The 288,358-nt window shown below is 42.4% G+C and overlaps 2 protein-coding genes across 2 annotated transcripts; one reads left to right on the forward strand and one right to left on the reverse strand.

The window, feature by feature from the left end:
- The first annotated feature begins 54,837 nt into the window (after positions 1-54,837).
- VRK2 (VRK serine/threonine kinase 2) lies at positions 54,838-123,525 on the forward strand. Its single transcript, XM_077813968.1, has 13 exons — positions 54,838-55,026; positions 56,168-56,308; positions 69,711-69,766; positions 70,329-70,398; positions 71,164-71,251; positions 71,406-71,514; positions 73,220-73,312; positions 87,513-87,645; positions 100,717-100,837; positions 105,520-105,578; positions 111,519-111,700; positions 118,851-119,018; positions 123,283-123,525. The coding sequence occupies exons 2-13, from the start codon at positions 56,173-56,175 to the stop codon at positions 123,523-123,525; spliced, it is 1,458 nt and encodes a 485-aa protein (XP_077670094.1). The 5' UTR covers positions 54,838-55,026; positions 56,168-56,172.
- FANCL (FA complementation group L) lies at positions 123,497-209,285 on the reverse strand. The gene is made up of 14 exons (XM_077813967.1): positions 209,130-209,285; positions 207,205-207,263; positions 206,247-206,307; positions 204,672-204,728; positions 198,213-198,310; positions 184,729-184,825; positions 170,756-170,824; positions 143,557-143,707; positions 141,959-142,042; positions 140,641-140,686; positions 140,475-140,556; positions 124,751-124,867; positions 124,093-124,164; positions 123,497-123,631 (listed from the first exon to the last, which is right to left on the reverse strand). The coding sequence occupies exons 1-14, from the start codon at positions 209,220-209,222 to the stop codon at positions 123,605-123,607; spliced, it is 1,113 nt and encodes a 370-aa protein (XP_077670093.1). The 5' UTR covers positions 209,223-209,285; the 3' UTR covers positions 123,497-123,604.
- Between the last annotated feature and the right edge of the window lie 79,073 nt (positions 209,286-288,358).

The following is a 288,358-nucleotide window of genomic DNA, read 5'->3' on the forward strand; positions in this document are numbered from 1 at the left end:
CAAGGTTGAAGTAAATAGGATGAAATTCAGTAAGGACAAATGCAGAGCACTCCACTTAGGAAGGAACCATCAGTTGCACACATACAAAATGGGAAATGACTGCCGAGGAAGGAGTCCTACGGAGAGGGATCTGGGGGTCCTAGTGGATCACAAGCTAAATCTGAGTCAACAGTGTAATGCTGTTGCAAAAAAAGCAAACATCATTCTGGGATGTATTAGCAGGAGTGTTGCAAGCAAGAAACCAGAAGTAATTTTTCCGCTCTACTCCGCGCTGATGAGGCCTCAGCTGGAGAACTGTGTCCGGTTCTGGGCCCCACATTTCAGGAAGGACGTGGACAAATTGGAGAAAGTCCAGAGAACAGGTGCCAACTTTTTTCTACGCCGGTGGGAGTTCACGCTCCTCCCTCACTCCACCCCTGCTCCAAAGTCCCTGCCCTAACTCCACCCCCTCTGCCCCTATTGGACCCCTCCCCAAATCCCTGCCCCCGCCTCCCCCCCCAGGTTTGCCACGCAAAACAGCTGTTTTGCGGTGCAAGCACTGGGAGGGAAGCAGGAGAAGCAGGACGTGGCGGCGTGGTCAGGGGAGGAGGCAGAGTGAAGGCAGAAGTGAGCTGGGTGCTCCAGCCCCAGAGCACCCACAGAGTCAGTGCCTATGGTCCAGAGAAGAACAACAAAAATGATTAAAGATCTAGAAAACATGACCTATGAGGGAAGATTGAAAAAATTGGGTTTGTTTAGTCTGGAGAAGAGAAAACAAGAGGGGACATGATAAAAATTTTCAAGTACACAAAAGGTTGTTACAAGGAGATGGGAGAAAAATTGTTCTTCTTAACCTCTGAGGATAGGATAAAAAGCAATGCGCTTAAATTGCAGCAAGGGCGGTTTAGGTTGGACATTAAGAACAACTTCCTAACTGTCAGAGTGGTTAAGCACTGGAATAAATTGCCTAGGGAGGTTGTGGAGTCTCCATTATTAGGGATTTTTAAGAGCAGATTGCACAAACACCTGTCAGGGATGGTCTAGATCAGGGTTGGCCAACCTGTGGCTCCGGAGCCGCATGCGGCTCTTCAGAGGTTAATATGCAGCTCCTTACCCAGGCACTGATTCCAGGGCTGGAGCTATAGATGCTAACTTCCAATGTGCTGGGGGGTGCTCACTGCTCTGCCCTGCTCTGCCCCCACTCCACTCCTTCCTCCAAAGCCCCTGCCCCTTCCCCTGAGTCTGCGATGCCCTTGTTCCTTCCCCCTCCCACCCAATAGCCTCCTGCACATGTGAAACAGCTGATTGCGGTGGGTGAGGGTGGGGGGAGTAGGCGCTGATTGGTGGGGGCTGCCAGCAGGCTGGAAGCACTGGGGCCTGGGGAGCGGATGGGGAGCTGCTGATGTATTACTGTGGCTCTTTGGCAATGTACACTGGTAAATTCTGGCTCCTTCCCAGGCTCAGGTTGGCCACCCCTGGTCTAGATAATACTTAGTCCTGCCTTGAGTGCACGGGACTGGACTAGATGACCTCTCGAGGTCCCTTCCAGTTCTATGATTCTATAAGGCCTTGACCTTCTTTTTTTCAGGCTCAAAGGCCTTTTGCAGTAAGAGAGCCTTGCCTAAATTAAACCAGAGAAGACAATGAACTTGTCTCCCCTAGTATGGCTCTGCTGCCATGAACATGACTAACCCAGTCTGAATGTGACTGATCTTAACTGTAAAGAGAAAATTCCTTAGAGTGAGAGAAGTCACCTGCAAAGAACATCACAGTTCACTGATTAACTCTGAGAACACTGGTGGCATAAGACTCCATCCACCATCATCACAAAGACACAGTAACAGAACCAACGACAACCTTTTTCTCCATCATCATCATTTCAGCCAGAAAAATCATAGCTGGCAGAGCTATTTTGTCTACTGAACCAGCCCATCTGCTCAGATAGCATAGTCCAACCATATCCAAGAAAGAGTTGGAAAGAGCTTTCATCCTACTTTGCAGAAAAGATGAACTGAATATGAAAGGAACTCCAAGAGGCAGAACATTTTAAATCAGACATTAATGCATTAGTCAGTTTGCCACCTGTGGTGGAGTTTGGTTCCATCATGCATATAGAAGCTCCACAGCCCTCAGAAATACTGGAGTTTTCCAATGTGAAACAGATCCAGGCCCTTTCTGACTAGTGTAAACCAACAAAGAACAACTGTGTCTACTGCTAACAGAATGCTTTCCTCACCTGAGAGTCCCACAGGGACTTATCCTAAATAATTTTGCTCCTCTGAAATAATGCATCTTATAAAACACAAGAGATGGCTTGAAAGAACTGGAAGTTATGGGACAGATGCTCAGCTGATGATAATGGGCATAGCTCCATTGACTTTAATGGAGATAGGCCAGTGTACGCCAAACTCGGACCTGGCCCAAACTGTTTTCAGTAGAGAGAATATGGCTATAAACCAAGGCTGAAATAGGACATTAGCCTAATCCACTCTGACTACCTCTTGGATGAAGTTTTTCTACCACAATTGGGCAGAAGACATTCATGAAGTTGACTAGTGACCTTATAAACCAGATATAAGTTACCTTTGCAGGATTTAGATACTGCGGTAATGGGTGCTATAGAAACCCTAAAATGGATAAATAGATTATGAAAGAACTGGTTGCATGTGTCATATTGACATACTGAATAGACTTTCCCATCCTGCTACCATCAAAGGGAAAGCCATCTACATTGACAAAATGGAATACTTTTGGTTGTAATACAAAAGAACGCATGGAAGATTTTTTCCTCCTAGTGTCTCTTTAAAATTAATTCTTTTGAGGATTCTATATTTTTTCGTACTAACAATGACAGATTAATACAACTACAAGAACTATTATTTACGTTCCTTTCCATGTTCATGTCCCATGCCTTATTACTGGAATTCACTTACCAGAAGGAATCAGAAACTCATTATCTAAATTCAGGTGTGCTTTTGAAAGTGCTGAAAAGCCTACTATAAGACTACAGTCATTATAAACTCATCCCATTACGTTTGAAACCATAGCCATAAGACATATGTACATATTCATCTGTGCCATTCATTTATTCCATTCAGTTGTTTTGAGTATGGAATAGGTGTAATCTCAGTTAATGGCCAGGTGGGCCACAAAGAAATTCTACAGGTTTCTACATCAAACTTGCACCAACCAATTTTTCTGTGTTGAGATGATGGCCCTTGTGGTTTCTCTTCAAAAGGATTGATTCCACCCATTTAGAAATGTACACTGAATGTTGGGTCCAGTAATAAAGTATGCCATAATCTACCTGAATGCTTAGTAAAAAGGCAGCTTGATCTACTGGTTAAAGCAGACCACAGAGAGTCTAGAAACAGGCTTGATTTTCCTCTCACTTAAATTAGTACAAGTCACTCACTTGGAATGCCCTGCATAACTCACCTATTCGTGAGTAATGCACCTATCCCAAAATCATTCCAATAAAACCCTTATATCTCACCATTTGTGCGTTTGTGTGTATAAAATCCATTACACATATTTTGTTCAAATATTTATTATGTAGAAACTTTCTGATGTTCATTGGCTGTATATCTGACATGACCCTACTTGGGGAGCTCTGGGAATGTTTTCAACTTTTACCAGCAAAAGCAGGTTCATGCATAGATTCATGATGGTTTTAGTGAAGACATTTAAGCACAGTTGTAATTTACCTTTATACTTCTTGACAAAATCTCAGATAAGCTAAAACATCATTCATAACTCCCTTTTCACTCTCCTGCCATATGCAGAAAATAATAAACTTTACTTATGTAACTTATGTAGCAAGAGATGTTAAGAGTAACAAGAAAGGTTTCTTCAGGTATGTTGGCAACAAGAAGAAAGCCAAGGAAAGTGTGGGCCCCTTACTGAATGAGGGAGGCAACCTAGTGACAGAGGATGTGGAAAAAGGTAATGTACTCAATGCTTTCTTTGCCTCGGTCTTCACGAACAAGGCCAGCTCCCAGACTGCTGCGCTGGGCAACACAGCATGGGGAGTAGGTGGCCAGCCCTCTGTGGAGAAAGAGGTGGTTAGGAACTATTTAGAAAAGCTGGACGTGCACAAGTCCATGGGGCTGGATGCATTGCATCTGAGAGTGCTAAAGGAATTGGCGGCTGTGATTGCAGAGGCATTGGCCATTATCTTTGAAAACTCATGGCGAACGGGGGAAGTCCCAGATGACTGGGAAAAGGCTAATGTAGTGCCAATCTTTAAAAAAGGGAAGGAGAATCCTAGGAACTACAGGCCAGTCAGCCTCACTTCAGTCCCCGGAAAAATCATGGAGCAGGTCCTCAAGGAATCTATCCTGAATCACTTACACGAGAGGAAAGTGATCAGGAACAGTCAGCATGGATTCACCAAGGGAAGGTCATGCCTGACTAATCTAATCGCCTTCTATGATGAGATTACTGGTTCTGTAGATGAAGGGAAAGCAGTGGATGTATTGTTTCTTGACTTTAGCAAAGCTTTCAACACGGTCCCCCACAGTATTCTTTCAGCAAGTTAAAGAAGTATGGGCTTGTTGAATGCACTATAATGTGGGTAGAAAGTTGGCTAGATTGTCGGGCTCAACGGGAGTGATCAATGGCTCCACGTCTAGTTGGCAGCCTGTATCAAGTGGAGTGCCCCAAGGGTCGGTCCTGGGGCCGGTTTTGTTCAATATCTTCATAAATGATCTGGAGGATGGTGTGGATTGCACTATCAGCAAATTTGTGGATGATACTAAACTAGGAGGAGTGGTAGATATGGTGGCAGGTAGGAATAGGATACAGAGGGACCTAGACAAATTGGAGGATTGGGCCAAAAGAAATCTGATGAGGTTCAACAAGGATAAGTGCAGGGTCCTGCACTTAGGACGGAAGAACCCAATGCACAGCTACAGACTAGGGACCGAATGGCTAGGCAGCAGTTCTGCGGAAAAGGACCTAGGGGTGACAGTGGACGAGAAGCTGGATATGAGTCAACAGTGTGCCCTTGTTGCCAAGAAGGCCAATGGCATTTTGGGATGTATAAGTAGGGGCATAGCCAGCAGATCGAGGGACATGATCGTTCCCCTCTATTCGACACTGGTGAGGCCTCATCTGGAGTACTGTGTCCAGTTTTGGGCCCCACACTACAAGAAGGATGTGGACAAATTGGAGAGAGTCCAGCAAAGGGCAACAAAAATGATTAGGGGTCTGGAACACATGACTTATGAGGAGAGGCTGAGGGAACTGGGATTGTTTAGTCTGCAGAAGAGAAGAATGAGGGGGGATTTGATAGCTGCTTTCAACTACCTGAGAGGTGGTTCCAAAGAGGATGGCTCTAGACTATTCTCAGTGGTAGAAGAGGACAGGACAAGGAGTAATGGTCTCAAGTTGCAGTGGGGGAGGTTTAGGTTGGATATTAGGAAAAACTTTTTCACTAGGAGGGTGGTGAAACACTGGAATGGGTTACCTAGGGAGGTGGTAGAATCTCCTTCCTTAGAAGTTTTTAAGGTCAGGCTTGACAAAGCCCTGGCTGGGATGATTTAATTGGGGATTGGTCCTGCTTTGAGCAGGGGGTTGGACTAGATGACCTCCTGAGGTCCCTTCCAACCCTGATATTCTATGATTCTATGATTCTAACTATCAATAGAATTTGGTTAGACTCTTTAATGGATTTAACTTTCTTCCAATATTCTTCACCATCTAGACATCATGAAAATATACCCTCATACGGGTTTTATTTCACAAATAAAGGCACCACAATATGCCATCTAGTCTTTATTCTGTGTTCTGAAGACCTGCAACTACCAAATATCCCTCAATCATAATTCCACAGTTCTTGCCGTGGTCTAATGGCTTTGGGGGTCATCTTGCTCTATGAATATTTTAGCAGCATTCCCAGGTTTAGTGCTTGAGTCATGGGGATGGGATAACTTTCTATCTATTACAATTGCTCTTAGGGGGCACCTGACAAAGACAAATCTTGCTGGTCCAAATCTTGCATTGTTACCCATTATTTCTGTAACTTTGTCACAAACAGAGCTGAAGGATTTCCCCCTGACAGTCAGTGGTTAAATGATGGTAGAACTGGAACCAGTTTTTGACAAGCCATAGATGAGACATGAGATCTTAGCTTTGCTCTGGAGCACAGATCCTGCAAAATCAGTCACTATGCCATTCCAGCCACAGCACTCTCAGGTGGGGAACTCTGAGCACAGCTTTGTCCAGTGGACCAACCTTCCATAACAAAACTAAGTCTTTTATTTAGATGAATCCTGAAAGGAACTCAAACTCAGTATATTCCCAAGATTTGGGAGTGTGTAATAGGGGGATAATTTTTGGAAGAACCCTTCTTAGTGTTGCTGACTTTAGTGCAGATGGGTCCTATCATTCCCAACCCAAGAGTACAAGAAGACTTGAAGTATCTCTTCAAAGCAGAGGGACTGAGTAAGATGGAAGCAGGAAAAAATATTGCAACTGCCAAAATCAGGAGAAAGCTTAAGCTGAGGTATATGTTTGATTGCTATTTGTGTTAACAATAAAGGCAAGCCCTAGAAGGGAGTTAGGGTTTGGAGCAAGGTAGGAACTCCACCAGTTTAGAAAATGCCTTACAGATTGTGCTGACCCCACACAAATATGCAAGCCTCCCTTTGAAGGTGAATTCAGGCCACTTTACAAATGTGGCCTTTCATGTTCCTCCTGCAATTCATCAGGATGACAAGGCAATATTCTGACAGATTTAAAACTCTCAGGCACAGTCAAAAAAAATTTTTTTTTTTTTTTGGTAAGTGAATGTAATGCTTGTGGAAAGTATCAGACTGACAGCATGGAACTCAAAGGCACAGCCATGTGGTACAAGCAACAGCGATTTATGTTTCCCCACATTGTCCTGCTGAAGTGTCTCAATCCTCCTTTGAAAACGTGGCTTCCACAAATCAGAGTGTAGTTCTTTTGCAATGCTGATTCAATCCTTCATCTGCCTGTTCTCTCTAACAACCGGAGTACTAATTAGTGTCAGCTGTAATGGTGGTTTCTGTACTATGAACATTCTGCAACTGGGAATTGGACTAAGACCATCTTCTCATTTCACACTGGGCACCGAACAGTCATCACATCATAATAACTTTTGGCCGCCAGAACCAGGGGTGGTCTGGAGCAGACCAGTAACCCTGGAATGACAAGGCCTGTAGCACTTCCATTTTTCAAACAGGAAAACAAGGCCAATGGACCCCAGGACTGGAAGGAATCCAAATTTAATGCATCAAGCTCTGAGCACTAAAATGGAAGCCAATGAGATCTATTTTCTATCATCCTTCCTTGTTAAGATCCTAAAACTCTCCATATTGGGATTCCACTTTTATCATCAAAATATGTGATCTGCAGTACATACGGAGCCCATTATCACTGATTTCAGATTATCTATCACCCTCAGCTAGCTGTCTAAAATTCTTTTGTCACAATAGTTTTTGTTAAAGACTGATTTATATCCAGGACATTAGATATTCTGGACTCAGGACACTGTGACAAATAGACACTGAGTGCTTAAATACCTTGTTTATTTTAGTTATTAATTCATATTAATCCAAGGGGAGAGCTGTTGTTATCAAGCCAGTTTCTGTTCTCAGCAATGCCTGTACATCTTGAGCCAAGTTAGTGTGGTTGCTTCGGTTAACTGGGATCAGATTGTAGCCCATTTTTTCACACCATTAAATAAGGTTACGAGTACTCTACATATGAAGTGTAATGCTCTTGGTAATTTGTGTGGCTCATGTGTTGTACCATATGCAACAGTTGCTTTCTTTTCATTCTCAGAAAATTTAGTTTCAAAATTTAGAGTTAAAAGACTATATATGTTATCATTTTAAACAAAAAAACTTGGACTTGGCGGTCCAGAAATATTGAAAACTTCAGTATTCTGTATTTAGGTTCATGCCCCTGAAAAGCCCTAACACTGGATCCTGCAATGTACATGAGCAATTTCATTATTTTAAAAAAACAACAAGAACAAAACCCACCTGTAAATCTTTTTTCTCATCCCCAAGAAATCCTTTACAATAAATGTAAGGAAATGAATTGTGGACTGCTGTCAGTTGAACAATAATCATAAAATTTGAAACAAAAGAATCAGAACAAAGCTTTTTTTAAAGATTCTAAATCACACACAAAACATTTGTTCTGCTCCAGCTCTTTGTGAACTAATTGGCTCTCCTGGAGGGACAGGTAATTGTACTTGACTACACAAGCTGTCCTGAAGCTCCCTTGGAAAGCTCCAGTAAGCTTCCAGTGTTAGCAGCCATCAAGGATTTCACAGGTCAGGCATCAGATCGATACAGCTAAAAGCAGCAGGGACTGCAATGTCGACAGCAGGTTTCAGAAAACGCTGCAAGTGCCAGTTTGTTCCCCTTCATGCAGAAGCTCAAGACAGCTTAATTAACCCTTGGAAAATACAATTTATCCAGAGGCTCTGAGGGTCTGTACTAGGCCTTATTGGTGTACTGATAGCAGAGATACTGTAGCTGGCAACTCTGAATTCCCATTTCCCCCTTTAATGCTATTTCGGTTAGGATGCAAAGAAAACATGATTTTAGGTGGATGTGTTCATCTTGTCCTGAAGAGCATGCTACAGGAGGCCACTGAGGAAGGTGTTTTGTTAGAACTCACATGTGATTTCAGCAGGAGCCCGGCCCAGCAGGAGCACTGATCCTGGGTTGTGGGTATGTATGTGTATATGTGTGGTGTGTGTGAGAGAGAGAGAGAGTGCATTATCTCCCACGAGTCTAAAAGCTTCTCTGCCCTCTTGTAAAGATGTTCCCTTGTTAGTTGTCTATTTTTACTGTCTTTTAATACCATATGGCCATGAAAAGTGCAGACAAGGTAATTTTCTGCATCCCAAAACACCTACATTTTAGAAGACAAAGAACTTGCCAGGGTGACAGGCCAGTAAGAAGTTAGCTTGTCTGATGTGATATTCAAATTTGTGTCTCCAAGGTCAGGCCAATAGGCCAAGGGGTATTTTCCTTCCACAGTTCTTTTCAAGCTAAGGAAAGCTTCTGAGCAGACATGTATAAAACTAGCAAAAAGAAAAAAAATCCTGAAGTTAGTGAGGCTTAGCAATTTTACCATAAAAATGTGACTGTGAATTCAGTTTACAGATAATTTTGAATATTAAATCTACTTATTTTTACATTAGTTATGTTTTTAATTTGTAAAATATCAATTTATTCATGGTAATAGATCTTCTTGAGTTTATATGTACTGTCATTGGTGTAGGAATACATGTAGCTTTTGTTCCAGAACAGTGAACAGTGCTGGGTAGATACCACTTTCCTTCCACTGGTTCATTACCATTTCTGATCAGTTACAGGTTGTATGGATGAGTAGGATGGAGTGGATTAACTCAAATTAAAGAGGGTTGGGGTGTGTGTATGGGGAGGGAAAGAGGGGTGTACAGTGCCATACATATTCTACCATAAACTTAAACTTATATGTGAAGACTCATGGCATTAACTATGAAACTCTGAATCCATATTCTCACATCCAGCAACATACAAAACTAAGAATTTATTATCAAATAGGACATATTGAACAGTGAACAGCCTAAGATTATAGAGAACAATGTGAAGCCAGACAAAGTTCATGGGTCTTTTTTTAAACTCAGTGACAGAATTAGTGCACAAAAGGAATCTAGTGGATTTATTTAATATAGCTGGACTTGTAAAGTTTCTATATAATCTTACTTGCAAAATGAATTCACATTTTCTGGGATATAAGGACTGTCAGAGGCAGTGACAGGCAGTGACATTGTCTGAAGGCCTACAGTTGAACGGTAATGAGAGATGGCAGCATATCAGGCTGATGGGAGATATCTTGTGGGGTGCCACAAGGTGCAGGGTAAGGTCTAGTCTCATGTGACATCTGTATTAATGATCTGTGAGAGGGGATAAACAAAGCTTTGATGATATATATCAAGGGCCAGATTGTGCCTGACCTTACCCAGGTGTGCAAGTGGGGAAGATGCCCTGAGGCGCCCCCCCCCCCCCTGTTGAAGAACTTGTGTGCAGGATTTGCATTGGGCTCCCAAGGATAATCCCATCTCTCCCCAAGAGGGCAAGGATTGGGCAGGGAATTGGCCAGCCAAACAGTGCAGCATATGCTATGCAATGCTTCCCAGAACTCCCAGTGGGCTAGTGGGCGTGGTTCTGCATTGTCCCCACGGGCCTGTTCCTATCAGGCACAATAGAGCCATAAATTAAAATTAAGATGTGATGCAAAGCCTGGTAGGGAGAGAGATAATACAAAGAGGGGTTAGAAAACATGCAGGTAAGAAAAGAAAGCGATTTATCCTGGAAATACACCAGCAAAAATAATCTGAAATACTAATATTCATCCCAGGGGAAATACCTAGAAAACAGCAATGCTCTATCTGACACTGGCTGTCAATGGAGTCAGCAGTCTTTCTAGCAGCCAAGGAACAGCTGAGCAGAGGGGCACCCCTGGTGTGTATCCTGAGCAGTCAGGAGCAAGGAGAGGTATAGGTACCCCTAGGGCAGTGTTAGGCCACCACAATTTCCCTTTTAGAGAAATCTTCCACTGCAAAAGTAGGAGCAGAACCAGAACGGAACTCGAAAATCATGAAAAGTTTTCTAAGAGTAAGATCTGCTACACTGTAGAAAAGTTTCATAACAAGTTGAGTAATTCCCGTTGCTATGGGATATTTAAAGGCAGAATGAAGAAGACCCAGATAACAGTGTAGGTAGTGTCAGCTGGGTGATTCACATTTACTGTTAGGGTTTAGTTCAGTAACGTAAAAGTTTTGTTTCCAAGTGAAGGACAACTGAACAGGGTCACGGGAGATCTGATTTCTATTCCCAGCTCTGCCACTGACCTCTTATATGACCTTAGGCAAGTCATTTAACTTCTCTCTATCTCTTTTTTCCCTTTCACTAATGGTCTGTTTTGTCTATTTAGACCATTAGGGCTTTGAGGCAGGAAATGTCTCTTACTATGTGTTTGTAAAGTGTCTCCCACAAATGGGTTGTGATCTCAGTTTGGACCTCTAGGCACTACTGTAATAATAAGAAGAAAAATCAACATTGGGATTAGCTAGAGTCCATGTGAGCTAGAAGTGCCTGGGAATAGTACAAAGTTTTGCCGTTAATTATGTAGCTTGTTCAGTACTTGTGTTTAATTAATTAATATGGAGATGGACTGTGCTTGAGTGCTGCTGGAAAGTGTTGGTTTCTAAATTGGTTACATTACTCTTTTCATCCATATCGCTCCTTCGAATTGTTCTTTTTAAAGATCCAATGTAAGCATTTTGTTAAGGAATTCCAAGCAGATTCAAAGGTACTCAACCAGCAGAATATTGTGAGGATATGGCTTGGGTTAGTCAGGAGCCTTCCAAAGGGAGTTTCACTCTGACTTGTTCCAAGAAGAATTATAGTTCATTACATCTGCAAAAATAAAATCTCTAAATAGCTTGTCCACATGGTGGCATAATGCCCAATATGGCAGTGTGATTTCTAAAGCGTACTAATGTTTCTAACAGCACTATGTTAAAGCACACTAGGCACTTTTAGTTAGCACTGGCAGGGTCTACATGGATCAGTTAATGAGCACCCCAGTAGTGCGCTTTAGAAATCACACCCCTGAAGTGCGCATTACTCCACTGTATAGACAAACCCTAATTCTTCTGAAGCACTATTAATTTGGCTGTGTGGTATAGCTTGCAAACTCCATTTTAATATTAGCAAAGAGCTAGACTGCTCCTATAAAATAGCCTGGAAAGTAGTTCCTTACAGTAATGATGTTGCATAGTAAAGCCAAATCAAAGGCAGTGGTACAGATTCTCCAGTGTGGTGTAGTCACTTTGTACCACACTGCCTAGGCAATCTGGCTCTGAAGCTAGCATAGTCAGTCCCAGGAGACTCCCTGCAGTGCTAAGGATGATCCTGGGATTCCATACAGCCTCTTTTGCCCCTGCTTGCTGATGATGTAGCAGGGAAAATGTAGCAAGGCTTGGATGGTCCTAGGCTGAACTGATGCCTGGCTGCATTTTAGACCTCTCAAGGTTATTAACATCTAGCATAAATAAGAATAGCCCAAGAGACTGTATCAGCTCAGTGCAGAGCCACACAGTGACAATAGTGTCAGGAGAGTGCAAAGTTGAGCTTTAATGCACTTTTACACACACACAAGTACTCCTTTTCTTTTTGCGAATACAGACTAACACAGCTGCTACTCTGAAACCTACCATTACAGAATGTTACATATTAAATTTTTGAAACCAGCTGTTTATCCATCTACCACCATGGTGTATGAGCTGGATGCAGAAACACCCAACAATTTTTTTTAAGAAGTGGCAGAAACAGGTCATTTGGGAAAGTGCCTAGATGAAACTTGGCAAGAGAGGTTTGTTTCGGGTGAGTGGAACCTTGAACAATGGTATCGCTGCTGCAAACAGAACATACAAAACACTCAGTGTTAAGTCTTGGCCATAGAGACTGGTTAGATTTTCACAATGATATCACAAAGTGGGCAGCCATTTGCATTTCATTTATTTAGATTTTAAATAATTCACTCATCTCTGTTCTATCTGCATGTATATGAAAATTGTGCAAAATAAACCATTATCAAATCATAAACTCTTCTTATCTGAGCATTAATACCATCATCACAGTAATTGAGCTCCCTCACACGTCCAGGCCTAATTACCACCCAATAACACACTTGTTCCCCTCCCTCCTTTCAAACCAATGCTTTTTTAAAGCCTGTGTTGTTGTCAGCTAGGCCTGGTAACATGCTCTGAGTTCCAATAAAAGGGGTAATAATTCTCAGAGTTAAGGGACCTTCATTGAAAACACCCTGTCATAAATATAAAGGGAAGGGTAAACACCTTTAAAATCTCTCCTGGCCAGAGGAAAAACCCTTTCACCTGTAAAGGGTTAAGAAGCTAGGATAACCTCGCTGGCACCTGACCAAAATGACCAATGAGGAGACAAGATACTTTCAAAGCTGGAGGGGGGAGAAACAAAGGGTCTCTGTCTGTCTGTGTGATGCTTTTGCCGGGGACAGAACAGAAATGGAGTCTTAGAACTTAGTAAGTAATCTAGATAGATATGCGTTAGATTCTGTTTGTTTAAATGGCTGAGAAAATAAGCTGTGCTGAATGGAATGGATATTCCTGTTTTTGTGTCTTTTTGTAACTTAAGGTTTTGCCTAGAGGGATTCTCTGTGTTTTGAATCTGATTACCCTGTAAGGTATTTACCATCCTGATTTTACAGAGGTGATTCTTTTTACTTTCTTCTATTAAAATTCTTCTTTTAAGAAACTGAATGCTTTTTCATTGTTCTTAAGATCCAAGGGTTTGGGTCTGTGGTCACCAATGCAAATTGGTGAGGATTTTTATCAAACCTTCCCCAGGAAAGGGGGGGTAATGTTTGGGAGGATTTTGGGGGGAAAGACGTTTCCAGACGGACTCGTTCCCAGTAACCGCTGTTAGACGTTTGGTGGTGGCAACGAAAGTCCAAGGGCAAAAGGTAAAATAGTTTGTACCTTGGGGAAGTTTTTAACCTAAGGTGGTAAAATTAAGCTTAGGAGGTTTTCATGCAGGTCCCCACATCTGTACCCTAGTGTTCAGAGTGGGGAAGGAACCTTGACACACCCTGACTACAACCATGTGAGCTCCAGTGCCTCAGCTGATGTTGGCTGCTGTGGTACATCACATGGTGGATATGGGCAGTCTCTCAAGCAGTCAGGGTTTTATAGTATACTGTAGTATACTAAAATATAGGGAATGGTAGATCAAATATAGCAGGGACCGGCAACCTCTGGCACATGACCCGTCAGGGAAAGCCATTGGCGGGCCGGGATGGTTTGTTTACCTGCAGCATCTGCAGGTTCGGCCAATCGCAGCTCCCATTGACCATGGTTTGCCGTTCCAGGCCAATGGGGGCTGCGAGAAGCGGCACAGGCCGAGGGATGTGCTGGCTGCAACTTCCCGCAGCCCCCATTGGCCTGGAACGGTGAACCACGGCCAGTGGGAGCTGCAATCGTCTGAACCTGCAGACACTGCAGGTAAACAAACTGTCCCGGCCCGCCAGTGGATTTCCCTGATGGGCCACGTGCCAAAGGTTGCTGATCCCTGAAATACAGCAACACCACTTTGAACTGCATCAAAAACACAGGCATAAAGTGCTCCCAGCATACGAACATTGCACTCTCAGGGTAATGTTTAAACAGGAGCACTTTATTAAAACTTTTTCAACAGAATAAGCTCACACAGTCCATTGCTGGAGTGTTTGCAAGGAACTCAATCCTCTGCTGAAACCATATTGTATGCCAGAGCTGTAACCTTTTCAGCAAAATCCAAACTGTAAAGAGACAGTTGGGGAAATGCATTCTAGCCAGTTTTGCATAATAAATCAAATGCTTTTCTCCTCCCCAGATTGGTCTATATTTACATAAAAGTGCACATAAAGTACATAAAAAGTGCATAAAAAGTACATAAAAGTGCAGTGAAATAAAAATTATTTCTTTTGAGCAGAATGTAAGGAAGTAAGTAACTAAATTTCTAAATGATCTTCAGGTATAGCCCCATACAGACAGCATTGCAACAATTCAGTCTCAAAGGCATGGCTTGCTGTAGCCGTGTCCACTAAACTCTAAATAAGCATTTAAAAATTCTATTCCATAAAAGAATAGTGCAGCAGTTTGGGGCAACTAGGGAAACTGTCCAAGATGTCTGTCTTGGGAGCATCAGAGTGAGTCATTCCTCTGAAGCAGTAGACTGGTGGGATTGTGGCTGTCTGGGACATGCAGTGAGAGCTTCCTAGGGATCACAAACTTTGCACTGGACACCTCCAAAGGAATTATAATAAAATAAAATAAAAGGTGACACAAAGTGCAACCCTGCCAAACCCGAGAATGTGGAAAAGATAGTGCTGTAGTTACCATTCATGGGTGAGCAGCATATTCTTCAACACAGAGAAAATCATTTGTGTCTCTTATATAAACATATTAAATGACTGCAAGTCTACGCTGGAGACTAATAGTGAAGGCTGCAATTTCTCTGATTGCATAGAGGCTGTATTAGAAACAGATTCAGCAAAGATTGGAGGAAAATCCCTTTAAAATAGAATACAGAGGTAAAGGCTTCATTTCGACCTTGCTATGATAAAAGGGTCAGTCAGGTCTATCATCATTGGACCATAACCTGCTAAAGCAATTAAGTCTAAATAGATCATGGGTAAATAAAGTATCCAGTGTCCTGGAAAGCTTATATGAAAAATATGCTGACAATGTTTGCCCCTGGACTGAGTTTGGAAAAAAGTTTTCAGGCTGAGATACACGTGACTGCATGCTCCATTGTGAAACAATACCAGGGCCTTCCAGAGCCGAAAGACTGTACCATCTCTTCAGGAATCAGAAAAAGAAAACTGAAGGAGAACATTATAGGAGTTGAGTTAGAAAAGCTGGAAAAGACAGCAAGCCATAGCCCTTTGCAAAATGACCACTTTAGGGACATAGATGCGTGGCTCTGATAAACGTAAAGGACTAGAAAGAAATTCTTAGAAACAAGTTCATACCCTGCTGTGGGGAAGATAGCAAGGACTAGGTAGTCTAAAGGAAGAAAGGGGGCTGTGTCTGTGTGTTGTTTGTCCCTGTGTGTATTACGGCACAAAAGATGTTATGGAAAACTAATGGAGAACATGGTTAGCTAAAGTGCCTTATTAGCTATGACCTCAAGAAGAGCTGCATGAAGCTCAAAAGTTTGTCTCGTTTATCAACAAAAGTTGGTCTAAAAGATATAACTTCACCCACCTTGTCTCTCTTATTAGCTATATAATTTTCAACAGAGATTGTACGTCCTCCAAAATAGAAAGATCTTGTCATAGGCTAGCTGTCTCTTTAAGACAAGCAGGGTTCAGCCTTGTCTATGCCCTAGTAGTTATCATAGAATCATAGAAGATTAGGGTTGGAAGAGACTTCAAGAGGTCATCTAGTCCAACCCCCTGCTCAAAGCAGGACCAACACCAACTAAATCATCCCAGACAGGGCTTTGTCAAGTCAGGCCTTAAAAACTTCTAAGGATGGAAATTCCACCACCTCCCTAGATAACCCATTCCAATGCCTCAGCCTTACTCGTGATCTAGCCACTTAGTGGTAATTAGGGATCCCAACTGACTCCAGCTGTGGTGGACCACTCAGGTTATGTCTACTCAGCAAAGAAAAACCCCCGGCTGCCCCATGTTAGCTGACTCAAGCTTGTGGGGCTTGGGCTATTTCATTGCTGTGTAGATTTCTGGGCCCAAGCTGGATCCCAGGCTCTGGGATCCTGTGGGTTGGTAGACTCCCTGGCATGGGCCAGCCGGGGGTTTTTCTTTGCAGTGTAGACACACCCTTAGAGCTGAACTCAGTTAGAGGCGGAGATTTAGGAGAGAGGAACTAGGAGGAGGTCCCTCTCTGGGAAAGGCCCACAGGTAGCAGGTTAGGTTCATTGTGGAGGAAGTCATGAGATAATGCTTGAAAGTGGAAGAATATCCCAGGTAAAGTGCTGGAGTCCCTGGGAAAGGGAGGCAGTGTGGGGAATCCTGCTGAGGAAGAAGCAGACTAGGAGGAACTCTGCAGGGCCAGGAGTAGGGACAAAGCAGAGAGTTTTAGCATGGTCTGAGGGGGCAGAAGAAGTCATGGGTTTAGGGATTTATTGGACCTACAGTTGGACCTTTCATTACCCTACGAGGGGATTGAACTGATATGGCTTGAGGACCAGGCCACGGAAAACCCAGATAGAGACCGGCCATTACAGAGCTAAGGAAGTGGCCACCAGGAAATGTTAGAGATGAAGACTCCCTGCAACATTATGGCTAGGCATGATGCTGTGCCCATGAGGTGAGGTGCACTATGATAGGCCCTTTCTGCAGTTATGAGGACTATAACACCGACAGCTCTCAGCAACTGTTCAACTATGAACCAATATTAAATCCTGAAAGCCTAGGGTCTCTTTCACAGTTAGCAGTGGGGCAAAAGATTATTTAGAAAAGTTTCTTGGAGTGTTTGGCACTGGCAGGTGTATTTCCTCACATAATGGAACAAACATTTGGTTCAAACACAGGAACATGTTATATGGAGGATGTGCTCATTATAGGTATAAATTAGGAAGCTCCTTTAGCAAAACAGCAGTCTATTTCAAAGGGTCATTCTCTGGTCAGATTTGCTCCAAAACAGCCTACTTTTACAAAACCCAGGGGCAATATATTTCTGCTGGTTTTTCTTCCTTCCTTTTTTTTTTAATTCCAGAGAAACAAGCAACTTAAAGTAACTGACACATATTTGTGTGTATGTGTGTCTGTGTTGTCCCTATGTTGTTTACAGCCCTACCATCATGGCATCCAACTAGACAAGTGCCACTCATCTTCTTTTAAGAACCTGATTGATTTTTCATTGTTCTTAAGATCCAAGGGTTTGGGTCTGTGTTCCCCTGTACAAATTGGTGAGGATTTTTATCAAGACTTCCCCAGGAGTAGGGCTTGGGGGGATATTTTGGAGGAAGATGTCTCCAAGTGGGCTCTTTCCCTGTTCTTTGTTTAATCCACTTGGTGGTGGCAGCATAGGGTTCAAGCATAAGGCAAAGATTGTGCCTTGGGGAAGTTTTTAACCTAAGCTGGTAAGAATAAGCTTAGGGGGTCTTTCATGCAGGTCCCCACATCTCTACCATAGAGTTCAGAGTGGGGAAGAAACCTTGACATGTTTATTCCCCGCCCCCCATTGTTCCTCACACATTCTTGTCAACTTCTGGAAATGGCCCACCTTGATTATCACTACAAAAGGTGCCCCGCCCCCGCTCTCCTGCTGGTAATAGCTCACCTTATCTGATCACTCTTGTTACCATGTGTATGGTAACACCCATTGTTTCATGTTCTCTGTATATATAAAATCTCCCCACTGTCTTTTCCACTACATGCATCCAATGAAGTGAGCTGTAGCTCACGAAAGCTTATGCTCAAATAAATCTGTTAGTCTCTAAGGTGCCACTAGTACTCCTTTTCTTTTTGTGGATACAGACTAACACGGCTGCTACTCTGAAACCTGTCATCTGGAGTGGTGGTCACAGATTGGCCCTTCCTCATTGGCTTCCCTCATTCCTGCCTGCTGATGTGTCACTGCTAAGCCAGGGCTGTATGCAGCAAGCCAGGTTTCCCCTTCCAGTCCTTTGCCAGCTATTTGAATCTGATCTCAGAAGGCAGCCAAGGCTTCTTCCCATCTCCCTTGCCCCATCTGACTTCTGAGTGCAATACAGTATGGCTGGAAATGGGGAAAAATAGAGCCTCAGCAGCAGCTGCACATTCCCTTTGTAAGTAAGGCAGCCTTGATGTGAAGGAGACAGGACTCCAGAGAGATTAGAGAGGCAGGGCTGAGGTTACTGCAGACAAAGGGGGCAAGGGAAAAAAGGGGGGAGAGGAAGGGACAGGTGGCTGTCAAAGACACAGAGGTGAAGGGGAAATAGAGATGGCAGAAAGAGTTGGGGAGTGGGGCCACTGCAGGGACAAATAAGGGAAGGAAGGATGGCTGGTGGCTAATGCAAAGGTCTGGGAGTTCCCTTCCTACCTTTGCCACTGACTTGCTCTGTGACTTTGGAAGAGTCAGATCACTCCTCAGTTCCCCCTCTGCAATATGGGATAACAATACTGACCTACCTCACAGGACGGTGAGAGCACCTTAAGCTCCTTGGCTGGAAACAGAACTATTGCAATCAAGTTACTGTGCTGGCAATGTCTGTGTGTGGCCACACAGCCCTTCGAAGATGAGGCTCCACCCAGAGTGGGAGGACAATTGACCTAGGAAGTAAGTAACTCTGAGAGGAAGGTTCAAGAAGGAGAAGCTTCCTGCCCAAGGGTCAGTGAAGTGTTTTTAGAATCAGCAGCAGGAGGGGAGTTGCCCCCACTTCCAGTCATAAACACAAAAAATTCCCAAGAAGGGGACAATGAGGTCCTGCAACACTATTAATGTATTATCATTAGATGGGAGAGACAGGCTGAATGAGAAAAAAGCTCACTCACTTCACACCCTGATATTCACAAAAATGTCACTAGCGGAGCTATCTAAAACTTGGCTGCATTGTGCCGGTGTGTCATAACTAGAAAGTGAAACCATCTATAAAATAAAGAAAACATGAAACTGACCCATCTATTCTCAGGGGTCAAACTGAGAAAATGGTAACAAAGTAAGTTAATAAAGAAAGATACCTTCGATTTTTGTTGTTAGCAAAGCTGAGATTTTTCATTTAACAGTGTTGCCAATTCTCATAATTTTATCATGAATCTCTCAATATTTGGTGTTTTTCTTAAAATTCTAACTCTTGGGGTCATGTAATTACTTGAAAATCTCAGCTTTCATTTTAAAAAAAAGTTCCTATCAATCATGGTTGTGAAGAAAAACTGGAAAATGTGAGCCCTATAAGTTTAAAAACCAGAAGACAAACAAAAAGTTTTAAAATATTTTAATAATCTCCATCTCATGATTTTTGGGGAGCTGGATACATGATTCTTGATCTCTTGGGATTGACAATACTGAGTATATATAATTTTTAACCTGACCATTTCAAAGCTGAATTTTCCTGTTACAAGGAACACACTGAGTTCACAGGATTGGTGTGGAAGTCTTAAAGCCTCTCCCAGAGAAAAGTGAAGCAGTATCCAAAGTAAACATTCTAAGAACGTCACAAAACTGAGGTGATTTTTAGCTGTAGCTATGTAAAATGGAAGTTTCCAGCTAGCTTGCCTGTTGTCCAATATATATGCAATAAATCCAACAACAGAGTCCTTAAAAAGCATAGTCTTTGGCTTTGGACTAGCAAATGCAATAAAGTATTTAAATAGACCAAGATGCTGCAGATATCTGCTATGTACATTTTTATTTAAATCAGAATTGTTAGCCTGTGACAATTCACCTATATGTCAGAGGTGATTTTATATTACACAAAATGCCAATAGTACTGAAAGGCAAATTGTTTTCAGAACTTTAATTTAAAACAATAAATTGGCTCGACTTAAAAAGACAAAGAGGGGGAGAGAGAGAGAGACACTCCAAAGTATTTTATTTGGAATTAGGAAATTCCATGCATTTCTAAATGGTAGAAAATTTAGTGATTACAGATCATAAAACTCTTGTTAAATTTTTTGGACCAAAAATGAGTATAACAGTTGTAGAAGCTGCTAAATTACAAAGACAGGCTCTGATGACGGTATCTTCTTACTATGGGTGAGATTCTGCAAGCTTTACCCATGTTGAATAATGCCTTACTCTGCACATAGTCCTGCAGAAATCAATCAAGTCACTAGGGCTCCATGAGGTGCAGGAGTTTGCCTGAATGCTTCTCACTGCAGGCTGAAGGCTTACAGTGTTACTCAACATGAGTAAGGCTAGAAGAATCTACCAGAGCAGGCTCAAACCATCTGAAACATACAGAAATGCTGATGCATTCTCCCAGCTGCCACTGCATGTGAAGAATCCACCCTCACCAAATCCAGTTTTCAGAATCTCTTTTTGGGAAGAATTTATCCAATCTTGCCAGAAAAATTATAGCAGAGACTGAAAATAATGCTATCCCCAAAATGATAATCCCTTGTGCAGGGGAAAGTTTAGATGATGAGTAACTCTAACCCATAGATATCTGAAGAAGTGAACTCATAACTAGAGAGAGAGACTGAATTCTGGAATGTCTGTGTGTAGTACCAAAAGCCTTGAGGCCCAGATGCACTTAGTGGAACCACTTGAAAGCCACACTGGAAGGGTTAAAATGAAAGCTTTCAGCAGAAACTAACTTTGGTGGCCAAATTTGTACTAGGTTATATAGAACTGATGAATGCACAGAGTGATGTGTACCAACAGGCCTGTAATGTGCCTGTCAGTGCATCCTGCCATTTTTTGAAATATGTTAAGAACCCAGGCCAGAGAATGACAAGCAAATGTTCCTCATAACTGTATTTGATACAAAAGGTGGCCAAAGATGAATGCCTGAAGTCAAACCAGCAAAACCACTTCAAGTTCTGAGAAATGGGCTTGTTATATACAGATTTACAAAAGTCTTTTCAGACAATGACCCTCATTTCACATCTAAGAAACTCCAAAATATTCTTAAAGAAGAATGGTATGAAACAAGTAGACTGGTTTCTTACCCTCTTGAAGTGTTTTGCCCAAACTTTACTGAGCAATAGAAAAAGCTACATCATTCAGGTATATCAGTCAGTTGGTAGCAAATGTTATCTTCTCTTACTATGCTGAACCACAGACAAAAATACAGAAAAGACCAGCTGAGTAATTTTAGAAACATCATTTTAGAACCGGACTTTCAGTCTCAGGACTTCATACAGCAAAACAATTATAAGAGGAACAAGTAGAAAAATGAAGAAGCAAAAGAATGACAAACAATCAGGTATTCTCTTCTAAACAATAGAATCCTGGTTCTGTTGAAGTCAATGGGATTTTTGCCCTTGACTTCGGTGTGACCACAGTTGCCCTCCAGGCATTTCCAGTAGGAAAAAAGAGGAAAGTAAATGTAAAGGTACTGTGTACTGTAACCAAAATGGTGAAATGATTGAAAGGTATTGAAATAATTGATCTTTTAAATATAAAATATTTTGGAGAACTTGAGAAGAATAGGTTTACTCTATCCTGATTTGATAAACTGATTTGCATCATTGGGCAATGAAGAGGTTTTAGATGTTATGCAATCTATTTTAGTGATCAAGTAAACCAATTATCTTGTGATCAAGGAAACCAATGTATCTGTGTATAACTGGGAAACTTATTTTTATTTGAGTTTGGGTATTAAATACATTTTTTGCATATTCTTATATCTTAGTTCAGTAACTAAATGGGTTAATTTTCTAAGGTTATAGACATGTACTAAACTGGAATTCTTCTGGTATGTTGTGACTGCTTGGAAAAGCTTAGAACAGTATAGGTAATATGCTGTTGCAACTAATGTTCTAGTCTACATCCACCTTTAATTAGTTTTGAGACAGCTGTGCTTGAAAACTACTAGAAAACTGTGCTCAGTTATAAGTTAGATAGTCTGTTCCTTTGATGTCTAACTCATTGGTTTAATAAAACGCGTGGGGATCATCATGTATCAGCAGGTAACAGACTACATCATAGTTCCAAGAGAAGCAAAATTTGATAAACATCAGTTTGGTTTGGTTTCCTTTAGCATCTCAGAATCCTGCTATGTATCCATTAACTGTGCCATTGTAAATCCTTCATCCTACTGTCACTGAAGCAATAACTAAGTTGTGTTCCAACTTTAACTAAATCCTAGGAACAACTAAAGTGAGAAATCTCAGTGCTGTGACCAAACTAATAAAGATAGGTTTCAGAGTAGCAGCCGTGTTAGTCTGTATCTGCAAAAAGAAAAGGAGTACTTGTGGCACCTTAGAGACTAACAAATTTATTGCTCACGAAAGCTTATGCTCAAATAAATTTCTTAGTCTCTAAGGTGTCACAAGTACTCCTTTTCTTTTTGCACATAAATAAAGTCCTTTACTGCATGTTGTGCCTGTATTCCACTTTTAACTTCTTCCTACTTCACAACAATAAGAGGTTTTAAACATTTTTTACTACATATTCTCAAGCTTATTTTAGACAAAAGAATTGTTCTTATTAAAAGCAATAGTTTGATGCATAAACTACAAACTATTTGGTTTTTTCCCCAACCCTTCTAAAAAAATCCTTGAATGATCTTACACGTGAGCATCATAATATGTCACATGGGACAATTCATCACCGACTAGCTGATGCACATCGTAAGATATGTTTTATATATAGTTTTTTGTCAAATTGCTCCTCAGTAAATATATTTCACAAGGTCTTGGGAAAATCAATGAGAAATCATTCAAAATATTCAAAATAGAATACAGTGATTAATCAATTTTTAAAAAATTAGAAAGTCTTTATGATGCCAAAAGAAGAAAACTAAGTTATTTTTAGTCTTTTGTTTATAATAGTCTTTTGAAATCTGGAATAGAGCATGTCTCCTGTGCTTATTCCATTCATTAGACCTGAATTTCCTCCCTCTCCTCTATTATATGGACCGCGGTGAAAGTATCAGGCCAGCTCCGGGAGTAGTATTTACTTGTTTATAGTCCAAAATTCCAGGCTAGCCCAGGATCCTGGAGGACCCCAAAGAGAGAAAAGGTCATTTAGGTGTTGCTTCTTAATAGATGAAGTTGGACTCATTTACACAGGTAAGTCAATCCCATGTAGGATCTTAAAAAGTCCTATGTTGTTGTGTGATTGAATAAATGCTGGGAGCAATCCAGCCACCCTCCCCCATCACAAACACTTGTAGCTGTGAGGAGGGTGAAAAAAATGAGAGGGACTTTAAGAATGTACTCTGAATTTACTTCCCCTTTTCCTTAGTCTTGTGCCTGTCTTACTAAACTTCCACAGCAGTTTTCCTCTCCACTTGCTTCTTCCTTCCCCCATTTCATGTTTCTCATGGCCTATTGTTCTACTTCCTCTTCTCTCATTCTCTGGCCTTTACCCTTTACTGAAACAATTAGGGAGTTGAAGGATAGGGCCTCCTGCTTTTGGAAATTAACCTTCTCTTCCCTAACTGGTCTGATTTGTTCTCTCGGTCTCCCCCCACTCCAGAGTTCATTCTACTACTGCTCCCTATTGATTGCTATAGAGAGAGGCAGCAGTGCTAGAAGAAGACAGAGGGAGTAATGATCGGGCCATCAGGTTGGAGTCTTACAAGAGAACTGAACTTGACATAACTACAGCCATTTTGTGCACTCAGCCACCATTGACTAGAAGCGAGAACACAATGTAGTCAGGAATAATTTAGCCTTTGCCTAATCAGAGAAAACAGCTGCACAGCTGCAGTGTTCGTAATAAGGATGTAATAAGCTACAGTGACAGATTCCTGAGAATGGGAGGGAGTGTGAATAGCTGACCATGGACATGGGTATCTATGACCATGAGTTTTTGCTGGGAGTTGCTTTGATGATAAGTAGAATTGTGAGATTTTTTTTGCTGATGCTAAGAAAATTGTTAGCCCACTGGGGGTTATTATGAGTTATACACTTTGTTTTGAGAAACCTATAAAGAGATTAGTTAGAGTGTGCAATTTGGAGAAGTTTAGAGAGGTTTTCGACAAGTGAGGAGACTGACATCCAACTCCCCAGTGGTTAGGAGGAAGGTTGGCCACCAGAAACCTGCTGCTGACCACTCAACACCATCTCAGATTTTGGGTAACTATATCTGGGGTGCTCTAGACTATTGTTATTTTAGATGTGTGCTTTAGACTCCCTAAAAAACAAGGATTTTTGGGTGAAAGAACTCTTGTGTGTACCAATCATTTATCAGACAGAGAAACTGTGTCCCCATTGATTTATGTCCTGAAACCACCTGGAAAACAAAGACTAGCTACCACAGGGTTGGGTTCAGAAAACCCGGCTAACAGGAGAGGCTACTGTGCAAGGTCTAGGGAATCCCAAACAAACAGAATGATGGTGTATGTTTGATTGGGGGACAGAGTGGGAGAGATACATGGGAAGAGGAAAGCTAAACTTACCTTCCAGCTCCCCTCAACCTTCCTTTCCCCTGTCATCTCACATGGAGCTAATACAAATGACTAGTACTAAACTTCAGGGAGAAACAGCTGGGTCTGAAGTAACTTCCTAACCTGAGAAGTCTAGTAGGGCAGGCACTGGCTGAGGCGAGGAGCCGGGACAGATCAAGTCATCACATATTCCACTCAAAACTGAGCCACGTGGGCATTCTCCCATGAGAGGAAATATGTGGGAGGGGTATAGTGCAGGGGGCTATAGCATGTCAGCCTAGTAATGCAAATGTAAATGTGAATGTAAAGGAGATGCATGAACCAGGTTCTCATCTGGTATAAATCAGCTTCCCTCCATTGATGTCAGTGAAGCACAAGTGATTCATACCAGCTGAGGACCGGCCCATAATGTGCTGAGAAGTACAGCTACATATCTGCTATCAGAAAGATGTAACCTCAACAAGATGTTTCAAGGAAGGGCTTTCAAGGATTACTGCAGTGGTTAAAGCTAAGATCATGCCAAAATGTGGGTATGAAAGGAATCCATATAGGGTTACCTGTGTACTGAGTGAACAATGAGAGGAAAGCAGCATGGGACAACAGTTAGAGGTGATAGATAGTGGCGTTAATGACACTATGGTAGCTTGTCAGATGCATATTCATGGGAAAGGTGCCTTGTGACAATATATAGGTAGCATAAGCCTAATGCTCCCACTGGATATAACAGGACCAAAGAAGTATGTAGAAATTAGAGAATATAAGAAACTGTCATTGCTTCAATATGAAACATTATGAAGAATGCATATGTTCACACACATCCAAACAAATGTTTCCGAGGGAAAGCAACTTTGAGATTTCCATGTCCATAGTGAATAATTCAAAACTAAATTCAGTTCAGAATAATCTGTTTTCTCTGATGGCCCATCCAAATCTGACAATGAACTTTAACAGCCAGGCTCTTACACACGTTTTGTTTTCTTTTGCCTGGTTCCCCTTAGACTGCAAAAGAGATCAGTAAATCAGAGGCACTGCAACTGATAAACACGACCTGTCTTTTGTTAGGCATCAGCATGGTTCTAAGAAAAGAATTATACAGAGTAAACATACTTTCCTATGTCAGGTGATTCTCCAGAGAGCCAGACCATTGGCAGAAGCAAAATAAGTAGCACCAATTGCAACTCTGCAGCAGCATAGTCATCATCATCAAAATAAGTAGCATCATCAGTAAGTCATCATCAGGGCCATTATCACAGACAGAATTTGCAATACTCTCCCATAAACATATATACTCAAAACCACCAGAGATCAACAGGAAGGCGTTGAAAGGAGGTGATTTTGTATTTGCCCTAGTTAGAAATTAACACTTTGTTCAAGTCCCCCTCCCCTATTATAATTTTTTCACAAAAACACTCCTACCGTTGCTCGTCAACTGATCAGGATATACATGCTCTCTTTTCTGTACAAGCAAATATTTCAAAACCAGGGTATTTTTGCACTTTACCAAATGGCTTTGTGCAACATGCCTCATTCTGGTAGTTGAGAAGAACATCCATCCTTTAACATTTTGACACTTGTCTAAATTCTACTTTGTCTTACTGAGACTTATAATGACTATTTTTTGTCAATCTCTCTCTGACTGCTACATTATAACAACATCGAGCATTGACAAGACAGTGTCATCTAGGGCAGCATGGTGCTCAAAATGATAGCGCTCCAACAAAGAATCTCATTCCTTCGAGGGCTGCAGTTTAGTCCCTAGTGAAGCTGATCAGGAATCAGAAGTAGTTATGCTAGGACTGTATGCATAAGCAATGGCTGCTCCTGAGAGCAATTGCTCTCTAAAGGAGGTGAGAGAAAACAAGAGAGGAGGAGCGTTTGAGAAGAGCCAGGCCACTTTTCAACTATGGAATGATACCACATATATGGGCAGCACTGTAAGGATTTTGTATACATGCCTTTCTCAAAGGGATTAGAAGGCCAGGCAGTGCATTAATAGGGAGACTCCCCTCTTCTTTGGTTGATCAAGATGGCCTGAGATTTCTGGAAACTACAGCCCAAGTGGTGGAAGACCTGCTGAGTGGGCATTTGTATTTTGTGAAAGGGTGAAAGAAAAGGGTCTTATGGAACGCATTACAGGGTGGAAGAGAGAGTCAGTGTTCTGAAGCATATCCTTAAAGTGTTGAGGTTCTTGAAAGAAAGCCTCAGGTTAGCCAAAGAAAGAAAGAGAGTACTGAGGAGTCAAGAAATATAGCAGGAATCTCAGAGAGCTGATTCTAGACGGGTTCATGATTTCTTTGCCAGAATGAAGCTTAATTCTCAGAATACTATTTAGGAACTGGGGAAAAGAAATGTCCCCAAAGGACTAGAATTAGTATCTTCCTGACTATCCTTCAACAAAAAAACTTCGAAAACAGACTCCAACGAGAGACTGCTGAATTGGAATTAATTTGCAAATGGGATACAATTAACTTAGGCTTGAATAGAGACTGGGAATGGTTGATTCATTATAAAAAGTAACCTATTTCCCCTTGTTAATTCCTTCCCCTCCACCCCACCCCCCCCACACTGTTCCTCAGACATTCTTGTTAAACCCTGAATTTGTGCTGGAAATGGCCCACCTTGATTATCATACACATTGTAAGGAGAGTGATCACTTTAGATAAGCTATTACCAACAGGAGAGTGGGTTTTGGGGGCGGGGGGTGGAGAGAAAACCTGAATTTGTGCTGGAAATGGCCCACCTTGATTATCATACACATTGCAAGGAGAGTGATCACTTTAGATAAGCTATTACCAGCAGGAGAGTGGGATGGCGGGAGAGAAAACCTTTTGTAGTGATAAACACCCATTTTTTCATGGTCTGTGTGTATAAAAACATCTTCTGTATTTTCCACAGTATGCATCCGATGAAGTGAGCTGTAGCTCACGAAAGCTTATGCTCAAATAAATTAGTTAGTCTCTAAGGTGCCACAAGTACTCCTTTTCTTTTTGCGAATACAGACTAACACGGCTGTTACTCTGAAACCTATCTTCCCTTGTGCATTTAAGTGGTAAGAAAGAGACTTCTAAAGGCACTGTGAAACTCTGCTGCACAGCCAGAGGAACATAGCAACATAAGAACTGGAGTATGAGAAAATCCCAGATATATTTTGGAGAACTCTGAGAACGTAGAAACAGAAAAATGTCAGCATGAAAAGTAAGCATTTCTAATGCAACTAATTCTGGGCATGGAGTGCCTTATGCAGAACAGCGGAGGATTCGAGTCTGAATGTGAGTTATCTGGTTTGCAAAGGTGTGTTGGATTACTGGGCACGATCACTTTTAAACTTGAAACGTGTACATTTGAGTAACTATGCTGTATCTGAACTATTAAAATCAGCAGATAATGTCACGTGGTTTCGAAGTTTAGGAGTAGGAAAAGATAAGCACATGTTTTTGAGGTGGGGAGATGTGTTCATTTTAAATAGAACTGTTGTGGTAATCTGGGATCCAGACACATCTAGAGAACACACAAAGACAGATAATACAGCTGAAAGGTCAGCAAGTTTCATGGATTCATAGCGTTTCAGGCCAGGAGGGCCTTCTGAATCTAGTCTGACCTCCTGAATAACAAGATTTGGCACCCAAGAATTTCCAGTTGTCCTTATCTTGAGCCACAGATGACAGCAGAGATCCTGTAAATGCTATCACTTTGTCACTGACTTGCTGTGCCTATCATCCATTGGTCTATGTTATAATGTCCTGTAAGCGTAGTCCTTCCTGCAATATGGCTAGCCCATTGTAGATTTAACTTTTTTACTGGAATTGTTCACCTTGGCTGGATTATTGCATTTTTACATGTCTTGTTAACAAATTTACAAGGAGCTTCTGCATGGATTTTCTGCCATCTATGAGAGTATGGAGTGTAACTCGATCTTCTTTACGTGTATTGTGTCTCTCATTTGTATTCAGATATCCTTCACTCTTGAACTGGAAGGTCAGCTCTACCTTAACACAGTGGAGCACCAGATGGTCATTGACATAGGATGCCATATCTATATGGTGAAGTCATTGCTTCTACGACATAGTGTACACACATGGATATTATGTGGTCCTCACATTGCTTGTGATGGTTTGATGGATTAAATCTAAGTCAGGTCATTTTGATAACGTTATGCTATATAAATAAAGCTATTGTCTTTTTCTGCCAATAACAGGGAATCATGCCTACCCTGCTGAACTGCAAGTCTACTCCCCACACAGATCTCCCCACCAGAAGGGATAAGATCTCAGCTACTTCCCTGACACCATTTCCTGAAACTTAAAGAGAGGTTTGGGGGGGGGGGTGGGAGGCAGGCTGGGGTGTGGAGTGTGTGAGGAGGGCTGTACTTCATCCCTTCATTAGCCTCATGGAGCTTAACCAAAGATATTAGAGCCCTGGGTAATGTGAATTAGGGCAAGGGCCAAGAGAGACTGTTGGAACCCACTGACCAACTGATTCATTTGCTGGTGGCATTTGGTGAGGAGAGGTGATAGGGTAAAGAAGAGAGCAAACAGAGACAGGAGCAAGGAGAAGTGGCATCTCCAGGGATAGTCTGGGGTTGGTATGTGTATAAATAAAGCTGCTGCAGGTCACCAACATTTGTGCAGAACAGTTGTCCCATTATCTATGTTAAATGCAGTAGTATGTGAACACTGAGTTCCTTAGGTAATAGAAGATAGGCAAAAAGGAAGACATGTCTCTGGATTCCTGCAAGTGATATTTGTATCCTTAAGGAATTTTATGAAATACCCTCCTGTGCCAACCTTTTCCCCACAAAGGCTCAATTTGATAAACTACTCAACTCTAGTGTGTGTTAGCGTAGTGATATAATGACAGTGTCAGGGACATGCACACTTACATAAGGCAACAAGATTGTTCTATCATCTGATACAAACAGAAAAATTCCAATGAGCTCAGTGGAATTTCCAGTTACTTTAGTTACAATGTTTTAATTTTAGACTGATTTTATCACCCTTGTGCAAGTTACCAACCGATGTCCCAGCCACTTGCATATGGGACACTAATTGAGACAGATTCTGTGCAGCTCATGGAGAGAGGGGTATAGGTGGTTTCTACCATGGCCAGGACAGCCCTCAGCTTAAGTCAAAGGAGTCAAAGAGGCTGATCTAACTTACAGAAGTCTTCCAGGGCTACATAGGAGCTGCAGAAGAGCCCAAAATCTTCTCTGCATCCTGTCCCAGGCAAAACCCCTTCTCACCCTCATCGCCCACCCTCAAGAGCCCCAAAAGCTGGGGGCTGAAAGGGTGGATTATGTAGGGACATTTACATCAGCTCTCTGCAGCTCCTGTCACAGGGGAAGTCTCCCTCTTGTGGTTCTTTATAGCCCCTGTATGTTGTCAGAACAGTATCTAGGTGCCCTAGTGGGGGCAGAATTGGCCCAGAGCTCTGTATATGCATATTTAAATTTGAGATGCACTGGATCACTTCACACATTGTTTCCACTCTAAATACTATGATAACTTTATAAAATATGGTCCCAATCCTGCAGCACCTGCTCACTCAGAATGTTCAAAATGAAGTCCTGCTTTCCTGTTGATTACTACTGTACTGTTCCTTTAACTAAAACAAGACTAGCATTGTAAACAGATTATTGTTTCTAGGACAATATGCATTTCAACTTTTTATTCTTCAACACAACACATGAAAAGGTGGCTACAGAGATACAATTATTTCATTTTTCTAAGTTATCAACATTATAAGAGCAAATATGACCTTCAGCTTGAACACATCTTGCATTTAGGCCATGTCTATACTAGGAGCGCTTTACCAGTATCGCTATACCAGTATACTGGTGAATTAATCATTGTGTGAACACAGCTTATACTGACAAAATTGCACTTTGGCTAGGATAGCGTATTCCAGGTTCCCTGGGCAAAAGCAGCATTTGCCCATAGAACTGTGTCTGCACAGCTATGTTGGTCGAGAATCACACCCCTTCACTCCCCTGACCAACATAGCTATGCTGGAAGAAGTTTGTAGTCAACATAAAGTTTGTGCCTCTGGCATTAAATTCCACAATCCAGTTGTTAGCTGCATATTGATCATTATTACTTAAAATCAAACATATAATATCCTGATGATATCCAATAGATTGCATAGCTGTGGATGATTCAGTAACCTAACACGGAATATGTTACTTCATATCTGTAGTTAAAATGGAAAAATAATGTCACATGGATTTGAGGATTTAGATGTGTATATTTATATTTAGGTACCTGTGACCTCTGTAAGGAGCTCTGGATAGGCTGACTCTTGCGGCGCTCTTTGCAGGATTGCAGCTGAAGTATGGGAATCTGGAGTGTGTTATGGACAGTGTTCAAATGCCATGCCAAAAGGTAGCTAGACCTGAATTAGAATTAGGAGCCCCAGTCTTAAACCAGGGCCCTATTGTGTTACAGGCTGTACAAACAAAACAAAAAGACTATCCCTGCATCAAAAGAGTTCTATTTCTTGTGATTATAGGCTCTATATGGGATAGGTAACTGTGTACTGTTTTTACAGAGCCTTGCACAGCAGGTCCCGGTCCTGGTTGGGCCTCTGGCTGCTACCATTATACATATAATATTTATGTGGAAGGTCAGAATAAATAGAAAGAAATGTAAATTCTAGTACAATCTATCTAGTAGTACCACTCACTTTTGAAAGGCTTTTAAATGGCTGGAAATCATAGTTATCAAAATTAAATATGCTGTTGGGATGTTTTATAGTATGTTAATTAATAGATGCCTAGATGCATTTCTAGAACTTATGAGCATTTTACACAAATTCTTGGATCTCTGAATAATACAGTTATTATGTACTTATTGGGCTCGTGCCAGCCAACCCCAATAGGTCACAAATATATTGTAAGATATCTATGCATAATCAGCAAAGACATTGATGATTGATTCATAACTTGCAGATTTTCATGTTCAAAGTGGAGAGACTAATTTGGTCCAGTGAGTTGTGCACAGGACTGGGAGGAGACTAAGTTTCTATTCCTGTCTCTCTGATGGACTTTCTGTGTCACCTTGGCCAAATCGCATGCCCTCTGCATGCCTCTCATGCTCCCCACTACATTTTTTACTCCCCCTTGTTTCTTCCTGCTGCTGACTCCGTTAGCCTGTCTCCCTTTTTTGCTTTAAGATGGCTTTGGGGAGGGCCACTGAGATCATTCTTTGCTCCCCTCTCCATGCATAATGCACTCACTTTAAATTAAGAAAAAGGGAGAGAGAGAGAGATACATTTGGGCCTCTACTGTGGCAGAAGTAGAGCTCAGCTTCTTGTGTTGGGAGTCTGTGCCTCAAAAACATTTCCAAGGGACCATTCTGTGTGCTAGGGATACAATCTTGGCTACACTGAAGCAAAGCTCCCACAGACTTCAGTGGGACATGATTTCAACCCAGAAGTCTAGGGGCTCTTAGGCACCCATCCCTCAGGGGATCTTTAGTGCGCTCTGGTGAATTCTAAGTTAATAATGCTATTACTCTGAAACTTTGCTGTGCTTTACAACCTAGGATCTCAGACATTATTAGAACAAACCTCACAACACACCTGTGAGGTGGGTAAGCATGATCCCATTTTACTGATGATGAAACTGAGGCACAGTGTGACATAATGACTTGCCCTGGATTACACAGCATGTCAGTGGCAGAACTAGGAATAGAATCATATATTCCAAACTCCTAATCCCCTGCTCTAGCAGCTAGTGCATGATCTCAAAGGTATGTTTACACAGCAATTAAACACCCACATCTGGACCGGGTCAGCTGACTCAGGCTTGTGGGGCTCAGACTGCTGGGCTGTAAAACTGCAGTGTAGATGTTTAGGCTCAGGCTAGAGCCAGAGCTCTGGGACCCCAGGAGGGGAAGGGTTCCAGAGCCTAGGCTCCAGCCCAAGCATGAATGTCCCTGAGCCTGAGTTCACTGACCCCGGGCCAGGTGTGGCCATGCTATGGATCTTTTTTTCCAGTGTAGTCATACCCTCATTTTCTTGTATCAAATAAGTGAACTGGCAGGTTAGCAGATGAGCCAGCTCTTCAACAGGCAACTGGTCAGTGGGCTGGAATGAGCTAAAATAGCGTTAGCACTTTAGCACAGCAGGAATAGCTTATAGTTTTCATACAGCCTGCTGATGCCCTCATTTACAATACTGGGAGGTTGCCGCTGCAAGTCCTCCCAGTTCCCTTCCCCTGGCACCTGCATCCATGATTATACTATTGTGTATACACCGTACCTTAAATCCCAGCAATATACTCTCCATTCAGTAGTTAAAGCGTCTATGTAGCGTACTGTAGTAAAACAAACAGCTGTACCCTACACAGAATAATTCAAACCTCAGAATGAATCACTATAGAGATTCATTTTAGTATGTCTATCTTTATTGCATAGAGAGATGACTCCAGGAAGACTGTACACACAAAAGCATTATTTTTTGATGGAAGCATAGTACTTAGATTTCAGGAAGCAGTTGTGGTTGGTTTTCTGTGCTCTAGTTGTAGGCTACAATAATGTGTACACAGCTGTCCCTTTTACACAGCTTTATGTATCACCGTATGTATTATTTATATTTGGAAAGGAGAGAGCAGCACAAAAGTCAGAACTCAGTTACATATTGTTTATGAAGTGAGTTATCAGTGCTATTGTGTCAAAAAATTTAGTTTCATTAGTAGGCTTCTCTGTAATCCAAGGATAACAAAATCAGACCTTCAATTAATAGTGTTGAGATATCTCCCTTCCCAAACATATTAGAATTTTTATTGATTTAATGGGCTGTTACTTTTAAAGTGACTGTTTTTAAAGAGTTGTACATACTTGGCTTTATTACTACAAAAGAACTGTCAAGTGTGGAAGTATGGAATTATTGTACTTACATTAAAAGAAAATTAAGGCAGAATGCCCATCTTTTTAACTTTATGTTCCTTTAATAGGCATTCATTCTTCATATTTTCCTTTCAAATATAAGAATGTTTGAAAGGCATAAAACAGGTTCATTTTAATAAGAGAAAATAAGAAGACTGCCATATAGAAAATGACTAAATTATGCTCAGTTTAGGGGTTTCACTTCTCTTTTTTGCCTCAGGCTTTTTGGGACATTAAGGCCATGTTATAAATCCTGGTCAGTGCTTTTTCTAAAGAGCAGAAATGAGAGTTTATTAGCATCACAGTGGTTGCCTCAATAATGACAAAACAGTTGCTCATTACTGCTCATTAGATTCATATTAGATTCATTTGCAATAGCAATACATCTTCCATTCATACTCGATTGCAAAACAAGAGATATGATTTGACACCTGCTGTAGTACAGAATTCATTACAAAGTAATAATACAAAATAGAAATTCAAAGGATGGACTTACACTTGCCTCTCTGATGGTTCTAAAATGTATGTCATTTAATGTAGAATTTGTATAGGATAAATACACACAGCAGGCAATCAATTTTTTCAAGCACTATATGTTCTCATAAAATATTACACACATATATACATATTTGTGTATGTAGGTAAGTGTGAAAGGCAGATGAAAATTCTTAGTACTACATGCAGCATATTGTGTATACACACACGCACACACACACATACACACACTTCAGTGATTGGAATAATGTTCCAAGCTGGTAGTATTTCTAATATACAAATTAAAATATCTATTAATTTAGAGATTCACAATGAAAAACAAAAATTAAAAGACATGTTTTCTTTAAAATATCAGGTTAAATAAACAAAGGCTAAAATTTCCCCTTGGTAACTCAAGCAATGCCCCCAAGGTAGAATCTGACCCCAGGAATTTACTTAAACTGTTCTTCTTAAATGCCATTACATTCATTTACATGAACACTATATTGCTGCTACTATATGTTCATACTTTAATTACATCAAAACTGACTTACTGATTATGATGCTGTTGGGCTGAACTATCCCCTTCCTGTGTAAGAGACCCACAGGAGAGAGGGAAAAGTGATCCAAAACGTCCTGAGTTTTTGCCTACTTCACCCCTCAGGGAGGAGGGGGTTTATGGCTCCAGTGAGATAGTTGGAGGCCTTGACACACTGCAGAGCCTAGGAATTCAGGAGCAGGTGGTTTCCAAGTCTCAACCTTGCATATTCTCAGGCAGTGCACATGAAGTTGCCCTGGGCCCTGCTGCTCCCAGCAGCATAATTTATTCAGGTGCTGTCACAAATTCACTTTTCCTCCTTGCCCCCAAGAAGCAGAAATACGAGAGCAGCATTAATTTCCATCATTTTTTCTTACTCCATTTTTCCATGCATACAAAGGAGCAGGCCATGTAGAGCAGTTCTGTCTTCCCAGCCACCCCTCACACACACTAAAACCATAAACCCCTCAAATGTTCACTCTTCATATGAAGGGGCTTCTATGGGTTCAAAACGTCAGGGGACACCCTACAAAATTAAAGTAGCTCCATTACTCCATCTCTAGGAAGAAGAATTCTCCTCCACATCTTCTTTTAAGCCAATATCTTACATGTGTCAGTTTCCAGTTATTGATTTGTAGAAGGGCTATACAGAATACTTTTTTATGGTTGTTGGGGTAAACAGTTGTTTGGGAACCACTTTGATTTTGTCCCCTACTTTGTTCACTTTTAGGGGCCTTTTCTTTCCCTTGGCCACTGTGCAGCAGAAGGGTACCATTATTTAGAGTCACTCCATTTTGATAAGCTAACTGAGCTTGCCACAGCAGAATTGGATAAAAGCATCCAACACTACCTAAATTGTTTTAGATGTGAAATCAATTGTCAAGTCCATGATTACATACTTACACAATTTAGAAGACTGTATTGCTGAATTCCCATTTAGAAGATTACCAAAAACATAATTCCAGGATTCCATAATAAAGGTAGAATCTAAATAAAATAGTGACTGAGATAAAGACATAAATTGGGTCAGATTGGCAGTCTTTATAGAGTGGTCTCACAGATTCTGGTCTGTAGATTTTTACAAATGTTTTGGTTTAATTTGCATCGTTATTACTGGTCTACATAGGCAACACTTGGGGTGTGGAAAAATTCCTTCATTCTTAAACGCTCGGTAAGAATGGAGCACCGAGGCCAATATTTTCAAATCTGGGTGCCTTCTTAAGCACCTAAAACCATGTTCAGGCACCTGTTCAAAAGTGGTCTTTTTTTCCAGAGGTGCTGAGCAATCACTCTTATCAATGGGAGCTGCACCTTACAGGGCTGCCAAGTGGCAGACATCTTGCAGCCCCGTCATGTATCCCCACAGACTGGCTTTGGGCTGCTGGAATGGCCTACAGGTGCTGCTTCCAGCCACTGAGGGACACAGTTAGAGACTTCTCTACAGCCAGCCAGGCTGCCTCCTGTCTCACTGCTCCCCTGCTGGATATGAATGGGGATTCGGGGAATGAGCAGCCAGCAGCGGCGGGGACAGAAAGTGAGGGGTGTCTGGTACTGGCCACAGGCTCTCCCAGCCATCCTGCCCCAGCTATCCCCAAGTTCCACACTCCCACCAACAGCACCATCCAGCTTCTTCTTAAACTACCCCAGACACCTCCTAAAGAGACCATTCCATAGACCCTTACCAGCACCCACCCAATCCAGTGCCCAACACCCTCCAGGACCCACTCTAGCATCAACAAACACATCCCCCCTTTCCCCCCACCCCAAGCCCAGCTACAGCTATCAAGTTTTATACAACTCCATATCCTACCTCCTCCCATGGGTGGGGTCAGGGTGTGTAGTGTATAGCTATGTGCTACTTACTTGAAAAATACACAAATTAACTCATTGAATAATTTGCATGAAATGTCATACATGGAGCTGCTCAAAACCTGGTGGCTATTTGGAAATTCTATGGTAAACTCAGCTAACCCTGTGCTAACTTTTGCCAAATGCCACTTTTTTTTTAAACTGATGATCATGTGTGTATTATGACAGAGACCTTTACCTGAGAAGTGGTAAGCAGATGAGGTAATTTCTTCTTCATGTAACTGAGTTTACTCCACCACTTTCTTGCAGTTTGCAGTTTTTCTTCTGTCAGTGGGAGTCCTTTTGCAGGAATAGTGCCACCTACTGAATGACCTCCAGGAGCACTCTAATTAATTGTATTCTTGGAAGAAAGGCTGCTTTCTTCACTCTCACCTCCTGACATAATGCACTAACAATATAAGTAAAAAAAAAAAAATGTGCCATATGTAAAACTACATTTCTAAAAGGCAAACATGCATTCATTGTCTTTTAAAGTAGGCACGTTATTATCTCAGGACCTTTGGTTACTGTACAGTATTATTTAAATGCTACCTCAAATTTGTGACTCCTGTGTCCCTGTTTGTCATAGGGACATAATATTGAACTATTGCTGGAACATTTAAAAACAGACCAATCTTGGTGTAATCAGTCATTGGAACTGCAGCTTTAAAACTTGGTTTCCAAGATTCCCTATATTAGAAAAATCACATGATCTCCTAGCAGAGAGTGGTGCGACAGTCAATTGAGTAAATTTTTTTTAAAATAAATTATTAAGGATACTATCAATAATGACTAACTAAAAAAGCAAACTATCAGCTACTATTACCCTTCATACAACAAAACTCTTCATTATCCTTCTTTACACAACTGTGGCTCCTCTTCTGCTACTGACTCCATGGGGGTGCACTGCCCTGCACAGTCAGTTGCAGGATTGGGACCTAAATTATCAACTTGTGCACTGAATTCGTGTGCACTCTGGAAACCAGAACGCTGCACACTGAACATATTATACAGGCTATTTACCACTGCATGGCTAATTTTTAAATGTTCAGCAAAATGGGAGTGGCCTGAATTTTCATTAACATACAGGAGTTTCCTAATTTCTCCAGAGAGAAGAGGTGATGGAGTCCACCTTCTTTCCTTCTGGATGAGATCTGAGAAATAACAATGCAAATATATTAATATTGCATGGTCAGGGCTACTTTTTATTAATATGCTATTAATATAATGACCCTTGCACTACATTTAATGATCGTGAAGATCAATATTTATTCTGAGGTCGGGAAAAAAATCAATCTTGCAGTAAAATGAGTCATATTTAATAGATCCCATCACAATAATTAAGTTTATGTCTAAAAAGTAGCATTGATATGCGAACAATGAATGCTATGACAGATGGGTTTTGTCTCTCGAATAGATGGATAATATGGGAAATGAAAAGACCTCAGTGAGTGTACATACCTTTCTTTCTGAGCACTTTGACAAATTCTTCCTTGTGACCCTAAAACTCTTTGTTAGCAATACTACTATATAGGAAAACTGGAAGCCATTGCTTCTTGTAGACCCAGAACAGCAGTGTGCTATTACTGCTACTCTTGCTGTTCCTTCATTTCCTGCCTTGGCTGCCCTTTGAAATGACTGTTATGGTAGATATTGCTTGGACATCATGGAAGCTTAGCAATGTGCCTCTTGCTTTCCAGTAATTCATATTTTATTTAGTTTCACTCCTAGCTTATGAGGAACAACATACTTTTTAACTGTTTGCATGGGAAACTAGTTCTAATTCATCCAACATTCCACTGTAAGGTAACAGATAATACCAGCCAGTCAGGTCATAGCAGTAGTAATAATCCTTACATACTACCTTTCATCTGGGGATCTCAAAGTGCCTTAAAACAAGTCTTGTCATTCCCCATGAGATGGATAAAATGAGATAGCTAAGAAGTGACCTGTATAAGGTCACAGTTAGTCAGTGGAAGAACCAGAATTAGGACTCCCAGAATTATTCGCACAGGGAAAGTAACTCCCAATCCCCAGCCTGTTGCTCTAACCACTAGACAACATCCCCTCCCTTCAGATGCAATAAAAGATGCCCTACCCGTTGACAACAATAGCTCTGTGTTATCATTTTGAACATTTTTGAAAGTAGATGAACGAGAAAAAAATGTTTTTCCATGCCGATATGTAGTTATTATATACATGTATGTAGACTGGAAAACCACATATGCAAATACACACAAAATAGAGTGTGCACTAAGTGCCTGATTCTCCTCTGTTACAATTATGTAAATCAGGAGTCATGTAATGCAAATGAAGTTACACAGCTATTAAACTGATGTGCAGGGGGGAGGGGGGAAATCAGGCCTTAGATGTCTTGAGAGAGGGGAGAATCCCCATTCTTGCTCTTTCGCATAGGTTCTCCAGGATAATCAAAGAATATCCATGATTCCTCCTTCTTTCTTTCAGCATTTGTTGACAGAAGCTTTGACCTCACTGTGTCAATCCCCTGTTTTTGCACACAGTGTCATTTCTCCATTTTTTCTTAATTATTATTTTACACTTCATCTCTCTGGCATTGTTAGCAAACTGATGCTCTTACAGGGAAATTGGGAAGTACACACATCTCAGAAGTTACCTTTAAAACAGTTCCATAGGTGAGCTAGCTGGGGTGGCGGGGGACCACTCCACCTCGCTACAGGCTCCTTTGCTGGTCTGGCAAATGGCAGTGCAATAGTCATTCATTCAGTCAGGCTGCTCAGAGCTAATGAGAAGCACATATGCTGCTGTTGCCAACTCTTGCATTTTAATAGAGTTTTAAAACCAATTCATTTGCAGTTTTCATTAGGTAGATGAAAGCCCTGAGATCCCCAATTTTTATATTTTGTTTCAAGAGAGGCCTGCTTTCTTGTCTGTCTTTTAGCAATCTCAGCTGCCTTCTTTTGTTTTAACACATAAAAGCCTTTTAATACTTTGAACTCATTGTGAGTTGCAAAATGCTAAAATTGTCTATTTGAAAAACCTTAATCAGCCAGAAAGTTGGTCAATTATACCTTCATGCCATCCATATTGAGTATCCATTACTCTTGGACATAGCACATTAACTGACTCATTAGCTGTTTCAAACCATATGGACTTGGGCTTGGGTGGGTCACTTTGATAATATCCTGAGGTGAGCTTCCTAATTATTGTAATTATGTGATCTCAATCATGGGGCCAGTCACACAGAGTACTGTCAGAGCCTTTAAAACAGGTGTCAATGCACCCAGACAATGACTGAGATGAGCAACATGCCCCCTGAATGTTGCATGTCCCTTGATACCCCAAAAAGTAATTACCTGAGAAGTTCTGAGAACCTGGCAAGTGAGCGCAGTAACAACTGAGTAAGCTCACAGCAGTGCATGAAATGCTCTAGCTGTGCACGAACATGAATACGTTTCTCAGCAGAAACTGAGAAATTTGATGTCTTGTTGCTGATATTCTTTGCACAGAGATGTCTCTAGTGTAAATCTAGCCATGATATTTTAAGCAGTGAGGAGAAGGGGGAGGAAGGAGGAATTAAAAGAGGAAGTGCTAAAATGTCAGTGTTAAATACCGCAAAGGTGCCACAATGCAATAGTGTGAGAAGTTATGAATTGTTCACATACTGCAGTAAATTTAAGGGTCTTTGTGCGTGAAACTGCAAGATTTCAGATAATTGACTGAAATATTTTATTCTCAGCTTAGGTTTGAGCAAGTATCTTAAGAAAGAAAGGATTAAAATAAATGGAAAATGGATCTAAGTTGTAATGTACAGTACTTTAAAACAAAGTGAGAAACAAATAGAAGCAGGGCAGGGGTGTTATATTTATATATAGCACTTGCTCCCTGAGAATGTCAAAGCACTTTATAAATGTAACCCATGCAAACATAAATGTGGCTCTTTGTCACCTGTGAGTAGCTACACCATGAACAGAGGTTGCTGAGGATACTACTGCCTCTGAGCTAAAGGATCAGGCATAAAATTTTGAAAGTTTGTAAGTGACTTATGAGCCTAAGTCCCATTTTCAAAAGTGCCTAGCCATCTAACTCCCATGGGAGTTTGAACGTCAATGGGACTTAGGCTCATAAGTTAATCTGGTGACTTTTGAAAAGTTTACTCGGGTCCTTTAGTTCAATTGGTAAAGGTTCATGCCTTTAGATCCAGCAATCCAGTTCTGGGTTTTCTCTTTGCAGACAACCCAGTCAAGGAAGTTGTTACCTAAACATTAATAAACATTAATTACTGAATGTTCTGTGAGGTGGATATTAGCATTCTCATTTTACAGAAGGGAAAATGAGGCACAGAAAAATTAAGTGACTTGCCCAAGGTCAGACAGGAAGACTGTGACAGAATAACAAATAGAAAATATTTTTTGACTCACAGTACTGTGCTTTTTACAAGACCCTAGGGTTTTTCCCCCTTCCTCTGCAGCATGGGGCATGGGCTACTTGCGGGTTTAAACTAGTATAAATGCTGGATTCTCTGTAACTTGAAGTCTTTAAATCATGTTTTGAAGACTTCAGTAATGCAGCCAGAAGTTATGGGACTATTTCAGGAGTGGGTGGGTGAGGTTCTGTGGCCTGCAAGGTGCAGGAGGTAAGACTAGCTTATGATGATTGTCCCTTCTCGCCTCAAAGTCTGAGTCTAAGACCATCATTCCCTTTCCCTGGTGATACAAAAGTGATTATCCCAGCATTGGCCCTACAGAGGAACTGGTGAGAGCCACTCACCGTTGCATCATACATGACAGGTAGGTCTAAAGCGGGCAAAGTGGGGTGGGGATTGTTGAATGACACCCATATTTGGGGTCTGAATATACTACGTTTCAGAGTAGCAGCCGTGTTAGTCTGTATCCGCAAAAAGAAAAGGAGTACTTCTGGCACCTTAGAGACTAACAAATTTATTAGAGCATAAGCTTTCGTGAGCTACATCACTTCATCATTTCGATGTGTCGAAAGAATAGTAAATATGGCAGGCGACCAGCTTGGCTTAACGGTGAAATCCTAGCGGATCTTAAGCATAAAAAAGAAGCTTACAAGAAGTGGAAGGTTGGACATATGACCAGGGAAGAGTATAAAAATATTGCTCGGGCATGTAGGAATGAAATTAGGAGGGCCAAATCGCACCTGGAGCTGCAGCTAGTGAGAGATGTCTAGAGTAACAAGGAGGGTTTCTTCAGGTATGTTGGCAACAAGAAGAAAGCCAAGGAAAGTGTGGGCCCCTTAATGAATGAGGGAGGCAACCTAGTGACAGAGGATGTGGAAAAAGCTAATGTACTCAATGCTTTTTTTGCCTCTGTCTTCATGAACAAGGTCAGCTCCCAGACTGCTACGTTGGGCATCACAACATGGGAAATAGATGGCCAGCCCTCTGTGGAGAAAGAGGTGGTTAGGGACTATTTAGAAAAGCTGGACATGCACAAGTCCATAGGGCCAGACGAGTTGCATCCGAGAGTGCTAAAGGAACTGGCGGCTGTGATTGCAGAGCCATTGGCCATTATCTTTGAAAACTCGTGGCGAACGGGGGAAGTCCCGGATGACTGGAAAAAGGCTAATGTAGTGCCAATCTTTAAAAAAGGGAAGAAGGAGGATCCTGGGAACTACAGGCCAGTCAGCCTCACCTCAGTCCCCGGAAAAATCATGGAGCAGGTCCTCAAAGAATCAATCCTGAAGCACTTACATGAGAGGAAAGTGATCAGGAACAGTCAGCATGGATTCACCAAGAGAAGGTCACGCCTGACTAATCTAATCGCCTTCTATGATGAGATTACTGGTTCTGTGGATGAAGGGAAAGCAGTGGATGTATTGTTTCTTGACTTTAGCAAAGATTTTGACACTGTCTCCCACAGTATTCTTGTCAGCAAGTTAAAGAAGTATGGGCTGGATGAATGCACTATAAGGTGGGTAGAAAGTTGGCTAGATTGTGGGGCTCAACGGGTAGTGATCAATGGCTCCATGTCTAGTTGGCAGCCAGTGTCAAGTGGAGTGCCCCAGGGGTCGGTCCTGTGGCCGGTTTTGTTCAATATCTTCATAAATGATCTGGAGGATGGTGTGGATTGCACTATCAGCAAATTTGCGGATGATACTAAACTGGGAGGAGTGGTAGATATGGTGGCAGGTAGGAATAGGATACAGAGGGACCTAGACAAATTGGAGGATTGGGCCAAAAGAAATCTGATGAGGTTCAATAAGGATAAGTGCAGGGTCCTGCACTTAGGACGGAAGAACCCAATGCACAGCTACAGACTAGGGACCAAATGGCTAGGCAGCAGTTCTGTGGAAAAGGACCTAGGGGTGACAGTGGACGAGAAGCTGGATATGAGTCAGCAGTGTGCCCTTGTTGCCAAGAACACCAATGGCATTTTGGGATGTATAAGTAGGGGCATAGCGAGCAGATCAAGGGATGTGATCGTCCCCCTCTATTCGACATTGGTGAGGCCTCATCTGGAGTACTGTGTCCAGTTTTCGGCCCCACACTACAAGAAGGATGTGGATAAATTGGAGAGAGTCCAGCGAAGGGCAACAAAAATGATTAGGGGTCTGGAACACATGACTTATGAGGAGAGGCTGAGGGAACTGGGATTGTTTAGTCTGTGGAAGAGAAGAATGAGGGGGGATTTGATAGCTGCTTTCAACTACCTGAGAGGTGGTTCCAGAGAGGATGGTTCTAGACTATTCTCAGTGGTGGAAGAGGACAGGACAAGGAGTAATGGTCTCAAGTTGCAGTGGGGGAGGTTTAGGTTGGATATTAGGAAAAACTTTTTCACTAGGAGGGTGGTGAAACACTGGAATGTGTTGCCTAGGGAGGTGGTGGAATCTCCTTCCTTAAAAGTTTTTAAGGTCAGGCTTGACAAAGCCCTGGCTGGGATGATTTAATTGGGGATGGGTCCTGCTTTTGAGCAGGGGGTTGGACTAGATGACCTCCTGAGGTCCCTTCCAACCCTGATATTCTATGATTCTATGATCAGATGCATTCAGTGGAAAATATACTAGGACTCCCAAAAGCAAATATCCAAACGTTGGTCTGATGGATCATCCTGTGGTGTTTAGATGTTGCTTGTAATTATTAGAATTGGGAGCACTGGCTGTTGGGAGTCTGAAAGGACAGGAAACAGGAACGAGGGATGAGGAGTTGAGAGGCTGGGAGAGAGAGACAGAGGGTGCAGCAGCAGCTTGGTAAAGAGGTTTCCACTTTGAAATAAAGTCCTGTTGAAGCTTGTTAGTACCTTGCCTGGTTGATACAACATTTTGGCGACAAGGATGGGTCTTCTGCCTCTGAACCCACCTGCACCCTTTCTGCAAAGCCCAGGTGAGCCTCCAATTGCTTTTAGTACCTGGATCCATATGTTTGAGACTTATCTGCTTGCAATCAGTGCTACAGAGATTTCTGAAGTAAGAAAGCATGCTCTGCTAAACCACTTCCTTGGACCAGAAGGACAGTATATATTTTACACTTTTCCCCTTGCAGATGATAAATATGAGACTGCACTCACTGCATTAAAGATTTTTTTTGTGCCAAAAGTGAATGTAGTAGCTAATCGCTACAGATTTCACCAGCGTGAGCAGAAACCAGGGGAAACTATAATGCAGTATATTGCTTCCCTGAGGAGTCTGATTGTAATTTGTGACTTTGGGAATATGGCAGATGAGATGATTAGAGACCAGCTCATTGAGAAAACAACCATGCTTCGTGTAAGAGAATGCTTACTTCTAGAACCACAACTTACACTAGAAAAAGCAATAACCATTGCTACTCAGATTGAGTCAGCTAGTGCTGAAGCCAAAATAATGAGCATGGATACAGGAGGCACAGTCCAGACTGTGACGTCTTTGCAGAAAAGTTCACTACCACTGCAGACACACAATTGCAAGAGGAAAACTAATGAAAAACCACCAAATCAGCAAATTCAAAATACAGTAAAAGCATGCTTTCGCTGTGGATCCCCACAATACCTTGCAAGCTACACAGGATGTCTGGCAAAAGTAGCTCAGTGCAATCATTGCAAAAAGATTGGACATTTTGCTAAAGTATGTCACAGTAGCCAGTTCAATCAACAGGTGCATGGAGTTACAATACTAGATGTTACTGTGCTGAGCATGAACAAAATCACTACTGCACATATTCCAGACCAGATAAAGTACACTGTAAATGTTTCCGCCATACCCTCAGGCAAACTACACTCTATTCAGCTAATGTCGGACACTGGCTCAGCAGTACCTATACTACCTGATTCCATCTATCTGCGTTACTTTAAAGATGTGCCTCTTCCTGAACCCAAACTTCACTTGGTGTGCTATTTGAAAAACCATATTCCAGTACACGGCTGCCTGCCAGTAATAGTTACTTTTGGTGATTGCTGTGTAACTGCAGAGTTCTACATTGTCCACAATGGCACTCCTATCCTTGGCAGAGATTTATTGGCTGCTTTAAATCTTAGGGTAGATAATGGACGAATTGATCTTCCTCAGCAAAGCACTCTTGCAGTACACACACCAGTTTCAGCTGGGACCCAACACCAGGTTGAGGAGAAACTCAGCTGTGCTTATGGGTTTCTGCATAAAGTTAAAATGCGGAATAATGTGATGCCTGTACAACAGAAGTAACAGCGCTTACCATTTTCAGTCAGGGAAGCTGTGTCAGAGGAACTTAGAAAACTTGTTCAAAAGGACAATATTGAAGAGATCAACTCCTCAGAATGGGTTTCACCTATAGTAGTGAGCAGATGAAGGGTGGAGGCATTCGCCTTTGTGTGGACTTAAGGGAGCCAAATAAAGCTATTGTGATTGACAGCCATCCTCTTCCTCACAGAGAAGAAGTATTTGCAGAACTCCGTGGAGAAAAGATGTTTTCTACTCTTGATTTGCAGACTGCATACCACCAGGTTATGTTGCATGAAGACAGCAGAGACCTCACAGCATTTATTACACATGAGGGACTATTTCATTTTAAATGTGTTCCATACCATCTCGCATCTGCCCCAAGTGCCTTTCAAAAAATGATGACAGTGATTCTGAAGAATCAACGTGGAGTTCAGTGCTGTCTGGATGATATTATCGTGTTTGGAAATATTTCTGAAGAGCATGACAATAACCTGCAGTCTGTACCAAATTGCATCAGCACAGCAGGTCTCCAGCACAATAGGTCCAAATGCAAATTTAGACAAACTGAACTCTCCTTTCTGGGGCATACAATTTCACAGGCTGGACTAAAACCTGATCCAGATCATATCCTAGCAATTTCAAATGCTCCTCCTCCAACAGATTTGCAAAACATACGTTCCTTCTTGGGTCTTACCTCCTAGTATGCAAAATTCATTCCCAATTATGCTTCAGTCATTGAACCATTATGGGAATTACTACAGAGAAGTTCAACCTTAGTGTGGACAACGGATGCACAAGCTAGTTTCGAAATGGTGAAAGACTTGATTGTACATAGTTCAGTACTTGCACTATTCACTCCTTCATTGCCCGCAATTGTAACTACTGATGCTTCTGATTATGGACTTGGGGCTGTTCTCACACAACTGCATGAGGACAACACAGAGAGGACTGTTGCATTTGCTTCAAGGACACTAAGTAATGCTGAGAGAAAATATTCTACAGTTGAAAAAGAAGCACTTGCTTGTGTCTGGGCTACTGAAAAATGGAGAACTTACCTATGGAGCCGTGCGTTCAAGTTGCGCACAGACCACAGCCCTTTGTCAACGTTGCTCACCATAAAAACTGGGAAGAGCAGGATACCGTGTTGCTCGATGATCTGCAAGACTACTCTCAGTTATGAACTGGAATATAAGCCTGGAAACCAAAATGTAGTAGCTGATTGCCTTTCTTGCCTGCCTTTGCCTTCACCAGATGGTCCACCAGAGGATGAGGATGTAGTGGTTGCGCTTATTACAAGCACTCTCACTGCAGTTACAAGAGAACTATTTCAAAGCTGCTTGTTCAGCATGTCCAATTCAACAAAAACTACGGGGATTTCTGACAAAGAGATGGCCCAGTTACCCTAAAAACCTTGACGCAGTTTTGCTGCTTTATTTTAGAGTTCAGAATTAACTTTCTTTGTTTGATGGCTCTGTGCTACGAGGTACACACTGGCTCCTTGTGCCAGAATACTTACAATCAAAACTCATACACCTGGCACATGTTACTCATCAAAGAATTGGCTGAACCATACAATGACTACGGGATCTGTATTGGTGGCCAGGGATGGACTCTCAAACTGAAGCACTCATAAAATCCTGTGTCACTTGCCAAATGCATGATAAGATAGCAGTGACATGTACCCCTCAATTACAGCCTGTTCCTCTTCCTTAATCTGCATGGGAAAGTGGTGATTGACATTGTAGGACCCTTTGATACTGCTCCAATTGACTGTCGTTATGCCATCACTTTAATAGACTATTTCAGTAAATGGTCTGAGGTAGAGTTTACATCGCAAATCTCTTCTGCTACAATAATTAAGTTCCTCTCTTCAGTTTTTAGCAGGGAAGGTAATCCCAAAGAACTGGTTTCAGATAATGGTAGTCAATTTACTTCCCTGGAGTTTGAAACTTTCCTAGCACAGAGGAACATTTTACACAGAAGGTCATCCCTATATTACCCTCAAGCCAATGGGGAAATCGAACAGTTTAACAGAAGTTTGAAAGAGAGTTTGCAAACGGCTAAACTGGAAGGGCGATTGTGGATACCCTTCACGACTGATTTCTTGCACGCATACGGGGCTACACTACATGTCACAATGCAAAGATCACCCGCAGAGTTACTGCATGGGAAACAGATGAATATTAAACTGAACATTGATGGATTGTTAAAGGCATGACCTGATGCCCCAAACGAGGATGATGTGAGAAAAACAGTTGAACAGAACCAAGCAAAGTCTAAGGCTTTCACAGACAAGCGGTGGGGTGCTAAGGAACCAAAGTTTGAGTGTGGTTCCTTCGTTAGAGTACGAAAACCTGGAATATTATGCAAAGGGGACCACGAATTCACAGCTCCTCTTAAAATCATAGAGAAGAAGGGACCTTACACCTATAGACTGGAATGCTTCTTATCTTGCACCTGCCTATGCACCAAGAGGAGACTATGCCAACACCCAGTCTGCATTGCATGACTTCACCATAGTACCAACACAACAAGACATTGCACTGGAACCGGCGCTTGAGAGACGGCCTGTCAGACCCAGAAAACCACCTGTCTGGACTAGAGACTATGTTATGTAGTATCTACAGTGTTTTCAGTGTAATATTTCTTCCAACAGTATAGTGTCTTGTTTCGTATTTGTTCCTGTGGTCAGAACAATAATATTTATTTTAATTGGGAGAGTTTCTTAAGAGAGGAAGGAATGTAGTATTTAGATGTTGCTTGTAATTATTAGAATTGGGAGTACCGGCTGCTGGGAGTCTGAAAGGACAGGAAACAGGAGGGAGGGAGGAGGAGTTGAGAGGCTGGGAGAGAGCAACAGAGGGTGCAGCAGCAGCTTGGTAAAGAGGTTTCCACTTTGAAAATAAAGTCCTGTTGAAGCTTGTTAGTACCTTGCCTGATTGATACAACACATCCCTAACATGTAATGCTGAAAAGCTATCTTCTGGTCTGCGTCCCACTGTGTGGCAATGCCACACAGATGGAAAATGCCACAATAGACAATTTAAAACACAAAATAAACCTTTTGTCAGGAGTTTTGAGCTGTGGAAAGGCCTACTAGGGCATCACCAACATTTCAATGCCCATAGTCTAACAATACTTTCTAATTCAGGTCCCAATTCTGACATCCTTTCTCAGAGAATCATACAAATATAGGGCTGGAAGGGATCTCAAAACGTCATCTAGTCCATGCTCCTTTTAAGTATACCTAGATCATCCCTGATATTAATCTCTTCTTAAAAACCAATAACATGGCTTACTACACATTCAGCAATAATTTACTCTGTAAGCAATGTTCCCTCTAATTTTTGACAGGCCATGTGCACAAAAAATTTTTTTCTGTGCAAATTGTTGTGCGCACAGTGTTTTGCCATGTGCGCAGGGTTTAGGATCTGTGTGCACGCGCACACGCGCACAGCTTAAAGGGAACAGTGTCTGTAAGTAGTCTAATTGGAATCAATTGCAGAGATATAACAAGCCCAGGACCCATCTCACCAGGACTCTTTGAAATGAATGGGTACTATTTGAAGAATACGGATACTACAGCATCAGGTCTTTAGTAGGATGGGCAGGACATCCTAAGTACTTAACCTGTAAACATTTAGCCAAAAGTGGTGCATTCTAGATAAGTAAACTAAAAAGCACCAGATGATGCTTCCTGCCTCTATACGTGCGGGGCATCAGAGGGTGACACCTCTAAAAAGTGCAGATTTACAAAAACTCAAGGTAATCAACAACCTCAGCAACAATAACTAGACAACAAGTGAAAGTATACACCAAATAGACAATAGGCTATCCTTCTCCTCCCTGCCTCTACCCACCCCACCCCACATTCAGTTAGAGCCTCAGTATCTCACTCTAGCTGGATGTTAAATGCATGCAACTAAAACAAAGGGGAAAGTCACACCAGAACAGATAGCACTGTTGGTACGTTGCATGACTGACAGGTCTAGCATAAGGAACCTCCAGTTATAGTGCAGATGCTGCTATAAATTGAATCCTAAAATGGATGATTGCTCCCCTACCTCCAACTAATAAAACATGAAAAGCAAATATTTGTGATAGACTCATAAAATCACAGAACCATAGAGTCTGAAGGGATCGCAAGAGTCATCTAATCTGACCCGATGCCAAGATTCAGGATTTGTTGTGTCTAAAACATCCAAGACAGATGGCTATCCAGCCTCTTTTTGAAAGCCTCCAGTGAAGGAGCATCCACAACTTCCCTAAGCAGTTTGTTCCATTGTCCTACTGTTTTTCATTAGAAAGTTTTTTCTGAGATTTAATCTAAATCTGCTATGGTGTAGTTTGAACCCATTGCCTCTTGTCCTGCCCTTCTTGACAAGACAGAATATTTTTTCTCCATCTTTTTATGGCACCCTTTAAAGTATTTGAAAATGGCTATCATATCCCCTCTTTAACCTCCTCTTTTCCAAACTAAACATACCCAGTTCCTTCAGCCTTTGCTCACATGACTTGCATTCCATCCCTTTGATCATATTTGTTACTTGATTCTAGATCCTTTCCAGTTTCTCTACATCCTTTCTATACAGGAGTGACCAAAACTGCACACAGTACTCCAACTGAGGCCTAAGTAGAGCAGTAATATCACCACAAGAGACTTGCATGTTAGGCCTCTGTTAATGCATCCCAAAGTTCCATTTGGGTTGGGTTTTTTTTTGCAACAACATCGCATTGTTGACTCATGTTGAGGTTGTGATCCACAAGATCCTTCTCAGCAGTGCTGCTACCAAACCAATTATTCCCCATTCTGTATTTGTGCATTTGGTTTTTCTTCCCTAAGTGTTGCACCTGACATTTATCTTCATTGAATTTCATTTTGTTGTCTATAGCCCAGTTCCCTAATTTATCAAGATCCCTTTGAATTTTAGCTTTATCCTCCAAAGTATTTGCAGCTACCCCAGCTTTGTGTCATCTGCAAATTTGATCAGTATGCTCTCTAGTCTTATATCCAAGTCATTAATAAATATATTAAATAACACTGGATCCAGAACAGATCCGAGTGGAACCCCACTTGCGACCGTCTTCCAATCTGACATTCCATTAATAATTACTCTTTGTAGTTGTTTAACCAATTATGTATCCACTTAGTAGTTCTACCAAGCCCACATTTCTCCAGCTTATTTATGAGAATGTCATGTGGGACTGTGTCAAAAGTCTTGCTTAAGTCCATGTATATTATGTCCACCGCATTCATCCTATCCACCAAACCAGTTATCTGTCAAAGAAGGAAATCAAGCTGGCTGGGGATGATTTGTTTTTAGTAAATTCTGATTATAAGAGAAAATCCAAGCAGCAGATATTTTCACTCTCTCACCTGTGCACGTCTTCTCCTGCAGAAACACTCATACATGGTAGCATCCCTGCCTCAGCTCTCTTGATAATTAGCTTTCTCTGAAGAAACATGTCTAGGATAACATCAGACCTCCTCTTTGAACAGCTGGCCACTGTCTCTCTGGGGCAACAGTTGAGAGGAAATGGGGTAGATACCCTTGACTTGACTGTTGGGGGATCAAGTTTCTTAGGAGACAGGATAATACCAGGGTGGGAGCTTGCAAATAGGATCATGATCCTGGCAGTCAAAGAATGACTTGTCTCCAGTCTAGTGCAGTCGGGGAAGAACTTTTTCTTTGCCTCCTCTTTCCACATAGTAGAGCAAAGAATCACTTACTGGGTGCATAGCCTTACATTAGCTTCCCATTTGAGCAGAGCTACCACTGGATAAAATCCTTCTGTTTTTATTTCTTCAGTTGTATGTTTATAAATATACATATGCTTATTTTTTAGTCTTTCCCCTTTTTCTCCCTATCAAGCAAACATGTTTGTGAAATCTCTCAATTCTTTGGAGGAGCACCATGGAATGCACTTCTTTAAGACACCAATATTATGGTGCAATATGGCAATAGCCATTCAGTCATGGGTGAATCTGAAATTAACATAGTAATGTTAATTCCTTTGAGGACTAGGCTGGTATGTCCAGGAACTAGGATGACCAGGTGTCTGGTTTTCGACCGGAACACCCGGTCTTAAAGGGACACTGGTGGCTCCACTCACCACCACTGGTCCAGTCGGTGGTGTTGCGGTGCTAAGGCAGGCTAGTCCCTACCTGTCCTGCCACCGTGCTGTGCTCTGGAAGTGGCCAGGAGGTCTGGCTCCTAGGCGGGGGGCCATGGAGCTCCGTGCGCTGCCAAGCGCCCCAAGCACCGTCTCAGCACTCTCATTGGCCAGCTCCCAGCCAATGGGGGCTTGGGGGGGGGGCGGTTCTTGTGGGCGAGAACAGTGTGAGGAGCCTCCTGCCTCCTCCCCCACCGCCTACTAGCACCAGACCTGCTGGTCACTTAGCCCCTCTGCACTGCTGACCGGGAGCCACCTGAGGTAAGCCCATGCCCCAACCCCGAGCCCCAACCCCCTGCCCCAGCCTTGAGCCCCCCCAAACCTGGAGCCCCCTCCTGCACCCCAAAGCCTTCATCCCCGGCCCCAGCCCCAGCCCAGAGCCTGACCCCCAGCCAGAGACCTAACCCCTCCTACACCCCAACCCTCTGCCCCAGCCCTGAGCCCCCCCCAAACCTGGAGCCCCCTCTTGCACCCCAAACTCTGCATCCCCGGCCCCACCCCAGAGCCCCCATCCCCAGCACAGAGCCTGTACCCCCTCCCACACCCCAACCCCCACCTCAATCCGCAGCCCCCTCCCACATTCCAAATCCCTCGGCCCCACCCCCAAGTGTGGATCCCCCTCCTGCATCCCAAACCCCTCTCCCCAGCCCAGTGAAAGTGAGCGAGGATGGGGGAGAGCAAGCCACCAAGGGAGGGGGAAGGTAGTGAGCGGGGGGCAGGGCCTCGGGGAAGGGGCAGGGCTAGGGTGTTCAGTTTTATGCGATTAGAAAGTTGGCAACCCTATCAGGAATGTGACTTTTTCAATGAGACCTTGTATGTCTTGAAGTGCTATTAATGGGGGTACATGCTGTCTTTAAAAATGCCACAAATGCACATTCGTGCTGTAGTGAATGGACTATTTTTAGCACAGTCAAAAAATAAATACATAAAAACTTGCTTAAAATTTGGTCCTATTCCCTCTTTAAAATCAACGTCAGCCATATTTCTCATTTAAAATCAAACGCAGCCCTGTTCCCTGTTTAAAAAGAAAAACCCGTAACATTTTCCATTGGGATCTCTTCTCTGTCTTGTAAGTATATTCTATCCTTTTTTATACTTCACTGTAATCTTAAAGTCTACAAGTCAAATAAATGTTTACATGATACCAAAACTGGGAGTGATTTCAAATGATCTTGGCTTTGGATAGACTTGTTTCCATAAATCTGCACTTTCTTCTAGTCATATAAGAAAATTATATAGCAAGCTTTTCATTTGAAACCAATGAAGACCCTATACCTCAGCAACATATGCAGCTGTGCAAGCTATATGGCTAAATGAGTCTCTCAAGAGTCTATGCGGTGGGACTTGAATGTACAAAAATAGGTGCAGGCTGCACGTGCCAGCGTCTTCATTAGCAATGAATCAGATCCTTGTGTCTTTACTTGTAGTTTCACTTTTGCTTTCCAATGCCTATTTTAAATATAGCTCTTCTTTTGCAGAGCTGTCTGAACCTTTTTTCGTTTTGTCACCTTATCCTTTTTCATGATGAGTCAAAAGCTCAAGAGAGTTTACAGCTATTTTTGGAGTTCAGAGTTTTACATTAAACCCCAACTTTCATAGAATCACAGAATCATAGACTATCAGTGTTGGAAGGGACCTCAGGAAGTCATCTAGTCCAACCCCCTGCTCAAAGCAGGACCAATCCCCAACTAAATCATCCCAGCCAGGGCTTTGTCAAGCCTGACTTTAAAAACTTCTAAGGAAGGAGATTCCACCACCTCCCCACTAATTCACTGATTTCACAACACTCAAAACATGGTCATTATTTCCAAGGAACTGAAAGAAAATCACCGGCTCAGTTCTCATTTTTTCCATAAGAGGAAAAAATCAGCAACACAACCACAAGTTTTGTTCCTTGGAAAAACATATCATTCCTCTGTATGCAAATTTAACAAGATGTTTTCATGTAGTTTCTGCTAATTTTCAGGTTTCAGAGTAACAGCCGTGTTAGTCTGTATTCGCAAAAAGAAAAGGAGTCCTTGTGGCACCTTAGAGACTAACCAATTTATTTGAGCATGAACTTTCGTGAGCTACAGCTCACTTCATCAGATGCATACCGTGGAAACTGCAGCAGACTTTATATATACACAGAGAATATGAAACAATACCTCCTCCCACCCCACTGTCCTGCTGGTAATAGCTTATCTAAAGTGAGCAACAGGTTAGGCCATTTCCAGCACAAATCCAGGTTTTCTCACCCTCCACCCCCCACACAAATTCACTCTCCTGCTGGTGATAGCCCATCCAAAGTGACAACTCTTTACACAATGTGCATGATAATGAAGTTAGGCCATTTCCTGCACAAATCCAGGTTCTCTCACTCCCTCACCCCCCTCCAAAAACCCACCCCCATACACACACAGACTCACTCTCCTGCTGGTAATAGCTCATCCAAACTGACCACTCTCCAAGTTTAAAACCAAGTTAAACCAGAACATCGGGGGGGGGGGGGGTAGGAAAAAACAAGAGGAAATAGGCTACCTTGCATAATGACTTAGCCACTCCCAGTCTCTATTTAAGCCTAAATTAATAGTATCCAATTTGCAAATGAATTCCAATTCAGCAGTTTCTCGCTGGAGTCGTGCTCAAATAAATTGGTTAGTCTCTAAGGTGCCACAAGGACTCCTTTTCTTTTTGCTAATTTTCAGTTACTCTTTGGTTTCTATAAGGATCCTTCTCTTGCTCCCTTCAAAAAATATGTGTAGTATAGGCCACACCTTACACCCCCTTCTACAGTCACCACTCCAGTGAGAATTCTTTACAGTGGACTCCAATAGTCTGACTATAGCACTTCCAGAGAGTACGAGCCGTTATGACAGACGCATCTCTCAGAGCGTCTTCCTCTGGGGTGGGATAGCTCAGTGGTTTGAGCATTGGCCTGCTAAACCCAGGGTTGTGAGTTCAAGCCTTGAGGGGGCCATTTAGGGATTGGGGGCAAAAATTGGGGATTGGTCCTGCTTTGAGCAGGGGGCTGCACTAGGAGACCTCCTGAGGTCCCTTCCAACCCTGATAGTCTAAGAAAATGCACAAGGTTTTTAAATGTTGTGCACAGAACTTCTGGGGGGGAGGGATAGGTCAGTGGTTTGAGCACTGGCCTAATAAACCCAGGGTTCAGAGTTCAATCCTTGAAGGGGCCATTTAGGGATTGGGGCAAAAATTGGGGATTGGTCCTGCTTTGAGCAGGGGGTTGGACTAGATGACCCCTGAGGTCCCTTCCAACCCTGATATTCTATGATTCCTGATTCTCACAGGGCTTCCCTGCCTCCCCAGCGTTTCCACAGGGCAGGGAACATGTGGCCCCCAAACAGCCAGGCACTTTATTTCATTCGCTAGTATTGGTTTAATATTTAGAACACTTCATGCTGAAGCGGGGCATGTTCCGAGTGTGCCCGTCCAATGCGAGGTAGGACACCCACTGTTTGACAATCCCGCCCCCCCTCGGACGAGCGGGCACATCAGGCGCACCCCGCACTCTTTCCCGCTGAGCCGCGGCTTGTCTCTCACAGGCGCTTCCCCCGCCGCCGCCGGGCACTGGGGCGAGCCCACAGGAAGCCGCTCCCCGAGCCGCACCCGGCGCGGCTCCTCGCACGCCTCCCCCGGCTGCTGTCACTCATCCCCCATGTGACTGCCGGGCCGCCGGGGTTCCTGGGCTCTCCGGCCGCTGCTCCTCCGCTCCGAGGCTGGCCCGGCCCGGCTACACGAGGAAGGCGGGGGGGCGCCGGCGGCCTGAGGCGGGGCGGTTAGTGTCTCGGGGAGCGGGTGGGGCCGCGCGGATCCGACCGGCCTGGGAAGAGTCTGTGGCTGCTGCGGCGCCCTGGAGAAGGAGCCCGCGGGGGAGAAGGAGCCCCCAGAGCTGCGGGGATTGGCGGGGGGTGGAGAGCAGGAGCAGCTCTCTGAAACGAGCTGGGTGAGCCGGGGGTGTCGGAGGGAGCTTGGGGCGGCCGGAGCAAGGCTGCAGGTGGGAGGGAAGCTGGGGGAGTTGTTGGGAAATCGCCTGGAGCAGAGCGGGGAGTAGGAGCACCTGGGCAGCCTTCCCCAGTCTGCTGCCGTCTCCTTTAGCCGGTCTGTTCTCCCCGGCTGCGCTCGCCATCGCGAGCAGCTGTGGGGTGGGCTAAGAGAACCACTCAGGCCAAAGTCAGCCCCGGAAAAAGGTGTAAGAGACCCGTGCAGGGCAGATAGCACCAGCCACCTGTGTAAAGTGCTTTGAGAGTCTGAAAAATCCCACTGACAGCAAGAACTCAGGGCTTGTGTGAAAGGATAAAGGGCTCCCTCTCAGTCAGGCCTGCCCACCTTCGAACACATGGTTCCAGAGTGGGGTCTTGGTATTTCAAACCAGATGTTTAGACCCCCAAAGCCACCCGGGATGATGCATCTCAACTCACTGAGCTTAATAAAGAACAGAGTGCAGACTCAGGTGGTTGTTCTGTAGTCCACTGATTATTTTTATAATGGTGCATATTCCTAAACTAAAAGAAAAGGAGTACTTGTGGCACCTTAGAGACTAACCAGTTTATTTGAGCATGAGCTTTCGTGAGCTACAGCTCACTTCATCAGATACAACTGAGCTGTAGCTCACGAAAGCTCATGCTCAAATAAACTGGTTAGTCTCTAAGGTGCCACAAGTACTCCTTTTCTTTTTGCGAATACAGACTAACACGGCTGTTACTCTGATTCCTAAACTATCAACTCATAGTTTAAAGGCTGTACAGTGGACTCATGCCAGGTTGCATGTTTGTAGATTCTTTCAGTGCAACTTTCCTTCCATCCCTCTGTCTCAGCCACTGACCTAGTAATAATGTTGTTGCTTGAATGGGATTGCCCCCCTCGTTGTTTAGGCTTTGCCTCCCTGTAGTCATTTACCTTCACTTTGAACTGGAATAAAACACTACCATTCCCATTTGGTAGCATTTTAAACCCTCTTTGCATAGGAATAAGTTATTACTCAGGTGCAAGGCTGTGGAAGACTTAACTATGATTTTCGTTTTGGAACAAGGGAATTGGAAGGTTTCGTTTTCTTTCATACTGGTTTCATTTTCTTTTCTTTCAAGGTGTGATGCCACCTAAAGGGTGTAGAAAAAGCAAGCTCCCTGTCCCCCTTCCCAAAGGAATGATAATGAAAGACACTGAAGGAAAAGAGTGGAGGCTGGGCAATATAATTGGCCAGGGAGGATTTGGATTGATCTATTTAGGTAAAGCATGAGTGTTAATTACGAGAATATTTCTGTGAGTTGTCTGTTCTACTTTATCCTTTAAAACAAAATGGTTTAAAAAAAAAGTTGTTGCTAATCCACTAAAGAAACAACAAGAGGTGCCAGAATGTGTTTCACGATCTTAAACAGCACTCAGCTGAATGCTCAGGTGATTGAGAAGTTTTCCTGAAGGAACTGCATGATTCTTTCCTGGATTGTTCAGAGTACTGCTTGTAGAGCCTGCAGTGTGAAGCATATACCTTGGGCACCTATGGGGCAGCGCTTGAGCAGAAGATTGCCAGAGAGTAGCAATAGTAAATGCTGTAGGATATGGTGATTCAGTATGTGACAGTAACTCAAGTCAGTACTGATCCAGTGCTCCAAAGTGCTGTTAGGGGCATTGGCTGTTGAAGGTGCCATCTTTCAGCTGAGACATAAAATCAAGATACAGAGCTTTTGGTCATTAAAGAACTAATTACACATTTTATAGCAATAGTAGTATTAACTTTGGTGCTATGTATGAATTAAAGCCACACTTTTTCCAGCAGTTTCAGCTGAAAAGGTACTCTTCACTTGTCCAAAATGGCATATGTCATAAATATAAAGGGAAGGGTAAACCCCTTTGAAATCCCTCCTGGCCAGGGGAAAGCTCCTCTCACCTGTAAAGGGTTAAGAAGCTAAAGGTAACCTCGCTGGCACCTGACCAAAATGACCAATGAGGAGACAAGATACTTTCAAAAGCTGGGAGGAGGGAGAGAAACAAAGGGTCTGTGTCTGTCTGTATGCTGGTCTTTGTCGGGGATAGACCAGGAATGGAGTCTTAGAACTTTTAGTAAGTAATCTAGCTAGGTATGTGTTAGATTATGATTTCTTGAAATGGCTGAGAAAAGAATTGTGCTGAATAGAATAACTATTTCTGTCTGAGTATCTTTTTTGTAACTTAAGGTTTTGCCTAGAGGGGTTTTCTATGTTTTTGAATCTAATTACCCTGTAAGATATCTACCATCCTGATTTTACAGGGGGGATTTCTTCATTTCTGTTTACTTCTATTTTTATTAAAAGTCTTCTTGTAAGAAACTGAATGCTTTTTCATTGTTCTCAGATCCAAGGGTTTGGGTCTGTGGTCACCTATGCAAATTGGTGAGGCTTTTTATCCAACATTTCCCAGGAAAGGGGGGTGCAAGTGTTGGGAGGATTGTTCATTGTTCTTAAGATCCAAGGGTCTGGGTCTGTAGTCACCTAGGCAAATTGGTGAGGCTTTTTACCAAACCTTGTCCAGGAAGTGGGGTGCAAGGTTTTGGGAAGTATTTTGGGGGGAAGGACGCGTCCAAACAGCTCTTCCCCAGTAACCAGTATTAGTTTGGTGGTGGTAGCAGCGGCCAGTCCAAGGACAACGGGTGGAATATTTTGTACCTTGGGGAAGTTTTGACCTAAGCTTGTAAAGATAAGCTTAGGAGGTTTTTCATGCAGGTCCCCACATCTGTACCCTAGAGTTCAGAGTGGGGGAGGAACCTTGACAGCATAGTATAGCTGCATGCTCTTCAACAGATGCTATATTTCTATTCAGAGGTAGCTGCTTTTCAGTGGTGAAAAAGTGATAAATAGTTTGTAAAACACTTCGGGATCATTTATATCAACATGTAAATTACTACTGTTGGTCTGTATAAAAGAGAAAAATCTGTTTACAAAGCAGCATGATGGACTTTTCCTGTACCACACACATGCAGGATAAATATGGGAACTAGTCTACAATGAAAATCTGTCAGGAACTACATTGAGCTTGTACTGAGAGCAGTGAAGAATTAGTCCTGAATAGCAACATCAGTACAACCCATCATCCCTAAAGGCAAACATGCTCTTCTTAAGTTAGATAGCGGTATGTTAACTAGTGTTCCCAGACCTGGGGTATTAATATTCAAAACCTGCTGATCAAGGCACTTCAAAAAAAAAAAAAAAAAAAACATGGATTGAATGTGCATTGCACATACAAAAATCTGTTGTACCTTTTTAATTTTTCTCCATTTATTTTGTCATGGAAAGTGTAATTGCATTTTTTTTTGGCATCCATTCTTTGTGCCACTTCTTTATTTTCTATTTTCCACTCTGTCTGTTTATGTGCTATGACATTTAGCTCATACAAATTGCTTTGTTAGAACATTATATGGTAATACGTTTGAAGACAGCAGAAGCTTTCCTTGTTGCATGGTTTCTAGACCCCTGGAACAAGTCAATTTTTCATTAGAACAAGCGCCATGTACCAAATGACTTATTTCTCAGTTCTTTTGTCTTTTTAATTGCAACTTCTTCTGCATGGGTGGATCCTCTTTGCCCACACAGAGCTACACTGGAAGCAGAAGCACAGGAGTTTGCCCACATGGAGAAAATGACTGGAGCCTTGGTGAATGTGGAACAAGCTTTTACTTTCTGTAGCAGGACTTATGGGTGTTCGTGACATCCTATTCAGCCATAAGTATGTGCCACTGTTTTCTTGATGATAGATGCAGTAGTGTCTCTTGCATTTTTTCTGTTCCATCTGTCATGCATTGATGTCCTTGTTCCAGATATTTGCTTTGCTGCTCAGGAACAGCTGGGACTGAGCCGAATTCCTCCATATTTTTTCCTTGTGTTTGGTGTGGCAAAGCACAGAGCTGGATAGTGACTGTGCACAGTCACGAAAACCCACATTTTACTTCTTGGAGACTGGTTCTACCCGAGGACTGGTATATTAGTGCTCTAAATAAAATGGATGCCTTAAAACTGTTCCTTCAGCAATGGTGGTTGTAAATTATTGCAAAAATCATCAATCTTATCTGCACACTCTGACATCTACCATTTCAGTCATAAGAAACTGAGAAGAAAAACTGTGAACAAGGCTGCCATTAACCAAGATGTCCTGCTTTATAGAATGGAAAAGAGGATGGCATCCATTCCACTGTATGACTGCATAGAGGAGAGAAAGATGATTTCATTAGCAACCTAAATACCACTGCTTCTGATTGCTCTTCATACATTCAGTTCTGTACCACTTGCCAATCATTTAAGCATACAGAGACAAACTAATATGTGCTTGAGGCTTCTCCAAAAGATGCTCAGTTTAATCCACATTAAGACATATTTTACTCCAGTCCTTTGCTTCCCCATATGTTCCATTAGTAAAAGAAGAAGCAGGCAAACTCTGCTTTAATCCACCAGTGTCCAATAATATTCTGTCTTAATATTAATCTTTCTTAATATACTCTTTTGGGAGGTGCTTGATCAGCATCTGTTGCTCAAGGCCAAGAGAACAAAAAAAAAATCCTAGTTGTCTTATCTCTGTCTCATTCCGTTCTATAGAATTCTATTCATAGCCTTCCCAGACAGGGGTGAAAGTAAGGGGGTATGGGCCGGTATGGCATACCGGTAAAAGGTAGCCTCCAGTACCGGCCCGTACAACTGACTTTAAAGCGCTACTTTAACGTCACTGCCCCTTTTGTGCAGCGATGACCCGGCAGGGCAGCCAATGGGGGGTGCAAAAAGGGCAGCGCTGCTGACGGGGGGTGGGAGCAAAAGAAGTAGCTGCCCCGGGCCCTCTAAATTGCCGCTGGAGCCCCGGGCAGCGCGGGCCAGGGAGCACAGATGGATGGGCCCGGGAACGCTGACCCCCCCCCCACCCCTTACGCCCGAGGCCATGCCCCTTCTGGGGCGGGGCCAGAGCAGCCCTGTACTGGTAAGAGCTGCATTTTACTTTCACCCCTGTTCCCAGGGTGAGATCAGTAACCAAGGCCCCTCAGAAATGTGCAGTCACAGAAGAGGTGAGGGACAGAGCTGTTCTGATATTTACATTTTTCTTTTGATGTACATGATTTCTTTTATGACCTTCTCTTAAACATCAGTCAGTTGCCTTGGAGAGATCCTATGTCTAGAGCATATATAGGAAGCATTACCATAAGAAAATATACCCCAGCATGAGCAATGGAATGAAGTCAAGATGCCTCCTGAAATTGCTAGTCAAGGATTATTTGTTGGGAGGGGGAAAAAGAAAGTAATGGAAGGTTGGGGAATGGAAACTTACAAAGGTTCCCACAGAGAAGTGAGAATGATTCATGGGACTCTGATGTAGTGATGAGGGGAAACTGAATTGAGAATGTGGTTTTGTTTGTTATAACAACACTTTTCTCCGGTGGAACCCAGATTACTCTCATAGGGTACATGTTTAGAACATCTGGTGCAACAGTGAAGGAGGAATAATTCAGTGTAAGTAATTCTCAATCTAAAGCAAAAAAAATTGTGTACCAAATCTACTAGGGCATTTCCTATTACAGGAAAACCATACAAGACCTTGTAAATGGTATATTGCATGGAGATTGGTACATGTTTCATGCAGATTTTACTGGTTTTCTTTCTGACCACACAGATGACTTCAACTATTGTGGTGTAATGCTCTTTGAATCCCACCACGCTGAGGCAGAGAGCAGCCAGAGGAGTGGTATGGAATGATATTGCAATCTAGGGCCCTTGTATATTTTGGTTTTGTGTTCCTAATGAGTATAGCAGGAATAGCCGGAAAAAAATATAGCTGTTTGGTAGAATCTTTGCAAAAGTCATTCTTGTTTACCTCTACTTTCTCTCAGAAGGGAGACCCGGTACTGGATATGGCACTAAGATGGAGGCTTAGTTCCAATTGTAACACAGAAATTAGAAAGAGGAACATAGCAGATTGACTCAGCAGTGCATAACTCAGCTGAAACAGGAAATGGATCAGACTTATCAGCAAAGATTGACTCTGTGCTGTAAAGAAAGGTCCAAAACAAGGAATCTTATTTCTCATATTCATTATGACTAGGCCCCATCAAATTCTCGGCCATGAAAAATGCATCACAGACTGTGAAATCTGGTCTTTTGTGTGCTTTTACCCTATACTATACAGATTTCCCAGGGGAGACCAGCGTTACCCAAATTGGGGGTCCTGACCCAAAAGGGAGTTGCAGGGCGGTCACAAGATTATTTTAGGGGTCTTGCAATATTGCCATCCTTACTTATGCACTGCCTTCCGAGCTAGGCAGTTGGAGAGCGGCGGCTGTTGGCTGTGTGCCCAGCTCTGGAGGCAGCGCCTCGCCAGCAGCAGTGCAGAAGTAAGGATGGTAATGCTATACTATTCCACCCTTACTTCTGTGTTGCTGCCTTCAGAGCTGGGCAGCCAGAGAGGGGCAGCTGCTGTCTGAGGGCCCAGCTCTGCAGGCAGCAGCGTGGAAGTAAGGGTGACAATACCATACCAGGCCATCCTGACTTCTGCGCTGCTGCTGGTGGTGGCTCTGCCTTCAGAGCTGGGCTCCCGGCCAGCAGCCGCTGCTCTTCGGCTGCCTGGCTCTGAACTTAGCGCTGCCGCCACCACCAAGAGCACAGAAGTAAGGGTCTCAGTATTGCAACCCCCCTTACAATAACCTTGCAACCCCCCTGCAACTCCCTTTTGGATCAGGACCCCTACAATTACAACACTGTGAAATTCAAATTTAAATAGTTGAAATAATAAAATTTATGATTTTTAAAATCCTATGACTGAAATTGACCAAAATGGACTGTGAATTTGGTAGGGCCCTAATTATGACAGACATTGTGGCTGAAATAACACCAGCCAGCAGCTCAGTTTGGGCCTGATTCTGCAAAGATTTGGGCACTCTCTAATCCCATTGTCTTTAGTGGTGTTCAAGAGTTCTCACTTCACATGGTCAGTTCCTTAGAAATACATACTAATGAATAAGAACTAGGTCTCATTTAGGTAGTCCTGTGGCTGAGATATGTCTTTTTCACCCCCTTCTTGAGAGAAGTAGAGTTCTGTTCATATGTATATATATTGCTCTGTGTTGTGGAGTAACTACTAAACTTGAAATGAGGAGCTAATCCAGAGGAAATTCTAGAGAACTGAACAAAATGGGCCACACAGTGGGATATGCTAGGTTTGAATGTCTGCAAAATGTGAACAGCACAGCAATTTTATAAAAATGAAGGTTAACTTTGCTGGCTGTATCTTTTAATAAGTAGTTTTACAGCAGTAGTATAAAGTTTTTGATGTGCATTGTTACAGCTTAATTCCTTATTAAGTATACGCCATACTCCATTAATCTTTAACAATGTACTTGAAAAATTTTATACTACTTATGCAACATATATTTACCACAGATGCATTTCCTGGAAGGCTTTGTTCACTAAATCAAAGCTGTGGAAAGCTATTAACTGACCCTGAGCTCTTGGATTCAGTGGTGCACTTGGATTCAGCCATTTCAGGAATATGGCACCTAAACTTTTCTATATAGAAAAGTGCTTGTGTTTGCCCCTAATGCTCTTCCCTTTTACATATTTCTGCCTTCACTTTCAAGTGTCCTCTTTGCTCTGCACCTTCTCTTCCTCTTAATTTTCACGTCTCTCTAGAGTCCCTCTAACAGCAGAAGGCTTACCAGCAATCTGATTCCTCCCTACGCTCCTGAAGAGCAGAGTTTCCCTCCATTGCTGGAAGCAATTTGAAACCGTCTAGGAGTGCTCTTCTGAATCAGTTTCAAGCTACTGCTTATGCCGAGGAAGAGTACTGTGGTTGACAAGCCTGTCCTACCTAGGTGATCCATATTAGAGCTTTCCTTCTGTTACCTACACTCTACCAGTGGCTTACCATGATAGAGCTCAGACAGAATCTTCCTATTCATTTGATGGGAGAGAAAAAAGCAAAGGAAACAGGGAACAATACCGTATTTCCATGATACGATGCCCAATTTAAAGTCCTTTAGGGAATAGTGGCAGTACGTGGGAGAATTAAAGAAAAGTTTAGAAGGGTGCAAGTGAGAGAGAATACCAGACACTCATTTATCTTCCTTATCATGGCTAGTGATTGATGCTGGTCTTTACATAAATCATTCTCTATTTCCCAAAGCAATGACTTCTTTAATACACAGTTAGGGCTGAAAATTTAAATGCAAAAACATCACACAATACTCAGTTAAGGTTCTAGCATCATTGTTAAGTCTGCTTTGCATTTCAACATCCATGTACAAGCTAGAAATTTCCTTCCTCACCACTGCCAGTGCTTGTACGTCCTTTGTACATATTCATTAGATGGTTACATCATAACATAAGTCTTCACTCCGAAGATGAAAGGTGAAGGCATAGAGATTTCTGGTCCATTTCTAGATGGTAGTTAGGAGTAGGGAGGTCGGATGTTACTGTAGGTATAACTTTTTTTGCATGTGTTAAGATATGGGTAGAAAAGAGGTCCAGCTATAGACTTACTTCCGATGTGATTTCCTAAAGGTATAATACTCTGTACTATGGAGATTGCCCGGGATATGTTGAGTTTGTAGCAAATCATGATAAAGATATATACAAAGTAAGGAGATGGAGGGAGAAGGAGGAGAATCAGCAGAAATGAATTCTTTGATGGCCATGAGCATCTAGAGATGCAATGTGATATATCATGCCATGAAGCATGTGTCCCTGAATTGGTATTGTATGATAACAGGAGGAACTTCTGCCCTAAGATATGGCATTTGCTGCAATATGCAAGGTGCCCCTCTAAATCCATTTTTGATCAGCACCTATGCCGTATTGAAACTGACATAGTACCTTCTGAGTGGTCACAGTGTCAGCCTTGCAGATGAGCAGGAGTGCAGTCATTCCAGAAACCAGTGCATGCATCAAGTTTAAGAGTTAAAGGCCTGGACTCCCATTCAAGAATGCTGAAACGGCTTTTGTTCCTGAGGTTAAAGGTTTCAGAGTAACAGCCGTGTTAGTCTGTATTCGCAAAAAGAAAATGAGTACTTGTGGCACCTTAGAGACTAACCAATTTATTTGAGCATAAGCTTTCGTGAGCTACAGCTCACTTCATCGGATGCATGAAAGCTTATGCTCAAATAAATTGGTTAGTCTCTAAGGTGCCACAAGTACTCCTTTTCTTTTTGAGGTTAAAGGATATGTCTTATCTACTCCAGCTCAGCTAGATTAACTTTGCAAGTTAGTGTCTGTCTTAGCTCTGGAAGGCAAAATTTTGGCTCTGGTGAATTAGGATTAAAGTTTCATTAAAAGATGACAGAAATTATAATAAAATTTTCACCAGAACTGTGTTGTACTGGAAGCATTTACATATGCCCCACAAAATAGGTTTGCCGTGGAGCTCAGTTTTCTGCTGAATATCTTAGCCAGGTGCTATAGAAGCCAAATCCACAAGATTCTACTTTAAAGGCCTGTGTATATAATATCTGCTTAATAGAACCCCAAATTCACAAAGGAATACGAGAGAGAGACCATTTCTAAAGGCTTCTCAGAAATTAGTCTAGCCAGGAAATGATAGCGCATGGGATAAAATCATGAGAAGTCCTTTCTCAGGAAACTTAGAGTGTAAAGACTTGAAGGACTGAAATTATCAATTCCATGAGATATTGAAAGAAAACAAAAGGGGAAAAATACAAAGGGCTCTATTAAAACTAGGTGTTGTTTCTGCATGGCATTCTGATAGGTAATACTGTTATACCAATAAAATAAAAACCATCAGGATCTTATTAAAAGGGAGAAGGCAAAATGCCAGATTTATTGTGAATACAGAAAGAATCATAGTAAGCAGTTAGTTATAGCTATAACATTCCATTCAATTTCATATTTATTCACACATTCATTCATACACACACACACACAGGTTCTGCAAGGTTGCCTTAGAGTTGCTCATGCCAAGCCACTGGCCAGGTGGCCTGGACATGAGGAGGGAGCAGGGCCTTGTCAGATGCTCATCTGTTGCTCTTGGAAGTTGGTTTGCAGAATCAGACCCCAAAGTTTTCACTTTCTAGAGTCCATTTTTATAAGAATCTCTTCCTATGCCAGTCTATGGGAATTGCTTCATCATGCTGTTGCTGAATCAATCAGGAGATGGCACATTCCTGTCGGCTCCATGTTACCAGATGTTATCTTGTTCTTTGGTTCTCCCGTTCTTGAGGCTGTTGGGTGGATTCCAGTCTGCCCTCCAGGGGCCCTCAGGTTATTTCCACTTGACGCCTTCTTCAGCTATTGGACACTGGATTCTTAGGCTGGCACCTCCCTGATCATTCAGTTATTATCCACACCAAGCATCTGTCCACATGCATCCTCTATCTCTATTTTAATCACAATTGTTAACAAAACGAGATGAATACAACAAAAGGGCGGGGGGTCTCTGGGTGCTGTTTCTGTTGTTACAGGGTATTGCTTTGAGTCTCTCTCTGTGTGAGTAGTGGTTGTTACAAAGAATTGCTTTGAGAACAGACTCTGTCTTAGAATGTACTAACACAATTAGCAGCTTGCAAGTTTCACACACAGAGGGAGAGAAACAGTACCAAAAACGAAGGGACCTCTTAATTAGTAATACCCTGGAATTTAAACTATGGGGAATCAAACTCATTTGTGATTTTAATATAGAATTTCTTTAATATGATCCAACAATACCACAATAATTTAACAACTGTAGATGGTAAATATTTAGTCTTTTTAATTATTGCCATTGCTGATTGTTTTTATTTATGATCAAGCCAGTGTTCTGAAAATGATTCTTTAGGATGTTTACATAAATCAAAACTTTCTTTACATTAAACACAGTGGGTGTAATCCTGGCTCTGTTGAAGTAAATGGCTAAACTCTCATTTACTTCAGTGGGGCCAGGATTTCACTAGTCTTTTCATTACTTTTATATAAACTAATTTGCAGTTCTTAGCCCTAGCTTTTGAGTACTGTGTTAATTTTTGAATCATGGGTTTTGTTTTATTCCTGTGTAAACAGAGCTGAGAGGACAATATCACTACACATTTTCATATCCCCTGGAAAACATGGCAAAAGATGATAAAAAGGCTTCTTGAGTTTATTCATGCTTCCAATATGAGCTTTTATCTCCCAAATAGCCAGCAGCAGCGTTGAGACCAGCTGTGGACAGGAACAGGGATATTTTTCCTCACTGCCAAATACACTGCTTTTCTTTTCCACTGTGTAAACTTTGTCTACAAACTGATCTTTATGAGAACCATTGTGAATACTTCACAATATTCCAAACATGACTGCCACAGATTAAACTGCTGAAACTAAAGCTGGCACATTTGAACTGGCAAATAAAACTGGCATGTTTCTTTGTCACGCTGAATGCAGTTGTGCTATGCAGTCCTAGGGAATCTCAGTTCATCCAGAAATTCTATTGTTACCTTGTCATATTTAAACACAGAAAGACTGATTAATTAAAATTGTGGTGCAAGTCAACAAACTCCATGAATTCATAGTTAAGGCTGATGGTGAGATCTTAGCCCAGCTTGCTGTCACTGGGCAAAGCTAGGAAATTCTGGAAATGAGTTAATTTGATATCATATTTTCTGCATTGCCTAGACACAGTAATTGGAAATTGTGGTGAAGAATGTAGACCTTATTTCAGCTTGTATTTTTAAGGTCATCCTTCAGTTACTTTTCTCTGGTGCAGTAGTTGTAACTTATAACAATATTTCCACCAATGCTGAAAGCAAAAGTTCTAGAGATTCAAGATACATTTCAAAAATAATTCTTGAACTACAATGCATCCCACTTTTTTTGCAGCTAGTGTAAGTAAAATGTGTATGCCATAGCCAGAATCTGGAGAATTACACAATTGCCATATTATTTTGGAGTACCTTTGCTAACATAGTCCAACCATATAGTGCGCCTGGTACTCTGTGTGTACTTATATGCCATCAGAGTGCTCCTGCATTCCAGCACTGCTCTCCTACAGGGTGTCTGCTTATTAGCCCATAGTCTAGGACTTAACTGATTGTAGTATTATGTATAGCCATGTGCTACCACATAGAATGAGCTTAGCACATAGCTAATTATGTGTCTTATAGAGTAATTAACTATGGGCTAAACTTGCAGGAGAGTATGTGGTGCTGGTCTGTGAGGTATAATCAGGCTGTTAAACCTTCGGAGCCTTTCCAGTCTGTTAAGTAACTGCATAATAATCCATTTTAAAAAATGCATTATGTTTATTATAGGCAAAAATAGTCGTCCTCACTTGTGGACCATAGTGGATAAATATAGTATCCAACTGCCTCCCAACATAAAGAGAAAAGGTGGGTGAGGTAGTATTTTTTTTTTTATTGGACCAATTTCTATTGGTGAGAGAGAGACAAGCTTTTGAGCTTACACACAAGCCCTTAAGAAGAGCTCTCTGTAAGCTTGAAAGCTTGTCTCTCTCACCAACAGAAGTTGGTCCAATAAAAGATATTCCTTCACCCATCTTGTCTCCCTAATATCCTGGGATCAACATGGCTACAACATTGTATATTCAATATATAAATGGTTAATAAAAAGCAATACAGTGATATGTCTGTCACAATGCTAACAACATGAGCAACTTTGGGTATATCAGTATTTACAAATAGTTGCTTTAAACATTCCTCCTGTTATAGTCTGTATAGGATATTGCACTGGACATTGTAATACTTTGCCATGTATGATATATATATTTTTAAATTTACCCTCTTTCCCTCATAGACTTTAAGGCCAGAAGGGATCATCACGATCATCTATTCTGACCACCTGCACATTGCAGGCCACAGAACCTCACCCACCTCCACTCCTGTAATATGCCCATAAACTTTGGCTGAGTTACTGAAGTCCTCAAATCTTGATTTAAAGACTTCAAGTTACAGAGAATCAACCATTTACCCTAGTTCAAACCAGCCAGTGGCTTGTGCACCATGCTGCAGAGGAAAGTGAAAAAAGTACTAGGGTCTCTGCCAATCTGACGTGGGGGGAAATTCCTTCCTGACCCCAGGTTTAGTGATTAGTTAGGTCCTGAGCATAAGAAAAAAAGAATAGCCGTACTGGGTCAGACCAAAGGTCCGCCTAGCCCAGTATCCTATCTTCCGATGGAGGGAGTGAAGATAAGAGGGCACTTTATTAGGTGATCCATCCCCTGTCATCCAGTCCCAGCATCTAGCAGTCAGATGTTTAGGGACACCCAGAGCATGGGATTGCATCCCTGACCATCTTGGCTAATAGCAATTGATGGAATGATGTGTCAGTGTGGATAAGTCTTGCATGTGGTAAGATCCACTCTGGACACCTGGGAAAGAATTCTCTTCAGTAACTCAAGAGTCCTCCCCCTTTGTTTTACCATCTTTCGACATTGGAGATATCTGCTAATAGCAGTTCCGGATAGGCCATATGCCATTTTAGGCAATCTCAACACACTGTCCCCTCCATAAATTTATTAAGATCAATCTTAAAACAAATTAGGTTTTTTATCCTCTCTTCCTGATGTGGCCCCGTATGCTTCAGTGACATCCAAGGGAACAGAGTTCTCTCAGGGTCAGAAAAAAATAGATGCCTATTGTGCAAAGGGATTCTGTTTTGTAGCCTGTAATTGTCAAATATGTTCAGTTAGTGTTTTGAATTTTTTTGCACTAAGAGGCACAATCACTGGTCTCCTCCTTGGATGGGTTGTATCTGCACTCTCCACAACTCAGATCAGTGACTAAACAAATAATTCCAGAGTGGCAATCAAGGCTCAAGGGCCAGATTAAATTGAAATAGGGAAAGCAGACAACCCCATCTGGCAGCATGGCATAGGGCATAACTCTAGTAGAGTCTCTTTATCATGACAACAGATTGACTGGAAGCATACATAGAGACCCAACTGACTGAATGGTTTAGGAAATAGAAAACCGATTAGTCTATTTTAATATAACATAGTTTCACAAAAGTTTGGTGTGAATATGTAGTAGAGGTGCTCTCGTGGCTCTGTAGTTAAGATTGGGTTGACACATTCCACTGAAAGTACAGTAGAACTTCAGTTACAAACACTTCAGGAATGGAGGTGGTTCGTCACTCTGAAATGTTTGTAACTGAACAAAACTTTATGGTTGTTCTTTCAAAAGTATACAACTGAACGTTGACTTAATACAGCTTTGAACCTTTACTATGCCGAAGAAAAATGCTGCTTTTAACCATCTTAATTTAAATGAAATAAGCACAGAAACAGTTTCCTTGTCAAATCTTTTATTTAAACATTCCCTTTCTTTTAATAGTGTACGTTGAACACAGTACTATACTAAATTCGCTCTTTTTTTTGTCTCTCCTGCTGCCTGATTGTATACTTCTCGTTCCAAATGAGGTGTGTGGTTGACAGGTCAGTTCGTAACTCTGGTGATCGTAACTCTGAGTTTCTACTGTAGGATTAATACATACAAGTATTATCAAAATAGGTTGAAGTTTTTTTAATTTTGAAATTTGGACAAAATTTCAAAAGGAAAACATTTCTAACAGTTTTGAGAAATGTCTCCTTCCCCTCTCCTCCCACCCTCTTTTTTTTGTTTTGACCAAAACTACATGTTTTGCTGTTTAGTTGCAATTATATTGACTGTTGGAGGAAGTTTCATCACCATCTCTCTGATTTTTACAGCTTCCTCTCATGTTCATATTCCTGTAGAAGATGAGGCTGTGCATGTAATTAAAGTGGTAATGTTCATATCTCACTTCTAAATTATTTAAAGTACTAGCATTTTCTCATGTATTTTCTATTTATTCTTATTTGGAGCATTGAGTTGCATTGCATGTTTTTTGTGTGTGCCATTCTTCCATCACAGCATAATTTGTCTGCTGGAGGAGTGTTTTGTGATTCCTTAATGCTTGCTGTTTCTTTGCTTCCATTACTAACCATGGACATCACAATGAGGGGAGGGGGGGAATCAGACTGCATATTTAAGAATATACAGTGACTGAAGTTAAAATGTATTAATTTAATTTCCTAAATAGTACTTGTGTTGGTCTGTATTACATGTTTTCCTTTGAGCATTTGCAGTGAACAGCTTGTTTTGCCAACAGAAGTGATTGGTTTTTAAAACAATATACTGGCTATATTTTATGTAAAATAACTTTTGTCAAATGTCCTAGTGTATCTTTTTTTAAAAAAAATGGATTTTAACCCACTTGGAACTATTATTATTTAGGAACTCCTTTTTTTTTTTTTTTTTTCCCCCCAACTCACTTTATCATACCAAATTTATTTGTTCCTCTATAGGAATATCTTGAAAATGGGCCTTTGTTTTCTGAATTGAAGTTTTACCAGAGAGCTGCAAAACAAGAGCACAGTAAGTAATATCAGCAAAACAAAATAAAATTAAAAGGTATATTTTTCCAATTAGAGCAATTGATATCTTGAAGCTTTTATATCAAGCATACTTCAAACACTGGGACTGATTCTGGTCTGGTTTACATTAGTTTTATTCTCACTGGTTTAAGTGAAAATAGAATCAGGACTAGTAGGGTGACAAATCTGAGGGAGAACTAGCCTCTCTCCATAGTCCATATTTTAGGCTATGGACAGAGGTGTTGCAAGGACTACTTAGTAAGGCTAGTACTGCCAATAACCGTTCCAGGAATGAAGTTACTCACATGCATAAGTGTTTGGAAGATTTAGTAGTAATTTAGGCACTGAACCTGCAAGCTCTTTACTCATAGTAGCAGTCCCAATGACTTCAGATGAGCAAAAATTGCACATGTACTTAAGTATTTTGCTCGATTGAGGCCTAATTGCATACTCTGTTGATCCACTGTTTATTCAAGAAGGTAAATTCAAAAAGTAAAGTTTGTAAAGGAATTAGTTTTTCTCAGCTGCTGACTGGATTCCTATTGTGTTGTTATGACTCAGAGAAGCATATATCAAAGGAACACAGAGCTTTACTTTTGCAGAAAGTTACTTGCTGAACTTTTTAATTGGGCTGTTAGGTTAAAATAGTTACCTGTATGTGTTTTCATTTTAACAACAAAGATTCTAATGATAGTTAAATACTAAGGTTAAACTGTAGATTCTCAAACTACCTTAAATTCTGTCTTATCTATTATTATTTTGACAGTCAAAAAGTGGATGAGGCTCAGACAAATAGGATTTTTAGGAATTCCGGTGTTCTGGGGATCAGGCTTGGCTGAATACAATGGAAAAAGGTAATAACAAGGTGAACTGGAGTCAACGCTGTTGGGCTCATAGTTGCCCGAAGATTTATTTTCAATTAAATGAAGTATGTTTTGAGCTTGTTGATATAAAGCTATCTGTACCCCGTGTCTTACAAGGATTCCTCACTTGTGTATTTTCTAATAGTTACAGATTCATGGTCATGGAAAGATTAGGTGTAGACCTGCAAAGAATCTTGGACAATGATGGACACCGGTTTAAAAAAGAAACAGTTCTTCAACTTGGGGCCCGAATGGTAAGTGCAGAGGGGAAGGAAGTGGTTCTGTTTTTAATGTATTGAACTCTCCTAATGCATCTGCTCTTTGTGAAATGCTGAGATCTATTTCGGTCCCAAGTCAGCATGAAGTTGCATAGATACTTAAGTATCATCCTGAATCACAGTCTTAATTTTCCTCTTCAAATTACATTTTTATGAAACTGAGTGTTATTGATTAGGAGTGGAAACTAGATCCTCTTTACACTAGGTCTCTATGGGCCTGAGCCGAAGTGAATAGAAAAACTTCTATTGACTTCAATGGGCTTTGGATCAGGCTCAGTAACAGGATGAGACAAAATGTTCAAATATGGATGCCTAAAGTTAGGCGCCTACACCCATATTTGGACACACCAGCTAAGTGGCCTTATTTTCAGAGATTTTGAAGGTGCCTAATGTTAGCCAGGCAGGTTAGACAATTTTGGCCACAGTGCTTTCAGCACCACCATCTTTGTTATGCAGAAGGATATTTAATCTGATTTCACATCTTCATCATTGTACAGGCCAAAATAAGCCTGTAGGATTGTACATGTATCATCATTGTTTTCAAATTCCTTTAAACTAGCATAGATTGATGGGTGATTATATGCTGTGTCGTTTGGGAATGCCATTTGTTTTGTGAGAGAGTGGCACAGTACCCCTTGCTATAACAAACCCCTGGGGATCCAAGCCATGTGTGCGGTATGGCAAGGGAATGCTCGTCCGGTGGCCCCAGGGCCAAAGGAGCACTTCGCCCCCTTTCTCTCCTCCTCCCCCCCCCCCCCCACAAACTTGCAGTCTTGGGGCCAAAGGAGCTCTCAACCCCCCACCACAGCAGGTGGAGCTGGAGGCAGGATCCAGGGACCATGTTTGCTATAGCTTAAGGTTTGCTATTGCAAAGGGCATTATAGCAAGGGTCTACTGTATCATCAAATAAATGCAATAAAATGCATTTATATTGCCCCTTTACCATCTTCCCTGCATTCTGTCACTAATCTCTTTTCACTGATGGACCGGTGGTTTTAACATTCCAAAACTGGGTGCCTCTCAAACAGCCATTTTTTTTCTTTGTGTAAATCAGTCCACTGTAAACATGTGTCTCTTCTCATCAAATATGAAAGTACCTCTCCTGATCTGAAGTGCAGGGTTAGCAATAATTAGTCATAGACCTATTAACAGTCTTAAGGTCCAATATTTTGTGAACCATCAGGACCAGATATGTTATCCCTTTGGAGAGTTAGGAATTCCCCCAGCCCTTCCAGTATTAGTTTCATTAATGGAACATGAGAAAAAAGACCTTAAAATCACATTTAAAGAGATTTTACAAATTTCAAAGATCTATAGGGTAGATATATAGGGATAAAATGTGGCCCAGCTGGCATGTGCCCTTACATTCCAGCATCAGCTACCTGCATTATAACAGTGGAAGGAAGTGGACAGAATGGGGCAGGAAATGGCCAGAGTCTTGGCTTTGCTTTCCTTTCCTATGCATCTGGCAGCGTACACTGAGATGGGCATAGACCCAGAACAATATAATCTATCCCTTGTCCCAGGGGAACCAGGAGGGCTGCTGCTAATGCAGGGCAGATCATTACCTTACATTCTAGCCTATAATGTGGCAGTTGAGGCTCATTGAATAAGTGAAGTATGTTTAGGTGATAATGAGAATAATAATAAATAAACATTCCCTTTTGGACTTTTTTCCTAGTTGGATGCCTTGGAATATATGCATGAAAATGAGTATGTTCATGGTGACATTAAAGCAGCAAATCTACTTCTGGGCTACACAAATCCACATGAGGTAAACACAGTATCTTTTACAATTACTGTATACTGTTGCCATAGCACTTTCACTGTTGATGTTCATTCTGTCCTATGCAGTTTTCCTTCCTTTCCACTTAAGGGTATGTCTACACTACGAAATTAGGTTAAATTTATAGAAGTTGGTTTTTTAGAAATCGTTTTTATACAGTCGATTGTGTGTCCCCCCCCCACAAAATGCTCTAAGTGCATTAACTCGGCGGAGAGCTTCCACACTACCGAAGCTAGCGTCGACTTCTGGAGTGTTGCACTGTTTGTAGCTATCCCACAGTTCCCGCAGTCTCCGCTGCCCATTGGAATTCTGGGTTGAGATCCCAATACCTGATGGGGCAAAAAACATTGCCTTGGGTGGTTCTGGGTACATGTCATCAGGCCCTTCTTCCCTCCCTCCCTCTGTGAAAGCAACGGCAGACAATCATTTCATGCCTTTTTTCCTGAGTTACCCGTGCAGACACCATACCATGGCAAGCATGGAGCTCGCTCAGCTCGCTGTCACCGTATGTCTCCTGGGTGCTGGCAGACGTGATACTGCATTGCTACACAGCAGCAGCAACCCATTGCCTTGTGGCAGCAGATGGTGCAATAGGCCTGAAAACCATCCTCATTGTGTCCAAGGTGCTCCTGGCCGCCTTGGTAAGATCGGTCAGGAGCGCCTGGGCAGATATGGGCGCAGGGACTAAATTAGAAGTGACTCAACCAGGTCATTCTCTTTTGTCCTGCAGGCAGTCCTGTTGTACCATCTTATGGTGAGCAGGCAGGAGATGAGGATGGCTAGCAGTCCTACTGCACCGTCTGCTGCCAGCCAAAGATGTAAAAGATAGATGGAGTGGATCAAAACAAGAAATAGACCAGATTTGTTTTGTATTCATTTGCTGCCTCCACCCCCACTGTGAAATCAATGGCTGACAGTCGTTTTGGTGAGGTCTGTCAGGGGTAGCTTGAAAACTTTAATGGAGATTCAGTCCTGCCTGAAATACCAGAGGGAGGGATAGCGTAGTGGCTTGAGCATTGACCTGCTAAACCCAGAGTTTTGAGTTCAATCCTTGAGGGAGCCATTCTGTGTGACCGTTGTTTTTGTTTCTCCTTGATGTAAAGCCACCCCCTTTGTTGATTTTAATTCCCTGTAAGCCAACCCTGTACGCCATGTCGTCAGTCGTCCCTCCCTCCCTCCCCTCCCTCAGAGCAACGGCAGACAATCGTTCCGCGCCTTTTTTCTGTGCAGATGCCATACCACGGCAAGCATGGAGCCCGCTTAGATCACTTTGGCAATTAGGAGCACATTAAACACCATGTGCATTATCCAGCGGTATATGCAGCACCAGAAGCTGCCAAAGCGAAACCGGGCCAAGTAGGCGACGTCAGCATGGTGATGAGAGTGATGAGGACATGGACACAGACTTCTCTCAAAGCACGGGCCCTGGCAATGCGGGCATCATGGTGTTAATGGGGCAGGTTCATGCAGTGGAACGCCAATTCTGGGCCCGGGAAACAAGCACAGACTGGTGGGACCGCATAGTGTTGCAGGTCTGGGACGATTCCCAGTGGCTGCGAAACTTTCACATGCGTAAGGGCACTTTCATGGAACTTTATAACTTGCTTTCCCCTGCCCTGAAGTGCATGAATACCAAGATGAGAGCAGCCCTCACAGTTGGGAAGTGAGTGGCAATAGCCCCGTGGAAGCTTGCAACGCCAGACAGCTACCGGTCAGTTGGGAATCAATTTGGAGTGGGCAAATCTACTGTGGGGGCTGCTGTGATGCAAGTAGCCCACGCAATCAAAGATCTGCTGATATCAAGGGTAGTGACCCTGGGAAATATGCAGGTCATAGTGGATGGCTTTGCTGCAATGGGATTCCCTAACTGTGGTGGGGTCATAGACGGAACCCATATCCCTATCTTGGCACTGGAGCACCAAGCCAGCGAGTACATAAACCGCAAGGGGTACTTTTCAATAGTGCTGCAAGCACTGGTGGATCACAAGGGACGGTTCACCAACATCAATGTGGGATGGCCGGGAAAGTTACATGATGCTCGCATCTTCAGGAACTCTGGTCTGTTTCAAAAGCTGCAGGAATGGACTTTATTCCCAGACCAGAAAATAACCATTGGGGGTGTTGAAATGCCTATAGTTATCCTTGGGGACCCAGCCTACCCCTTAATGCCATGGCTCATGAAGCCATACACAGGCAGCCTGGACAGTAGTCAGGAGCTGTTCAACTACAGGCTGAGCAAGTGCAGAATGGTGGTAGAATGTGCTTTTGGACTTTTAAAAGCGCGCTGGCGCAGTTTAGTGACTCGGTTAGACCTCAGCTAAACCAATATTCCCACTGTTATTACTGCTTGCTGTGCGCTCCACAATATCTGTGAGAGTAAGGGGGAGACATTTATGGTGGGGTGGGAGGTTAAGGCAAATCGCCTGGCCACTGGTTACGCGCAGCCAGACACCAGGGTGGTTAGAAGAGCACATGAGAGCACGGTGCGCATCAGAGAAGCTTTGAAAACCAGTTTCATGACTGGCCAGGCTACAGTGTGAAAGTTCTGTTTGTTGAAACCAAATGAAACCACCCCGCCCCTTGGTTCACTCTACTTCCCTGTAAGCTAACCACCCTCCCCTCCTCCCTTCGATCACCGCTTGCAGAGGCAATAAAGTCATTGTTGCTTCACATTCATGCATTCTTTATTCATTCATCACACAAATAGGGGGATAACTGCCAAGGTAGCCTGGGAGGGGTGGTGAAGGAGGGAAGGACAAGGCCACACAGCACTTTAAAAGTTTAAAACTTTAAAACTTATTGAATGCCAGCCTTCTGTTGCTTGGGCAATCCTCTGGGTTAGAGTGGCTGGGTGGTCAGAGGCCCCCCCACCACGTTCTTGGGCGTCTGGGTGAGGAGGCTATGGAACTTGGGGAGGAGGGTGGTTGGTTACACAGGGGCTGTAGCGGCGGTCTGTGCTCCAGCTGCCTTTCCTGCAGCTCAACCATATGCTGGAGCATATTAGTTTGATCCTCCAACAGCCTCAGCATTGAATCCTGCCTCCTCTCATCACACTGCCATCACCGTTCAGTTTCAGCCCTCTCTTCAGCTCACCACTTACTCTCCTCAGCCCGCCACCTCTCCTCCCGGTCATTTTGTGCTTTCCTGCACTCTGACATTGTCTGCCTTCACGCATTTGTCTGCTCTGTCGGTGTGGGAGGACAGCATGAGCTCAGAGAGCATTTCATTGTGAGTGCGTTTTTTTTCACCTTCTAATCTTCACTAGCCTCTGGGAAGGAGAAGATCCTGTGATCCTTGAAACACATGCAGCTGGTGGAGGAAAAAAAAAAGGGACAGTGGTATTTTAAAAAGACACATTTTATAGAACAATGGGTACACTCTTTCATGGTAAACCTTGTTGTTAACATTACATACATAGCACATGTACTTTCTTTCCAAGGTCACATTTTGCTTCCCCCCACCACGTGGCTAGCTCCTCCCCCCTCCCCGTGGCTAACAGCGGGGAACATTTCTGTTCAGCCACAGGCAAACAGCCCAGCAGGAATGGGCGCCCCTGAATGTCCCCTTAAGAAAAGTACCTTCTTTCAACCAGGTGACCATGAATGATATCACTCTCCTGAGGATAACAGAGAGAGAGAAAGAACGGATGTTGTTTGAATGCCAGCAAACATACACTGCAATGCTTTGTTCTGCAATGATTCCCGAGTACGTGCTACTGGCCTGGAGTGGTAAAGTGTCCTACCATGGTGGACGGAATAAGGCTGCCCTCCCCAGAAACCTTTTGCAAAGGCTTTGGGAGTACATCCAGGAGAGCCGCAAATGCCAGGGCAAATTAATCATTAAACATGGTTGCTTTTAAACCATGTATACTATTTTAAAAGGTACACTCATCAGAGGTCCCTTCTCCGCCTGGCGGGTCTGGGAGGCAGCCTTGGGTGGGTTCGGGGGGTACTGGCTCCAGGTCCAGGGTGAGAAACAGTTCCTGGCTGTCGGGAAAACCGGTTTCTCCGCTTCCTTCTGTGAGCTATCTACAACTTCATCATCATCATCTTCCTCGTCCCCAAAACCAGCTTCTGTGTTGCCTCCATCTCCATTGAAGGAGTCAAACAACACGGCTGGGGTAGTGGTGGCTGAACCCCCTAAAATGGCGTGCAGCTCATCATAGAAGCGGCATGTTTGGGGCTCTGACCTGGAGCAGCCGTTTGCCTCTCTGGTTTTCTGATAGGCTTGCCTCAGCTCCTTAAGTTTCACTCGGCACTGCTTCGGGTCCCTGTTATGGCCTCTGTCCTTCATGCCCTGGGAGATTTTGACAAATGTTTTGGCATTTCGAAAACTGGAACGGAGTTCTGATAGCACGGATTCCTCTCCCCATACAGTGATCAGTTCGGTCCATGCTGGAGCTCTTTTGCAATTCTGGGACTCCATCATGGTCACCTCTGCTGATGAGCTCTACACTCACCTGCAGCTTGCCACACTGGCCAAACAGGAAATTGAAATTCAAAAGTTCGCGGGCTTTTTCCTGTTTACCTGGCCAGTGCATCTGAGTTGAGAGTGCTGTCCAGAGCGGTCACAATGGAGCACTCTGGGATAGCTCTCGGAGGCCAATACCATCTAATTGCGTCCACAGTACCCCAAATTTGACCTGGCAAGGCCTATTTCAGCACTAATCCCCTTGTCGGGGGTGGAGTAAGGAAATTGATTTTAAGAGCCCTTTAAGTTGAAAAAAAGGGCTTCGTTGTGTGGACGGGTGCAGGGTTAAATCGATTTAACGCTGCTAAATTCGACCTCAACTCCTAGTGTAAACCAGGACTTAGAGAACTTATAGTATGGACACCATCTTATCAAGTGTGAATCATTGGGCTAGATCCTCAGCTCTATTAAGCTTATGTTCAGTGCAGCTAAGGAGAGAAGCAAGGAAAGGCATTGCTAAACCACCTTTCAGGTCCCCTGATCCTGTGGCTGCCAGGGGTCAAAATGGCCCATAGAGTAACTTGGAGAAGCCTAATGGCTCTTCTATATTATGCCATCTGGACTGGTGCAAAGGGACTTTACACGGGTTAAGGATCTGGCCCATTGTATTCAGTTTCTCAAGATATTCCTGGCTTTCTGGTATTGTTATAAGCACTGTGGCTTTTACTTTCCTGTCCTGTTCATTGTAGAGAGGTATAGTAGGTGAATAATATGAAGGCTACTGTATGCTTTTAGCATACAGCAGATTGTGAAGTGCTTTGAGATCTGCTGATGAAAGATCAAGATGGTGCTATTACTAAGGGAGTAGAGTGGCCATAAAGTGAAAACCCATTTTCAAGAAACATGCTGAAATTTTTGAAGTTGTTTTCATTTCATAGTGTTTGAAATGGATCCATTTTTGTTTCTTACACTTTTCATTTTTGAATAAAAACCATTTTGGTTATGTCTTATATAACAATTGAAAAACTTACCAAAAGAGCATGGGGAAATTTTTTGACTGTTCTTGACAAAAATTTCATTTTTGAATGAGGGCCATTTTTATGTGAACTTTTCCCTTGAAAAACGTCAACCAGCTCTAATGGACAATTTGATTTTCTTCCAACTTCTATGACACTGTCCTCTGTGACAGACAAGTATTGCCAAAGTGTTATTTCACTTTGTTTGGAGGTGTTTACCATTGAACGACCCAAAAACCACTCCAAAAGCTTACTTTATTTCCCAGTTCCCTTTCTGTATTTCAGCATTCAGAAATATTACGCTCATATGACTGTTTAACATTAATTTTTCAGCTTTCTTTAAACTGTCTTATGTTTAAATATGTCTTAAAAGTTACCATGGTGGTTTGAAACAACTTCTTGTAGACTTCTGTAATAGTCCATTGTCAGCTTATGGTGTTCACCAGACAAATGAATCTGGGAGACAGTTTTGGAGAAACAAGTTAATTGCTATCTAAGCTTATTAGCACAACACAGATTGTTTTCCATCTTAGCTTTCCATGTTTTATTATGATAATGCTAAAATGCAGTGATTTTTCATGTTGCAATCACTTTGTGCTGTTGAGTCAGTTTAGTAATTGCAAAAGGTTTTGAGTCTTAATAGTCTTTGATTAGTTACTTATATATTAGCCGGTTTGTGATTCGTGCCTCATGCTGTTTAGTATTAGTAGTCCTTCACTTTAACGAGTACTAAAATCACTCAAATTGAAAACAAGGTGACTGGGTCAGTGGACAGAGGTTTGAATGGAAGTTTAATTTAGTTTGTAGCAATAAAAATAATTTTGGCTATGTAACTCAGGGTGCACGATGTGCATGTTTATTGCTGACAGATCTAGTTGCATTGAGTGACTTTTTTTTCTCCTGTAGAAGCACTCGGATATTTTTCTATAGTAACTTAAAATGTAACCTCCGTGTTAGAAAGGGGAAGGAGAGGAGGGACTTACAATACTTGCCTGTATTAGATAGGGGTAGAACAGGGATTGAACTTTATTTGTGAATTCCCAGGCAAATGAGGAGGCATCGAGTGCTTGTAATAAAAGAAGGAGCTCAAAAAGAATCAAATTTCTGAGTCACAGCGTCAGATCCTCAACTGGTGTACATGGACTTCAGTGGAACTACTGTACTAATTTGATGTAATAATTTACACCAGCCAAGGGTCTGACGCACAACAGCTCAAAAATCTCTGGGTGCATGTGTAGTGATTGGATGTTATAAACATATTTTAAGATAAATGTACCTGTGCTAGCCATGGGACTATTGTTCACTAGAATGTAAAGGAAATCTTCCATAGTTAGTTTCCTGTATATCTTAAAATATTTATACAGTCTATTTGCGGTGTGTGAGAACAGAGAGTAACATCTTGACAGCATTATATCTAACCTTTTCAAATGAGCAGCTGTACATACACCACATAACTGAATAATCCTTCACCTGGAATCATCACCAGCGGCCTGATCCTGAAAGCTGTCTGCTTCCACAACTTGAACTCATGTCAGTAAGAGTTCACTGCTCAGGGGCCATACAGGATCAGCCTTTGTGTTTCACACAGTAGTTTATTGCTTTTTGCACTAACAATAGCATCACTGAGTTCTGGGCCTAATTAAGTGAGCTTTCTAATATGCTGGTGATCCAAATTTATTATCCAACTAACAAAGCAATACATCATGAGATTTTATATGGCAGCTCCATTGACCAAAAAGGAAGACGGTGATATTTCACCCCGCGTCATGTGTTTTGTAACATCATTAGTAGTACTGTTTTATTCTTAATTTGATAATCCTACGTGAATCTCCCGGCACCATTCATATGAAATTTGACTCTAGCTCTTTCATGCTGAGGATGGAATTTCATCCAACCTTCGCAGTGTGTTAAAAAAGGTAGGTGACATTATCCCTGCTTTTAAATTGACGGAACTGAAACACAGGGTTGTTAAGTGCCAGGCTAATGGCAAGTCAGAAATAGGCACAATCAGGAATAGAACTCTTATTGACTGACTTCTAGCTCCATGCTTGAAGCACGTGGGAGGCTTTGCTACCGAATAATTACTGTGTGGGATTTGTTTTTGTAATGGAAGGGGGGTTAATGTGTCACAATTTTAAGATTTAAGGTCTTTTTAAAAATCCAAATTAATCCATTTTTGTCAATATCAGTCAAGATGCATTGTCACTTATGTGTAAAACAGATTTATTTAAAAATCACATTAGGCAGGCCAGTAAGTACAGTAATGTTAGGAGACATGATATCAGTTTTAAAAAGTTTATTTTCTTATTCCATGTTACATTCAGAGACCTAGACAGGTCTGTACTTTCAGAACTGTGCATGTAGATTTACAGCCATTATTTACATTTGTCATTGAACATGCAATTATTAGGATTTATGGATGCATATTTGGCATGCATATCTGCATACACAGTTCCAAACATTTATTCTTTAGCTTATTACAGTATTATGAGGACCTTTTAAATGTATAACTTTGTACTGAGAAAACCTAGTCTGATTCATTCTCGTTCCCCAAATTCCATTTTGGAAAGTTCTGCTGTTCTGCATTATAGTACTTTTAGTGGGAATCTTTCCTGTTTTTATTTTAAAAGGGTCATTACACAAGATCTTGCATTTCTGTAGATTACAAAAGCTTATGCTCAAATAAATTTGTTAGTCTCTAAGGTGCCACAAGTACTCCTGTTCTTTTTGCGGATACAGACTAACACGGCTGCTATACTGAAATATTTCAGTATTGTTCAGGGTCTAAAGACAATTCACTTCACGGCAATAGCTTTTCAGGTGGTAATGCAGAGTGAGCATTATTAATATAGACCCCAAATGACAAAACTGAATTAATTAACCTCCTCAAATCCTGGTGCTATTAAAAGGGACAGCTGATTGACTGCCATTAAACAAACACTTTAAAATCAAAGAGAGATTGATTTAAGTAAAACAAGCCTTGGGAGGGTGTCTGTTTAAAACACTTTAGTTTTATCATTTTTATGGATTACTGGGGCAGGCATCCATACATTTCATATATGCAGCCTTGCCAACTCTCAAGATTGTATTGCAAGTATCGCAATATTGGTTTTTTTTCCTTAAAGCCACATCTGCTGGAATGAGGTTTTTACTTGAGAATCTTAAATTTAATTTAAAAAAAGTTTCTAGCCCAGGTAGCAACTGAAGAAACCTTGCAAACATGATCCTTACATATTCTAACACAAGAACCCCAAACATGCTTTTTAAAATCTCATTATGTTTAAGCCAATCTCATGACTTCTGGTTCCTGACTTATGGTTAGAGTTGGCAATACTCTTCGGAGCCCTCCCTAATCAATTTCTTCTCCAAAATACTTCCCCACTCTGGTAATGATAGAGTGTGTGGCTTAAAAGTGTTACTAGAATCCTCACGTTACTGTTACAATATTGAAAAGTTAACTGTAGATTGTGTTACAGCCTGCTTTCCCTTGGCATCCAAAGTATAGAAATCTTCTCATCTGCTGATTAATTAATAACAGAAAATTAATAATAGAAAATTTAAAATATTTGGATTTCCAAAGTTAAGTGGTTATTGAGTCTGGGAAAATTCTCTTTCCTTTCATTTACAGTGAATAAAATCCTTCAGAGATAAGTGCTGATTTTTGGTATTGGCAAGATATGGTGCAGTCTTTGTAGGAGGGGGGAAAAAAATCAATCCACTGCTGGATTTTGAGTTGGCAGTTGTTAAGATTATTCCTGCTCTTTAAGCAAACACAACAAACTCACACAACAACAGATGACAGAAAAAGGAAATATCTGTCTCTGTTGCTTCCTTCATCCCATGTGTTACAGGCAAGATACAGTGCGCAGACAGGTTAGCTGTAAAAATTTGAGCTTTAACCTTTGAACTTTCACTTACTTCCCTGATCTGGGGTGACCTGAGGTTGGCATGATTCCTTCCACCAGTCTTCTCAGCACATTGGGGCAAGGCTATGTACACTGTCTTGGTCTGTCTTGCTGATTATAGCTTTATAGAATCAGTTAATTCCAAATGTTCATTGGAATCGGTTATACAGAATCCAAGAGGAAAGAGATAGGAAATAGAATGGGGATGAAGTGACACAGAAGGAAGGGGAGCAGAGAATTTAAACCTCATCTCCCAAAAATTGCTTCAGACTCAGCTGATCTTATAGCAATGGCTTGACATTCTTACTGGTCTACTTGTGTCCTGCATGTATCAAAGATTTCCCCCTTGATGAGACAAGGTCGTCATTAGTGGAGGGACTTCCAGAACATCTGGGATCATGAAGATGCTAATGGTTTTACTGTGCTCCTCTCTTAATGCCCAGAGGAATGGTCAGCCAACACAGCCCTTATCCATTTGTTCAAGCTAAAGCAGTGTCTGATGCCCAGATATAGCCATTTCTTTCTGTTTCTGTATATTCCTGGTTCATTGTTAGGTACACCAGTGACCTCATGAGTACTTGGGGGTCATTGCACTCTAACGAAACTCAGTCCAGCTGGCACTTGGCTGTTTATATAAAAACGTATACAAGTCGAGATGATGTTTTTGTCTCCTTTTACCCACTACAGTTCAGCAAGATTCAAAGTTTAGCAAACCTTGTATCTTCCCTCCCCTCAAAATTATATGCTTCAACACAACACTTCCCCTGTACTCTTATCACTTCTCAGCCTCTTCCTTTCTGATCTCTTCCAGCTCTCCTTCCTCACGCCTCTTCGCTGCCAAGATTACCTTCCTGACCTTCTGTTCGGACTGTTTCCCTCCGTCCCCTTCTCCGATCTCTCTCTAATGGTTTCTCTTTTCTTAATATTCATCCTTCCCCACCACCACCACCCTTCAAGCCTCTCTGCAGCTCTGTCCCTACCTACATCTCTACCCTTGTCTTGTTATACTCCTTTTCCCCCAGCTCTGTTCAGAATTGAGTGAGAGCCAGTGAGCTGCTCTCCTTCCTGGTCAGCTCCAGCCCTTTTAACTCTTCCCTCCAGGCTTGACCCCTTTAGTAGGTGTAGCAGGGCAAGGCCTATAGGCTCTTATTAACCCATTCTGGCCCAGAGTGGGGTTCGTGTACCCCATCACAAGTCTAAAAGAGAATGCCGTGGAATATCCTAACTAATTGGTCTAGGGTAGCATAAGTTCCCTGTTTATTTTGTTGTTTAACATTTGTTTAAAGTATTTAAATATAAGCATTATGATCAGGTTTCATGCATACAAATGAGCACCTACGTCTGTTAGGCACATAACTGGCCTTATCTGTGCATGCATATCTGGTATTTGCGTGTGTGATAGGCACACTTATGCATGAAATTAAGTAAGAACTGCTGGGTCCAGTACATAATTACATGAAAAATAAAACAAAAACTAAACAAAACCAACCAAGTTCAACCCCTTGCCAAACAAACAGATTGGCTGTCTAGAAACAGCTTCCTAGCTTTCCATGGTATTTCTTCAGTCTGACATACTGTCCTACATATTCTCTTTTTCTCATTTCCTATGGCTTGTTCCTGTTTTATTTGGTTCTTGCAACGTAAAGCAGTGAACAGATGTTAATTGTTGTTTTATGACATGGTGAGTATGGGCTAAAAGTTGTACTTAACTTTTGTATTTATTTTTCTTTCTTTGTTACAGTCAGGGGCTTTTTCTCCCCTTCCTATAATGAAAAACATTTAATTAAAAACCCCACCAATGTATGTAGTGAGTTCAAAGGATACCCTGATCTGCAATATCAAAAGCTGAAAACCGGATTGGAAGAGGAGTTATTTAGCATGGGAAAAGGGGTGTAATTGCAACTAATGAGATTAAATTAAGAAAAGGATCATTTAGACTACATGGCCTGCTCCTGCTTTCACTGAAGTTGGTGATAAAACTTCCAGGGTGAAATCCTATCTCCATTGCAATCAAAGGGAGTTTTGCTACTGACTTCACTGGTATGGGATCAATCCCATGATCATGGAAAAACCTGCTGATAGTGAAAGTTGTAGGAGTCCTCCAAGGAAGGTGGTGGAAGCCTCCTCCCTGGAGTCATTTAGAACTAGACTGGGCAACTACACTAATGATGAGTGAACTTAAATGTTTGGTTTACTAAGTATCCCAAAGTTGAGATACTTTTCATGACATTTGGGTGTCTTTTGAAAACAGGCTTACTTGTGAGTTCACCAGCTCTCTGTGGGTATCTCTACACTGTAATTACACATGTGCAGCCTGCTTGTGTCAGCTGACTTGGGCTTGCGGGGCTCAGGCTGTAAGATTGTGGTGTAGATGTTTGGGGTTGGGCTGTAGGGGTCCCAGAGCTTTGGCTCCAGCCTAAGTCTGATTCTGTGCACTACAGTTTTACAGCCCTGCAGTCTGAGTCCTGCAAGCCAGAGTCAAATGACACAGGGCAAACGTGTGTTTAAGTGCAACATAGACACATCCTGTGGTTCCAGCAGGGCAGGAAGTGTGGAGATGCCTTGATGTCCTTCACTCATGCTGCTCTGTTGTTTCTCTAACATGCTAAAAACCTGTTAAATTTAATATAAAACTTGGCCATGCTTTTTAGGGGTCTGGTTCAGTTTGGTGTCATTTTATCTATACCTGCCCAGCTATCTCTGCCAAAGACCCTACAGTCAAGCAAAATCCAAATGCTGCTACTTAGCCAGGGAAGAACACACCGTACAGCATCTTTCCACCACAGCCCACACCATATGGGGAAGGCTCCCCTCCACATCACTAAGCTTGATGATATGGTAGTTTTAAATCAGTGCCCTGCCACACTGACTCAGTGCATTATTGACTTCAGGCTCAGTTAGGGTGGGTACCAGAGCATCTAGAATACACTGGAGAACATGGGAGAAAATCACTGGGTCAACCCAGCAAAGCTTGTGCCTTGTCCCAGATTTCCTAATGGTGCCTACAGTCTTTAATCTTGTATCACAGTTTGTACAGTCCGTCAGGTGAAAAACATACTCAGTAATCTTAAACACATCACCCTGCAGGAAGAGAGTGCTTTATCCCAGCTTACACGCTCCAAATAAGCACAGATCCTACAGCAGAAACTGTAAAACCATGACGCCAACAGCCCAAAATCTGAAGCTGCCTGGAGCACAAACAGGAATCAGTCATTTAACAGCATGCGTTACAAAATAGTGGTCGTGTTTTTTTCCTGGGGAGGGATGTAGGAAGGAGTGAAACCCACCAACAATGATATAATTAAATTTAAAGCACAGAGAGCTCTTCTGTTACCAGATAAACTTTTTCCTATTAAAACTAAATGGAAAACAAAAGTTACTAAAGATTATACTAAGAAAACTAGTTTCTTGTATTCTTACATTATACTACCTATTTAGAGAGTCTGTACATTGACTTCAATGGGTTTTGGATCTGGCCTGTACTACCTGTCTTCTGTGAATGTGCAGCATATTACGTGGTAAGAAGCACTGTGAATATTTACACAACGTAATTTAGGTTGACCAGTTCTAGTAATAGGTGAAGGGCAAAGGTCAGGCAAGCATGTGAAAATGGTGTACCACAAAACCAACCTTAGTCTAAAGTATATAAGTGGTAGAATAGACATTTTCTGCAGTCCTTACCTGCATTACTCAGATGGGGAAACTGAGGCACAGTGAAGTCAAATTACTTGCTGAAAGTGACACTGACTGTAGCAGAGTTGAGAACAGAACACAGTTCTCCTGACTGTCTGCTGGTCTAACCATTAAACAATACTGCTTAATAGAGATTGCTGTAAAATGTGAGGCTTGCTACAGTAGTTCTATCTTCAGTCTGCTCTATTATTAATATTCACTCACATGGATAAGCATTAAGAATTTTTTTTTTAAAGTACATATCACGTACAGTATTCAGCCCCTTGCAGGTATGTATTCTCTTTGGGTACTTGCGTGCATATAGCCACAAATCTTGAAGAATATGCTAGCCTTGTATTTGAAGATAAATGTCATAATAAATGAACTCTTCCTGGAGTTCACAGTGGAGGCCAAAATCTGTTCTTTGTTATAACCGATGCAACTCTTTTGAACCCCTTTGGGTCTGCCAATACAGTTTGATTCTGTGCTTGTAAAACTTCTTAAAAATTTTCAATGTAAATATTTCAACATAACCGAGGAACATTTTTTTTCTGATTGCTTTCTGTCTTTTTCTTGAAATTTCTGCATTCTGTTTAAAAAACTGTTTCTGGTACTGAGTTACCAGCGGTGGTGGTGGTGATGATGATGATGTGGCTACTACCAGTCTAATGACTGGCAATACCATGATAAATTCTATATGCAAACTGGGATTTTGTGTTTTAGAGAAACTAGGTGACTTTCACTCTTTTTCTACACTTTTATAGTCCTCGCCATTATGAACTTGTATAATAAATCTTAATTGTTGAAAGATTTGATCTGGTGTGTGTGTTTTTTAGGAAGGAGAGGAAGGGGTCCCCTTAAGCTGCATGAGGACAGATAGGACGTATTGTGGTTTATGATGCTTAGATGCCGAACTGGAGAGAAAAGAACTTAAGAGCAAAATAAAAAGACGGAAATCCTACTCGACTTTGAAATAAGATAAGCGCATGGCAGAAGAAGGATTTAAATGGAGAGGGCGGCGGTTACAGCACCCAGTTGTACATATTTTATCCTGAGACACCATTTGGTTTAATAAAACGTAGATCTAAGACTGTCCTTAACCTATCCGTTTCTTAAGACTTAATTATAAAGGTTATACTTTCAAAGGACAAAAGCATTATTCATTTGTCTGTTCATCTCTTCCAGGTTTATCTTGCAGATTATGGACTTTCCTACCGATATTGTCCCAATGGGAACCACAAACAGTATAAGGAAAATCCTAGAAAGGGCCATAATGGGACAATAGAGTTTACCAGCTTAGATGCCCACAAGGGAGTAGGTAGGTTTCTTCTTTTATTTCAGAAGAGTGATTACAGAATAAGTAATCAGGCTGTGTGAACTGGAGTATGTTATGGAGAAGTGGTGGGTATTGGTGATGGTTGATCAGAAGAAGCTCTTATGTGGTGACCTCCTGTCACAGCAGGGTATGTTGCTTCTAGTGAAGGGAAAGGGGAATGTGTTAACACTTAGAGAATAATGGGTGAGGTAGGCTGGAAGATGGGGGAAGAAGCTACAAAAGAAACTTGCCTTTAAACTTGGTCATTAGCTTATATTGATAATACTATCGTACAGTGGTTTGTTTTGTTCATGCTCCAGAACAGCAGTGGTCGGGACCTCAAAGTGGGTTTCAGTCCCATTTTAATGGGATCACCAGGGTTGGCGTTAGACTTGCTGGGCCTGGGGCTGAAGCCATAGCCTGAGCCCCACTGCCCGGGGCTGAAGCCCAAGAGCTTCAGCCCTGGGCGAAGGGGCTCAGTTACAGGCGCCCCACCTGGGGCTGGATCCCTTGGGCTTCAGCTTTGATGCCTCCCTCCCCAAGCCTGGTGTGGCGGGGCTCGGGCTTGGGCTTTGGCTTTGGGCCCCTGTCCTGGGGCTGTGTAGTAATTTTTGTTGTCAGAACTGGGTCGCGATGCAATGAAGTTTGAGAATCCCTGCTCTAGAATGTAGAGATGCGGGAGATGTTTGGCAGTTTCACATTACCTAAAGAATTTCTGTGGCCTGATAAATATGCCTTTATGCAGATCTACACCTGTTTTTCAGTCTGTGTGTCACACCATTTCAAGACATCCTCCTACATAGAGAGAATCCTTTTTTAAAGCTACAAAGTGTTAACTTTTTGAAATCTTTTCCAGTAGCCTTTCATATATCTTACTTATTTAAACTCAATTTGATGGTATTGGAAACACATTTGCAGGTAAATTACATACATAGTCCTTTTATTGGATATTGATTGTACTGCCTTGCATTCCAAGGCAGACTTAATTCAACAATTCCCTAATTAGTTAAAGTCATAACCTATGTCTTGTATTCATTTACCATTAATTAAACCTTAGCTGTTTATTATACTGCAGTCCAAATTCAATAGCAGACCCACAGAGCCATGGAAAAAGGGAGTGGGAGGTCAATATTGAAAATATATGTTGCAGAGTCCCAATGATGGCTGCATTGTTCACAATCAATATGGTCAATGTAACACAACTTTCTTAGTTGCTATGTCAGCAAGACAAAAAGTCAATTCTAATGTTATGCTAGTGAAAAATGGTGATTATTGAAAAACTTTGACTCTTGCTGCAAAACAATATTTTTGTTAAGTATTTCCACCCCCTCAAATTTTCTAAACCTGAAAGAATGGACTGGCTGTCTGTGGCTAGCTATGGTAGGACCACAGTGTCTCAAACGATAACTGTAGAAATTTGTGCTTGTTAATTCTGCTGAACTGTTACCTTAAACTAATACTTTCTAATGAGTTTTAGTTGGCACAAACAACTGTATATTATTGCTTTTTCTATTAAAAGGACCATTGACCATGTAATGTAGAGGGTCTTGATAATTTGCCAGCGCTGTTAAAACCTGCAGTCGTTTAACGCTGGTCATTAGGAAAAATGAAATAAGACTGTCAAGTATATGCTGCTCAGACAATTGCACAGCTTCACCTGCTGAAAACATTCTGTTGTGAAGAGGACATATGCTCCAGTCCCTTCCTGACCCTGTTATTGTGAGCTGTGTGACTAGATGCACGAGCACCACTCTGAAAACTGTCCCTTGGAGATCTGTGTGAGTGTTGTTGAAGGGAGAAACTGGAGGTTGTGGCAGTTGGGACTGAGCACCTGGGCAGGCATAGCAGTTGGTTTAGTTTTCTGGTGAACAGGAGGCAGTTGAGAGTCTTGGTACTAGGGAGGGGATGCATCTTTTATTTCCCTCCCCCTTTTGAACAGGGTGGTTGTGGTTGGGTGTAAGTGGGTGAATTCTTCGTTCCTCACCCCAGCAAAATTAGAGGTCAGATCATCCCCTTCTGTGGTAAAATCAAAAGCCACGGTGGTGGTGGGTAAGATGGGGAGGGCTGTGGAAAAGGAACTCCCCACAAATATCCCTTCACTGCCATTTCATCTCAGTGTCATGTGTGAGGGGCAAAGTTTGCCCCAAGAGAAAAATCTACAGGGCCTGACACCAGACAGTATAGGGATAGGGGGCCAGACCCTGAACTGCTATAAAAAATGGATCTCTCAGGATTTACACCAGTTGAGGATTCACTTGGGGCAGCTAGTTGTTGTGAAGGACTTGGACTTTTCCACTTCCAACTGCATGTTGTAAGAAAAGACCCTTATGGCAAATTCCCTCTCTTTAGAACCTGCAGAGCACATGCTGCAGGTCTGAGTTCCATGTGGAGAAGGGAGCAGAATCCAGGCAACATCAGAGGGCACATCTCCCCTCCAACCCTACACATTTCCCATGGAAGTTAATATAGACTGGGACCATGTTATCTTTTCCAAGGGGGTTGTGAAGGCATCCGCTGCTAAGGGGAGTCTCTAATGTGATTACATCAATAGATCTGGGCTGCCGTTGAGCTGAGGGAGGGGGAGTGTACCCACTATATCTATATACACATGCAGACACACATATATCACATTAAAAATAAAACAACAACTAAAAAGCCCATCTTAAAAACATTAAGGTTGCAAAATCAAACACTTGAAAGATAGAAAATGCCAGATTTTTATGGTGGTCTGTGCATCCTTAATTCAGCCCCTTTGTGCATTTGCCATGACACGGTCTTTAATTACATGATCACATACTATTTTTTTCAACAGAACCCCTAGCCTCATTCAGTGCATAGGATGGGTGGTGCTCACTGAATGGGCAGCTGTGCAGTATTTCTTTTTATCTTCATTGTTCAGTATGTGCTCCCATGCCATATATCCTGCACACTTTTCAAACCGTGCTCTGAATACAGAAGTATTACATTCCTTAGAATCTGAGTGATTCACAAACATTAAAGAAATGAGTATTTTCCTGATGTGCCTCTGAAATAGGGAAATATTATCCCCTTTTTAAAATCAGAAACTGAAGCAGAGAGAGATTAAGGCCAGAATTTTCAAGTGTCCACTGATTTTGGGTGCCCAACTTGAGACAACCAGAGCTTGATTTTTTTTCAGGGAATTTAGCATTCCATAACATTTTATAACACATTTTGTGCACAGCTTTCATTGATTTGAGCTGGAGTTGTCAGCCTGTCTGCAAATCTGATCCCCGGTGTCTCAAATTGGGCACCTAGAAAATGAGGAACACAAAATTAGCCGCTCCTGTGAAAAGCTTAGTTTAAGTGGCTTGTCCAGTAGTGTGGCAAAGGCAGGGATAGAATCCTGTTATCTATGGTGGCATTCAACTGTCTTAAGCACAACACCGTCCTTACTCTTCCTGCAGTCCTCTACCTCATTCACTACAAAACTTCCACTTCAGAAACAAATGGCGCATAGGGCTTACAGACAACATCCTCATTCACAACCCTCATTCACCTGGAGCACACACTGTCCAGTGCAGGGAATGAGGCAGGGCTCTTGTGGAAAAAGCAGTATGTGGTGAGTAGTTAGATATCATAATGCGTATGTAGAAGGAGGATAAATTAAGGTTGCACAGGCAACCATGATTCTGGCTTTTCCTAACTTTTGCATGCTTGACGTGCAGCCTTAATGTTGTTCTTTGAACATAGTTGATTTTTAATTTTTATATATATGCATGTGTGTATATATGATTCTTTCCAAAGGGCTTTTCTGACTATATGTACCATACCAAAGTATTTTAAAAGTCAAATATTTCAACAACAAAAATATTTATTAAGGCTTTTTTATGTGGTGTTCTACCTGAGTGGTAGAACTTGTTATATTGAGTTAGACAAATGGAAACCTTCAAACTTCCACTCTTTCTTATTTATGAATTAGCTGTACAAAAGTGTGCAGTGGTTTGATTGAGATATCTGGTTTCGACTTCCAAAAAATGTCAATTTGTGGCTTTTGAAAGTGCCTCTTGAAACTGATTTGCCCCTTTCCACAAAGAAAGTACCGCGCAGTTTCATTGCAAGCTTCCCACTAACTTAAATGAACATTGCTATCACAGGTAGGATAGAGAGAGCAATCCAGCCTCATTCACATTCATTCCATGTACTCTTTGCTAAGCTTCCCAGTTATGATGGCTGTTGTGATGTTATCCACTGGGAATCATACTGAGATCCTGGAAGTTATTTAGCATTGGACACCAAACAACGATTCCATGGTATCAGTTTCCATTACTAGTCTGCATTTTTGTGACGGTCTTTTGTGAGCCTAAGATCTGCTCTTCCCATCAATATCATTCAGTATGGAACATGAGTTGCTATGTGCTTAATTTTCATTTGAGCTTCTGGCCTAGGTTCTAAACTAACTTGACAGACTTCAGTCTTCCTGGCTACTTGTTTGCTCTGGTGTTGTAAGAAAGAGAGGTTAGAGGATGCCTTTTTTAAATTGGAGATTATTCCCCAAATTAGACTGTAGTGTTTTAGTTTTTACATAGAATTTGAGTGAACCATATTGAACATAGTCTTGCATTCATTTTGAAAGTCCGTGCTGTATAAATAGAATTACATTCTTGTTACTTGATAATTAAAGTGAATTATATCTGCATCAAATGTATGTTTTAAAAATTTGTTACATAGTTAGAATTGTTAAAAAGTAACATTTGGATCAGTGTATCATATGGATTTTTGTAGATTTTCTACTCACTGAGGCATGCAGTCAATACCTAATTTCTCTGGAGATATACTGCGCTTAACATATTGAGCTTTTTTTAAATACTCCAGACCTGTGCATTGAGTGTGTAAGACCAGTTTTAATTTGCCATCATAGATGAACATAAGAGTATGAACTAAGTTAAATTCCCTCCAATGTATATTTGTGTGTGTGCAGTGAATTTCAGGATCATTCTCCTGATTCTTTTCCTTTTCCAAGCCAACACTTTACATAATTAATATTAATTACTTCCCCTTTTTGTTTCAGTGGCAGAGAGACACCTCTAAATATGTTATTAGTTTAACAAAGCTTTTCTTTAATGTATCTTCACTCAAGTACCTAGAATGATTAAAAACATATGAAATAGGAAGGATGGTGCAGACAGATGATGTTGTGATAGGTTCAGGGTACCCAGAGCCTACAGCAAAAGGTGGTACCTGCCCCCAGTTATACCCAGTTGTCAAATTTTTGCAGTTTCTCAGTGCTTTTTACTTCTGGATTCTTATATGGCATCACTGCGAAAAGTGTCTTGTATAATCTGTGTCTGGTATGGCAGCTGTAACTATCTCTGATGTGGGCCTTGCCAGAGTTATCCATGCCTTTGTGTCCTTCAGATTGTGTTATTGCCATTCATCCTGCTTGAAGTCAGTTAGAATGTGTGCTCCCTAAGTTCACATATTAGGGAGCTGGCACTGTGTTGTTCCTAGTGAATGGCCCTTGGGGCTACTTTTTACTTTCTCCACTGGTCTGACAGAGACAGTGTCTTTGAACCTGTAGGGAGTAGTGCAATAGTCATCTGTTTTCTAGGGCTTTTGCTTGAGGAAGTTGACTCTGTATAGGTATTTAGTTTATTTGTGGTCTGTGTATGACTGGTAAATGATGAGCCTTATTTTTATTAATGCTGGCAAATGAATTGTTGTAATTTGTTTGTGTTCCTAGGAATTACATAATGGGTGCATTCTAAACCTAAAAATACAGTAAATAAAAATGTACTCTTCATGGGTTTTGTCGAGTTTACAGAAGATTTAGGTCCCCTACTAGTTTGGAGAATCAAAAAATAAAACCTGTTTCTTTCAAAGTATTAAGGTAACAATACATGGCAACAAGTTATCAGCATTCAGTGTTTATGCTTCCACAAGCCAAATAATATGCTGTTAATTATTTCTACTTTTAGACATACCAGAGTTTTACTGCACTCCGTATGCGACGCATGTGGGGTCAAGTGCCCCCCCCCCCACCCAAAAAAAAAATTTCTGCTTGGCCTGAGGGGGTTGAGGAGGCGAGGGAGAGGCTCCCTTTTCTCACTGTGCTTGCTCCCTGGCATGCTCAGTCCCTATCCCTGGCAGCCAGGCCCAGGCAGAGAGTGGAAGGGGCAGGACCACCCGCTTATCATGCCAGCCTCTCTGGATCTCTGCTCTGTGCAGTGTGGTGGCTGCCTGCGAAAGTCTGGCTGGGGAGACGCCAGCAACTTGTCCCCTCTGCTCCCCACCCAGGCCTGGCTGCTGGGGATAGGGGCCAAGTGAGCCCCTGGCATGTTTCCAGCTTACTCAGCCCCTGTCCCTGGCAGTCAGGCCTGGGACAGGAGTAGAGGGGCGAGCCGCTATCACCTCCCCAGCCAGGCTGTCTCAGGCAGCTGCCGTGCTGCACAGAACAGTGATCCGGAGCAGCCTGCTTCAGCCAGCATGAGAAATGGCTCCTTCTTGCTCCCCAGCTGCCAGGGAGAGTGGCCGAAGGTGTCGGGGGTGGGCGGTGTCCCAGTGGGAGAAAGATAGAGGGCCACCGTCCCCAGGCAACTCTGGTGAAGTGGGGAAAGCACAACGGCCCCTGGCTGGGTTCAGGGCAGGGTGTACTGGGGAAGATGCTGAGAGCAGGTTCCCTGGCATCTGCTTAGCCGAAGGTAGTGGCATTGCCTCCCCTACTGAGGTGTCCACAAACTCCAGGCAGACACTGGTGCTGTGAGTTTCCCTGGGCTAGGCGTGGCCTCAGCGGGGCCCATGGGTACATGCTCCCCACTCCTCTGACCCCAGCCTCCCAGGAGCCGGCAGAGTTGGCTGCAATCACGTGTCCTCCCCTTTACATAGCGTGTGGTCCCCTATCCTCCCCCCCCCAGCCCCCATATCAGGAGGCACGAGTCGTCTATTCTGCACTCCATCGTAAGTGAGATGATATTCATACCATCAGACTATTGACGGGCAGTGGGGAAATTTACATGCTATCCACAAAATCTGGGGCCAACACTGTAGGTTTCACTACTGCTTTCACTAAAAATTCTGGCACTGCTGACAAACTTTCCTTGCTGTGTACTTTTTCTAGCAGTTTTTGTGTTTGTTGTTGTGGTGTTTTGTTTTTATTAATAAACTGCATAAGTGCCATCAAAGTTACAGTGCGTTATGTGTATACATACATATATAATTCTATACGCTGTGGGCATGTGTTCGGCACTATAACTTTGGATAGTGCTTATGTAGTTTAACAAAAACACATGTGGTGTGTGTATATAATATAAATAATCACTATAGCTTTGGATAGCACTTAAGAGATTAAAAGACATAAACATATGGCCCCTGCCTCAAAGAGTTTTCATTTTCAATAAGACAAATATAGAACATAAAACAGGATGTTGAGGAAGGGGGAGTGAGGTTAAAATAAAAGATGTGGGGCATAGTATAGCAAGTGAATCAAGTAAAGTCTAATATTTGTAAGGAGAGATTGAGCAATAGCAGGCAGCCCAGGAGTCAAAGTCCAGGGTAGATTTCAAGGAGTGACTTGCAGTGTAAAAGTGAATGTGGTAGGCACAGAAGAATATCATTTTAGGTATAGAGAACACTAGGAAAAGAGATGTGCAGCCACGTGTGGGAAGAGGAGTCAAAGGGAGGAACAAGGTGAAATGACTGGGCAGTGCAAGGGGGTGAGATGAAGTGTAAGCAAGACAGAGCTTTACTGGAGAGTAGAAGTAATTCTGAGCTACTGAACATTGGATAGACAGGAGAGGAGGCCAGGGAGCAGGAAGTCAGAGCAGTGCAAGTGAGAGAAAACTGTGCAATTAACTGTGGCTATGGCAGGGAGGAGGAAAAGGAGTTCTGAAATTGGCATTTCTAATTAGACTAACACCTTCCTTTGAAGGACCAGTAGGCCTGCAGATGCATTACAACTCCCTTAAGCTCCATGCCTAGGGGAAATCATGCATTACCAAAACCCAAAGTCAAATTCTCTGGATTCTCTTCTCTTGTTACCCTCTCATCCCCCTATTCTTGTCTATTAACATTGGATCTGCCATACTCAACCTGATGATCCTTGGATGCATTAATGGGGGAATATTGAGTAGGAGTAGAGGTTATTTTACTGCTGTATTTGGCAGTGGTGTGACCGATGCTGGAATACTGTGTCCAGTTCTTGTGCCCACAGTTCATGAAGGATGTTGATAAATTGGAGAAGGTGCAGAGCCATGAGATCAGAAAGGATTAGAAAACCTGTCTTATAGTGATAGACACAAGGAGCTCAGTCTTGTTAGTTTAACAAAGAGAAAGTTAAGGAGCGACTTGAACAAAGTACCTACATGGTCAAATTTAGCCTGGAAATAAGGTCTAATTTTCGTAATAGTGAAAGTGGTTAACCATTGGAACAATTTGCCAAGGTTTGTAGTAGATTCTGCATCACTGGCAATTTTGAAATGAAGATCGGATGTTCTTTTGAAAGATGTTGTCTAGTTCAAACGGAACTATTTTGGAATCTATGAACTGTTGCTCTGTCAGTTCAAGTACCACCCCTTTTCTTACACCCAAGTCTATTAGTTAGGGCACTTGGTTGGGATGTGAGAGCCCAAGGTTCAAATCCCTGTTCTGGAGCAGGGCCTTGAACTTAGGTTTTGCCCCTGCCAGGTTAGTGCCCTAAACACCAGGCTATAGGATACACTGGCTTGGGGTGGGGGTGGGGTGTGTGTGTTCCCCTCTCTCTCTCTCTCTGTGTCTCTGTCTCTTATTTGGCAGCTGTTCCACTTTATATTAATAATTATTCATTGGAACAGGGGCTGCAGTCAGGTGCTCCCACCCCCCAAGTCAGTGCCCAACCTCTGGGCTATTGGTATAAGGGGGATCACCACCACCCTGATTTTGCAAATCTAGCCATTTGTTTCCAAATTTCCTTTGCTTTTATTTTTTTTTTAAAAAAAAGAAAGGTTAAAATGCCCTAAATTGAAAGTGTTTTGTTTTTGTTCTATCCAAATCAATTACTTTTTGATTTGCTGAAAATTTTGAAAAATGTCAGTGTCAGCTTGACCCAGAACGCTTCTCCCTCCCGTTCCACCCTCAGAACTGCTAGCAAGCTGAAAAATCTGCTGTTCACAGAGTTCTGTGTATAACCCTCTGCTAAATTTGTGTACGCTGCCCACAAGTGTTGTTTAAAACTATCCAGCCTTCTTTTAAAAAACAATGCACCATATTTGAGTCTGCCCTCCTGCTGCAGTAAATTCCTCAGGCTGACCATACCCTCAATGAGGCAGTACTTCATTATGTTCCTTGGAAATATGTCAGCCATTAATTTTATCGAGTCTCATATTTCAGTCTCGTTTATCTTCTTTGTCTTATTCTCAACCCCAAGCTGAACTGTTCTGTTACTTTATAGTGCTCTACAGATGACAACACTCATCTCATAAGATATAACTCCATAGGGTAATATCTTTTTAAAATTATATTTCTAACTCCACAGTCAGTTTGACACACTTTTTTTCTTTATAGGCTTTGTGTCATGAAAAAACACTATTATTATTTATATTATGGTAGACCCTAGAAACCCCGGTTAGGATTGGTGGTCCCATTGTGTAAGACACTGTACAAACTTATAAAACAATCCTTGCCTTGAAGAGCTTACAATCTAAAGACTAATGATGAAATTATGATGTGATAGTAGTAGTGAAAATGTCATAGAAAAACATATTATCTCTGTCTTTGATCAGCCTTCTAGCTCACTCTGAGTGGAAGGAGAAATAGTTAGCAAAGTAAGGGCATAGTGGAAAACTCCCATTTTATGTTGCTGGAGAGTTCCACACATGAATTCTGGTTAGCAGATGTCTTTAAGATGAATTCTTGGGAACGTTGGAGGTTCAAGACCATAAAAATGGCTCGTATGATATAATTTACTTTCCGTTTTGAAATAGTAATCCAAATTCATATTAGGTCTCAACTAACTGCAAAATGTGTTACATACGCAGAAGCATAATACATTCTCATCTCAGTGTGAGTTGCTTCAGTTATGCTACTCTGTTAGAGTAAATTTTTCAGCACTATCCCTACATGTTGAGTTGAGAATATATTCTAAGGGCCTGACTCTGATTTCACTCCAGTGACTTCAGTGGAGTACCTTCTGATTTATCTTGGCACAAGTACAGAATCAGGTCTTAAATATTGAAGTGAAAAAGTTAAACTGTGAAGTATTGTGGAATATAATATTATACTAAAATGTTTTCATCAGGTAGCATTTAATATTGGGCTAAAAACTGTAACACCATAATATTGTAGTAGCTAATGGAAAATCAAATTTCAAATGTCCATTGAAAAAAAGAATAGAAATTCTTAGTCTACAGATAAATCAAATGTAATTTGGTTTAAAATAAGGATTCTTTTTAAAATATGGTCTTGTAAAAGTGACAGATTATCAAGCAGAATTGCTGTATTTTAAAAGTCAAAATTTTATGAATTTTCACTTGTTTATTATATCTTAAAATAAAGCAGGCTTTGAAGTTCTTTAAACCCAGATTTATTTTTTAAATCATCAAGGACTCTAGTAATCTCATTTTAGATTTTATTAGCAGATTTATTTTTCTGGTTAAAGATATAGTTGAGAGATAAATTGGGATTATTTAGAGAATAGAGAGTTCACATTTGTAATGAATTCAACTGGTTACTACCATAAAGCACACTGTTGTTTCACTAAAGAGCAGAGTAATTATTAGCCAAATAAATATATAAAAATATTAAAGATCATGATGATATAAATATAATCATTTCAAGACGTTAAGATCTCTAATAATGAACTGATGAGAGAGTAGGGAGCGAGGATAGGACAATACACAATCAAGTAGATATGAAATGTTGATACTTTTGAATAAATCTCAAAAAAGATATGTGTAAATCTACTTGTGTATTAACACTGATTTGCAAATATGTAGATAAATAAACAGCTTTGGTAATTTATCATCTCTTTGGAATACTTTTCATTTTCTTTTTAATTGTTGCAGCATGTAGTTTAATTGCATATATTTTGCATTTATTCTGTGGGACACCACAACTTTCTTAACGCATTGGTAAAACTCTTGTACACATGCTACCTACTCACAACATGACTTTGCTGTACAAATGAAGTAGCAGATCAAGAAATGGGTGAAAGATCTAAAATGTGAATTCAAAGGTAATTAGACATGGCCAAATTACAACAACGGAATAAATTTTACTCTCTGAGGACTATTTAATCTGAAGAGTAGTTATGTTAGGTTAGCTTCTGAAATCTAAATGACTTGCCATTACTTACAGCTTCATATCAATTACTCCCTCAGTGAAAAAAGTACTCCATTGTAATTCTGACAATTTTTCTCAAAGGGCTGGTTGTATGTAGCCTGTGTCACACAAACAGGTGTCAGAATAGCATTTTGTGAAAATTAGAGGCTCTGCCATCAAAAGTGCTGGTTTATATGGTTGTAATCTGGAATTGCCATAATGGAAAAAGGAGTTGTGAACACATGTGTATGAATGGAATCATTCCACAGTTAACGGGAGATTTATGACTGAAGAAATCGCTACAGAACAGCAAGTGGTATAGATTGTTTTTATTTTAATACGAGAGCCAAGTCTTGCATTAGGACATTGTTGAATCTAGTGCAGAAAATAAATGACACCCAAGGGATAACGTAGCATTCTGTTGGATTGCAGGGCCTTTAGTAATCTGATAGTCTAATAGTGGTAAAGATAGAGAATATGTAAGAACTAATCTTGTCTTCTGCTTTTATAACAACCATGTATGGTAACAAGAAACAGTTACGAAGCGTTGGCACTGTAGCTTGCAGTAGATGACTTTTTAAATTAAAAGATACGTTTGCTGAGTAACTTTTTGGAATTTATTTAATGAAAGCTCATAAAATATGATACCTGTTTACAGCTGGATTAACAGCCACATACTCTACTACTTGTGTGTCTGTCTCTCTACTTTAGACGTGGGGTACCACGTAAATATATACTCACAGTTGCCCTCAGTTTTTATTCAGGTTTCAAATGAATTTGGGAAAATGAGTAATTTATTTTCAAAAGGACTTGCTATTTTTTTTACTCAATAATTTTAATTGATTAACAGTTTGTTAGTGTACTTCAGCCTACCGTGTTATATTGTGAACATGGGATATGCTTCAGCTTCATACAAAGAAATGGGGAATCTGCCCCAGCTTGTTACTTAAAATAGCAATCAACAATGCTAGTTCTTAGATTACATTGCAGTGGGTTTCTTTCCTTGGAACAGTCAATCTTTGTATGAATTCAAGTACCGTCTGTCTCCCTGTGTATAAGATGTTTGTTTTTTGTCACCAGTAGTGAAGAAACAAAATTAGTATGTGTTTTCAGCTTTTTCATATGGGGTTGGGGGGTTTTGGTGTTTGTGAAATAACTCGGTGCTTTTCTTATTGGCAAGCAAAATTGTGATAAATGTATGAATGATTTACTAAAGAGCCAGTGTATTTTAACCTGTGCTACAACTCTCTCTTTAAACAAACAGTTCATGGAACTTGTAAGCAGACTGATTTGGTGTGTAAATGTACACTAGATGGCAGTTTTGTCATGTCTTCCAACTTCAAATAGTTCTATAGTAGAACAGGAAAGGCCATCAGTGTTTAGTCTGCACTGAAAGGGTCTCTGCATGACCAATGTGGACCCCATGGACTTCCTGGAACATGTGTTAGCAATTTAGCAGCAGACATTTATTTCTTTGTTTTACTGCTTGGCTCTTTGAGAAAGTGTTGGTACTGGGTTATGGGCTGTCTGGATCATGTCAGAGGCCATGGGGATCAAGTTCATGTGACAGGCCAGACTAAGGAAGGATGAAGTTGGAGGAGGTGAGGAAACTGACCCTTACTTTCAGCAGCAACAAGTCACTGCCTGTCTGTGGACTGAGGCCAAAATCCTGGGCGTTTTAGTTCTAATACAGCTGAACAAACAAAACACTTTGCCCATTTGGCTTTTTCATATTTCATCAACAGTAGTTCAGTCAAAGCTTTTCTATTTCTTACGGGTCGTATTCTTCATCTCTCTCTCTCCCTCTCTCTCTCTCCCCTTTAGCCCCATCCAGAAGAGGTGACCTTGAAATCCTTGGCTATTGCATGCTACAGTGGTTATGTGGGAAACTACCCTGGGAACAGAACCTGAAGGACCCTGTATCTGTCCAGACTGCTAAAATGAAGTAAATAATAATAATTTCAAATACTCCATCATTTACCAAAACAGATCTGAAAGTGAACTTCAAAGGGAGCTCACATCCTGTAGAATATTGCCTTACCTGAAAGCAAAAACATTTCCCCTTAATTAAAGATATGTTAGAAGCATTTAAAAGATGTGAACTCTGGGAGTGTGCATTACATCTCCTGCGTGCATTTATGTGCATGCAGCTGTGGAGATTTCATGTACACAAATGTGTGATGCAGAACAATGTCTCAGATTTTTGAATTCTCATAATTATTTAAGAAGTTGCATTTGCAAATCCTGTGTGCCAGTATGCTTGCTGCACATTCAGAATGATTTTGTAGAATTAACTATGTAACTGCTTCACAAAGACAGAGATGAAAATTTGAGCAAGCTGTCCTTATTTTTCATGTGTTGTTTCATTCTATTTCTTTCGCTTTCAGTTATGTAGATTTTTTTTAAAGAATTAAATCTTTTGGTTTAGGGTTTCAATGTTATATGAACATTTAAAATACCAAGTAAAAAACTTTATCTGTTAGAATCTGCCCCCCCATCTACCCCCACCCCAGCATGACTCATTAGATAATATTAACGCAACAGAGTTTATTGCCATTTTTTTCAGTGCTCTCACGGATGGGACTTGAGAGAGTTAATTGCATGTGGTACAATATAGCCTGTTCTTCAGTACAAGGATATGCTGAACTGTCGTTTTCCATAGAGGTAGCACCACAACTGGAGAAAGCAGCAAACTTTTTTAAGTAGGGCAAGTCACAACAGAGGTACACAATAGGGATATCTGAGCCACAGAAATCAATCTGCAAATGCAGTATGGCATCCGCTCTCAGCAGAGAAAAAGGTTAGCCTGCAGACTGCGGATAATACAGATTGCATCTGTAAACGTTGACATCGTATGTTATGTTTAATATTTCTGCTTTAGAAGTTCTGATCGGTACAGAACCCAAACTAACACTTACACAGTTCTCCTGAATCAATTTAATCGATCAAACTGCTTCACTAATTCTTCACTTACAGTTAACCCTTCAAGCACTGGTATTTTCCAGACTGGCAGCCAAAGGCTTCTTAGGAGGAAATATATAAAATATGGTACAACTCCATTTGGCAAAAATTCCCTCTTATTTGAATGACTGTGTGTCCCTTGGTATGAAACATTTACTGAGGTAGCCCCCTTAATTGTCTGAATGTTTTTGATGCCCCTGTAATGTTGTGAAAGACCAGAGGGGATTGGTGTATGTACATGTAGATATCCAGTTACATGCAAGTTGATGGGTGTCCGGTGGACAAATCCAGCCCCCTTCTCTGCTCATATACCTTTGCAGTGGAACCAGTATGGTTCTGCTGAGAGCAGACCTGGATGTGGGAGTGCAGTTCAAGTAGCACAAGACACAGAGGCAGGGCTTGGCACTCTACTGCTGCACAGATAATCCCATTTTCTTCCTTTCCCCTTGTTTCTCTAGTCATTTAGGAAGAATCTAGTGCTAGTCCTAATGCAGGGAAGTAGGGGTAGCTGAGTTATGGCTGTGAAGGTGGGGGGAGAAGTAGGTGCTTCATCTTGTATACTCCAGTCCAGTAACTGAGGTGACTTCTGCAGGGTTGCTCTGCAGCCATACTGTAGCCTGGGGGAAAGGATTTCTCCTCCCCAGCACCTATCCCCACTGTTTAGGTCAGGTGCTGGATTTGCCGCTGTGTGCCCACTTAAATAGGTAAGGGAGATGATGCAGTGTGTTCTCTCACTTGTTGAACTTCCCTTTTACTCTGCCAGTGTCACTCAGCCTTGGCATGGCTTGTGCTTTTCACCAAACTACGAACTTTTAAAAACTAAACTGGTCTTGAGTTATCAGATCACAAATAAAAGCATCTGAAAACTTCAAAAAGGGAAACTCCAGTGTAATATAAAAATCTTCTAATCACTACCTCTAATTACAAAAAAGAATGAAACACTAAGTGACTGAAATAAAAGAATAATTAACAATCATATGGAAACTGGTGCCATGGCAGCCTCATGAGGGAAATTAAGCTGAGGAAATTCAGCTAGAAATCATAGAATTTCCAAGTGTAAGTTTTGGGAAATTAACGACATTTAAATAAACACATCGAATTTTCCTTAATTTAGTTCTGGAACTCTGATTTCTGATGCTTTCTAGTCAGACTTGAATTCTCCTCTTTTAATGAGCCACAGGGTAAGTGCCATCCACTGAAACTGCTGCTGCGTCTATTACATGTGAGAGTGAAACAATGACGTACAGCATGCTGTTTGGAAAGTTCATTTTTTAAACATGTACTGTTGTGTAAAGAGGTGACTAACAAAATCCCACCTCCCGTTTCCTCTAAACGTGATGGCAGCTACTGACAGCCTTAAAGGACAGGCCCCATGGGGACCTTCCCATCTGCATGCTGTGCAGATGTTTGTTTCTACTGGCGTGTAGGGTAGGTCTTGGGGCATGATGTAGCCAGTTCATCCAGCGCTTCACAGATTCACATGCTCATCCCATGGCTGTACAGGGATCGTAGCAGAACCCTAGCTGTTGTTATGGCTTGTGAAGCCACTCCATACAAAACCACCCCATTGGATGAGGACCTGATGGTTTTATCCTCTTTTTAGATTCTCTAAGCAAAGCCCTTGTACTCTGCCTTTATGAATTTAGGGGCAAATCCTGCACCTGCAGCTCTGGTAGGTCCCCTGTGGTTCCTCAGAACAAAGGAGATTCAGGATTTTGAGGTAGAAGAGCAATTTCAGATAGGACATGCACCTGTTCAACAAGGCTCTACTCTGTTGTAACTCCCTGGACTACAGTCTGCTGCAGTGCAGATAATCCCATCTTCTCCCAGATGGGTGCATGATGACCATAGATGCTGTTCCAATAGTCCCTATGCAGCTACACTGATGGGATCCCCAGCCCAGTTACAGGGGCTTGGTGCTATGGCCCCGAAGAATTAAGTGAAAGTGTTTTGTTTTTTAAAGAGAGAACTGGGCCCCTGCAGGAATATAGGTTTTTTTAACTGCAGTTCTATCCTTTTAAAACATGAAGGGCTAGACTAAGCTGTTGGCTCACCCACAGCAAGGAGCAGTGTATAGTACACGGTACCACCCCAGGAGGAGCAGTGGGGAAAAATTGGCTCAGGCTTGGTCTAGAGTAGAAAATTAGATTGTTTGTTTTAAACTATGTTGGTTGGGTGTGAAAAATTCACACCCCTCAGTGATGTAGTTAAGCCAACCTAAGTCCCTTGTAGCAGGGCCAGCAGTAGGGGGTAGCAAGCAAGGCAGTTGCCAGGAGCCCCACAGAGCTAAATTACATCATATCTATAGAGTCATTGTGGAGAAATGTAATTTGAGTGTTACAGTAATTTAATCTCTAAAAGTGAAAATAAATCACTCTAAAGCAGAGGTTTTCAAACTGTGGGGTGCACCCCCCTAAGACGGCACAGAGGAACATGCAGGGGGGCAAGCAGTGACACCTGGCACCTTGGGCTTTGGCTTTGGCCCAGGGAAGCGGGGTGGAGGCCCGCTCCTTAAGCCTCTTTAGTTACTGCCCTTGGCCCCAGCTATGTAGATAGCATTCGGCTGACTGAAGAATTCTTCTGTCAACCTAGCTACCATCTCTCGGGAAGGTGGATTACCTACACCAACAGGAGAATCCCCGTAGTGTCTACTCTGAAACGTTACATAGATGAAGCTATGCCGCTATAGCATTTTAAGTGTAGACAAGCCCTGTCTTGCTTTGAGGTGGGGGGAGGAGTAAGGTATCCAGCCCCAGGCCAGAGGCTGCACCCCCAGCCGGAGCCCTCACCCCCCCACCCTCAATTTCATGAGCATTCATGGCCCACCATACAATTTCCATGCCCAGATGTGGCCCTTAGGCCAAAAAGTTTGCCCACCTCTGGTGTAGACTTTACTTATCCCGATGGGAGGGGTTCTGTCATCGGTCTAGGTAGTCAACCTCCCCGAGAGGTGATAGCTAGGCCCATGAAAGAATTCTTCTGCTGACCTAGCACTGTCTACATGGGGATTTAGGTTGGCTTAATAATGCTGCTCAGAGATGTGGATTTTTCACACACCTGACCAACCTAATAATCTAGTGTAGGTCTTGGCTCCCTTCCCCTTCCACCGGGTTAGCTCTGTTGACATTTAGAAGGGACAGGGCCATAGCTTTGCCCCTCATTTGGTTAGGGAGCACTGGAGACACTGTCCTTGCTCTCCCCCACCAAGCTTGTAGCTGTAATCCTGGCAGTTCTCACACAGTTGTCCCTACTTCCCTGCATTAGGGCTAGGAAGGATCTGGTGCTAAATGATTAGAGAAAGCCAGACAAAACTGTTCCCAACTTTAAAAGCACAAAAATTAATCTTTGGGGTGAGAGCAAAGTGAGAAATTTCATCCCAAGGTATATTTATTTACTCCCAGAAAATGTATAAGCCCCTGCAAAGAGGCATGAAGTGAAGATGCTTTCCCAGTTGTAACTGGTTTTGCTTAAATCTTCAGTCTCTAGGTAGTTAAAAATAGGTATCTGGTAGGTAGAGATTTTGTTTGAAGAGGAGTCTTTTGAAGTGTTAGTTATCCTTGAGATCCCCTCCTTTTGGAATTGAGTTTTACTGTATCCAGAATTCCAAGTGAAGGATCACCTCCTAAAAATTCACATTTCACCTGTTGTATTCTTGTGTTGTCTCAGACTGATGGATGAGCTCCCAGATTCAGTGATGAAGTGGGGTCCGGCTGGAAGCAGTTGCTGTAAGTGTGATTAGAGCATATGCTGTGTATTTTATCATTCTGTCTTAGTCTGTTTATTAGAATAAGGCTTTTAAATATTTTTATAACTTTTGGGAAAAAAACAATAAGAACGAAGTAAAAAAACAAACCCTGAAATTTAATATTTAAAATTAAATTACCAATTCCAGTCCTCCTAAGGTAAGCGTGATTTAATGCAGCATTATCCCCTTAGGGCCCTGATCCTGCAAATTGTAATGCGTAGGTCCAGCAGTCCACCTGTGTGGTACCTCTTTGACGTTATATCCACATACTAAACTTTGCAGGATTGGGGCCTTCAGCATAAATATTTGACAAGAGATCAGAATGAGCTTGAGTTTGATCATCAGGATCAGACTGGTAAGCAAGAGCAGACCAGGCAGTATCTTCTGAGTAGATCACAGCTGTCAGACACCCCTCAATTTATAGCATTCCTGTTTGTGTGTTCGTGTGTGTGTGCATGCATGTGTGTGCATCCATTTGCCCGCGTTCCCCCTCGCCCCGCCGCCCCCACCCCTCCCGCGAGCCAGCCAGCCACTCAGGAGATTCTTTTTTAAAAGTTGTCATTAACGTTCCCTCTCTTTCACAGCTTAGATTAAATCTCAGGAAAAATGGAAAAACTTCCTAACTGTAAGAACAGCAGGACAATGGAACAGACTGCCTCAGGAGGTTGTGGAAGCTTCTTCAATGGAGGTTTTCAGAAAGGAGGCTGGAACTGAGTTGGACGGTTTAGACCAGGGGTGGGCAAAGTTTTTGGCCTGAGGGCCACATCTGGTTTCCAAAATTGTATGGAGGGCCGGTTAGGGGAGGCTGTGCCTCCCCAAACAGCCAGGCAAGGCCTGGCCCCTGCCCCCTATTCGACTCCCCCTGCTTCTCGCCCCCTGAGGGGCCCCCCCAGGACTCCTGCCCATCCAACCCCTCCTGTCCCCTGACAGCCCCCCCGGGACTCCTACCCCATCCACCTCCTGCCCTGTCCCCTGCCCATCCCCAGACCTCCCACCACCCCATCCAACCCCCCCCCCTCCTTCCTGATTGCCCCCACGGAACATCTGCCCCCATTCAACCCCCCTGTTCCCTGCCCACTGACCTCCCCGACCCCATCCACACCCCTGCCCCCTGACCACCACCTCGAACTCCCCTGCTTCTATCCAGCCCCCCCACTCCCTGCCCCCTGACCACGCTGCCTGGAGCACCGGTGGCTGGTGGCGCTACAGCCGTGCTGCCCAGAGCACCAGGCCAGGCAGCCATGCCGCCCGGGTGGAGCCAGCCACGCCACCGGGCAGCACAGAGCACCAGGCCAGGCAGCCGTGCCGCCCGGGTGGAGCCGGCCACGCCACCGCGCAGCACAGAGCACCAGGCCAGGCAGCCGTGCCGCCCGGGTGGAGCCGGCCACGCCACCGCGCAGCACAGAGCACCAGGCCAGGCAGCCGTGCCGCCCGGGTGGAGCCGGCCACGCCACCGCGCAGCACAGAGCACCAGGCCAGGCAGCCGTGCCGCCCGGGTGGAGCCGGCCACGCCACCGCGCAGCACAGAGCACCAGGCCAGGCAGCCGTGCCGCCCGGGTGGAGCCGGCCACGCCACCGCGCAGCACAGAACACCAGGCCAGGCAGCCGTGCCGCCCGGGTGGAGCCGGCCACGCCACCGCGCAGCACAGAGCACCAGGCCAGGCAGCCGTGCCGCCCGGGTGGAGCCGGCCACGCCACCGCGCAGCACAGAGCACCAGGCCAGGCAGCCGTGCCGCCCGGGTGGAGCCGGCCACGCCACCGCGCAGCACAGAGCACCAGGCCAGGCAGCCGTGCCGCCCGGGTGGAGCCGGCCACGCCACCGTGCAGCACAGAGCACTGGGTCAGGCCGTGGCTCTGCAACTGCGCTGCCCGGCAAGAGCTCGCAGCCCCGCTGCCCGGAGCATTGTGCTGGCAGCGCAGTGAGCTGAGGCTGCAGGGGAACAGCAGGGGAGGGGCCGGGGGCGAGCTTCCCAGGCCAGGAGCTGGGGCCAGGCAGGAGGGTTCCGCATGCCGTAGTTTGCCCCCCTCTAGTTTAGACGCAAGAAATCCTGCATCTTGGTAGAGGGTTAGACTAGATGACCCTTGTGGTCCCTTCTAACCCTATGATCCTACTTCCCCCTGCATTTCCTTGTCGTGTTTCACATATACATTTTTTCCGTCCCGCTCTACTCTTTCAATCTTTCCATTCTGCTCTTCTCCACCTCTCAATTTCTTGCTCATCCTCAAATTTTGTTTCCTCCTTTCCCTTATTAGTCCCCTCTCTGCTCATCACTCTCTTCCCTTCCCCCCCCATCACCCGCTACCTCCACTCTCTCCTCTTCCCTTTCTTTCCCTCTCCCCACCTAAAATTCCCTATAATTCTCCCTTTCCTCTGCCCTACTGCAAGTATCCCCACCTCCAACCATATGAAATCAAAACTGACATGGGCTGGCCCCTTCCATGGAATGCAAGGCTGGCTGCCATTTCTTCACTCCTAGTGCATGCTAAGTTGTCCATACCTAGAGACCGAGGAGGTGGAGCAGCCAGGTAACGGGTGCTGTTCTGTTCCTTTTGCAAGAGGCCAAAGAAGGGGTGCCTCCCATGATGCGGTGCTTGCCAGATGTGTGAAGAACCTCATCCCTTTTAAGATGGCAAGAGAAGGGTCCACTTCAAATTAAATGTTATGCTAATGTTAATGCTGTATTTGACAGCTAGATGCTACAATGATTGGCACCCAAATAATACTTTAGATCTTCTGCCTAGGGATATGAATATGCTACGGACAGCAGCTCCTCCTGTCTTGTACATCCCCCCAGAGCTCGAATGGAGGAGCTTCCATTAGACACAGAGAGGGAATGATGCAGTGGCACTGGTGCTAATCATTTCCACGCCTCCCAGCTTAGGGTCCCCATTGCTTACAGAGCAAAGGAGATGACCACGGCCTTAATGCCAGTACTAAAAATGTTTTTTGGTAGCAGAAGGTAAAAAAAAAAAATCTCTCACCCTCGTACAGCTCCCATCACCAAGCAGCATGGAGCACCTCACAATCTTTAATGTGTTTATCCTCACAACAGCCCTGTGGACTGCTACTGTGATTTTTCCAGGGATTTAGAAGTTAGATGCTGTGACAGTCAGCACTGCAACATCTAAGTCCCTATGTGGATCTGGGCCCAAGAGACAGAGGCCAAGATCCACAAAGGTATTTAGTGTAATGAGTTATCTATGATTGCCTGATGAGTGCTCTCTGAGCCTGAGAAGTGCTGCTGAGCCATCCCTTAGCCTGATTACGTGAGGGCTCCATGTCAATCAATCAGGGTTCAGCCAATCCACAGGCACAGGTCTAACCAGATGACCCCAAGACCCAGGATATAAGCTTCCAGTGAGAGTAGTTACTCTAGCCTGCTCAACATTGCTACCTCACTGGGAGCATCCCCTGCCACTTGGTAGTTCTGACAGCCTGCTCCTGCTCCTTGGAGTTGAGTTCTCCAACGAGGCCCCCTCTTCTGCCCACATATATGCTGGCAGCCTCAGACTGTTGTCTGCTGCACCTACAGCGTCCCAGCTGTACATGAGGTGAGTGGATTGTGTGGCCACCAGCAATTTCATGGATGCTGAATTTGCTAAAGCTAATCAAGTTCCAGTGGACAGGAATTACACCCCAGATCTAGTGTAAATGATCAATGGTGGAATGCTGTCCTGTGAAATCATGCCCCTCCAAGTTGAAATCCAATATTTTCTAGACTCTGCAGTCAGCAAACTTTCTGATCATGCTCAGTATTCTCTCGCTCTCACAGCATGATCCACAGATCTTATGGAAGATGCTTGAGTTGATCTACTGCCAACAATTGTGTCTAGTTAAGTCAGGGACCAAGGAAACAAGAACCAGTACTGAGAAGTCCACTGCCTTCTGTGCTCAGCAGATTATTAATCTCTGCAAAATATCAAGAATTTGCTGACGTATTTGATAAAAGGAATCTGATATTTTACACCTGCGTAGACCCAACAATTGCCCCAGTGGTCTCAAACTAAGAGCTAAAATTCCATTTGGATGGATTTACTCCTTATCAGACTCAGAACCCTACAAGAATGCCTTGATGAGAGTCTTGCAAAGATCTTCATCCATCTCTCCACATCTCCCACTAGGACCAGATTTCGTTTGTGTGCCTTGAACAGAATCTTGTATGTTTTGCCTTGCCTTGCCTTGTTGTAGATGTCCTGCTTTGACAGGAAGATTTTCTTGCTTTATGTTAAGGTGATATAAATATAAGACTAAAACATAGCTTTAGAAATGATGGAATGGTTTAAAATCTGTTCCTTTTTCCATCCCTCATTATCCCATAAAACAAAAATCAAGTAGATGACTTAGATAATAAAGGCTTGATTTTCAGCAATGTCCTGCAATTTTTTGGGTGCACCTGGTACTACAGAGATCTAGATCTAACTCCTTTGCAATGCAAGCCAGGTAGGTACACATCTGAGTGCTACCAGTTCCACCTGGAACTTACTGATGCACAATGCATTGTAGTTGCAAAATGGTAGGCCACGTTGAGTCCCAGCTACAAATCAGGCCAGTAGCCCTAACAGTTGAGTTCAACGTGAAATCTTTGTTTAGGCTCTGATTATCAAAGCTATTCTAACCTGTACGAGAATTCTGCAAAAGCAGACTGTTAGCAGTAGGTCTTCCTTGAACCAGTTTCTTCATGTAAATGCTATGAACTTAATTTTTTTACTTTAATAAAGGAAATTACCAAATAGGAATTCTCTCCCTGCATGACAGACTTGTCCTTAGTAATTGCCTGTGACATCTTAGCCACATTCAATCCAGGTTGTTAGGAAGCAGTGAGTGTGTTAAGGAGTATGGGTGCTGTTAGTATGGAAATGTAAGCAGCAGGTCCACAAGAGGTTTTATTGTTTAGCATTTTATGAGTTTGAAGCAGCTAATGAATGTGTGGCTTGTCTAGTTCTGTATTTTCTTCACAGAAACAGTATAAAGGTAACCCAAAGAGGAAGCTCTTGGTATAGGGCAAACAATGGCCTTTGCAGGGCGTGGTAGGGTGGGGAGGTTATGAGGCATTTGCTCATACTATTCTTTTTCCCCACAGAATTCCCAAATTTAATACGTATTATATGACATTGGAATTGTGTAGTATAAAATACTTTACTTTAAAACTTAGCTTTCTCTTCTCCTCCTCCTACAGTGTAGTACACACTCTGTGGCTCTGTTTTAATATCTTTTGCCTTGGGGATCAGAAGAGATAAATGTCAATATATACTGCAGTTTAGTTTTAGGATTATACTAAAATAACTGCAAGAAAAGTTTTTTATACATGCCCAACTGTAGTATTCTCACACTCCTGAAGGCATCTTAACCCCTCCAGAGATATCAGCTGGTGGTGATGGTGGTAAAATAATGATATTGCTGGATTGCATTAAGACCTGTTTCCAACAAAACCAACCACTGTCTAGTGACTTATAGGATATTTGCATAATGCAGGGATTGTCAAGACCCTGTAAATCAAAGCATTTTGCTTTCCCAGTAGGTGTTCAAATTATAAAATGTCTGCAAATTAGCATTCAATATACATAGCAACAGCATTTTAAAGGTCCTGTTATGATCCAAATATCAAGAAAATCTTTCTAGTTGCCAAATTATCAGCATCTTTGGACTAAAAAGAGAAACTTTAGCAGTAGTTTTTAATGCTAGTATAGTTTTCTGTAACAATCATAACATAATGAACAGCATAGGAGATGGCAAGTTTATCAGTCTGTTCTTTCCTTTTCCCATCCAAAGAAAAAAAAATCTTTGTATTTCAACAGTTCTGTGTTGTGGCTATTTCCTTTTGGTTCTGTTGTATCTTGGTTGTCATTCCTTGGATTGAAGACTTTTTCAAAGTCGTTGGTCCACATAAAAAAAAAATCCCTTTTAAAATATACTCCACAGGTGAAATAGCTACGTTTTTGGCATGTGTTTATGGTTTAACTTATGAGGAAAAGCCGAAGTATCAAGTGCTAAAGAAAATCCTGGTGGATGGACTGAAATCAAGTGGAACTTTTTACGATGGCCCTCTGGAATTTTCCACTGCTAGATGTGCACTAAATCTGTGCGCGTCTAAAGATCTGAAAGTAAGTAACACAATCCCTTGCAGTTCAGCAATTATTTTGAGAAACATGTTTGATGATTGTTTTTTCTTTTGTATGAGATAAAGTAGTTTAAGATCTCAAAATGAGACTGACACAACAATTGTTTTGCTTTAAATACATTGCATTTGTTAATTCCTGTTTCCCCTGGCTTTGCTAAAAAGTGGGATGTCAACCCTTAAGGAGGAAAAACTGTCATGAGTCCTTTTGACCTACAGCTTCTCACTTCAAAGTAGTGTGTCTGTGGAGAATCATTTACTTTCAGGATAATGGGGAAGTCAAGGACTCTGTTCACTAACATCTTGAAGACAAGCTTGAATGCCAGGTTTTTCATTCTGGTCAGATTAAAAGCAAAGTTGTCTTGATAAGTAAAAGCATTTAATTCATTTTCTGTCTTTTTTTTTTTTTTTGGTCCTTTGTCATTGCATTCCTACAGCCACCAATCTGAAGGGGATATTTCATCCTTGGATTTAAGTAGTTTATTTGTATGTAGTGCTGTATAGTGTTTTTAGCACACAGATTTAAAGTTGACAGCTATCATGTTATATATGTCCCCCCTGTATTTTAAGTCTGAAACTATACCATTAATAAAACCTTTAAGCTTAATAAATCTAGATTGATGTAATTAGAAGCCTTACTGGACCTGATATGAAATGTCAGTCTCACGATATCTCTGCCTTGAAACTACCCATATGCAAAAGCCCTATTTCTTCTCTGATGCGTGTGCAATAAGGCAGGGTCAGGGTATCATTCATTTTTAATATTTCTTGTGAACTTTGGACCATCACAAGGGTACATGAGCCAAGAATGCAGGATGCAAACTAATGTGACTGATAGGCTGCTAGATGAATGGTGATTCAAGTATCAGTGCACAGATGGTTCTGATTTGCTGAGTTTTGTAGCTGCTGCAACTGAAGACATAAAATATCCTTCTAGTCATAAATTAGCTCTTTGGAAGCAAAACCTTGGCACCAGAGCTTTACAACCTTCAATTAGTAGGGAAAGAAGTATTTGAATGACTGTGGTATTGACATCTGTAGGCCTGCATAGTAATCATTCCTAATAGACAAGAATATCTGTTTGAGGGGGTTTTGCATGGCTAATTAACTACTAGTGAGAATATGTAATTTTTTCATGATCTCCTGATTGTCACCTTTCTCTCATGATACAATTACATTTTATTGTAGCAAGTGGCTCACAAACCAATTGTCAGCACTATTTACGTATTGCAGAAGGCAGAACAAAAGTTCATGTTTAATAAAAAGCCACTGTATTTTGATCTTGGTAATTAGAGACTTATTTTAGCAGTTTTATTGACTTTTGTGTTTTTATCATTTTTACAACAAAACAAAGCTATTTCAGTGACAGTATTTCCCTTGTAATAATGGTCACCAATTAATCTACACTAATTTGAGTAACTTATTTCATTTTTGTAGTTTGTATAGTTTTCTAAATTTAATTGAAATATAAAAGTTTTTTTAAAAAGGCATCTCCTTTACTGATCTATGTTTAGATCTCTGCTTCACCAGAATCTTAGATTTTTACATATTAGACATTGACTAGTAAAGCCAAACTATGGTTCTTTATGCGTTCTTTTCATTTGTGTACACAGCAAACTGCAGACCCTTTCTCTTCATAGAATGGAAGCTGGACCAATGATATGAAGCTTACGCTTTGTCCTGTCAGCTTTAAGCAGACATTCAATAATTAATTGCAATAGTAAGAATAGTGGGTCAGAGGAAAATCAGATATATAAAGATCAAAAATTATCATCTTAGTGAAAACTTGTATAGGATGTGAAACCAAAGGAACATCAGATTCAAGAGGGAAAGCATTCAGAGAAAGAGATTTTAATGTGTTATTTCTCAAGTTTTGTTCCCCATGTTCCTAATACAATTTGTTATAAATCAGCAGTTTTTCTGTAAATGTAATTTTGTGTTACTGTAAAAAAAAAACTGAACAGCCAGATGCCTGTGTAAAGGATTTTCAGGTTTTGTTTTTAACTTTCAGCTGAAAGTACAAAATTATTCAGTTTTATACTTAGCCTAAACTTGGATATTAAAGTAGCATGAAAGATATTGCTGAACTTGTTCTGACTATGAGAGTTAGCAAGTGCTGTAGCAACTCTTCAATTTGCAAGTGCACAACCCTATTACAAGTCCATAAGGGAGAAGTGTCAATTATCAGTGCTTCTGTTCCTTGGACACAAGCAGAATTATTTGAATGGTCAATAACAAGGTCAGAGACAGGGTTGTGCTGTTGCAGATGACTTGATCTTAGTACCTATCATCACTTAAATTTTCAGAGGAACCTCAAATTTCTCCTGCCTTGCCACTTTGAAAAATATGCATGCTTGTGCCACCTCAAACTAGAGTTCTTCTTTCCTCAAGGGTATTTCTCTAGCAAGATGTACTTAAGGGCAAAAAAATTAATGTAATCTAATTTACTGAAAAATGGACAGAAGACAGGAGATTTATTTTCTGAATGATTAAAGGGAGGTTTCTGGTATTCTCCATTAAGTTTAAGAAATGTTTTAGTTTACCAAATCTAAGTTACCATTTGTATGAGAACAGAGAATACAAGCCAAGGACATAAGATTTTCAGAAAACTAGGTTTTAACCTACAGTTGCTGGGGCTGACTGATTGTATTGTAACTTGGGGGAGTTGGGGACATAAGAGACACACCCCATTTGGGGAAGATTAGGAGATTTTGGGTTGTGTGCTCCTGGAGAGGCCAGAGAGAGCTTTTCCAGGGCTGATGCATTCTAGCTGCACTGCTGACCGGGTGGAATGCCTTAAAAAGCAATGTACTGCTCACTGCTCTCAGCCCATCTATCTCCTCCTTCCGTTCAACACTTGCAATGTTACCTCCTCTGCATTTTCAGCCCTTTTCCACTTCTTCTCTTACCACACACACCTCTCTCCTCCCATTAAAAACAAACACAAAACTTACTGCTAATTGGAGTAATTCAATAACTATAAAGCGTGTACAACATGTCAGCGTAACATTCTCTGAGTATTGTCAGTAATGCCTCATTCTTGGGGATTTGTCTGCACGCTCCACACCAAACCCAGAATTCTCTAGAAACCTCTGTGTTTTGGGGTCACATGGAACCTACCTTGAGCCATGCAATGCTCCATGTGAGATTGTATAAGCAGAAGTGGCCCTTCACTTCCTTCCAGCTGGAACTTCCTGAGGTCTGTTATGATAGCTCCATAGCCATTTTCTCTTACCCCCAATTCAAGATAGCTGTTGGAATCAGTAAATTTTTTTAGCATTAGGTAATTTTTAGTCCCATTTGGAAATGTGAAGTGCCTGGTTGATGCTTGGGTGAAGTGTATGTGACTGAATCAGTATTGCCTAGAGGTCCTGAGAGCATCCTGGGTAGACAAAGAGCCAGAACCTTTTCCAATTTCTTTACACCGTACTGACTCTAGAGGTCTTGAAGTGTAATGCCAAAGAACCTGTTACCTTTGTTCTGTGCTATTCTTTTTCAGTAGCCAGGGACAGAGAGGAAGCACCACCACACCATAAATTATTGTTTGCTCGTGCTATATTTAAAAATCTAAAATTCTGTGACTTCAAGCAAAGTTGGCAGTCTCCAGCAGTCAGAGTTTTCTAGAAGGTTCCGGATAGGGTCCAGCCACATGGATCTGTACTGAAGCTACTCAAACTCCTGTTACAGTTGAATAACTTGTCATTTTTCATGAATATAGACACCTATTCAAGACTCTGCATGCCCTACCATCATTACAAGATAAATGAAATTCCATTAGCATTAATCATTTAAAAAACTCAGCCATTCATTATGGGAAACATCCCTCAGCCCTCCCTGGAAAAAAAATAAACACTTTACAGATGTCTTTTGCAGAATGTCCAGGTGGTCACCAAATTCTGTTATTTCAGACAAGTTGGGGAGCAGTTCAAGAGTCTTGAGCTGTCAGCTCTCCTCTGTAAGGCAGGTGGTCCAACTAAGGTGTCCTTCCTGATTTTAGCTGTGGCGATATGGCACAGGGAGGGGATGCCGTTGAGGGCTTTATAGGTGTGACATACCAGTGTCAGACCAGTGGGAGTCTGTTACCCAAGCCTTACAGTGCCTTGCTGAAGTAGCTCCCATCTAGGCTGGTCACAAACAGCCTTCCAACATACAGGGAGAGAGAGAGGGGGATCCCGTGGGGTGTTCCTCCTTTTTATAGTTTCAGTACCCCCCTTGAAAAACATTTCCAGCTGTGCATTAGGAGACAAAAAGTCCATGTGGAAGGATGTTCCCTGCTGGCTTTTTCTTACCTGTTTTAGCTTCCTTTGTCCTCCCTTCCTGCTTGGTGACTCTGTTTGCTGCTTAAATGCAAATTAAGCAAAGCACACATTCCTTTGTTTAGGACAGACCTGTTTACCAACTTCGGTTTGGGCAGGGCTATGGGGTTTGGAACGTGTTAATAACATCATACGGGGGTATCTTATAACTTCACCTGCAGTGTTGCCACATGTTTTACCAGGACAATATCGACCAGCAAATTATGAGTTTAAGTGATACCTTATGAAGCATGCTTTGTACAAAGATTATTACAATAGTCTATAGAGTGAATACAGGGATGTATTCTGTCACAGTAGGTGATAACCAACAACTTAAACTCTCCCTAGAGATCCATAGGCAGCCAGTGCAGAGGCCAGAGCACTGGTGTCATGTGCTCCCAGCAGCTGTAGTCTCTGAATAGTTTTATGGGAGAGCACATTTCAGATTAATGTAGACTAATCTTGAGGTAACAAGCATGGATAACAGTGGCACTGTTTTCATCTAAAAGATCACACTCAAAGCCAGATGCAGTTGGTGGTAAAATGATTGGGTTACTGCTGTAAAGACTGTCAAAGGCAGGGAGGAATTTGAAGTCACCCCTAACTTGCAATCCCTAGTAACTAATGGTGGATGTACATGCTCAAAGGAACTGATATTGTATCTGCCATCTCCAGCTGCTTGCTCCACACTACCCTCACCTCAGTCTTGTCTGGGTTGAGCTTCAGCCAGCTTGCTCTCATCTACACACTGACTGAGGCACTGAATCACCTTGTCCAAGTCAGATGAGAGACACATACAGTGTCATCAAATGATTGAGAATACTGCACTCCATGCCTCCTTACTCTTATTAATGCTGACCTTGTCCTCCCATTTCCTTCCATCTCTATCAGCTTAGAATGGATAATTGGGACAGAAGTCATGTCTATTTGCTTTCTATACTTCCGGGCATCAGATAAATATTTTTAGCTTTCTCATATGCTCCTGGGATGCTAGGGTTATGGTTGAATACCCAAGCATAACCAGAGGTCCTATCTGATAGATTTCAGGTAATATACCTTTTTTTTTTTTTTTTTTTTTTTGCACAAAACATGATACACTTCATTTAGGTGGGGAGAGATAACAGGTGTAGGGTAAAGATTTTCAGAAATTAAGTCCCATTTGAAAAGTGGATTGGGCACTTGGGAGCTGAACTCCTAGAGAATTTCAGAGAGAGAATCTAAGCATCAAATTTTAAAGTATTTAGATAATTATTGGGGGGGGGGGGAAATCACACTAGGTGCCTATCTGCATCTTTCAGTACCTAACCACCTTTCAAAAACTAGACGGTAGGCACTTTTGAAAATTATACTTGTTAATTTTTTGGAATTAGACCTTGGGGAAGGTTGATTAAGTTATTGGAATTGGACCTTGGGGGAGGTTTAGGTTGGATATTAGGAAAAACTTTTTCACTAGGAGGGTGGTGAAGCACTGGGGTGGGTTACGTAGGGAGGTGGTGGAATCGCCTTCCTTAAAAACTTATAAGGTCAAGATTGACAAAGCCCTGGCTGGGATAATTTAGTTGGGGATTGGTCCTGCTTTGAGCAGGGGGTTGGACTAGATGACCTCCTGAGGTCCCTTCCAACCCTGATATTCTGTGATTCTCTGACTAGTTAGAGGTTTTGTGTTTCAACTCTTGCTTGGCGGCTGATGGAGTAGCTCTCCTATAATCCACTTTGGTACAACACTCTCCTTTATTATTTCTTTGTGTAATTCCCATTCTTGAACTACTTAATCAACACCACCAAAAGGAAGCAGATTTAATTTGTAACTGCTGTACTCAGGAAGAATTGCTGTGCAGAGGGCCACATGTGACTATTACTACTGCAGAGTTGTTTAGGGTGCCAGAAGTACTGAAGGACAGCACATGGCCTACAGGCTGTGTTTTGGCTACATTTACATTAAGAGTTACAAATGCCAAAAACAGACATCATTTGACATTTAGAGTGGGTATAAGACTGGAAAAAAAACTGCATGAACGCCTGAGTATAGCTCCCAGTCTAAGTTCCCTCTAACTGCATGGCTGTGCAGCAGCCTATCAAGGGCTACACAGGAGCTCAGGGCTGTGGTGAAGAGAGAATCACCCCCCGCTCTAGAGCTGCCGCAGCTGGGGAGAGGGAGCCTCTCAGCCCCAGCCTAGGTGCTGCTGTGGGGAGAAAGGGCTGGGCAGAGTCCTCTCTCCCCGCTGCAGCTCTGAGGCAGCCTGCACCCAAACCCCTCACCCCCAGCCCAGAATCCTCACCCCAGCCCCCTCCCATACTCCAAACCCCTCTGCAGATACCCGCCACATAATCACCTCCATATTGGTACACATAACAAAATTCATTCCACAGATGCATGGGAAAAAATAGAGAGAACATTATTCCCAGTACATATTAGCAAATGAAAAGAGGAGATAAACTTTCTCACTCCAGGGTTAGATTAACTGAATAAAGGAGTAATATTTATCTTATTTGAGACCATAACATTAATTAGACTCAATGCCATGATAGGAAATTTATTGAAGAATTTAAGCGTTTCCATTCCCAGCAAAGGTTAAGTGTATATAGTTCTAAATTATTGAAATAATTTTCCATAAAAATGCCCTTTGGTAATGTAGTAGCTAACGATAGCATGACAGTAGCACTAGTCTTGTCCTGTTTGTAGGAAAGATTTGACAACTATTTTCTACATACTTTTAGTATCCTCTGACTTTCTTTTTGAATTTTGCCTTTGTTTGTATTCTTACTACTGTATTTAAGCACTCTTCTTTCTGAACTGTTGAATGTTTTCATTATATCATGTTATTAACTCTGTGTTAACAGGCTAAGTTACCAAAGCCTACACCAAAACAGTTTAAAGAAAAAGAAAGCAAGCTGGATGATAAAGAACTTAACTGTCTGAGAAAAGCTGGTATTCCGGTAACACACAGGCAATTACAAGAACAAGAGAAACCAGTTGGATTGATGTGTCAGAATAATGAACCACTGCTGGTGAGATTTGACATTACAGTAGAACATACTGAAAAAAGTTCTGCTTTGATAATTCTGTGTTTCTTTCTATTGAAAGATTGGCACAACAGATGTGTGCAAACAGCAGGCTAGATATTCGTCACAGTAACACCAGAATTTGGTATATTTTTAGACACCATTGGATAACATTATTCCAAAAATATAATGAAGTTCAAAAAATGTTCTGTTATCGTGCATTAGGTTCAAAAATAGTACTGCACGTCTAGTAGTACCTTTAACATTAGCTCTACAGTCACAGATATTAGGAATGGTACCCGTGACAACATTCTTGTGTAGTGGTTGTCATTAAAGTAAACATTTGTAAGTCAATAATAGTTTTCCTCTTCTAATTTACAGCAAGGAAATTGCTTGGCACTGTTTGGTAATAGCTGGGTCTTCAAATAACTGCATTTAATATTAACCCATAATAAAATCTTGGTTTCAGGCCTTGAAAAGTCAGAATTTAACTGATCAAAGCTCAATAGCATTGGCTACTCTATTATATAAAAGGTCTGAATGCCCTCATTAACTTCAACTTGTATACTTTGTATGCCAAAGTGGATCTGTGCGGCTCAGTTTCACACTTCTAGAATGCAAAGAATCATTCTGTAAAGGCTTCAGTGCTATTTGTGAGTAAGAACAGTTCAGAATAGAAGGCATCTTAGCAAAAGAAACCCCTCTCTCCCCCTCCCCTTTGGTTTTAAGTTAATTTAACAGTAACTATTTACTCAGGTTGTGCCCTTCTTATTGGGTAAGGAAAATCAAACTCATTTATGAAGCACCAGAACAAGACTTTAAAAGCAGCTTTATTAAAAAATCTTTGCTTCAAGCAGTCTGCTGCATGGAGACTCCAATACAAGGAAGCAAAGTGAAGAAGAAACAGCAAAAGTGTCCCAGGGTTTCAGTCAGGCAAGTGGTGAGCAGAACAATTCAGATAGAGGGTCACAGCTAATAGGAAAAGGTTAGATTAAAGAAGGCTCCTGAGTCCTGCCGAAACAGCCCTGCATTTTGTAAATCACCTTCCCTGTTAAGGAGGGAATGCAGAGGAGGAGTTGGAAGTATCAATTCAGATGCTATTTTTATGCAGAAATTCTGTTTTGGATGCTAGAATATAAATAGCCAATTGGACCATCCCCAACCTGCTTCCGTCCAAATCCCTTCTCTCCCACAGACCCTGAGCCCCCTGTTCACCTGCCTCTTACCTGAAACAGCAGCTTTTGGTTCTTCAGCCAGGTAGTCCATCGCCTGGGTTATGAATGATAGAGACTGGTCCCTGACATTGATCACGTGTAGTAGCAGAAACTGCCAGTGACAGTGGTGCCATCTTCACTGTAAATCATGGTGTTGTGAATGAGTATGGGGATTTGTGCTCTTTTTTCCCCCTGCTTTGTGGTGATATCAGAAGCTGCACTTAGCTGGAAGGCAAGGGTACATTTAATATAGCTGCAGGGGAGGAGTTGTGGAATATGTATACCTGGGTGACTGAAAGAGGGAGCAAGCAATAGAAGTAGCAACCAGTGAGAAGGATCAGGTGTAAAGAACAAGAATAAACCAGCCTTTTGCATAATATTTGGTTGCCATTAGTATTTTTGAGTTATTCTTCCCTAGGAGGAAAAGGGAATTGGGAAATAGGTCTATTAATCTGGCTATTCCACTATAGTTCTTCCCTGGTACTCACGGCACATTATCACTAACAAGAGAATCAAGTTAAATATGGCTGTCAGGATGTTAAAAAATTCAGATGAAGAATTAAGGGGAGGGAAGTTGGAGAAGGAATATACAAAATGAGCCCAGGGAATATTGTGTTGGATGGTATGCTTCCTGCTAATTCCTTTTATTTAACTGATTTGGAAAGTGATGTAGAAGAGTTATATTGGGATTACCAAAGTGGTTTGGAGCGTATTTAAGAGATAGGTTGTGATGTACAAAATTAGGTAGGGTATTTCAGGCATAGATAAAAAGAAACAAAGCCTGCATGGTCCAAGCAAAAGAATGTTGGAAAGGCAAGATTTTATATACCCTTATTCTAGTCTAGGCACAGCCATGATGATAAGGAAGCTGAATATGATGAAGAGTCAGAGAACGGACTCAGTATATGACATGGCTATAACAGCAGGAAAGGAAGATGAGCACGGGTCACTTGCTGGAGGATTCTCTGCTCCTTGAGGTCTTTAAACTACAATTTGAGGACTTCAATAGCACAGATATAGGTGTGAGGTTTTTTTTTGTAGGAGTGGTGGGTGAAATTCTGTGGCCTGCGTTGTGCAGGAGGTCAGACTAGATGATCATAATGGTCCCTTCTGACCTAAATATCTATGAATCTATGAGTTTGATGGTGGCATTTCAAATGGACTGGAAGATGGAAGCTGAGTTTGACAGAACAAAGGACTTTGCAAGAGTCTAGTCATCAACTTATTAAGGCAGAAGAAGAGTTGTAGCAGTAGTTATGGAGAGAAAGTGACATATACCGGAAAACACTGAAGTTGTTACAGAATTCAGTTGCAGCCTAATTGTGAGAGGTGGAATCATTTACAACACTGCAACCCCAAGACTGGGATGCAGAATAAGTAGGGAGAAATCTGTTTTTTGCCATTTAGTTTTTTGGAGGTAATACATCAGGAAAATGCCATACCTCTTTGCCACTGATCAGGGGTGGAAATAGTAGAATTGAGAGTGGTATGTGTAATTTGGTAACCATGAATGCAGATATGACCTTAACCTCCGGAAAAGGAAGAAAAGGGGAACAAGAACAGAACCCTGCAGTTCACCAAGAGTGGAGGGAAGCAGAACAGTTGAAGGAGACTATAGAGGTAGGGGGTGTAAAATACTTGAATGAGGATGGAGAAGAGATGCAAGAAACGTGTCATTAGTCACTTGGAAAATAGTGAATAGATTGGAGAAGAGTCGAGGAAAGTGAACTGACAAGAAAACCAGAGTTCAGAGCTTGCTCAAGGACTTGGAAGTGAAATGTGTGATAGTTGGAAAGGTAGAAGGGCTTTTAAGGGTCCAGGAAACAGTGGTATGTGTGAAGGCAGAGAAAAACCATCAGCTGGGGAAGGAAGAGCATTAGAGTAGGCATGAAGGCAAATGACAGAGGATTAGAGTAGAACACCACCTAAATTGGAGACTATAGAGAAGAATAGTTCATGAGATACTTCTCATCTTTTTGTGGTGAAAACTGAACTGAGATGAAGCGTCAAAGAATGACTTCTGTATCTAATTAGAAAGGAGAATCAGTTGGCAGATAACTCAGTGTCTACGTTGACTTTCTCCACTATAAATTTTTCATCCAAAGGACTACAATGCCAGGATAGAGGATAAGTGGGATGGATTTAGCAAAAGAAACTAGTGTGGATGAGAGTGAGATGGAATATGAAAACTATAGTCAGAACAGGCATCAGGAAAGAGAGGAGGAAATTGGAAGTCAGAACAGGGGATATTTACGGACAGGAGTTTGCAGAAGGAAGGTGGGATGGGAAGGTAGCAACGTTAACGGAAGAGGTGACTGTCAAAAGAAACTTCAGGATTGAAATACAAGAAACACAAATGTGCTTTGAAGAAAGTTTTTGTGATAGGGGTTGTGGGTGCAGGAGTCAGTTCAGAGGTGAAGATCAAAGCAGGACAAAGGAGCCATAAAGTTGATGCTTCTAGAAATTAAATACCACCTACATCTTTGAGGAATCATGACAAGTTTTGCCGTACTGTGGAGATATAAAATGAAATCTAAATAAACAGGAACAGCAAATTTGACAATCAAAAGTTTAGAATGGGTATATAATAACTTTATTAGCAAGAATATTGTAAATGTTATAGATTTTCACAATTTTGAGGACAAAGATAAAGGTATTAGAGCCCTTTAGATGTTGCTTTCAAAAATGAAATTCTAATTATTTCTTTTTGCAAAGCATTTAGTCTACATGTTATAAAACCAAACCCCACATTAATTTGTAGATATGAACACTTCTGTATTTGTACATTTATAAAGCTTTGAATGTTAGCTGCATCTGACAATGTTCACAAACTCTAGAGGGGTTAAATCTCTACTCCTAGTAGCTCAGCAAACGTTACTAGCTAATCTTGCTAAAAGCTTGTGAGAATTTGTTCTTTCATTGTAGTTCTTTGACATTTGCATGTAAGTTTCCCCCAGAAAGCAGTGCAACAGAATATTTTAATCTTTGTTCTTTTGATTCAGATTTCCACTCAGTTTAATGCTGGAAACATTTGAATATTTTTTTCCCCCTTGCAGGAAAACACCGTAAGACGACTACACAGGCAGTATCCCCAAACAGTTTTCTGGGAAGTTAAAAAGAAACACCACCAAAATAGCATTACATATTCTCCAGTATCTTTGCAAGAACCCAATAGAGATTTTACTAGTCCTTCTGTATCCAATATTCTTAAGCTTGCATTTACTGAAGAGAGATACCGATACACCATGACCATACTTGTACTTCTGATATTAATATTCCTTGTGTTGTATTTTCTTTGATGTCACCATTTAAAATGTCTTGAGTTTATGTGCAGGGTCATTCACCCAGAGCCGTATAAGTTCTTTTTTCAAAGTTTCTTCATTTAGACATTTTCACTGAGATTGGCTTGAAAAAGATTTGTGAAGTAACATACTGTAAATAGATACCTTTTAACCTCTACAATGTACAAGGCTACATGTGTGCTAAACTATTTTTATTTGGTTGTTTCTATTCTGAACATTAGGCATGCTTCTCAGAATTAGTCCTTTCAAAGAGTAATACTAAAAATTGTAGAAGAATTAAATCTCCTGTGTCTTTCATGATAAAGGACTCTGGTATATGTTTGATATATAGACATTGTTACATATTACTTTTACTCTCTTTTCAACAAATAGTTTTAAATGCTGGTGCATGAAATTAACTCCATGCTATAATTTTTACAGTGGAATAAAATATAAAATCCACAAGTGCTTATCAAATTAACATTAACTGTCTGCTGCTCTTATTTTTTCTACTTTTCCCAAACTCCAGTACTGTACTTTATTCAGTTATACATTTCCATTAGACTTCCTGAAATGTTTCCTTACCTTGTTACAGTATGGACATTCACCAAAGATGACATTAAAACTTTGTCTGCTGGAAGGAAGACCTTGTAACCACTGCAAGATAAGATAAAGAAAACTTAATATTTATTTTATGCCCAATTTAGGAACGAGTCTAAAGTTCTTATAAACAGTGCTCTTCAGCATAGTATCTGATAAATCCCTCATTTGTAGTGTTTTCACACTGAATTAGGAGCATGCAATTTTGCTGGATTAGTTTTCTGTACAATCTACCTATCATGATTAACTGGTTTCACATACTGAAAGTATGCTAAAAGTGATCCTGTCTGACTTCCCCCACACTCCCTTCTGAGGTTTTCAGAGCACTATTACTAAATAGTTCTACTTTTGTAGCACCTAGAAGCTCCTGTCTGGATTAGACCTTGGCCTGTACACACACAGTAAAGCAGGTTCCTTGCCCCCCAAGAGCTTGTAAGACATACGTGAGTGATGGGAGAGAACACTACGGAAGCAGCAATAAGAACATGTAATTAAGAAGGCTTAGCTGTTCTCTCTCATCAGTACTTTACCCATCACTTAACTAGCTATTTGTACTGCTTCCATAATATTCTCATACAGAAGCCCGTATTAGGGATCCATGAATTGGAGCCAAGTGGATTTGTTACATTAATAAAAATTTTACCTCAAACAAACAAGCCTGATGGAAAGGTTGTCCACATCGGGAATCACCACATACTTGGTCTGGAATAGCACCATCAAGTCGGTAAGCATAACAGATACCACAGTCCATAGTGAAGTCCTTAAAAATACAAAACAAAGCTATTTCAGACAAGTTAACTTTATGGACATTAACAGGGTGGAAATGAGGAAGAAATAAAGTACACCACTTTTTAATTATTGTGTATTTCTTCCTTTGAAAGTCCGTTTCACCTGTTCCAAGACTGGAACTAGTTGTATTTACAGCCAATAGATGTGATCATCTTCTCCCCACCCACACCCGGTGATGATGTTGTACAAGCATCCATCATCTTTGTCTAAAGCAAAACTAAGGTCCATCTGCGTATCATCTTTGGGGATTGGTCCTGCTTTGAGCAGGGGGTTGGACTAGATGACCTCCTGAGATCCCATCCAACCCTGATATTCTATGATTCTATGATTCAATCCATCTATTGCTTCCTCAGGATCTCTTTCCTACCATACTCTCCATGCTATCTTCACCAGGTCCTCTTTGTTCATCCTCTGTATGTCTCCAAACCAGCAAAGTTGCGCTTCCTGGATTTTGTCAGCCACATCACAAACTGACTTCCATCTTAATGCTTTCATTTCACTATCTGTTCCTTTAGGTAACCCTTTATTGTGCAAAGACATCTTGTTTCAAACACCTGTAGGCACTGACCTTGAGTCTCTACCACCCAGGCTTCTGCACCATATCACATTGTGGAATGTGTCTTGCTGTCTGGAGTGGCTAAGAACAGAGTGCCTGCTTCAGGGCAGACGGTCAGAAAACAAGGGACAATACCCCAAACCGGTAGTATGTTCTATAACTAGATTTCATCACGCCAGCAAACGTGAACTCCTGGATAACTATACCAGTCTTACTATGGAATCCCCTTAGACTCTGCAGCCTATCTTGCCACCCAGACAAACTGGAATTTGTGATAATGGTCACTTAAACCCAAAATCACACCACATCAGGTTTCACTTACCCCAGATCAATTGGTATTCCAGATCTTTATGCCAAAGACAACACTGGCAGCCAATTCTATAGTAAACTAACTAAAGATTTATTAGCAAAGAAATAAGAGTTGAGGTTGAAGCACGTAAAGTATATTAACAGGTGAGTCACAGTTTGTAGTAGTAATGTAATAAATTGCCAGTTTCACAGAAGTTTTTCAGGTACACAGATTGTCTCTGGGGATCTCCACTTTGCATCTGGTATACTTCCTTGCAAGAGTCATCGAATCATAGATCAGGGTTGGAAGAGACCTCAGGAGGTCATCTAGTCCAACCCCTTGCTCAAAGCAGGACCAACCCCAACTAAATCATCCCAGCCAGGGCTTTGTCAAGCTGGGCCTTAAAAACCTTTAAGGATGGAGATTCCAACACCTCCCTAGGTAACCCATTCCAGTACTTCACACCCTCCTAGTGAAATAGTTTTTCCTGATATGCAACCTAGACCTCTCCCACTGCAACTTGAGACCATTGCTCCTTGTTCTGTCTTCTGCCACCACTGAGAACAGCCTAGCTCCATGCTCTTTGGAACCCCCCTTCAGGGTAGTTGAAGGCTGCTATCAAATCCCCCCTCACTCTTCTCCTCTGCAGACTAAATAAGACCAGTTCCCTCAGCCTCTCCTTGTAAGTCATGTGCCCCAGACCTCATTGCCCTCTGCTGAACTCTTTCCAATTTGTCCACATCCTTTCTGTATGGGGGGCCCAAAACTGGATGGAATACTCCACATGTGGCCTCACCAGTGCCGAATAGAGGGGAATAATCACTTCCCTCCATCTGCTGGCAATGCTCCTACTAACGCAGCCCAATATGCTGTTAGCCTTCTTGGCAACGAGGACACACTGTTGATTCATATCCAGATTCTCATTGACTGTAATCCCCAGGTCCTTTTCTGCAGAACTACCGCTTAGCCAGTTGGTCCCCAACCTGTGGCAGTGCATGGGATTCTTCCATCCTAAACGTAGGACTCTGCACTTGTCCTTGTTGGACCTCATCAGATTTTTTTTGGCCCAGTCCTCCAGTTTGTCTAGATCACTCTGGACCCTATCCCTACCCTCCAGCATATTTACTTCTCCCCCCAGCTTAGTGTCATCTGCCAACTTGCTGAGGGTGTAATCCATCCCATCATCTAGATCATTAATGAAGATGTTAAACAAAACTGGTCCAGGACTGACCTCTGGGGCACTCCGCTTGATACCGACTGCCAACTAGACATCGAGCCATTGATCACTACCCGTTGAGCCCGATGATCTAGTCAGCTTTCTATCCACCTTATAGGCCATTTGTCCAATTCATACTTTTTTAACTTGCTGGCACGAATACTGTGGGAGACCGTATCAAAAGCTTTGCTAAAGTCAAGGTATTCCTCGGCCCGCACCACTTCCCGCAGCCCCCATTGGCCTGCAGTGCTGAACTGCGACCAGTGGGAGTCGCAATCAGCCAAACGCGTGGATGCAGCAGGTAAACAAACTGGCCCGGCCTGCTAGGGGGCTTACCCTGGCAGGCCGTGTGCCAAATGTTGCCAATCCCTGCCTTGATGAATCCATGTTGACTGTTCCTGATCACTTTTCTCTCCTCCAAGAGCTTCAAAATGGAATCCTTGAGGACCTGCTCCATGATTTTTCTGGGAACTGAGGTGAGTAAACAGTTCAGAAATGAAGGATCTTCCTGAGAATCCATATTTATATTTTTCTTGTGACAGAAAGCAAGCTGACGTCTTTCTACACACGTGGGCTTTTCCTTTGATGTTGGTGAGGAATGCACTTAGCCTTTTGATGTCTGACCATCATACATAATGGCCACTTACTTTGAAATTAGTATTTTCTGTTAAAGTCCTTTATTATGATTTCACAAGATTTCATTGATGGGTTATTTAGTTACAGGGTTATGCACAATGTAAATGTTTGCTATTACATTATAACAGAAACTGATAAGTGAAAACAATACAAGTAACATTCCTCTAGTTTTCATGAAGTTTAAATTCCTGAATACACTCTTACATTTATACTCATTTTGATCTATACTAATACACAAGTGAATACATTCTAGTCCACTGGTCTGCCACCGTTAAGGGGTGCACCATTGTTCTATATAATTGGGCTTTCAGTCTCAGTGGCATACATTTGTGATGTGCAACACGGGGGATGTTATTCTACACACTTCCAGCACTCAAATCTAGCCTTTGGCTCATGTTCAAACACAGTCCTCCATAATCCAGCCACTCAGGTAATTGAATCAGTCAGTCTGGTTTAGTCGTACTCTATTAATCTCTGTACCCAGTTTCCCTGTGGTACCTCTACTGTGCCACAAGACCTCTGTCTTAGTCATGTTCAGTGTCATCCCATGGCTGTGTAGCTGGTCATATTACTGGTTTACTATTTTCTCCAAATTGTCTCTTGAGGATGCCCTTATTGCTATTTCATCTCTATACTGCAGCTTCTGACCTTTTCCCATTGTGATCTTCCTGCTGACGTAGTCTATAAATGTGATAAACAGCAATGGACTGAGGGCCGACCCCTGATGCAATCTGATTTCCAATTCCAAGGGGCTTGCTGTTCCAAAACACATTCAGATCATGTTTTAGAATTATATACTGCATCCCCCATAGTTATTAAATTCTCAGACAATATTTCAACACTGGTGTGAGCATCCTTCTGTTCATTTTAACATATGCTTTGTCTAGAGTCTATGAAAGTCCAGAAGCTATCCTGTTGATATTCTAGCTGCTTCTCTATCACTTGCCGAATTATGAACATTGAATCTGTGGTTCCTTAGCTTTTCCTAAAGCAGAACTGTTTTTGTTCGTTTGTCCTGTCCACCTTTCTCCCAATCCTAGCATCCAATGTGTGTTCTGGTAACTTTATCCCTTGATAGTGTCTGCATTCATGGATGCTTTCCTTATGTATTGATGCCAAAATAGACTCATCAGTCTTCAGGAATTCTCTTGATTCACTCTATGGCTTTAACTACTTTGCTCATCCACTTTATACCTCTCTTGGTTTTTAAGGAGCAGAATATGCGCCTTAATTTGGACCCACAGAGCCATCAGTCAGTCACTTACTCTAATAATTTCAATCATTGGATTTTCACCAGGTCTGCTATCATTTTATCAGGTCCAACTGCCTTACCATTCTTCATTATCTGGACTACATTTTCTCACCTTATCCTCCATTATGTCAGACTCAGATCCTTAATGTGGGGTGTGGTCATTTTTTGCCAAGCTATAGATCTTTTGGCCAGCCAGCTGTGGATGGTTTACATGTAGGCAACTCTGCCAAAAAGGTGGTTTTGCCCCTCAAACTACTATTTCCACCTCTCCTTTGCTTGTTCATGTGTTACTAACAGCCTCCCCTGGTCATTCTTTACAAATGGCGTTGCAATACAATCCTCCTTCCCTTTGAATCTCATTGTCCAGCTATGCTGGAAGGACAGGAGACACTGCATGTGGTTTAATTAGGCCTCCATTTTATTAACTGTCTGGGAGCTCCCCACAGATAAAAGTGTATAGTGCTGGTAATGGCATGATCATTTTAATATATACCAGGGGGGCTTCCATCAGCTAACCCTCTTTCCCATCCTCGTCCCCAGCCCACCTACTCCTGGGACCTTACCATCTCTTCTTCCCCTTCCGCCCCATGCGAGTTAAGGTGGGCTCTAAGAGGGGCAGTTGGCTCCCTGCCATGTCAGACATAGGAATCATAGAATATCAGGGTTGGAAGGGACCTTAGGAGGTCATCTAGTCCAAACCCCTGCTCAAAGCAGGACCGATCCTCAATTAAATCATCCCAGCCAGGACTTTGTCAAGCCTGACCTTAAAAACCTCTAAGGAAGGGGATTCCACCACCTCCCTAGGTAACCCATTCCAGTGTTTCACCACCCTCCTAGTGAAGAAGTTTTTCCTAATATCCAACCTAAATCTCCCCCACTGCAACTTGAGACCATTACTCCTTGTCCTGTCATCCGCTACCACTGAGAATAGTCTAGATGCATCCTCTTTGGAACCTCCTTTCAGGTAGCTGAAAGCAGCTTTCAAATCCCCCCTCATTCTTCTCTTCTGTAGACTAAACAATCCTAGTCCCCTCAGCCTCTCCTCGTAAGTCATGTGTTCCAGTCCCCTAATCATTTTTGTTGCCCTCCACTGGATGTTTTCCAATTTTTCCACATCCTTCTTGTAGTGTGGGGCCCAAAACTGGACACAGTACTCCAGATGAGGCCTCACCAGTGTTGAATAGAGGGAAACGATCACGTCCCTCCATCTGCTGGCAATGCCCCTACTTATACATCCCAAAATGCCACTGGCCTTCTTGGCTACAAGGGCACACTGTTGACTCATATCCAGCTTCTCGTCCACTGTAACCCCTAGGTCCTTTTCTGCAGAACTGCTGCCTAGCCATTCGGTCCCTAGTCTGTAGCGGTGCATTGGATTCTTCCGTCCTAAGTGCAGGACTCTGCACTTGTCCTTGTTGAACCTCATCAGATTTCTTTTGGCCCAATCCTCCAATTTGTCTAGGTCCCTCTGTATCCTATCCCTGCCCTCCAGCGTATCTACCACTCCTCCCAGTTTAGTATTGTCTGTAAACTTGCTGAGGGTGCAATCCACACCATCCTCCAGATCATTAATGAAGATACTGAACAAAACTGGCCCCAGGACCGACCCTTGGGGCACTCCCCTTGATACTGGCTGCCAACTAGACATGGAGCCATTGATCACTACCCGTTGAGCCCGACAATCTAGCCAATTTTCTACCCACCTTATAGTGCATTCATCCAGCCCATACTACTTTAACTTGCTGACAAGCCCCGAACTTTCCAGTTTCCAGTCCTTTAACAAATACCTCCTTTGAATTCTTTACCAATCCATTTATCTGATCACTGTATCCCTTCCATACAGAAGTTTCCGAGCTATGCCTAAAATTTGCTCCCCTTCTGTTACTAAATGCCAGCTTTCCTTCTGTGGGCTGAAGTGCGGGGTGGGGAGCATTCCTACCCCTTCCCCTGCTGTGCTACCACATGGCACCATGAAGATTGCAGAGCTTGAGTCATTGCTGTTCTGCCTGGTCCAGGTAAAAGAGGGCTTCTCCTGCTTGGCGTGACCTCTCCTCTCTTCCAGTCACCGGGGGGGAAGGGTCAGCATCCCCACGTTGACCTGTCATTGCTGCAACCTCACTCCTTGCCTCTCTATCCTTTAAAGAGGTACACACCTTCCTCCAGCCAGACAACAGTCCATTCCCCTCCCCTCCCATGCCCCTGATTAATGTGTGGTGTGGCCATTTTTGCCATGCTGTAGATTTTTTTGCCAGTGGTTTCTCCAGCAAACTACACAACAGTCCCTCTCTCCCCCCAACACTTAATGTGGGGTGTGGTCATTTTTTGCCAAGCTACAGATCTTTTGGCCAGCCAGTTGTGGATGGTTTACAAGCTTGGCATACAAGTCATGTGTGGCATTCTTTTTGGCTTTCTTCACTGCCTGTTTGGCAGCTCGCTTTCCTTCATTCTAGTCACTTTCATTTACACTCAGTGTATTCATTTGTTTTTTCATTAGGCTCTATTTTTTTGTTTTGGGTAACTACCTGCACTTCAGTCTATCACTACTCTTTTCTTTTCCTCTGTTTTCCCCATCTGCATCAGCCACAAATCTCTTCCGCTGCTGCAATCCATGTTCTTTTGAGGTAGTTCCATTCTTCAGCTAATACCAACTTTGTTTCCTCTACTGATGTACGTGACCAAATGACTCATCTTCTTTTGGAACCATGGACTGGATATCACCCATTGATTGACATTACATATGGTCTAGTAATAGTTTCCCTTCCTCATTCCATAGTGCCTAGACAGGAATTTCCTAAGCACATTACCCCTTCTGTTTTTGCTGGTCTCTTCCATAACTCAAGTCACCCAACATCTCGTCTGGCACAGCTCTGTCCACTAGTGCTTGCAAGTCTTAGGGGAAACTGTTTCATTGCATCTTTCTTGAGGTGCATACACTGATATCACAAACAGAATATGCTCCTTAATTTGGATCTATACAGCCATCAGTCGGTCACTTACTCTAATAATTTCAATCATTGTTCTTTCTCAGCTCTCCTCTCACTACCCTCCTGACTCCATTACACCTGCTTTTGTTACCACAGAAGAGTTTACAATCTAAGCCCAGTTCCCTCACTGTGTTCCCCATTCACTGTGTCTTCTGCAGGTATAGAACATAAATACTCTCCTTACGATCATATCAGCTACTTCCAGACCTTTGTCAGTCAAATGGGGTACATTCAGTGTTGCTACTTATATGGGAATTCTTTGGCTGTGCAGGTTGTTGCTATTCACTGACTCTTCATTCTAAGTGGTAGTCCCCTGACCCTCTACAGGACTGTTCAGACACTGACTGCCGGAAATCCCCAGCTCAGATGCTGGGGCTGCCAGGCTTAAGGTGCGTGAACTTCTGGCGTAGGGCTAAGATGCCCTCTCACCATTAGCATTAGCCCTTGCTAATATCTACTACTGCCCTTTGGTAACTCACCAAAAAGAAAAACATTGTTTGCACCCATGTAGTCACCCTGTGCCAGAAACTATAGTGCATTAATTGGTGTCCCTGACATGTACCACAGTGAGAGGGCCTTTCCCCAGTTGAATGCCCAAACTCTCCCCATCTTATCGCTATAGACCAGATGGACGAATAAGAGGTGGTACTGCTTTTCCTGCTGCCCAAACTAGGCTTTATTTAACCCATAGATGAGGGTTTCAGATCAGTTTTCCTTCTCCAGACTGAGGAGCCCTACCTGTCCTGAGAGATTTGATAATTCAGCAAAAGGTTCATTTTTGTCCTAGCATGATTTCATGCACCTAAAAACAATGTCCACTGTTGACTGATATGCAGTTTAACTTAATTATTTCAGACAGTCCTCATGCTTTTAACTACAGTGAACTTTCACAGTATTAGACAGAAGGCCTCACAGTCAGATATTAGCTTTTAATTTAAGAACTGTCAAATTTCATACGTGAGAGCCACACTCAATCCAGAATTATAGTACAATAACTCCTCACTTAATGTCCTATTGCTTAACTTTGTTTCCATCTTACATCCCTGCTCCATTACAGAACATGCTCATTTGAAGTTGTGCAGTGCTCCCCTAGAACATCCTTTGGCCGCCTGCTTTGTCCACGGCTGGCAGCCCCCCGCGCAGCACTTCCCGCCCGCCGGCAGACCCCGCGGATCAGTGCCCACCTCCTGCCCGCAGCAATCAGCTGCCTTGCGGCGTTCAGGAGGCTGGGGGGAGTAGCGAGGATATGGTGCGCAGCCTCCCCACCGCCTCCTGCACGCCGCAAGACAGCTGATTGCTGCAGGCAGGAGGTGGTGGGATGGCGCTGATTCACAGGGTCTGCCGGCAGGCCGGAGGCGCTGAGGGGGTCGGAGGGCACGTAGGGGAGCTGATAGTTGTGCTGCCAGCCTGTTTAATACCTGTATTAAATTGCTTGTTTAAAATTGTTTTTAAAACATATCAGGCTACCTGTGTTAAACTGCTTGTTTAAAATGTATATAATGCCTTTTGTCTGACAAAAAAAATTTCCCTGGAACCTAACCCCCCTCTATTTACATTAATTCTTATGGGGAAATTGGAGTCGCTTAACATCGTTTCGCTTAAAGTCACATTTTTCAGAAACATAACTACGTTAAGTGAGGAGTTACTGTATTGTGATTAATTCCATTAAAGAAGGTACTCACCTTGTGCAGTAACACTGGTTCCTTGAGATGTGTCCTCCTGTGGATGCTCCACTGTAGGTTGTCAAGTAGCAGCCATGTTAGTCTGTATCCACAAAAAGAAAAGGAGTACTTGTGGCACCTTAGAGACTGACAAATTTATTTGAGAATAAGCTTTCGTGAGCTACAGTTCACTTCATCAGATGAAGTGAGCTGTAGCTCATGAAAGCTTATGCTCAAATAAAGTTGTTAGTCTCTAAGGTGCCACAAGTACTCCTTTTCTTTTTGTAGGTTGTCTGTGGCTGCTGATCAGAGAGCTTTGGTAGTAGTCTGTCCCACCCGCACATGCGTCGCTCCCGGCCTGCCACTAGGCTAGCCAGCATGCGTGAGCAATCTCTCCTCAGTTACTTCTCTACCGCACAGTCAACTACGAGGACTCCAAAATAGAGGGGAGGAGGATAGGTCATGGAGCTCCCATCAGTGCACACATCTTGAAGAACCATTGTTATTGCACAAGGTAACTTCTTCGAGAGGTGTCCCTATGGGTGGCTCCACTGTAGGTGATTCCTGAGCAGTGCCCACCACTGGACATTGTGACTTTGGAGTCGAGTCTGATATCGATGATAGTACTGTGGCACCAAAGTTGGAGTCTGAAGCCAAATCCCCAGGATGCCATAGTGTTCTGTAAAGGTGTGTGCAGATGCCCAGGTAACTGCTCTTCAGATTTCTGATATAGGGATATCCTGGGCAAAGGATAAGGAGACCGACCTTGTAGAATGCATGCGTATTGAAGACGGGGGGAGTTACATTATGCAATTGGTAACAGAATTTAATACAGTCCAAGACGCACTTAAAGAGTCAGTGAGATGAAATCACTGTGCCTTTTGACCTATCTGCAATGGAGAGGAGAATTTTCTGAAGGCTCTTTTTATCCTGATGAGGTTTGGGATAAAAGGCTGGAAGCTAAATAAGCTAATTTATGTGAAATGCAGAAGTCACATTGGGAGTGAATTTCAGATGTGGTCTAAGCATGACCTTGTCAGGGAAGAACCCAGTGAAAGGGGAATGCGACACTGGAACTGCTATTTCCCCAATCCTTCTTGCAGAGGTGATGACGATGAGAAACACCATCTTCATGGTAAGGTGAGTTAATGAACAAGTGGCCATGGGTTCAAATGGTGGCCTAGTCAGACCTTTTAATAGTAGGTTGCGATCCTATTGAGGCATTGGAAGTCTGGGTTGTGGGAAGAAGTTTGCTATGCATTTGATAAACTTCTTCATAGTCAGATGGGAGAAGATTGAATATCCTTCTGTCTGCGGAGGGAAGGTTGCAATTGCTGCTATGTGAACCAATAGAAAGTCCTGATTTCTTGAGACTCAAAAGGTAGTCCAGGATCACTGGTAGGGTGGATGTATTAGGCATGACACTTTTGGGATCTGGAATCTCTTTCATTTTTGTAGATAGGTATGGCAAGTAGCTCCTTTCCTACTGTGCAATAACACGTCCTATACCTCCTCAGAGCAAGATGTCTCTACGTGCTGGAACCATGAAGGAGCCAGACTTCGAGACACAGAATCCACAGGTTGGGATGGAGAGTGCGTGTCTCTTTCAGCGACAGAAGATAAGGAGTGATTGGAAGAGTCAGCAGTGGACATAATGCCAGCTGTGACAGGCAAGGGTACCACATCTGTCTGGGCCAAGTGGGAGAAATCAGTATGTTTGCGCTCTATTCACTTTCAACAGGACTTTCAATATTAGACGTAATGGGGGAAAAGCGTAAAGAAGGCCTTTGGCTCATGGACGGAGGAGGGCATCTTCCATGGAATGTCGTCCGATCCCCACTCTAGAGCAGTACTGTGGACATTGCTTGTTCTGGTAAGTAGTGAATAGGTCTATTACCGGTATACCCCACTGTCAGAATATATTGTGGAGTACCACCGAATCTCTCCCCCATTTGTGGTCATGTGGGAATTTGGGACTGAGACTGTCTGCCGTCATGTTGTGTATTCCTGATAAGTAGGCAGCTGATATTAAGATACTATGGGAGATGCATCAGTTCCATAGTTTTAGTGTTCTACAGACAGGGAATGAGCCCTGGTGTCTCCCTGATGGTTTGTGTAATACATGCAGGCCATATTATCCGTCATGACCCTTTTGTGCATGTCTTTGATCAGCAGGAGGAAGCAAGTCCACATGTTGATGTGGAGGCATCTCTCACCTGGAGTCCATTTGTCCTGTATTGTGCGACCATTGAGATGTGTGCGGTTAGGAGTAGAGATGGGGAAGACTGAACAAACAGATTCCTGTACAGACGTTTACTGGGATTGCTTGACCCTGGTGGGCACTGATAGTAGTTTGCGTATGTTGTCTTTGTTCGGCCTGTAAACTGAACCAAAAGCATGCTTGGAGACATCTCATGCATAGTTTGGGATGAGCAATAACCGATGTGCTCATGGCCATGTGGCCCAGGAGCTGGAGGCAATGTTTGGCCAAAATTTGGGGGATGGATTGTACTGTCTATCAACGAGGAGAGACTGAGAAATCTGTGATGTGGGAGGAATGGAGTCAAGGTCGGCTCCTATGAATTCTAGTCTCTCTACCGGTATTAATGTAGATTTTTGTTTATCTATCTGTAGACCCAGATTCTGAAACAGGTCTAGTGTGGTCTCAGTGACTTGCTGGGACTCTGTAAAGGACCATGCCCTGAGAAGGCAGTCCAGGTAATGATAAATCATGATGCCTTGAGAGCATAAATGGGCCGCCACTACCAAAAGGACCTTGAAGAATACTCTTGGGGCCAATGAAAGGCCGAAAGGGAGTACTCTGTATTGGTAGTGGTCTTGACCTAATATGAACCTGAGGTAACGTCTGTGGCTCGATATGATCAAGATGTGAAAATAAGCATCTTGGAGGTTAAGGGCCGAGAACCAGTCTCCTTTTTCTAATGATAACGAATGATAATAACATGACCATCTTGAATTTCTGAGCCTTGATAAACTTTTTGAGCGCTCTGAGGTCCAGTATGGGTCTCCAGGAAGTAACAAAATTAGAAGCCTCTGCCCCTTACATGTGTGGATACTCGCACTATGGCTTCTACACTGAGGAGATGGTTTATCTCCTGACATAGGAAGCTCTTATGAGAAGGGCCCCTGAGAAGGGATGGGGAGGGGTTTTTGGGAGGGGGAGAGGGAGGAGAAATGGGTGGAGTAGCCATCTCAGATGATCTCCAACACCCATTTGTTGGAGGTTATCCATTCCCAGATTCTGTGGAACGGGGCGAGATGATCTCCAAAGGGATGGGTGTTTTCCACTGTGAAATGAGGGGAGAGTTCTATGGGCACCTCAATCAGCATGTCAAAACTATTTCTTCGAGGTGGAGGGCTGAGAGGAAGTTTGCTGAGATCCCAACGTCTTTCATCTGGAGAACCTGGGCTTCTTCCTCTGAGGTTCATGCGATCTTTGTGTATATTGAGATGGATATTGTGACTACTGAGATGAGTATTGTACTTTCTTTTGTATCCAGGTGTATAAATCCCAAGGGATTGAAGAGTGGCCCTCAAATCTTTTAACATGTGGAGGGAGGCATCTGTCTTTTCAGCAAATAATTTTGTCCCCTAAAAAGGGAAGTCCTCCACTGTCGTTTGGACCTCCTTGGGGAAGTCAAAGAGATGAAGTCACGAGGTCTGTCTCATCACAATGCAGACAAAATAGAACGTGCCACCATCAAATGCATACTGGAGCGACACTTTGTCACCAGCTGGCCCTTGTTAACCAAGGCCTTAAATTGGTCCTTGTGAGAATGGGGGAGCTATTCAATATTTCAATAAAATAACTACATTTCACATAGTTCTGAGTCATATTTAGCCCAGAAGGCTTGATAGTTCACCACTTTGAATTGAAGGGTGGCTGAGGCGTGTGCCTTACTGCAAAACAGGTCCAGGTGCTCCCAGTCCTGGTATAAGGGGTGGACTTAAAGTGGTTTTGGCAGCCTTTAGAGTTAACTGCATCCACAATGATCAAATTGGGAGGCAAGTGTGAGAACAGGAATTCTGTGTCCTTTGCTGGCACATATTTCTTGTCCACCCTCTTACAAGTTGGTGGGATGGATGCAGAGGCCTGCCATATCACCTTGGCAGAATCCAGTAGAGCCTCATTAATAGGGAAGGAGCACTCTGGAGGAAGTGGAGGAATGCAGAATGTCCACCAGCTAGTGGCGCAACTCAGACACCTCTTGTAAAGGCCTCTGTCACCCTCTGTGCCAAGTCCTGGAACAGCTTACAGTCATCTGCCACAGATGGCGAAGGGGGCATCACAGTCTCATCTGGTGATAATGATGAGAAGTGGGCTGGAGGAGTGACTTCCTCTTCGACTTTGGCCTCCAGTTCCTCCCTTGCCTGCTCGGGGAGTTCAGAGGCCCTTGAAGCAGCAGCTGAAGGAGGGTACTTCCGCAGCTGTTGGTATGCCATACCATCAGTGATGGAGGCCTGTTGCCTTTGGGCCTGCCGAGGTCCCAGTACAGCCACTGTGATGGGAAGGGGCGCAGTGGTTGGTACCACAGTTGCCTATACTAGGGATGTTGTGGGTCAGAAGGGTGGTATGCCACCAGGTGAAACTGGTCCATAGTGAAACTGGGTTCTGTATGGCGGGTGAGAAAGGCGTTGGGAAGCTAGGTCCTCTTGCTCACTTTCTGATTCAGACAACGAAAAGGGGGGTGCGTGGCAGGAGATCATCGGTGAGCCCAGGGCTCTGGGTGAACGCAGTATTGTGGCAGTATGGGTATTGATGACTGGACTGACAAAGAAGATCCGCCCCAGGGAAGGCTATGTTTCTCATGCCCACACGGGACCGTTGCTTCTTTGCCTGCACCCATTGGGTCTCTAGGCATTCCGAGTTGCCCTATCGGTTCAGTACCACACATGCTGTGGGTACCAGATTTAGACAGATTTGGTTCCACTGGTACTGAAGATACTGACCGAGACAGGGATCATTTTTGGCTCGATCACGACCCGCTATGGGGACTCACGGACCTTTTCTAAGAGGCTTTACATGAGTGGCTCTCAGGCATCTCTCTCAGCTCACCTCCCTTCCAAGTGGACAGTTGCCACCAAGACTCCAGGGTTAAAGGACTTACTCCATGAGTAGGAATTTGAGCCCCAGTTCTCTGTCCTTCCTGGATGTGGGCTTCAGTTGCTGGACATTTCTGTGGAATGTGTTTCTCTCCCCAGACAGCAAATGCACTGCGAATGTCCATCGGTAACTGGGATAGATCCCTTGTACCTGAGGCACTTTTTGAAGCCCAGAGAACCAGGCATATCCTTGTCCAGGCCCCCCCGACAGGGGGTCAACAAAAGACAAAGTCCTTTTCTTTTCTTCTAGGCAATGGCCAAAATAAAATGTAATGAAGCAAAGAAAGAAAAAGGGCTTCAAAAGAAGCTAAAATTAGCAATTCTAAGAGTTAACAATCCATGAATGGACAGCTCTAGTTCTGTTTCTAGCCAAGGACGATTGAGAAGGAATTGAAGAGGCACTGCCCACGCATGCTGGCTAGCCTTGTGGCAGGAGAGGAGCAGCGCATGCATGGGTGAAACTGACTGCTACCAAAGTTCTCCGATCAGCAGCACAGGAACACAAGCACGCCGACAGAAGAGCACCCACAAGGACACTACTCGAAGATGCAGCACCATTATTTGGATGGCCTCTTGCCCCTCTAGGCAGATCTACCTCCATAATTAGAGTTCTAAATCATCAATATCCATAACAGAATGTTTGGATTTTCCACCCTATTAGTACTATGATCTGGAGGATGGTGTGGATTGCACTCTCAGCAAATTTGCGGATGATACTAAACTGGGAGGAGTGGTAGATACGCTGGAGGGGAGGGATAGGATACAGAAGGACCTAGACAAATTGGAGGATTGGGCCAAAAGAAATCTGATGAGGTTCAATAAGGATAAGTGCAGGGTCCTGCACTTAGGATGGAAGAATCCAATGCACCGCTACAGACTAGGGACCGAATGGCTAGGCAGCAGTTCTGCGGAAAAGGACCTAGGGGTGACAGTGGACGAGAAGCTGGATATGAGTCAGCAGTGTGCCCTTGTTGCCAAGAAGGCCAATGGCATTTTGGGATGTATAAGTAGGGGCATAGCGAGCAGATCGAGGGACGTGATCGTTCCCCTCTATTCGACATTGGTGAGGCCTCATCTGGAGTACTGTGTCCAGTTTTGGGCCCCACACTACAAGAAGGATGTGGATAAATTGGAGAGTGTCCAGCGAAGGGCAACAAAAATGATTAGGGGTCTAGAACACATGACTTATGAGCAGAGGCTGAGGGAGCTGGGATTGTTTAGCCTGCAGAAGAGAAGAATGAGGGGGGATTTGATAGCTGCTTTCAACTACCTGAAAGGGGGTTCCAAAGAGGATGGCTCTAGACTGTTCTCAATGGTAGCAGATGACAGAACGAGGAGTAATGGTCTCAAGTTGCAGTGGGGGAGGTTTAGATTGGATATTAGGAAAAACTTTTTCACTAAGAGGGTGGTGAAACACTGGAATGCGTTACCTAGGGAGGTGGTAGAATCTCCTTCCTTAGAGGTTTTTAAGGTCAGGCTTGACAAAGCCCTGGCTGGGATGATTTAACTGGGAATTGGTCCTGCTTCGAGCAGGGGGTTGGACTAGATGACCTTCAGGGGTCCCTTCCAACCCTGATATTCTATGATTCTATGGAACTTTCTCCTCCCCTTTTAATGTTGATGCCTGTAATTAATCACCTTAATGCTGTGGAGACCATAGGAAAGTGTGTACTTATTACTATTTGTTAATAAGCGAACAATTGTTGCTTGATGTTCAGAAGCCTTTTTTACAAATTACTAATCCAATTACATCCTTTCCGACTCTTATTTTTGCTGGCAGTTATAAGGTGACAATTTAATTTTCATCGGCCTATAGTATTCAGAAATAAAGATTGAGCATCAACAAAAAACTACACTTACAGTCTTTTCTAGCACAGCACGAGAAGGAAAATCAGTTTCTAAAACTTCTTTCAAATTTTGTAATAGGGTGATATCTGGATCCCTGCAAGTAGAGGAAAGAGACTTTAACACATGGAACTGCAAAATGCAGATTTTAAACTAAAGTTGTATTAGTGAAAACACTTACCACAAGTGCATGTTGTTGTTCAGCTTCGTTCTCAAAGGATTTACCACTACAAAGTTACACATATTTACATTACTCACAGGAAGAGACTTCCCCCGCATTTCAGCGCTTACAACTAGATTTTTTATAGGTATTTAGACACCTAAATATGCAGATAGGTGCCAATGCATTTGAAATCCCACTAGGCATCTTAATACATTTACAAATCTGACTCGCAGTTATCATATTTGAAAAGTCATATATAATGATAATAGCACTAAGTTTTGGGACATTGTACACCAAAGGTATGATTGCCCCTCATGGCCAGGAGCTATAGAAAATCGAGGGAAAGACATTAGGGAATTTACAGTGGATTATTTATAAAAAACAAAAAAAACAAGCAAAATAATCACAGATGTGGTCAGATAATTATCTTTCAGAATAATTCTCTGCAGGACACATGGCATCTCCTGAATTGTGATTCTGCTGGAAAAGGACTAAAAAAATATTGTAGGGTTCCACCTTTCTCTCAGTAACTTGCAGAATACATTTACTCAATCAGAACTTAAAAGAATTAAGTGTTTTGTGTTTTTGTTATCCTTGCAAACTCAGCGTGGTATCAGACAATCAAGCTGGGGGAAAAACAGCTTGTGTATCATCCCCATATATAATGTGGGAAAAGTCAGGACAGGATGTGACCCTGTATCTAGAATGTAATTAACAATTCTATTGACTGTGTATAATAGCTAAAACTCAATCTAGCTACTCTCCTACAGCTGAATGACTTCTACAGTGCCTACAGGAGAAAAATAAGTTGTCAAGTTAGTCACTTTTCTCATAACTGTATTTTTAGAGGTTTCAGAGTAGCAGCCGTGTTAGTCTGTATTCACAAAAAGAAAAGGAGTACTTCCTACATCCGATGAAGTGATCTGTAGATCATGAAAGCTTATGCTCAAATAAATTGGTTAGTCTCTAAGGTGCCACAAGTACTCCTTTTCTTTTTGTATTTTTAAAGTATTCTTCAATTTGTGGCATTTTAATTTGCCAGACTTTAACACATTAACAGTGCACAACAGCATGACGTGAATTCACTCTTGTATTGTTTTGTGTAAGTATATGCAAGAGATACTGACATTTTAAAGGTTTCAGAGTAGCAGCCGTGTTAGTCTGTATCCGCAAAAAGAAAAGGAGAAGTACTCTTTTTCTTTTTTGACATTTTAAACTTTGCTTAAATACAAGACAGAGCCTGAAACCACTAAATTAAGTTTACCTTAAAACAGACCTAGCTTCTAAGATTGAGAAATGACTTTGTATATGAAATTTCGTATATGAAAGACCTTACCGTGGTCTGCTCCAAGAAAGTAACACTCAGGAAGCATAGTTGGGTGCCTGGGATCTACCTCTAAGTTTATGGAAACATTGTTTTCTGAAATGAGAGAGAATGCATTTTAAATGGAAGGTGTAAAGCTTTCCTTTATAACCGCAAATAGAGAAAGTACTTATGTTTTTCAAATGAGTTGTTTTGAGCACACCTGTAGTTTTATGAACATTGTTAAAGCTTTTAGATGGCTAAAGTAAGCTATTTGGCTTAGAATTCTGAACTGATGGTGTTCATGACTACAAATTTTAGTTCAGTATAAACAAGTTTTATCTAGGCAGTGAGTTAAAGTCCTCTGATAAACCGCAAGTGGGGAGGGTGCCAGAGTCCCAGCTCCAGCCAGAGCCCAAACATTTACACTGCAGTTTTTTAGCCCTGAAGCCCAAGTCAGTTGACACAGGCCAGCTGCAGGTGTTTTACTGCAGCATAGACATACTCTCAGGAATCAGGAAAAGGCAGGGGAGAGGGCCCAACCGGACTGGAAGGGAGAGGAGCTGGCTACACAAAAGCAGACTCACTGCAGTCTCTGGGCTGTCAAGTAGGGGAAAGAGTGACCTATCATTTCAGCCATCAGCTCAACAGTTGTTTGCATAAAGCTGCAGTCTCAGAGTGGGTACTGCCTACTTCTGTTGTTTCCCTACTTTGCAGCTAGTTAATATTCCTCCAACTTTCAGGAACTTAAATTTGTTTTATTTTTGTTCTATCATGTACCATCAGACTTCTGGCGCTTGTCACTGAACAACATCGCAGTATATAATTATACAAATGCTAAGCTAAAAATTGGAGTTCTCATTCCGAAGATACATTTTTTCTCTATTTTTGACTGCGGACAGTGGTAAGTGCCTACTTTTCAAATAACTAAGGTACTCTTTACATATTAAGGCTGTAATTCCATGTATTCTGATGATGAGCCACAGAGTGCTTTAGTCTTAATTCAAGTATATTTTGTATTATTTAATATAGTTATAGTTTATTCCATGCCTTTTATCTTCTCTCCACCTTCTGTTTTTTTCCTTTTAACCCACAGCTGTTATCCTCTTCCCCTCTCCCACAGCTGCATTTCCAGTTCTTTCATCCTTCCAAAAACAGTTTCATATTAAAAAAATATTTACAGTACAACCTAAAATGTATTACAAAATTTAGTTTTCTGACATTACAATTAGTAGTGAATAACTTTTAAAAAGTAAACTAATTTTTCTTCTGTTCTATAATGGACATCCATTTTATACACAATCTATTTCAAAATCCTATACTGAAATATCTCTTATATAGGATTATCACAAATGTGTCCTCAGTTTTGAATTCATCAACACTTGTGTTTGTAATTTATAAATATTTATATCAGAACTTTAAATGTAAAACTAAAAATACAAAATTATACTTTCTCCCCAAAAAATTCAATATTCTGCCTCAGGTTAGTTTTATACAACAAGTAATAGTTTGTTTTTTTTAAAGTGTAACCTTTCTTTTCCTATTCCTTGTTCTCTATTAAGTAAAGCAAAAAAATCAACTTCACTTCTGTTTAAAAAAAAAATACTTCATTCCTTCTCCTGTTTTCCTACCTATTGCAATTCTTCTCATTGTGGCACTCCGTGTGGGGTTTTCTGGCTCAAGTACCCAAGTCTTCTCATCAATTTCATCCATAGCATTCCAGAATTCTTTCAGTGATTCTAATGCTGCCAAGAACTGATTATAAATGTCTATTAAGGAGCTCTAAGAAAAAAGAAAATTTTAACAAGTTACATGGCACTCTACCAATAGCAATATAGAATGATCTTTTTAAAAAATGACAGCATTTCAAAGTTTTTAAATCTAGCACAAAACCCGCTGTAAAATACACTGCAGTGTGCTAGGGTCAACATTTTTCCTGTTAGTACTCAAAATGCTTTTTTTGATTTGTTAATGGTCCACACAAATATTAACTACTGATAACTTTAATGTACTCAAAAAGTACTGTTAAATTTTCTAATACAATTTTGTTATATTCTGATGTATCTAAGGTATAGCATTCGTGAAGTTGGTAGCCATTCTCAAACCTAATATTAATTTCAGAAATCAATGTTAAGACCTGGAAGTATTTTTATTACATATTCATAACAACTGCATTCTAAGTAAGGAGTGAGTAAAATTCAGTATAATCTGCTGTTAATTTATCAGTTTGCCTTCTTGACTCCTATGCAGCGATTCCCACTCCAAACTAAACTTTTCAAAAGATTTTATTCAGAGTCAAACAGTAGTCAGAGTCTTTTGTAGATGAATTTAATATAAAAGGCATCCTTTGCGTCTCAAAAACAATTGTGTGGCCAGAAAATTGCTTATTTCAATCCCAAAATGTGATTTCTAGAAGGAATTATTTCCTTTTAAAAAGTCTGACCTGCTAGTATGGTTTCAGGTCTCAATTCTCCACTGTTTGTGTCTGTGAGAAAGGGAGTGATGTTTAGTTATCTAGTCCTGGGTAAATTAAAGTTGCAGAAGAGGCATAGCAGATTCAATTTCCACTGCTTAACAGACCGGAGAATTCAGCCCTCAATCCCTTCAATGAGAATGTAAACGTTTAAATATTTAATTTCAAAAGATTGATAAAAAATTAAATCTACAGTAATTCCAGTTGATTTTAAGAGTTTACACCCTTAAACTCTTCCAATTAGTAAATTAAATTATACAACTGCATTTCCAAATAACACATTTTTTTATATTTGTTTCAGTCAAATAGATATTGCTATAGTAGTTTTGATCCTAGACAACTTTATAAAAATAAATTTGGCTCTGAGAAGAACTATTTCTTCATAAGGATTTAATAATGTTGATCAACAGTCCATTAGGAAAAAAAACCTTCGTAGATTACTTAGCTAATTTTAATTAAATAGTTTAAAAAATGGCTCTTCTATTTCCAGTCTGGGTATGATTTCAGACACAAAATGCAGAATTTTTTCTTTTTTTACATCTCCAACTGCAATCATTCTAATGAAAGTATTTATCTTGCGAAATTATATATAACACATACTAGATAAATGCAAAGCTGGTCTCTGTATCTCCACTTTGGCTGACCCACTAAGATGACTGGGATATAATACAAAGAGGGAAGAAGTGAAAGAGGGAAAGAGATAGGCAAGTCAGAGAGCAGAAGGTTCCAAAAGTCCATATGAGAGAATCAAGGCATGGATAAAAATTTTGGAGTAGCGATCAAGAGTAAGAGATGTACTTTGTCTATATTAAAAGAGGAAGTAAAGAAACCTACATGGTGACTGGATATGGGGAAAGAAGGGGGGGGGGGGGAGTCAAAGATGAGAATGAGCTTGCAAGCCTAGGAGCCAGGAAAAATAGCAAAAGTTGTCAAAGAAATTAGAGAGAGACTATTGGAAAGGGATCAAGTAGAAAGATATAAGGTATGTCTACACAGCAAAGAAAAACCCGTGGCTGGCCCATGACAGCAGACTTGGGCCCTTGGGCTGTGAGCTACACATTGCTGTGCAGACTTCTGAGCTCGGGCTTGAGCCCAGGCTCTATGAACCTGCGGGGTGGGGTGATCCCAGACTCCAGCCCAAGCCAGGAAGTCTACACAGCAATGAAACAGCCCCACAGCCCAAGCCCTGTGAGCCCGAGTCAGCTGGCACAGGCCAGCCGCAGGTTTTCTTTGCTGTGTAGAGACTTACTTCTCTGGGATACCATGCTGCCATCTCAAATTTAGAGAGGCACTGGCACTTTTGAGACTGAAGAGAGGGGAATACTTTGGAGGTAGATTTGGGAATCATCTGGATGGGATGGTTATTGACACAATAGAAGTGGATGGGGGAAACAAGGGGAGGAGGAGGAGTAAATGGAGAAAAGAACAGTGATGCTAAAGGTGTCCCTAGATGGAGGATGAGGGATTATGTATTTTGGAAGACAATAATATGTAACAAAGGTCACATGATTTTAAATCTCACATCATTTTGGCCTGGAAGTTCTTGGGGTCTCACAGAAAAAATCAAATTAACAAATAGTGATAACTATTTACAAAAATATTCCTTTTAGGAATATATTATATAGAAAATCTATTTATTGTAACTTTTATCTACCATTTTTTTTCCTCTGTCAGCTGGACAAAAGGAAGCAAAATGATGGGGGTTGCTGAATATTTTCTTGGCGCATGTTATTTCATTGTTTTTTGTATCTGAGAAAATATTGTAAAAAGAAAAGGTATAAGTTGGAAATAAAATGTTGGAGTTTTTTCTAATGTTATTAAATTATATTAAAGTAGGAAAGCACTTAAGCAGAAAAGTGTGGATACTGCCAATCTCAAAATGTAACGCTTATTATCTTTAAAAGCATTTTGTTACTTTTATAATACCTGAAGTGATATAATAATGTCAGTCACTTAACCAGATCTAAGAGTATAATATCTTCATCTTAAGTACTATTATTTCCAGTATTTTAATAATTTTCATATAGTCCTGGAATGTGATCTTTTGTGCTCTGATGACACTTAAATTAATAGCATAATTTTTTGGTACTTGCAACAGTTGCTTTCCATTTTGATTTTTTTTTAAACATTTTCCTACATCATACACAGATAAATCCTCTAATAATCATTGCTATCTTTATCTTTGGGGAATTCAAATGATTTCAGTAGAAAAAAGAAACATCAAGGGATTACAACCCACAGATAAATTTTAAAATCCAATTAATTTTAATACTAATTGTAATTTTTCAATGATGTTCCTTAAAAAGATAGTTAAATTCTTCCCCTTTGGTGTTTTTTTTTTTTTAATGCTCTGTTCATTTGATCTTATTTGTATGCTTCACTGATGTTGCCAACTGGCTTTTTCTGTATGCCTATCTATATCTATATCTATTTAAATCCATCATACTACTTTGTCATGCAACCATGAAAAATGTATCACTCCTTTATACTTCATTAACCAGTTTATTTTTGACCACTGTTCTTTTAAAACAGTGCTACCGATGCTATTTTGGGCTGTGCCAACAAGGTGTTTGCTCATGAGGTCAAATAAAAGACTGTTACCTTCAGTAACTGTTGTTCTTCGAGATGTGTAGTTCATGTCCATTCCATTGTAGGCATGCGTGCTTGTCAAATGCACTGGTGCCAGAAGTTTTTCCCTCAGTGGTATCCCGTAGGATACCAGCTCTGGCGCCCTCTGGAGTGGCACGTGTATGCACCAGTGTAAGGAGCGCTGCCGGAACCCCACTCCCTCAGTTACTTCCTGACGGAACTCTGACAGAGGGGAAGGAGTGGACATGGAATGGACATGAGCAACACATCTTAAAGAACAACAGTTACGGAAGGTAACCATCTTTTCTTCTTTGAGTGCTTGCTCATGTCTATTACTTTGTAGGTGACTCCCAAGCAGTACCAACAGAGGCAGGTCGGAGTTCATGGAAGTGTCGATAGCAACACAACTCTGCCAAAGCCAGCGTCATTTCTGGCCTGCTGACTGATGACATAATGAGACATGAACCTGTGCACAGAGGACAACGTTGCAGCCCTGCATACGTCCTGGATAGGGACTTGTGCCAGGAAAGCAGCCAAAGAAGCTTGCACCCTTCTCGAATGAGCCTTTGCTATTGGAGGGGGCGCTATCTGTAACAGATACGGATGCACATGGTGATCCAGATTGAAATCATCTGTGAGGACACCAGACCCTTAATCCTGTCGGCTATCACAATACAGAGCTGAGTCAATATACGGAAGGGGTTGGTGCGCTCTAAGTAGAAAGCCAGTGCAATGCCTGACATCTAGGGTATGCAGACACCTCTCCTCGCTGGTCAAGTGAGCCTTTAGACAGAACACCAAAAGAAAAATATCCTAGTTGACATGGAAGTGCGATACCACTATTGGCAGAAAGGTTGGGTGGGGCTGCAGCTGAACCTTGTCCTCGTAGAACATGGTGTACGGTGGCTCCGAAGTAAGAGCTCTAATCTCATACACTCGTCTCACTAAGGTAATAGCTACAAGGAATGTGACCTTCCACAACAAGAAGCCAAATGCTCGGAGGGCAGGCCCATGAGCCTGGAGAGGACCAGGTTGAGGTCCCATTGGGAGACGGGGTCCCAGTCCCGGACCACCTGAAAGAGGCTTTCAAGGCCTTTCAGGAACCTAATAGTCATGTCATGTGAGAATATTGATCTACCCTCGAGACGAGGGTGAAAGGCTGATATAGCTACCAGATAAACCTTGATCTAAGAGAAGGTGAGGCCCTGGTGCTTTAAGTGAAGCAGGTAATCCAGAATGGACGGCAGAGATGACTGGTTTGCAGAGATACCCTGCTCCAGCAGGATAAATGCTTCCACTTTGCCAGGTAAGTTGCTCTGGTGGAGGGCTTCCTGCTCTCCAAAGGAACTTGCTGTACCTGACTAGAGCAGGCTTGCTCCTCTGGATTCAACCATGCAGCATCCATGCTGTGAGGTGGAGTGAGATTTGGTTCGGGTGCAGCAGCTGACCGTGATCCTGCGAGAGCAGGTCTGGGCGGCTGGGAACCACCCATGGGGCTGCTACAGCAAGGTCCATGAGCATGCCAAACCAATGCTGGCGAGGCCATGCTGGGGCAAATCAATGTCCTGTGCCTTGTCCCTCTTATCTTTAAGAGAACTTTTCTGATGAGTGGGATTGGCAGGAAGGCGTACATCAGGTCTCCTGACCAAGGCAGGAGAAAGGCGTCAGAAAGAGCCTCTGCTGAGGCCTTGCAGGGAGTAGAACTGATGACACTTTCTATTCTGTCTGGTGGTGGACAGGTCTACTCGAGGAGCTCACCACTTCTGGAAGAGCATCCTGATAACCTCCCAGTGGCGGGACCACTCGTGATGAGAAAAGGACCTGCTGAGGCGATCTGCCAGTGTGTTCTGGATGCTGGGGAGGTGCAAGGCTTCCAGGTGGATCACATATCAGATGCAGAATTCCCAAAAGCAAAAGGGTTTCCTGGCCCAGAGCTGACGAACAAGCTCCTGCCCTTCCCCTACCCCATCTGTTGACATTGAACATGGAGGCCATGTTGTCTGTCAACACCTGCGCTACCCGACCGCGTAAGTGGGGAAAGAACACCACACAAGCTAGACAGATGGGTCTGAGTTCCCTGACGTTTAAATTAAGCGTGAGCTCTTGATCGTAGCTCCTGCATTCACAGTGTACCGAGATGTGTTCACCATTCAAGGTTGGATGCATCTGATATCAGGGAGACCTGATGGCGAGCGGGTGGGCAGTGATGCTGGCAGACAGATCTAACATTGCCCTGAACCTGACCTCTGGTAGGAAGGTCTCTGGCTCAGATAGTCAAAGACCGCTCCAATAAACTTTATCCTTTCAACAGGAACCATTGTTGATTTTTGTTCTTTTATCAACAGGCTCAGAGCTTGACAGGTAGCTTACAATGTCTCGATGCTGCACTGGACCTGGACTCTGGAGCGCCCTTTATGAGCCAGTTGTCGAGGTATGGGTAGATCTCGATAACCTGATATCTGAGGTAGGCCGCCACTACTTACATGCACTTTGTAATCACACTTGGTGCCATTGCTAGGCCAAATGGGAGCACTGTGAATTGATAGTGCATGGTCCTGACCAGGAATCACAGGAACCTTCTGTGTCTGGGGAATGTGTGTGAAAGTGCCCTTCAAATCGAGGGCAGCATACTAGTCTCCAGGATCCAGTGAAGGAACGATGGATGCTAGAGAGACCGTGCAGAACTTCAACTTCCTGAGATATTTGTTGAGTTTCTGCAGGTCGAGGATGGGGCATAGGCCCCACTTGGCTTTTGGGATTAAAAAACAGCAGGAGTAAAACCCTTTTCCACTCCAGTGCCAAAGGACTTCCTCCATGGCTCCCACCTGCAGGAGGCCTTGTACCTCCTGGACAGGTAGATGCTCATGAGAAGGGTCCCTGAAGAGGGATGGGGAAGGATGGTGGGAGGAAGGTATAGAAATGAATTGGAAAGTATATCCCCTTACTACTGTGCTGAGAACCCACTGGTCTGATGTTATAGAGGCCCAGACAGGGAGGAAAGGAAACAAACAGTTGGAAAATAACAGGGGTGCTGTATCCAGGACACAGGCTGAAAGGTCGCCCTCAAGTGCATCCTCAAAATACCTCCTTGTTACCCAGTTGGTTGTGGGTAGAGTTCAAGTGAGCTGAGGAAGCTGGCTGATGGCCCTCCAAGCGCTTATAGCCCTTGCCCTTCCTGTGGAAGGGCTCTGATTGAGGTTGGCTCCTGAACCTGTAGGACTGTTGCAGCTTAAACTGTTTCCTTGCAGGCTCCAGCGTGTAAAGTCCTAGGGAGCGCAAGGTAGCCCTAAAGCAGGGGTAGGCAACCTATGGCACGCGTGCCAAAGTTGGCACACGAGCTGATTTTCAGTGGCACTCACACTGCCCAGGTCCTGGCCACTGGTCTGGGGGGCTCTGAATTTTAATTTAATTTTAAATGAAGCTTCTTAAACATTTTTAAAACCTTAATATATACTTAATATAATACTAAACTATTGTTGTATGTAAAAACATAGAGAAAGAGACCTTCTAAAAACGTTAAAAAGTATTACGCGAAACCTTAAATTAGCGGGAATAAATGAAGACTCAGCACACGACTTCTGAAAGGTTGCTGACCCCTGCCCTAGAGTCTTTTAGGCTGTGTAATTTACTGTCCGTCTGTTCCAAGAACAGTGCCAGGCCATCAAATGGGAGGTCCTGGATAGATTACTGAACCTCCACCGACAGGCCCAATGACTGCAACCAGGACGCATGCCTCATAGAAATGGCCGGAGCCATGGTCTGGGCTGCAGAATGTGCCACATTTGAGGCCACTTGGAGGGTTGTCCTAGCCACAGCCTTGCCCTCAGTGAGGATAGCCAGGAATTGCTTCCTGGGCTCCTCTGGCAGCGAGTCCATGAACTTGGCCATGGACTGCCAAATATTAAAACCATAATGGCCAAACAAGGCCTGACGTTTGGGCACTGTCAGCTGGAGGTAGGATAAATCTTTCTACAAAAGAGATCGAGCCTCTTTGCCTCCTTATTCTTTGGCTTCGATCCCAGTTGGCCCGGTCTATTGCGCTCATTGGCTGCCAACACAACCAGGGGACCATGGGAGAAGGCTCCGCTATTGCTTCATCGGGCGCAGATGAGGAGGAGACAGGTCCAACTCCACTGCTTCTGCCAGGGGAGCCTCAGCTGAGGCTGGCTGTCCCTGGGGAGCTTGCTTCGACTCCACATCCGAGTCGGGGGCAGGCGTGAGACTGTCACTGACAGTGTTTCAGAAGCCCCTAAGATCAACCGATGTCCCTGCAATGGATAGGGAAACCCACAAGGATCCATAGTTGCCAGGGGCCGGCAACTGGCCCTGGGGCTGTGCGGCCACTGGTGGCCCAGAGGGGAATGCCAATGACCCAGATGGGTGGCCTTAGCCTGCGGGCAGGTCCTCCTCCTCACTGTCAGAGCCCGAGGTGGGAGAAACTTGTCTGGGGACCAGGATGGTACCAAGGCCACCTGTGTACCCTGACTCCGTCAGCTCTCTCCACAGACCTCTGTTGGGGATCTGTACTGGGATGATGGCTCTTGGTGCTGTAACTCTGGTGACTGGCGGCAGCGTTCAGCGGATCAGCGATGGTACCCCGGCTATCGATGCCTTACGCTTTGAGAAAGGTGTCACTCCATAGACTGGGATTGACGTCTTGGAAACTGTTGATGTGCCAATGGTGATCGATACAAGTGATGCAAAGACCGGTGATGGGGCTCCAGGAACCGGTGTCTTGATCCTCCGGAGTGGTGCCGTGGAATGGGAAACCGACTTGGATGCTTCCAGCTCAGGGGAATGGTGATGCGTCTCTGCAGGTCTGCACCCAACCGCCGGCAATCAATGCCAGGACCCTGAGAAACACTGCCTAGAGTCCAGGGACTGATGCCGGAACTCTGGCAGGTAAGCTGACCCGCATCTGGGGGCTGACAGTGCTGTTCAGGTGAGAGCTGGCAGGGCATCCCCTATGACAGGAAGCGGTGCCACACTGATGGAGACCGCTGGAAAGATCCCAGGGCAGGTTTACCACTCGAATGGGGCATCTCACTGGCTAGCATGGGTGGCACCAGAACGGACAATATGTCCTTAATGGCTTGAAAGGCCTCTGGTGTGGACAGCACCGCCAGGTGCCTAGTGCCTCTGCCGCTTCCTAGGGTGGCGGGTGGGTCTTGAAGCAAGCTTGACAGCTCAACAGGAGCTGGAGCCTGGCCACCATCCAGAGCAGAAGAGCTGCCCCGCGCAGATCTTTGCTCTCCTCCGGCCCTCTCCTTCCCTTTACGAGATGTAGAAGAATGCCTTTTCCCAGCCTCTCTCTGCTTTTTAGCTGGTACCGGGTGTGACAGGCTCTCCCCGGGGTGCCACTTGGAACTGGGATACCACTGAGCCAGCCTGACCCACCAGCCTGGGCTCCTTTTCACATTGTGGTGCTGTGATAAGTTGCCAAGCTTGCTCTTTCATCTGCATACACAGATACAGACTCACCTAGCTGCAGCTTCACACAGATGCTGAGATCAGCTCTGCATGGGAAGGCTCAGCTAAGGCATCTCCCAGTTGCTAAACCCTGCACCCCCTCTGGAGTGTAAACCCAAAATTATATCTTCTTGCACTGCACAGGGAACTGTACAGAGTAAACTCATAAATTTCACCCCCTCCCTTTCTGCCCCAAGTTATAATTTCCACACACTGGTTTTAGACAAAACAAAAAACAACTACAAAAGGATAGATTTTAAGTAACAGCAAACAGATCAAAGCAGATTACTTTAGTAAATAAACAAAACCGCAAACTGAGCTTAACACACTAGATAGGTAGGATATGAATTAGCAAATTCTCACCCTGCGTGATAAGCAGGCTGGCAGATTCTTAAGACACAAGTAACCTCGGCTTTCCCAGGTTTTCATACACAGGCTAACAATTCCTGTAGGCTGGAACTATCACCTTCCACAGTTCAGTCCTTCCCCCTCAGGTGTTTCCAGATGTGTTGTTGTAGGGAGAGTGAGGTACCATTGTCCCCCTTTTTATATCTTCTTCCCACTTGCTGGAAAGCTCTTTTGCTGTGACCTGGAGTCAAACAGTTCCCATTGTGTAGTGCGATCTCTGAGAGGTTTCCATTGTACACAGTTCCCGGGGTATTCCTTGTGCTTGTGTGCATTTCCTCAATAAACCATTAACATTGTTATACATATGCTTGTGGGTGTTTTCAACCTTGTGTTTCAGTAACACATTCATAGCCAAACTTCATAACTTCACATATGACGGTAGCACATACAGTCCAACAAGTTATTAATGTCTAAAGACTTACAGAATGATACCTCACAAGGCATACCTTGTACAAAACATATCCTAATTACACCCCTGGCACCCTCATATTCACCACTGTTATGTCACAACAGGGATGGGAATCAGTGCCGGTCGGAGGTCAGTGCCAGAGGCATGCTATGCACTGAGGCCGCAGTACTTGGAGCAGAGTCTGATCTCGTCAGCTCTAAGGCCGGTGCAAGGACACACTACATAAGGAGCGCTTGGAGATGAATGTCCCGCTCCTTTTTGGTCCGCGACTGAAAGCTCTTGCAAATGCGACATTTGTCACTCACTTGGGTTTGCCCTAAACACTTCAGGCTGCTTCTATGTGGATCACCGACTGGCACAGGTTTCTTGCAGCAGTCACAAGGTTTGAAGCTTGGAGACCAGAGCATGTCCTATCCCTAGGCTAAGTCCCGTATGGGACTAACTAATTATTTTTAACTGAACACAAAGGGAACTATACACTGTAGAACTTTTAACAACTATATACAACAAATTCGCTACTAGGCACAGTTGAGATAGGAAAGCTTGCCAAGGGAAGGAGATGTTCCAACACTGTCACTGGCGGTAAAAAGGGAGGGGGGGAGAGGAGGAAATGAGGAAGCTGGCGGCATTCCTTATATCAGTGCATATGCGTGCCACTCCAGAGGGCACCAGAGCTGGTCCCTACAGATACCACTGAGGGAAAAACTGGCGTGCATACACACATACAAGGGAATGGACATGAGCAAGCACTCGAAGAATACAAACAAACAATCTGCTTCTTGGTAACCTTTTGCAAAATTACAGTGGAACTCTGGTAAAATCTCTCATAAATATACCTTGGAAGAGCAAGGTACTTAATCTTGTATATTACTGGTAGCCTACCTACTTCACTATCAAAATTAAATTGATCAGTCAAAACAAACTGATTTCTCCATCCTCTAATTGTTAGTTTTTCATTCCAACCATGCAAAATATATAGGGTAGACATATAAGAAATGTTGCTGAAGTTAAATCTTTCAGAAACAGTTCACATTAAAAAAGTGAAATTGAGAATCTTTTGTTACAGAATATAACTTTCCATGTTATTTATATCTACAAGGCACTCCAACAATATTACTAATAATTAGTACTGGTACAAGTTGTTAATTTGCCAAAGTTAGATATATTAAGGTTTACCGTGCAATCTTAATTCACTCCCCTGATAAGTTATACACATGCATTATGATACTATGCGATGATGTAATTAAAAACTATTTTTTGCACTGGATCCCTGTCCTCATTCAGTGCACAAGATGGATTATGCTTGCTGAATGATCAGTTCCTCAATATTTCATTTTATCCTTGTTCAGTGCACGCCCCCCCATACCTTATTTGCTGCACATCATTCAAACCTTGCTCTGATTACACAATTACTAATTTTTTCTCAGTGTTTTTTCCTTTATGCTTATTATTATAGTATCTCAGTGCTTCACAAATATTAGCGTATTTATCATCACAACACACCTATTACAATAATTATATTACCATTTTACAGATGGAGAATGGAGGCACAGAATAGTAATGTAAAAAATTGTAGAAGAAACAGTATGTGATCATGTATTAAAGACTACCGAAATGCATACTTGCAAGGGGGCCAAAGTAAACTGCACGGACAACCTTAGTTCTGGGATTTCCAACATTTGAGTGCTTGACTTAACTACATAAAAAGATTAAGGCTGTGATCAGTATACTATTTCCTATGTTTTTAAAAAAGCGAACTGAAAACCATAACTTTCAGAACTTTCGAGGCCTGGTCTCCACTCATATTTATACCAGCATAGCTATGTTGGCCTGCAGTGTGCCAAAAAGCCCCAACTAATACAACTAGGGGGAAGCAAACACACACAAATGTTCAAATATTTGTTCAATGAAAGGCAGAACCCCAAAGGCAGTAGTGTGCAGAGACCTGGAGGTGATAGTGAATAGCAAATTTTTGAGTTAATTCAACAAAAATGCCAGTGAAAATTTGGACTGTAGAAGCAAACAAGACAGCAGGAAGGAGAGATCTCTGAATAAGGCTCTGGTAAGATCACTTTAATTTCTGGGCACCTCAAAACTATAAAGATATTCGCAAAGCACAGAGTTCCAAGAAGAAAAATAATTGGAGGAATGAGGGACTTACTTACGAGGAAATGTTGTAAGAGGTAAATAGATGTAAGTTCTTTAAGCACAAAGCGTTTGTCTACACAAAGGTGAGATTATTCACCTTGTGCAGTAACTTGTTGTTGTTGTTGGAGTGCTTGCTCCTATCAATTCCAGTTAGCTGCGTGCGCGCATCGCATGCACGGCTGTTGGAAACTTTTCCCTAGCAGCTACTTGTCTGGCCGGCTGTGGAGCCCGCTGGAGCGGCACCGGTATGGCACTCTATATATGACCCTGCCAGCTTGACCCCCCACTTCACTTCCTTCTTGCTGCCAGTGACAGTTGTTGGAACAGTGGTCTCTTGCTTGCAAGTGTCCCACTAATCCCTAGCTCTTCTGCTCATTTCTGTATACCCATTGTTAGTTAACAGTTCTTACTTAGTTGTTAATTGTAGTCTTTAGCAGTTTGGGAGGGCTTCCCCTACAACACACGCCCCGCAGGGCCTCGGGGCATGCCGTCCCAGGGCTTCAAACCCTGTCATTCCTGCGCTAAGCCTAGGCCCACAGGCGACTCCCATGACTCCTGCTTCCAGTGTCTGGGAGAAGCCCATCAATCGGACAAGTGCAAAATCTGCAAGGCTTTCAAGCCTCGCACCAGGAAAGAGAGGGACATTCGCCTAAAGCAACTCCTTATGGAGTCAGCCCTCCATCCGCAGCAGGACCCAGCCCCGACTGCCTCGGTGAGGAGTGCTCCTCCTGCGATGCCGTCTGCGGTGCCATGGAAGGACTCGGCACACCAACCCAGGAGCCGCCGGTCCCCCGGGCCACAGAAGCACTCTCCCTGGCACCACTCTATTTCACTGGCCGAAGAGGGAAAAGCTGTCGCCTGGACTTCCCTCCAAGGCTCCCTTGATGCTGTGGACTCAGCAGCACGTACTCTGGTGTCCGGAATTTCAATGAAGTGCAATGCCTGGCTCCAATCCTCTGGCCTTCCACCAGAGGTTCAGCAGACGCTACAGGACCTTCCCTTTGATGGCCCGGGCCTATTTGCTGAACAAACGAACTCCAGACTGCACAGCCCGAAGGACTCCCGAAACACAAAGTCCCTCGGCATGCACACTCTGGCCACCCAGAGAAAGCCCTTTAAGCCGCAGACCACCCAACAGCAGTCCTTCCCCCCTACGCCCAGACAGGACGTCTCTCGCAGGAGAAGTAGATACATTCATCGCAAGCTGTCGCATCCTCCCTCTGGGCAAGACCAGGGACAATCCAAACCCCCTTTGGGCCCTAAGCACCCCTTTTGAAGGTGCGCACGAGGACGGATTACCAGTCCACAACCCAGTTATTCACCCTCCTTTCCTGAACCGTCTATCCTGCTTCTACTGTGCATGGTCCCTTATTACGTCGGACCGGTGCCTGCGCTGCACAGTAGAGGCAGGGTATTCTATCCTGCTCCTTCCCACCCTCCCATCCCCCTTGCCCGTCCCTCTTCAGGGACCCCTCTCACGAGCAACTTCTTGTCCAGGGGGTCCAGGCTCTCCTCACTCTAGGAGCAGTGGAGGAGGTTCCTCAGAAGCTCAAAGGCAAGGGTTTCTGAAACTTTCTCGTCCCCAAAGTGAAGGGGGGGCCTCAGGCCCATCCTGGACCTGCGGGAGCTCAACAAGTTCATAGTCAGCTTGAAGTTCCGCATGGTCTCCCAGAGCACAATTATCCCTTCCCTAGAACTGGGAGACTGGTTTGTTATCCTTGATATGAAGGACGCTTATTTTCACATATCTACAACTCCAGCTCACAGACGGTTCCTCCGCTTTGTGGTGAACACGGTGCATTATCAGTTCACAGCCCTCCCATTCGGGCTGTGCACAGCGCCTCGTGTCTTCACCAAGTGCATGTCTACCCTTACCTGGACGACTGGCTCCTTCAGGGCCTCTCCTGTCAGCAGGTGGAATCGCAGGTGCAGACAGAGACATGTTCGAATGACGGGGTATCATTCTCAACATTAACAAATCGGTGCTCACCCCAACTCAAAGGATAGAGTTCATCGAAGCTGTTCTGGACGCAACTCAAGCGAGAGCATTCCTGCCAGAGACACATCACATGGCCCTCTCGCAGATAATCAGCACCCTTTGCAGCTTCCCCACCACCATGGCGAGGCAGCGTCTCAGGCTGCTAGGCCATATGGCATCCTGCACTTATGTGGTTCAACACGCCAGGTTATGATGCCAACCCTTGCAAGCATGGCTTGCGTCTGTGTATCGCCCGGGCCGAGACAGTCTGGACATGGTGCTGACCATCCCTCAGCACACTCTCGATTCCCTACGGTGGTGGCTGGATCACCACATGGTAGGCGCAGGAGTTCCCTTTCACCCACCCCAACCCACCTTGACTTTAGTCACAGATGCGTCTCCTTTGGGCTGGGGAGCGCATCTCGGAAGCCTGACGGCTCAGGGCTTATGGCAGGTAGAGGAACTGGCTCTACACATCAACATCAAAGAACTCAGGGCAATCTGCCTCCCCTGCCAAGCTTTTCTGATTCACTTGCAGGGCCACTATGGAGCGGTATCAACAGACAACACCATGGCCATATTTTATATAAACAGGCAGGGCGGAGCCTGATCGTCTCCTCTCTGTCAGGAAGCGTTCCTACTGTGGGAATTTTGCCTAGCCCACTCCATCCTTCTCCAGGCCTCATACCTGCCAGGCATTCAGAACATGCTGGCGGACAGTCTGTGAGTTTCCTCATGCACAAGTGGTCGAATCGCCCAGACATCATCCACTCCGTCTTCCACAGTTGGGGGTTTCCCCAAATCGACCTGTTCACCACACGGGCCAACAGGAAGCGCCCAACCTTTTGTTCCTTCAGGGGTCACAACCCAGGCTCAGTCGCAGATGCGTTCATGATTCCATGGTCGTCAGCTGCTATACGCCTTCCCGCCATTCCCACTCATCCCCAAGGTGCTTCTCAAAGTCTGCAGGGACAAGGGTCATTCTGGTGGCCCCAGCTTGGCCTCGCCAATGCTGGTACCCCACCCTCTTGAATTTGTCGATCCAGGTACTGATACGGCTACCTCTCACTCCTGACCTCATTACACAGAACCTCGGTCACCTCCTTCACCCAGACCTTCAGTCTCTCCACCTCATGGCTTGGAGAATCCATGGCTGAATCAGGCAGACCTCGCCTGTTCAGATCTGGTGAGGCAGGTACTTCTGGAGAGCTGCAAGCCGTCTACTAGAGCCACATACAGGGTGAAATGGAAGAGGTTCTCTAGCTGGTGCGCCCAAAGGCAGGTGCTCCCACTCCAGGCTCCCATCCCTTGTATCCTGGACTATCTTTTGTACCTGAAAGACCAGCATCTGGCATTTGGTTCTCTCAAGGTCCATCTCGCAGCCATCTCGGCTTTTCACCCAGGCAACTCCGGGAGTTCGGTGTTCACGCACTCCATTGTGGGACATTTCCTGAAAGGACTGGAAAAGATATATCATCCGATGAAGCCCCCCATCCCATCCTGGGACCTTAACCTAGTCCTCTCCTGCCTCATTCACTCTCCCTTCGAGCCGTTAGCTTCTTGTTCACTCCTCTACCTCTCTTGGAAGGTTGCTTTTCTGGTAGCTATCACCTGAGCACGATGCATGTCTGAACTACGGGCCCTCACCTCTGAGCCTCCATACACTATCTTTCATAAGACAAGGTACAACTTAGACCTCATCCAGCTTTCCTTCCCAAGGTGATATCCCACTTCCATATTAGCCAGGACATCTTCCTGCCAGTCTTCTATCCAAAGCCACACAACAACCCTCAAGAACAACAGCTGCATTCACTGGATGTCAGGAGAGCGCTCACCTTCTATATCAATTGCACAAAGCCGTTCCGCAAGACAACCCAATTGTTTGTTGCTGTAGCAGAGCGGATGAAGGGTTCGCTAGTCTCTTCCCAGCAGATCTCCTCCTGGATCACAGCGTGTATCCGCGCTTGTTATGACTTGGCGAAGGTTCCTCCACCCATCATCACAGCTCATTCCACGAGGGCTCAGGATTTGTCGACAGCCTTCCTAGCCCATGTATCTCTCCAGGAGATCTGCAGGGCTGCGACGTGGTCTTCAGTGCATACTTTCACATCACACTATTCCATCATCCACCAATCTAGGGATGATGTGGCTTTCGGCAGAGTGGTACTTCAGTCGGCAATACCTTGACTCCGATCCCACCTTTGAGGTAAGGCTTGAAAGTCACTTAACTGGAATTGATATGAGCAAGCACTCGAAGAAGAAAAAATGGTTATTCACTTTTTTGTAACTGCTGTTCTTCAAGATGTGCTGCTCATATCTATTCCAATCCCCCCAACCTTCCCCTCTGCTGGACTTGCCAGCAAGAAGGAACTGAAGAGGGGTCAGGCCGGCAGGGTCATAAAAAGAGCGCCATACCGGCGCCACTCCAGGAGGCTCCACAGCCGGCCTGACAAGTAGCTTCTAGGGAAAAGTTTCCGACAGTCTTGCACGCGGCGCACGCACACACCTAACTGGAATAGATATGAGCAAGACATCTCGAAGAACAACAGTTACAAAAAGGTGAGTAACCGTTTTTTCTTTCAGATGTGTGCTCCTTTGGGTGCTCTTGCACCCAGGAGCGTTTGACCAGAGATTTTTGGTAGCAGTGCCCATTCAGCCCACACACATACTCTAGTCCTTCTCATGCTCCGCACTAAAGATATATAGAGCTGCACAGACGAGCCACCCTCAGTTCTTTCTTTATTGTGAAGTCCTGAGAAATGACGCTCAGGAGGTAAGGTAGGCAATTAGTAGAGAACCCATAGGGACACAAATCTTGAACTTCAGTTACTGCACAAGGTGAGTAACCTCACCTTCTTTGAGTAGGGTCCCTATGGGTGGCTCCACTTCAGGTGACTTCCAAGCAGTATCAGGATGGCAGTGAGAGTTTTGTAGTTGAATCTAACACTGTAGACAAGACTGCATTGCCAATTGCATCATCATTTCTAAAAGTGTGAATCAGAGCATAAGATTTGGAAAAGGTTGTAGCTCTACAGATTTGAACAACTGGGACATCCTTCAACAGAACCACAGAAGAAGACTGGCATCTTGTAGAATGGGCTTGTGACACACTGTACCTCAAAGTAGCACCCTGAAACCCACATATTCACCACTGCCACATGATTATGATGTGTTTGTACAAAGTATGCCTTATGAATATGATTTAAGAACATTAATATCCTGTTGGATAGTATTTACTATCATTGTATGTGAAGTTATGAAGTATTGCTATGTGTGTTACTGAAATATGTTGGGAGGTTAGGAGACTCCCACAGCTGGCTTTTCAGGAAGGACAATAGCCCATCAAGAAGAATCCACTCTCCTTGGAGAAGGCACGTATGCAATGGGGACAGCAGGACCAATGCAGACTGTCTGACCCCCGTGTCAGGAAAAGGATCTTTCTAGCAGCTGAAAGAAAGTATGAAAGAGGGACAGTGACATCATCACTTGATCTCTCTCTTCCCACAATCCCCTTTTCAACACCTGAAAGATCGTCTAGAAGACAAAAGACTTTGAAGTAGGGAAACTGGTCCCAGGCTGGAAGGGAGTTCAGTTTGAGTATTGAGAACTGTCAGCTGCCTGTAACATCCAGTGGGGGTAAGAGACTGATTCAAATCTTGCTAACTCTGTTAAAGTTAGAATTTAGACTGCATTTCTATTTTTATTTCCTTGGTATCCAACTTTGATATCTATGCCTACTAATAATAATCACTTACAATCTATCTTTCTGTAGTTAATAAATCTGTTTTATATTTTACCTAAAACTGTGTTTTTGATTCAAGTGCTTGGGGAATCTCCGCTCAGATTACAAAGGCTGGTGCACATCCACTACCCTTTGAAAGTGGCAAACTTATTAATGACATAATGCATCTGCTTTGAGAATCTTTTGGATGAAATCGCAGATCTTCCCGATGTCAGCAATTGACATGAAGAGTCTAGGAGACTTCCTGAAATGCTTCGTTCTATCTAAATAGAAAACCTTAAATAGATGTCCTTCTGACATCCAAGAAGGAAAAGAAGCTTCTTTCCTAGACTGGTGTGGCTTTAGAAAGAAAACTGGACAGAGTATGACCTGGTAAATATGGAATTTAGATGAAACTTGAGGTAGAAACCTAAGATGTGGCTGTAATTAAACTTTGTTCCCAAAGAACACTATGCAAGAAGGGTCTGCCATCTGAGTCCCCATTTCTCTGACTCTTTGGACAGGAGCAATGGCCACCAGGAAGGCAGTCTTCACAGACAAGTAGCATAATGAACAAGTAGCAGTGGTTCAAAAGGGGTTTTCATAAAACAGTTAAACACCAAGTCCAAATCCCATACCAGGATGAGCTTTTTAATCTGCATAAAGAGATGCATCCTCCCTTGAGGAATCTTGCTGTTGTGCAGCGAGAAAAAAAATGAAAAACCCTCCACGAACAAATCGAAGGCTGGGAGAGCTGCCACGTGAACCCTGACAGAGCTCATAGGAAGGCCTGACATTTCTAACAGGTAGTCGAAAGCAGATGAAAAGGAAGAGTGAACAGATGATCCTTGAACACACCAGTGGTGAAATCTCTTCCATTTCTGAAGGTAAGTGTTTTGCATAGAAGTCTTTCTGCTGTTTAACAATACCTGTTATACCTCTATCAAATATGAAGTCTCTGTTCCTGAGACCCATCTAGGAGCCAAACCCTGACTCAACTCCCAGGTTGGCATGAATAGTGTGGTCAGAAACCTATAACAGCAGAAAGGAAATGAGTGGAAGCATTAAAAGTGGACAAGAACCTGACTTGCCTGGGCCAAGTCAGTACAACTAAAGTGACTCTGTCTTTTTCTTGCTTGATATTGATCAGCACTCTCAGGAGCAATGGTGTCAGAAGATAGATAAGGCCTTTAATCCAAATTGAGGAAGGCATGCCCCATGGAATGAGGGCCCAGTTCCTGCACTGTGTTGATGATGATAGCAGAGGTCCATTTCTAGGAACCCCCAGGTTAGAAAAATGCAATGGAAAATTCTTGAGTCCAGTTCCCACACATAATCTTAGGAGAAATTCCTGCTGAAATTGTTGACTGTGGTGTTTTGTATTCCTGATATGTAAGAGGCGGAGATCAGAATTTGATTGTATATGTACCAGTTCCATAGTTTTATAGCTTCTGCACAAAGAAAAAGGGACCTGGCTTCCCACTAACTACTGTTGTAAAATGTGCAGGTCATGTTGTCTGTCATGATTTTTATCAACTTGTCCCTGATTAGAGGAAGGAAGTGGATACACGAGCTCCTGACGGCTCTCATATTGATTTGTAGAAGAGATTCTTGTGTAGACCACTTGCCCTGGGTGGTGAGACCCTAGGTTTGCTCCCCATCCCACAAGGGTGTGTCCAATGTTGTACTATTAATGAGAGGAGGCTGGGTGAACAGGACTCCTGTGCAGACTTGAGGGGTCCTTCCAATCACTTGAGTGAGTCCAATACATGAGGGACTGATAGTAGCTTGTCTGCATTGCGTTTGTTTGGGATAGAGGCTGTTTATAAGCCATCCTGCAAAGCAGAGAAGGTGCAACTTCACATGTTGAGTTCATGCCACGTACATTCTGCCATATGACCTAGCAGTTAAAGACAATTTCTTACCTAAGTCAGGGGACTTATCTGAATCTTAGAAATGAAATTTGTTAGAGTTATAAACCTGTCCCCGAGAAGGCAAACTGTCTCAATGTTGAGCTGAAGTCCTAATGTTCGAAGATTCCCTAATCTGTGGAAGAGAGATATCATCTGGATGGCATAGAGAGTTTCGTTGTAGGACTATCCCTTCAGCATCCAATTATCTCTGGTATTCCCAGAGAACACTAATGAGAAGCTACCACCACCGTGATCTTGGTGCAAAGGAAAGACTGAAAGTGATCCTGGCCAACCATGAAGCAAAGAAACCTCTTGTGGGAGGGGTGAATTGTGACATGAAAGTATGTGCCCTGAAGGTCAAGGGCTGCAAACTAATCCCCAGAATCTAACGATTGAATTATAGCAGAGAAAGTCACCATCCTGAATTTTTGTGATTTTACAAAGCTGTGACACTGAATAATGGTCTCCATTCTTTTCTGGGACCGGAAAATACTTGGAAGAGAAACCCTTCCCCTCTGTACTGGATTGGAACTACTTCTATGACCCCTATATGTAGAAGACTTTTTGGCCCAGCAAGTGTTCATGGGAAGGAGGGGAGGGGGATGGAAGCATATTGAATGGATTAACCCAGTATTAGGGCCTTCAAAAAAATCTATCTGTTGGACGTGATTTGCTACCATATTGGGGAGTAAATGGGAGAGTTGCTCAAGGGCTCAGAACATCCCCAAAATAGCAATCTTCAGCTACACTATCCTATCCATCCACCATCTTCCCTTTGGAGATGCTAGGTGGTGGTGGTGGACAGTATCTTCTTTTGATATTTAGGTTTTTTATTGATTGGTTGAGTAGACCTATGGTAGGAAGAGTATTGAACCGGACAAGATCTCTGTACTGTGCACAACATGCTAAATTTTCTCATATTTTTAGGAGTATACATGCTGAGGGACATGAGTGTGGGCCTAGAATCTTTTTTTCAAGTATGAAGACATTTGTCTGTGGACTCAGAAGAATTTCAGCCCATCAAAAGGAAAGTCCTTTACAGTATTTTGGACTTCCTTAGGATAGCCAGATAGTTGTAGCCAATACGTTCTATGCATAGTAACAGAGATGGAACGGGCTGCCATGTCAGCTGAGTCTAGGAAAACTTGTAGAGAGGTTCTTACCAAGAGCTCTTACCAAAGAGCCTCACTGATGTTCCACTAGGAAGTGATATAAAATTACTGAATTTATCAAACTGATGTTGTTGCACTTTGCTATCAGGGCTTGGTAATTAGCAATTCAAAACTGTAGAGTCGCTGATGAATAGCTCTTGTGTTAAAATAGGCTGAAATGCTTTTGGTACTTGCATAGGAGACCAACCTCCACTTGGTCTGAGGTTGTCTACCTTGCTCATTGACAGCTTCCACAACCAAAGAATTTGGTGGAGAGTGAAAGAATAAAAATTCTGAATTTTTCTCTAGTATATAAAATGTTGTTCATTTTCAAGTAGGCAGTGTAGTGGCGGAGTTTACCAAATGGTTTTGGCAGGATCTAGTATTGCTTCATTCATTGGGAGAGCCATTCTGCTCTACGTTGATTTAGATAAAACATCCAAACTCTTAGGCTGGGACTTCTGGACCCCTACTAGCAGACTCTGTAATGATTCAATAATATGTTTCATCAATTCTTGAAACTGCTTAGTCATCAGCAAGGGAAGATGGAGGCAGCATTATGACCTCATCTGGTGAGAACAACATACTAGTTTGTGATGTCACCTTACTGTCTGCACAATCTTCCTGGTCTTCCAAAGTCTCCTTCTGAGGCTATTGAGGAGGAAGTGATGAGATGGGGAGTGTCTCCCTCAATGATCGCCACAGGAGGAACTGGGAGGCTTTGAGAATGACTGGTGATAGGCAGCCTGAGAGTCCCAATATGGCCACTGAGGTGAACCATAAGGCAAAGGAGCGGGGCATCCAATGCTGGTCATGCCAGCATGAGACTGTCTTTTAAGTTTCCCTTTCAGGACAGAAAGATGGGAGAATGTCTCATGTAGCATTGTTAGGGGATCCACTGTACAAAGATCTGGGAGTTTGAGGACATCCTCAACATAGTCGAAAGATGGAGCAGTTACCCAAGACAAATGCAACTGCCTGTCCCGTGCAGTTGGTACTGGAAAGTTAGGAGGTACCAGAGAAAGATATGGTCTCGATGACCCAGTAGCCGTTGGTACTGACAATTGCTTGATGCCCATTAACAAGGGGGATTCCAGCTTATCTGACATGATCAAGTCTCTAGAACATCTAAATTCTTGCAGTAGGTGTAAATGAACCAAATGTGTCAATACCGAGGGAACAGTCTACTTTGGTGGTCCCATCTGGAAAATGGGGCAGTTCCAAAGGCACCGGTAGTTGAGACACAGGTCTGTAAGATGACTCCATTACTGAGGATGTGGACAGCCTCTGTGGTTGCAGATGTCTGGCTACTCACATACCAGCACCAAGGAGTCTGAAGATGACAAAGACTTCCATTAAATAATGTGTTTGGAGTCTCTGCTAAGTCTGTCATGCTTCAACAGTATTCGGGTTGGTTTCAGTACTGAGATATAAATGGTGCCCATGGTGGTTTTGAAGAACTTCAAAGAGCTCCTGGTACAGCAGCAGCTTGGAGCCTCCACAGAACTCCCTTTGGGACCTAAGGTCTCAGGACCACAGTGTTTCTGAGGTGACCAGGCTCTTTTTTTTTTTTTTTTTTTTTGACGAAGGCTCTCTACTACAACTAGAAGTTTTCTTAGGTGGCTTGCTGATACCTTCTATACTCTGATGAGGATCTCTAGAGACCAAGAAGCAGAGGTCAAACAGGAAACAAAGGGTGCTTGGAGACCGATGTCTGGTGGCGGGGGAAGGGCCTCAGCTGAGGTTGGTCACAGAGCCTGCTCCATCATCAGGAGCCTAAACTTAATTTCTCTGTTCTTTCTCGATATGGTTTTAAAAAAGAGGCACAGATCGTGAGGTTACACACCAGCTTGCTGGTTATTAACTGTTCATGTAGACAAGCTGGAGTATGTGTTAAAGAACATCTTAGCAGTCTAAAGTGTATGAATGGTTCAAAACACAAGGAAAGAGGAACTACATAGGTATATGATGAGGTATAAATATGAATAGGGAAAATTTATCCAGGGTGACTTGCTCAGGCAGAACCTTCCATTTGGGATTAAACATATAAACACCACTGGCAATATCCTAGCTCCAATGAAGTCAATGGAAAAAAAAAACACATTGATTTTAGGGGGGGGAGCAGGTTTTCATCCTATGAGTTCAGAGGCACCTGAAAAGCATGACTGCTTGTCTCTTACACATTCAAACAGTAGTGCTAAAGTATTAAGCATTAGCCTACCTACATTCTCTGTTCCTTTACTACGTCTAGAATAGTGAGGTCATTTGTCTCTCTTCTTCTCTGTATTTCACAGCTAGTTTGTTTTAGTAATAGTATTAGTAGATCTGCAAAAATGCATTGCTGATCTTCCTTTCACAGTGTTTCACTAAGGTAAGTGAATGGCTGCATCCACACCCTGGTCTCCACTCTGAAATAGAATTCAGGAATTCCCTTAAACATCTCATCCCCAAAATTCCATAATTTACAAGTGGAGGCCAAACTGCATTAGCTAGATTTTAAAAAGTAATGAGTTATCGCTTAGATAAAATGAAACCCCTTCAAAGGTTTCTAAGAATGTGACACTGAGGGAAAAATCCAAGGGATTAATTAGTTTACTCGCACTGTCAGAATAGATTACAATATTCACTCCTGGTAGGACCAAATGAGTACTCCAGTACCAGATCCCACCAGGCCACTTGTCTAGGGCTGAGGCATGCTTGAGTAACTTCTCCATCTCTGAAATATGTAGAGCTGCCACATAAACCTCTATTGAAACCTGTACTTACTTCTCACCTCTCTGTCAACACAACAGCCTAGTCAGATATTTGTTCTGAGAGTAGTTCTTTTAGTTTTAAAATATTCAACCCTCCACCAGAGAGCTGAGTCTCCCAAGAGTGAAATTCCACAAAAACAGTTCTCAGTCAAGAAAAGAATGTTACATTAATTCTGAAGGGATCCTTGCTTCTATAGGATCCACACATGGTATTTCAAATGGCAGAATTAAATCAAAATGTTTGGGGACACAACTTCTGATGTATGCTTGCACCAAACGTTCACTGCTTTCTAGGTAGTTTCAAGAGTTGCAGTGCCCAGGTGCAAATCTCAATTGTGAAACTAGAAAGCAGTATACTCAACACTCCACCAAAAGATTAATATCAAGAATATGTTGCAGCTGAATACCAGAGAAAACACAATATATGTGGAATAGTCTTCCCAGTGTTGTAGATAGGACTAAACACAAGAAAATTTAATGAACAATTCTGGACTTGTAATGGAAGGGATTAGATGACCTTTTTCATCTGTAATTTGTTATTCCATGTCATTTACTGAAGGTGAATACCTCCCTCCTCCCCTCCCACTCCAAAACTAAATCTGAAACTGAGAGAACATGCTAATATGTTCTATAATTCTATTAATATCTTTAGAAAAATGTTGTCAACCATTCCAGGCTTTCATATTGTGTTAGAGATTCACTACCTCATGGATACGTAGAAAGTTGAGTTCTGTAAAGCTCCTATACTAGAAATACCACAATTATGATCAGTATTCTTTTACTATGGTGAACTATTTCCTTCAAAATTCTAAAGAATAATGCCATTCACACCAATATACCTTCCCAGATCTTGTATTATGTTTCACTGTTAGCTACATGACCTCATTAGTCATTAATTTCCATTTTCATGACCTTCATGAATGAATCCAGGTGGGTAGTGGTCAATATAGGGATAGTAATTAATGGGAGGGCACAAGAATCCAGATACCTAATAACTGTAGTACCATTCTTATAGTGTATGCTAAAATGTGTAGACAGTAAATTTATCTGGTTAATTAGAAAAAGAATATAACTGAAATAAATAGTTGTTCTTGCACTTGTCATTGAGAAGCATTTTGCATTTATTTGGCACATATAACAGTAGTAGCAGCAGCAGCTTGCCCTTGGTGCTGATTTCTGACTACTCTAAAATGTCTCCTCTGAGCCAGAATACACTGGCTGTTGCTGATCATGCTGTGAGACACCTGCACTGGCTACTAGGCTTGTCATGATGCACAAAACCCTACCATCTTCAGCTTGACATTGTGCAAGTTATAATTATTCATCCAAATGAATATGTCAAAGCAGCAGCAGCAGACCTCTCATCAGAGAGAAAGAAAAATACATCAAAACATTATCAACCCAGCAGGAAGACAGGGACCATAAGGAAAATTACCCATTTTTAATATGGACGCCATAAAGTCATGTCTATGTTTATTCAAAAAAGGAAAATAAAGATCTTCCAAGTTTCATGTCCATAAGCACTAAAAAGAACTTTAAATAGGCAAAAGCAGACTGGAAAAAAAAAAGAACCCAAAAAAACAATTACCTGAAATCTATTTATATTCCCTTTAACAGGAGTTTGTATTTGTATTATAACAGTGACATTTCTACTGCTTCAGTTAAGGGTCTTGTCAGTGTTTCCATTAACGGTGACCTACACATGTTAAAATTAAAAACCTATCAGGATTAGAACTGTATGTTGAATACCCAAAATATCTAGAGCAGGGCAAGAGTCACACTCTGTATGTCTTCCTTTTTAGTCGTCTTAGGTACCAAAATATTCAACCATACCAGGAATTGCTGGATACTGCTCCAGGCAATATCCTAACAAGTCCTATGCTAAATCACCAACTTGCTGGAGCCTGAATTAGGCCTGCAAGTTTAATTCTATACATTCTGAAAAAATGTGTGATTTTCTGTTTTTCTAAGTGTTATAGCCTGCTTCCAACCCCCAAATACATTTTTGCAAAAAACTGCCACTCTGATAGATATAAGCAGACTCCATTCTCCGGCAAGACTCTACAATCGATGCGAATGTACCAGCATACTGCAGAGTACGTTGGGAGCTTCATTCAGAATTAGAGCAGACTATCTGCAGTTGGAATGAATTGTCACTTGTTGCAAAGACAGAAAAAGAATAAGTTTATAGATAATTACACTGTGAATAGTCTTATCCCAGTTGCTTGGAATATTCAGTACCTAATTCTAATCTCAATACATTTTTCCACTTTAAGGTAGTGTAGGTCACATTGACAATGCCAGACTTTCACCTGCTTGCAACATGAATGTAAACATTATCAATTTTAACTTGTCAAACAAGGTTGATTCTTGGGAGGTTTGTTTAAAACCACTTTTATTTTTTAAGTTACTCCAGGTGGTAGTTCTTAAGGTTATCAGCAGCAAACTATCAGAGCTGAAATTTATTGAGCATATTTGTGATGCTTTTAACTTAAGTCAGCTTATATTTTTCAGTCTATCAAAAAAAAATCAACTCAAATATTTTCAAAAGTTAAACAAACATGAATTTACACAGCCTATATGTGGCTTTAAAAAAAGGTTTTGAAAGTGATATATGCATACACAATATAAAAGTCAGTATTTACAACAAGAGCAACAAAGCCGCTACAATTTACAGACTACACAATATGCATGTAAGTTGTTCCAAAACACGTATGGAATCAACCAAAGCTCTGAAAGTGAAAACAAAACTGTGAAATGTCAAAATATATTTATTATTTCATATATATATATATATATATATATATATATATATATATATATATATATATATATTCTTGCCCAGATCTGCAGTTGTTCCTTCATCAAATTCCCAATGCAGTATGTATGTCATCCTGAAAGTGACAAGGCTCAGAGTTTTGCCACTCAGAAGTTATGCGACCATCCTAAACTCGTACTGATACAATCTTTATGCCACACCACAAGAAATTAATGTTTTACATACAGTTGCACACTTTTTATTAATAGGTGGAAACCGTAACTACTTGACACGGACAAGATTTGTTAAATATGTAATATTTACAAAAAACAATGTTTAATTTTATTTAATTTAGGAACAAACATCAAATATTTTCTATAGAGTGTTCCAGTTAATTGTCTGTAAATCCGTTACCAAGAACATGCACTGCTATTGAAGGGAGAGATGCAAGAAATAATGCATGAGAAACATCAGGCCTTCCACAAAAATGGAAAGTAATGGCATTTGGTTCTTAATTAGAACAAATCATTAAACTTATGATACCGTATAATACTCAACTGCTCTTATTAAGCTACATATATTATAAAGAATTTCTATTTGTTTTAGAAAATATTCATCAAGGTTTAGCGGGAGCTTTTCCCCCTGTTATAAGTAATTACTCTCTCATGCATATATTTCCCAGTATCATTCATAAATATTTGGAGTCTCAGCAGTCCAGTGTGTAAGAGATGGAGTGGGGACTTAGTGCTGACACAGAGTATGTCTACAAGGTTGAGGAAACATTTTAAAAATTGAAAAACCAATGAAAGCAAATTGATTTAAAACTGTGAACTTTGGGGAATTAAATATGAATGCACTAAATATAGCATTTTCCCAAGCATGTGTGAAGGAAAAAATACCAACAAATGGGAAGAGGGGTCAAAACAGTCAAACCTGTTTTTCTTTTTAAATACAACATTACCACAGACCTGTTGTATCAGAAACACAGTGTAAATATATCTTTAAGCTGGTAAGTAAATATAATCTTAGTTATTAGAAAAGGACACAGTATGGATTTTACCTGTGGAATCCAAGAGAGAGCAAATTCAACAGGGAAGTCTACAAAGCAATTTGGTGGTTCTGTAGGATACTGTGGAAAAAAAAAACACTAATTATTGTTGTGATTTGCCAGTGAAGCTGATGCATTGTTGGGGAAAACTTGATATCAGCTGAGAGAATTTGATAAGGACATTTGAGAGCCTCAAATACCTTGAATACCAATGAAAATATGTAAATTATTCCCCAGACAATAATAAAATGTTAGCAGTTACCATTTAAACAAGAAACTTTCATTTACAGAAAAATTTCAGTATAGCAGATTTCATTGAAGCCGGAGAGCTATCAGTTTGTAAAGTGTACAATGTTTTCAAACATACATATTTTTCTAAAAAAGACAAACGGGGAGAATTCAAGATGGAGGAAGAATGTTTCTTCCCATCTTTTCCTCATCCTGTTTAAAGAAAGGCTAATACTTTTCATATTAATATAGGACCAATGAATGGAAGAACCTGCATTTGCATTCCTAAGTTATTTTTCCAGGTTTAGAAATGTTTAACAACTCTTCCCAAGCCTAGGATTCAACTTCCAATTTGCTGTGATACTCACCAATATATGAAAAGCAGTATTACCACCTGTTCAAAACCTTCCGCTAGTGAAACTGAATTGCAACTGTGTACCACTTCTTCAAAAACTGATAAACTTGGGCGTGTGATTAACATATTCTCATTTTTTTAAAACAATCACATTAAAAGAAAGAATGCCAAGGGAAGAAAAAATAGCCAGAACAAAAATCAACAGGCTATATACAAATATGAAATCTGATTCAATTTCAAAAGTTTAATTCTTTACTTAATCATTCTTTACACCAACCCAATTTATTGCTTTTTGTAAGCATTACACTATGAAATCTGTGAAAGAGAAACTAGGCATCTCCATTTTCTACACAAATAAAAGGAAAAAAGGAATTAATCTCATAGGAATACACCCATTTCAAAGGCACCCACTATCAAAAACGTCATGACCTTATGACCTAAAAAGTTACATGGCTCAATCCAATACAACTTTTCCAGTTCCACCAACTGACCCTACCAATTCTTCAGAGAATATACAAGTATTACATATACAAAAAAAAAAATGTATCATGATAAGCAAGTGTGTAGTGGGGCTTTTTCTTGAGGGGACAATACCGTGGCCCCTACCAGAGCCCACATGAGAGATGTGATTGTTGGTCTGAACGCTTCTACCACCGCATCCAATACAGCAATGACCCCAATCAGCATGTTTCTCCTCCTTCACCTTACCCCTACCCAAGTCCCATTATATGCTACAGGAAGAACAGGCAGCATTGGAAACCACTAGAGAGGTATGAGGATAGCTCCTCAGCAGTTTAGGAGAAGGGACAATGATTAGTTGAGAAGCTATGAATGAGGGAGAAGTAGGGGCAGAGACCAAAAGAAGAGAAGGACAACTGTTTTCCTCATTAATGAAATGGTGTATTAATTTTATAAGACTTTTCTTTAAAAAGTGAGACCCTAATTAACTGGTTAAAAAGTGGTTCAACCTTATAAAGATGATATAAGTCTCCTCCCATCTTCCCCATAAATTTATCACTAGTCCTGGTGACTTACTGAAATTTTGAACATCAGGTTTTGAACATCTGACATGTGAGGTTTGACAGAAAACCTCATCTTTATTATCTGCAAATTTTAGATCTGCTCCAGGTAACTTCCCATTATCCCCTATGGTAAAGAATAATGTATCGAAATTTTGTTTCTCTGTAATATCCGTATCCTCTTTGATCATTCTCCTGACTCCCTTTTAGTCTATTGGACTACTGACTGATGCATGCTATGTTTATTTTTTTAATAAAAAATAAGTATATATCCATTTGCTGTTTAAATTTCCATTTAGCCCTTCTAACTGTTAAACTAAGTCAGATAAGGTAAGTTCCTTGCTGGATTTCCACTTTTTAAAGGAAACTTATAGCTTGAATAAGCTTTTGCCTTTTTCCATTTTAATCACACTGGTTTCAGTCACAGTCATGACTTGCAGACAAGTTAAAAAATGAACACCAGGAAAGGAAACTGAAACAACTGGGCAAGAAACATTTCCAGGGTTTTTTCACCTGCAGAAGCAATATATTTTGCCATTTATCCTAGCGATTTGCCATTATATTTTTCATTAAATATTTCATAGCTTGCATAAAAGTATACTTGCTGTCCTACAAGTGTAAGAAATTTGATCACAATGCCTGAAATTATGAACAAATTAAGCCAACACAAGTTTTCCATGCTAGGGACCAGCGTCAATCTTGGGACCACAAGTTAAAATCCCAGCAGTGTTAGTCAATGGATTCCTTTGTCTTTTATAGGTAGGTAAAATGAATTCTAAGCATTTTTGGGGGGTCTTTCAGATGTGATGGTGAAAACTGCGTTCCTACTTGCTTTATGTGAATTAAAAAAATTCCTATGGCATTTTTTGCCCTAAACGTCTTGGCCAAACTTTTCTCACCTCACAGTATCATGCTGTATTTTGTGCACCAGCTAATTACCAGCCTCTACCTTATACACTTCTACTAAACAGGACCATTGTTTCTACTGTACATCATTTAGGAAAGCATGTTGGTATCTTTCAGTATGAGGCTCTATATAAAATTAAATAAGGATCCAGAGGGCACAGACCTCATCAAAATGATAAAGAACACAAATTCAATCACACTTCATGTTAAAGTTAAATTTGTAAATAGTAAATACAAGTTAGAGATCACCACATTGTAGCGCTGTCAATCACAGTTAACTCAAGCGATTAACTCAAAACAAATTAACTGTGATTAATTGCAGTGTTAAACAATCATAGAATACCAATTTAAATTTATTATAAATATTTTTGGATGTTTTTCTACATTTTCAAATACATTGATTTCAATTACAACAGAATACAGTGTACAGTGCTCACTGTTATTTTTATTGCAAATATTTGCACTGTAATAAAGATAAATAGTATTTTTCAATTCACCTCATACAAGTACTATAGTGTAATCTCTATCATGAAAGTGCAACTTACAAATGTAGATTGGTTTTTGTTACATACCTGCACTCAAAAAAAAAAAAAAAAAGTAACACTTTAGAGCCTACAAGCCCACTCAGTCCTACTTCTTTTCAGCAAATTGCTAAGACAAACAAGTTTGTTTACAGGTATGGGGTCCTACCTGTAATTCCCTACCCTATAATGCACTTGCACAATAAAGAAATTGCACTACAATATTTGTATAAGGTGAATTGAAAAATATTATTTCTTTTGTTTATCTTTATTACAGTGCAAATATTTGTAATAAAATAATATAAAGTGTGCACTGTACACTTTGTATTCTGTGTACTAATTAAAATCAATAGATTTGAAAATGTAGAAAATATCCAAAAATATTTAGATAACTAGCATTCTATTATTGTTTAACAATGCAATTAAAACTGTGATTAATTGCAATTACTTTTTTAATCTCACGATTAATTTTTTTAATCGTTTGACAGCCCTATCACCTTGTATTACAAGTCAAATTAAATTACCAATTTAGAAAAACTTTAATTGAATATTTGAGTATTTGCCTAACAAATTATATATAAAAAATATATTTGGAGCCACAAACAACCTACCACACAAACTACTGCCGGAAGAATCTTCTTTTTTATCCTCACAAGTGCCTGCTGTAAGGATCGAATTTTTGCTGTATCACCTCAAAACTTCACAAGATGTGCAACTTCAAGTAGCTGATCTACTTCCTGTTATCCGGACGTCAGCCCATCACAGAATAGAAAATAAATACTGACAGAAATCAAACCAATTTTGTTAATGTTTTATCCATGACTAAGAGGTGTGTTTTGTACTCAGAAAAGCACCTTCTCCTCTGAAATACAAATTAAGTATGCAAATAAGTAACTTTTGAGTAAGATGAATTAAAGCAAGTATTTTCAAAAGAAAAAGATTAGTCTGATTACATTCAGTAGAATAGTTATCTAGAATCTCAAAAATGTACCCAACTGTCTAAAAGCTAAATGAGAGACAGAAGGCCTATCATTTCAACAGAACCAGATCAAGTTCCGTAACACAAGATTTAGCATCTAGCTCTGCATTACTGAATACTTCTAATTTTGCTTCAGTTTTCAGTGATCCTCAACATGTGCCAGGAATGTGCAACCTAAAAAAAGACAGAGATAAGGGGTGGGAAAAGGGATATAGTATACACCAGGGTTTGAGCAAATTACGGCCTGCCAGCTGTTTTAATCCGGCCCTTGAGCTCCTGCTGGGGAGTGGGGTCTGGGGCTTGCCCCCACTCCAGAGCTCCAGTTGGGGAGCAGGGTCAGGGGCCACTCCACATGACTCCCGGAAGCAGTAGCATGGCCCCCCTCCAGCTCCTAAGTGTAGGGGAAGCCAGGGAGCTCCGCTCTATATGCTGCCCCCACCCCTAGCACAGCCCCCACATCTCCCATTGGGCGGGAACCGCATGTCTCTGCGTAGGAGCCGGAGAATGGACATGCTGCTGCTTCCGGGACCCGCTTGAGGTAAGCACCACCTGGAGTCTGCACCCCTAAGCCTCCCCCTGCCCCAGCCCTGATCCCCTTCCCGCCCCCCAACCCCTCAATCCCAGCCCGGAGCACCCTCCTGCACCCCAAACCTCTCATCCCCAGCCTGAGCCCTCACCCCCCCATGCCCCAAACCCCTGGCTCAGCCCTGATTCCCCTTCTGCCCTCTGAACCCCTTGGTCCCAGCCCAGAGCACCCTTCTGCACCCCAAACCCCTCATCCCCAGCCCCACCCCAGAGCCCACAACCCCAGCCAGAGCCTGTATCCCTTCACACACCCCAACCCTCTGCCACAGCCCTGATCTCCCCCCCCACCCTCTGAACCCCTCAGTCCCAGCCCAGAGCACCCACCTACACCCCAAACTCTTCATCCCCAGCACCACCTCAGAGCCCACAACCCCCGCTGGAGCCCTCATTCCCCCCACCCCAGCCTGGAGCCCCCTTCCGCACCTTGAACTCCTCATTTCTGGCTCCCCCCCCGTATCCCGCACCCCCAACCAGAGCCCTCACTCCCTCCTACACCCCAGCCTGAATTTTGTGAATATTCATGGCCCGCCGTACAATTTCTATTCCCAGATGTGGCCCTCGGGCCAACAAGTTTGCCCACCCCGGCATACACCAAATATTTGTTACAAGTTCTTTATTTTTGACTGAACTACACTCCGTCTTCCAAATAGCAACCTCAGGTTTGATTCTAGTGTCTTTATATACTACCCTCACAACATTCCGCCTCTTTCAGACACATAAATGACTAGCTAGTTCATAGGATAAATACTTAAGTAAATATGACTTAATCAGCTAGTTTATTGTAGATGGTAACTAAAAAATTGCCTTGAGGAGAGGATATAATATTTTAGAAATCATAAGTTTATCTGATAATGAAATATGGATGCATTTTGAGGACCTTTCCAAGCTATAAAACAGATGGACAAGAAAATATTTAGGGATTTCTTCTAAAGCACTTGGTAACCTTATGAAAAAACATTTAACACGACACAGTACTTCAATCATCTACAATAGAACTTGTCCCCTGAAAATTTCACTCTTCTCATGTTAAAGTAAACATCTAATCCAAGAATACTAGACACAAAATTGTATAATTTCTAGTTGTCTTGAAGACTATTAAAAAAGCAATCCAACTCAGTCTTGTGTGACTTATATGCCAGTCAAAACAAAAAAAACACCCAAGTACTGAATATTAATGTAAGCATCTACTCCTGGTTTTCTGAAATTTCTTTTCTCCTGCTTATTTAAAATCTATTATTTAGATATCAATTTACAATTGATGAAGGAGAACAGTTCTCTAAATACCCTGGTCTGTATCTGTTACTGACCCTCCTGAGCCCAAACATCCCCACAAGAAACCAACACATACTGACAACTACTTTCAGCCTTTACAGCTAAATTAAACTGAGCCCTCCAACTCTTAATAAATCATTCTTCTTACCAGCAAAAGTCTGGTTTCATTTGCATTCTGCCTTTCTCCTTTTGCTCTACAGAAAGGAAAATAAATTGTTTCCTAATTTCCTTGCCTACCCCCCACCATCCCTCAAAACCAATTCTCTTTCTTTTGAGAACGTCAGCAGTACCTGAATCTGAAAAGTATAAAACCTGGACTAGAAAATTAGGTCAGTTTGACTAGGTCCATCAGGGGTGTGAAAAATCCACCTCACTGACTGGAGTAGTTAAGGAGACCTAAGTTTCCTTGCCCACAGCACTACATTGACAAAAGCATTTTTCCATCAACCTAGCTACCACCTCCTGGGGAGGTGAATTACCTACACTGACAGGAGAACCCCTCCCATCACCGTAGGTAGTTTCGTACACTGAAGTACCACAGCAGCTCAGCATTTTATGCGTAGACAAGCCCAAAGAATGTTGACAATGTGGTCAATGTTAGAACTTCATCATACTTACCAACATAAGCAGCAGAAGTAATCAGTAGCAGGGGAATGGAGTATAAAGAGAGTGACTGCTACTTCAATTAAAGTTTGTACAGATGAAACATATCATGTGGAACAAATAGCAGGGAATCCAAGAAAAAAAAGGCAATGACCAGACACAAGTGTTGGAGGATTTTCAACTTACACTTCATACAATTTCTTCTTCAACATGGCAAGTTAATTCAGCTATTTACATAACCAATATTTGATGGGGGTGGGCACAAAAAGAGTACACAAACCCATTTCTCTATATGGCCTCTGAAGAAGACAAGATTGGACAACTGAACACTTTGATGGATCATAGGAGAGAACGGACAGTATGTGCTCAGGAAATACAAAGGGAAATCCAAGTACTGGTGTTATCAATAGAAACACCATAGCAAAAATTAAGCAGAAGATATTTCCCAAAGAAGATGATATGAATGACTATCACAAAGCTTTCCTTAAAACTTAATGAGCATTCTTTTTCAATGTGTTTAATATGTGTACTAGTGAAAAATCTAAATTCCTATGTCACCAACCATGTTTTATTTATTTATTTTTTTTGCAGCAAGTTTAAATGTCAGACACATTTTTAAAAAGGACAAACACAATTGATCATATCACCACTATAATCTTCTGAAAAAAGAGTTGATTGATGACTATGAATTACAATCTGGTGTGATTGCACTATGTTCTCAGTTGTTAGCATATGAAACTATTGAAATACTAAAACTTACTTTTCCTACTAGAAGTCTCTGAGATTTTTAAACTACTGCACTAAAAAGAGTATATAAAAGTAATCAGATACTGAAGAGTAGTGCAATTAACATGATGGCCTTGATCCTCAAAGTAATCATACAGTACAGGGATAGGCTAAAATGTGGTCTTCATTAGATAATACCAAAGAAGGGAGGTATCTGCTCAACAGGAGCAACTTGGTAGATGCTTAGCTATGCTCATTAATGCAGGATTGGATTCCCATGCATCCTCCGTTCTGATCATCAGATCCTCACCCTTGCTCCAGCCCTTTTACACTAGATATAGGGACAGAGCAACATAAAAGCTCTAAAATCCACAGAATTCCCCCAGAGCTGGAACTGAGGAAGACAGCCACAGGCTGTTCTCTGAAGACCTCCTCAGAAACCTTGGTGTAGGGGGACATACCAGGGGCAGAAAGGTGCATGGGGGGGGCGAGATTCTGAGCAGCACTGCTGTTCAAAGGAAGCTGAGAAAAGACCGCTACAACTTAGATGGTCTCTTAGACAGCTGTAAAAGCAGAAAATTATTTTTAAAAGGGGATAATTGCTAGAAATTGACTTGTCAATCATAGAAATACTGTTTACAGTAGTGGTGGGCAAACTTTTTGGCCTGAGGACCACATCTAGGTATGGAAATTGTGTAGCGGGCCATGAAAGCTCATGAAATAGGGGGTTGAGGTGTGGGAGGGGGTGAGAGCTCTGGCTGGGGATGCGGGCTCTGGGGTGGGGCCAGAAATGAGGGGTTCAGGGTGCAGGAGGGGGCTCCAGGCTAGGGGTGGAGCAGAGGGGTTTGGAGTATGGGAGGGGGCTCCGGGCTGAGGCAGGGGGTTGGGGTATGGGAGGGGGTACGGGCTCTGGGCTGGGGGTGTGGGTTCCAGGGTGGGGCCAGAAACGAGGGGTTCAGGATATGGGAGGGGGCTGCGGCAGGAGGTTGGGGCACGGGAGATGGTCAGGGGTGAAGGCTCCAGGTGGCGCTTACCTCAAGCAGCTCCTGGAAGCAGTGGCTTGTCCCCCCTCCAGTTTCTATGCGGACGGGCTCTGCATGCTGCCACCGTCTGCAAGCACCGCCCCTGCAGCTCCCATTGGCTACGGTTCCCAGCCCATGGGAGCTGCAGAGATGGCGCTTGGGGAACTCTTTGGCTGCCCCTATGCGTAGGACCCGGAGGGGGGACATGCCGCTGCTTCCACGAGCCACGCGGAGTGGAGCAAGCTCTTGACCCCGCTGCCTGCTGGAGCTCAAGGGCCTGATTAAAATGTCTGACGGGCCGGATGTGGCACGCAGGCTGTAGTTTGCCCATCCCTGAGTTACAGGTATGAAAAGTTGTCTCTTATCCAAATGCAAAATCTCTGTCTCTAACTTGATGAGATTCATGTAGCAACCCCTCTATGAACATTAAGGCAGGATTACTTCACAAGCGCAGAAGATAGAACATTTGAGACAAGTTATGGTGACAAAAAGGTATCTGCCTAGAAAAGTAAGTGTGAAATATTGTTTATCATCAGCTTTAGAGAAGCACTGCTTCCTAGAAAGAAGGAGGCAACACTCTGGTGGAAAATGAGACGGGGTGAACCAGAGTACGATAGGAATTTGATCTACCTGGATAACTGAGTTTTCTACGTCTTGCATCTTCTTCTGGGTCTTTCAAATAAACATTTTTTGCACCAATTCAAAAATCTTATATGCTATTTATGTAGAATTTAACAGCTATTCTGCCATCTCAGATTTGAAATTCAAATCTTCAAAATTTTTGTTTTTAAACAGAAAGAAGGAACAGTCTTTTCCCCAACCTCCTTCTAAGAAATAGCTGCACTGTTCTGCAAAAATGTTCAAATAATGAAATTCAGTCAGAAATTTTCACCACTCAAGTACAAGATACAAGGATAAATTACTGAAGGTAAGAACATGTAGAAGGGAATGCTCTCAAAACAGGCCAATTATTTAGCCTAGAAACGCTGAATGTTTTCTTTTTACCCAAAGACCCCACTGCAGTCTCCCATACCTACTCTTCATCTCCACACATTACACAGTAAGTGGCTAAAGAAGCAACCTAACATTCTTTAACACCTGTTACAGGCTTAGTCTTCTGACTGAGTGATCATGAAAAATGGTTACTAACCGAAGCCTGCATCATCTCTGGCTTGTTGGGTGATGGCGTAGTGGGATGCAAACGTATGGACTGAGGACCAGGTCGCTGCTCTGCAGATATCCTTGATTGGAACCTGCACCACAAACGCCGCCCATGACACCTGCACTCTCAGAGTAAGCCTTCAAACAAGGAGCTGGGACTTTTGCCAGGTCATAACAAGTGAGGATACACAATGTGATACATGATGAGATTCCCTGGGTTGACACTGGACTGCTTTCATCCCATCCACAATGGCTATAAACAGTTTAGTGGTCTTTCTAAAGGGCTTGGTTCTCTCTATATAGAAAGCAAGTGTACATCTCACATCCAGCGAATGGAGCCTCTGTTCCTCCCTGCTTGCATGCGGCTTAAGATAGAAAACTGTGAAGAAGATGTCCTGATTACTATGAAATTGTGAGACCACTTTCGGAAGAAATGACAGGCGTGGCTGCAGCTGCAACTTGTCCTTGAAAAAGACTTTGTATGGTGACTCAGAGGTAAGGGTCTGGATCTCTGAAACCCATCTAGCCAAGGTGATGGCAATAAGGAAGGCCATCTTCCAGGACAGATTGGCAACATGCTCTTTGGTCTGTGGCTCAAACGGGGGCCTCCATCAACCTCGTCAGAACCAAGTTTAGATCCCAAGGAGGCGTGGTTGTCGTACTGCAAATAGAGTCATTCCAACCCCTTCAGAAAGCGGCCAGAGATTAAGTTTCAGAATACTGACCGGCCGCCCATCCAGGGGTGAAATGCAGAGATCGGAGCTAGATGGACTCTTATAGAAGACACAATTAGGTCTTCCTGCTCTAAATGAAGCAGTAATCCAAAATAAAGTTCAGTGAGGACTCAGTAGGTGAAACACCTTTACTCATCAACCAGATCGACAATCTCTTCCATTTTGCCAGGTAAGTGGCTCTAGTCAACAGTTTTCTGCCCCCCAATAGCACCTCACAAACCTATGCTGAACAGGACCGTTCTGCTGGGTTCAGCCATGGAGCTTCCATACCATCAGGTGAAGCAATGTGAGGTTCAGGTAGAACAGGTGACCAGGATCCCGAGAGATCAAGTCTTGGAACAGTGGCAGGCTGAATGGTGTGTTTACCGAGAGGTCCAGCAGAGTGGTGAACCAGTGCTGGCATGACTTTGAACAGGGCCCTGTGAATGACAGGAGTGGAAGGGAACGCATAGAAGAGCCATCCAATCCAGGGAAGGAGAAAAGAATCCGTGAGTGAATCTGAACTGTGTCCAAGGAAGGAGCAAAACTGAGGGCACTTTCTGTTGTGCCTTGTTGTGAATAGATCCAGCTGGGGAAATCCCCACTTCTGGAAAACAGTGTTCAAGATGTCTGGGCGAATGGACCACTTGTGATGGATGGAAAAGAATCTGCTGAGATAGTCCACTAACTCATTCTGAGACCTCAGTAGGTATGAGGCTTCAAGGTGAATGGAATGGATCATACAAAAGTCCCATAAGCTCAGAGCCTCCTAACATAATGGAGAGAAGCAAGCTCCCTTTTGCTTGTTTATGTAAAACCTTACTGTTGTGTTGTCTGTGAGGACCACTACACAGTTGCCCTCCAGGTTGGGTCAGAACGCTTGGGAGGCTACACACACTGCCCTTAACTCTCTCACATTGATGTGTAACTCTAGCTCCTCCGATGACCAGAGACACTGGGTCTTGAGGGTCCCCAAGTGGGCTCCCCCATCTCATCTTCAAAGTGTCCGTGACTAGAGACTTTGCAGATTCAGGTCTTGAGAAAGGAATGCCTGCACACAGCATCTTCAGATCCAGCCACCACCAAACGAGGGTGGAAATCACCGATGGTGGAAGACAGACCACCTTGTCCAGATGGTGTTGGTCTAGTATGTATATATCAACACCAGCCAAGACTGAAGGGGATTTAAACGTGCATGTTGCACCACATAGGTACAGGATGCCATGTGTCCCAGAAGCTTCAAGCAGTTCCTCGCTGTTGTGATGAGGTGACTCCATAGACTTCGTACGAGTGCCTCTACAGCTATAAATCGGCTCTCTAGGAGAAACACTCTGGCCCACTTCAAGTCAAGGATTGCCCCTATGAATTCTATTCTCTGAACTGGAGAAAGTGTTGATTTTTGCATGTTTATCAATAGTCCCAGATCCTGGAAAGTTGACTGTATCAATCTGACGTGTGCCTCCACCTGGTCTCTGGATCGACCTTTGATCAGCCAGTTGTCCAGGCAGAGGTATACTTGCACCCCTCTCCTCCTCAGGAAGGCTGCCATGCACTTCATGAACACCCAAGAAGCTGCCAACAGACCAAAGGGTAGCACTATGAACTGATAATGCTTGTGGTCTACCATAAAGCTTATGTATCTTCTGAGACCTTGAGAGATAGCAATGTGCAAATACGCATCCTTTAAGTCAAGCATGGCATACCAGTCCCCTGGATCCAGAGTGGGGATAATCAAAGCCAGAGAGATTATGCGGAACTTCAGCTTCTTCATGAATCTGTTGAAGTTTCGCAGATCCAAGATCAGTCTGAGGTCACCGTTGGCTTTTAGGATCCTAAAGTAACAGGAGTAGAACCACCGTCCCCTTAGCTCCGTTGGAACCTCTTTCACTGCTCCCACCCTTAGAAGCAACTGCACCTTCTAGGCTAAAAGTTTCATGAGAAGGGTCCCTGAAAAGGGATAGGAAGGGAGGGTGGGAAGGAGGGGAACAACTGAATTGCAGGATATATTCCACTTCCACCATGCGCAATACCCAACAGCCCATGGCAATGCGGGTCCATGTCCAGTAGAAGTGGGACAACCAGTCCACAACCATAGGGGAAATAGGATCCAGAGGCTGTCCTGGTACACCATCCTCATGTGTACCTTCAAAAGGTCTGTTTGGACCCTGCCAAGTGTCTCGAGGGGGCAGATATCTGGGCAAGTGAGGGTTGAGATGGAGGCCCTCTCTTGTAGCCCCTGTTCCTCCTCTGGCTATACCCTGTCTCATGTCCGGCGCTAGGTGTCTCTGGTCAGAGCAATGTCTGCTCCTGGGCAAGGCATAGGATTCTGCCTCCGAAACCAAGCCGGAGGACTCACTCCTGGGCAATCATGGTGGTGCAGTGCTGACCAGCACAGGAGAGCAGTGCCACGAAGGAGAGCAGTGATGTGCCATCATTGCAGGCTTGCATTCAAAGGCACCTGCCTTGGTGCCCTGGCGTCCCATGGTGCCGGACCTGCAACAGACAGTTCACGACCAGCCAGGGATGGTGGCATCGTGAATGAAAGAAGGTTCCTCCCAGCCTCAAAGGTCTCTGGCATTGATGGAAAAGATAGGGACAACATGCCACAGTGGCCATCCCTAGGTGGGGAATCCATTGGCACTGGATTCAATAGCACTCTTCCCAGGGCCAAAAGTCGATGGAGCCACACACCCTGCCAGAGCCTCAGAGCGGCCCAGCATGGGTCGCACACTTTCTGAGTCCCTATTGATCACAGGTCTCAGGGTCAGGGAGCGCCCCCAGTCTATCTTCCTGTGCTTTTTCTTTGGCACCGGTGATGACAAGTAGTGCCAAGAGGCTGGTGCCAGTTTCCTGTGCACCTAGGGATGAATGATGGTGCCAGGAATCCCAGGCCGCTCAATCCTTCCACGGTGCCAGTGAGGAGGAATGGCACTATACCTCTTTTCAAGGACGCTGGGGCACTTCTGACCAACATCGAAGTGCTCGGTGCCAATTCCGCCTGAGGCTCCAAGGTGGGACAAAGAGCCGCCTCCATCAGGAGGAACTTAAGTCTGTTGTCCCTGTCCTTTTTAGTCCTGAGTTTGAAACCCCTACAGATCTTGCACCATTCTTGAACGTGGGCCTCTCCCAGGAACTTAAGACAGTTATCATGCAGGTCATTCACTGGCATCAGTTTGTGGCACACCACACACTGTTTGAAACCCTGGGACTGAAGCATATCCTGGTGCCCAATGCAGGCTACCCCACAAAGTGAGGAACACTGCTAACTATATTATACTTACTTAACTACACTAATGTAATTGAATGATAACTATTTACAATTTATTTACAGATAAAGTCCACTGAGAGCAACACTTGCGAGACGCAAGAGATGAGTATGTTCCAGCAACTGTCACGGGTGGTAAAAAGGAACTGAGGGAGCAGCGGGGCAGCTGGCCCCTATATACCACACCATGAGGGCATGACTCCAGGGGGCACCAGAGCCGACTCGACAGATACCACTGAGGGACAAACTTTCCAGCAACAGTGCATCTGGCACATGCACACCTACATTGGAATGAACATGAGCAAGCACTCAAAGAATGAAGGTTTCCGAAATGGCACTGGATGCTAACCTGTAACAGAAGGTTTTTGCAAATGGAGTACAACTTTATATCAAAAGATACTTTTAGATTACTATTATACAGTGTGAGTTTTAAACTGGTCTTAAAAAAAAGTCTTCAGAACAACATTCACTGATTTAATCATTGTTCAAACCACCTGAAGATAAAGGACAAGCACGCAAGAGGTTTGGAAAGAAACCAGTTCACTAACTTCATTATAAAAGACAAAAAAAAGAGGAATCCATCCTTTCTGGTCATATTTTCTTAAAGTATTTTCCCACAAATAAATTCACCTTTGCATTTAACTTCAGCGTGATTAGATGCTGTCGACCACAAGAGTCTTCTCCTTTTAGCTTGATGGTATTAAGGCCAGTATCTACATATACGACTCTGAAAGGAAAAGAAAACTCTGGTAGTATAAGAGGGAATTATAACTCGTAATCTTTGCTATATTCCTAATTAGTCTGTTACAAATATTAATCAGTGGAAGTCCTGCATGCCAGCCAATTGTAGATTTACTGCTGTTAATACATCAGTCTACTACTTAATGCAGTCATATATCTCTGGGTTATTTACAATGCGTGTCAAGGCTCATGCTGTGGTCAGTGAACACTATGTTTCAGTTTTCCATCACTGGAACCTTTGACACACACAGCATGTTCCTGTCAGCCTCTACTTATGTACACATTAAACTTTCTGTCAAATTCCTTACTCCATTTCTGCAGTTTCTTACATTACAAGACTTTTATGTTCTCTATTTGCTTTTCTCCTCAATGAACTTCTTTTATGATCAATACTGTTATTTTAGAAAATTCAGTTGGTATTGGTTTATATACACAAATCAATTTTCTGAAGAAAATACAGTATTAGAACAGGTATAAAGTAATTTACAATAATTTTCTTTCATGTTATGACAGTTTTATACAGTATACATGTACCCAAACAAGTGTTAAGTGCATACTGAAGGTTGCTAAGTTTTTAAACGTATAACCAATACAGGAATTTTGTTTAAGATGCCACAGATTTAAGTTTCCTACTACAATGGAGACCAATACATTTTAAAATATACCATTCTTTGGAAATAAGGTCCCTTGAGTAGTTTAAACTATTGCCAAAGATGTTCTAACTTAGCTGAATATTTACCAGTGAACTGGGCATGTGGATATTTTGACACTTTTACAATACCATTCTCTTGTAAAGATAAAAAGCAGTCTAAGCATATTGCAGAACTTATCACCTATACTGATGACAAGGCCCATTCGAGTTCAAAACTAGCTTCTGCCTGCTGACCTGCCTAACAGGTTTTTTAAATAAAAACCATTACATGCTAGTCCAGTCACTGGAGTCAGCACACTGGGCAAATGGCTCTCTTTCAAGAGAAGCTGGGCAGAGGAATTCTTATTAAAGCAGAAAAAAATAGGTCTGAACTGAAGGATATGCATGCTCTTGGATTAGAAGCAGAAGAAAATAGTGAAAAGAAGAAAATAAGGAAAACATTTGTACTCCACCGCACACAGCATCAAATATGCAGGCATTGGAAAAAAATTAATAGAAAAGTGGTAGAGTTGGGGATATGAAAAAGGATGCATTAATCATGAAATAATGTCATCTAATTTTCATGTACGATATCAAATGATTCAAAGTTCTTTTGGGTAATTTGACACTAATATCATTTTCCATAGAAAATTTAAGAGTTGAATTCAGGACTTACATGACAAGGTGTAATTAAGCTTAAATCAATTGATCTGCATTCATTTAAACCCAGTATAAATTTGGCTCTAGTCTACATCTCCATTTTCAATCAGAAAATCATTAATCCCATCTTTTTCAAAAACCTTGCACCAGATCCCCATAGCAAGTTTTTATAAAGTGAGGATTAAGAGATTCTAAATCCATCCTTCACTTATAGTTGCTGAGAAAAACAAAACATGATTTCATATAGTTAAACAAGGAAATGGATAGTAGAGAAAAATGTAGTGTCATGCCCAATATGTAGTGTAACTGGTGCCTGCCACAAAGCATCACCAGATCAGATAGCAAAAAAAATAGAGAAAAAAAATTAAAGAGACGCTGTCAAGATTGTTAGGATTTAAGATTAACCTACCTTGACAGTTGCCCTGTATATTTCAGAACAAGATCCAAAATTGGTTTACTGTTCATTGGAAACTGATGGACATATTCTATCTCAAACACACTTGTTACAAAGGAAACAAGTCTTTAGTTCTGTGAAAAAGTTTTATTTAAAAATACTGGAATCCTTATGGTAAGTCCAAAAAATGGTTAATATCAAATTAGGGCAATTGTAAAGACCTAACAACCCTTAGTGTGCCTTTAAAAATAAAAAAAAATACATATACAACTGTTATAAATAAATAGTATCATGCCAGCAGCATGATCACATTCAAGACCTTAGCTTGGAAAGACCCTCCAGTCAATTTCATGGATGCTGGAAACTAGGCACACTGCAAAAACTACCAAGTTTTGAAATGTCTTCAGAAAGGGTGCTATGATAGAGAAACCATGTGTATTTGTGCAATAATATACCTATATACACCTACCATATAAAAAAATCCAAGCGAAAGTAACACCTATCTCCCACTTTTCCACACATACTTTTTTGTTTTAGAATTTATTGACAATATATCTTTGCAAAAAGTTGTTTTTAAAAAAATTTCAATTGCCATCTTAACAGTTTGAAATGTTGGAAAAGATCCTCAGGAAAATACACACGCGAATCCTCTATGATGTACTAGTGAATTTAAAATCAATCTGAAAATCCTTACCCCTTAGAGCGTGGGATGGGGGAAATAATAAACTTTGACCTCTAGAACTCTCCACTGGTGGATGACAGACTGAAAGAGTACACAGATAGCCTCTCTTTATCTCTAATCAAGGTGTAAGACTTTAATATTAAATAATCCATAACAGAGATGCAGAGCTTGGAGGCAAGCTGTTATACATTACCTAGTGAAAACTAGGGCTAGCAAGCAATTAAAAAAAATGAATCGCGATTAATTGCATTGTTAAATAATACAAGAATATCATTTATTTAAATATTTTTGGATGTTTTCTACATTTTCAAATATATTTCAATTACAACACAGAACGTAGTGTACAGTGCTCACATTATATTTATTTTTACTACAAATATTTGTGCTATAAACACACAAGAATTAGTATTTTTCAATTCACCTAATACAAGTACTGTAATACAATTTCTTTATCATGAAAGTTGAACTTACAAATGTAGAATTATGTACAAAATACTGCATTCAAAAATAAAACAATGTAAAACTTTAGAGCCTACAAATCCATTCAGTCCTACTTCTTGTTCAGTCAGTCACTTGAACAAACAAGTGTTTACATTTGCAGGAGATAATGTTCTTGTTTACAACGTCACATGAAAGTGAAAACAAGTGTTCACATGGCACTGTTGTACCCGGTGCCGCAAGATATTTACATGCCAGATGCGTTAAAGATTCATATGTCCTTTCATGCTTCCCATTCCAAAGAGCTATTATATCCATGCTAATGAGGGGATCTCAATAACGATCCAAAGCAATGAAGACCGATGAATCTTTACTTTCATCATAGGAGTCAGATGCCACCAGCAGAAGATTGATTTTTCTTTTTTTATTGGTTCGGGTTCTGTAGTTTCCGCATTGGAGTGTCGCTCTTTTAAGACTTCTAAAAGCATGTTCCACACCTCATCCCTCTGAGATTTTGGAAGGGACTTCAGATTCTTAAAACTTTGGTCGAGTGCTGTAGCTATCTTTCGAAATCTCACATTGGTACCTTCTTTTCATTTTGTCAAATCTGCAGTGAAAGTGTTCTTAAAACAAGCAGCATGTTCTGGGTCATCATCTGAGACTGCTGTCACATGAAATATGTGACAGAATGCAGGTAAAACAGAGCAGGAGACATACTATTCTCCCCCAAGGAGTTCAATCACAAATTTAATTAACCCATTATTTTTTTAAATAAGCGTGTTCTCTGGAATGGTGGCCTAAACATGGAGGGGCATACAAATGTTTAGCGTTTTTGGCATGTAAATACCTTGCAATGCCGGCTACAAAAGTGCTATGCGAACACCTGTTCTCCCTTTCAGGAGACATTGTAAATAAGAAGCCAGCGGCATTATCTCCCATAAATGTAAACTAACTTTTTTGTCTTAGTGATTGGCTGAACACGAAGTAGGACTGAGTGGACTCGTAGGCTCTAAAGTTTTACATTGTTTTGTTATTGAGTGCAGTTACGTAACAAAAAAAATCTACATTTGTAAGTTGCACTTTCACGAGAAAGAGACTGCATTATGGTATTGTATTAGATGAATTGAAAAATACTATTTCTTTTGTTTATCATTTTTACAGTGCAAGTATTTGTAATAAAAGTATTATAAAGTGAGCACTGTACACTTTGTATTCTGTGTTGTAACTGAAGTCAATATATTTGAAAATGTAGAAGAACATCCAAAAATATTTAATAAATGTCAATTGGTATTCTATTGCTTAAAAGTACGATTAAAACTGCAATTAATCACGATTAATTTTTTTGAGTTAATTGCATGAGTTAACTGCAATTAATCAACAGCCCTAGTGAAAACCTTTTTCCATGTCTGAGTTTAGTATTTCACCATCAGTGGCTTTTCGGATTCCAGCAGAATCTTTTGAACTTCAGAGCATGCCAAATCAGAAATAGTCAATCTCCCAGGATCCAGGCTGTAAAGTGGAACAGTTAGAGATTGGGAGTCAGCAAGTGCAATGGCATTAGTAGGAGATACTGAGGTGCACAAAATTCATATAGAAATACAGTCTAGACCAGTGATTCTCAACCTGATAACCATTGTGGGCTGCATATGCAGCTCTCTGTGTTACTTAGGCCACATCCACACAATATATATAGTACCTATATGGCCCTGAGGATGTCAGTGGCCACTGCTGTGCACTGATTGGACCAGAAGAGGGCTGTGGGTTGAGAACCCTGGTCTAGATGCTGGAGGAATTACTATGACCCATGCACTCTTCTCGCATATTTTTGCTCACCAGTGGGATCAGTGGAAAGGATTACTGAGGAGACGGGGGGCTGTGGTGCCTTTAACTTAACTGTTTGTATTCAGCCCTGCTCTGGAAGAGAAAAGAGAACACAGCACACTTGTGCGCTGACATAACTATGCTGGTATAGTCTCCGTAGTGTAGATGTATCACTGGCCATGTAGTCTCTGAAGTCTGTGCCCACAGTGTTCTCTGTTAGTGCACTACCTGTGCTTGCCAAACACAGACATAAGATGCACTTGATGAGCTAGGCATCAGTTCCACACAGCCATGCCCTCGCAAAGCTGTTGGGACTGAACACCTTGTTTGTTGATGTAACACATGACTATCTTCTTGTCAGTGTCTTGAACAATACTGTCTTATCAGTAGTAGAAAAAAAATTGATAACCCACCTTGTAGCTCTCAGTTCCAGAACATGGAGTTTGATCTCAGGTACATTCCATCAACTACGAACTGTTAGCTCCTAGGGGTGTGCAAATTAGATGCACTTGTGATGATCACAGTAGATAGGAACAGAAGACTAAATGTATTGTCTGAGAGTTCACAGCATTGGAAAGTCCTACGGTTGTTTTGTTGTTACACATATAAAAAATACTCTGTCTTCTTTGCCTGCATTTTAGCCAGGGGGCTCACTTAGATACGCAGGGGAAACTTCATCCTGTGAATTACAAGCAGGAACCATGTTCTTTTTGGCTAGTAAAAGGCTTGTACAAAAGAACTGGGTCTTTTATCAATAGACATTGCCCATCTCTCCTTAAGGGAGGGCAGATTATGGCTTCTCATAAGAAAGTATTAGTTTGGTATCTGCTGAAGAAATCACCACTTGACAGTTTTACTTGTCAATATCTCATCTATCTTTTCTGGTTAAGGCTATTGAAAAAGTGGGGGGAAAGCAACTCTGAATATCTGGTAGCCTCAGACCTCTTGCACTCTTTTCAGTATGGGTGCCAACCAGGGTATGGAATAGACTGCTCTGGTTACATTGGTAGATGACCTCTTGGTAGTGAATAAAGATTTCATCACCATGCTATTATTAAATGCCAGATGGCAACACTTCATGCCAACAATATCAAAGCTAACTCCTTTGTGGATCCCAGCAGAAGAGGCTAGAGCTGTTTTTTGGATGGCTCTGTTCTTTTCTATTGGATAGCTGCTCTCTCGCTCTCTCTCTGAGGGAGCTCTCATGTGGGGTTCTGCAGGTTTCCATCTGGTCACTCTCCCATCCAATGTGTATTTAGGGTAATTGGGAGGATTAGTCAGGAGATGGGGGGGTTGTGGTGCCTTCAGTATGCTGATGACTCCCACCTTTGTCTCTCTATCACTTCATCCACCCATAGGTCAATTGCCTTGGCCAGTGTTTGGAAGACACTGGGGCATGGAGAAGAGTTAACTGGCTGGTTGAGACACAGTCTGGAGAAATCTGAGAGGATGTTGATAGATTCATAGATTTCAAGGAGAAAAGGGACCATTGTGTTAATCTAGTCTGAACTTCTGAATGACACAGGCCATAAAACTCCCCCATAACAATTCCAAGAGCATATCTTTTAGAAAAACATCCAATCCTGATTTTAAAATTGTCCATGATGGAGAATCCACCATGACCCTTGGTAAATTGTTCCAATGGTTAATTAATCTCACCGTTAAAAATGTAAGCCTTATTTCATGTCTGAATTTGTACAGTTTCAACTTCCAGCCACTGGGTTGTGGTATCTCTTTCTCTGCTAGATTGAATAGCCCATTATTAATTATTTGTTCCCCATGTTGGTACTTTTAGATTTGGTTGCAATCAGCCCTTAACCTTCACTTTGTTAAACTAAAGAGATTGGGTTTCTTGATTCTATCGCTATAAGGCATGTTTCCTAATCCTTTAGTAATTCTCATGGCTCTTCTCTGAACCCTCTCGAATTTAGCAACACCCTTCTTGAATTCTGGACACCAGAAGTGGGCACAGTATTCCAGCAGCAGTCATACCAGTGCCAAATGGAGAGATAAAATAACCCCTTGTAGTGGGGTGGACACCCACTCGGGCCCAGAGGGGTTTAGAACAGCCCTGAGGGAGGGCTGTTGTAGAAGGGAGGCAGCGGGACTGATTGCGGAAGCAGCCTCAGCTGGGGGGACCACACTCCAATCAGGGCCCAGCTGGCTCTATAAAGGCTGTGAGCTAGAGGCCCAGAGAGCCTCCATCTGCAGGGAGAAGGGCCTGGCTGCAAGGTGACGAGCAGGACATCTAGTTTGGAGCAGGGTTGGGGAAAGGCCAAGGGAGCCTGGGAGTTCCAGCCTAGGAAAGCCCCAGGCTGAGGGCCTGCTAAGGCCTGTTAGGTACGGGGGTTGCAGGGGCAGCCACGGGTAGGCAGAGGCAGCACATCCAAACCCAACCTTGCTGGTGATGAGTGGCTCATACTGCAGTCTGCCGCAGGGCACGGGGGCTAACTGGTGACTGGTAGGAGCCTACGACTGAGGTGAGGTAGGGATAGTGGGTGGGGGTTCCCCTGGGAGGGGGAGACCCAGAACTGTGGGGTACTGGCAGGGGGCAGCATCCAGTGAAAGGGGCACCGGAGTCCTGGGAGGGACACGGGAGCCAGCAGCAAGGCGAGACACCAGCCTGAAGAGGGCACTCTGGAGGCTGGTGAGCTAATTCCTGGAGATGACCAGCAGGAGGCACTGCTGGTGAGTCTGCGCCCAGTTACACCCCTCTACTCCTACTCAATATACCTCTGTTTATGCATTCAAGGACTAAGTTAGCCCTTTTGGCCACACATTGCACTGGGAGCTCATGTTCAGCTGATTATCCACCATAATCCCTACATCTTTTTCAGAGTCACTGCTTCCCAGGATAGAATCCCCCACTGTGCAAGTATGGCCTCTTTGTCCCTCCCCCTTGCCCCCCCCCCCCCCCACACAGGTGGTGGTGAAAACAAATGGAAGAGATGGTAGAGATGATATCACTTCATCTATTTCAGGGGCTTGAGTAGCATCACAGGGCAAGGTGCAGAATTTAAGAATCTGGTTGGTGCTACCAGAAGAGCACATAGCAGCTAGGGCCAGAAGGTTGTGCCAGTTTTTCCTCAAAACCAAACCTTGCCTTGTTAGCTCCAAACTAAACTACTGCAATGTGCCCTACATAGGGCTACATCTTATTTCTGTCCAGAAGTTGAAGCTGATATAAAATCTGACCGATTGTTATTGGGTACATCTTCTCAGAAATATTTGACATCAGTGGTTTTAGATTTCCACAGGTCACCTATTTAGGTACATAACAGAAAGGGAAAATTCTGTTTTAAGGGAATATTCATTCTAGGACCCTCCATGTCAGACAGTTTCCATGGTGAGCATTACCCATCTCAGTGGCAACTGGGGCAGGTCAGATGTTTGCTCTGAGCCTGGATTTAGGACCGCCCCTCAGGAAGAACTCTCCAGAACAATAGCTTCCAAAGCTGAAAAAAACACCATATAAAAGGGTATTCAACTCAAATTCAACAGGTCCTTGACATAAAATTCAGAGATTTCCTGGACGAACACCCTCTTTCCTTTCAAACTACTTAAGTGAACAGCAAGGGGAAAAAAAAATACCTTGGACATAATGCAGGGAGGGAGGGTCAGAGCGTCTGACATGGAGGGTCCTAGAATGAAAATCCACACTAAGGTAGAATTTTCCCTCTCAGTGTTCTCCAAGTCAGACAGTCTTCAAAATGGGATGTTAAAAAAAAAAAATCATCCCTAGGAGAAGAGAACAGATTCAACTTACCCTTGTAGAATTGAAAAGGAACTTAGATATTGCTGTGAACTCCGTTCGATAACATCCTTCTACTAAACACTGCATCAGTAAGAGTGAGGACATTGAATCTACAGTGGAACCTCAGAGTGCCAAACACCTTGGGAATGAAGGCTGTTCGTAACTCTGAACAAAATGTTTTGGTGGTTCTTTTCAAAAATTTACTACTGAACACTGACTTAATACAGCTTCGAAACTTTACTATGTAGAAGAAAATGCAGCTTTTAACCAACTTAATTTAAATGAAACAAGTACAGAAACAGTTTCCTTACTTGGTCAATTTTTTTTTTTTTTAGTAGTTTATGTTTAACACAGTACTGTACCACAATTGGTTTGGTCTCTGCTGCTGCCGGATTGCATACTTTTGGTTCCAAATGAGGTGTGATTTACTGGTCAGTTTGTAACTCGGGTGTTCGCAACTCTGAGGTTCTATTGTATAGTGTTTGAGAAGTGTAGATGAAAGGCCCTGTAGCAGCCTTAGAGACCTCCTCATAAGAAGCATGTTATTTCTTCACCCACAAAAATCACTGCTCTTTTCATATAGTGCATATTAGTAAGAGGAGTTCTACCTGAGGTTTTGAATGAATCAGAGAATATCAGGGTTGGAAGGGACCTCAGGAGGTCATCTAGTCCAACCCCCTGCTCAAAGCAGGACCAATCCCCCATTTTTGCGCCAGATCCCTAAATGGCCCCCTCAAGCATTGATCTCACAACCTGGGTTTAGCAGGCCAATGCTCAAACCACTGAGCTATCCCTCCCCCATGTCTCTCCTATATATCCCTTTGTAGGTTCTGTAACAACCTCACATGCATTTTACTTCCTCGGTATATTTGAATTCATACAGAAAGACAACACCACCACTTCCTATCATATGAGGAGTATGGTGAAAAGACTAAGATCTACCAGATGTGAAGCTGAGAGATGGTATTAGGACTCATAGCACACAGATCAAAATCATGACAGGAATCTGCATATTGCCAGAGGACTGATAAGATTGGTGGTCCTCAGGAGTCTTATATGATGGTGATGAGTTTCTCCTGGGTTTTTTAAAGTGCAATACACCTGCAGTTACGGACTCATCTTTCCCAGAAACATTGGCCTTGAGCCTCATTGTAAAAACACTAGAATATCCTTTGCTTCAGCTGACTTTGCCCTGATGTGTGTCCCTTGTAATACCAATCTCTAAACTTAAAGCAACACATAGACATAATTTGTGAATTTCCTCCAACATGGCAAGAAGATGTCACCGTCTTTGAATAAATAACCATAGTTCCTTCCTCTCAGCATCCCAGATAAGCCAGGCAGCACTGGATATTGATTAGAATAGGCCCCTGATTACACTATGTGGGGAGGCGTTGTATGTGAGCAGAAGTTGGAGAGGTGTTCCAGATGCATTTAAATTAGGTTTGAGAACAAAAGACCTAAAGCTCAATTATAATTATTTTCTCATCACTGTGGCCTGTTCCTTCACAATCTTTATCCTCTGTGGCTGAGGGGTGAAAGAAATAAAGGAAGCCATTTAGCCCACTTCTGAGATAAGGATGCCACAACCTTTGCACGCAAGTGTCTCTCCCTTACGTAGCACTACTTTTGGTTTTCCAAGTGGACTTGAATGCAGATACGTTCATCAATAAGCTTCCACTCTGACTTATGATGCACTGAAAGACTAAATTGGCTAGACTGCATTCCCTTAGTTCTTAATGTGTCTTCCTGAAACAGCCAAAACTGATTTTTCTTCTTAGTGTAAAACCTAAGGAATAGAGTGAGCACTTCTGTCCAGAACATTAACAAGGTTACTTCTCTAAGCAATGCTGAATGTTTTCTGCCTTTTAGCAATTATATATACACCATTTTTCTGCAAAAGCATTTGCTTGAAATAACTAACAAACTTGATGGGCCATAACATGAGACAGGTTATGCTCCATATCTCTTCCTTGGATGACATTGCCTTCAAGTCTCATAGGAGTTCAAATATATGGGGTCAAGTATCTCTAGATCGGATATCAGGTAGCTGTTAAATTATATTAAGAATGAGTTTACTGAGAGATACTAGTTCTGTATCTGGACTAAGATCTTTAAATACTGGATTGCTGCCATTCCTGGCTGGAAGTGAAGCAAAATTTTTGCTAGTTATCTACCAAAGACCATTATTCCAGGAGCTGAGTCAGATTATATCTTGAGAGGTATGTAATGTTTGGCAAATCAAAGGCTATCTTTTCTTCTCTCCTCCAAAATAAAAGTTGTCTTGGACAATAACTTGGACTTTTGTGAAAGCTGTAATTGGTCTTTCCAGCTGTTCACTCAGAGCCATGCTTCTAAACATTTTTAGATATACCTTCCAGGTCTGCATAACACATTGAGAAGTTAACCAGATACAGATACACGTCTCCTTTCCACTTGAAGGAAGGGATGTGGAGCCCTGCAACCTGACCCAAATCTGATGGGACCTAATTACAAATGTTGAGTGGGAAAACAACCAGACACTTTCAGGCTTGAGTTAGCTCAGCTCTCCTCCTGCCTATGACATTGGTACAGTGGTATGCTTTGCTCCTGCTGACAGCTGACAGCTTGCTGGGCTGTGCACGCTGCTGAGTGAGTGTGCCAATGAGTTGCAGTGCTTCTGAGTCCACAGAAAGATGCAGTGGACAGTAACAGCAGGGCACAGCCATTGGCACATGCAGCTGCCACCGCACTGACCCCATGGGCAGGAGCTGACAGCACTGACTCAAGTTCGGTGGGAAGGGTAGGGATTGAGTTGGAAAACTCCTCAATCTTCTTGTGTTTGGGTCTGGTTACGGCCTAAAAATTAGGCCCAAGCAGACTGCTAGACCGATGAATGAAACTTGTGAATATCCATGTGTAAGTTACAAGTCCAAGAGGACAATACTTTGTATAGAATATGCTTCTCAGTGTAACAGATACTAAAATCTCTGCATGACTCTCCCCAGTCATATCATCCATAGATTTTTCAGGAGATTTATTTTCATATTCGGAAATTTTGGGAAGATAATGCTGAAATGATGGATTTCAGTATTTCCACCTGGAATATTGATTTCCTTATAAACTTGAGAGCCCTGAGATCTAAAGTGGTCTAAATGCTATTTGATTCATAGACTTTAAGGCCCGAAGGGACCATCATGATGATCTAGTCTGATCTCCTGCACACTGCAGGCCACAGACCCTCGCCCACCCACTCCTGCAATAGACCCATAACCTCTGGCTGCATTACTGAAGTCCTCAAATTATGATTTAAGGACTTCAAGTTACAAAGAATCCATCAGTTACTCTAGTTTAAACCTGAAACTGACCCATCCCCATGCTACAGAGGAAGGTGAAAAAAACTCAGGGTTTCTGCCAATCGGACCTGGGAGGAAATTTCTTCCCAACTCCAAGTATGGCGGTCATCTGGACCCTGAGCACATCAGCAAGACCCATCCACATCCACACACACACACACACACACACACACACGGGAAAAAATCATCATAGTAACTCAGAGCCCTCCCCCATCTAGTTTCCCATCTCCAGCCGTTGAATATATTTGCTACTAGCACCGACGGACCACATGCCATTGTAGACAGTCTCATCAGACACTCCCCTCCATAAATTTACCGAGCTCAGTCTTGAAGCCAGTTAGGTTTTTAACACCCCACTGCTCTCCTTAGAAGGCTATTCTGGGACTTTACTCTTCTGAAGGTTAGAATCCTTTGTGTAATTTCAAGCCTAAACTTGTTGTTTGCCAGTTTATATCCATCTGTTCTTGTGTCATTTCATCTTTGTTCCTACATATGCAGTAAGCAGGAACGTCTCATGGGTTAGAGCCCATTCCCTCACCTGGAGAGCTTTCTTCACACAGAAAGCATACCCAGCTGTCTCCCTATCCAGTACAGTTACATGAAAAATGTTATAAAAAATGGTGGCTTGATTGCCAGCTGAATGAAGACCTTATAGGATACTACTAGACCAACCTCATCTCCAGAGAATTGATGTGCAATAGTTGTTCATGGAGAGACCAAATTCCCTGGTGTTGATTCTCATCTATGAGTTTCCCACTATTCCTGCCAATGAGCTGCCATGTTGTCACAGCAATATGAACATCTGCCACACACACAGTGGTCAGAAAGAGCTGGAATGGACCCAGACAGTTTGCAGCCCCGAGCAGGCTCCCTAAATCCACACATTTCCTCTTTTACAGAGTGGAGCCACAATGCCTCCCTGCATAGGAGCCCCTTATGACTGCAAAGGAGGAGTTAGATTCACCCCTCAGACAGTGTAATGTACTTTTATGTGCTAGGTTTCAGAGTAGCAGCCGTGTTAGTCTGTATTCACAAAAAGAAAAGGAGTACCTGTGGCACCTTAGAGACTAAGAAATTTATTTGAGCATAAGCTTCTGATGAAGCGAGCTGTAGCTCACGAAAGCTTATGCTCAAATAAATTTGTTAGTCTAAGGTGCCACAAGTACTCCTTTTCTTTTTATGTGCTAGTTTGTTAGAACAACTGTGTGTCATCTAGGCTTTTATGAAAGGATAAACTCATTTGCTGGTGCAACAGTAGCTTTACCTTCTACATGTAACTCAGATATGGTGACATCACTTATCTTTCACTATTTAATGAAAAGTGTCACGATCAAATGATATACAACTCAGGAAAAAAGCAGGAGAGAAAAGGAGAAAGAAGTTGTATTAAAAATATTGTCTATGCTGACAGTTCATAGCACACATAAAAATTGATTTCTTTATAGTAATATGTAGCATCTTACCCTTCAGGTCATTTTTTTTAATAGTGTGATAGGTCTTTTGGTTCATATAATAGTTTCAGAAAAGCAAAAGCAGTAGACTGATGATCTCGCTACCAAACTGTTCGACCTGTTCAGACTAAATTAACTGACCACAGATACTTTGCAGCATAGATATTCTAAAGATAATCTCTATTAAGTAATGAAAAATAAACATACTTATTCCAACCCAACGTTTCTATATCTCTGACAAGGTATGAGTAGTATTCTGGAGGTGGAGGTGCATGCAGCTCTTGTGCATTCTTTAAAGCAGCTTCCTGTTTAAAAAAACAACACATTAAAACACACCATTATAAATGGCACACAATTTCAGTACTTTTGCATCTATTCGGTCATGCAATTTTAAAATTCATTCAAAAATATTAAGTTTAAGTAAAATTAACGGTACATTTAATTTGCTTTTGTTTTAGCCTCCAGATGAAGCAGACGAAGAAGCAGTTTGGTAAAGTGCTTCAGATAATGATCAAAATAGTTTTTTAAACAGATGTTGACACTGTAGTCTTCACATGTAAATATCAAGTGTGCTTTTTAAAAATTTGAAGTCAAGCATCTTGATTGAAAGAACGCTTCACTTCAAAAGTAAAAGGTTCTGTTAAGTGCATAGCTGCCTCCTGGGCTCCACAGCCACAAAGGCAAGTCTTTACTTCTTTGTAAAATCCTCTCTGTCTTTTTTAGAACTTAGTACATAAAGGTTCATATACCAGTCCAAACCTATTCCATTTCCTGATTTTAATACCATGTGGTCTTTGGGGATGAAGTTGAGGAAGAGCTGGTCAAGTGCTTGTCCCCAATATCCTAGCAACCAAGTCTAGGGCCTTAGAAAAATCAGACCATATGTTCCATATTGTGTTCATACACAGTGATACTCATTTCCTAGAATGATATTTAAAATGTTAAATTATTTTTTAAAAAAAATAAAATTGGAGGTATATTTCCAATCTAGAACCACTGATCAGAGGTGTTCATTGACTCTCCTCTCAGGAAGACTGGTAGTCTCAATCACAAAGTATGAAAGGAGTCAGGGGCTGAAATGAGAATCCAGGAAAGAGGGGGAAGGGGAGAAGAGGTGAGAATTAGTGCAGATGTGAAAACATAACTTAGGCCTTTATCATGAATGGGAATTGGCTATAGGACAGTCAGAAAAAGCCCAGTTCAAAGGAAGACCAAGGCAATCAAGTTTCAGAACAGATTTGTACAGAAAGCAGCACCCTTCAGGAAAGTTATGAATGAACCAGATGAAGTTTCTATAATAGAACTGCATTGATCTTATTGCATTAAATCTTGTCCATCTTCTCAATTGTTTGTTGCTGTGCTTATATATTGTACCCAAACTCTCTTCAGTTCAGAGTGAAACAAAAAAGTTTTATTAAAGGGACCAGGTAATCCAAAGCCATATCACTAGTTAACTCTAACAGACCTCAGGTAGAAAGACACAAAGAAAACACTCAAACGAAGACTACTAAATGGTGGATTGGGGGAAATGAAAGAATGAATGCTCCTACCCCAATCAAATGGAAAACCACTCCTACTGCAAGTGTGCAATGAGTCCCAGGTTTTGTTTTTTTTTTGGTGGAGGTATACTATGCCAATTTGAAATAGATGTCTTAGTCATATGGTGGGGATTTTCAAGCCATTAATTTGACATTCAATAATGGGATTGTGGATGAAAAGCTGTGATCACAGACTTCAGTCAACAATGCCATATTTTCTCAGGAAAACTGCCCATTACAGTTAGGAGATTGTCTTATAACTCTTTCACTCTGGCTCTAAGTTGGTTAACGAATGCCCTCTTCAAAATACTATCAAAGACTTCCCAAAAAACCTCACAAGTAGTGTTTATTAGCATACCTCAATATACTCCAGAGCAACCTAAAACTAAAGTGTACAGCAAGATTCCTGGATTTGGCAGCTGTTTGCATCTATTTCTATTTTAGATGTCTCTTTGTAATAAGAGCTAGAAACTTCAAAATTAAAACAAATACTGCAGCACAATTCTGCAAAAAGGGATGAAAATCATGTAACAAGGTCCTCCTTATTAGTTTCCAGACAGAACACTATCTAGTATATTATATTTAAAGTAAATATAGATTCTGTATAAAATTCATTATTAGCTAGAATAAGTGAAATTTTGGCATCGTGAAGAAAAATTCTGGGATACTCAAGGACACATTTTCCATTAAAAATAGTAATTTACTGATAAAGTAACAGAAATACACCATCGACATCAAAGAGATTTTTCCCAAAGAAGTTTAATATAAAACCAGTGAAAGGCTTTAAAGAGCAGGGCTCCACATAATAAATTCTGGTTAGTATTTCCACATATTTTGTTGCAATATTCTCAATTTAAATTTTTATTACTTTAGGTGAAGGAACAGTCTGCTGAGTCAATCTACAGAATATTCATGAAACAGATTCATTAGCATTTTTCTATGTTTCACAGAAGAGGAGCAGCCCTTTTTTTGTGTAGGAAGTAGTTTGTAACCTCCCAGGGAGTAAAACACTACATATAGAGTGGAAAGAAACAGGCTACAGTTGCCCTCTTGTCCACACAGGCAAAGACTGAGAGAGTACAATTGAGTAATACAGCAATGTACAAAAACAGTGCTCAAATGTCAACTGCTCTTCAGAATTTCTTTGTAAACAATTTTTCCCAGTTACCACAACACTTGTTTTCTCACACAACACACTCACAGTCCTCCCTCATCAATGCTTTTGTTAATAACTCTGCTAGGTCTTGGATAAGCCATAAATACCACTGAACAAATTGCTTTGAAAATGAGATGAGTTACTTTCCTTTGATGAAAATGGAGCAGATTCGTATAGCCAGTCCTCAGATGCACAAAGACCCCAAAATATTTTAGAATACTTGAATCAAGATATCAAATCTTTACAAGATATCATTTGACCTCACTTTTTTGAGCATTGGTCTCTCCATCTTAATTTCATGTTAAGTGAATTAATCCAGCACGAATGAAAGAACACCTAAGCATAGGCTGAAAAATATTCTATTCTGCCCACTTTATATATATAAATACTTCCCATGTCATCAGTGTATGTTAAAAGAAACTGTTATTAAATTTGTAACTATATATATATCATGTAGGAGTTATATCACAACAGCATTAAACAATCCATGACATCAGATTTTATTGTCCCTTTGTTATCTGGTGTCTCCAGTAGTTTGATTTGGGAAAATAAAAACTGTGTATGACACACAACTGTGATCCTTTCTAAATAAGCTAGAGGCCTGTTAGATTTCCATTTTGAATAATAAATGTTTTGCTTGCAGACATAGTACAGTATCTATTTCTTGGAGTTAATTTATCTGATCTTCTAATTCCAGTATATAAATGCCTGTTGAGGGGCAGATACTTTTATTTAGAATTGTGAATTGACTTTTGTATATTGCTCCAATTTTGGTAATATGGTGGCAGAATCTTCAGCATTTATTATCAACTATATCTGCTTTATGTACACACTATCCAGTAAAATCTGTTTACTATTGTTTCAGAAAAGTCAGATGAACCAATTGTTTGACATTCTGCTATATTTCTTCCCAGTCCTCTTCTGAGAAAGACGTATAACTACTGTCCACTTATCTTCCAGTGTAGACAAAGAGTTGAGCCGTTTGTCTATTGACTACATGGTGGTCTTTATTACCAAACTTAACAAGTTTGCAAAGTATTTGTTTTCATTTGAGACATATAGAGAACCAATGTACACTCTGGAATTTAATTTTGCATTTATCGAACAATTCTGATTATATGTACGCTAAGGCCCTGTGTGCACTACAAATGTTACCTATGTTTAAGTAGTATGCTTAAATACAAGAGTGTCCCGCCTGTTACATTTATTTTGTCCAAATAGGTTTATAACCATGATAAGGAATTGTGTTCTAACCATGGTAAAGAACAAAACTTTGTCTACACTAGACTTATTTCCTTAATTTCCCATCCTTGCTACCACTAGTGCAGAATCACCAGTGGAAGTACTGGTGTAAACAAGGTGCCAGCAGTCACCAGCATCTTTAAACCTCCATGTCATTTGATGAGCCACAACACTGTTGTTAAATTGCTTGCACCCCATCTACAGTAATATTTCCACTACTGCTAATTACGCCGACGTACAGCCACCCCGGTAATTAAACCACTTTTGCATGTCCATACTATGCTCTTTGTGTTGGCTGAACGCATCCACAACAGCAGGTCTTGCACTGACACAGAGAGCGGTGCACTGTGGGTAGCTATCCCACTGTGCAACTCGCTGCAAGGTGCTTTGGGAAGAGTTTGCAATGCCTCACAGGGGCAGGTACAGGATCACATGATGAAGGTTTCTCAATACCATCGTTCCATGGGCATCCTACTACATTGCCAGCCACTTTTCAACTGCTCTGGTAACCTGCAACCTAGCCATCTCTGTCAGAAAGCATGGATCCTGCACTGCTCTTCAGTATTGTGCTATGCGTTACGAACACAAGGTTATAAGAGGATCCCAACCAGGGGTGGGGGGACGCTATTTGGTTGGGGGATGCCTTGAAGGAGCATATTAATACTGAGCCACAGAAACGTGTGTTGTGTAGTATGCTGAGCCTGGCATTGTTTGTTTGCACCGTGCTATAAGCTTGCAATGACCGCTGTGTATGCCTGAAAAGTAACACATTTTAAATCACTTTTTAAAGTAGCGCTCGGTAACATGACCAAATTGACATTGCTGAACACTAACACAAAAAGCCCACAGGGGAAGACAGGAGTGTGTGAGAGACAGGGAGTAAATGAGAGATAGAGACAGAAACAGAGTGTGTGTAGGGCAGAGGTCCCCAAAGTGTGGGGCACAGAGGAGCATTGGGGGGGGTCATGGCCGGGCCTGGGCCAGCCCCCCCAGGGGGTGGGGAAGGGAGCACCACCCAGTCCCTCTCCACTCCCAGCTCTGCACCAGCCCCACCCCCAGCCATGGCCCTGGCTCCTGGGCCTGCCCCCAGCTTTGGCACCAGGTGTAGTCCCGCTCTCAGCCACAGCTCCACTCCTGGCCCCAGACCTGCCCCAGCTGCAGCCCCTGCACTCCTGTTCATGAGTCCCCCTTCTCTACCCTCTCCCTCCCCGAGAGCCACAGCTCCACTCCCAGCACTGGCCGGGGGGCACAGACAGGAATAAAAGGGGGCATGACCCTGAAAAGTTTGGGGATCCCTGGTGTATGGGAAGTATGTGTGCTGGGGGACCGTGACTGGTTCAGCATGCTGTCTCTAAGTTCAGACAGCAGTCAGAAGCAACCAATCCTGAGGCAGAAGCTGGTGCACAGACAGCTGGCCTCGCCACCCCAGCTCAGCAGAGTGTGGGGGGGGGGGGTAGGGGAGGGGACATCCCAACATCAGCCCCCACCTCCCTCCCCGACTCTACACAGCACATCACAGCAATCTCTCTCCTCCCCACCCCACAGCAGCAGCCTGCCCTGCCCGTCAATGCAATCCTAATGCTGGGGAGAGCAGGATTCTGCATTAATATTTTGATACCGTGATTCCCTCCAACTTCTCCCACCACAGCCTCCTCTCCCCACAGACCAAGAAGATCCACCCCCTCCCCTGTAGTCCAGGCAGGAGTGCATTTGCTGCCAGGAGCTCCAGGAGCTGGCATACTCACATGGGCAGTAGTTATGTGAGCTCTCCAGGCTGAAACTTCCTGGGGCTTTGAAAGGGGAGGGGCACATGTCTGTGTTGCTTGATGTAGGGCAGCAGAGTTCAAAACAGTGAGCAGAGCAGTCATAGTGGGCACTGGGGGATCTCTCCCAGGGCCAATTATGGCAACCTAACGAATGCAGGGTCCACACGGACGCTTTGTTGATCTAACTTTGCCGCAAAAAGCTTCACCTCTTGTCAAGACGATTTTATTTTGTCGGCAAAGTAAGAGAGTTTTGCCAGCGGAGAAGTATTGTAGTGTGTACACCTCCACTGTTTTGTCAGCAAAATCTGCCTTTTGCAGACAAAACTGTGTAGCGTAGACAAGGCCTTAGTAGCAGCAACAATGGAAAAATTCTGGGAGGAGAAAAAATAGTATAGTGTAGACACCTGCCAACTCTCCTAAAAGGATGTATCTACACTGTAAAAAACCCCATAACACAGTCGGCAGACTTGTTTAAAATTTAGTTAAGCATGGTTCAGTCCTACCTCAGACAAGACAGAACTATATTTTGAATTGCGTTCCCAAATCACGCTACACAGAACACATTACTCCAGTATGGTGGGGTTTTTTGTTTGTTTTTAAATGTAGAAAAACCCCTGTGAAGACGATATCAAGAGAAGGATCCTTTTACATGATTATAAGATGGGTACCAAACCAAAACCAGAGGTAAAAAATCAATCAGGGAAGTACCTTTTTTACAGGTCCACTTGCTGGACTATTACTTCCGGAACATTCCAAGTAGTCTAATGAGTAAGAACTAATGCCAGATATTATAATTACTAAATAAATGAGCAGTCTGTAGTCCTAAAATTGCAGTATTCTAATCAGGTTCATTTTAAACTTTAAAAAGCTAACAAATTCATTCATAGCTTTCCAAACAAAAGGCAAGTAATGAGAAAGTGAAAATTAAGACCACTTGAACACCCCCTTGGCATATATTACTCACCAAAATAGTTTTAAGCTCCAACATAAAACTGACCAGATCAGAACAGTGTTGCAACCTCTGGGGAGAAAACGTTATCAATTAATTTCCTCCATCCAGTATGTTTCAGTAATAATTTTAGTTTCATTATCTATTTTCTGATATTGTAATAAATCAAAGAATGTAAAATAGGGGGAAAATGCAACAGATTAAACTATATTTCAGTTAAAAAACAGAACAAACCGATTTCAATGTCAGAAATTTTACTGAATAAATTAAGTATTTTTCATATATAATTTAACTGACGCTGACAGCCAATGCGAACAAGTAGTCTTCGTGATTCAGAGCCAATTAAAACTCTTTCCTCATTGACTAAAATTAAATTTTAACCCCACCCTCCCACATTTGGGTGTGTTCAGTGCATTTCTACTTTTCAAGTCCCCAATTTCATTCTTCTGGGTGATAAGTCACACTCTCCTCCTAAAGAGCAGGCTGTAATAGGTAGTTATGTTAGCTAGCTGACGATAGGTCTATACTAGCACTTTATTCGGCAAAGCTTTTGTCTGCAAAGGGTGTGGAAAAAAACACCCCTTGATTGACAAAAGTTTCACTGCCAAAAGCGCTGTTGTGGACAGCACTATTGCAGTGGCAGAGCATCTCCCACGACATAGCTAGTGCTTCTTGTTGGGGTTGGTTTAATTATGCTGGAAGGAGAGCACTCTCACATGGGCACAGAGCAGCTACACAGCGCTGCAGCGGTACAGCTATACCACTGTAAGATCCGTAGTTTAGACATAGCTGTAGATTAGCTTTTTTGACCATAACTGAATGGGTAATTCCATGTTGGAAATGAAAGTAGCCGTCACAATTTTGTAGCCAAGATGGCCCCCGCAGAGTTTCTGTGGACTGCCCACTATTTTTCCAGATAGATCCCATAAGAGTAAGTTCAGACTACACAAGCAACTATAGAACAAAATTAAGCTAACACCCTCCTATTACTGATAGTTCTTTTAAACTCACTTTTTTTGTATTAAGTACCATTAGTAATAAAAAGGAGTACTTGGGGCACCTTAGAGACTAACAAATTTATTTGAGTATAAGCTTTCATGAGCTACAGCTCACTTCATCGGAGGCTTATGCTCAAATAAATTTGTTAGTCTCTAAGGTGCCACAAGTACTCCTTTTCTTTTTGCGGATACAGACTAACACGGCTGCTGCTCTGAAACCTGTTATTAGTAATAAAGAACACGAGAAAAAACAAGAGAGAAAGACAAAAGCATAATTGTTTTCAGTTGTGGGCTTTTCAAGAATAGTTTCCCATAAGATGTCAGCTGCTTTAATATAAAGCATTGGTACATCTTAATAGTCTTCAAAGACTGAAGTTAACAAGAAAATGAAAAAAGTTATTTACAAGACTTCACTTATCTCTCTTCGAAGTAAGTTGTAATTCACCAAGCACCACAAAACAATACATCTTTACAGTACAGTACAATGGAATTTTTTCTTAAATACTTTTAGGATGGTGTGGACAAGTAAAAGCTTTTCAGATTTAATATTCATATTTTTAAAGCTCACAATGGTTTTATAAGAATAATATACCTGTTTCACAATCTGCTGATATCCATGCAATACCTTCTTTAGACACCAACTACACTGTATCCTAGAAATACAGTTTTCATAGTTTTAAATTGATTCAAGTGATGTTTAAACAAGGAAACAGCATATGAAACAAAAGTCCATCTTACAATTTACAAAGTTCCCTCTTGCCCACCTCCCAGAAAAACAAGAATTTTTTTTCCCCAATTTTGAGCTTTTTATACTAACATGAGTTACTTATATTTTTAAATGTCACTTTCTCTAGCCACAGTTCTTTAAAAATTAATAAGTAGACATTTACCTATAAGCCAGTCTCTATTCTAGGTTGAAAACAACAACATAATTCTTACAAGTTAATATGGTTTCATAACACATACTAGAATTTAAAAAAAAAAAAAAATATCCTGAAAATGTCAGAGTTAACTGCCACACATTTTAGTCGAGATATTGAAGATGATGACAAAAAGTATAAATATATAAAAAATAAGCATTGATAGCTTACAAAAGCTAATTAGTTATTGCATTGTAATCTCATTAAAGTTTTAATTATTTTCTTATTTTACTAATCTTCAGAGAAGACAATTAACTGCAATATTGATCAAAGCAACATGGTTGAAAAGACTTTTCATCTTACACTGTATGCTCTTTGGTTCTATTACTTGGATATATTTGTATAACTCCTAGGACAACGGGCATGCAACCTAACTGGGCTCCTGGACACTACACTAATATGAATATTAAATCATCACCGTTCTTAAACACACTTGTTTTCAGGTATTTACAACTCAATGAAAACAGTATTTTTTGGATAGAAATTTCACATAGTTATCAGACAACAAGCAAAAGAAGCCGGAGGCCAGCTACTCTGACACACTAGTATTCATATATGTACACATACTCATACCTCCCCACAGTAAGTCAGAACAAATGTAAGTGTATTGATCATGAAATATTACCTCACCTTGCATTTTTAAGCTGAAAATCTGATGGTAACAGTATCCTTATATGGAAGTCTCTATCCTGGAAAATAAGTGTTTAGTTAAAATGCAAGTTTGCAGATGTATCAAATAGAGAAAATACAGAAACAACTCATAAAGAGAAGCTGCTATGAGAAAAATGGAGGAATAAATGTATCTTATATGGAAATTTTTCTGCATCAGAGACAGCATTATTCCAAACATTGTTTCTTTAATCATTCAGTACAGTTTGTTATCTTTCAGATGAACAAAATTGATAGAGATCTCTGAAACTTTCTCAGTTCACCAGAGTGACGACTTTTAGGGTAGGTCTTCACTGTAATCAAACACCGGGGTTTGCTGAGGTGAGCTGATTCAGGATCCTGGGGCTCAATGTGGGGCTGTAAAACTGCAGTGTAGACATACACTAAGAGACATGCAAGCTCTTATAAAATTCTACAGGACACCTTATTTTTGTTTTTAGAAGCAACCTACAACTCTTAAATTAATTCTACAGTTAGTTACACACCAAAGACTCCAAACAGTAAAAAATGAAAGGCAATTAGCATGCAAGCTATCTTAAAATTGTAGCTTTTATTTTTGTTTTAGGTCCCCCACAGTTATGAACTAATAGCTGCTGCATTCTGAGATATCCCAGCTAACACACAGCTTAACGGGAAAATGGAACTAGTTTATAGGGAATCATTTGTGTGTGCACAAGAGTGTATGTGCGAACGTGTAAATACACAGTTTTGCAAACTGTAGAAGCCCATCCTATAAAGACTTACGCTGTCAGGTTTAGTTTTATGCATGTAAGTAGTCCTAGTGACTTCAGTGCGATTGAGGTTAAACACAGTAACACTGTCTTTGAAATATCAGGCTTTAAACATTAAAAAAAAATCTACTTTATAAACAATGATATACATTTGAAAGAAAGCAACTACCTAGAAAACTTGCATGGTAGTTATGACATCGCTGAAGATCTGGAACAAAGCCAAGATCAAAACAAAACAAAAAACCCACACACTTCCATGTTGAATGTCTCCTTTCCCCTTACTACTTAGAGAATTCACTGCAAAATCCTAATGTAAGCTCATTTCTACAATTCTGGTTTGAATAAAGGGTTGCATCATACCTTCAGTTAAACGAGTGCAGTTTCTATGGCAGATAAGCAGTTAGAGAAGCTTGTTTAAGCCACCAGCAGGTCAGCCATAACATCAGCAAAGATACAAATAATGTTTGGGGAAAAAAATGCCCAATTTTTTTTTTTAAATTATATACACAAATTTTGCTCCAAAGAATAGACATCCCAAAGACACTGCCTTATAGTGGTTTCAAAAATAGAGGAACAATAAAATGTACCCCATAACCTTTACTTTCATCATATATTACACCTCTGAATTTATTACATTTAAATGTTCTCCCCCCCCCCAAGAAAGAAGCAAATGTAATTCTGCCCTTTTCAAAGGTTAAATAACTATGATTCACTGTTTCATTAAAGTACAGAAAGGTAGCAAGAAGTAACTAAGTTTAAAAGGGACATGGTCAATTTGGAAATCACATTTCTGGCTAAAGATTTCACATATTCCAGAAGTATAAACACCTAGTTAGGCTACTCAGATAGAAAAGACTATTCTCTTGGGCGGGGGGGGGGGGGGAGAAGAGGAGGTGGGAGGAAGGGATGGGACATGGTGTTCCTTTTCTTTGTGCATTTACAGGATTTTGTATGTAATCAGTTTCACATGTCAGTGTTTACTCATGTCAGGTAAGAGACCTGCAGAGGAAGAAAAAGTAACCAGCTTTACTAATGAGGTCTATTGTAGGGCACGGACCCCGCCCCGCTCGCTGGGGGGAGGGGGGGAGAGTCCCTCACAAGCCCCGCTCACTAGGGGACGCGGGGGACACGCCCTTAGGGCGGCGTTGCCGGTACCTGCACGGTGACGAACCCCTCGTAGACGCTCCCCTCGCGGTTCTGAGGCAGGAGCAGCGGGCACTGGCGCAGCAGCGCCCCAGCGCCAGCCATCTCCCGCCCCGCGCGCGGGCTCCTTCTCTCCTGGGCGAATCGAACCCCACGCGCCACCACCAAGCCCCGCCTCTGCACGGGCTAGGCGCATGCGCCCTGCCTCTGCCGCGGGGCGAAGGCGGGCTGTGGAGGGGCAAAGCGGCGCTTGAGGAAAGTGGGGGCGGGTGGAGAGCGCGGCCGCGTTCGGGGGCGGGTTATAGATCCGCGCGAGCCTGGTACGTGGCGCGTCGTGTCCCTGCCGCTGCGCGGGCTGATCGCGCTGTCGGGCCGAGCCGAGCCCTGGTGTAAGGCAGTGGGAAGTGCCGCCAAGTGGGTTGGGCTTGGGGCCGGACCCTCGCCCCGCGGTAAGACCCAGGCAAGGAGTTCAGCGCTTTTTCCCGTGCGGCTTGTGCGTGCCCCTGCGCTGCCTCCTGCGGAGCTAACGCGCTCAGCTCCCTCCCCGGGCCTTCAGTGCGCCTCCGCTGGAGTGGGCCCCGGAGAGCTTATCCGAGCTGGGAAAGGTCAGAGGGGGAGCCCTGGCCCAGGCAGTGCAACGCAGCCATTGCCCCGGTTTCGTCAGCGACTCCGCAGCAATGCATGGCCGGGGGCGCTCGCTGACTGCAGTGCAGAGCCAGGGCTGTCCGCCCCCTTGCTGGGCCAGACAGGCTCTTGCTAAGTCCTGACGACCTCTTTGGTAGCAGTAGCACGCAGGGGTAGCTAGGAAGGAGCCAGGCAGTGCACTTGGGCGAGCAGTGGAAATGCAGTTGTTCCTGGGTGGGAGACCAAAGAGTAGGAAAGGATAGCTCCTTAAGTTTTTTGATTAGTTATATTGCAGTAGCTCCTTGAGGCTCCATTGTGCTGGGCACTGTACCAACGAAGAGGAAGTCACTGTCTCCAAGAAATTACAACCTAAATAGACAAAAGAATCAAAGAGTGGAGGAGGGAAGGGAAGTAGTAGTATTCCCATTTTTCTGATGGAGAATTGAGGCACAGTTTTAGGATTAGGACAGAGATTAAGTGATTTGCTCAAGGTCATTCAGGAGGGCAGTTGCAAAGCCAGGAATCGAATTTAGAGCTCTTCACTCACAGTCTTAACAACAAACTTAACAACAAACCCAGCGTTTCCCCCGCACAACAAATATGGGGACACCTGCACTCTGGCCAACGCACAAAGTTAATCTTCTAGTTTGAGCTGCGGACTCAGTGTCATGGTTCTGGTGTTTTGTTCCCATTCTGCCACTACCTCACTAAGGGAATATTGAAGCAGCACCCCAGCAGGATATTAGGTGAACCTCAAATGAGAGGTAATACCTATATCCTAAGACTTGTTATAAGATCCTATGGTAGCTTCTACGAGAATAGGTGGTCACAACAGTCTATGATTTCCTGTATTCTTCGGGCTGGTTAATGTGTTTTGACATGCAATTAGGTAAGTCATTAGAGATCACCAGACCTTTTTCAGTTTATAGGTGATACTGAGTATGAACAGTAGTAGCAGTTGAGTTCTCTACAGATGGTGCTTGTTTGCTTTAGACTATTCAGTTTCCTTGCCTCAGAGTAGGGGTTCGTGGCTTGTTCAGGGTAAGTCCGTGGTGGGCCACAAGATACTTTGTTTACCTGAGCATCCACAGATATGGCCACTCGCAGCTCCTGGTGGCTGTGGTTTGCCATTCCCGGCCAATCGGAGCTGCGGGAAGCGGTGGCCTAGCCCACGCCAACCACGGCCACTGGGAGCTGCGAGTGGCTGTACCTATGGACGTTCAGGTAAACAGAGTGTCTCGTGGCCTACCAGGGGTTTACCCTGAACAAGCCACAAACCAAGTTTGGGAACCCCTGCCTCAGAGGATCCTTGAAAATGTGAGATTTTACTTACCATTTAAAGCAACATTTTGCGTTCTGATCCCCACAGATTGATGTAATAGTCTTTAATTTATCTTTGTGCCAGGTGCTTTCTGTTTGCATCTGTTCATGAGCATCTCATTACGCAATGCTTCCCCTCAAACAGTTAATCTGATGCTTTGCAGTAAATTGCATCCTTAATTGATAAATAAAATGTACTTTGGATCAAAACATTTATTCTCTTGAATTGTTTTCTCTCAAAGTATTCCTTACACCAATAATTACCTTATTTAATTACTTGGTTCCTGTGTATCTTATCAAAGTTGGTATTAGCCTTAATAACATCTCATGCAAAACTAAAGAAGCACCATCCCTCTTTTAGTCTTCAGTATTACAGCAGATGTCAATTCATGTGTGTCTAATCATGTATAGTCACTGTGTAAAACTCGCAAATAAAAACAGTACTCTAAGTAAGAAACTTAAATGAATAGCTTTCTAAGCAATTATTTATACTCTACCTGGTGACCATTATTATAAACATAATTTGTTTATATACCCCTTACAGTTTTAAGCATCAAGTTTCTTGGTACAAAAATACAATTTATTTTTAGTGTGCTTGTTTGGAACATGCTGAATAAGGATATCTCACATCATGCTGGTTGATTTGGCATAAAGGACCAATTTCCATTAAATAAATAAACAAACCAAAAATGGTAGTAAAGACGGTTCTTGTAGCAAAATAGGTATCAAGAGTCAATCTCACACCCATAGGTCACCCTTTGATCCAATTAAATATTCTATTGAATTAAGATCATGAAAAGCCGGAGTGACCACCCAGCCTATCGAAAACTATTAACTGGCTCAGACCAGTTAATGCTCTACTCTTGAAAAGAAAGCTAGCGCAGCCACTGAAAATAACTCACTGAATAAGTAGCAGTTTCCACAGTTGTTTCACTGTCCCATAGCAATATTTTTCCCCCATTTCCAATACAGAAATTTTTGAGATATCGTACTTTTTCCTGCTAAATTTATAATCAAATGCTTTGATTTATGCTCTATGGCAGAAGTTCTCAAACTGGGGGTTGGGAACCCTCGGGGGTCACGAGGTTATTACCTCAGGGGTCATGAGCTGTCAGCCTCCACCCCAAACCCTGCTTTGCCTCCAGTATTTATAATGGTGGTAAATATACTAAAAAGTGTTTTTAATTTATTGGTGGGGGGGGGTCGCACTCAGAGACTTGCTATGTACAAAAGTTTGAGAACGACTGCTCTATGGGCATAATGCAGTAAAGTATTTGATTAAGTCCCGTTGTAGTTTTAGGGTGTGCTTATAGTTTAGCATATGCTTAAGTGCTTTGGTGAATCAAGACCTTTAAGAACTATACTGTGTTCAAGTAGTTGTGACAAACAAATGTGGGGAAAAATTACCCATTGAACTTGACTTAACATAAGGACTAGAATCACTTCGGAGTTTTAAAACCAGGCTGAACAAAACATAAGTAATATACTGTAAGTAAATCTTTTCTTCATTGTCAGGGAGATGGCTGTTTCCATATTTAACTATTATGATTTTAAAAATCTTCAACAAGACACCAAAAGTTACTTCATTTTTGCAAAAATGGCTCCAGCTCTGGGAAGCAAAGGACTTCATGGTTGCAATGTATCTAATTCTTCTAAAGGTTTCGTTTACGTTAGGGGATCTCAAACTTCATTGCACCGTGACCCCCTTCTGACAAAATTACTTGGTCCCCAGAGGGGAGACCAAAACCTGAGCCTGCCCGAGCCCCAGGGGAGAGGGGGACGGGAGGAGGCAAAGCCTGAGCCCCACCACCTTGGGCAGGGGGACCAACGCTGAAGCTCAAGAGTTTCAGTCCCAGGCAGGGGGCCTGCAACCTGAGCCCTGCCATCCAGGGATGAAGCCCTTGGGCTTTGGCCCTGGGCCACAGCAAGTCTAAGCTAGCTCTGGCAATCCCATTCAAAAGGGGTCCCACCCCACAGTTTTAGAACCACTGCTTTACGTAATTGCTGCTGTGAAAGGATTTGTTTTGGTGATTGATTGTGTTGCTGTCACAGAGTATGTTGTTTGTTTGTGAGCATTGTAAGAAGATTCAACATAGTGCAAAAAGACTCTTTGTCTGAAGTAGAGCCAGTCTAATAATAATAACAAAATTTACACATATATATGATTGAGAATCAAAGCATTGAGTTCTGTTTGCTTTGATTTATGGGGTTATGTTATTTATAACTATTGAGTTTTCACTCAGATGCTTGGCTCTTACAAAAATTTCACAGATTCTGTCACAAATAAATTAATGAAAATGATAAAAGTTTGTTGTTCATTATTTACCCATTTAAATCTTTCATTCATCTAGTTAAAGAGCAGAAACAATACTTTGTGACTTGGGTGAGAAAGTATACAATATAAAGACCAAATACTCAAATTTGTTAGTCTCTAAGGTGCCACAAGTACTCCTTTTCTTTTTGCAGATACAGACTAATACGGCTGCTACTCTGAAACCTGTCAAAAGGATCAGTTCTTAAACAACTAGTAGGTTGGGAATTATTCATCAAATCCTTTCAGTAAACAGTTACCAATAATGAATACAGTTACAAAACTTGGGATTCATTTGAAAATCACTCAGTAACCAAAAAAGGCCTACATGGAAGTAAAATGTAATCAAAGTATTTTATGAAAAACAGGAAAGTAGAAATACTATAACATTAATCGCCTGTATTGATATCTCTAACATAAAATTACAAACAGAAAATAGAATGTTCCATTAAAAACATGCAAAATTATAAACACTGTTACTTCTGATCTTCATCAGAACTCAGTGTCATCTTATTAATCTTTCCCAAATGTATTCTTCTTTTTAGCTGTATGTAATGCCATATAACAGCTAAAAACAAGGAAGAGAGATGGCAGAGTGTGACCAGCCAGTGCTTTGTACGGCACCAGTTTAAGAATTCCTACCCTAGTTAAGTCTGAAGAGGCTAAAACTTTTTTTTTTTAAATTGTCTGTAATTAAATAACAGTGAAGGAATGCCTTGAGCATGCTGTGGTTTTAATGATTTTTTTCAAATGAAGCCCAGTCAGAGTCACTGAATTATGAACATCATCATCCCCAAAAGCCACAATATATGCAGGCTTGTTCAGGACAGACTGTGACTTTGTTAACTAAACAAGAAGGTTAGGACTTGGACAAAATATCACCTACTTTCTCTCTAGACAAAAAAATTGACAAGATAAGCCCGGTTTAAATGCAAGTAAGCAATTTTCTTCTCTTGGGCCCTGATTCTCCAGCATATCTCAGCACAGCTCAAGCATAGTAGAAAGTGTAGGTATAGCTCCTTGATCTTCAGCCATCTGGTCCTGTTAGAAGTTAGGTAACAAGGGGCCTATTCTAACTTTCACCCTGACCCTGTTCTAGTGAAAGATCAGGCATAGTGGAGCTCAGTTCCACTACAGGCCCTCTCTCTCCCATGACTGGAATGCCACTGACACTTCTCCTGCCCTCCCCCTTCCCCTTCCTCCCAGTCATTTTATACCAGGGAAACTGGTGGGGGGAATGGCTTTTCACTGGGGAGGAGTTCCCTTGCACAATGGGAATTCTTTATCTCCACCTATTTTAAGGCCACTTTGCATCATATGTGGCACAAAGTGGCCTTGGTGGACCAGAGAATCTGGCCCTAGGTTTTCAAATACTTCACTACTGCTGTTTTGTCTTTGTTCTAATGATCTTAAATGATTCTTTTGTCATATGTTAGAGCTTAATATCAGAAGTAAATGTATCAGCAGCAAAAGCAAGCACATTGATGAATTAGTTGACAATCTAGTCCTAAAGTTCATAAAGTTTTGGGTTTTTTTAGCATTTTAAAATTTCTAATACTTTGGTTTATAGGGTTCTGCCAACCTAGATTTTTCTGTGCAGATGTATGCAAAAGGATGTTGGCACCCAAAAATCCCTTCTATTTGTCAGATGACCCACTGAAGTGGCTGCTGTATGAACATTGATGCCCCCCTACAAATTAGCTTCTTGACATAAAGAAGATAGGTGCTCTAAAGCCCAATTTACATCTTCCTGAATTATATAAATATTCCCTTAACAGACACTGGCAGTTCAAGAAGACCAGGCCCATACATATGTTGCATTGATTCTAAAGGCTCAAGGGAATGCAGTTAATCCCTTTCAAACATTGTAGCGTGCACACGCTTGGAGATCTTCCAAACTGCCAGCTGAAAGTTGCCTTTCAGAACCAGTGGATGTGTGGTGTTCTGAGATTCCAAAAGAAGATACAATATTAGGCCAAAATCTGACCACACACCAGTGTAAAGCCAGATTATTTCAATTAATTTTAATGGAGATATTTTGGATTTACACCAGTGTAAACATCAAATTCTGACACATTAGGTCATCAGTGGGTGTTTTGGATCTCCTATTGAATTCACCATGGTTTTGTCCATATGTGTACCTAAATGAATATTATAATTCTATACCAGATACTTCAATCCTTTCCAGTATATATAATCACATTGCACCAGTTACACATATTTGTACTTGCCTGGAAATATTGCTACAGCTATTAGAGTAGACTAGACATATCTGGAGTCTGATGACATTTAGGAAATGCTACAAAACCTTCCTCTTTGACAAAGCATTTCCTCCATAACAGGAGTATACTCACAAAATTAAGACCCACTTCTTCTGTATCCTTGACCCCTAAAAACACCAAATAGAAGCTCATAAGTCAAACAAACAAAATCCTCTGCAAAGCTTTTATAACCCAAGAAAGAGAAGAGCACAATACTGTGTGAAGTCGACTAGAAACTTCTCTATTGCCAATTGATTTTATGTGGAAAGTAAAATCAGATGCTATGGTGATGGGTAGCAGTATAAAACCCTAAGATAAATTGATAGTTTTAAATAATATAAATGCTACAATGACCTAAATTCTTATATTGAACGTGGACTTTTGTACACACGAGTTATGCACACAAAACATTCAGTGCAAACACGTTGGAGTTGCCTTTATGCAAAGGCATATGCACATCTCCTATGTGGGCACAGGGATTGGGTATTTTACTTTTGCATACAATTTTTTTAAAATGTAAACATTAAATTTAAAACAATTGCAGTGTGGACTATATTGCTTATTAGTTTATCTACAATAATTACCAAACTTTTGAACACCATTTTATAATCATTGGAAGAAAAGAGCCATATATAAGAGGACGATAGATGGTTCCTGGGTTTTTAAAGGTGAGGAGATGTAACTGAGTCTGTGAAAATTCAAAAATCATGGTAGAGTACTGAGTTGCATTCGTCCAGGGTATAATCAAAGCAACTGAATCAGAGTTGGAGACATCATTTGTATTGACAGAAAGTATATGGATCAAAGAACTTCTTTTTGGAAATTTAATAGTATTACACTTTAAAGCTCAAGTACACAAATCATATTGCACAATTCAGAGTCATGGTCAAACAGATTCGTATGAAATTGAAGTTATTTTACTATATAGAAATTTTACTAATACTGTGCTAAAATGTAATGCTGTGATTAGCCAGATTATGATCTCGAAATTATAGTACTAAACCATTGTAAATCAATGTTGTCAAAGTAATAAAAAATTACCATGTAAAAATACTGTGTTTGGTGTGAGCAGAAGGAATAACCAGCATGTAGCAAGGACATAGGGCAATAGGAATGAGCAGCACATAGTTCACATTTTCAGGGTTTTCTTCACACCTATGAGAGCTAGAAACTCATATAATCAGTTAGATTCTGGAGCATCTATTTGGGACTGACTTTATTAATTTCTGAACTTCATGATGGAGTGAAAATAAGGGCAACTATATTTTTAAAATGTGAAGATTGGCCGATATCTGAAAGATTTATCTGAAAGAACCCCAGGTTGTGGATGGGGGATCTTTAAGTCAAAGGAGTATAAAAACAGTGAGAAACAGTATTTTAAAAGGGCCTTTTTGAATTAAACTCATGAACGATTTAACAGATTTATTTGAAAATACTCAAAAAGTTCACTCTTTTCTTACTTTAAGCAGAAACATTCAATGTAAACTTCAGAGTTGAATGTGACCAGTGCCTTTGTAATATAGTATGTTTTTATATATCTTCATAACGGGGCTAGAGCATTTGTGGCCACGACATTTTAAAGCCAATAGATGCAACATTATAACTGTATATTAAATAAAAGGTTGAAACTAAAGCACTTTATTATATATAACTTTATAATAGTTTCAAGAAAGCAAAGAGGAATAGGAGCTTAGACTGTAAGAGTAGACAACATTGTGCAGAAATAGACAAAATAAAAATACATAATATGATGTAATAGGAAACAAAAAAATTAAGAGGAGGATTTTCCTAGAGAAAACAATTTTATTTTATTGTAAAGCTCTAAATGAATAAAATAAAGTCTTTGAATGTGAAGATGATTAAAAAGACAAAATCATTTAGCTAAAGATATTTACAAATTTAGAGTCTTTCATTTTGATTATAATTTTAATTAGCTGGACACTGGGGGGGATGAAAATGAAAGCCTACATCATCTACTTAGTCTTTAAATTGCATTCCACCTTAATTTTCTGCTCTTCAGTTCTTAATTTTCTCTATTTTTGTTCTAAGTAATCCAGTTATCAGACTAAAGTGATTTTCTCTCAGCCAGGTTTAACATTCAGTATTTGAGTCTGTGAACCAAAAGTTCATCCCACTGCTTCAATTTTTATTCTTTCAATAGCAGAAACTCTCCAGGTAACTTTTTCAGTCTTTTGTCTATACAGCAGGGTGCTTTATGTTCACATGACAGTTATGCAACTAATAACAAAGACTTCTATTTTAAAAATAACTATGCTCCATTTACACAGTTTCCCACAGAATTTACTCATAAAATGCAGGATGCACCAAAAAAGATGAAATGCTGCTGTTATCCTGTTCATTAAACCGATTTTGCTAAATGCAGCTGAGTTCCTTGCTTTTGGGTCTCAGAGGAAAGGGATAGAGTCAGCCAAAATCAGTTGTTCTTAAATAAAAGAACAAGCTACACTTAGTGTTTGTTTCTTTTTAAATAACTTGCTTTAAAGGGAAGGTTCCCCTCCAAAATGTATTTCGATTCTTTTGTATCAAAGCTAAGTATGGGCTGTTGTGTGGTGATGGACTTTATTTTGTGACCCTGAGGATTGTTAAGAATCGTTTATATTATGGGGTGGTGTTATCCACCATGAAAGCTCTGTGCAGTTCTTAAGGGACCCACAAGAGGGGCTAAAAGGGGCAGGGTGCCTGCAAAGGGACCCCTGGCCACAACGGGGTGATCAGTAAACAGACCCCCCCCGCAGCTGCATTTAATTATGTGCTTTCCTGAATCAGGGCCCATGAGCTGATTCAAAGTCTGTTGAAGTTAACAGAGACTCCCCTTGACTTCAATGAGCTTTGGCTCAGGCCTATTGTTAGCAAAGGTAAGCATGTAGTTAACTGCTTTGCTGAATAGGTATGGACTTACATGATCAAAGTTAAGCATCTGCTTAGGTGAATCAAGAAATCAAATCAATCAAACCTCAACAGCTACTGACGCTCAATAACTTGGAAAATCAAACCACTTATTCAGGAATCTAAATATGGCTCTAGATTCCTAACTTAAGTTAGCCTGATTTGCAGGGAAAGTCAATGGCAGAGCCAGGAATAGAAACCAGGAGCCTTGACTGCTAGTTTTCTGGTCTAATCGGACATGCTGATTCCACACTGTGTATTGAAATATATACATTAAATAAACCAACGTGTATCAAAGTCAGGGTGGATTTGATTTAAATCACTAGTCAAGAAGCTTCGAATTAATCATTGATTTCTACATAAAAGTGCATTCTTGGTGGTTGTTATAACCTTAATACATATTCTTCACAACTCTGAGATAGATGTAGGTTTCATTTTTAGAAGTATATACACACACACACACACTATACATTAAGTGATTTATTTAAAAAAAAACTTTTCAAATTAGTTTTACATCTATATCAGAAAATGAGTGATTTGTTTGATTTTTTCAGTTACCAAAGGTAACTGAAGGAGATATTTAGGAAGTCATTGGGAGGTGAACGATCTCCAATTCAACAAGTTAATCATTAATATTTGGAGGATTTTCTTGCTGTGCTGTATTAGAAGGAGACCACCACCAGACAGACATTTAAATTGTTAAAAACAACAACAACATGTACTGTGGATTTTTTTCTTCAAATGGCAAACATAATATTTTAATAAAACGAGCATACGAATTTTTGAATTTAGTTAAACATTCAAGTTTTTTAAAATCAGGTTTGTTTTTGTTAAAATTTTTTTTAACTAAAATAGTTAAATGAAACATTAAACAAAAACTTAAAGTCGACTGTCAGCCAGGTCAACATGAGAAACCTAAAATACTGGCTTCTGCAGCTAGCTCAGTCGTCTTCACCTTCATTTTCCTGTTTGTTCATAATCTGGAAAAGAAAAAACTAATGTTCCTGCTTTTTCAGGTCCCAAACGATTTCTTGATTTGGAATGAATTAGTCCAAAGGAAGAAAATATTCTCTCACTGGCAGAAGCAGCTACTGCTGTTAAAAGTGAGATTATCACTTCAGTCTCTGACTGGTCACTTCATCCTTAGCTCTGAAGTTGATTATAGTTGGAATTATGGAGGGATGATTTCTGGATGTCCGTGTCATAGACAACTCCTCTTCTTCAGCAGTTAAGGTTTGACTCTGGTACTGCGTATTGAGAATATTTGCAAGAAAATGAGCTGGAGATAGTGCTTGTCCCATTCTTTTTTTAATGCTTATAATTTAACTCTGTCATTGAATATTTCTCTTTTTAAGATCTCACTCAGTTCCTTCCAAATTTCAACAGCGTCAGCAATAAAACAGCTATTTCCCTGCATTTTGTTCAAGGCTACAGAAATAGGCTTCAGGGTACTCAGCATGTGTTCAACATTTCCCTTAAGCCCAATTTTAGCTGTGACAGTGCCATCTATTTTTTCATTTTGTTCACAAACTATCATCAGATTAGGCCAGTTCTTGATATAGTGCTCAAAACAGTCCACTACCGAGTTCCATCGCACATCTTGAGGGAGAGTTAGCTTGGTTCCTCCCACTTTTTTTTCAGAGCAGCTGCTGTAAAGTGATTGTTAAGTAAGTATTTTGCAATTTCAATAACATTAACCTTTATTTCTGGAACACAGAAGTCTTTGGCTAGGAGGTGCATCAAATGAGTACGGCAACCGTATGTTATTAGCTTGGGACTCTTCACTCTCTTCTGAATTTCTTCTAATCTTGGATACATTTGGAGCCTTGTCTGTGACCAAGCTGCATACTAGACATTTGAATTTTTTTTCCCCCCACAGTTTTTATAACTTTTACTGTTACTTCTTGTAAGTATTTTGCTGCGTGTGCATTTCCTGATGTATCAATTGTTTCTGTAAGGAAGACATTCCCAAAATCTTCTGTTGTCACACAAGCACATACAACAGGATCATTGTGGACATTGCTCCACCCATCAGGACTCAGGTTAACAATTTTACCCTCTAGACCTTTTGCACACTGCTCAATTTCTCTTTCATACACTTTATCCAGCAATTTGCCTGTGACATCTGCTCTGTTGGGTGGACTTTATCCTGGTCTTAATGACAGAACCATGTTAATGAAGTGTGGGTTCTCAATCATATGGAAAGAGAGTTTGTTGCATAAACAAACTGGGCAATTTTTTCATCAGTTACCTCTTTTTGTAATCTGCTGGTTCTTATCACAAACTTATCTATGGTTGTTTCTGGATGATGGAGATTTTTTTTTTCTTTTCGCTAAAGGTGATATACTGTGGCTATGTGACATACATGATGTGACCGAAACACTATCATTGGCAGGTAACTCTGAAACTATAAAAAATGAAGGTGAATAGTCTTCAGAATCCTGTATGTTGAGGATGGATTCTCCTAAACAAAATAAGTCAATGCAGTTATTTAATTATTATTACCATACTGCTCATTTAGTATTACTCATTGCATTCACTGACACTCAGTACTACTTTAAAGGTGAAATTGTAAAAGGAAGCTCTGCCTATTTCAGCTATTTAGTTTTTATTACAACTGCATCTAAAATGAGAGTACCATAGAGCAACAACTGTATTTTTTGCTCAAACATGAGAATTCAAGAATAGTCCAGAAGGAAGACAGGTCGTCCTTAAAAAAGTAGTATGAAATAAAAAAAGTTGACCAACCTGAAAATCCTGCATGTTCAGACATGTTACTTTCATCGTCTTCAATGCAGCATCGTCCTGAGAAGGAACACTTCTCATGATGTTGTTTCATTCGGGCAACTAGGCCTTGCATTTCTTTGTTGCACTGTTTGCATTTTGCATTCCTACTTGTCTTACCCACAGGTAGAGGAACTTCATTAAAATATTCCCAAACTGGGTCTCTTTTACGGCCTGCTGCCATTATAGGTTTTCTTTTCTAGTGAGAGAATGGTATGGTAGATCTCAAATCAATGAAGGCTACGCTCAGAAAGACCTCAAGACTTCTGGAATATGCTGCTCAAACAGTTTCACTTTTGTTTCTACTGCCTGTCCCATTTATTTTAAAACATTTTTGTTGTTAACAGGCATGTTATCTCTGGAGACACAAATCTACAGTTTGATAACTGCAAAACTAAGCATCTCCAATGGAATCTTCTAGACTGAGCACTGAGTCCCATTGGGTACATAGAAAGATTAAACCTCAATCTATACAGAAGCTCCTAGAACCCCATAAAATTGGGTCCCTAATCCATGAACTATTGGAACTCATTTACAAAAATTTTCTTAAACATTACATGAATATATTGTCTCATGCTATAGAATTAGAATTTATAATCCCTATTCCATGACGAGATATCTTTGAGCTATAATGTATCTATCTTAAATAGGTTTTTTTCCCTCAAAAAGGATTTTACAAAAAAAATCCATTTTGATTTTAAAAAAAAATTGATTTTATCCACCCTGATCAAAGTTTAAAAAAAAAACACAACTCCTGGTATCTAAGAACATTGTTCCACTTAGAAATGAGGCACCAGTTTTTATCAGTGAGCAGAAGTAACCACTGGAACAAACTCCCAGTGGAGTGATAGATTCTCCATCTCTTGATGGCTTCAAATCAAGAATGGAAGATGCTTTAGTAAAGCAAAAGTTACTGGGCTCAGTACAGGGGTAACTGGGTGAAATTGTATGCCTGTGATATGATGGAAAATAGACTAAGTGATCTTATAGTCCCTGGGATCTTAAAAACCTATGAATTAAGTATTTTTTAAAATTATGAGTCAGACTTATTTCTTATAAATTGGGACAGCTCCATTGATGTTGACCTTACACCAGCTAAGGATTTGGTTCTGTATATCTGAATGTAGAGAATTATTTTCAGGTGCAACAATAAGAATGAAAGACATATGTAGAGAAAACTTTAAGAAATAAAACTAAATGGGGTTTAGAGAACTACTCACTAAATCACATTTTTAAGAGTGACGGTTAAAGTGTTGATGAACGAATATAAGCTGATGAGTCAGGGACACTAAAAGACCAACGTATGGGTTTCACTAGATATTACAATAAGTACTGAGAGTTTCACTTTATAACCCAATGTGATTAAACAGCATACTGTTGGAAATGCAGATGTGATACTATTATAGTAAAATAAGCCTTTTAAAAAGATGTTTCTAACTAAATCATGAAAAACACAAAGAAAAGGGGGAGACACTTTGCTAAAAATGCAACAACGTGTGTTTGGGACTGATCTCTGAAGTCTCACACTTCACCAAGGGGTTTTTGAGCTTTCAGTTATACAACAGTTCTAGGGACCTATGGTTTGAAGTCTAGTCAACATTGTAATGGCTTTGCATTACTAGGTGGTGTGTCTGCATGCAAGCTATGAGAAGGATTGTAATAAAAGAAGTTCTGGTTTTAGGATGACCTTGCACCCCTAGGGATGGGATCCAAAAAGGGACTTAGGTGTTGCATCATTGAATGTCATGGCACCTAGAAAAGTCACAGGAACAGCACTGTGATCCACAAAATGAAATTAGCCCCCAGGCTCCCTACACAATGCATGGGGAGAGATAGGGGCCCAAGAACGCGAGCCACAAAAGTGAGGAGCTGCTTAAGCTAGTCATTGGGAGATGCCGCTAAGAAGGGTGTGTGCTAAGCCCTGCCCCTCTCAGAGATAGGCACCTAAATCTGGCTGCACAGAGGTGCCTGTGTCAGTTTAGCAATCCTCACATGGGAGCCAGCCTTTAGAATCAAGTGGCTTAGGCACTTGAGCTGCTTTTTGAGGGAATGAGTTAGGTGCCTGCTTTGCTCCACATAAGAGAGCCAGAGGAGGAACCACCCAGATTAGAATTTTTAGCTCAGTAGTTAGAGCACTTGCCTGGGATGTGTGAGACCCAGGTTCAATCCTTCACTCTGTCTGATAGGAGGAAGGATCTGAACTCTCGGGAGAGTGCTCTAACCACTGAGCTATAAAATATTCTGAGGTGGTGCTCCCTCAATCTCTCCTGTTGAAGCTGTCGTACGCCAGTTGGAGGAAAGGCACTGGACCTGGGGGTCTCCCATCTACCAGAGACATGCCATGACCACTGGACTTCAGAGTCATTCCCATTCTATCTCTGGCCCAATTACTGGTTTTCCACACTGGACTAGTGACAGATGGTCAGCATTAGGAGAGAGGTTCATGAAAACCAACTGTTCATGCCTGGGAAAGGCTTTTCAACAAAATACTATTTTCTTAAATGTTGGTTTGCAAGAAACTACTCTGAGGCAAAAACAATTCCCAGCATTTTTTTCCCACAACCTGGACATAGTTATGTTGTGTTTACTTGGTATTTTGGAAAAAACGTGACTGTTATTTTCATGCAAGAGAACAGCCTTCCGTATAGAATCATGGAAGATTAGGGTTGGAAGAGACCTCAGGAGGTCATCTAGTCCAACCCCCTGCTCAACGCAGGACCAACCCCAACTAAATCATCCCAGCCAGGGCTTTGTCAAGCTAGGCCTTAAAAACCTCTAAGGATGGAGATTCCACCACCTCCTTAGGTAACGCATTCCAGTGCTTCACCACCCTCTGAGTGAAATAGTGTTCTCATATCCAGCCTAGACCTCCCTGACTGCAATTTGAGACCATTGCTCCTTGTTCTGTCATCTGCCACCACTGAGAATACCCTAGCTCCATCCTCTTTGGAACCCTCTTCAGGTAGTTGAAGGCTGCTATCAAATCCCCCCTCACTTTTCTCTTCTGCAGACTAAACAAGCCCAGTTCCCTCACTCTCTCCTCATAAGTCATGTGTCCCAGCCCCCTCATCAGTTTTGTTGCCCTCTGCTGGGCTCGCTCTAATTTGTCCACATCCTTTCTGTATGGGGGGCCCAAAACTGGACACAATACTCCAGATGTGGCCTCACCAGTGCCAAATACAGGGAAATAATCACTTCCCTCGATCTGCTGGCAATGTTCCTAATAATGCAGCCCATATTCCATTAGCCTTATTAGCAACAAGGGCACACTGTTGACTCATATCCAGCTTCTCATCCATTGTAATCCCCAGGTCCTTTTCTGCAGAACTGCTGCTTAGCCAGTCGGTCCCCAGCCTGTAGCAGTGCATGGGATTCTTCCATCTTAAGTAGAGGACTCTGCACTTGTCCTTGTTGAACCTCAGATTTCTTTTGGCCCAATCCTCCAATTTGTCGAGGCCACTCTGGACCCTATCCCTACCCCTACCCCTACCTCTCCCCCAGATTAGTGTCATCTATGAACTTGCTGAGTTTGCAATCTATCCCATCATCCAGATTAATAGAAGATGTTGAACAAAACCGGCCCCAGAACCGACCTCTGGGGTACTCTGCTCAATACCGGCTGCCAACTAGACATCGAGCCGTTGATCAGTACCTGCTGAGCCTGACAAACTAGCCACCTTTCTATCCACCTTATAGTCCATTCATCCAATCCATACTTCTTTAACTTGCTGGCAAGACTACTGTGGGAGACCGTATCAAAAGCTTTTCTAAAGTCAAGATATATCAAGTCCACTGCTTTCCCCACATCCACAGAGCCAGTTATCTCATCATAGAAGGTAGTCAGGTTGATCAGGCATGACTTGCTGTTGGTGAATCCATTTTGACTGTTCCTGATCACCTTTCTCTCCTCCAAGTGCTTCAAAATGGTTTCCTTGAGGACCTGCTCCATGATTTTTCCAGGGACTGAGGTGAGGCTGACCAGTCTGTAGTTACCCGGTTTCTCCTCCTTCCCTTTTTTAAAGATGGGCACTCTATTTGCCTTTTTCCAGTCATCCAGGGCCTCCCCCAATCACCACAAGTTTTCAAAGAGAATGCCCAATGGCTCTGCAATCACATTCATAGAATACCAGGGTTGGAAGGGACCTCAGGAGGTCATCTAGTCCAAACCCCTGCTCAAAGCAGGACCAGTCCCCAATTAAATCATCCCAGCCAGGGCTTTGTCAAGCCTGACCTTAAAAAAACTTCTAAGGAAGGAGATTCTACCACCTCCCTAGGTAACGCATTCCAGTGTTTCACCACCCTCCTAGTGAAAAAGTTTTTCCTAATATCCAACCTAAACCTCCCCCACTGCAACTTGAGACCATTACTCCTTGTCCTGTCCTCTTCCACCACTGAGAATAGTCTAGAACCATCCTCTCTGGAACCACCTCTCAGGTAGTTGAAAGCAGCTATCAAATCCCCCCTCATTCTTCTCTTCTGCAGACTAAACAATCCCAGTTCCCTCAGCCTCTCCTCATAAGTCATGTGTTCCAGACCCCTAATCATTTTTGTTGCCCTTCGCTGGACTCTCTCCAATTTATCCACATCCTTCTTGTAGTGTGGGGCCCAAAACTGGACATAGTACTCCAGATGAGGCCTCACCAATGTCGAATAGAGGGGGACGATCACTTCCCTCGATCTGCTGGCAATGCCCCTACTTATACATCCCAAAATGCCATTGGCCTTCTTGGCAACAAGGGCACACTGCTAACTCATATCCAGCTTCTCGTCCACTGTCACCCTTAGGTCCGTTTCCGCAGAACTGCTGCCTAGCCATTCGGTCCCTAGTCTGTAGCTGTGCATTGGGTTCTTCTGTCCTAAGTGCAGGACTCTGCACTTATCCTTATTGAACCTCATCAGATTTCTTTTGGCCCAATCCTCCAATTTGTCTAGGTCCCTCTGTATCCTATCCCTCCCCTCCAGCGTATCTACCACTCCTCCCAGTTTAGTATCGTCCGCAAATTTGCTGAGAGTGCAATCCACACCATCCTCCAGATCATTTATGAAGATATTGAACAAAACCGGCCCTAGGACCGACCCCGGGGCACTCCACTTGACACCGGCTGCCAACTAGACATGGAGCCATTGATCACTACCCATTGAGCCTGACAATTTAGCCAACTTTCTACCCACTTTATAGTGCATTCATCCAGCCCATACTTCTTTAACTTGCTGACAAGAATACTGTGGGAGACAGTGTCAAAAGCTTTGCTAAAGTCAAGAAACAATACATCCACTGCTTTCCCTTCATCCACAGAACCAGTAATCTCATCATAGAGGGTGATTAGATTAGTCAGGCATGACCTTCCCTTGGTGAATCCATGCTGACTATTCCTGATTACTTTCCTCTCATGTAAGTGCTTCAGGATTGATTCATTAGCCAATTTCCTCAGCAACTTCAGAGGCATTCAATCTGGACCCATGGATTTGTGCATGTCCAGCTATTCGAAATAGTCCTTAACCTGTTCTTTCATCACCGAGGGCTGCTCACTTTCTCCCCATACTGTGTTGCCTAGGACAGCAGTGTTGGAGCTGACCTTGTCTGAGAAGACCGAGGGGGGGGGGAAAAAGCAGCAGCACTGAGTACTTTTCCACATCATCTTTCACTAGGTTGCTTCCCCCATTCATTAAGGGTCCCACACTTTCCCTGGCCTTTTTCTTGTTCCTAACATATCTGTAGAAACCCTTCTTGTTACATCCCTTGCTAGCTGCAACTTCCTGATTACACCCCTGCATGCTCAAGCAATATTTTTATACTTCTCCCTAGTCATCTGTCCAAGTTTCCACTTCTTGTAAGCATCCTTTTTGTGTTTAAGCTCACCAACGATTTCACTGTTAAGCCAAGCTGGTTGCCTGCCATATTTGCTATTCTTTCTGCACATCAGGATGGTTTGTTCCTGTGCCCTCAATAAGGCTTCTTTAAAATACAGCCGGCTGTCCTGTACTCCTTTCCCCCTCATATTAGCCTCCCAGGGGATCCTGCCCATCAGTTCCCTCAGGGAGTCAAAGTCTGCTTTTCTGAAGCCTAGGGTCCATATTTTGCTACTCTTTTCTTCCTTTTGTGAGGCTCCTGAATTCAACCATCTCATGGTCACTGCTGCCCAGGTTGCCACCCACTTCTACTTCTCCTACCAATTCTTCCCTGTTTGTGAGCAGCAGGTCAAAAGGAGACTGGCCCCTGGTTGGTTCCTCCAGTAGTTCCACCAGGAAGTTGTCCCCAACATTCTCCAAAAACGTCCTGGATTGTCTGTGCACCGCTGTACTGCTCTCCCAGCAGATGTCAGAGTGATTGAAGTCCCCCATTAGAACCAGGGACTGTGTTTTGGAAACTTCAGTTTATTGTCCAAAGAAAGCCTTGTCTAACTCATCCTCCTGGTCCAGTGGTCTATAGCACACCCACCATGACATCACCCTTAAAAAGAAGGAGGAATACTTGTAGAATCTTAGAGACTAACAAAATGTATTTGAGCATAAGCTTAAATGTGCTAAAGCCCCACTTCATGAGATGCAGGCAGTGCAAAATACAGTAGGAAGATATATATACACACAGAACGTGAAAAAATGGGGAACCAACTCTAACAAGAGTAATAGATTAAGGTAGTCTATTATCAGCAAGAGGAAAAAAAAAAACTTTAGTGATAATCAAGATGGCCCATTTCAAACAGTTGACAAGAAGGTGTGAGTAACTGTAGGGGAAAAATTAGCATGGGGAAATAGTTTTTGGTTTGTGTAATGACTCATCCACTCCCGGTCTTTATTCAAGCCTAATTTAATGGTGTCCAGTTTGCAAATTAATTCCAATTCAGCAGTCTCTTGTTGGAGTCTATTTTTGAAGTTTTTTGTTGAAGAATTGTGACTTAGGTCTGTAACTGAGTGTCCAGGGAGGTTGAAGTGTTCGCCGACTGGTTTTGAATCTTATAATTCTTGACGTCTGATTTATGTCCATTTATTTTTTTGCGTAGAGACCGTCCGATCTGGCCAATGTACATGGCAGAGGGGCATTGCTGGCACATGATGGCATATATCACATTGGTAAATGTGCAGATGAACGAGCCTCTGATAGCGTGGCTGATCTGATTAGGTCCTATGATGGTGTCCCTTGAATAGATATGTGGACAGAGTTGGCAACGGGCTTTCTTGCAAGGATAAGTTCCTGGGTTAGTGTTTTTGTTGTGTGGTGCGTGTTTGCTGGTGAGTATTTGCTTCAGGTTGGGGAGCTGTCTGGAAGTGAGGACTGGCCTTTCTCCCAAGACCTGTGAGAGTGAGGGATCGTCCTTCAGGATAGGTTGTAGATCTTTGATGATATGCTGGAGAGGTTTTAGTTGGGGGCTGAAGGTGACTGCTAAAGTGGCATTCTGTTACTTTCTTTGTTGGGCCTGTCCTGTAGCAGGTGACTTTGGGTACTCTTCTGGCTCTGTCAATCTGTTTCTTCACTTCAGCAGGTGGGTACTGTAGTTGTAAGAACTTTTGATAGAGATCTTGTAGGTGTTTGTCTCTGTCTGAGGGTTTGGAGCAAATGCGGTTGTATCATAGAGCTTGGCTGTAGACAATAGATTGTGTGGTCTGGATGAAAGCTGGAGGCATGTAGGTAAGTATAGCAGTCACTAGGTTTCCAGTATAGGGTGGTGTTTATGTGACCATCGCTTATTAGCACCATAGTGTCCAGGAAATGGAGCTGTTGTGTGGACTGGTCCAGGCTGAGGTTGATGGTGGGGTGGAAATTGTTGAAATCATGGTGGAATTCCTCAAGGGCTTCTTTTCCATGGGTCCAGATGATGAAGATGTCATCAATGTAGTCAACTGTTTGACATGGGCCATCCTGATTATCACTACAAAAGTTTTTTTTTCCCCCTCCTGATAATAGCCCATCTTAATTGATTACTCTCATTAGAGTTGGTATGGCAACCCCCATTTTTTCATGTTCTCTGTATATATATCTTCCTACTGTGTTTTCCACTGCATGCATCTGATGAAGTGGGCTTTAGCCCACGAAAGCTTATGCTCAAATACATTTGTTAGTCTCTAAGCTGCCACAAGTACTCTTCGTTCTTTTTGCTGGTACAGACTAACACAGCTACCACTCTGAAAAAAAGACATCACCCTTGTTGCTCTCACTTCTAAACTTAACCCAAAAGACTCAACAGGCTTTTCTCCAGTTTTATACTGGAGCTCTGAGCAATCATACCGCTCTCTTGCATACAGTGCAACTCCTCCACCTTTCCTCCCTTGCCTGTCCTTCCTGAAAGTTTATACCCATCCATGACAGTGCTCCAGTCATGTGAGCTACCCCACCAAGTCTGTTATTCCAATCACATCATAGTTCTTTGATTGTGCTAGGACTTCCAGTTCTTCCTCCTTGTTTCCCAGGTTTCTTGTGTTGTGTACATGCACCTAAGATAACTAGCAGATTCATACTGAAAAAGCAATCAGGAGGCCCCCCCATTGCACCTTCCTCCTTGTGTTTCCTCCCAGCATCCCACTTACTTCAGGGCTTAGGTCACTGTCCCCCAGCGAACCTAGTTTAAAGCCCTCCTCACTAGGTTAGCAAGCCTGCCTGCAAAGACACTTTCCTCTCTTTGTTAGGTGGATCCCATCTGTTCCTAGCAATCCTTCTTCCTGGAACAACATCCCAGGATCGAAGAATCCAAAGCGCTCTCTCCAACACCACCTGCTTAACTGTACATTTACCTCCAGAATTCGATGAAAGGAAAGCTTTGGTGAGCTTTCATTGACTGGGATCATCAGCTTTTGGTTAATCTCAACATATTTCAGTACAGATGCTTCTGGTACAACTTTTCATTTCCCAAAGGTTTTTCTCTTGCCAGTCAAGCCAGTGCTGTTTACTGTTCTCAAACTATATTCTCAGAGGAGCACTTAACCATGACAAAATAAGGATGAATTTGTTTAGATAAGTTAACTTGCCATGAATCTCTGAAAGGGCTCCTTGGTTCTGTGTCTTTCCATTATTACAATTCTCATTTATTAGGTTAAGTCAAACTCCTTTGTCACTGACTATGTGTCCAATATAATTAAACTCATTCAGCCTAATCTAGAATTTGTTTCTGTTCAAATTAAGGTTTTTTTTCCACTGACCTAGAGAGCATGAGATTTCTTCCAATCATGGAGTTTATCATTGTAAATGCAGATCAGCAGCAATTACTTCCATCCCATCTAGATCCTCAAATATCTGAGAAATGATGTGTTCTTGAAACTCAGGTGCTGAGAGAATTCTGAAAAGATGCTCACTTTTACTCATATCTGCCAAAGTGAGTTGAAGGTGCAGAATTTTGCACATTCTCTGTAGAACTGGACCTGCCAAAACCCTTGGCTTGCATCCAAAACTGAAAACTCTTGCATTTTGAAGTCTAGACAAGACCATCTTAACTATTCTCCGGGGATAGTGCTTTCATTAATGGCTTATTCATATCTTTCCGATCTACAAATTTTTAACTTGTTTGTAGTAACCATACTGTTATCCCATTCAGTTTGTCTGAATTCACTCAAGTAAGATCCAATTTTATTATCTAGTGAAGTTCAGCTCTTAGTATTAATGGGACTTTATGTGGTGCATATACTTTTGACAGCACATTCCCTTCTACAACAGTGTGATGTATAATATCCTTAATGCATCCCAATCAGTTTAAAAACATCAAATTCACTACCATCTTTTGCATCTATATCAGTGAACAAAAATGTTTGATCATCTGCATTTGTAGACTGCTCTTAGACCGAAGCACAAATGAAATTTAGAAACAGAACTACTAACTTTGTTTCTGCATGATGATCATAGCTTTGTCCTCTAGCTGTATACAAAACCAACATACATTCACAAGTATGTCTGTGCAATTGTTGCTCATAGCAACACAATTTTGAAAAGAGGTTGCTTTCATTGCGTGCATGATATTACCAGCCAATGGTGCCAACTATGTGTATTTTTAAAGGCCTAGTTGTTAGAATCAAGGTTATTATCTGAGAATCATAACATTCATTAAAAATAGTAAGTTGCTAGCTTTTGTGGTTGTGGATAATAGCTTGAAAACATTAATTCTAAATCTCCAACACTAGAAGATTAATAAATTTGGAGTTCTTGCTATTTGTTTTACAATTTTATTTTTGTGCCTGTTTCATGATTGTGTGGCCCTTATTCATGGTTTTTGAATGTTTGAGGTTGTCAATATTTGACTCCACATTGGTTACAAACAAAACAGGCCTCTATTTAACCATGAAATTTGTCTCTATGCAGTAATTTGCATTTTTATTTAGTAGCAATTAAGTTTTCACTGCTTGTTAACCCATTCATTTGCAAATAATTTCTTATTAGCCTTACAAATATTCACTGTTCTTTGTCGCATCAAATCCACTTAATCCAGTAACATTACTTTGATCTAGTTTTTACTTACACCACATATAATTTAGTTTCTAATTAGTGTAGCAGATCAAAAAATATTTGAAATTTCTAATTTGTTTTTAAGTCATAGGGTTCAAAACACCCATTTTTCATTTTTTTTTTTACATTTTAATCAAATTTTATCCCAATTGAAAGTTATTGAAATTACTATCTTTACCATTTATTTTTGTTTAGTAAAAGAAATTAAACCATTTCCATAATATTCTATACACTAATAAAATAAATTAAAAAAAATTGTAGAAAAGGTGTCAATTTTTCACAAAAAATAATCAATTTGAAAAAGCCATTTTGTAATGAAAATCCTTTTGATATGAAAATATTGGCGAGCTCTACTAATTGGTCTGTCTGTTCAGACTCCAATCCAAAGGATTTAGTTTTGTTACACATCTATGTCATGGTCAGTGGTCTCAGCTTGCTGGTTTCCTGTGCCTCTCCCAAGTGACTTTTTGTGCATGTCAGAGTATTCGTGAAATTTTAAAAGATTATCTTGCAATTTGCAGTCCTCTTTAGGGTCCCACTGGAAGACCTGGTACAGCAGATATCTGAAGCCTCTGGGCCTGCGACAGTACATGCACCTCTTTGGTTTCTCTGGAATACTTCCAGGAAAACTTGGGAATGTTGCTGCCTCCTCTAGTTGTCTGACATTTTCCCTTCCACTATGAGTAATTCCGATGCCTTCATTTGCTTTCTTTTCTTTTGGCTTCTGATACTATGAAATAAAAGCTAGATGTGCCAGAGTGATGGTAAAAAGACTGATTTTTATTTTCTGGCTCCAGTCACATGACATAGGCCATGATTACATGGTACATACACTTGTTAAATTTTAGGGGTCAGTATGCACTGACTCCAGTAGCCTCTTTACAGTAATCTAAAACTTCTCATATTGCAAAAACTTAAATATAGCTTAAAAAGCTCTCACCTAAACAGAAATTGGGGGAAAAATTAAGTATGTTCAACATATGGCATCCTAGAATATTTGATATTTTAAATGCGTAGTAAATGTCAGGCACATTTTTACTGCCCTCCCTACATTACAGCATTTGGATCATTTGTCTTTCAGAGGACTAGTAAACCTTAATTTGCTTTAGCAGCTTTGAATGTTTTTTTTATTATTTCTTACCACTGCCTTTCAACTCAAGTAATTTGAAAACTAAATATGATCTGCAAAACTCAATCCAGTAATATTCTTTTAATATCATTTTTATATAATTAGCCCCCAGACTGTGACAATTAATCTCATGCACTTTGAGGAACGACCCTAATTTCCCACTTAGCATCAAATACCATAGGAAAAAGCCCCTCCCTCATGATTTGTGTGCATCATTACTGCAGACTTGTAGGGTTCTATTGCAATAGATCAGAACCCAAATTTTTACAAAAATGCATGCAGATGCTGTTGGATAGGTGTCTCATGTTAGTGTTTTGGAACATTATGGGCCTGATTTGGCTATTTTTATAGCAGTGTAAATTAGAAGGAAATCCACAAAAGTTAATGGCTTCAACAGCTATGTGTAAGATTAGGCTCTTTTGCACCCAACTCCCTTACATTTAGTAAAACTCCCCGATTCCTCCTTACAAGCATTTCACTGTTGGGATGGGAGTCTATACTAGTGTATCTTACACTTTCTTCTGGCTCCTCAGTATGTAAATTAAAGTTTTAGGTATTGTACAATTCAATTTTGCATTAAAATAGCACACCTAACACATCTATTCGACATTGGTGAGGCCTCATCTGGAGTACTGTGTCCAGTTTTGGGCCCCACACTACAAGAAGGATGTGGATAAATTGGAGAGAGTCCAGCGAAGGGCAACAAAAATGATTAGGGGTCTAGAACACATGACTTATGAGGAGAGGCTGAGGGAGCTGGGATTGTTTAGCCTGCAGAAGAGAAGAATGAGGGGGGATTTGATAACTGCTTTCAACTACCTGAAAGGGGGTTCCAAAGAGGATGGCTCTAGACTGTTCTCAATGGTAGCAGATGACAGAACGAGGAGTAATGGTCTCAAGTTGCAGGGGGGGAGGTTTAGATTGGATATTAGGAAAAACTTTTTCACTAAGAGGGTGGTGAAACACTGGAATGCGTTGCCTAGGGAGGTGGTGGAATCTCCTTCCTTGGAAGTTTTTAAGGTCAGGCTTGACAAAGCCCTGGCTGGGATGATTTAACTGGGAATTGGTCCTGCTTCGAGCAGGGGTTGGACTAGATGACCTTCAGGGGTCTCTTCCAACCCTGATATTCTGTGATTCTATGATCTGGCACCGACCCTTTCCCTCTATCAGCAGATACCTTTCTATATCAGACAACCTCTCTAGCACTGATCTGCTGCCAAGGAGAAACTTGGGTCAGTGCATAAAGACTAGGGTTGGGTGAGAAATGGTTGTCCCATTCTGCAAGAGTCTGAAAATTCAGGAGTTCAAAAAGTTAAAATCTCATTGTCATGAACCGATTAAAAAGAACCCCACACAAATTCAGGTCAATTGAAACATTTTGGTAATTTTGAAATGTTTCACTTCAACCTTCGTTTAATTTGTAACTTTTTGGTATACATTAACCAAATTATTCTGAATAGACAAATGAAACATTTCAAAAATGTAAAAATGGAAAGTTTGGCAGTTGTGAAACTTTAATTTTTCAGATCAGGAGATTCATCAGAACAGATCCTGGCTCTCAAACAGCTTCAGTTTTGATGAATGGACATTTTCTGACAAAAAAACCTGACAATTTAGATGTGTGTTGGAAGGACTTATCTTTTCAGTGCCTAATTGTAGTTATGATGTTTCTTCTTATAAACTCCTTATTGAACACCTAAATCCTTGGTCATGCCACAATGTTCAAATATTAAGCATATTCAAGTGCACATAGCAGCCTCGTTTGTGCTTGAATTGCCCTTATAAGAAAGGGTGTGCGCCTATGCTCCATTTGTGAATATGTGCCTAATTCTCTGTCTAGGTGGTAAAATGCACCTAGTCTTACATGATTATGGCCACAATAATAATTTTATGTGGAAGTAAGTGCAGAAGTTTGAGAAGCATGGAAAGTAAAGTAGGAAATGGGCCATATCATGCTGTTTATCAGTGCATCCCAGCTGAAGAAGTAGGGAGCCACAAAAGGCCACAGAAAGTAAAACAAGAATATGTGGTATTTCCAGGCAACCCCCAAAGGTGTGCTGCAAATCTCTGAGAATATAGTCAATCTGTTTTTGAATGTCAACACTGACTGACATTCTGAACAATAATAGATAGAAAACTCTGTAGTCCAAGGGCATAATTAGAAAATGCTGTAACACCTATTTCCCCAAGTTTGTAACTGGGACACATGAAATGTGTTCTGATTTTAACATGGACCTGGAAACATCTAATGAGAGACGGCAGCTAGTTAGATGTGCCACTCTTATAAGTCTTTAGTATCTCTACACAACTCTGCTTATCTTACAGGAAGCCATGTCTGAGTTTAAAAGTAAAGGTGGTCAACGTTTTACATTCAAAAACATGTTTATAAAAATGATCTCTTTTCAATTTTAATTTTGTTTTTCCAATCAACCACATCACCATATTTTTCAGTTTTTGAAAATGAAACTGAAAAAGTTTTCAAAAGCAATTTTTGTTTTGAAGTAAAATACAACCAAAAAAAGAGAGAGTCATGAAAAAGTTGGAGACCTCATCTATTATAGGGAGTGGACTACATCCACCCTGATCGAACTGGCCCTGTCAACACTCGTTGTCCATTTGTGAGATAACTCCCTTCCCTTTATGTGTCATTATATGATGCCTGCATTTGTAATTTTTGCTCTATGCAGCTGAAGTGGTGTTTTACCCACGAAAGCTTATGCCCAAATAAAGCTGTTACTCTTTAAGGTGCCACCAGACTCCTTACAGTTCTGGATGTCCACCAGGATTTTCCAACGCAGCTGCTGTCCAGCTATATCCATCCCCTGGGAGGAAGGAATTAGATAAACCAAAATATCCTGCTACCGCTACTATCAGATGGTCTCTAGTATTGTTCATCTTCAGATGCCTCCAGTCTTTTTTATATTTAAATCCTTACAGCCCTGGACTATTAGAAAGTGCTTTCCTCCTGGTCCATAAGAGCCCCATGTTTTTTAGCCTTCAAGATATATTACAAAGTCCTTTCCCATAAAAGGATGGGCAATGGATAGGGCTGGGTAGTGTCAGAGTGGGACTTGGGTGGGGATTTGGGCTTGAACCTGCTCCCATTGAAGTCAATAGGAAATGTTGCCATTTAGCTCCGGGGTGGGGGGGCAGGATAAAATATTGTGTATGGCAGTAACTATTTTCCATTATATTCATGTTGTTGGATTATTTCATTTGATCCTGGGGTATCTGGAAGATCTGTTTTATAAAAAAGGTTGTCGTCATGGGAGCACTGAATTGATACTCTTATTACAATGAAGTAGAAATTTAAATAAATACCTTACCCAACTGGAGTTATCAAATTCAGCTAACAAATGCTGGTAAGTAGCACTGTTGAAAAGATCATTTAAATCAGCCATCATGTGCTATGAGTGATCATAGAAGACAAGTAAGCAGGACAGTTATTGTCAAAACAGCACATAGGCCATTGACAACAAGTGTAACAACTCTTGTTGGCAAATGACAGCCAATCACAATAAGAAGGAAAGTAACATAAATAAAATGACACACAGAATGCAGTGCCTCAAACATTGAATAGCTGAAGAGTAAACAATATCCCTCAGATTCTTGGGGTGTGAGACTATATTCAAGGTAAAATAATTGATTTTAAGTTTAAAATATTGGGGCCAGTCCTGCACACTGAAGTGTGGTACTTACTGCCATGAGTTAACATGTTACTTCAGGTTCTGATTTCAAAGTGAATCACTGCTTTTACACCAGTGCTATTCCTCTGTAAGTGAGATAAGAATCAGACCCACTGATTACTCACAGTAGTAAGCACTGTAACAGGTAGCAAGTTTTTGCAGTATCAGGCCATTGTCTGGCTATGCCAAAAGGAGGACAGGTGACATTTAACATGGGTTTAATCAGGCCATAATATTATTATTAGATGTCTGGCACTACCTGGCAGATAAAAGTGTACAGTGCAGGTAAGCCCATGTTTATTCCATAATTACCTTTTTTCCATTCAGGTCCCTCCAGAAAATCCATTGCTGGGACCTTACCATCCCCTGCCCCTTGTAGAAGGGTTAAGGTGGGCTATAATAATGGGGGTTGGCTCCCTGCCTATCAATCATAGGAGTCCACCGCCTCTTCATTCCTTTACCGAATGCCTCTTAAGTCCTTTTTCAAGTCACTGTATGCCTTTCCTATGGAGTACCTGAACTGGACATCTGTCACAAGGAGGTGCTAACCATTAGCTTGTCTGCTTCCTCCCTAAACCTAGTTGCGTTCCCAGACATCTCCTAATGCCCTCGTTTATATCCATCAAAAACATGACAGCACCTAAGTCTGACAGGTGAACCCCATCCTCCTGAAACAACTCTGGTGCCCCATATACTATGCCAGGATGTGAAATTACTGCTCCTCCTAGGGTCCCAAGAGCCCACTCTGTGCGAAAGGGATAGTTAAGGCACAGGGCTGCCCCTTTTAAACCCCTCATTCCCAGGGGATGAGTCAGCCACAACACTGACCCTTTTGCAGCAGTTTTCATTATTCTCCCCCCAGCCATAAAGCACTGTTCCTTTCATTCGGCCAGCCAGCCAACCCCAACTCCCACTTAAAGGTGCAGGGTGGTCATTTGTTCGGTCAGAATTTATTTAGGGAGCTGCATTGTGGCTTCTTTCCATTTTAGAGCATGTCACTGCTCTCCAGCGTCACAATGAAGACAGGTAGGAACCTTAACAAGCTCTAATAGTTGCCCACAGAATATGCCAGTAAATACTGACCTTGCATGAATGACAATATGAGACTGTAATAAGAATTAGCATCAGGAAACATCAGGGAAAAGCACAGCAAGCAGCATTGGAGAGATGAGCACCATACTTGAGTAAAGGATACGGCCAAAATTAGAGATGGAAAGATGTTTGAGGATGTGAATAAATTACTGTCCCATTGGCAAAGACAGACCTCTTTCTGGGGAACAAGGAGAGAGACAGTTATAAAGACACTCCCTTGAAAAACATGGTTTTCAAGCCATCAGAAGTGGTTAAGCTTTAATAAATAAAAAGTATTACTGACCATACTAGCCTAGTATTTTTATGAGTTACACAAACATAAAAAGTATCTTAAATGGTATGTTTACATTTCTGAATTTGTATATATTTGAAACAGCTGATTTGACCTTTTTTGGAAAAATCTGAAAACAAATTTGCTTTTGGGCTTTGACTTGGTATTCAAGCTTCAGTCTTAAGCAAAGCTTAGTACAGGGGAGTTAACCCATTTTAAGGTGTTTTCTGTGATTTTAAGATACAACCTGGTGACACTAAAATGCAGTTACCAGAATATAACGGTATCAAGACCACTCAAGTTGTGTGGATTTTTTGTGAAGTCATACGTTTTAGCTGCTTTATAGGCAGCTCCTGGATTCCTGCAGGGCAGTTCCTTGCACACATTTCCCCTGCTGTGTCTGCACAGAACCAACAAGAGAATCCAGGACAGCTAGGGAACTGCGCCATTTCCCTTTCCTCTCACTGGGTAGTACTGCACAGCATGGTCTGAAATCACTATTTTGGCTATCTGGAGCCTAATCCAAAACCCACTTAAATTAATTGGCATCTTTCCATTGACTTCAGTAAGCTTTGGATCATGTCCCTGGAGATTGCAGAAGCAGCAGAAACTAGAACAGGCTGGGGAAAAAAAATATGCTGATTATATCCTATTCTCTGTATTGATACACTATTGTCCACAGGCTCTATATAGTGATTAAATCATAATCCACTACTCCACAGCAATGCTTATCCTTTACCATGTTAATGTGTGTAAAAATAGAGAAAATACCTATTTATAAACACAGACCACAACTTTGACAGAGTTTTTACACTTAGGTAAATAATGTGCATTTTAAAATTTGCAGTACCTATTTGCATGATAGATTATTGCAGTTTATTGGGTGAACACACATTTTACAAATTCTCCAAGAATTGTGTGTATTTATAGAAGAGATCATTGAAGGTATTTCAATACCAATTCATATGTTCTCAGTGAACATTTATAACATTAAGAGTGGAAAAGAGTAAAATCACAAATGATCAAATTCAGAGAACATAAAAGACATTCACAGTGAAGGCTGAAGCTTCCTGCTTTTGTTTACCTATTGCAGGATTCTTGGTATACATAATATAACGTGTACTACAATATGTAGGCACAACTCGAGTCAATTAATAATGGAGTATCATCCTTAACTGGGAATTTCTTTGCATCAGTTGGCATATTCATAGAATCATAGGACTGGAAGGGACCTCGAGAGATCATCTAGTCCAGTCCCCTGCACTCATGGCAGGGCTAAGTATCTAGACTAGTGGCTCCCAAACTTGTTCCACCGCTTGTGCGGGGAAAGTCCCTGGTGGGCTGGGCTGGTTTCTTTACCTGCCACGTCCGCAGGTTCAGCCGATCATGGCTCCCAGTGGCCACAGTTTGCTGCTCCAGGCCAATGGGAGCTGTTGGAAGTAGCGCGAGCTGAGGGACGTACTGGCCACTGTTTCCAGCAGCTCCCATTGGCCTGGAGCAGCGACCATGGCCACTGGGAGCCATGATCGGCTGAACCTGCGGACACGGCTGGCAAACAAGCCAGTCCAGCCCGCCAGCGTCTTTCCCTGCACAAGCGGTAGAACGAATTGGGGAACCATTCAATAGGTGTTTGTGGAATCTCCATCAGTGGAGATTTTTTTAAAAGCAGGTTAGACAATCTCCCTATGCAATTTATTCCAGTGCTTAGCTACCCTGACAGTTGGGAAGTTTTTCCTAATGTCCAACGTAAACCTCCATTGCTGCAATTTAAGCCTATTGCTTCTTATTATATCCTCAGAGGTTATGAAGAACAATTCTTCTCCCTCCTCCTTGTAACAACCTTTTATGTACTTGAAAACTGTTATGTCCCCTCTCAGTCTTCTTTTCCAGACTGAACAAACCTAGTTTTTTCAATCTTCCCTCACAGGTCATGTTTTCTAGACCTTTAATCATTTTTGTTGCTTTTATGTGGACTCTCTCCAATTTGTCCACATTCCTGAAATGTGGCACCCAGAACTGGACAAAATACTCCAGTTGAAGTCTAATCAGCACAGAGTTCAGCAGAAGAATTACTTTGTGTCTTGCTTACAACACTCCTGCTAATACATCCCAGAATGATTTTTGCAACAGTGTCATAATGTTGACTCGTATTTAGCTCGTGATCCACTATGATCCGGACCCCTTTCCACAGTACTCTTTCCTAGGCAGTCATTTCCCATTTTGTATGTGAGCAGCTGATTGTTCCTTCCTAAATGGAGTACTTTACATTTGTCCTTATTGAATTTCATAGAATATCAGGGTTGGAAGGGACCCCAGAAGGTCATCTAGTCCAACCCCCTGCTCGAAGCAGGACCAATTCCCAGTTCATCCTATTTACTTCAGACCATTTCTCCACTTTGTCCAGATCATTTTGAATTTTAATCCTGTCTTTCAAACCACCTGCAACCCCAGCTTGGTATCATCTGCAAACTTTATAAGTTTACTCTCTATGCCATTATCTAAGTTATTGGTGAACATATTGAACAGACCCAGAACCGATCCCACTCGTTATGCCCTTCCAGCATGACTGTGAACCCCTGATGATTACTCTCTGGGAACAGTTTTCCAACCAGTTTTGCACCCACCTTTAGCTCCATCTAGGTTGGATTTCCCTAGTTTGTTTCTGAGAAGGTCATGCGAGACAGTATCAAAAGCTTTAGTAAAGTCAAGATATACGACATCTACTGCATCCCCCCCATTTACAGGGCTTTTTACCCTGTCAAAGAAAGCTATTTGTTCTTGACAATTCCATTCTTATCACTTTATCTTCTAGATGTTTGCAAATTGGTTGCTTAATTATTTGCTCCATTATCTTTCTGGGTACTGAAGTTAAGCTGACTGGTCTGAAATTCCCTGGGTTGTTCTTATTTCCTTTTTTATAGATTAGTACTGTATTTGCCCTTTTCCAGTCTTCTGGATCTCTCCTATCTTCCATGACTTTTCAAAGATAATAGTTAATGACTCTGATCTCCTCAGTCAGTCCTTAAATATTCTAGGATGCATTTCATCAGGCCATGGTGACTTGAAAACATCTAATTTGTCTAAGTAATTTTTAGCTTGCGCTTTTCCTATTTTAACCTATAATCCTACCTCATTTTCCACTGGCATTCACTATGTTACATGTTCAACCACCACCCACCTTCTTGGTGAAAACCAAAACGAAGTAGTCATTAAGCACCTCTGCCATTTCCACATTTTCTGTTATTGTTTTTCCCTCCATTCCCCTTGCTGAGTAATGGGCCTACCCTGTTCTTGGTCTTCCTCGTGCTTCTAATTTATTTGTAGAAGGTTTTCTTGTTACCCTTTATGGCTCTAGCTAGTTTGCTCTCATTTTGTGCCTCGGCCTTTCAAATTTTGTCCCCACATACACTTGTGTTATTTGTTTATATTCATCCTTTGTAATTTGACCTAGTTTCCACACTTTGTAGGACTCCATTTTTAGATCATTGAAGAGCTCCTGGTTAAGCCAGGGTGGTCTCCTGCCATATTTCCTATCTTTCCTACACAGAGGGATAGTTTGCTTGTGCCCTTAGTAATGTCTCTATTGAAAACAGTTGGCAGTTTTTCAAAGTTTTTCCCCTTAGACTTGCTTCCCATGGGATCTTACCTACCAACTCCTGAGTTTGCTGAAGTTTGCCTTCTTGAAATCCATTGTCTTTATTTTGCTGTTCTCCCTCGTACCATTCCTTAGAATCATGAACTCTACCATTTCATGATCACTTTCACCCAAGCTGCCTTCCACTTTCAAATTCTCAGCCAGTTCCTAATAACTTTCTCCACCTTCTGAAATAAAAAATTATCTCCAATATATTCCAAGAATTTGTTGGATAATCTGCATCCTGCTGTTTTATTTTCTCCCCAAGAGATGTCTGGGTAGTTGAAGTCCCCCATCACCACCAAGTCCTGTGCTTTGGGTGATTTTTTAAACGCTTTTTTTTTTAAAAAAAAGTCTCAACCTCTTCGTGGTTAGTCTGTAGTGGACCCCCTACCATGACATCACCCTTGTTTTTTTACCCCTTTTATCTGTACCCAGAAATTTGCAACAAAGTCAGTCTCTTATTTCCATCTCAACCTCAGTCCAGGTGTATACATTTTTAATACATAAGGCAACACCTCCTCCCTTTTTATTCTGCCTGTCCTTCATGAACAAGCTGTACCCTTCTATGCCAATATTCCAGTCATGCATATTATCCCACCAGTCTCTGTGATGCCAGCTATGTCATAGTTGTGTTTATTTACTTGCATTTTGAGTTCTTCCTGCTTATTCCCCATACAGACATCTAAGATACTGACTTGATTTCCTCCCCTTCCAGTTCCATCTTTTCTCTCCTTTATCCCTGCTCTAACAGCCCATGTGCCACCCAAATTCTGACCCTTCTCCCATGTTTTTGACTTACCTATGGGCTTTGGTCACCTGCCCACTTCAAACTTATTTTAAAGCCCTCCTCACTAGGTTATCCAGTCTGTATCCAAATATGCTCCTCCCCTTCCTTGATAGGTGGGCCCCATCTCTGCTTAGCAGTCCTTCTTCCTGGAACAGCATCCCATGGTAAAGGAAGCCAAAGCCCTCCTGGTGACACCATCTTAGCAGCCAGGCGTTCACCTTCAGGATGCATCCGTCTCTGCCTGGGCCCCTACCCTTGATTGGGAGGATTGAAGAGATCACAACCTGTGCTCCTAACTCCTTCACCCTTACTTCCAGACATAAGGGTGGAGGTTAAACACATAGTATATTGACTGTCAACTGGAAAGCCCTTTAACAGTTGTGGAACAATATACAGAATGCAGTAAACCCATTCCCACCTTCCCAGCCCTTCTTACAGTATGAAGCCAACATTTAGAAAACATATCAGACCACCACCTGCTAAGTATAAATAATGAGTATGAACATACAAAGTGGACAAGTTCAAAGTGATGGAGCAAACCCCATGAAGAACCTTAACATTCATTAAAATCTTTACATTTATTCCATAATCTGACAGGTGACTAGTGAATTGACTTGTGAACAGCCATAAAGTGAGCACTAAACAGTTACACCAGTAAAACTGTAATAGCAGTGCTTTTTAATAAGCTGCACTCTGTTATGAGTATACTGAGGGAGCCCAAGAAGGAAAATGCAATAATCATATCTACCAATCACAAGATGACAACTAATCTATCATAATTTCTCTGTTTTGCTTCTACTGCCATACAGTAGAAGTGTATACTGTAGTGGAATCCCTAACATCAGCTTCTAGCCAAAACAGGTGCAGAAACAAGAGCATCTTCCACTTGGAGAGTCAGCATTTTTCCTTTTAAAAAATCCCATTGTGCAATGCAGGTTGGAGTGTAGGTTGTGCATGGTGTGATTTATGTATTATTTTCTCTCTTCCTGTAGTGTTTTGTTGTGACATACATAAAATATGTTCACAAAGTTACACAAAAGTGAACTGAAAAGATTCACGATACACCATGGCTAGCAAATTATTCTTTTCTAATTCCATAAATACACTCTTGAGAAGCCAAGATTCCTACAATTGTGTCCATGGTGGGTGGAAAACTGCACATTACATATTATCACTGTCACATAATTACAGTGTTCTGTGCAATACTATTACTCTTGCCAGAGAACTAGAGTGGAATGGCACTACCCTGTTACTTATGCTTAATGTATGACCAATCAGAAACAGAAAAATCATATGACCAGTGGCAGCTTGTGTCATACCATCAGTTAGTAAATTGGATGCAGTTTGTCAGATGGACACAATATCCCTCCACTGTAGGTGGTCTCAGTTTCATTAGGTTTCAGATTAATGGTGCTGAACAGTAATCCAAAAAATGTGTGATGGGTACATCAACCTCATTTTTCATTAACAGTGCTTCCCAAACATATTGGAAGCAGGTACAAAACAGATTGTTTGGCTTATTTTGATCCTTGCAGAGTCTATTGCCTATCTAACATCACTGCTGGGTGCTTATGGTTTCAGTTAGTAGTGTCTGGTACAGTAACTGGATGAGATATTTCTGAAGTAATCTAGCAATTATGCATGTTGCAGAAATAGTTGGTGGCATACTGCTAAAACTCCCCCCCCCAAAGATTTAACAAGCATTCAACACTCAATTTAGATACAAGAATGGACACTGAAGTTATTCTAGCATCACTTGAAATTAGATGGTCAAGAGTGTTGTTGATCTCATGGGAAACCGAGAAAATCACTAAGGCAGGAATATGGTTGCTTTACCACAGTTCCTTTAAAGTCTCTCTCAAGTTCACTAAAAAGAAAAACAAAAGTATAAAACTAAAATGCTGTTCTCCTTTGGAGCTATTTGAGTGGCTTACACATAAAATGTATTTCCATGATCCAAGTAACTACTTTTCAAGTAAAAAAATAAGCAGGTTACTTACATTACTCAAATATTGGCTAATTTAAATCAAGGCACTTTTAAAAAGCAGGATTTTTAATGTAATCCAATGTAACTGTAGATTTTACAAAGATGACAGTTAATTGACTATAAAGGCTGTGTAGTAGCTTCATGGGAGCTGCTGTAGTCTATAGAGTTAATAGGATACCGCACACTGAGTAATAAGAGTTCTTGTTTGTTTTCATTTTGGTTGAAAAAAACAGGTCATAATCATCAGCCAGAAAGTTGTAAATACTTTAAAAAAATAGTATTGATCAAGTATCTTTTTAAAAATTATTCATGTTGACTACACAAAAGTATCTTAAAGCCAATAACCATTTTTTAAATTGGTGTATTATAAAAAAAAGTTTAAATTAATGTAGTTTGTTCTTGTGCTATGTCAGAATTTCAATCCAGGATTTGATATCAAGTCTCAGTCTAAAAATCTTTATGGCTAATCAAATTCCTGAAGATTTAAAGAAACCTTCATTTGAAAAGCAAGAATATCACTGCTACAATGTAGTGTATGTACAGTATGATCTAAGATCTATTTTTCATCTGTATGTCTTGCTACTGTTTAAGACTCATAGGATGTATTCTTACATTATTTCTGTGAAATTTTAAAATTCTGCAATTTTCTAGCATAACTGGACAACTTTTCCTCTGAAGTTCTAACGTATTGTCCATTATGCCAGTTTTTCCACCTCAGTCTCTCCCTTTAATGGCTCTTTCAATATGATACATTGACATTCCACTTTAATTAGTGCAATGAAAGGCGGGGGGAAAACACTCAAATGCTTTGCAAAAGTTGAAGTTCTTCTTAAAGCAGATTTTAAGGACTAACCTTCACATTTTTCTCCTTTCATAGGATATTACAGAAGTTTTTGTAAACTGTTATAAACAATTTTTAGTTGAGACAGGCACAAAGAAAGATTAAAAGTTGATAGACATTTTGGTTCTTTATCTTTTCTTCCTCATTTCAACCTTCAGAAAGTTTTGCTGGAAGAACACAAGGAACAGCAGGTAGGTTTCTTACAGATCTTTGATACCTCCTTCCACTTAGATCCCAGGGGAGCTAAAACGGTTTACCTCTGTGGTTCAAAAAAGTCTTTGGACCAGGAAGAGAGGCCAACATGTCAAACATGTTCAATCAAATATTGATCTAGAAGATTGGACACTTTCTCTAGCAAAGAAATTAAATTAGTACTACTTACTGAAGATCTACAAATGGTTCTCCTGAAGATAATGATAGTACCCTAGGCTGTTTCTAGGATCAAAAGTTTTTATGGACAAACTGATTTAATATTTTCTGTAATGCCTGGAGGAAAAAAAAGCATGAAAAATCTGCTTGCCAACGGTAATATGCTGGAGATTCTCTCATGTGGTGAGTCCTTGCATCAAGGAGCCAGGTAGGTTTTACAATTCCACCTTATCTTTGAAAGAAAAGGAATGGAATATGGCCCATTTCACCTTACAGAAAGGTTTTCATCACCAGAAACATCTGACACATGGTATTAATGTTGGCTCTGGTAGCACATGCCTCTGACTAATATTCCCTCTTGATTGTGTTCTATTTTCAATATGTCCCTCATCTTGCTTAAATAGAAGCTAGAGGTCTTGTCTTGCTATTCTTAATACCAGTAATTCAGAAGATGAGATAAAACATCTCACGTTAGATAATGAGCTGAGAATTCCTTCCAAAATTTAAATACCACTACTGCAACATATTCATCTGGCTGTTCTTGGAAATAACATATTTGTGTTAAAGACAAAAGCAGTCTTTACAGGAGAAGGTTTTAATAACTTATTTTAATGAATTTACTAGAAAAATAAATCAGACATTACCAATTATCTTTAATAATAGTCATTATTAAAGCATTTGTCATGTTCTCACCAACAAAATTGGATTCTTGGGAATTTAACTACATAGAGACAAGAAAATGAAATCTTACTTCGGCTGCATCAGCAAAATGACCAAATTTTATTTTCTCTCTCCTTCGTAAGATACATAGATCACCAAAATTCCCAAACTTTATCACATTGAAACTTTGTAGTTGTCCCATCCCTCTGTGATGGGCTGAGCCAAAACCCTGGGTCCAAATATATACAGAAGGAAGAGGACCAAGCCGTAAATACTGGATCTGAATCCAAACAAACTCATTGGTCCAAATGTACTTGTTTTGACCTGTTACTGAGGAAGTAGATAGTCCAAGTTCAGATCACTAAGCTTCCAGATGTTTATGGGAGTCTTAAATATTCAGATTTTTTTTCTCCTCCTTAACATACATATTATACACACATTCACTCATTCTGTTTTAATTAACATAAAATCATAAGGCCTAAGAATAATTGTGTAGATTTACAAGTTTTCTCCAAAAGTGAAATAAGCTAAGGTAAACTCACATGGGCTAGTGAGCCTCATGCTTCAGTGCTTAAGCCAATCAGATATTTCCCCCAAAGTCAGAAGCATTCGAGTGGTTTTAAATTTTCTCCTGTTGCAGACAGGATATTAAGTTGGATGGGCCATCGGTTGCCTGAATGAGGCTATTCTTTTGTCATACACATGAAACATCTTAGAAAATTTCTCTGCGGTTGAGAGAATTGTTCATTGTTGTTTCTGCATTGTGAAACATATTTCATGGCAATCCTTAAAAGGTTATTTTTCTCTGATCAGAGCAAACTAATATTTAAATACATAAATATGCTAAGTTGAATTTGTGGAATAGGTAACTGACTGCAGAAGTAATTTAGATTGTTACTGTTGCTACTCTGAACTTTAGTCTACAGTAGTTGCATCTGATAGAACTATAAAGACAGTTTATGAGCACATTGCTCTAAATCCTGCTCTCTACTTACATGTATGAAAATTGTGCTCTCAGTTACACTAATGGAACTCCAGAGTAATTCAACTAAATTCAGTGAAGATACTTGCGGGGGGGTCACATCAGTGTAAAAAGAATCATCTAGCCTATGAACAGTCCAATTGGAATTTACCAAAGCTAGTCTCATATGACTAAAATGAGTAGGATTTAGCCCAAAATATTTTCTTCAAGTTTCTCAACTTAGTGAGTGAGACGATTTACTAGATATTTAATATTGGCTTAAAGGGAATTTTATAGATTCCAAGGCCAGAAGGCACCATTGTGATCATCTAGTCCAATCTCTTGTATAACATAGGCCCTAGAACTTCCAAAATAATTCTTTGAACTAGAGCATATTTTTTTAAAAATCCAATCTTGATTTAACTATTGACAGTGATGGAAAATCCACCATGACCTTTGGTTAATTACTCACTGTTAAAAGTGTACACCTTATTTCCAGTCTGAATTCATCTAGCTTAGAAGCTAAGGGTTATAAACAGCTGAAATATTAATTGTTCAACTTGATGTGAGATAAATTCATCAATGAACTGCAAAAAAATAGGTAGTCCAAAGATCTAGTCACTATATGTTGGACACACTGTAAAAGTATTTTTATTCAGCATGATGCTATTCTCCACAGCTTTTCTGAAGATCCAGAAATCACTGAGGCATGAGGAAAACCCCCTATAAACTGTGTTATATGGAGCATATATAATTACCAGACAGACATTGATCTTGCATATAGTAAATAAAATACTTTTTCCCCGGAATAAAGTAAGAAACTCCTTTTAAAAAAAGGACACTTAAACTTTAATTTAGAGGATTGATTGCTAGTTTTGGGGGCGGGGTGAAGGGAATCAGTGAAATCTATATTTTTCTTTGGAGGAGATGTTCATAGATTGAGTACATTCTTCCACCAAAAATGTAGGTATCTAGTATTTTGTAAAAAGAGATCAAAAAACCCACTATCTGAATAAGGAAGTACTGTATTTAAGTTTACTAATACTACACGAAAAAAATGTAGTGTGGAATGTTTTGCACATATTGATTGTGCCCATGGAGCTCTCATATAGACTCTCGTGCTGATGTTGGCTGATTGGTTATTGGTAGGGATGAGTGAAAAAGTTCAGTGAAAAATCCCTCCCTGTTCCCTGCCAATCTTTTCTCATTCCTCAAACCAAGCCTTCTTTGATCTTTGGGAAATTAAGATTAAGCCCCCTCAATCCCTTGTTTGGAGAAAGGGGGAGATATGGGAGGTTCCAACATTGTCCATAGACTTTTCCACCATTTTCCATTCAGGCCCTTCTTACAGTATGTAGAGGAAATGGAACCTTGATGTCTTTCCAAGAAAAGAGACTCATCTTCAGAGGGCAGTCAGGTAACCCAGACATCCCCCTGGAATGCAGGCATAGCCTGATGGATCCTTTTTTCAGTCCATTCAGGCAAATTCTAGGGTAAACATGTGCTTGCTATCTCATTTGGTGCAATGGACCAAGTAATCTGAATTCCATGAACTGCCTATTTAAAATGTGAAAGACTTTTAAATTTTGAAATAATGGATGCTGATCCCTGTGTATAAGAACAAGAGCGTTTGCCTCCCTGTTACTGCAGTGAGTAGGTTTGCTATGCCACTCTGTGGAGCAATCTGAGGTCACAGAGGGAAACAGGTTGCTTGGTTACCCCTAAAAATGAGGAAGGAATGCTAGAAAGAGGTTTCAGGCTGCTAAGTTTCCTCTCAAATACAAACAGATAGGGCAAGTCATTGTCTGTAGGTTCACCAGTTCTAGTGGAGTCCTCAAAGGTTCAAATCAGCTTCAGATTAGCATTCAAAGTGAATATGAATTCTGAACCATTTGGAGGTTCTTACATCACTGCTTCTGGGGGAGAACTACAATCACTGGAATGGACACAGCACTAGTTAACCGACTCCTAAAGCTAAAAAAACCATACCTGTTTTGGCATAGTCCAAGATTTGAGTATGGTTTCCAACAGTTCAAGAAAACGCAATATTTACAGAAAATAATTCTAGTGAGTGGGGTTAGTTTGATATCGTGTTGGAGGTCTCTTTACATTTTGGAGGTAACAAAGGAGGAATGACCTTTTGAATGTAAATAAAGTATTTTATCTAATTGGAGTAATTAAAACTGGTTTTAAAAATAACACAAAACATGCAAAATTTCAATTCACTAGTTAATTTTGCATAATTTTCAACACATCAACATTTCTTGGCTACAAAATGTCAAGTGCACAAAAATTCCCACAAAAGCTGTGCATATTAGCTTTCAAAATTCACATCTAGATCAAGTATCAGAGGGGTAGCTGTGTAAGTCTGTATCCATAAAAACAGCAAGGAGTCCAGTGGCACCTTAAAGATTCAGATTTATTTGGGCATAAGCTTTTGTGGGTAGAAACCCACTTCTTCAGATACATCTAGATCAGAAGTCCAATTTGCCCTTTTACTGAGAAAATTCCCCAATAGATAATGCTGGTATTTTGGCTTTTAAAGAGAAGATAAGGAGTGATAGATCAGTGTACAGAAACTCACACGTGTTTATAATGTACACAGCTGCATACACATAAAAACACACCAGGTCAGATGGATGTAGAAGTTTGCAGGGATATATGCAGAAGTACAGTGGTTATTTAGTATGTCTTGCACATACTAGTTGGAGTCATATTGACCTGATTCTCATTTATACTAAGGCCACTTTAGTGCTTAAGGAACTTAGGCTCAAGTTTACATACTTTGGTCACATTAGATGTAGAGACAGATATAACTGGAGAAAGTTGTTATGGAAGGAATGGCGGGGTGTCATTGTAGCAGGGGATGACCAGCAAGGAAATGGGTAACTGGTATGCTGCATATAACTGGGAGATTATCCGCTGTGTGCTTGAAGCTAGCAATGGATTGAGAAGGCTTCTAAAAAAGCTGCTATGATATTTACATGAATAAATGGATTTAATTTACTTACTTAAGGATCTTAATCTGAATAAGAATGAAGCCCATATGACTTCAAATTTAGGGCATCCAGAGCTAAAGGATATTTGGAAGTATAATTGTTGTAGGGATTGTTGCCATGATTAACCAATGGCTAATCTGTGTAGCAGATAACCATCTTCCCCACCTCCCTACCCCCCATCAGAACACTAAAGCATACTTAAGGCAGAACGGATTCTCCTTATTTACATAGTATGACCAACAGAGAAGCAAAATTTAAAAACATATACCCCCTCCTATATGAAATTAGCCAAACTACATGTAAATACACACAGAAAATCAGCCAAGTTACGTGCAGATCTATTAACAGGAAAACTTTTAAAAAGGTCAAGAGTTTAGATACTTATAATAAAAAAAATAAGACAAATAAAAGGAACATAAACTGCAGCATGCACTATGTAAGAAGAAAATTAGAAGGGCTAAGATGGATTTCAAAGAGCAAATAGCTAAAGGTAGGAAAACAAACAAGAAATTCTTTAAGTACTGTATATCAGAAACAAGAAGCCTGCAAAAGAATTGGCAAGTCTCTGATCAACAGGAGTTAAAGGGAGCAATTAAGAAAGATAAGGACATGGCTCAGACACTAAATGATATTTTAGTATCAGTCTTGATACAGAAGATGTGGAGATTTCTACCCCGACTTGCTTTTTTCTGGAACAAAGGTGAAGAACTTTCAGAGATTGAGGTATCAAAAAAATGCTGGAGCAAATTGTTACATTAAAAACAACTATTTTGTCAGAGGATCAGGGAGCAGCAAAAGTTGTACTTCTATTTATGAAGAGACTCTAAAGGGAATTCAAGAATTGCCAGACCAGTAAGCTTTACCTATTGTGACAGAGCTCTAACCTAGTCCCTGGGGGTCCCATGCTTCCAAGTGGTTTATGCTAGTTTCAGAGGTTCACTGCAATCCTCCATGTAGCCCTTCTCTCTGTAGGGCCAGGGATACAATCTACTGAGCCTTTTTCATCATAAGCCAGCAAGGAGATTGGTGAGAGAACTCCCATAGTCTGTTGCGCCTACTGCCTCATACCAAAACAATTTAGCCTCCTACCCTGACAGGGGCCTGTTTTCCCCTCCCAGGAAATGTTTCTGTAGTGATGAGTTGGGGGAACCCAGGCCCACCCTCTACTCCAGGGACCCTAATGGTAGCAGTTGTTAGCAGCCAACCCTTCATTGCCAGAGTTGCTATATTTCTCTGGGCCACTTACCTACAGGTCTCCTACTTCTCCCTTACCTTATAACACCCTTACCAATGACTTAAGGCTGTCTTCATTAACCAGCCCTTCAGCCACATTTCTACTCCTTAGCTCTCTTCTACCTGACTGGAGTGAGCCCTTTTATAGTATCAGAGGGGTCTTAATTAGAGGCAGGTGGTCACATTAGCTTAATGGCCTCACCTGACTCTTTACAAGTTAATTGGAGTCAGGTGTTCTCATTAGCCTGGCGCACCCCCTGCGCTAGTCGGTCAGGGAACAGAAAATGGTTAATCCAGTGGCCAGTATATCTGCCCTGACTCTCATCTATAACCCTCTGGCCTGGAGGAAGAAGGGAGATTCCTGCTGCTGGGGCTGCTCTAGCTACTCCCCAGCTGGGCTAGACAAGACACACTCTTCCCCCCTGCCCCTCCCCCCCCCCCCCGGCCCTTTCTCTGTTACCTGGTTGCTGGCTAGCTGCTGGACTGCCTGCCCCCACTTGGTTGCTGCAGCTGCTGCTACAGCCCTGGGGCTACTGGCCTTCTCCCCAGAGGTGGGGAGTGAGGGACTCTAGCCCTGGGCTTTGCTGCTGTGGGCACCACCACCACTTGTGATGGGTCCTTTCTATCTGCCTGCTGCCTAGAGCTGCTGCTGTAGTTGCTGCTGAGGAGCTGCTGGAACCCGAAGGAGGAGAAGAGGATCATCTACTGCTGGGGGAGTGCACAGGGACTCTGCAGACTGCTGTGGAGGGGGCCCTCAAAGACTGAGTAACTTTTGAACTGTGCTCTTGTGGTGGGGGTTTTGACTGTGTTTGTGGGGACACAGGGGGTGTGGTGTGGAGCCTGCCCCCTAGTCCATCTGTGTGTTCCCCTTTGCCCCCACCACCACCATTGCTGCCCCCTCTACCACCCGCAGTGGACATTTACCATCTGCCTTCAGCTCCTGCCTCTGGGACTCAGCTGCTCACCTGACTTGCCCCACCCTTTCACCACGATGTGGGCCAGAAGCAGCAGCCAGCCCATACTGACTTTTTGTGCAGGTGCACGTGTACACCCCCCCCCCCCGACTGACTACCCCCACAGCTTTGCCCCTTGCTACCTGCCCCCTTTTGCCCCTTGCAGCCTTTTGCCCCTTGCTACCTGCCTCCCCTTTGCTCCAGCCCCCCTTTACTAGCTTCAGTTTGTTTGCCTGCCCTGCCCTTTTCCTTCTGCAGCTTTTGTTTGTTTGCCCCACCCCAGCCTCTGACGCTAGCCCCTTGGTTCCCTGTCTTACCTCCAGCCTGGTTCTCCCCCCCTCCCCCCACAGTTCCCCTGCCCTGATTAGCCCCTTGCTCAGTGTGCCTATGCCCCCTTCCATGCGCTTGTGCCCCTCCCCATTTTAGTTTGAACCCCTTTTCACTGCACCCCCCTACGCTGTTATATTCCCCCCTCCCCTAGTGCAGCTAGAGGAGCTGGACTCCCACCCCATGTCAGTGACTAAACTTGCCTTGATTGTCCCCCACCCTTTTGGCGCCCTCCTCCCCTGCCTGCAGCCTAGCAGGGAGGAATGGTCGACCTGCTTCTCCTTTCCCCTCCTCTCTCTGGTGTTTTCCCCTCTCCCTGCTCATTATAGCAGGAGACATAGTTGGTGGGGCCCCTCCAACAGACCCAGCTGCCCCTCCCCCCATCTCTCCATCACCCCCGCCCCCCCAGCGTCTACCTCAACCGCTGCTGCCAAACCACCTGCTACCGGCCCCACTGGGGCGCCGGCAGCAGTGGGCACCAGGGTGACCTCCACTGCTGCCATGTCCCTTGCCCCATCGGATTCTGGGGGAGCCCCCCCCAGCAGGTGGGAAGGGCCAGGGTAAGAAAAAGGGGGACGGGCCCTGCCAAAAAGACAAGGCCCTCCGTGGCAGGTGCTGTCCGCACTGAGCGGCCCCACCACCGGCAACTGTGTCCCTCCCCGCTGGTCCCTCCACCAGCTCTGCGGGTGTCCCTCCCCCGCCACCCAAGGCATACGCCCAGGTGATGGCAGCCCCCCCCGCCGCTACAGCATCTTTCCTGCCCACCACCTCCGCTACCATCTACAGCGGCCGGGGCACTTTCCCGGCATCCATTGCCTCCTGGTGCCCGCCTCCCTGCACGGGGAGACCTACGTGCAGGTGTTGGTGAGGGTGGTGGGGCCCACGGCCATTGTGGCGGTCTCCAAAATGTATGGCAAGGTCATGTTCTTCCTAACATCGGAGGCCACCGCCCAGGAGGTGGTGGAGAAGGGCCTGGCGGTGGATACTGATTCTGGAGTTCTTCCGGTCAGGACTGCACTGGGTCTCTGCAGGGGTTCTCCATCTACCCCTGAGGGAGGGAGGGCAGGGCCTGAAGTGTCTACACACTCAGGTCCATGTCTTCTGCCTCCAGGCCCTGCAGAGGCTCGTTTATGGTACAGGTAGTCCAGCGTGGAGCGTACTGGCACGCGCCTTCCTGCGCCGCTTCCGAGGGCTCCAATACGACTGGCAGCCCCTTTATCTCCATCCGAGAGGTCTTCCGTGAGACCTCTCTGGGCTGCCGGTCTTCTACCTCCGGACCTGGAAGCTGTTCTCAGTGACCAGGTCCATGGCAGCCACCGTGGGGGCAGATCTCCTCGCAGAGCCCCTGCTACACAACCCCCAGCTCTGTGTGCAGGTGGTGGAGTCCCCCTCAGTGCACCAGAGGTTGGTCCTGGCAGAAGTCACCAGAGTCGGAGACCTCCTGGACTTCGACCGGGGAGACTAGCTGGATCCCCTGATGCTCGCTCAGCGCATGGGGCTCTCCAGGCCTCGTACTCTCCAGTGTGTACTTCAGCTTTGCTGCCCGCTGCTTGGGTTTACCTTGACCAGGTCCTGCATGAGGGCACGCCCTGCCCACCCTCCACCCCAGGCCCGCCAGACCTTTTCATCGGGGCCCCTACCCTGTGGACCCAACCGACCCCCCCACCCCTTCACCATCAGCTGTCTGCACGATCTGCAGCTGGTCCAGTTCCAGAACGCGCCAAGGAAACATCTTTTCACGCTCGTGCTCCACACCCTTCATGTCCTCACCCTTGTGTCCTGCCCTGACACACAGTGGCGGGACCTCCTCCCACCTCTAGAGGGTGAGGAGCCCCAGTGAGCCATCCTATACTCCATTCTGGTCCTGAGGCCTGCCAGGGATATAAGTTGGTGGCTCCTTCACGGGCCTGTGAGCACGGGCATGTACTTGGCGCGGTTCACCCCATCCCAGACACCTGCCCCTTTTGTGGCATGAGGGAGACCCTGGCGCACATTTATCTGAAGTGTGCCAAGTTGCAGCCCCTATTCCAGCTCCTCACAAATATTTTGTTATGTTTTTGGTTGTACTTTTCCCCTCACCTCTTTAGCTATGCACTCCCTATCCGTGGCACCACAAAGTCATGGGACCCCCTGGTCAATCTCCTCCTGGCCCGAGCTAAAATGGCCATCTATAAAACCAGAATGAGGAGGTTGGCCGATGGAGTGTCCTGTGACTGTGGTGCCTATTTCCTGTCGTCCATCCATTCACGTATCTGGGCAGCGTCCACTGACTCCCTTGATGCCTTTGAGGAGCGGTGGGTGCTGTCCAGGGTTCTCTGCTCAGTGTCCCGGTCTGGTTCCCTTCATTTGACCTTTGACCAGGGACCTCTGTCCCTGTTATTTCATTAGTTGTCCCCTGTAATTATTTGGTTTCCAGGTCCTGTGGACCACCCTCTTAGGCTGGGGGGATCCTTTAGCACTTCCAGGATCCCAATAGGGCTACTTTGCTGTACACAACTGGCCTGGGTCTATATACTGGGTAAGCCAGTCGAAACAACTTAAAATAAAATCACAATACATATGGTACATCAGTATAGCTTCTCAAAAGAAAAAGCATGCCTCTCTATCTACTAGACTTCATTGAACACATCAATAAAGTGGGTGATAAAGGAGAATCACTTGACAAAAGTTGAGACCTCCATATTGTCTTTGACAAGGTTTCTCACAAGAGGACACGAAAGAAACTAAGTAGTCAAGAGGTGAGAGATGTAGGCCCCTGGAAAACTCCCAAATGGGGCAGAATTTCATCCAAGTATTGTTACAGATTACTTTGGCTAAAAGACAGAAAACAAATACTAAGAATAAATAATCAATTTCCATCCTGGCAAAAGTTCAACTCTGACATACCACATGTTCTGTAGTAAGATTGGCATTATTTATTTATTATGATCTGGAAAATGGGATGAACACTGATATAGTAAAATATGCAGGTGCCACAAAATTATTCAGGTTAATCAGGTCCAGAGAGGGTTATATGGAACATCAGAAGGAAATAAACAAGCTAGGTGAATGAGCAACTTCATGGCAGATGAAATTCAATGCTGATATATGCAAATTAATGCACTTTGGAGAGAAATTTTTTATCTATTTATAGACCTTACTGGGTTCCAAATTAATTATATCAACTTAGGAAAAGGACATGGATACCATTGTTGACAGCTCAAGGAAGACCTCTGCTCAATGTGCACCTGAGGTCAAATTTTTTTAGGATGCATGCAGTGATGAGCTGCCAAAATCTTAACAACGTGTTCCCTCCTCACCCCATGAGGGGGTCGTTGCCCACCCCCAGGACTCCTGCCCCATCCAACCCCCCCGCATTCCTTGACACCCCCCCAGGACCCCTACCCCATCCACCCCTTTCCTCTGTCCCCTGACTGCCCCCAGAACCGGGCAGGAGGGTCTCGTGGGCCACCATAGTGGGTGCCCACCCCACCCCTAAGAGCCAGAGGCACCTGCCGGGGGGTGAAGTGGAGAGTCCCAGCCATACTTACCTGGGGCATCTGGCAGGTCCCTCTGGCTCCTAGGGGCGAGGGAGCGTAGCTGGGGGGGAGCAGGGGGAGTGGCCGCTCCCCCACTGATCACATCAAAAGTGGCGCCTTAGGCACCAACTCCCTGGGTGCTCCAGGGCTGGAGCACACACTGGGAAAATTTGGTGGTGCAGAGCACCCACCGGCAGCTCCCCAGCCTGTGCCCAGCCCCAGCTCACCTCCGCTCCACTCCGCCTCCTCCCCTGAATGCGTTGCCCCACTCTGCTTCTCCGCCCCCTCCCCCGGCTTCCCGCGAATCAGCTGTTCGGTGGGAAGCCTGGGAATGCTGAGAAGCAGGCGGTGGCTTCCCGCTCAGGCCGAGAGTGGCAGAGGTGAGCTGGGGCAGGGAGCGGTTTCCCTGTGCCCCCCACCCCCGGGTTACCTGCTACGGCACAGGCGGCCCTCCTGTGTCCCCCCTGCCCCAGCTCACCTCCACTCCGCCTCTGCCTCCCTGGGCCTGAGTGCGAAGCCGCCGCCTCTTCTCAGCCCTCCCTGGCTTCCCGCATGAACAGGAAGCCTGGAGGGGGCGAAGAAGCAAAGCGGGGAGGCGCATTCAGGGGAAGAGATGGAGGCGGAGCGGAGGTGAGCTGGGGCCGGGGGTGGGGTGGGGAGCTGCCAGTGGGTGCTCTGCACCCACCAAATTTTCCCAGTGGGTGCTCCAGGGCTGGAGCACCCATGGAGTCAGCGCCTAAGGCGCCACTTTTGGCCGGTTAAATTTAGAAGCCCTTTTAGAACTGGTTGTCCCTTGTGGAACAACCGGTTCTAAAAGGGCTTCTAAATTTAACAACCGGTTCTAGCAAACCGGTGCAAATTGGCTCCAGCTCACCACTGGATGCATGAGGAATGGGATGGAGAATCATACAGAAAACATTATAATGCCTTTATAAAACAACAACAATGGTTCATCCTCGTCTAGTGCTGTATTGGTCACTCCATCCCAAAAGGATATTGCAAAATTTAGAAGAAGTTCAGGGATGAGTGAAAGAGTATTAGGGGTACAGAAAAGAGATAGAAAATGCAAAATATTAATACAAGTGTCTTATAGTAGTACCAGTATGTATGTGTTTTTAGTGTGGGCCAGCAGGTGTTTAGTGTTTACATTGTGTTGGAGTTCAGTTTAATTGGTAATAAGCAAATACGTTAGGCACACAACTGCAGAGCTGCCCCTGGTAAGCTTGGTTTTACCTACTGGAATTTTTGAAAAATCCTCATTAGTGTTTCCTCAAGTGAAGTTTTTTATTAGCTTGTTTAAGGCAGACTGCTCTAGCATGAAGCCACAATAGCAACTTATAGCACATAACATCTGTTGTGGCTTCTTCATTGGCTACTATGATGAATGTGGGGTGTAACAAATAAGAATTCCAAAAGATTTGCACAGGTTTAGTACAGTGGGGGCACACGTTATCATCTTGGTCAACACAACCTGGAATATGATTTTACACTGCCATGTCACATCAGCCCACAATAACTAGAAGTCATTTATTACTCAAGAAATAATAGTAACCAAAATGACAACTTGAGTTGGCTCTCTGTGATGCAATGGTGTTATTTTCTGATAACACGGAGTGCAGCTTGTGTCATCTCTGTAAATCACTTTTTTCAGTGTAAATTCTGTATGTTTTTAAGGGTACAAGATAAATCCAGACTTTTCTGCTTCTAAAGTGTTTGGTTACAAATGTAGCAAGAAATGCAGCCCCTTGCATTAAACTGACATTAAAAATATGATGTTAATTCTCAATCTGAGACTCTCTGTGTGTCTTCAGTGTACAATGTTTAATTAGGCTGTTTTGTGGTGGTAAAATTATCTACCACTTGGCTCTATTTTCTGGCATAGGTCTGCATTAAAAGAAAGGGTGTTTCCTGGCTCTCTTCAGCTTTTATTTTTCTAGCTGGTCTGTATTAGTCTATATTAGAATCTGAAATGCTACCTGTGTTAAACTAACAATGCATGTCTTTCACCTTTTTTTCTGAAAAACAAGTAATTGTTTGACTTTTAAATAAAAAGATGGATTTAGATTTTCTACTGTACTGCAATTTTTTCTCCTTTATGGTTTGTCTAGCGGAATGATAATTCTATGCTCTTGTTTAGATAGGATGTTAGAAATTATTGCATAAGAGTTTGCTACATTTTAGTCTTTTTGCAAGAAATATACAGCAATGGATGTATACAACACAATTTAAAAGGCATTTCATGAGGTTTCATTTTCAAATTCTGCTGTAAATTCTACAAGCTATAGTAGTTTAATGCAGAAGCCTAGATGTCCATAAAAATCTGGAGAGAATGGTATATGTTATAATGTTGTTATAAAACTGTCCATGATATTAACACTCACTGTATATTAAATACACAAAACTGTTACAACGACTTGAAGGTTGAAACGAACCCACAAAAACAAATAAATTCTTCAGAACACTAGACAAAAGGTTGTTCTTTACAAAAAAGAAGAAAGTACAGTAGTACAAGCAGTGAAAAATTTAAAAAAAATTCTATATAGATACATAGAGGAAGTCCATGTATCTAAATATTTATCCAGTAGCAAATTATGAATGGATAAATTCCTGAAAATCCCATGTAAAAATGGTGTAAGTAAAGGCACTGTTGTAATTCTGTTCTCAGTTACACTCTTGTAAATCCACGGATTTTAGACTGCAGAATTTAGTTAGTGTAAATTTGACTCCCTAAATTATATAAATTGGAACAGTGATCTTACAATAAAGTAAAAATAAACTGCCCTGAGTGTAGTGGTGGCTCAAATCAAATAGAGGGGCTAACTAACAGGACTGACCGCATACTTGTAGGATGATGTCAAAGGCCAAACAAATTAGTATATATATGTTTGTTTTTATACAACATAAAGAAATCAAAAAAAGGCAGAAGCCCATTCCCACACCCCCCCCTTCACTTAACCTTTGGATGAGTATAAATCAAGAGTAACTCCATCCACTGGATTACGTATTTAGGCTCAAATTTTTAAAAGTGTCCATCCGGTTAGGGATCCTCAGTTTTTGGATGCCCAGCTTGAGAAACTGAGGTATAGTTTTCAGATATGCTGAACAATAACAATTCCATCTGAAGTCAATGGAAGCTGTGGGTGCTCAGCATCACCCATAAAAACCAGGCCCTAACCCTCTCAAATTGTGCATCGAAAACTAGGAATGAAATGTTTGAAAACGTTGGGTATCCTGTGTTTGATAATGTTGGTCTCCAATGTCTTCATGGAGTTACTGCAGATTTACACTGCTACAACAGACAGCAGAATGTGACCAAGAGACTGCAAAGGCAACTGTCAGGAGGATAGTACTGAAATCTAATGTCATGCTTTAGATGTGATGGTGGAGCAATGGTGTTGCACTTGTATGATTTCCATAGGGCCAAATATAATTTGCTTACTGTCTTGCCATCCTGCCATTGCCATCTTCTCCCGGCAGAGGCAGATGTCCACTGTATTGTGGCTTTGTTCGGATTACCAGTCTTCAGTTTTTGACCTTGTTCCTTGGTGACCTGCTGGGCTAGGGTGAATAGTTGACCCTTCAGTGTTATATTTTGCCCTTGGCCATTTCCATGTTAGCTCCATACTGTATCAGGCACATGTTTTATGTAAAACAGAACAGGTTTCTGATAATGGTGCACAACTCGGAGCCAGGAGGTCTGAGTTACAGGGTATGTCTCCAGAGCCGACATTAAAGCGCTGCCGTGGCAGCGCTTTTACGTGGCTGTGTAGTCGTGGCTCCAGCCTGGGCCAGAGCTCTCCCAGCACTATAATAAAACCACCTCTGCAAGGGGAATAGCTCCCAGCATTATAGCACTATCTACACTGCCACTTTATAGGGCTGAAACTTTCATCGCTCAGGGGAGTGTCGTCTCACTTTTGCAGCTGATTAGCTGTGTGAATTTGGGCAAGTCACTTAACCTCTTTCTACCTGTTTCCCCATTTGTATATTGAGGATTATAATTATTTTCACAAGGATGTTATAAGGCTTGGTTGGTAGGCTGCATTGCTCGTCTGTGTGCATGTGAAGCAAGCTTATTTTAGGAAGGGGCAGAGATACTCAAATTTACATCTCTGATTTAGATGCTCTTTTCCCCACTTACATGACTGCAGGACGTAAATAAGTTTATTTTGCATGGTGAATTTCCCTTGTCTGTACTGGCATACCCCTTTTTGGTCTTAAGAGGCCTGATTCTCCTCTCACTTACACTGGTGTATCTCCATTAACTAGTTTATTCCTGTGTGAGTTAGAGGAAAATCTGGCTCATGCTTCCTACTCCTCACATACACATGTGCAATGAGGCTATTTCCACTGCATTTATTGTACCATAAGATGCCTTACCATCTTAGCTTATACATCTTTCCCTGTTCTGCCTAGTGGTTCCAATGTTACATTGCCTAGCTTCCTAAAATACCTTCTAAACCAGCCCTAGATTTAGCCCATAGTACCTATTATCTATGGAAACATCAGTAGAGCACAAGTGCTGCTGTGCTTCGGCACACCTGGATTGAATTAAAGGTGGCTGCCATTTTATGTCGTCCCAAGGTCATTAATAGTAAAGTATGAAAATTTGAGCTCTTTACTGCTGGTCAAAAACCTTAATATGGTACATGACCTTACATGGGATTCAGCCCATAAAATGAGAAAAGTTTAACAAATCTCCCTGAAATAAGTATTCTACATTGTGACAAGTAAAACTCAGATCTAGCTTATCCTTTGAAGTTTTAATGGACAATTCAATATGATAGCAACTCACCTATGATTGAAATAAGTTTGCAAAGCCTGGAGCAGCTCCAGTCATCTTGAACTAGAGCCTTGGACGACAATGAACTCAGGCAATTGCAGGCTTCAAAGGGCTCATTCAAATATTCTAGCTCTACTCTTACCCTGTATTGCAGGCAAACTTTTAAATATATTTCTTCATATCAAAGAGTATTTTTAACATGAGCTATTCATAATAGTGTCATCCTGTAATAAACTTGCACAGCTTTCAAGTGTGAAAAGGATTAATCAGATATGCCCCTTTACTCCACCCTCTGTGCAATGGAGGGGAGAGAAAATCTCATGGAAAAAGCAGCTATGTAGAATGTTTCACCAAATCATGAGCTGTTTCAAGTCCCACTGCAAAAACCCTGCACAGCCCAATTGCCCACATTGGGGAGGGAGGCAGTGTATACAGGGAACATGGCAGGAAGGAGCAAGGGAAGAGTTGCTCTAAGCAACATGTTCTCTGTACAAGTTCTAAGTCTTTTAAAAATACCATAGTAGCTGATACTGTTTCTTTTAGAGCTCTGTAGGAAATAGGTTCTTGTCCCACCACATTTTTTGAGATTTCACAAAATGTCCCTGTTCCACACCAGAACAGAACCAAAGAACTTTCGAATTTTTTTCACAAAAAGAGGCCCACTCCAGAATAGTTACTAACCTGGTGGTTAGGGCACTACCTTGGACTGTGGGAGACCCTGCATCTCCCACATCCCATGTGAGCGCCCTAGGCTATACAGCCAGTCTCTCCCTCTCTCTGAATATTTAATTATTTATACAAAGTGGAACAGTTCCAACAGGAGAAATTCAGAACAGACACTTGAACCTGTGTCTCCCAAATCCCAGACGAGAGCCTTAAGCACCAAGCTACTGCACATGCTCAGACACACACGCACTCGCACACGCACTTTGGAAGTGAGGCTGAGAGTGAGTGCTTTGCTGTTCTCTGCATTTCTTTTGGGAAAATGGGGTTTTCTTTCTTGTGTGTTTAGATTTATGGTTGTTGTGGGTTTAATTTCAGGATGTCCTTGCAGACTTTTGTCTGCTCTCTGGACAGCCCAGGGGGACAGAGACCACAGTTTGTTGTGGATTCTGAGGGTTTAACCCATGGCCATGGGTTGTGGATTTTGCCCACACTCTGCCTCTGTGGAGAAGTGGGTTCGAGCTGTGGGGATGGTGACTGGTTTAAAAATGTGAGGTTTGCCTCCCATATGAGCAAAGCTGTTGTTGCATTGTTGCCACACTTAGCCTTGTTGAGCAGGTAGTTGTCAAGGGGATTGTTGTGTGGGGTGTTTTTCTCACTATAGTTCCCCTCTCTGCAGGTGCTATTAAAGTCACTGTCTTTAGCGTTCCTCCTTTTTTAGGATGTGAGCAGCTGGCTAGAGACCTAATGAGTTATGGTGAGATTACTCAGAAAGAAAAGGAGTACTTGTGGCACCTTAGAGACTAACGAATTTATTTGAGCATGAGCTTTCGTGAGCTACAGCTCACTTCATCAGATGCATACCGTGGAAACTGCAGCAGACTCTATATATACACAGAGAATATGAAACAATACCTCCTCCCACCCCACTGTCCTGCTGGTAATAGCTTATCTAAAAGCCATTTCCAGCACTAGCTCCATTAGGAGGATTCCTTTGGGCTGTAAAGGACCAGAAGTTTGGCATGTCTTGCCCTTTCGTAGGCAGGTTTATATAAAATTAAACAATGCTTTCAAAGTGTTAAAAGTTTCCTTGAAGTACAGGACTGAGGAGTGTGACGACATTGTGTTTGTTGCCATGGAGGACATGGCTTGTTTTTATTGCAGGAGCCTGACACATTTGGTCAATCAGTTTCCTAGAGGAGAACTGCCCCTGTGGATGGTGACCCTGTGCCTGCGAATGCGGGGGTTTCTGAGAGTAAAGCTCAGGCTGAGGTGGCTGTGACAGAGATTGGATCCCAACAGGCATAGTGACTTATGCCTGGTGATACTGCAGGGGGGGCACAATGTAAAGGGGAGGACATAATATTATATGTTTTTGTCAACAATACATGGAGCAGACAACTCTGGGCCTTTGCCGGAGTATGAGGAATTAGAGTTGGGGATTGTGAAACTTGAAAAAACCTTTCATGGCAGTAATGGTGCTGGGTTGCATGAGAGCTTAAAATATAAAAATCAGCTCTTTTGGGCCCTGCTGGATAGGAAAGTTCAGAATGCACCGGTTAGGGCTCGATTTCAGGGCTGCTCTTACAGGAATATGCACCTACTCAGTTTTTCTTCAGCCTGGAAAAGAAACATGCAGTGCAGATGATTGGCAATTTCAAGATGTTGTCAGGTTGAGTGTTCTCAGATCTTTGGGGACTGGATTAGATGACCTATCGAGATCCCTTCCGGTGCTACATTTCTTTGATTCTATCCTGAGGGGATTAAGGAACATTGCTGTGAATTTTTTCTCAGACCTGTATGCCGCAGAGCCTGCGCGTCCATCTGAGACTTGGCAGCTCCTTGAGGATCTTCCCAGAATCTCAGCATTGATGTGGACAAACTTGAACTGGACCAGACACTGTTAGAATTGACTTCCGCCCTATATGACTTTGCTTCAAGGAAGGCACCTGGTATTGATGGTTTGCCAATTGAGTTTTATAAGGCCTCTTGGATCCTTCTTGAGCCTGACTTCCTGGAGGTTTTTCAGGAGAGTGTCAGAGTGAAGATATTGCCCCTCAGTTGTCATCAAGCTGTTCTTACACGGTTGCCTCAGAAGTGGGACCCTGGGGAGGTGAAGAATTAGAGACCTGTGTCCTTGCTTTGCTCTCACTGTAAACTTTTTTCAAAAGCCCTGGCAAATAGATTGAAAAGTATGATTGATTCGGTCATGCACCCTGATCAGATCTGTTGTGTCCCCAACAGGTCCATTTTTTATTACCTTATCGCAAGATGTAATTTCAGTCTCAAAAATGTTTGATTTCCATATTGTATTGTTGTCCCTTGATCAAAAGAATGCTTTTAATTGTGTAGATCATGGATATTCGTTTTGTACTCTTTGTACTTTTGGCTTTGGGCCCAGGTTTGTCTCCTGCATTTAGGGTGAGCAGACGTCCCGATTTTTAATTCTTTGTCCTGCATCCCGACCGATGCACGGTCGGGATACCATTTGTCCCGATACTGTGGCTTTGGCCGCTCCAGCGGTTTTTTTGGGGTTTTTTGTTTTGCTTAGGCAACTCCGCTCCGGACGCTTTTTTTTTTTTTGCTTCCCCCATGTGTCCTGATATTTTGTCTGTTTCATCTGGTCACCCCACCTGCATTCAGGTGTTGTATAATGATATATCACAGAATCATAGAACATTAGGGTTGGAAGAGACCTCAGGATGTCATCTAGTCCAACTCCCTGCTCAAAGCAGGACCAACACCAACTAAATGATTCCAGCCAGGGCTTTGTCTAGCTGGGCCTTAAAAATTCTAAGGATGGTGATTCCACACCTCCCTAGGTAACCCATTCCAGTGCTTCACCACCCTCCTAGTGAAATAGTGTTTCCTAATATCCAACCTAGACTATATATATGGTCTACCTAAGGTGAATGGTATTTTGAGAACCCCCTTTCCATTCCATAGGAGAATCAGACAAGGTTGTTCCCTGACTGGGTTTTGTATGGTCTTTCTATCAAGCTTCTGTTATGCATGTTGTAAAAGCACCTTTCTGGCCTTTCTGTCCCTGTTCCAGTTTGTACTTCGGTGAAAGTTCCTGCATATGCTGATGATGTGACTGTGTTTATTACTTGAGATTGTGATTCCAGGTTTTTCTGAATGTCAGCACTCTTTTGAGCAGACTTCCTCAGCTCGCATAAATTGGGGGAAGAGTGACTCCTGCTAGGGGCTTGGGTTATCTCACACCTTCCCTCGCACTTTGCCAGGGGACGTGGCAGGGGTCACTACTGTCAAGATGAATTGGCTTTAAGAAACTGGGAACTACATTGGGACCAGTGTGATGCTCTGTACCTCAGGGGAACACCCTAAACCCCCATGTACATCTTTATAAAATGATTGTGTGGTATCCAATGCAAAGTTTGTCATGTTGGATGTCTTCGGCAAGCTAATGATGCACTGAGCATGGTTGTTATAGTGATATTATAGTAATTGTTACAGTAATGTTATATGTTATAGTTTCAGGTATATAGTTATGAGGCTGAAAATGTATCCTCATGGCTTAAAGCAAACCCAGGCAAAAACTCTCCAAGAACAGAGAGGCAATTCACACTTCATCAGGGCATGTATGGGGCAGACCCAGCCCAGCCTCACAGGAACAAAGGAGGCTGGCCTAGGCAGCAACAAAAGAATCTGTTAGACTCTCGAGGGAGTCACCCCTCTTCCTTTGGTCAGTTTGGAACTGCAATGAGGTAATGCTCACCTCACTTTGAAGGGGGTGGGGCAAAGCCAAGAGAGAAGAAAGGACATGATAAAAGGGAGAGACATTTGCCCCGCTCTTCCTCTCTCTTCCACCTACATCTACAGACACCACACCAAGCCACTAAAGCGCTGATCAAAGGGGAGACCCTGGCTGAAGAGCAACCGGCCAGCCTGTGGTGAGAATCATCTAAGTTTGTAAGGGCAATGAAAGTGTTAAGATCAGCTTAGAATGTGTTTTGCTTTTATTTCATTTGACCAAATCTGACTTGTTATGTTTTGATTTATAACCACTTAAAATCTATCTTTATAGTTAATAAATCTGTTTGTTTATTCTACCTGAAGCAGTGCATTTAGTTTGAAGATTGACAGAGATTCCCCTTGGGATAACAAGCCTGGTGCATATCAATTTCTTTGTTAAATTGACAAACTCATATAAGCTTGCAGCGACTAGTGGGCATAACTGGGCACTGCAAGATGGAGGTTCCTAGGGTTGTGTGTCTGGGACCGGAAGTATTGGCTAGGGTCATTCGATTGCACAATCCAAGGAGCAGCTTACATGCCAGAGGCTGTGCGTGAACAGCCCAGGAGTAGGGGTTCTCACAGCAGAGCAGGGTAAGGCTGGCTCCCAGAGTCAAGGATTGGAGTGACCTAGTAGATCACCGGTCCAGATAACACCAAAGGGGAACGTCACAGTGGCGCAGCGAGCAGGGTGTATGTATAGCTTGGTACTCTAAGTGAAGTTCACACTTTAAGCACTGATATTTGTGATTTTATGTGAGTCTTGAGTGCAGTGGCTAAGAACAGTCAGGAGAAGGTCACAGTTTTGTTATTTTCTGTTTGCTTATTTTGGGAAAGGGAAGTAGGAACAGAAAAGCAGGAAAATGAGTGAAAGCAGTGAAGCGATTGCAAAGTTGGAGCTTTTTAGGCTGCAGATTGCAGAAAAGGAGAGGGAGCACCAGAGATTATTGCAACTGAAAGAACTGGAGAAAAAGAGAAAGAGTCGGCCAGAGAGGAGGCAGCACACAGAAGGGCCATGGAAGGAGAAGAGTGGGAAGAAAAAGAAAGAGAGAGGGAAGAAAGAGAGCAAAAACACCAACTGGACTTGCTAGAGGAGCAGAACCAGAACCCCCCAACCCCAGTGACTCCCATCACTCCAAAAATCCACAAGTGGGAACACTTATGTCCTGCATACAGTGAAGAGGATGATATTGCTGAATATCTGACTACCTTCGAAATGCTGTGTGTAATACATGTGTGAGCAGAGTCAGGATGAGCTCTACCCTGACATCTGGTGGTGAATTGTGGTGAGTTGTGGAAAAGAACTTCAGGGGCTGATCTTGTTTGCATAGGCACACCCACCCTGCCTAGCATGAGCCCATAGCAGCCCAAATGGTCACTTTGGCTGCTGTGGGATCCCCAGTTTCTTTGTTATTGGGGCATGAAGAATAAAGTGTTGTTACCCTGATTATGTGAATCAAGGACAGTGGAACTATTTTATGACAGAGGGACTCGCCATCAACTACATAGCACTCGCTAGACAAGGGACATGGGTTCCAAAACCCAGTGAATTGAGAAAGGTTGGGGATAGGTATTTGTACTTGGTGGGCTCTGCTATTTTCTTCACTGTTGAATAGCAGAGCTAATTTTGATTCCCTTAGGAGTCTAGTTACAGGCTGCTGAGCTGAATTCACTTTGGGCTAATGGTGCACCAGCACTGAGGCTCCCCTACTACAAGCTGAAATAACTAAAAAAGCTAAAATTACTAACAGCTGAAATCACTGAGTGCTATGTTAAGTAGTGGGTGGGCCTGAAGGTATATTGCTGAGTGGCTGGCAGAGTGGAGCAGTTCACGGGATGGCCGGAGCAGCTACCAGAGTGGAACAGTTCACGGGATGGCTGGAGGAGCGGCGCAGCACGGTGAGCAGATAGCATGGTGAATAGAACTGATAGGAGGGCGGCTGGCGGAGTAGATAGCAAGGCGGCTGGTGGAGAGAAGCAGTGGGTGGTAAAGACTATAGCAGTCGCATGGAGAGGCATGGCAATCAGCTGTTGACCCGAGTAGTGGAGCACATGAGATTCCCCCCCCGCCCCACATACCTCCCCCCACTTCCACTCAGGCTGGGAGGTAAACTCTGTGGAGGAGCTTCTGAACTCTGGGGGCTGCATTGACCATGGTCAGAAAACTGGGGGTGCGGTGACTGGTGGGTCGCTGGACTTAAGACCCTGAGGGGAAAAGGACACTGTCAAACTTACTTTGGGGGTGGGTCTTTTACTCATGCTTTGTGTTATGAAACATGTTTGTGGTGTTTCCCCAACATAATGCCACATTGGTTCCCTCCTTTATTAAAAGGCTTTTGCTACACTCAGACTCCGTGCTGGTGAGAGGGGAAGTATTGCCTCTCAGAGGCACCCAGGGGGGTGGTATGTAATTGACCCAGGTCACGGGGTGGGGGCTCGAGCCGGTTTTGCATTGTGTTATTAAAACGGAACCCCTAGATACTGAACCCAGCCCTTGTTGCTGCCAACTCTGATGGCAGAAAGGTTACACATGAAATCCCTGATTCATAAGAGAGTTCCAACCCTGATTGAGAAATTAGCTGGTAAAGCTCGAAAAGTATTCAATGGAATGCCTATTGAAGATGCTTTAGACTATTGTAAATTTAAAGATATTGTTTTATGAAGTTTTCAGATTATCCCTGAAACATATAGAGTTAAATTTAGGAATCTTAAGAGCGATATTGGTATGAGTAATGGGGAATATGTAAACAAAATGAAAGTTGGGAAAATGGGTGAGGGGTAAAGAGGTAGTAAGTTTTGAGGGAATGCTGGATCTTGTTGCTCAAGAGCATTTCCTAAGCATATGTAAGGGTGATGTAAAGCGGTGTCTATGGGACAAAGTTGTAAAGTCTGTGGCTTTTTTAGCTGATGCCTTCGAACAGAATCAGGTGTCTATTGAGGGCAGGCCACAGGAAGAGGGCTTTAAAACTGGTGGGAAGGGAGGATCCCATTTTGCCCCTGGGAAGAGAGAAGGGGGTTGGGAGCCTAAACATCCTCTTACCCAAAAACATTCCTCTAACACTCATCCCAAATCTCCTGTAAAAGTAGAAGAGCCCCAAAGGGGCTATCAGTATAATTCCACTGATCACCTGAGGAATAATGCCCTGTGCTAGGAGGAAGCAGGCAAACAATAGCTCATGTTAGTTCTGCTGTCCTCAACACAGAAACCCCCCAAGAAATTGAAACCTATCATGTTGATTCTGTGAGGTTAGCCTCTGCAGAACCAGATATGGAGCATGTTAAGGCTATCCAAATTAATGGCAGGGAATCCCTGGGGGCAGAGGGATACAGGGGCCCAGATTTCTCTGGTTAACCAGAGTGTGGTCCCAAAGTCCAGTATGCTACCTGGCCAAATGACAGATTGTGGGGGTGGGTGAAAGCAGATTCCTTATGCTACTAGCTAAAATCCATGTGGTTTGGAAAGTGTTTTGACTGTGGGGGTAATGGAACACCTCCTATTCGACTTGCTCCTTGGTAATGGTGTATTTGTTTTTCCTAGTAAATATATGTTGACAAATAGGTCTTACAAAACTTTATTTTGGATCAAGCAAAGATGGACATTTTTAAAAGAAGATGCTGTAAATTATTTAGTACTGGGGGTGCCGATGTTCACTTTTTTTTTTAAGAATGTTATGCCATTGCGTATGCTCTGGAGAAGCTATGCCCATACATTTGGGGATGATGTTTCCACCTGCAGACTGACCATGCTGCACTAAAGTGGCTTCACACAGTCAAAGAAAATAACAAAAATCTTCTTCAGTGGAGTTTAGCTCTTCAAGACTTTGATTTTAAAATACAACGCCTTTCAGGAGCCTCTAACAAAGTGGCTGATGCACTGTCCCGGGAAGGTTTCACAGAATCAGCCAGGTAAAAATGTCCCTGTATTCTAAGTCTTTGTCGTCCTTGAAAAATACGGTTTAGTTCTTCATGTAATTACTAGTAAAATTAAAGGTGCACGTATCTTATTAACTCTATTTTCCTAAACCTCCAGGAAGAAATCCCAGCCAGTGTGGACCCAACCTGAACCAGGCTGGCCAGCAACATCTGTGATTTGGGGGGCATGTGATAAATGAAGCGGAGGCGGGGGGATAGCTTCCTTTTATGGACACCCAGCCAGCCAGTTAGCTACAAAATCCCTCTTGGTAACTGTTCTCTATTTGCTTTGCCTGTAAAGGGTTTAAAAAGTCTGACTGCATGCATAGGTAAAAGGAAGTGAGTGGGCACCTGGCCAAAAGAGCCAATGGGAAGACTAGAACTTTTTAAAATTGAAACAAGGCTCCCCTTTGCCTGTCTGGTTGTTGTTCTCCGGAGAGAGGGGACAGAGCAGAGACAGGGCTGGGACTATGCTGTAAGAGCTTTCAGCCAGGTATGGAAAACAATCAGATCATACCTAGAACTACTCATTTACACCCCAGATATGTAAGTAGATCAGGAAATGTCTAGAAAAATGCAATTAGGGTTATCTCTTTTACTTCTTATTGGCTTGTGGACTCCTCTGCCTTCATTTGGAATTTAGATATAATACACTTTGTACTGTTCAGGATAGGAAATTTATTTTTGAATTTTTAATTTATGCTATTATTTTTACTGTGTTTCTGTACTAATTTTATTAAAACTGTTTTAAAAGTCAAAGTCTCTCTGACCAGAAATTCTACCCTGGACCTGAGAAAACTTCCTCGTGAAAGTTTCATCAAAAACAATCCTTTTTCGGGGGGGGGGGGACCCACAGTTTAATCAAACTGGCATTTTCTAACAAAAAAATATTGTCAAAAAATTCCCAGCACTAGTCTCAGCTCATCCTGCCGAGTGTAAGATCCCTATTGCAAGTGAACAAGGCATATAGGTGTTGGCTGCCACACAATGGCAACATGGCAGGGAGCTGACATTTCTCACACTGGTGGAGAGAGGACACCTGGAGAATTTTTCTGCAGAGAAAACTGTGTGGGCAGATCTCTGCACTGATGTATAGGCTCATTGACTTTGGCAGGACTTAGCTTGAATGTCCAGTTCCTCCATCCACTTAATTCCCTTTGCAGAGTTGGGATATTAGGTAGTAAAGGGTGTTATCAATTTTATTTTATATATATTAATTATGTATTATGTAGCCTGAGGGACTGACTTGTTTCCAAGACCTTTTCCACTCAACTTATCCAAAATATCTTATCCAGTTCTGGAAGAACACGTCATCGAGTTCTCTGGGATACCAAAAAAACTCAGTTTGACTCCAGATGCCTCATTTGGCATACAGCAAAGCTACGCTGAGTTGATCAGACTCAAGCATAGGGGGTGAGTATAGGGCATACCATACATCCACAGTTACACAGAAACCCTCTCCTTTCATATAGATATTTACACATCTCATTGCATTTACTGTACATTACATCACACATTTTTGGATTGAATTGGTCATGCTGCAGGAACCAGTCCCTGTGCCGGATGCTCTGTCCATGCTCAACCCCCTCTTTACATTCCTAACTTATCTTCTTCATTGTTAATAAGTGGTGTCCCCAGGTCCTCTTATGTTAGCTGGCTCAGACATTGTCTTTTTAGGCTACTGAGGCATTTACGTCAGCCTAATAATCTGTTTACCTCCCTAATTCTATCCTTCAAGAAATGAGGTCTCTCTCCATGTGTTAATTACTTATGTCAGGCTTGCCCTAAACTACAAGACTTAACACTGCCTTAAAGTTAGAGTGAAGTTACACTTAAGTAAGACCGGCGTGGGAGGAGAATCAGGCCAAATGTTTGTTTAATGTAATGTAATAAAATGCAATAATTAAATTTACAAAAAGGAATCATGAAACTAACTTTTAGGAAAGATATGCTTTGTATTAAAAAGGTAGGAGTCTCATACTGTATGTTTCGATGTCCTCCAAATTCATGTCTTTTATTTTCCAGGAACAGTTTGCCTTCTTATCCAGCATGTGCAAGAGAGAGACAAAACTCCACAATGAGTTTTCATCCTAGGTGAATGTGGCACCCCATTATCTTGGTTTATATTTTTCATTCCCAGTTTTTAACAGTTATAAACACCTTTCAATATCACATAAGAACAGCAGGGTAACCCAGATAAAAGAAAATACTTCAACCCTAACAACTTGACTCAGATTTATGTGCCAGTTTCAGTTTTTTTCTCCTCATTCTAAGAATTGCAACATCGGACAAGTACCCTATAATGTGTTACTTGATTGGCTTTTCCAAGGATACAATGTGCTACAACACATTGATGGGGAAGTTTATAGGCATCCCCCTCCCCTCCCCCACACACACTTTTGCTATTCATTGAAAATATATATCATGGTCTCTTCTTTCTGTGCTCCACAAACCTGACATTTCTTAATCTAAGGTTGTCTTGCAAGATGTCAAACTGTTTTTGACTTATTTTATGAAACTTTCTGTTAAAACAGTGTCAGATAAATCAATCAAGACTTCAGTTTTCTGTCAGACACCTGCAGTCTTAAACTACAGCTTTCAAACTGATACAGGGGAATTAGTAGATTTTATTGTATATCCTATAGGTAAGCAAAATTCAGTCTAGGATTTACCTGTACCTGTCCCAGGTGAAGTGTTTGCTAATAAATTATTACCAAGGTAATGAGCAAAGTAAGAGAGTTTTCACTTGATTAACCCTTGTTCAAATGTAGCTGGTTGGCACTTTTCACCTGTGACAGCCAAGGAAGTTCCAGACATGAGTTTTTCTATTATTCTTACTATTTACTTTTTGTGTTATTGTAATGCCCCGAGAGAGCACAGTTCCACAGTACTTGGGACTGCACATACCTGTAGTAAGAAACAATCCCTGCTCTGAAAAGTTTACAATCTGAAAAGATGAACAGAGAAAGGAAGTGTTATTATCCCCTTTTAACAGACAGGAAGAGAATAAGACCCTGATTTAGGAAAACCTCTATCCAGGACAGCATGTTAGCATGTCCTTAAGTGTCACTAAAGTCAATGCAACCTAAACAGGGATGAATTCAAGCACTTTCCTGAATCACGGTGTAAGAGATTTGCCCAAGGTCACGGGTAAATCTGTGGCAGAGCCAACGGTTGAACCCAGATCTCTGAGTCTCAGCTCAGAGTCTTAATCAAAGGATCATCGATCTTTTTTTCTCAACTATGTTAAATGGATTCTGGTTACGTCCTTGATCATCTTATTCATTACAATCCCAGCAACCTGAATTTCATCCAACACTTTGCCAGTAACCACTCTATTCATATTAAGATCCTGATCCTGCAAGGTCTGAGCATTCCCATTAAACTGAAAGGGCCTGTTTCACCACTTTTATGCACCTCCTTTCACCTGTTTAAAGTTGGCGTAAAGCCCCACCATTACTTTTTTTCTTATTGCTATACTATCTCTTATTATTTTATATTATTGCTATAAAATTTGGTGGGGTGTGATGGTATCTAAATAATATTATATGCTCCAGTTTATTAATGCTTTGTAACTGGTAGCTAGAACATCATTTTTAACTGTATTTTGAAAAAACCATCCATGTGTTCCTACCATGTTAGAGTGCCTCTGCAATAATTTATATTTTAAATAATTGCTATTAATCATGTATCATTAGTAAAATGTTTATAAATGTACCTTAAAGTGTCACTATGTTCTTACAAATTGATACTCTGTAGACGTTTACCAGTGAAGAATGATGTTGCATTAGAATAATTCAGTTTTTCTAAAACTCAAAGCTTCAGTTACCAGTTATTTTTCCTTATATCATGAATATGTACAATTTCTCTCTTTCTTCATTTTAATAATGTATTTTCTGTTGTCTTTTTCCATGCCTTTAGATCCTGTGGGGGGCAATCTTGTGATTACATGCATTAACTCCATTATGTTGTGGACTTACTTATGATTCCGCACCCACCGAATGAGTAGCTACTGCATTCGAAAATGCCAGATACTCTTTAAGTGTAAAAGCACCTACTATTTTATTGAAACTATTCTTGCTTTATTACTGTAAACAACTTTGATCATAATGATGCCATTTGAAAGAGCTGATCAAGCTAAGAAAAAAATGACACGACAGTCATAAAGTCACACTAAATTTTGCTATTAACAGTTTATAGTGCATAAGGAAAGTGTTCCAAGATGCAACTACAGACAAAAGAGAAAATTAATTTTAAATAGAACTGTAGATTTGAGCATTTGCAATAGACTAATAAAATCATTTGTACCGTATTCTTAAACACAACAGACAGAAAGCATATTGGATGCTAGAGGATAGATAAAACTGTGCCTTCACGCAGACAATTGCATTAATATGTTAAGTCACTGATCCCGGAGACAAAGAAAAGAGTTTTGTGGCAGGAAGAAAACATAGAAATATAGGAAGCAAAACTAAACGTTATACCAAAAAAAGCCCCAAAAAATAACAACAAAAACCCAGATAGCCCAAACGGGGGAGGGGGAAGGTTTAACTGGAGGCTAGATCACTATAACCAACAAAACTGATAATCTGACGTGTGGGGCCACAATCTGCTTTTTGGGGTGTAGACAAAGCAAGGAGTTTGCTGCAACAGTTGCTGAAGTGGCAACCTCCTTTGGACCAAATTAAAAAGTAGACAGCTGAGACTTGTAATCTATAAATCCTCAAAGAGGAATGATTTGTTCCAGCTATCTGGTAAGACAAAGTTATTTTAGTACAGCATATGTTACAGTCCTCGAATACACCAAGGAATACCAGCTTTAAGTGACAGATCCAAACAGATAAATAGCCACAAGCTATGGTGGGTACAGAAAGAATAGTTTATAACTTGAGTAAAATAAAAAAATTAAGATGTGTTACAGAGGTATGCAACTGCTTGATGAGATAAATCACCAGACAAACACTTTGGCCAAGAGCCTGCCCTGCATTAGGGTATTTTTCTACTGCTCTGATGGCACAAAGGTGCCCTATAATCAGATTTAGGCAGCTTTTGAAGGATTCCACCAAAGTAGGGTGGCGTATAGCCACCATAGCAGAGCAGGCAGTGTGGAGAAAGAGGCATGGCTGGGGCATCCCTATACCCTGGTGATTTGCAACTACAGGAAGAGCCCCTTTTAGGCTATTCTACGGTATATCACTGATCAGAACTCTCAAGTGTATGACAGTATTCAGTGGCGTGAACTGCATTAGAACTTCTTCAACTTCCATGTCTTGCTGCACCCCATTCTGAGCTCCTACCTGGGGCGGGGAACAGCTGGCAGTAGTGAAGGAAGGAGAAGACTCAATTCAGGCAGCTATTGGCCCCTTACCCCCATGTCTATTTCTCCCCTCCAAGAAGAAGAGAAGTCTGTGAGGGAATGGAGAGCTTCCCAGAAGTCTACTGGAAATTTTTGGATGGGGGTGAAGGAGGACACAGGCTGGGTTCACAAGAGGAAGGAGTAGAGCTGGCTCTGAGCTGCCTAGCTGTTTCTACTCCCTCCTCTCTCTTACACTCTACACTCTTCTGAACATGGTAAGGGCTACTTGTTTCTTCCTGCCCTATCCAAACACTGACAGTGCTCGTGGCCAGCTCTGTCCCTTGGACAGGCCCAGAGCTGCCAGTTAAGAAGGAACACACGGGAGCCTTCTGGGACCAGGACACAGTGGCAATAATATGTATGGAAAACCTGCACTAATTGCAGGGTGAGTGTGGGAGAGGAGCATTAAAATGATTTGGGGGCAGCGACCTCACTTGCGCTCGTGTTTACGGGATGCATTACTTTTACTGAAGTACTGGGAGCCTTCTTAATTGTACTGGCAGCAAGGGGCTTTGTTCACTCGGTAAAGGACAGGGGTCAGTATTACCTGAAGAGTCAGTGGTAGGACTCCATTATTTGAATTGGGAGCAGACTGGGTACAAAACTACTTTTCCCTCCCCAAGTTTCCCCCCCCCATAGAGGTCTATACCAGGGGCGGGCAAACTTTTTGGCCTGAGGGCCACGCTGGGTTTCCAAAATTGTATGGAGGGCCAGTTAAGAAAGGCTGTTCCTCCCCAAACAGCCAGGCGTGGCCTGGCCCCCGACCCCTATTTGACCCCCGTTGCTTCTCGCCATCTGAAAGTCCCCTCCCCCCGGGATGCCTACCCCATCTAACCCCCCCGGTCCCTGTCCCCTGACTGCCCCCGGACCTTCCACCCCTGACTGCCCCCCACTGCCCCATCCAACCCCTCCTCTCCTTCCTGACTGCTGCCCCCCGGGACCCCTGCCCTCTCCAACCACCCCTTCTCCCTGTCCCCTGACTGCCCCCCGCCACCCCATCCAATCCCCTCTCTCCTTTCTGACTGCCATCCTGGGACCCCTGCCCCCATTCAACCCCCGTTTCCCACCCTCTGACTGCCCCGACCCCTGTCCACACCCCCGGCCCCTGACCACTCCCTCTAACTCCCCTGCCCTCTATCCAACCCCCGCTTCTCCCTGCCCCCTGACCGCGCTGCCTGGAGCACCGGTGGCTGGCGGCCCTACAGCCGCACCGCCGCGCAGCACAGAGCACCGGGTCAGGCCGGGCTCTGCACTGCACTGCCCCAGGAGCTCGCTGCCCCCCCGCCCAGAGCACTGCGCCGGAGGGGGAGGGGGTGAGCCTCCCGGGTCAGGAGTTCAGGGGACAGGAGGATCCCATGGGCTGGATGTGGCCCGCGGGCCATAGTTTGCCCAACTCTGGTCTACACAAAGCTTGCACTGAGATCCTATCCCCAACCCCCAAGTACCTAAGTAACCTGGGCAGGGACCCCTCGGCCCTTCCTCATCTGCCCAACAGAGGACAGAGCTGGTGTCACTGTATCAAAAAAGTGAGAAAATATCCTTAAAGTCAGGTTTTATTGTTTAAACCAAACAAGTAAATCCTGGATCCAAAGACAATCACAGATGTCATTAAAACCAATTGGAGGTGGTAGGCACACTCTTTCAGGCTCCAGAGAAGGAGCAATCAAGTGCCTTAGGAGAAACAGCTAAAGACAATGGGGGTGACTACCCAAGGCAATGGGGTATTAGGCCAGAGCTATTAGCAGGACTCCCTGCTGACAAATGAAAGGGCTAGGACATTATTCACAGTCTGTGTATGCTGGGGGCAGAAAGCCAAAGAAGAAGGTGTGAGCATGACTCTGAGAAGAAGAGGGGGGATCAAGTACTTGGGGTACAGAGCTTATTGAAGAAGCAGACTGGGGGTTTCTGTTGGTTTCTACAGTGGCAAGGGATATGAACTTAATGTACTTTGGGGGGTGGCGGGGGGCAAATAAAGTAGATTACATAAAGAACATACATGACTCATATTTCAGATTTCTCAGCCTACCAGAAACAACCCTGCAAGGCCCTGAATTCTCGCCAGGCCAAAGGGGCAACTATATTGTTTGTTCCCTATGTTGTGACATGCAACAAGACACAGATGTTCCACTATTGGCCATTTACCACACAAGTTAAACTGAGTGCAAAGGTGATTAAAAGCCACCTTTGCATCCCCTCCTCCCCCTACCAAGCACTGTTCACCTACAGCTTAAGATCTGAACTCACTCGCTTGTGACGCTGTGGTTAGGGGAGAGCCCAGCCAGCCCTCCTAGTTCCCCTAGGGGCCCCTTACCGTGCTGGGAGGGAGGGGAAATGTAGCCAACTGAATTGCTTTGTGTCAGGTATCCTGTGCACTTTCTCATTCCATAGAAGTATAGTTCCCAAATACACTAGAATTGGAAGTGGATTTATGAAAAGGCATTTACTTTTCATAAAAGGAAGCAGATGAATGGGTTTGGGACTACTAATGTCTGGAATAGGGAGAAGACAACTCTTAGCCCCTTAACTCTCATACAAAGGGAGGGCAATAGGTTGAGACCAGCTGTGGATGGGTGGGATATTGATGGCAGCCCTCCACCAGGTGGCACAGATTAAGTGACTTGCACTGTACAAGGATAGTGACTTGCACTTGCTGGATAGTTCCCAGATGAGTTAAGTTAGTAAAGTTTCAGCCTAATTAAACAATATCACTTGCATCTTGTCTTTTTTCCTGCATGTCTCGGACAATGAAAAAAAGCCAGAGACAAGGACTGGTATGTCAACAATGGCAGCTTTTCAACTACCAGGCAACTGTTTCATTCCATGAAGAAAGCAGCCCCTTTTTGCTCCTTTAGTGAATCTTGTATCTTTCTTTAATTGGTGGGACTTTATGAGTTAATTGGTGATCTGCAACAGTGACACATATGCTTGTGAATATAAGGCTCAGTTATTCCAATTCCCTCTTCAGAAAGCGTTCTGTAGGGTTACTTGATCTCCAGCAGCTTGTTCTGAAAAGAGCCACAGGATTGCTCACTGTTTGAGTTACTGAGGTCATGTTATGCCCATCTTGCATTCTTTATGTTGGCTGTTTATAATGGTGCTGCTGGATTGTAGAAGTCTTAACAGTGTTAACAGTGTTACACCTAGCTACAATCAAAACTTGTTTCTTGAGCCTTTGTGCTGACAATTATATGCATCCCCATCCTTACATCTGCAGCTGGTAGGCAAGCGTGCTTTTGCTGTAATATATCCTACAGTGTGGAAATCACGTTCCTCTTTGTTTCCCCCCAAGCCCATTTCATTTCTTCTTACTTTCACAGTGTAACAATTACTGGCCCAACTCCTGAGTGGAACCCAAGAAAGAGGAGGGAGGGATTATAAGCCAATTTTGCACTCCATGATTCTAGGCTGAACTGCCCCTAGTCTGTAGCACTCAGTGCATTTTAGAGCAGCCTGGAACTATGACTTCTCCTAAGGGACTATTCCTGCAGTTTGGGATCATAGCAATGTGGGGATGTCCTGGCCATGTTCCTTATGGCAGCTACAGGCTAAGCTGTTAGGCTAAACACCCTACACTCAGAGATTACATTAGGCTTTGGGGGTGGAGGGTAATGTTGCTGCAGATGGTTATGGGCTGGAATCCAGAGCAGAGGGTGGGGCTGGTTTTCCCTACCAGCCTTGAGGAAGGGGTATACACCTTACAGAAGGGCTATTGATCCCAGGGTGGGGTTGAAGACTGAGCCTTATGGATGGGCTAAGGAATAGCCCAGGAGGGGCCAGAAGGATCTTTTGTGTTGGAATGTTTTTGCACATTTAGTTGTACTTTTGTTGGCTCAGAAAGGGTGGGATTAAATTGTGACGTGGCCAGAGAGCTGAGTGGTGAGAAGAGACACCACCACAGGATTGGATTAATTGCCAGCAGGGTGTGCTAGATAAGAAAAAGTTGCTACACCATGTCTAGCCACTGGGGGATATGACAGCAGTGAGTCAGCTCTCCCATGGTAACTTTGCACCATGGGGGTAATGCAAAGTTCTTCTTCAAGTGCTTGTTCATGTCCATTCCAATCAGGCGTGTGCGCACACACATGCATGGTAGCTGGAAGATTTTTCCCATTGCAGCCTCTGTTGGGTCGGCCAGGGTGCCCCCAGGAGTCACACCTTCATGGCACTCAATATAGAGCCCGGCTAAGTCTAAGGAGCCAACGGTTATGAGACCCCAGTTGGGCCACAACGCCAGGGCCCCGGGCAGGGCCGTGTTGACTCCTGTCCAGGCGAGGCAGTTGAGTCTGGGCCCACCGTGATCACTGGACCCTACTGGCCAGCAACTGCCGGTCCCCTCGACACCGGGGGCTTTCTAAGTGGCTCAAGACTTGCTGTATCTCACGGCGCCGTTCTCACCCCCTAGCACAGAGGTCGCTCTGGCCCCACCTGCACCATCACGACCCCAGGTGCAATCAAGAGGGAAGCTGGCGATGATGTCCTGGCGCTCTCCTTCTCCATGGCACCTTTGGCTCCGACACCTCCGGAGAGAGAACCCAGTCAACCCCCAAGCTCCCAACACTCAGTGCCCCGAAGCATGGCTCCTCCGTTGTCTTTTCGGAGACCTCGGTGTCGGAGTCAGGCTCCTACTGCTCCGATAACAGCAGGAACAGGAGGTCCAGGTCGTGGTGGGACAGATGGGCTTACCTGGCGCCGTGGTCACTGCTGTGGCAGAACCCCTCCCAGTGGCCCTTCTGGACTCCATGGGCTTTTCACCAGAGCCAGGGAAGTAGCCAAGGGTCCTGCTCAGCGGCGACTTCAGTGGCTTCGACCACCTTTATCTCACTGGCTGAGTGACCAGCCACTGAACCACTGACGCCGACACCATCAGCTGCGGCACCATCGCCGGCACCGGCTTTTGGACCAGCTTCGGCACCAGCTGTGGCTTCGGCACCAACATTGGCACCAGCTTAGACAGCAGCTTCAGCACCACTGACAGCAACCCCGGCACTGGCAGCAGCACCGATGGCGGCTTCGGCACCTACAGCACCACCAACGGCACCACCAATACTGACATTGGCACCGAGTTCAGTGCCGACAGCCCCGGCACCGAGCATGGCACCATCTGTGTCTGCTCCTGCATGGGACCCCTGAGAGTCACGGAGTCCCTTAGATGCCAATGGCAGGGACCAGCTGCCGTTATTTGGGGCTTCCTCCTCCTTGTTGCCGGATGAAGCACTGGCTCGTACCACCCTAGCTCCGGTGCTCAAGGACAATCAGGTGTTGCAGCAGTTGCTGCACTGGGTGGTCCAGGGTCTGGGCATCCAGGCAGAGGCGATAGTAGAAGACTCCAATACCATGGTGGGTTTCAGAGTAGCAGCCGTGTTAGTCTGTATTCGCAAAAAGAAAAGGAGGACTTGTGGCACCTTAGAGACTAACCAATTTATTTGAGCATGAGCTTTCGTGAGCTACAAATGCTCAAATAAATTGGTTAGTCTCTAAGGTGCCACAAGTACTCCTTTTCTTTTTGCCAATACCATGGTGGATATCCTCGGCCCCTCTGGACCTACCCATATTGCCCTACTGCTCATAAAAACTATGTGGACACCAACAAAACCCTGTGGCAGACCCCAGCCTCATTGCTAGCCACTGCCAAACGCAATGAATGGCGATATTTTGTGCCCTCTAAGGGTTCTGAAAATCTCTATTCCCACCCACAACCTGATTCCCTTGTTGTGGACGCTGCTAACCAGCCTTGGTTGAGGAGGGCAAGCTAATCTCCCGAGCTTCCCTCCAGGCTGCGCTGGACAGTGTTGATTCAGTGCTGATGCAGCCACGAGAGGCATGGCTACAGGGGTGGCTAAGAGAAGGGCCATGGCTCCAGGTCTCTGATCTCCCGTACATGATCCAGCAGACCATACGGACTGCCCCTTTTTGGGTGTGACTCTGTTTTCAGAGAAGACAGATAAAAGGCTACACAGCCTAAAAGACTCTAGAGCTGCCCTCAATTCCTTGGGCCTACACCTTCCCCTGCCATGCAGCGGAAGCCTTTCAGGCCTCAACCTCCTCCACAATTCTACCAACAGAACTGACAGACCAACCCCTGGAGAAGGAATAGAAACCGCAGAAAAAGGCCGCACCTAGTCTCAGGCCAGGGCTCTAGCCAACCCAAACCACCTTACGGCCCCAAACTGGCCTTTTGAAGGTGTGGTCGAGGGCGGCTCACCAGATCAAAAACTGGATCTACCTCACCTTACCTTTTCCTCCCGACTGTTCCCTTTCTACAGTGCATGGTCCCGTATCACTTCGGACTGCTGGGTGTTCCGCATGGTAGAAAGGGGATACTCCATCCAATTCTGTGCCTTCCCTCCCTTCCACCCTCCTTCAGCATCCCTCTTCAGGGACCCTTCTCATGAGCAACTCCTTATACAGGAGGTGCACTCACTCCTTTTGCTCGGGACAGTGGAAGAGGTTCCTCAGGAGCAGAAGGGCAGGGGGTTCTATTCTTGGTATTTCCTAATACCGAAAGCCAAGGGTGGGCTCAGGCCCATACTAGACCTAAAAGAAAAGGAGTACTTGAGGCACCTTAGAGACTAACCAATTTATTTGAGCATAAGCTTTCGTGAGCTACAGCTCACTTCATCGGATGCATACTGTGGAAAGTGTAGAAGATCTTTTTATATACACACAAAGCATGAAAAAATACCTCCTCCCACCCCACTCTCCGGCTGGTAATAGCTTATCTAAAGTGATCACTAGACCTGCGAGAACTCGACAAATTCATAAAGAAACTCAAGTTCTGCATTGTCTTTTTGGCCTCCATCATCCCTTCATTGGATCCAGGAGACTGGTATGCTGCCCTCGACTTGAAGGACACGTACTTTCACATAGCAATAACTCTGTCCCACAGAAAATACCTCAGGTTTGTGGTAAACAACACCCACTACCAGTTCACAGTTCTCCTGTTTGGCCTGTCAGCGGTGCCTCATGTTTTTACCATGTGCATGGCAGTCGTGGCTGTGTTCCTGTGCAGATGGCAGGTACATGTGTTCCTGTACCTGAACGACTGGCTCATCAAGGGCCGCATCGCAGACGCATTCCTCCTCCCACGAGGAGGCCGTCTTCTATGCACATTTCTGCCTATCCCTCTTGTTCACAAGGGACTCCTCATGATATAGCGGGAACAAACTTTGGTGATATTGATAGCTCTAGCATGGCCCTGCCAACACTGGTACACATCACTCCTGGAAATGTCCGTGGATGCTCCAGTCACCTTGATGCTCTTCCCGGACTTACTAACTCAGGATCACAGCTGTCTCCAACACCCAAACCTCGAGTCGCTGCACCTCAGGCATGGAAGCTCCATGGCTGAACCCAATGGAGCTTTCTTGCTTGGATCAGGTTAGACAAGTCCTCCTTGGCAGTAGGAAACCCCCCACAAGAGCCACCTACCTTGCTAAGTGAAAGAGATTTTCAATCTGGTTGGTGCAGCATCATTCGTCACTGACGCTCACCTCTGTGCCACTTATATTAGACTATCTACTCCATCTCAAGCAGCAGGGGTAATCCATGTCATCAATAAGGATTCACTTGACCACCATCTCTGCCTTTCATCCAGGTGCAGAGGGCCACTCCGTCTTTGCCAGCCTATGGTCAGCTGTTTTCTTAAAGGTCTCAACAGACTATACCCTCATGTCCAGCTGTCCCAGCCTGGGACCACAATCTGGTCCTTTCCAGACTCATGGGACTGCCCTTTGAACCTTTGGCAATGTACTCCCTGCTCTATCTCTCATACAAGGTGGTGTTTCTGGTAGCGATAAGCTCAGCCAGGAGGGTGTCTGAGCTCAAGGCACTGACATCAGAGCCCCCTTACACAGTGTTCTATAAGGACAAGGTTCAGTTCAGACCCCACCCAGCTTTCCTCCCGGAAGTTGCCTCCCAGTTTCACATCAACCAGGACATCTTCCTCTCAGTATTCTATCCTAAGTCGCACTCGAGCAGCAGGGAGCAAAAGCTTCACTCATTGGATGTCTGCAGAGCGCTAGCCTTCTACATTGAGAGAATGAAGCCGTTCCAAAAGTCTGTCCAGTTATTTGTGGCAGTGGCCGACACAATGAAAGGTCAGCCTGTGTCATCACAACCTGTCTCATCATGGATCACATCCTACATCTGTGAGTGCTGCAACCTGGCAGGGATGCCTGCCCCTCCGCTCACTGTGCACTCCATGAGGGCCCAGGCCTCTTCAATGGCATTCCTGGTGCAGGTTTCCACCCAGGAAATCTGCAGAGCAGTGACGTGATCCTCCATGCACACTTTCACCGCGCACTATACAGTCACCCAGCAGGCCAGAAATGATGAGACCTTCAGAAGAGCGGTGCTCCAATTAGTGGACGACTCTGACCCCACCTCCTGAACTCGGGCTTGGGAGTCACCTCATTGGAATTGACATAAACAAGCACTTGAAGAAGAAAAAATAGTTATTCACCTTCTCGTAACTGTTCTTTGAAATGTGTTCATGTCCATTCCAATACCCTTCCTCCTACCCCTCTGTCAGAGTAGCCAGCAAGAAGGGTCTGAGGGGGTTGCGGGTCAGCAGGGCTCTATATTGAGCGCCATGAAGGCGCGACTCCAGGGGGCCCCCCGGCCGACTTGACAGAGGCTGCCATGGGAAAAATCTTCCAGCAACTGTGCACATGCGCGCTCACACACCTGATTGAAATGGACATAAACAACATATCTCAAAGAACAACAGTTACGAGAAGGTGAGTAACCATTTTTTGCCCAAGCACAGTTGTGATCTGGGCAATAATGTCTCATTGATTTCTAGGTGCATGTTTGATTTCTTTGATGCATCAAACCAGAGAGCCAGATCCTATAAATCAGTATAGCTCTGTGGAAGTCATTGGTATTACTCTGATTTACCCCAAACCAGGATCTGGTAGATAGTGCTTACATATGAGATACAACACAGGTCCTTGCTTCTGCAGGTGATGAGGAATAGGATATTAGAAATGGTCCTATGGGAATGTAATAAAAAGCACACACATTTTGTTTCATGTTTCTCTACAAAGCTGCTGTAGAGGTGTTAGACCAGTGGTGGGCAACCTGTGGCCCACAGGGTGATCTGCTGGCAGGCTGTGAGACAGTTTGTTTACATTGACCATCCACAGGCATGGCCGCCCGCAGCTCCCAGTGGCCGCAGTTCACCATTCCCGGCCAATAGGAGCTGCAGGAAGTGGCGCGGGCTGCAGGGATATGCTGGCCACCATTTCCCACAGCTCCCATTGGCCAGGAACAGTGAACTGCAGCCACTGGGAGCCGCGGGTGGCCGTGCCTGTGGACAGTTAATGTAAACAAACTGTCTCGCAGCCTGCCAGTGGATTACCCTGATGGGCCGCATGCGGCCCGTAGGTCGCAAGTTGCTCACCACTGTGTTAGACCCTGCCTTGAAGGCACAGTCCTGCACTGAGCATGTTCTGTCACAGGAGGTGTACTGGAGGTATTGTGTTTGGGGAACTAGTGGGAGTGCAGCATGTTCATCCCAATCCCTCACAGCCAAGCAGCTGTGCTAACCAACATGTAGGGGCAGAGCCTTTATTCTGCATAACCTTTCCCTTCCCAGAGCCTTTTAGGGTGCTATATTTCCTTAGAAGACATCTCAGTATCTACCTCTGCACTCCCTGAGTGTAAGGGGCTGAGCAATTTGATGGAAGTGGCTAACATTCTCCCTGCATTCTGAGTGGCTGTGTAAGGGCTAGGTAGAATCTAGCTCCAAGTGATTAAGCAGGCAGATTTCAACATGACTGCCCACTGCGCCTTGCCCTCTTAAAAGGCTGGCATTTACCTACTTCTCTAGTTGTGGCACCCTGTTGCACTAAACAATGAATGGTAATATATGAATCATAGAATCATAGAATATCAGGGTTGGAAGGGACCTCAGGAGGTCATCTAGTCCAAACCCCTGCTCAAAGCAGGACCAATCCCCAATTAAATCATCCCAGCCAGGCTTTGTCAAGCCTGACCTTAAAAACTTCTGAGGAAGGAGATTCTACCACCTCCCTAGGTAACGCATTCCAGTGTTTCACCACCCTCCTAGTGAAAAAGTTTTTCCTAATATCCAACGTAAACCTCCCCCACTGCAACTTGAGACCATTACTCCTTGTCCTGTCCTCTTCTACAACTGAGAATAGTCTAGAACCATCCTCTCTGGAACCACCTCTCAGGTAGTTGAAAGCAGCTACCAAATCCCCCCTCATTCTTCTCTTCTGCAGACTAAACAATCCCAGTTCCCTCAGCCTCTCCTCATAAGTCATGTGTTCCAGACCCCTCATCATTTTTGTTGCCCTTCGCTGGACTCTCTCCAATTTATCCACATCCTCCTTCTAGTGTGGGGCCCAAAACTGGACATAGTACTCCAGATGAGGCCTCACCAATGTCGAATAGAGGGGGACGATCACGTCCCTCGATCTGCTGGCAATGCCCCTACTTATACATCCCAAAATGCCATTGGCCTTCTTGGCAACAAGGGCACACTGCTGACTCATATCCAGCTTCTTGTCCACTGTCACTCCTAGGTCCTTTTCTGTAGAACTGCTGCCTAGCCATTCGGTCCCTAGTCTGTAGCTGTGCATTGGGTTCTTCCGTCCTAAGTGCAGGACCCTGCACTTATCCTTATTGAACCTCATGGTTCAATATGGTCTCCTAGTCCTCTCTGCCTTTTTCAGTTTCGCACGCATGTTCTCCCCCCACCCAAATATTTTGCTTCCTTATGCATTAATTTTCTTGTGTGTATTTTTTTTATATTTTTGGTCTAGTTTCATGGACTTTCACAACTGAATCATAATAAGGGAATTCATTTGGAATTTCACTATTTTGACAAGACACTACTGTTCTACTGAAAATGCCTGGTGAAGGGAAAAGTGGCATTTTAAACAAATGCTTGCTCAATTAATAAACTTTGTAAATTACAAAATCCCTGAGCACCAACTGCTGAAATACAATAACTCTCTGACCTGAACCTATTAAATGAATAAGTCTGCTGTACATAATTTACACTAGTACTATGCATGAAAAATAGCTCCTGTAAAAAAAAAAAAGCAAGATAACAAAATAATCTTTGTGTGGAAACAGAATTACTGTCTACTAGTGTTCACTTCAGCAGCATTAGCTTTTGGACTATCTCATCATTTTACCTTTGTTAGTATACCACTTGCAGGAATCGTTCAATTTTCAGTAATTTAACAATGATTTTTTTCTTGATTATGATAAGGGATGTTTAATGTACCAAAGTCTCTGGTGTTCCCGATCATATTGGGTACACATGATGTGTGTAATAATACCTAATATGTACCTGTGACATTCCCCTGGTGTTGTCTGGACCAGTGATCTTCTAGGTCACGCCAATCCTTGACTCTGGGAGCCAGCCTTACCGTGCTCTGCTGTGAGAACCCCCAGTCCTGGGCTGTTCACTCACAGCCTCTGGCATGTAAGCTGCTTCTACTGTGCAACCAAATGACACCAGCCAATATCTTTGGTCCCAGACACAATCCTGGGAACCTCCGTCTTGCAGTGTCCAGTTATACCCGCTGGATGCTGCAAGCGTATATGAGTTGTCAATTTAATAAAGAAATTGATATGTAATAGGCTTGTTATCCCAAGGGGAGTCTCTGACACACTTCAAACCAAACACAGTGCTTTAGGTAGAATAAACAAACAAGTTTATTAACTACATAGATAGAATAAGTCAAAGTACAAGTCAGATTTGGTCAAATGAAATATAAGCAAAACACTTTCTAAGCTGATCTTAACACTTTCAGTGCCCTTACAAACTTAGATCCTTCTCACCACTGGCTGGCTGGTTGCCTTCAGCCAGGCTCTCCCCTTTGATCAGTGCTTCAGTAGCTTGGTGGTGGTGTTTGTAGATGGAGGTGGAAGAGAGGACAGGAAGACCATGGCAAACATCTCTCCCTTTTATCATGTTATTTCTTCCCTCTCGTCTTTGTCCCCCCTCTTCAGGGTCAGGTGAGCATTACCTCATCGAAGTCCCTGACTGACCAAGGGAAGGGGGGTGACTCACTTGAGAGTCCAACAGATCCTTTGTTGCTGCCTGGGCAAGGGTCCTTTGTTCCTGTGAGGCTGGGCTGGGTTTGTCCCATACATGCCCTGATGAGGTGTGAACTGCCCCTCTGTTCCTGGAGAGTTTTGCCTAGGCTTGTTTTAAGCCATGAGAACACATTTTTCAGCCTCATAATTATATACATGAAATTACAACCTATAACATTACTATAACAACAATGCTCAGTGCATCATGAGCCTTCTGAAGATACCTGACACGACAAACTTTGCATTGGATACCACGCAATCAAATTATAAGGATGAACATGGGGGTGCAGGGTGTTCCCCCAAGACACAGAGTGTCACAGTACCATATTAAGATATTGTGTTCCAAATCCTGCTCACATGACTCATATGAGTGGTCCCACTGCTTCATATATAAGTGCATACGTGTATATATAGGGAATATATAATGTAGCATGGGAAGAATGCTTTTTATCAGCATAGGTTTGGGGCATCTACCTTACCTATGAGTTGCCAGTCCATGAGTGAGTTATGCAGGCCATCCCCAAATAAGTGTTGATAATATCTTTAGGCCAAATGAAAACTTAGTGGCTTCTGTGTAATCAACATATGTTACAGGAAAAACTATTTTACAATTATTTTAATGGGGTCATTTTTGTATCCCTCTTGCAAAGCTAGAATATATCAGATACCAAGAATCCAGAAACCTTTAAACATGACACAATAGATTTTCTGTACATAAAACTGTCATGAATGTAAAGTCTGATATCTTGGGGTATTCCAGTGCAAATGCTGGTTCCACTGAGAGGTGGGAATATTCCTTTCTCATTGGTATAAATCTTCCAATATATAATAATTTTCTTAGGTTTAACTCCTACCTGATGCTGAAACAATTGTTGGGGAAGACTTAAAAATGTCCCATGAGATAATGGTCCAGATTCTGAGCTGTGGCCAGAGAGCACTCCACACTGGGTGGAATACAGGGGTGAGGCATGTTACAAAAGAAGCCTTGACTAACCCCATTTCCTAGGTCATGCCCCTAAAAGCTGGCTTGAGGGCAACTTTGAAGTTAAAGAAGCTGGGAAGCTTGGCCAGCACAAGAGCTCCTTTGGAGAATAAAATGAGAAATTAGTATGATCATTTGGAGGGCTATTGAACAATATTCTTTAACACTCCTTTGAAATAACGTTCCTTTAGCACATCATTGCTGTAAGGGCAATCTGATTCCAGCCTCCTCCATCCTTCTCAATGGATAGAAAACTTACAGGTAACCTTTGAGGACCCTGTTGAATAATGCTGAACAAACTGCACCATAGGAGAATCAATAGACATTACCTTCGGTTTTCTTCTTCTTCTAATGTTACTGTTGTATCTTTAAGATTGGCTGTATTGCTCTCCAAGATGCTTTGCATGTATGTGGATACAAAACCTTAAAGTACCGCCAAAGGTTTGGTGTTTCAGGAACTTTGGGAATATATTCTTGTAAATGTGAATTTAGTGCTCCAGAAATGTACTGGATTGTCATCCCTGGAGACTGCTGCCCTCTATTTATTTCCCAAGCAGATGCAAAATAGGCAGCAGCTCTCAACATTTTTTCCATACAACCTCCACCTTGAGCCAGAGGAACCCCACCT

Source organism: Eretmochelys imbricata, chromosome 3, assembly GCF_965152235.1.
Source record: "Eretmochelys imbricata isolate rEreImb1 chromosome 3, rEreImb1.hap1, whole genome shotgun sequence".
Taxonomy (NCBI): domain Eukaryota; kingdom Metazoa; phylum Chordata; order Testudines; family Cheloniidae; genus Eretmochelys; species Eretmochelys imbricata.

What these genes read in the sequence shown, in the direction of transcription:
- VRK2 (XM_077813968.1), top strand. Translation starts at nt 56,173, where the DNA reads ATGCCACCTAAAGGGTGTAGAAAAAGCAAGCTCCCTGTCCCCCTTCCC. An exon ending in AGCTGCAAAACAAGAGCACA is followed by an intron (nt 70,399 to 71,163) that starts GTAAGTAATATC and finishes TTATTTTGACAG; the next exon opens with TCAAAAAGTGGATGAGGCTC. An exon ending in GCTGAATACAATGGAAAAAG is followed by an intron (nt 71,252 to 71,405) that starts GTAATAACAAGG and finishes ATTTTCTAATAG; the next exon opens with TTACAGATTCATGGTCATGG.
- FANCL (XM_077813967.1), bottom strand. Translation starts at nt 209,222, where the DNA reads ATGGCTGGCGCTGGGGCGCTGCTGCGCCAGTGCCCGCTGCTCCTGCCT. An exon ending in ATCAGGCTTGTTTGTTTGAG is followed by an intron (nt 124,165 to 124,750) that starts GTAAAATTTTTA and finishes CTTATCTTGCAG; the next exon opens with TGGTTACAAGGTCTTCCTTC. An exon ending in AATGTCCATACTGTAACAAG is followed by an intron (nt 123,632 to 124,092) that starts GTAAGGAAACAT and finishes ATCTTTTTCAAG; the next exon opens with CCAATCTCAGTGAAAATGTC.